The sequence below is a fragment of the Dunckerocampus dactyliophorus genome, chromosome 15 (assembly GCF_027744805.1).
Source record: "Dunckerocampus dactyliophorus isolate RoL2022-P2 chromosome 15, RoL_Ddac_1.1, whole genome shotgun sequence".
In the NCBI taxonomy this organism is placed as follows: Eukaryota; Metazoa; Chordata; class Actinopteri; order Syngnathiformes; family Syngnathidae; genus Dunckerocampus; species Dunckerocampus dactyliophorus.
This window is the reverse complement of record NC_072833.1, coordinates 4863644-5152001: the sequence shown is the minus strand read 5'-3', so window position 1 is coordinate 5152001 and position 288358 is coordinate 4863644. Positions and strand designations below refer to the sequence as shown.

At 41.9% G+C, this 288358-nt stretch overlaps 9 protein-coding genes across 36 annotated transcripts in view; 3 read left to right on the top strand and 6 right to left on the bottom strand.

The window, feature by feature from the left end:
* Positions 1–48809: 48809 nt before the first annotated feature.
* brd1a (bromodomain containing 1a) lies at positions 48810–60425 on the bottom strand. 13 transcript variants are annotated; one of them, XM_054752866.1, is made up of 13 exons: positions 59420–59734; positions 57306–58701; positions 55313–55481; positions 55067–55198; positions 54868–54996; positions 54477–54786; positions 53090–53410; positions 52446–52976; positions 52173–52320; positions 51970–52103; positions 51448–51557; positions 51065–51219; positions 49633–49965 (listed from the first exon to the last, which is right to left on the bottom strand). In XM_054752866.1, exons 2-13 carry the CDS (start codon positions 58676–58678, stop codon positions 49782–49784), a joined length of 3696 nt encoding a protein of 1231 aa, XP_054608841.1. In that variant the 5' UTR covers positions 58679–58701; positions 59420–59734; the 3' UTR covers positions 49633–49781. The 13 variants fall into 13 exon arrangements, with proteins under 13 accessions (XP_054608834.1, XP_054608833.1, XP_054608835.1 ...); XM_054752867.1 differs by having other exon boundaries at positions 52179–52320; XM_054752868.1 differs by having other exon boundaries at positions 52179–52320; positions 55325–55481.
* zbed4 (zinc finger, BED-type containing 4) lies at positions 60303–68755 on the top strand. Of its 2 annotated transcripts, none has more exons than XM_054752870.1 (2): positions 60303–60451; positions 64110–68755. In XM_054752870.1, exon 2 carries the CDS (start codon positions 64290–64292, stop codon positions 67998–68000), a length of 3711 nt encoding a protein of 1236 aa, XP_054608845.1. In that variant the 5' UTR covers positions 60303–60451; positions 64110–64289; the 3' UTR covers positions 68001–68755. The 2 variants fall into 2 exon arrangements, with proteins under 2 accessions (XP_054608845.1, XP_054608846.1); XM_054752871.1 differs by having other exon boundaries at positions 60345–60455.
* A 1372-nt stretch (positions 68756–70127) lies between these two features.
* alg12 (ALG12 alpha-1,6-mannosyltransferase) lies at positions 70128–77286 on the bottom strand. 2 transcript variants are annotated; one of them, XM_054753105.1, is made up of 10 exons: positions 77250–77286; positions 76905–77154; positions 76526–76658; positions 76273–76446; positions 75777–75971; positions 75600–75702; positions 75289–75513; positions 72027–72196; positions 71879–71954; positions 70128–71803 (listed from the first exon to the last, which is right to left on the bottom strand). In XM_054753105.1, the coding sequence occupies exons 2-10, from the start codon at positions 77061–77063 to the stop codon at positions 71557–71559; spliced, it is 1482 nt and encodes a 493-aa protein (XP_054609080.1). In that variant the 5' UTR covers positions 77064–77154; positions 77250–77286; the 3' UTR covers positions 70128–71556. The 2 variants fall into 2 exon arrangements, with proteins under 2 accessions (XP_054609080.1, XP_054609079.1); XM_054753104.1 differs by having other exon boundaries at positions 76905–77283.
* Positions 77287–77547: 261 nt separating this feature from the next.
* Positions 77548–81953, top strand: creld2 (cysteine-rich with EGF-like domains 2). Its single transcript, XM_054753106.1, has 10 exons — positions 77548–77890; positions 77987–78069; positions 78235–78345; positions 78434–78525; positions 80374–80550; positions 80619–80717; positions 80792–80875; positions 80943–81038; positions 81492–81632; positions 81708–81953. The coding sequence occupies exons 1-10, from the start codon at positions 77747–77749 to the stop codon at positions 81752–81754; spliced, it is 1074 nt and encodes a 357-aa protein (XP_054609081.1). The 5' UTR covers positions 77548–77746; the 3' UTR covers positions 81755–81953.
* Positions 81954–112507: 30554 nt separating this feature from the next.
* Positions 112508–116565, bottom strand: pim3 (Pim-3 proto-oncogene, serine/threonine kinase). The gene is made up of 6 exons (XM_054753574.1): positions 115785–116565; positions 115590–115699; positions 115457–115507; positions 115020–115383; positions 114092–114268; positions 112508–114001 (listed from the first exon to the last, which is right to left on the bottom strand). Exons 1-6 carry the CDS (start codon positions 115870–115872, stop codon positions 113796–113798), a joined length of 996 nt encoding a protein of 331 aa, XP_054609549.1. The 5' UTR covers positions 115873–116565; the 3' UTR covers positions 112508–113795.
* Positions 116566–123210: 6645 nt separating this feature from the next.
* Positions 123211–253885, bottom strand: il17rel (interleukin 17 receptor E-like). Of its 8 annotated transcripts, XR_008573809.1 has the most exons (23): positions 253170–253885; positions 252494–252562; positions 252058–252335; positions 251185–251212; positions 250870–251019; positions 250657–250763; positions 249969–250083; positions 249719–249763; positions 249513–249652; positions 247719–247893; positions 247458–247624; positions 246915–246959; positions 245869–245923; positions 245597–245745; positions 245476–245529; positions 245347–245407; positions 243551–243673; positions 243294–243418; positions 215421–215529; positions 153942–154084; positions 146661–146794; positions 144014–144105; positions 123211–123734 (listed from the first exon to the last, which is right to left on the bottom strand). XR_008573809.1 is itself a non-coding variant. In XM_054800265.1 (19 exons), exons 3-19 carry the CDS (start codon positions 252169–252171, stop codon positions 243363–243365), a joined length of 1536 nt encoding a protein of 511 aa, XP_054656240.1. In that variant the 5' UTR covers positions 252172–252335; positions 252494–252562; positions 253170–253885; the 3' UTR covers positions 236588–243362. The 8 variants fall into 8 exon arrangements, 4 of the variants coding, with proteins under 4 accessions (XP_054656240.1, XP_054656238.1, XP_054656239.1 ...); XR_008573810.1 differs by lacking the exon at positions 144014–144105; XR_008573808.1 differs by lacking the exon at positions 123211–123734 and having other exon boundaries at positions 136353–144105.
* A 1329-nt stretch (positions 253886–255214) lies between these two features.
* LOC129168262 (protein phosphatase 1H-like) lies at positions 255215–266486 on the top strand. Its single transcript, XM_054753339.1, has 10 exons — positions 255215–255764; positions 258973–259162; positions 259272–259646; positions 259736–259848; positions 259933–260017; positions 262299–262417; positions 262489–262552; positions 262618–262725; positions 262787–262938; positions 264870–266486. Exons 1-10 carry the CDS (start codon positions 255529–255531, stop codon positions 265015–265017), a joined length of 1590 nt encoding a protein of 529 aa, XP_054609314.1. The 5' UTR covers positions 255215–255528; the 3' UTR covers positions 265018–266486.
* An 843-nt stretch (positions 266487–267329) lies between these two features.
* LOC129168259 (ubiquitin carboxyl-terminal hydrolase 15-like) lies at positions 267330–282175 on the bottom strand. Of its 6 annotated transcripts, XM_054753326.1 has the most exons (22): positions 282030–282175; positions 281269–281396; positions 280909–281039; positions 279401–279527; positions 279162–279307; positions 277614–277675; positions 277248–277337; positions 274348–274495; positions 274002–274175; positions 273777–273935; positions 273482–273706; positions 273326–273409; positions 271778–271872; positions 271467–271655; positions 271236–271354; positions 270870–271154; positions 270720–270790; positions 270536–270651; positions 270309–270458; positions 270137–270240; positions 269917–270005; positions 267330–269523 (listed from the first exon to the last, which is right to left on the bottom strand). In XM_054753326.1, the coding sequence occupies exons 1-22, from the start codon at positions 282116–282118 to the stop codon at positions 269185–269187; spliced, it is 3120 nt and encodes a 1039-aa protein (XP_054609301.1). In that variant the 5' UTR covers positions 282119–282175; the 3' UTR covers positions 267330–269184. The 6 variants fall into 6 exon arrangements, with proteins under 6 accessions (XP_054609301.1, XP_054609302.1, XP_054609303.1 ...); XM_054753327.1 differs by lacking the exon at positions 277248–277337; XM_054753328.1 differs by lacking the exons at positions 277248–277337; positions 277614–277675; positions 279162–279307; ... (2 more) ...; positions 281269–281396; positions 282030–282175 and adding an exon at positions 274661–277214.
* Positions 282176–282713: 538 nt separating this feature from the next.
* Positions 282714–288358, bottom strand: part of LOC129168261 (sodium- and chloride-dependent GABA transporter 2-like) — an 8910-nt gene continuing 3265 nt past the window's right edge. Inside the window, exons 8-15 of one of the 2 annotated variants that reach the window (XM_054753338.1) lie at positions 286042–286145; positions 285855–285979; positions 285663–285775; positions 285459–285596; positions 283606–283708; positions 283424–283524; positions 283166–283336; positions 282714–283091 (exon numbers count right to left, since the gene is read on the bottom strand). In XM_054753338.1, the coding sequence (XP_054609313.1) occupies positions 282942–283091; positions 283166–283336; positions 283424–283524; positions 283606–283708; positions 285459–285596; positions 285663–285775; positions 285855–285979; positions 286042–286145 (1005 nt within the window). In that variant the 3' untranslated portion in view covers positions 282714–282941. Of the gene's footprint in view, positions 283092–283165; positions 283337–283423; positions 283709–285458; positions 285597–285662; positions 285776–285854; positions 285980–286041; positions 286146–288358 lie in introns of both variants that reach the window. The other variant, XM_054753337.1, reaches the window with a different exon arrangement.

The following is a 288358-nucleotide window of genomic DNA, read 5'->3' as shown; positions in this document are numbered from 1 at the left end:
TGGAAAGCCACCAAAAAGACGCAGAGAAGACATCATTTTAAAGGTTTGTGTGGTTGTCGTGGCTCTGTGACGTACAAAATGATGGACCAATAACGTCACCCACACCTGCCCACGCATCATCCTCAGCGCAGTTAATTTTTCTGTTCATATTCACTTTGCCCACTCCCAGGAGGACTACCATGACAACCATTCTACTTCTTTCTAACGCATGCACTTGTAATGGCACAGCAAGTCAATTACAAACACCGAGCCACCTTGGCACCCTTTTGCACATGAGCAACTATTCCCAGGCGCAGCGTCGTATCATATCACAGCTAACTGGGGCCTAGCCGGACTTTTCGCTCTCTTGGTGCACAAACAAATATTGTTTTTAACGTATCACCTGCTATCAAAGATGATTAACTAGCCATCTGAACCCGGGCATCACAACGTGTGAGCTCTGGTGCACAGTGGTACCTCGGTTTTCGTTCAAAATTCGTTAAAAAGGGTGAGTCGAAGAACGGCTCGTACAATGGTTCCAGATCCGACCGCAATAAGTGAATTTCTGCGAAGTAGGATTCCTTATTTACAAATGGAATATTTTCATAGTTACAGCATAGAAAACCTGTTTAATACCTTCTAAATATGTTTTTTTTTAGCACTCAAAACATTAAATAACACTCCTATACTCACTTTTAAAATTATACTACCCAATATAGTTGGCATAATAATACAAAATAAGATGTCTTTAACATAAATAAGACATTGCATAGACTCACGGGTTAGCATTTACAGATTGTCTCATCAATGTAATGTTCCTGACACCTTGTGGCCAGTGTAGTAGTAGACTACTACAGCAATGGCGCAGTGAACAATCACACAGGAGCTGTTGTCAACCGCAACTCACACCAGTCACTGGCACTCTCCATACTGCTAACCATGCTATCAGCTAGCAGCTCTACTGTAGCTAGCTGAAGTCACACACATCACTTCCCAGGCCCTGCCTCTTAAAGGTGCACACAAAGTCACAAATATTACACAACATACAGTATAACATGTCCTAAAAGCTACAAGTCGCATTAACATCATGTGGTTACATTTGCACCACTCGACAAGTCTGAAAAAGGAGTAGGAAGAAGCAGAGCTTATGTAATTATTGGTGACGATATATAAATTAAATATATGTTTCTTACTATTGTTGAATTTAGCATCATATCGGAGCTGGAACTAATCAACAGTCACTTTTATTGCAAATGCTGAACCAAAAATTGGAAAAGGCGGCGTACGTGAAGGGGGGATGTAAGCCCACTGAATGAGTGGTATACACACAGAAAATCATTTTAAAAAATATTTTTTAAGCCAACCACTCACAGCCTTTACTTTTTTGGGAGGTTCATCTCAGGCAAAAAACCAAGAGGGTTTGCAGGGGGACAAGCGTAGGGTACATTGGCGACTCAAAACCAGCAAAATTAAACAAAATGGGTACCTGGAGTGCAGCAAAGCTTTTTTTATGCACTTTTGATTTTTTTATTGTATTATTATATTTTTATTGTATATTTGATGTTGTATTTATTTGTTAGTTTAACTTCTTCTATTATGTTTTTTTTGTTTATTTTATTTATTATTTATTTAATTTAGTTATTCCATTATTTAATTTCAATTAATTGAATTTAGTCCGACTGACTTTCAATTTCACCTTACTCTTTGTACAAAGTCCTACTCAATTCTCCTGAGAACAGACTTCATAGTGTTGTGTATCAGCGCTGGCACACATACACACGTAAGCGTATGTCTGTGTGTGTTAAGTAGGCGAATGATGGATATATCTGGTTGCCCGCCTTAGCTTATCTCGAGAAGGGCCGGTATAGGTTTCATCAGGTGCTTGATGAAGTTGGAGATACAAGTAAGCCAGGCAAGCTTTCCAGGAAGGCAACAGACGCACAAAACAAGATTGGCTTGTCCACCCAAGCTAAATAAATGGTGGCGTTACGGCTGAGATAGTCAAAGAAAGAAAGAAAAGAGGAGACTGCTTTTATGGTGGTGCTTGTTTGATAAGGCCAGCGCTGTGTGATTAGAAAAAAAAAAAAAAAAAGCTTGGAAGGAGCTTAATCCACTTGTAATGGCAAATATTGTGAAGTTACATGCTTTCTGATTGAAAAAGCCGAAACAAAAGACAAGTAGGGTGCTTAAAATGATGAGTAGAGTTTAGCTTGATTGACGATAAGTCATTTATCAAGAGTGTTTGTGTTCCTCTGCTATATAATCTTTCTCGCCTTTAAAAAGCTATTGAAGATATTCCAGTGGCAAAATAATAGTCTGCTCATGAAAACTTGTTAAGCGATTCATCATCCCTGCTATTTCTTACAGTTTGCAAAGAATTTGGGACATTTTCAACATTGCAATCAGCGACAAATGCTGGAGCATCACGGAGGAAACCCACCGGTTGCCTTTTGCACCGTCAGCTCACCGTGGACGGGATTTATGATCTCGCATGGAGTTCATTTTAGTTTTCTTTATCCCTTGAGTCTTTGAACCCCCTTAGCGATGGCAGAATTGGGAGAACGCATCCAGTGATTTATAGCAGACCTTTACATAGCTCTTGACCAGGTGTGAAAGTAAGGTTTCCTGGTACATACGTTATTGTTCCACGCCTAACACAACATTTTCTGTCGTTCTAAGAGGCTACTGTTGTTCACCATTACAGGACGTGCTTGCAACATTCCAGGAAATGGAGAATGGCCATACTAATGAAGAAATCCCACAGAAAGGACGACGACAGTGAGTGAATTAGTGAGTTGGAGTGAGACGATGGTCTCGCTGCGACTCACACAACATCTTCTCATCTTGTCACAGGGATAGAGAGGCCAGGCCTTGGGAATTGAGTGGAGGGGTGGGGGAGTGGATGCTAGACCCACAGTGCCCATCACTGTCACTCATGTGTGGCAGTTCATCGTATTCTGGTGACATGTTGTGATCCCCCGAGTATGAAATAGGACTACAGACCCTTTTTGTTTGGTCCTGACGCCTGTTCTGTTTCCACTGCGACTCGTCTTCACCAAACTCCTTGTTTTTTTTCCCCTCACTTAACTTCTTCTAAACGGCAAACTGACTAACTGCAATTGATTAACCAGGAGTCGTCAACCATGGAGGCGAATGAGGAGTAGATCGACAATATTTAACTAAACTCTCTTTCTAGGTCAGACAATGGAGTTCATCCCAAACTGTGGAAGTCCAACCACACTAAACTAGTAATCCAATCCAATCAAGCCTTATGGAAGCCAAACTGTTCCTAACAAGTTGGAAGCACTGAAATGTCCTCACTTGCTCGCTTGGACATGAGGTTATTACAAAAAAAATGTAAACACACCACACATTGCAAAATGACAAATTATTTGATATTAACACTCTAAAAAAATACAACTATACTAATTATAGGGTGTTATGAGAAAAAAGCTGCAATACTGAATTGGGGCTGCAACTAAGGATTATTATCTTAGTCGATTAATCTGAAGCTTGTACTCGAGTAACTGGTTAGGCCCTAGATGGGCCAAAAGAATATAAGACAAACACAAACAGTTAGCAGTTTGGTCTGCAAAATATCAGAAAAGAGGCTAAACTATCAATCACTGTTTTCCAAAGTCAAAGCTGATGTGTGTGAATATCTTCTTTTGCCTAAAACACAAAGATAATAGGTCTGCTTTCATGGAAAAATGTTCACATTTGAGAGACTGAAATGAGAGGATAGTTACATTTTTAAATTAAAATAACAATCAAATACCAAAATAGATGTCAATTAATTGGATAATCGATTCATCTTCGATCCATCGATCCCCTTGATCCAAAATCAAGGGAATAACGTCTAAGCCACAGTTAGAAAGACTAATCCATGCCTTTTTTCTCCAGCAGGCTAGACTACTGTAACGGCCTTCTCACCGGGCTCACTAAACAAGCAGTAAAACAGCTGCAGTACAGCCAGAATGCTGCTGCTCGAGTCCTGACTAGAAGCAGGATATATGACCATATTAGTCCAGTACTCAGGTCTCTGCACTGGCTTCCTGTCGCTCAGAGAATAGACTTTAAAACAGATCTGCTTGTGTACAAGTCTCTTCATGGTCTTGCACCAAAGTACATCTCTGACATGTCAGAGCCACGTGAATCATCTCGGGCTCTGAGAAGCTCAGGGAGGGGTCGCCTGCGGGTGCCCAGAGTCAGGACTAAACACGGCGAGGCTGCGTTTCAGTTTTATGCTGCCAAAATCTGGAACAGTCTTCCAGAAGATGTCCGACAATCCTCAACTTCAGCAATGTTTTTTATGTTTTTATGGAATGATTTATGGAATGATTTTATGAAGTGATTTCACCCTTCTTTTCAGTAAAGTACTTTGAATTACCATGTGTACCAATTGTGCTCTATAAATAAACTTGCCTTGCCCTCGATTCATTGTTTCGACTGTATATTGTTATATTGCTAATGTTATCAGACAAGAAGCTATCATAGTGTCTGCAGGTCATCTCGGCAGGTTTCAACAAGTCAAATTCAAAAAGAATTAAGACTGTAATGAATAATATTTAAGACCCATTTAACATCCATACTGGCAGAAAAGTATGTAAGACATGAAGAAAAATCTTTGGCCCAGAGCGCGTGCACAGCACACGACCTGGTTGTGCTCAATAAATTCTGACCCAGCTGCACAGGTACGGTACTTTCGTTCCATTCTGTAGTTAGTGTCCTCAAACATCAAAACATTTATGGAGGGGGAGGAAGGTGTCTTCCTTCAATACTTCTAATATCACACCTCAGGAAAAATCACAGAATCACATGCAGCGTTTATACCGCAAAATATTGATAAGAAATGACTATGACTTGCAGAAAAAAAACTACCCAGCTGTCGCTACAAGAGTCAAAGGAGAAAAAATGTAAATACCATAAAGATCACCCCTGGGCGAAAGGAATTAATCACAAAATTGCACAGCATCACAATGGATAACCAGACCCTCTCAATCACGCAAGACCCCGGATTCACTAAACTTGTGGAGTTACTTGAGCCTTGAACATTTTTGTCAGATGCTTCCTTTCCCGAGTTGTACCGTCTTGTATGAGGTCACGTCAAGAAGCTAATTTCTGATGCTATATCTCATGGGTGCATGTCCTTTTAAAGGACAATGCAATGTATCAAGTCAGCCCTGTATGGCGCACACCTAGCGCACCTGGTGAACAGAGGTGCCCCCGTCTCAAGGTCATGTAGCAGATGCTCAGGCTGCTGGGAGGCACGTCGTGGGCCCCTTCAAGTACTCACCGCTTGCTGCAGTCGTCTGAAAGACATACAAAAAGAACGAAACATGCAACAGGATGTACCCAGCAGGTGGAATTCCACTTACTATGCGATCCAAAGACTGGTGGAGCAGAAGAGGACCTTAAGTGCATATGCTGATTATGAACTCCCCACAACATTGACGTCCACTCAATGGGATATTGGAGAGAAGACAGCCAACCTACTGGAGCCCTTTGAGTAGCTAACGATAGATATGAGCTCTGCACAGACCACTAATGCAGATGTCCAGTGGAATCACAGTAATGGAAAAATCATGTGTTCATTCATTACACAAGATGTGACCTGACAGTTTGAGGGAACAGCTGCATATATCGGTATCGAAAACAAAGTACTGGACAATATCGGATATCGACAAGAAAGCCAACATGGAGCATATCTGCTAGCTGAACCTATTATGATGTCTTGAACTTCGTACTGATTGTTGTGTATGATTGTTTACTGTCCCAGATCATGAAATGTCTGTGAAGAACAGACAGCCATAAGAAAATCCATACGAGAACATTGTGATCTGAACTTAAAGATACACTATTGTGCTATAAAAACGAGAATTTTCAGATTGGAAGCACCCCGTCGCTTTCCTAAATTGCACTAATCTGTGGCATGCACCGGCTTTGTTGTCCACTTCTATTTTCTTCAAAGAGTCAATTTAGCAATTCTATAGACATTAACTAGCGCTCAATACTCTTTGTTGTGTCCTGCAGCCTTTCTCCCTTTCGTTTTATGTCCTCTCTAATTTAAATGACTTCACATTGGCTTTGAATGCACAGCCTCTGGAATCTACTGTACATGTTGAAAGTCTATCTTTAGCACCAATAACTGTGCTCTTATTTTGGAGAGTGGTGCCGATATTGCTCTTTGGCTCCGGGCTCCTCTTCACTGTAATTGCTTTTGTTCTTTCCTGTCAGCCTGATAGCTTTTCCTGTCAGTTTGCTATTAGCACATCTGTGAGCCATGTTGGTGGGTTCCGCTTGGTCAATCAAACACGCCCTGGTACCTTGAGAGGGATCTCGTCAGATTTCCTTGCTGTGTTTACCGCTCATGTGACAAACCAGTGTGTTTTTATTTATAGTTACCTCTGCATCTATACAAATCTACTGTGGATAGGATCGACACGCTTAAGCAGCATCCTTGCACTCAGGTGGACCACGGCTCAAGGAACTGTGATTTAGGTCAACAAGTGGCACTGACCCGATTAGAGGACCCCTAGACTAAGGACCCCGCACTTCACAGGAAGTGACAGGGAAGGCTGAGGAGTGTGGCTGCAGTAAGACCACAGTGACTGGGCCACATTATCACATTTCCTCCCCCCATTTTCCAATTAACTCGCCATCGATCAGCTCTCCAGCCCTGACGCGGCGTGCCTTTCCCCAACGCGTTTCTCTGTCCGCGTTGTCAAGATTTCCCCACACACTGGAAACAATCGAGGAAAGCTGGACTAAGACAAGGTGATGCTTGATTTCCATATGATCCAGAGTAGACGTTTTCCCAGGAATGTCATAAAAAACATGCTTCTAATGTTTCCGTTTTGTGAAAGTAGCTAATCAAGTCTTTTACTGTGTACTTTCCGGGAAAAGAATGAACAAAGGCTGAAGCCAAAGTGATAAGAAAAGTGTGACCACAGCGACCACAGTGACAAGCCCATCAACACGAGGACTAAAGCAATTCAAGACAATGGATTGCGGCTGTGATCGCTCTGCGCTCTCTTAGTAAACCTGTGCAATATTTATTTGTCTAGACTTTTTGGACATATTGCCAACTGCGGACAAGCAACTTTATTTCCTGCTGAATCATTGATATTGTTTGCTTGGGAACATTCACACATATCACAGCAGCAATGTGTTAAGAGCTAATCCGGGATAAATTGTCCTACAATTGTTGGCTTCTGCTTCACAGTTTGGAGCGCCACTGTGGAGCAATGCAAAAGGGGCCTGGTCTACGAATACTACAGACCATTCAAATTCGTTGTCATGATGATGGCAGCTGATATTTTCTTTACTGCCACATTGACGCAAATAGAAGACTTTATTCCTTCGAAAAAGTCTGAGAATCACGGTGTAAAGTGTAGTTCATTCTATCGATCAAGGTATAGATAGAACTCTCCGAACTCTTTCCTTTTGCTGTGATGCTGTCAGCGCTGAAATGGTCCCGTGTGTCTGGCTAATTGTCCTTGTCTTTCTGAATTGCCTCTATGACAGTAGTTATGGAGCACAAAAACAGACACATATAACAAAGGGAAGCTTTCAATGTGTGGGCAAAGCAGCTCAGTCACACACAAAACCAATGTCCTTGACATTCTCACGCCTTTCTTCCACAATAACAACTTGTTTGTCAAGGTTGTCCCACCGGCAAGGAGTCGAGTTTTGTCCAAAACCCGCAGTCGTTGGTGGAAGCCTCGTAGCAGCATATTGGTGCTTTGCTCGTCAATGTAAAGCGAAAGTAGAACGATGTTTAGTCTGAAACAACTAACACCACTAAAGTCATCCTCTTCTTCACACTTGAACAGCCTCATAATTCCTTTGTCACACACTTTGTCAGTCACTCTCCTTTCCGTTGTCACTCATGGCATCTTTTGTCTTGAGGCAAATTAGCCCTTTAGCTTGAGTTTTCCTCCTCATCACAGTAGTCCAGCCTTTCGAAACCCGCTGGTGATCGTGTAGTGTCTGAGGTGTTGGGCATCTAAAGTCCCTCTTTGACAAGACAAAAAACCACAAACTTGTACTCTTTTGGAGAGGACATGCTGGCTCCGTTATTCAAGACAACATGTCAGCACAGCGTATCACAATAATAAGACGTTATCCATGCGCCCCACTTTCCAGGCATCAACTTACACTAAATCAAACTGTTACAACAGTGACGGTTGGCAGTCCGAGCAGTCCAAACGGAAGCTGTAGTAATTCTACACTTGGTCCAACTTTCTTAAGATGTGTCAGATCAAAACACAAATCGCTGCAGAAGACTTCAAAACGTGATCCACTTCAGTACTTCCTGAAGCTGCATGGGAACTGTAGTTTTAGCCATAAATTAGCCACATCACTGTACAAGCCGCAGGGTTTAAAGAATGAGAAAAAAGTATTGGCTTATACACGTGAAATTACGGTATAAATACATCACAAAAAGCCATTTTTTTATATGTATTTAATTCACTAATTATATCATTTCAAAAATGTGCATTACCTGCTGGCTTGAAGCAGCTCATGTTCGGAATCTCTGGAAACATGGTTGGTTGGATGGAGTTCCACAACCTGACTGTTCTTGGGATGTAGGAAGAAAGACGAGACTGGGTGTTGGACTTGGAAATATTGACTACAAGGGGTGACTACTTGCAGAAGATCGAGTTATCTGTGCATTTGTTGTTTCATTCGGCAGGATTCAAGCTACTGTATTTCAGTGGATGCTTTCATGAAGAGGTGTTGGTAAAAAGTGCAAAGGGATGCAACTTTCCTCCTATGCTCAAGTGGGAGAATTCCTGCTCTGAGTGGTTCCTCAATTTTCAGTAATCGGAGAGCTTTCCTCTGCAGCTTGCCTAATAGTGTGAGTGCTGCGGTGCCTGCCCCACTCCAAATAGCAGAAGCAGGCGCCATAAGTGGTCGTACGCATGCCTTGTAGATGGTGATTCGTGCTCGCAGAGGGAAGATGTTTTTAGTACGTCCCCCAGGATGTATAATGTTCTACAGTAGCAGTTTTCTTAGCAAGGCCTTTGATGCAAGGAGTCTATGTTAGTGTGTTGGCAACAATGACCAGAATGTTTTGTGTTGGTATCAGTTCTATTTTCATGAAGCGGAGAAGAGGCTGATTCTGCTCTCCTTCCCTGCTGATGATCATCTCCTTGGTTTTGCTGGCATTGAATGTGATACACCAGCCTGAAGCCCATTTCTCAATGGCGTCCAAGTCTCGCTGCAGACTTTCTGCATATATGTCTCTAAGATTTGGGTTTTTAGTGGTAACGTGGATAGTTGAATCATCCGCAAACAGGTGGAGGTCATTCTGTAAGTGTGAAGCTAGGTCATCAATGTACATGAGGAAGAGTACACTCCCTTGGGGTACACCAGTAGATAGAGGTTATGCTGAAGAAGCAAATCTGTCTAGAACAACACACTGTTGTCTATCAGCTAGGAAAGATGAAGCCCAGCCATGTAGGGCTCCTTGAATACCAAATGACAGGAGGCCGCGGTTCCAAACACAATCAAAAGCTTTCTTTATCTCTAATGCAAGAACCCTAATTTCTTGTTGGGAGTCGAGAGCATTATTGTTACGTCATCTGACGGCCACAAGCCACTTTTCCTGTCCATGCACATACGCTGAAGCTGGAGTTTTTGAAAGTCTTCACCCGGGGCGGAGTTTTCCAAAAGCAAAAAAAAAAAAAAATTAATTCTCTAAGATGAAAGTCAAGCGGCTAGCAAGAAAGTAGAGATTCAAGCCTTTGGTACCTTCTATTATCATGGAAAACGTGAATTCACTACGAGCATGATTGACGAGCTGGCACGAACATCAAGACCTTCAAATCTGTGCTTCGTTGAATGTGGTCGTAAGCTAACAGTTGGCGTCCCAGAGGCTAACGTGAGGAGCTAGCCACTTCAGTACAATCAGAGCGGCCAGTAACAAGAGCCTGTGGAAAGCGCAAAGGAGGTGGGTTTGCACATGCAAAACATACACAAATATGCGTTTTTTAAAAATCTGTGTTCATGTGGAGCCGAAGATTTTTTTTTCTCCAAAAGCAGGTCTTGAAAATAAGGGGTTGTCTTATAGTCGCATCATTGAGGTAATAGCCAGTGTATAATCCATATAATTTTGTTGCTGTGGTAAGTGAACTCACCTTGACTTACCGCAACATAGACCTTTTCACACAAAGACTGGAAATAAGAAGGAATCCTAAAGTATTTAATTTTTACCTAAAGCAAGCTGAACTTTAGCTTTACTGCTTTACTTAAGCTTTATAGCGACCCTGAAGGCAACCGCTCCCTTGACACATGCTGGGTGTCTATTGAGGTTCGATAGCCTGCCCCTAATGAGGGCACCAGCGGGGCTTTAAATCTCATTTATTTTACCGACTGTAACTGGAAATCTTCTGTGCACAAGCAAATGTTCGTTTGAAAGCAATATATTGAAAGACGACAAGCTAACATGGAGTTGGCTCAATTGTTTTCGAATACTTCTAATCAATAGAGTCCATTAATGTGATGGTCAGACAAACAAAACAGAATGAAGTGCGACCAATTGTTCTGCTGATACACGTTAATACACACGTGAGGAAAGCATTTATCACACTACGTTTGATTTTCGGCTTCATGGAGTACAGGGTTTAAAAAGAAGATCTGCAGAGCCACAGCAAACACATCAGTTAAGACGATAGCACATCCCGAGCAGGCGCTTATCTGAGCTCAGCAAAAGTCCTCATTGATTCGCCTCCTGATTGTACGTCTGTCAGCCTACCTGTCCAGCCTGCTACCAACGTGACCACATCCCCTCATCACCCCCCAGCCCAAGGCCTCATCAATCAGCCTTGCCCTGGCTCCTACCCACTGATCAGTCAGCTTGATGCCTTTTGCATTTTTTAGTGAAGTGAACAAACTACTCGGCAGGAATTTCAGCAGGAAGTGCAGGGCCAAGAGAGCTGGTTATTGGGAGACAAGACAAAAAAAGTAACCGGAAATTGTAAAAAAAAAGAAAAAAAAAAAGAAAAAAATGCATTCTGCCACAAAATGTAGTGGTTGACAACATTTTGAATGATCCAAAATCAATAAATTGCTTTATGATTGTTGTCTAATAGAAGGTCACTAAACTGAGTGAGCATCTCTCACCGGTGTGACCAATCTGATGATAAATGTATAAATATGCTAACTTCGCCAAACGTTTGTGTTGTTTGCATGTCAATATTACAGTAATCCCTCCTTTATCGCGGTTATTCGGTTGCAGACCCAACCATGATAAGTGGATGGATTTCATATTTTTGTTACAGCATAGAAAACCTGTTTATAACCTTCTAAATATATATTTTTTTTACATTAGAGCCTTTTCGGCTTGAAATAACACCCGTATATTCACCTTAACCTTCACCTTTGTATTACACTATACAGCAGACATGAGAGAAAATAAGCCAGTTAAGACATACAGGTACAGTAGATAATATAGACTCACATTTAATAGCATTGGGAGTGTTGCATTACTGACACCTAGTGACCAGTGTAGAACACTACATATCATCAAAATGTCTTCTGAATGTTAATTTAGCATTTTTATGCATGAAAATGCTTAACTTGGGCAAAAAATACATAACATTTGCTTAAATATGCATATTATTTTTGACTAATGGGCCATATCCAACCATGAAACAGTGCTAATTTATTCATTTATATATATATATATATATATACTGTATATATATATATATATTTTTTTTTTTTACGTGATAGAGTGAAGCCGCAAAATTTGAATTCTCAGGGCACTGAATCGATCATAACCGGACTGTTCAGGCTGTCTTAGAAGACGTTTCGCCTCTCGTCCAAGCAGGCTTTATCAGTTCATGCTGGGACAAACACCAGTCAGACTAGACAGGACAGCTCTAGTCTGAGAACTTGGTGCAAGATCCAATCTATCTATCCTCTAAAGGAGGAGGCAGGTCCAGAATGGTTTGGTAGCGTCAAACGACGATCGTTAGGATACCTTCAGATGTGATGAGGGTCATGGACATGCCTGAAATCAAGGTGGCCGTGCCTTGTTTATTTAATCAAGGCTACATGAAGGACAGCATTGTATGTGGAAGACAGGCGGTGTCGTAGACCTCCCCCTCTGTTCAGAGATGGCTTCTCAACCTTACCTCGCTCCTCTTTCAAACCATCTGTCTTCTCTGTCCAGAATGTTTCAATGTTTGTCCTCAAAAGAGTGCTCTCCCTTTGAGGTGCAGGTAGACCACGTGGTCTAGACCACAAGAATTACCCCGTGGGTGTTGTGCCACGCGCCTGCTCAGTGGCTGCTTGGTTTCCCCATGTAAAAATTGGTACATTCCTCACTGCACTGGACAGCATACACCAGATTGTTCTTCTGGGTATGAGGTGTCCTGTCTTTGGGGTGTACCAACCTCTGGGTGGGTTTTCTCTAAACACCAACATGGAGGTTCCTGTCATCTCCAACGTGGACGTCACAGTCAAGCCAGCTTATTGTTTTTGACATACTCCCACAAAATTTGAAGCGCAAAGTGGCGAGGGGTTATTGTAGTACAATATCTACCACTACCATCATTCCAGAACACGTACTTTGACTCGGTTAGACAGGAAACCTGTTGAACCAATATTACTTGCACCCACGGCTTGTTGCAGCCAGTAATTCGATTCATTATGTCTAAATTGCCTCAATTGTGTAGCAACTCCACAACCTAAACTTGCTATAAGAGTGGTTGACAAACTCTTTAATGATCCAAAATCAATGAATCACTTTATCATGCCCATCGAGTTGAAGATGGCCTCTCCCAACAATCTGCAATCCAACCGACTGCTGACAAGCTCCTCAGATAAACACTAGAAGAAGCGTCCATTCCATCTTGAGACTGTCAGCATCCCGCCGCTCCTTCACGACTGTGGACATGGGAAATGATTGCGTCCATGAGGATGCATAAATTAAACCACGCTTGTGGCAAATCCATAGGCAAGTGGAAGAAGCGCGCGTGTTGGGGGGAGGGATGAGCACCTCTTAAATTTGCGAACAAAGCTTCCAAGTCGTAGAATAGGCCAGCTTGCGAGGAAAAGGACGGAATAAACCTTAATTTCCATTTCATTGCAGTCATACATTGCTGCGGAATAATAGGCGGAGAAAATTCACTATTATCATAAGTGAGCTTTTTATGATCATGTTTTGGAGCAAGGTGTGAGAAAATGGCACTGATGGATGCGCATGTGAATGATATGATTGTTGCATAATGCAGATAGAGAAAGTATTGGTGCTTATCCAAAGCCATATCCATAGCTGCCAGTTTGAAGCATCAGTAAACAGACACAAAGCAAGAGTTGTTCTTGGTAAAAAAGCCAGGTTGCAAGTCCAAGTCATGCCTAAAGCTCGGAGTATTACTAGCTGGAACTGTCTCTTATCGCACTTACAAAACGTGAAGCGATACACAAACATTGCTTGCCTTCTCTTCCTGTCCTCCATGTTGTTAGTCAATCGCTTCTTAGATTGGGGGGGGGACAGTTTAGAAAGATTAGCCCCCTGGCTTGCATGCCATTATCATTAATCAGTGTGTTATTGACTGTTCTGTCCTTTCTTGTTTCAAGTTCAGACCTCCCTTAATCCACACATTCTGCCCAGAAGACACACACTGCACCGGGGCAGGCTCAGCCACAGCTTGAACCATGCTCACCCTGGCAGGCACGGATCGATGGTAAGACTCTGCTCCACCAATCCCAATGAACAAACATGAAACATGAGCTCCTCCACCAAAAGCCCTGGAAGTTTGTTTTCCTGGTGAGTAAAGTGCCTTGAACAAAAAGGTTCTTTTGGCCTTGTGTGGTTTGTGTCTGCACGTTAATATAAAGTTCAGGGTAATTTCCTGTAAATGAAAATTTTGATAAAGAATAAATGTCAATGTTGGTAGAGTGATACAGCAGTCCAACCACTGCGACTCTTCCAATCTGTTTGGCCACGCATCCTCCATTTAGATCCACCAGCTTGTTGGCTTGTCTTCCACAGACTCGGTTGTTTTGAGTCGCCGTCTCAAAGTCCAGCTGAATATATTCCTCTGTAAATACATTTGAACATACAATCGAGTCTGTCCACTTCCTGTAGCTTAACATATTGAAAAGAACCTTGTAAAAATGGAAAAAACACAAGTTTGACAGTGGCTTAAACATAATGGCTGAGTAGAAATGCTACAAGTGTGTTCAACCAATCAGCTTTCTTCAGCACACAGATGCCCCACAAACGTTAAAGCAACTAAGAAGTTCCTGGAAAAACCCCTAGTGACAGCCTGGACCTTTTCAAATTGCCAACTGCAAACCCTTTTTGGTTTGGTTTGGTAGTTTTTGGTGGAAATGCAGGGGGGTTATTTCAAAATACCAGGGTAAATAGGGAAGTTCCTACAATGGTTCCAAAAATGGTTGTCGTTTAAGATGAGAATTTTAGGATTGATTGTAGGGTGTAGGTTTGGACCATTTCTGTCTTCAAGAAAATAAAATTAACACTAATATACTTCATGTGGACTTCAGGGTAGCTTTTCTAGTCTGGACTTATCACTTATTTAACCAAATGGCCACCATGAAGTCATTACGTCATGGTCGTCATGCGGTCATAAATCAAAACAGAGACACTAAGTTCATGAAAATCAAAGATCTCCTATGTGACAGGGCCATTCTGCTGTTTTTTAAGGACACACGGCAAAAAGTTCTGTTAATAACTGAGCATAATGCCCAAAGTGATGTCTTCTAATCAGCCATTCCCTCACCCACACTGTCCGTGCTTTCCTTTTTCTAGTTAGGGTTGCCTTCTTTCTGCTCTTTCTGAATGCTCTGTTGGTCTTGAGCAAGTAGTAAGAGCACTGCAGCTGCAAGGTAATACAGACACCTTTTCTTTTCTCCATTGACAACTTCTTCGTTGGAGTTCAATATCTTGAAGGTCCCTTGCAAATGGAGGAATTCATTAAGCTGGAAGTGATACGTGCTGTTGCGTGGCGTCACGTGGGACAAAGCGGGACCAAATAACTACTTCACGGATGCAGGAAGTGGTGGTGACAATGCACACCCATGTGTGAACAATCGTGCGTACCGTGTCGTACACTAGATGTAAACAGCACTTGGCTTAGGTGTATAATAATCGTGCGGGAGCGTTTCCTGCAAATGAGCACCATTTTCAGTCACGAATTGCATGCTAAGCGTGTAACTTCTACGTAAACACAATTTAAACAATGCGCAAACTACATACTGTACATCGTTACATCTGAATGGGATGCAAACGAAGGTGACACCAGCCAAACGACCATCGTTGGCAAGCAGAGGCCCCACTCCATTATATCCTAACAATCGTCATTTGACACCACTAAAGAACCAACCATTCATGTCTGGACTTGCCTCCCCTTTAGAGGATACATAGGCGTAGTAGATTTTGATATATTTTTTATATTTTCTCATTGTACTTTTCTTAAAAGTAATGTTAAAGTTCCGTCCCCGTGGACCCGTTCTCGTGTGACATCTCTTCTTATCAACTGATCTGTCTCGTGACAGCCCTAGTATTTAGTTTTTTTTATTGCTGCATTTTATGTTCCCGAGTTACACTAAAAGCAATGTTGCTCTCGGCTTTGCATCGCCCTAAGTGAAGTAAACGGTACGCTAACAGCAAAGTACAATGTTTAGCTGGTCATCAGTGCAGGCTTTTGGAATGCAGCAGGGCTTTATGTGGCACTTGTGAGCTTTCCCGCTGCAGGTTTCTCACAAATAAATACACAGTCATCTTTCATGATTTGCTATGCTTTTGCACTTAACTTTTCACTGGATATGCATGAGCAGGACAAGCCCTCCTGCAGCAGTCCGATTTGGGTTCTGCGAAGCATGGTCAATTTGTACACACCGTTCCATGTTTTTTTTTTTTTTTTTTTTAAATCTGCCCTTCAGATAATACATTTTAAGTACCCACGAGACCATGAAATAACATCTCGCTCAAAAAGAAAGTACTTTCTGCGAGTGAGTTGTTGAACTTGTCGCAGCTCACCTTCTGCACTCTTAAGACAAAACAAAATGCAAAACACGCAGTCGAAGGAATTCCGAGGCATTTTACGAGGCTCCGTCTCGTGAGAATTGATGTTGCTTGTTTGCGCTGGAGTACAAATCATGCTGTCAGTTTCAGTGTGCCTGTCAGAGCGGCGAGGCGTCAACATGCGCGGACGGGGGACGACAGCGAGCGCACTGACACAGCATGAGTCTGTTGGGGATGGCAAGTAGCCTTGAGCTGTGATGGGAGAAGTGTGTGTGGCTGAGACTAGGGGGGTTTAGTTTTTGTGTGCATGTGTTCCTACTTAGTGTTGTACTATAACATCCACTCTTATGTCATTCTCTATATTCTCTGTGCATGTATTACAACATTATCTATTTATTACGCTGACAGAAGAACTGTGCATCAAATACAAGGCAGAATAAAATCAAATGCCCTGGAATTTGACTAAAATATTTTTAGAAAAACAGTCAAAAAAACTTTGCATGAGACCTCACAAGCAATCAATTCAGCATTCTTTTTTTTTTTTTTTTGCTTTTTCTCTGGATTTTTGTAGCTTTTTGCAGCAATTACACTGGCCCTTATGGGTTGTGCTCAAAATGCTTTGGAATACATGCTAGCCTACACATAATGCAGACATCCTTAGTCGGGGTGTCAAGAAACACCCGACTCACCAGACGAGATAACGCACGAGAATGGGTCCACGAGCACACGACGACGAGATTTTAGCATTAATTTGAGTACAAAGTACAATGAGAAAATATGACCAGACAAACTTTATTTAACTGAGTCAAACAACAATGCAGGTGTGTTTTGAACTGTTTATTGTCCCACAAATCGATGCTAAAGGGATATTATTGTCATAATCTTTTAGATCAAATACAACACGAATGTCATTGTAGTATATGATAAGAATAGTATGTACGGTATAATGCAATATTTCCTTTTATATGCCATCTTTCACTCTGGAAAGGTGTGGAATTGCCGTTCATGATGTATTTTCTCACCGGCACTTTCTCTACTGTCTATAAAACGTTTGCAGCATTTCTTGATATGCTGGCTTTTCAACTGTCTTAAAGAGCATTTCTTTTGCAGTGGATTAAACTGCACTCTCTGTGTGATTTTCATCTAGGTGCTGAAAGCAATGCACAGAGTGAACCCTCCTCCTGCCTGTTTGGAGGCAAAAGACAAGGAAAACAGACACGCATGTGTTACCGGCACCAGACCTCGGGGAATCTGGGCCAGTAGCAAAGCTTACACAGGCTTGGGAGCATCGTGTAGACCAGGGGTCACCAACGTGGTGCCCACGGGCACCAGGTAGCCCCCCACGACCACGTGCATTCTGAAATACAAAATGTGAGTTGTGGACACCAGCATTTTGTTAATTTTCTGGTAAAACAAGCATATTCGCTTTGTTTGGGTTTAAAATAAGCTCTGAAAATAAATGTTAGAAAAATGAGTAGCTCTTGGCCATTTTCATTTTGTAAAAGTAGCTCTCACAAGGAAAAACGTTGGTGACCCCTGGTGTAGACAATAAAAGTGAAACAACAGAGAGCGATCCAAGCGATTTCTTGTATAGAGAGCATTGGGCTGTGTGAGAAATGTCCAGTCAATCACTAGCAGCGCCACCATGTGGTGTATTTGTTGGAAGAATAATAGCACGGGCAACACAGTAGGGCTGCATGGCTTGACAAATTTCCACCATTTTGTGTGCAGCGGTTTAGGAGTGGAAGCGTTATCTTACACACACAAGTGCTACTTGTTGTCAAAAGCAGTGTTTGACTTCTTTTTTTACACTTTTAACTTTTCAGAAGGATAAAATAGACATATTTGCATGTAAATGATCTAATAATTAAATTCCAAGGGAGATTTGTTTTTTAATCTAGACAAAAGTCCTTGAAAAGACTTAAATGGGACATGCAGCACATGGCGGTCAGTGCATGCATTCTGGAGGCATTGCAGCGTTGATTGTGAAGCCTAATCAATAACCTCAAGCAAAGAGAAGCTTAAGCCCATCCCAAATTGACTGTCACTGTGAGAAAATATAAATCTCCCCTGGGTTTATGCGCCAGCTTTATGTGCGCATGCGTGTCCACAGTGGAGAGCTTGTTCATACAGGCGTGTGGTGTGCATTCAGCGAGGGATGTGTGCAGTCAAGGCATCCGCCTCCCCCAGCCTATTGACTGCAGCTGTTTACTGTGCGTGCTTTACTGACACACATGCAGGCTGGTCAAATAGACAAGAGATAATCCATGCAAACGTAACAAGGCTTTCTCAATCAAGAGCTATTTAGTTGGCTGCGGTGTTCATTGACAAGGCACCCAGGGAGGGTGCTGGCGCGCCGATATGAGGCTGATTAAAAACATGAGGAAGCGCTTTGCTTAGCACAGATGAGTCATGGAGATGATGATTTTTTTTTTTTTTTGCAATTTATTTATTAAATACATCCTTTAATTAGTTGATTCACCTTTAAGCGAGCATGAAAACGTATAATGTCAGTTTTACATTTAAATGAGCTCATTTCAATGAAACAAGGCACTTTCAAGCTAAGCCCTTCTAATGCTCAATAATACCTCGGTCAATTTCACCCCGGATTCTGGTGGATTTCACTGCATGGGCCAATTTGACACTCTTCATTAAACCAATGAAGCAGCTTTTGCAGCAAAAATGACCATTTAGTGTATATATTTGAGGGAAACTATGGCATATGCCTTTCAGTGTAATATCTATCTCCTTGAACAGCTTTTAAATGTACTTTTTCCACGCATACGAACAAATGAAAAGACACAAGGGCCACTTTGATATTTTGTAATGCAACACATGTACATAAACTAAAAAGTTAGATATATTTCAAGAAAATACTGCATCAAAAGCCTATTATTAGTATGAACTTCGGCCTTTGCTCTTTTTTTCGCCATTTTTAGTTGTTTTTTTTTTTTTTAAATGTTCCAAATATTTCAACTTTCTTCTTCAATAATCTTCATAAATGTTATTTTCGTAATATTATGAATTTAATCCCATGCTATTATAACTTTTTCACCAAGCTAACTTCCAAAAAAATAACTGTATTTGTTACTCATGATATTACGGCTTAAACAAAAAAAAAAACATTTTCTTCTAATTTCTTCTTGTAAATTTCCATCTTGTAATTACAACTTTATTCCTTATAATATTACTTTATTCTCGCGACCTCTTCACAACCTAACTTCCCAAAAGTTTGCTTGTTGCTTTGTTCATCATTTTGTTTTTCTTCAGCTAAAAGGCTAACCTAGCATGATTTCGCTGTTAAAATGTGACTGTAGCTCAAATAGCTACGCTAGTGTTGCTAACACGTGTGCCCTCCTGTCCCACTCCTTAATGTTACTTTATTACATGTGATATATGGCATCTATTACGTTGCACAAGGGCAGTTAAAGTGTATATGCAAGAAGTAGATAAGGTTGACAATAACACAGCTCATTAGCATTAAAGCTACGGACACACAATGGCGTGTTCCCAGTACGGCTTACTAACAGCAGTTTTAAACTGTCTAAATTCCAGCATTAATACTACAAAATACTTCCTTGTGGGATATATATATATATATATTTTATTTACAATGACGAATCATGTAATATCTGACCTTTAAAACTGTCCTCAATTGCGTCTGCTGGCACATCTCTAAAGCTCATTGTCATCAATCTCTCCATCTCCTTGCCCTTCTCCCTCGCTCCTCATCACCAACAAACTCCAAAGTTTCCTAATTCCTGTCATGCTAATTGGAGCTGACAGACACAGCTAATTACGCGCAGATAATCTGCTGCATCTGCCTAATTATAATTCCCATTAGCTGCCGATAATGCTCATTAGATTAACTTTCTCCTGGAGAAACTAGAAATAATAAGCCAGGGCTGAACAACTTTTCTTTTTTCTTGGAATGACAAATAGCAGTATGGCATTGGGTGTTTTGGAGACAAATGCACCACCTGATCCAAATACGGTGTGAGTTGAATCGACATAGACAGGTGGATCACAGTTGAGGATTCTTACCAGAAGGATTTTTACCAGAAAAAAAACAGTTTTCAACACAGGGGATACACCAAAAATATCATAAAATAGAGAAAAAATGTGTAATTTGGAGGTTGAAAGTAATCCCTCACCACTTTGTGCTTTGAATTTCATGGTTTCAGTCTCAAAAATATATTCATTAAACCATGCTGTTTCCTGGATGAAAATGGCCTTTTATCAGTCAAAACATATTCCTTTTTTTTTTTTTTTTTACATATTTTTGTCTAAATGAAGCATTTTCAAGTATGCAAATTGCTAAATGAAACACACTCAGAGCATGACATTGTGATGCTATGTAGCAATCTACACTAGTTACTGTGTGTCAGTCGTACATTGATATTGAGTACTGTACAAAACAGGAAGTAAAAACAGACACAGTGAGTCTTATTTATGACTCAAATGTCTCATTTTCTCTACTATATTGGGTAATATGAGTGTAAAGGTGTTATTTCATGTCTAGAGGGTTCTAATAATGTTAAAAAAACGTATTTAGAAGGCCATAAAGAGGTTTTCTATGCTCCAACTACAAAAATATTTGATTTATAAACAAGGAATTCTACTTTGTGGAAATTCAATTATCACGGTCGGGTCTGGAGGAATTAACCGCGATAAAAGAGGTACATGTACAGTACATGTCTTTTGAGCATAACCCATAGGGGGCACCACAAATGTCATTTAGAGGGACTGTATATGCATACTCTTACCTTAAAGCATAACAACTACCATCCATCCATCCATCTTCTACCGCTTATCCGAGCAGCCCAAGCAGGGAAGTGTTACAATTGGCCACAAAAAGCTGGATCCCAAACGCAGAGACGAGACAGTCCCTGCAACAAAAATTGCTCACATAAGTAGCAAAAATACACAGATGAAAAAATAAATACAAAGTACAACACAAGGAGAAGAAAACTAGAACTAAAGGCGCTAATATACACGGAGCGGAAAAAGCAGGGAAAAAAATACCAAAATACTAACCAAGGGAACTGCCGACAAAAACTAGCAGAAAAAGCACAACACAAAACCACTTCTGAAAAACTGAGCAGGAACAATATGCTAACGTTAGCAGAGGCGGCTGCTGGAAGAAACCAAGCAGGGAAACTAAGTACTCACAGACCAAAGCAAAAAGGACCAGAAAGTAGAAACACTGAGCAAAAACAAGATGCTGGGAGGCATCCCCAAGCCAGTTGAGAGACATAGTCTCTCCAACGTGTGCTGGGTCTTCCCCGAGGCCTTGTACCGGTCGGATGTGACCTGAACGCCTCCACAGGGAGGCAAAACAATTATGTTCCAATAATAAAGAATATATCAGGAAAAATGTCAACAAGCATTTAAGTGAAATCTTTAGTCCAAAGCTCAGAGAGCAACCAGGTTGGTATAGAAACTAAATGTAATTCATTGATGATGGTACTTAGGGGCCCAGATCACACACTGGCCCTAAAACCAACAAATGGGCTATTGATTGATCTGAAGGTGGGAGGCGTTGTTGTATTTAACCATGGAGTGGTTCATTTACTCTATAGAGTGTTTAACATGCTCCTATTCCTCCTCTCTCCCTGTCATATACACACAAGATGTTTAACAGCATTCCTATGACAACTCATCAAATGGCCCACGGGGAGAAGGACTGACAGCACCTCAGGGTGTTTAAATGAAAAGCCTGTGATGGGAACTATGCAAGATTATTCGGTGGAGTGGATGTGCTCTGTAGTCTATACCTTACACAAAGCACAACTCTGTTTCATGTATTCATCTTTTTACTCGTCCCGCTGGGGCAACTGGTAATCCTCAGTGTGTGTGTGTGTGTGTGGGTGTGTGTGTGTTGGCTGCTTGGCTCTACATTCATTTGTCAATTTAGGCCATCCAATCCATATCTGTTAAATACTAATAAAAACTAGCCGCTAGAAGCTAGTGCAGCCACGTATTGGTGGCCAACTCTTTTCCCCACTGTAGGGAGCAAAATTATGACATTGTCAAGGGAAAATCAGCTGCTTGCTCCAAAACAGTCATGGAAAAAAGGATTGACCAGCCTTGTTTCTTCAGTTTGTTGTTCATTTTAATGCCTGATACAACTACACGTACCTTTGTTAGGACAAATATAACAATGACAACAAAAATAGCTCATAAGAGTTCTCCCAATTATTTCGGCAGTACAATGCTATAGCTTTTCATGGAAGAACTGATTTTGGTTATTTTTAAGAAAACCATGCAGGGTTTCAAGATATCAGCTCTTAAATTAAAGTCTTATGAGCTATATTTGTTAGCATCATTATATTTGTCCAAACAAATGCACCTTTAGTTGTACCAGGCATTAAAATGGGTCAAAAAACGAAAGAAACAACGGTGGTCTAATCATTTTTTCAATGACTGAAGTTGGCAAACGAGGCAAGTTCTGTAAGAATAATGGCGGGTCACAAGACAAATCAATACAACCTGAAAAGATGGATTCTAGAGAAACATCTGACTATTCATGTTCAATGTTAATATAGGAAACCACATACGCGGTGGGGCAGAGACGATGAAGGCCAGACTCACGCATACGCACCAAAGGGTATTCGAATCAGGTGATAAGCATGTGGAGGACTTGCCTTGGAAACAAGAGGCCTTCAAGTCAGTGTGACATTAATGTGAACTAATATTACAATATTAATATCAAACAAAGTAATGGACACAAGACATTTTACAAGTGAAATAACAAACCATATTTTCCTGACGTAGGTATTTGATTAGCTACTAGTAGTGATAGCAGCCATACTGTATGTCGCTGGCCAACTGTTTTCCCCTACATACGCCGCAAAATGACCACATATTTGATGCAACTAGCTGTTAGTTGCTACCGTAGCCACATATTGGTGGCCAATTGCTTTCTCCAATATAGGGAGCTAAACTGTCACATATTTGATGCAACTACAGTAGCTGCGAGTAGTTATTGCAACCACGTACTGGTGCCGTGTTGTTTTCCTCAACATATGGTGCAAAATCATCACATAATTGATGCAACTAGCAGCCTTGAATACTGTCCAATATCAATATCAATCCGATATCAGCATGAATCATACACACTTTATTTATTTTGAAGTGTGGAATGTTTGAAAAGGCTTGATCAAGTGATATTACTCAAACGGAAAACAATCAACAACGGCAGGTATGAGAAAAACGGAACCGTTTACTTCTTCATGCATGTGGGGTACAGTTTTATCTACAATGTAGTGGCGGCTTGGCATAATGTAGAGAGGTCGGAGGTGTTCAATCAAGCATTTAAACCCAACTTTTCTCACCATGGACAAGGACAGGGGCTGGTCATCTTTTCTGTTATAGCTAATGACTTCTTGTCGTCCCGTGAAAGTTTCCAGAGTAACGCTGCTTCAAATGTGCGATGAAGTTGGTCGTATTAAACTTCCCAGGTTCTGTGCCACCACGACAAACTTGTGCATGACAAGTGTTGCACTCAGCTGCAACGTCTTTTTCGGACATTAACAAAAAATACACACGGCCGACGTGTTGTTGTTAGCACGCGCTGTTGTTGTGATCACGTCGGCTCCATAGACATGCTAATTGAGGCAGAAGTCTTGAGTGGATTTTGTGATGTTGTTAGGGCCGATGATGATTAGGACTGTTTTGTCACTGTTACGTTTGAGAAAATTGTGTTTCATCCTGGTTTTAATATCAGTTAGGCAGCTGTTGAGGGTGGAGTGGATACTGGAGTTGGTGGAGGTGGTAGAGATGTATAGTTGTACGTGGTCAGCATAACTGTGAAAACTGACGACGGATGATGTTAGCAAGTGGGAGGATGTAGAGGATGAAGAGGAGAGGACCAAGCACCAAACCTTGGGGAACACCTCGTGATGAAGCGGCGACGGGGGAGGAGCAGCGGTTGATATGCACAAACTGTTGTTGTTTTGTGAGGTGTGATTGAAGGCAGGACAGGGCAGAGTCGGTGATATTGAAGCGGGTCTTGAGGCGAGACAGGATAGAATGGCTGATGGTGTCAAAGGCTGCGGTGAGGTCCAGGAAGATGAGGATGCTGAGATGGCCGGAGTCGAAGGAGAGAAAAAGGTCATTAGTGATTTTAAGAGGAGCTGTTTCAGTGCTGTGTTTGGGACGGAAGCCAAACTGGAACGGTTCAAACAGGCTGTTGGAGTTTAGATGAGTTTGGAGTTGAGCAGCTATGACACGTTCAAGAATTTCAGACAGGAAGGGGGGGTTAGATATGGGGCGGAAATTTGCAAGGTTGTCAGAATCAAGACCAGGTTTCTGAGTTTAGGGGTGATTGCTGCCAGCTTGAGAGACTGTGGAACGGAGACGGTGCTAAGTGAGAAGTTTATGATTCTTGCGATCAGAGGAGAGATTATGGGGAGGCAGGGTTTGACGAGTGACGAAGGAATAGGATCCGGGGAGCAAGTGGGAGTCTTAATGCCAGTTAGAAGATCAGTGAGTTGCACAGGTGAGATGGGTTTAAAATGAGAGCCGCTGAATGGAGCCAGAGAGCGGTGTGTCAGGAGGCAACAAGTGAGCAGAAGGGAGATCGAGGGAACTGTAAATTTTGTCAATTTTGGACTGGGAGAAAGATTGGAAATGGTTACATTTGGTGATAGTTATCATTGGGCTTTAGAAGTGTGTTGATTGTTGCAAAAAGAGATTTGGGATTGTTGGAACCACATTGAATGAGATTGGAGTGGTATTTAGAGCATCTTTGTATTTCTCTTTAAAGTCTGTGGGGGCTTGGAGATGAACTGTTAGACCAGATTTCTTGTACAGTCTCTCACGCTGGCGCTTACTTGATTTCTTGTTGTGGAGCTCAGGGGTGCACCAGGGGGCAGTGGGGGTGAAGGAGACCATTTTGGGTTTTTTTATGGGCCAGTTCATCAAGACAGGAGGTAGGGTGTTGTTGTAATAAGCAACCGGTTGAGACGGGTCATCAGCAGTGGAGGACGGGGGACAGCAAGTTCGGTAGTGAGAAGTGAAGAAAAAACAGGAGCGTTGATGGATTTGAGATTTCTGAAGGTTATTTCACATTTTGCTTTTGGGACAGTAGGTGGAATGTTTAGGCCAAATGTGATGGCCAAGTGGTCCGGTATGTGTAGGTTATGGCTGGTGAGGCTGTGGATTGTGATACCGGTAGAGCCGACCAGATCCAGGATATGACCTCTAGCGTGGGTGGGGAAATTGACTTGCTGAGTGACGGAGAAGCAGCTGAGAAGGTCCAGAAATTTGGAGTTAATATTATCAACGTGAAAGTTGAAATCAACAAGCAGAAGGATAGATGATGGGATGTCTGTGAAATCTGAGAGGAAAGAAGGACTGGGCTTAGGGGGGCGATAAATGACAGCAGTGACAAGGGGGGAGAGACGGGGCAGTTTGAAAGCAGCATATTCAAATGGGTAAATATTAGAGGGAGAAATGGGAATGACTTTAATGTCCTTTTTATGGATGACTGCTGTACCACCACGCCGGGGGTTTTCTGAAACCAGGAGGTGTTGTCAGATTTAGGAAGAAGTCGTCCAGAGGTTTGTGCCAGGTTTCAGTCAGACAGAGGAAGTCCAGTTTATTGTCTGTGATGTATTCATTTAGGATGAGGGCCTTGTTACTAAGTGGACGGATATTTGGGAGGGACAGTTTGAGATGACATGAGTTTGTCATGTGATCCAAGCAGCGAGCGAGCGCACGGAGATTGGTCAAATTCACGTGTTGTTTGTTGTGATGGCGGAATCCGGAAGAGGGCGGCCGGTGTGACAAATGGAAGAGCATTTGCGGATGAAATGTGGTAGGAGAGCATGCGATCAGTGCCACGATGTGTAGCAGAATCGAGGCATGCTGGCGGATAGTGCCATTTGTGAGGAAAGAAATGCTGAAGGGTGAAAGAGGCAATAGCAGGGTGCAGCGGATGGAATCGACTGCTTGTATCGAAGTGCCAATATCGGAGATTTTAGATGCGGGCCAATATAATCCAATACTCATTCTTTTGCTGATATCGGCCCAATATCCAATATCAATATCGGATTGCTGCACTCCTTAATTACCTACCAGGGTCACCTTGGTGGTCATTTGTTTTCCACAATATAAGCAACACATTTAAATGCCGTTTATTCCTATGCCAGCCACTGTTGTTGCTTACTTGCATGCATTTTGAACCCTAAGAACAGAAATCTCTCCAATGTATAAATCTTCCATGCAAATAGCCACTACAAGCTACTGCAGCCACATATTGTTGGCCGATTGTTGGTTTTGTGTGCGTGTGTGTGTGCTGACCGTTTGCCTCTACTTTCATTTGTGAAAGTTGTCCATCCAACCAGCACATCTGACGGACAGTGTTTAAGTTTAAAAAAACAAACAAAAAAAACATCCACTCCGCTAGTGATGGATCCCCACTCCAAACAAGATGTGTGTTCCGCTGCAATATTTGCTGGCATGGATTCTTAAAAAAGTCAAGGCTGAAACCATAGCAACAATGCTTTAGCCATGAAAGAAAGGAAAGGTTACTGTTTAACAGGCAGGCTGACATACCAGCGTTATATAAGACTAAAGCTTTTATGTGTCATTCTTTGTTGGAGAAAGCACATCAGACGCTTTCATAGTCTTTTGTCATTTTATCGGCTTCAGAAACCTTGATAGGCAAAGGTACTGGTGGGTGTGCATGTCTGTAATCTCACACATCTGCAAGGTCACATGGGTATAATCTCATGAGTCCATCTCGCCAAGCTTCAAACTGATATCTAGTTTGAGAGCGCAAATACAAAAATACATCTTTCCCATGATAAAAGGTGGAAGCTACGGCCTCGCATGTACAGTACGTACTATGTGCAAGTGAGGATTTTGCGAATATGATATTTTTCCCACATATTTTCCAACTCCAAGGTGTACAAAATGTAGCCGCTTATTGGATTGAAGCATGTCTGTTGATGTGTATTTGTGTAATGAGGGAGGGTGTGGCCTAAGGAGAGCAACACCCATATTTAGCCTCATTCTATCGCGTTTTTTCAAAAATTAATTATTTGATAAATGATCATCGTGGTTGAATACGGCCTATTTCTTTAAATGCATATTTAAGTACACTGGACATGTTCATGACCTAAATTAAGCATTTCCAAGCAGAAGAATTGCTAAATGAAAGAAGGCGTTCAGAAGACATGATATGAAGTGTAACACAGTGTCTGTGACTTGTTTTGTGCGCCTTTAAGAAGCGAGGCCTGGGAAGCGACGTGTGTGACGTTAGCCCCCTATGGTTGACTGTTAGTTGAGTGCTAACAGCAGGTTAGCACTGCAGGGAGTGGCTGACAGTAGCTCCTTAGTGAAAGCAATTGAAGCGCATCGTGAGTCTCTCCTTGACCACAAACAGTCGCAGTATTCTTCACTGGTCACTGGGTGTCCGTAACGTTAGACTGATGGGACAATGGCCACCACAGGAAGTACGCTGTCCATGCTAATGTGTGAGTCTCTCATTTATGTCTAAGACGGCTTATTTTCTATTACTATGTCTACTGTATTTTGTCATACAAGCGTGACTATAGGGGTGTTATTTCATGTCTACAGGGCTCTAATAATGGTAAAAACAGTATTTAGAAGTCATAAACAGGTTTCCTATGCTGTAACTACCAAAATATTCCACCAGGTCAGGTCTGGAACCAATTAACAGCGATAAATGAGGGACTACTGTTTAAACAAAAAAAATACTCATCAGTCAGATGAATGATTGATGTCAGGGGTGCTGCAAGAAACTGTGGCCCCATGGAAGAAACCACTTTGGGCATCCCATGGGCAGCTGTTGTCACCACACCTCTAATTTTTTCAAAAGCCCTCCAGACATGATCCTCTCAGAATTTCAAGCACAAGCTAGTTCTGCTACGTACTGTATAGCCTTTTGGCAAATTGTTGTGAAAAAATCCAACGGGCGGTATTAAATATTAAAGCAAACAGATGTATTAATTGCTCAACTTGTGGACAGATAGATGGAAAAGACATTTGGTTTCGCAGTATGTATCCACCATTTCAACTCCCATAACTTTCAGATTACGGGCACTTTAACGACTGTGTATCTCATTGTGTCCGCCATTACAAGCGACACAGTAACACTTTAAAGTCCAGCTGTCATTTTTATTCCCCCCCTTGTACAGCGGAGCATGGATATGGATTTTATGCACGGTGCCATGAGCCCTCATCATTGGTCATGGGCAGGGTAGCACTGCACGGCAGAGGGAGGATAATGAGGACGTTAGCGAGCCCTTTAGCTGCCAGTTGTCCGTTTATCAACCTGGAGGGGTGTAAAGATGTCACTCACGTCTGATGATTATTGTGATCCCCAACCGGGTTTGGTGATGAGAGGTCCAATGACCACTTAGTGGTAATGACCAAGACACGGAGCAAGACTTTGGGGTGAAGGGCTCTATCCATCAAAACTAAGCGCACCCCTGACCCCTTTTTGTTCTGCACTGGTCCACACAGACAGACACCATCAACACTCAACTCCATCATCAAGTCCACTCCATTTTGTTCTTTCCAAACACAGCCTCCCTTTTCCATTTTCTACTTTATCCTCAAGTGAAATCAGACCATAATTGAACCACAGTGTCCAGTCAATCTGTCTGGTTTCTCCCGCCGCAGCCCTGTTTGAATTTCCACTCGTTTTCAACCTCTGACAAACACTGCGGGATAACACTTAAGCAGGAAATAAGAGCTCAACTGTCGACGACGACGAGAGAGGAAGGACTATGGCGTTATATTTGCATGAGCAGACGGAAGGTTAATAACACAAGCCCTGCCCTGACAAAAGGGGAGAGGAAAAAAAAAACATAAGAGGAGGCAGGAGAGGATGGAAAGTGCTGATCCACCACTTCTGGCTCCTGAGAATCCATCAAAGACATGAAGGAGGAGTGTGGAAGTAATTAGAGCGCCGGCTGTATGATGGGGCTCATGGAAGGCTCCACCCCGCCTCCTCCTCTTCCTCTTCACCCAAAACGAATGGTGAAATGGCCCAACAGGAGCAGCAGCAGCAAAGGCTGCACTACATTGGATGTCGAAGTTCATTCATTTAAAGAACAAAAACGAAATAACAAGTCATTTAAATAGTAAATTATATGGAGTAAATGATGGGGGGAGAACTAAATATTTAAATAAATTATTTGGCGTAATACAAAAAAAAAATCTCTAATAAAAAAAAAATACTAAAATAATCCAATAAAAGTAAATTATTTCTGAAAATCGCTAAAATCTTGGTTTGTTAAAAAAAAATACTGATTTGCAAAACATACATTACAAAATAAACATAGCACAGACAGGTCATTAGTACTGCTGTACATCTAATAATAACTTAAATAATAAATTATATGGAGTAAATGACAGCAAAAAGCTAACTAAATCTTACAAATAATTAAAAATGTACTACTTAATTAAAAAAATAAATAAATAAAATAAAAATATATATATATATATATATATATATAGTTAATTAAAGTAATAGCTTTTTGTAACTGCCTCCAAAACAATTCTAAAATTGCAAAAATAAATTTGAAAAAATGCAAAAAAACCTGAAAATGTCATTAGTAGAACGTCTACAATGGGATCCTGATGGGCTTGTCAGGCTTTGACCTTCAACGTTTACTGTTGCTAGACTCAGCACCTCCAAACCTGAGGCCATGGTTCTCAGTCGGTAAAAGGTGGATTGCACCCTTCGGGTCGGGAGTGAGGCCTTGTCAAAGGTGGATGAGGTCAAGCATCTCGGGGTCTTGTTCACAAGCGAGGGAAGGCTGGAGCGTAAAATCGACAGGTGGATTGGTGCAGCATCCGCAGTAAGGCGATCACTGTACCGGACCGTCGTGGTGAGGAGAGCTGAGCCGGAAGGCAAAGCTCTCATTTTACCGGTCAATCTACAGTATGTTCTCACCCTCACCTATGGTCGTGGGCTTTACGTAGTGACCAAAAGACCAAAATCACGGCTACAAAATAGGAAGCAGTGATGACACATTACCTTACATTACATTACCTTAACACTGCATGAAGCCATGACGTCAGCCATGGCAACTCCTCCCATTCTGTGTGGAAGTGGTAAGTGTTTGGCTTCTTAAGTTTAAAAGAAATAAATTTGAGGCTACCGGTTATAGCTTGCTAGCTTGTTAGCTCACTAGCTTGCTAGCTAGTGGCCATCTCTAGTCCCTGCAGCATAAGTGTTGCAATGTGGTGTAAACAATGGATAATAGGAGTGTAAAGGTGACTATAGGGGTGTTATTTCATGTCTACAGAGCTCTCAAAATAAAAAAAAAAACGTATTTAGAAAGTCATAAACAGGTTTTCTATGCTCAACCTATGTAAATATTACATTTATTAACAATAAATCCTGTATCACGGAAATGTATTTAACGGGTCGGGTCTGGAAATAACTAACCACTATTTACAACACATTTTGGGTTGTAATAAGCTATCAAAAGAAAAAAATACACAAATGAGTATAGCTCTTGGCCATTTTCATTTTCATTAAAAATAGCTCTCACAAAAAAAAGAATTGTTTTAAAATGTAAAGAATGAGATGTGAGTAAATTGTTTCCATAAACAGCTGCACTACAGAAAAAGAAAATGTTTATCAAAATTTAAACACTGCCAAACCACTCAGAGAAAGAAGAAATGACTACAATAGCTCAAAAGCTAACTGGCTGAGCTAAAGGGGGTGCACAAACAGTCAAATTAGTGGTAATGGTGTGAAAAGAAAGCTGACAAGAGCAAGCCAAACAGTGACAATTGCATAAAGGCACATCTAGAAGGCGACAAACAACACAGGTCGGGATCCACTGTTTTACATGACGCCGGGGGAAGTGATGAAAGTGTTTGTGTCGGCTGCAAAAGTGTGACAGAGAGACACTTCTTGTGTGGGAGGGGAGCATCAAAATCCTTCTCACGCTCTCTCTCTTTTGCTGTTGCTTTTCCTTGAGGATAGCAAATTACTTTTTGACAATAAAGCGGGCTTGAAAAAGAGAAGAAAACAAACTAAAAGTGTGTTATCAACGCGGCATCTTGTCTGCATGAAGTAAACTGCAGTGCGTGGCTGAAAAGTGCAACACACAAGAATTGATTGGGGACGGATGGCATAATGATGCTTCCTATTTTGGGACCATCGGGTGTTTTGGGGGGGGGGGGTTTAGGCTTTCTCGCTATTCCGAGGCTCTCTCTGGCTTTGTATGTTCGTATCAGACCAACCCAGATACGAGAGCACTGGGAATAGAGGAGGAGCACGTTGTTCAAATTGGTAACAAAGCTTTTTGCTACAACTTCCACCACACCTGAAGGAGAAGGGATTTCTTTCCATCCCTGTTGGTTTGTTAGGTAGAAGGATTAAGCTAAACATGGATAAAAAGGTATGGCGAGTTCCTTTTTCCATCTGTACATTTACTTCCTTAAGCCTCTAGTTATTATTTACGTCTTAGCATCAACGTGACTCCATATTAGCTTTTCACCTGGAAAACAAAAATGGACCCCACTGTGTAACTCCCCTACTCCTTAAGAGCGGCACATAAAAGAGTGAAAACATGAACCCCTGCTGTGATGCCTGTGCTGTTATTTTCTGACAGATATACCACATGGTGACGCTTTATTAAAGCCAATAAAATAGGTCTGATTGTCTTGTTTCCCACATAACGCTCTACAAAACACCCCCTGTAACTTTAGGAATCCCCATAAAATCTGGTATACACCTTTAGGGGACCGACAAGCAATATTGTTTACGACGGAAAAGCTCACATCGATTCAAATGCAAACCAATGCCCGATTAATATTATTACAAATTATCATAAATACGTCTCATTTTTGTACATAGTTTTGCATATAGTATAGTATGTTGTATAAGTATTTGGTTTACTTTTTCTATATTGTTATTGCATAATGTAAATGTAGCTTACTGTATAGATGTAGTTACTGTGTGAAAACTGGTTATTTAAATTGATGTTGATTGTTGTTTTTATAATGAATTACTATTATTTATTCCCTTAGTTACAGGATTGTTGTTTCGTCGTAAGGATAATCACATAGTTTAGATTTTGTTTGTAATTGGTTAAGCTTGCAAGTAGGGTGACACGTTATCTTAGGAATGAAAGACAACGGTAAAAATAACACCATTCTAACTTCTTTTCTATCAATGTAAAAAACAACAACAACATATAAAACATATAACATATAAAAAAAACATAAAAATCTCGCTTTGGGCGCCACGTGAGCATCTTGGACTGGGCGTGCTTCCAGCGTAATTCATTTTTAATAACTAGGGGTGTCGTGAGACACTCAGATCACCAGTCGAGACGATCCACGATGCACGAGTCTCCGAGAACGAGCCGAGCCGATATTTTAACATTATTTTCAAGAAAAGAACAATGAAAAAAATTGAAAAACTATGATAATATATTTCAATCTCGTAATTTAAGTTCTACTACGTTACACTCTTCTGCTTTCTGTGTGTATGCTAGCAGCCCCGCCTCCACCCACCGAGACAAAGAGACTATATGACTGACAAGAGGGCTCACCCCGTTCATGCCGTTGTTCTATGGAACACTGACACCAATGCAGAGTGAATCCTCAAGAGACGAGGAAAACAGACACGCATGCACATGGCAATATATTGAGACAGGCAAAATGATTTTCAGTTCATTTTCATTAATTGTGTGATTAATTATTATCGTCCCGGGCCTAGTGCCCATGGGACATTTTTTTTCCTGAACAAGAAATCTCGTCACGCTTTTATCTTGCGAGATCTTGCGACACCCCTAGTGCTAAGTATAAAAACCTATTTCACTTCCATGGATGATGGTGGCTTTCCTTTTCTTTGGCGCACTGCCATTGGGAGTGTCTGCCTTGAGCTCGGTAGGCATGATGAAAGGCAAGGGGTTGGCGCAGGAGATGTTGTACTTCGGGAGATGAGTACTGTTGTACTTGTATTAAAAGTTTGCTCGCATGTCTGCCAAAGCATTTTGAGCACACCCCATAGGGGGCGCCTCTGATTCGTATGCACAAGCAAGAGTGCATCGAAAGGCACACAACAACTATAAATAGAGGAGATCCATGGCAACCTGAGATGTGTTGTTCTGCTGTCAGAGCGCGAGGAGCGAGGCCTTAAATAACACCGAGAGATTGCCTTGTGCGGGAGGCCAACTCAAAACAAATTAGGCCTTTTCTATCACTTTCGCCAGAAAAGCAAGTGAAATAGCCTCGTGTCCAGGGACCACTGAGGGAATATGCTGTCCTAGGAGGAGCCTAAAATACAAAGGGTGATGAGAGGATGAGGAGCCGATAGGGACCGAAAGGGTTTCGTCGGATCGCAGGTGGCGCCTTGACCGCTTAACTGTTTTCACTTTATTCTTCCACCCCTCGCCTGTCTCTTCCCATCTCTTAACACCGCTGTCACACTGAAAGTCCGCTCTTGGAAAAAAAAAAAAATCGGAAAATTTTTGTTTGTTTGTTTTTTGGGCGGATCCAAAGTGCTCCGGAATTACGCCGCCATGTGATGAATATGGAATTCATACTCCAGTGAAGCCGCCCTGAGGGTTTGATCCAATTTCCATCAAATTCACCTTGTTGATTTAACTTATTTTCCAGGCAAACAAGGTGGGAAGAAATGGCCGCTTTTCTCCATTCAAGCTGACCTTCAGCAGACCTTTCTGATTTAATGCAGATAAGTGTCTCTCTTCTGCTCGCCGTGCACCGCTTCCTGCATGCTGCAACATCAGAGCAAGCATGGAGGAGGTACGCACATCACCATTTAATTGATTTTACTTTCAGAGAGATTAAAATCTTTGCAGTTTCATGTTTTCATGTGCTGCCATATATCAGCCTATTGCACACACACACGCACACACACACACACAAGCAGATAGTTGTGCACAATAATTTCATTATTTGTTATTTTTAAGACATACTGAACTGTAATTTGGTTTTTGTATTTGTCAGGAAAATCTGGTTTGTTATTGCACTGATAAAATGTTTTATGTATGTTATTCCATTTAATTTGACTTATACTGTACAGCCGTGCCTCGTTTCTCGTGGTTAATTGGTTCCAGACCCGACCGCGGTAAGTGAATTTCTGCAAAGTAACGATTACATATTAATAAATTGAACATTTTCATAGTTAATGCACAGAAAATGTGTTTAGGAGTTTCTAAATATGTTTTGTTACCATTATTGGAGGCCTGGTGCCATTAAAGAACACCCCTATTATTGTTTTATACTTTTATTCTTTTATTACAGCACATTTTATTACATGCACTGCATTGTACCTTCTGGTAGACTCAAATGGGCTTCAATATTCGACTTATTAATTATTCAATCAGCACGCACAGGACGTATTTAACCAACCCGGAAGTAATAATCCAGTTTCTTTTCCAACACGGGGATCACAGCACACCAGGTAAGTTACCTAGCAGCGTATGAATACAGTTCTCCAAGTGTGCACCCCTGGGTATAACAGCAGGAAAGAGGGGAAAGGGTATTGATCGTGTTTATGTTGAAATGAATGGGACGGCGAGCGGTGGACAAGCTAGGAGAATGAGTGGAGTGAGTGTCGCGTGTGCGTGCGTATGTGTGTGTGTGTGTGTCTGCACTGCCGGTAACCCGTGACGGGCAAGCTCCGTCACATGCTGAGATACACATTCATTTTACACTGACTTGCTACAATTTTCTGCTCGAGGATAGAGGCCCCTTGTCTCTAAAACAAGCCCTGCACATGCTTATCACCTGATTCAAATAGCCTTGCGTGTCTAAGCATGTGAGTCCGCCCTTCATTTTGTTGTATTGGTTGGTCTCCTTGCAAGCAAGTTTTATTAAATTGTACCTCTCATTATTCTCGGAGCTTGTCTCTTCTCTCACTGACCTGCACAAACAAATCTGGACCGCCACAAATATGATTTGGCGCCATCTTTCCCTTGTACACGTATTGTAATGGAAGGTAGCTTGTTTTTTCGACTCTGCTTCCGAACACACCTGGTCTGCCAGAGAATAAGAAGACGCAGCAGGAGGGATCAGTGTTGCCAATGTAGCAACTTTGTCGCTACGTTTAGCGATTTTTTCTGGTCTTACCGGACACTTTTGGAGACTAACAGAGGCGTGTTCAAAGTGTGGCCCCTGGCTGATTTTTTTATTGGCCCTCAGCACAGCTAAAAAATACAATTAAACAAGAAAACTAACAAAAACAACAACGAAAAAAGCAGTAATTTACAAGCATAACATTGTAATACTTTAAGTAAAATAAAAAAAAATGTTTGCAATTTTCTAATTGATTTTTATTCGTAGCTACACTAAGAATGGGTTGCAATTTTGGGGAAATGAGAAAAGTTGTGATATTAAGAGAATAATGTCCCAAAATATTATTGGAATAAAGTCACAGTGCTATGAAAAAAATTACAAGCCGACAGTTGAAATATTTGTAAAATTGAAAGACAACAACAGCAAAAGTGGAAAACTGAGCAGCGGAGAAAAAGTAAAAAGACATTTCATAAATACAACTTGTTAGCATACCTGCAGGGGGGGTTGGTTTCGAAAATGTAAAACATCCAAGTGGCCCTTGTATCCTTTGATTTTACCGTACGAGGCCCTCACTGGGAAAAGTTCAGACACCCCTGCTCTAACATGAAAGCACGTATCGCTCTTCTCAATGCGCTGCTGTGGGCCCACCCCCCATCTAATGGCAGTCACGGGCGGCTCTGTCTTTCTTGCGATATTAAACACACACACGCACACACACGCACACACACGCACACACACACACACACACACACACGCACACACGCACACACACACACACACACACACACAAAGAAGCGACAGAAGAAAGTCCATTTGCATTTCTATTCTAAAAAATACATGCACATGCATCATGGCTAATTACCACCCAGACCCACCACCACAAATAGATTGCAGTCCTGTGAGAAACATGCATTTTTTAAAAGTACCACATTGGCATGGATATAAAACAGCATTTAACAGGTCATCTTATATTTGGGTTTAAATGACTTATTTATGCAAACCAACAAGTGGCGTTGAACGGCTCTTCCCCAGAGCTGTGTTACGTCCCTTTTATTGCATCGCATGTGTCATGTGCGGTGTGACGACGTGCTAACCATTGTGTTACATCTCCACGGTGTGTGAGAAAACAGTTATGACAGCTTTGAAGGTGCCAAACTCAATCGAGTCGTTGTTTTGCCTCCAAACAAGTGTCAGTTTCAAAATGACACGCCGAACAACAAAAGTGGCAGTGACGACTTTCACGGTTTGATCGGGACGCCGGGTACATTCGGCACCACGCAGCAGCTGTGTTTGTTTGGATTGGATCTCAAAAAATAATCCTAATAAGAAATAAGAAGAAGAAAAGAAGAAATAAGGAAAGGGGTCGTGTCAAAAGAAATGGCAGACTTGCTTTGGTGATATTGATTTTACACTGAAAAAGTTCCATTTGAGTGAGGTTGAGCTTTGTGCGGCTGCTGTGCTCCTTCGCCACAAAGCATGCAAGTATTTCTCTACAGGAGGGTTTTCTCATGTAAGGCGTCTTGCAAAAGTTAAGTGCTTCAGTCAAACTTTTCCTGGGCAAGCAAGCACGTATGGATTATTTGCAAGACTCCCCCGGAGCAATGCATCAAAAAGTGGTCCAGTTGACAGTATAATATGTGGTTTGTATTGACAGTACTTATTGTGTACTTATCACAAGGCTTGCCTTGGTTTGTGCTGCAAGGCTATCTGATGTCAGCTATGGATTTGGAAAGTAATAAAAGAGTAAGAAAGACAAAAAACTGCAGAAATAACACCACTGACTGTCCTCGATTTGAGTAACTAAAGTTAGTGTCGGATGAGACAAATTGCTACCCTTCAGAGAGAGCAAGCACGCCGATGGAAATCTCAGTCTATATGATCGGGACTTGCGGATCCTACGTGTTAAATCCTGCAAGATCCAGGTTGTTAACGTTAAAACCAGTATTTTCCTCATTTCCAAAGAAATCAACGTTCCCAAAGATGGACAGATGTTGCAGCACATCTCGCCACCGAGTGTTTTACATTGCAAGTCTTACCCGTATTCCCTGGCTTAAGCATTTTTATAGGACAAGAGCGTCCTTTCAAGGACGTATAAATTGCAAAGAGAAGCCCCAAGGCAGGTGTATACGCACACAAACAGTATGCAGATAAAATCATTGCTGACGTTAATAGGTAAACACAGCAAAGTAAATAAACTCCATTAAAAAGCTGACAAGCTTTCATTTAGCTGCTCTTTTGGCACGAGCAGCTCGGGCTGTGTTTGGCGTTAAGTAGGCAATGCATGATGATGGGGACGGCAGGTAATTATTCCCAATATATACTCGCCATCCAGGAGTCAGCTTGCATCGGGACCCAAATTAAAGGGAACTGTGTGCGCATTCCAGCCACCTACAGGACTGGAGTGGTACACCATTTTTCAATCAAATGGCAGACATACTGCTGGTGGACTGACCATTTTACCACAGTTAATTGGTTGAAGACCCGACCGTGATTGAATTTCTGCAAAGTAGAATTCTATATTCATAAATTAAATATTTTTATAGTTGGAGCATAGAAAACCTGTTTGCGACCTTCTAAATACAGTTTTTAACATCATTAGAGCCCTCCAGACATGAAATAACACCCCTATAGCCACCTTTACATTTGTATTACCCAATATAGTAAACATAATAACAGAAAATGAGACATATAAGACAGAAATATGACATAATGTAGACATTACATGTTAGCATTGTCACATTATCACTGACTACTCCCTGCAGTGGTGGTTGTTTCATCAATGTACCATTACTGACGTCCAGTAACCAGCATAGGATACTACTAGCCTATGGTTTGTATCACTGTATATGCGTACTACACGTGTGTATAGTAGTAATACTCACGTACTTGCACATTGTAATTACACACACAACCACTAAACTTTAAAAATGTTGTAACTTGTTCGATGATGATGATGATGATGCTACGTACAGTAGATACGCGTACCCAGGCCTTTGTCTTGAAACGGGTTCGTTCGTTTATGCTTAAAAATGCTTTATTTAGGCCAAAAATGCATGAATGTTGTCTTAATATGCATATTTTTCTACTAATAATATGCCGTAGTCCGCCACCAAACAGCAATGATTTTTTGTTAATAAATACATTTTGAAAAACCGTGATAGAGTGAAGCTGCGAAGGTCGAAGTGCTAAGTGGCGAGGAGCTGCGGTTGGAACATCACGCCCTCACTCTATCGTGATTTTTAAAAAATGTATTAATAATTGATGGCTGTTTCATTGCTTAACACTATTATTATTAAATATATGAACGTCCGACGTCTTCCTGTCCTCCACACATCTGTCCACCTGCCACTAAGGTTCCCTAGGGAACACATTTACCGTAACACACACGAGCAAGTGATTCATTTACATCTTAAATGGCTTACTTACTCTTATTATGTCTACTATATTGGATAATACAAATGTAAAGGTGGCTATAGGGGTGTTATTTCATGTCTGGAGGGCTCTAATAATGTTAAAAACGCTATTAAGAAGATCGTAAACTGGCCATAACTATGAAAATATTCAATTTCTTAATACTGAATCAACTTAAAATTGAATTCACTTATCGCGGTTAATTGTATCCAGATCCAACCGGGATAAGTGAATTCCCGCGAAGTAGGATTGTAGAAATGAGGAATGACTGTACAAGTTTAGATGTTTCTGTGTTTGACTACAGCAGGTTTTTTTTTTATTAGCATACTGTGCCACGCACATACTGTGTGTAACTTTTCTGTCTGATCTTGCAAGATTAAATCCACAAGACACCCCTCAATCTGTGCTTTGCCATGTTTGGGCTTATTTATAAAAAAAATATATGCGTGCATATTTATGTACGTTATACATGTACAGTATATCGGAGGTGCACTTTTTAGACATGCAAGTTACAAGTCAAAATGATCTACCTCTTTCTATAAGACATATATATATTAATAATATATATGAACACATAATTCCACAATAGTTGTGCCGCTAATATATAATATACCGCTATATAATATATGTCGCTATGTCATGTCGCTAGGAAACACAGTTCATGTATTACATCCAGTTAGCATTTGCTCTCAAACATTACAGATATACAAGAAATGAAAATGACTGTGCAAAAGACAACGCAGCCGAAGTCAAGGCAACATATTAAAAAGGTTTCAGCAACGGGCACATTTTCTAAATCATCACGAAATAATAGTTTAAGAAACAGAAGTGTAGAAAACACACATTTCTATAGTGGAGTTCGTGACGTGAAGCGAAGCCGTCAACAATTGACTGTTTTTCAACATAGCCGCTACAAGTGAAAGGGTAACTTTTGTTGTAGCTACAGGCATCGTACCGTTCAGTTAGTTCATCCGTAATCAAAATAATAAAGATGAAAGTCCGCACATCTCCGTGTGTAGCTTGAAACGCCACGGGGGAGCAAGAGTGAATCAGGAAGGGAGCTTTAAACTTAATGTCAGCTGACCAATGTCATATGACATCTACAAAGTGACGTTTACCCGATCGACCCAAACTACCTCCATCTCGCGATGGACGTACTGGGCACCCCTGCAGTAGACTATAGCACCCTCTCCGAGAGACAGCATCTTGCAAGATGCATCTTGCAGGGACAACCCTGGCTTTATTCCAGTTCATCGTAGCAATAAGAAAGACTTCCATTACAGTATTACTCATTTCAAGCGCTAGTCTAGTAGATTTTGTTCGGGCAACATTTGTTTCCAGTAGGTTATAGACAAGAGCAGCCTCTTCTATCGCAGGCAACACGTGCATCCATGCGTGTGTGCGCTCCCTCCCTCACCTGCACACTTGTGAACACAAACAAGTTGTTTCCCCTCTCAGGCGAAATAGGAATCTGTCTTGCATTTGTTTCCCTCGCCGCGAGGGAGAGATAAGGTGGGACGCCACGGTAATGTCCGTCCTCCACCAGATGAATAAGCCGAGACGGCCGGCCTCCGCGCTTGTTTTAAAGGATGTTACCGCCGCAGATGCGTGTGCCAGACAAGCCCGCTATCTAAAAGGCCAAGGAGAAAGGGGCCTCGTTCATGTGAGGATGTTGAATGATATCACAATGACGACTCGCCATTGATGTATCTTTACCATGGCGGCTTAGGAATTGACAGCAGCTCGGGTATGTGAGGCCATCTCTTTATGTAGATGCTGACAGCTCCTGTCAGCGCTCTGCCATGCTGCCATTGTTCAGGCCTTCATGTATAAAAGGTGGACGTTGATGCAACCGGCGACGTCAGCAGCAGTGTTTTTCAGTGTAAATCCCAAACTGTGGTTCTTCCCTAGGTTCCACACCCACTAAAATACAGCAGCAGTAAAAAACTTATTAATAATATGTATTCATTCATGTAGAAAATATATTTTTTAAATCTATCCTTTTTTTTTTTGAAATACGTAATTGTAACTAGTTTACAAGACTCATTTGCAAGCGTCGTTTACAAGACTCGCCGAGGTACAAGAGTCGCAGCTAGGCTAGTCGCCACTATCTACCCGCAGTTAACTTGTTTTGGTGTAACTATTGTAACTAATTGACGGGAATCGCTTATAGGAAACAAGCAATGGTAACTTGTTTACACGAGTCTTTCAGAAGAGTTGTTCACAAGAAACAAGCAATGGTAACTTGTTACACGAGTCTTTCAGAAGAGTTGTTCACAAGAAACAAGCAATGGTAACTTGTTTACACGAGTCTTTCAGAAGAGTTGTTCACAAGAAACAAGCAATGGTAACTTGTTTACACGAGTCTTTCAGAAGAGTTGTTCACAAGAAACAAGCAATGGTAACTTTTTAATAGAGTCATTTACCAAACGAGCAAAGGTGACTAGTTCATAAGAGTCGTATATGAGAATCGTTTACAAAAGAAAGCACAAACTACTTAACAAGAGTCATTTACAAGAGTTGTTTACAAAAAATGAGGAACTGTAACTTCTTCCAAGAGTCGTTTAGAAGAAACAAACAATGGTAACTAGTTAACAGGAATCCTTTGGAAGAGTCATTTACAAGAAACAAGCAATTTTAACTACTTGAAAAGAGTCGTTTACAAGAGAGTCGTCTGTAGACTATTTGATACTATCTACCCGCAGTTACCTTGTTTTGGTGTGAGGGAATATAGGTCAACTACTGAAATGCTTCAGAAATGGGGCCACGTCGCCACCTTGTGTTATGGAGGTGGAATATTCAAAGTGCCGACAATATCGAATAGCCCCATCGCAGGTAAACACACCTGTACACGGAAGAAAAAGTGAAACTTATCAAAAGAAGGATTCTTAACGTCTTTCCACAAATCCTCTCCTACATTTCCGTGGAAAAACACAGACGGGCATTCAGCCCCACAGATCCGCACATGATCTCCTCGCCACAATGCAGCAAGCAGAGCCGACGCAGAAGAGGTAATTCTGTTTCTATTTGTTCGACAGAGAAAAGGAGGGGAAAGATAGGAGCCGCTAGCGGGGGCGACGGGTGTTGGTAGGAGATGGGGTGGGGGAGGGAGGGGGGAGCGTAAATCTAACACAGGGCCCTGTGGCAGAGCCCCCAGGATCAAATCCAATTCTGGCAAGATACACATTAAGGCCCGTCAATCACAACAGTGTCCTTGGGATGCGGCGGAATGGTGATGAGAGCGACGAGTGGCAGGGAGTCTCTTGTTCCAAGAGAGTCGAGATGAAGCCTCTTTAGGAGAAGGGGGCGGAAGAAGGGGCCGCTATTCAAAAACTACCGACATATATTGCTCAACACAGCAGCAACAGAACCAATGGTGTAATAGTGACAAGCATGAACAGCGCTCACAAGTTCAATGTAAACAACAGGATGGCAAGTGTACCTTTACATTTTAAACAGAATTTTAAAGCGCATGCAGAGGTAGATAAAGCTGCCATCTTGCGAAGGCGTCAACAACTTAAAGAGCCCAACGGGTAATTGTCCCTGTGATCCGTTCAGGACATGCCGTCAAATTATATTTCCTTTGATGCTGGACTTCAGCTAATTACCATAACTTCAAGAGTAATAATTAGCTTTCACATCAAAAGAAGGTACACATGCAGAATACCCACCCCCGGGCCCCCACACCTAGCACCAGTCCAAAACTTACTATAACCAGCAGAATCCCAACATTAACGCGAAATTTGATAACCAAAGCGAGGCGCTAATCCGCATTCGACTAGATTAGCAGTAAATAAATGACACCCCAGGGGGCTGTCAGCTATATTCCCCCTCGCTCCCTTGGAGAGCCCATGTGAGCCGAGCCGTGCTTTCATCTCCCCCCATTAGCAGGGCTGATCACAGCTGATCAATGAATAATGAAGCCGCTGCCTTGATTGGCGCCCGAAATTGCTTGATGGCACGCCTGCAAATATTACATTCATGGATTTGTGTGTGTGTGTGTGTGTGTGTGTGTGTGTGTGTGTGTGTGTGTGTGTGTGTGTGTGTGTGCAAAAGCTACAATAATCAGGTCATTTGGAATCTCTCCCTAACAATCGCTAATCTCCGCAGTAAGCTGCAGAGTGGAAATTTACATGGAATGCATTTAAATTCCTTTGAAGTTGTTTGTTTTGCTCACCTTGGAAACACACTCTTTCTACTTCTCCTCTGTGGTAAGACGCACCCCATAAATATTTACAGTATCTACCCAGGGCCTGTGCTATTCTGGCCCAGTGTTTTGAACATAGCCACTGGAGATTGGACCTATCAGGGACCTGCAAGAAAAGAGTGGGGTGGTAGAGTGGGTGCGGGTGGTGTGGGAGGGGGCGGTTGTGGGGGGGGGACCGGGAGAAAGGAGTTGGGAGTGGTGGAGGGTAATATTTTTTGTGCATGTTCCAAAATGGAAAGTGGATGGTTTTGCGTGATGTTTAATGCAGAAGGAGCAGGCCAAGTTTCAGAGTGCGTTTCCTTCACGAGTCACCCCACACACCTCCAACTTTCAGTCACAAATGAGCCTCAGCACTTTTATTTTGTGCTTGGGTAGAACTTTTTTTTCCCCCCTTTTTAAGCTTTAAATTAAAAACTTTCTCCATAAACAAACAGGTGCAGGCAGCCAAAGGGGATGCAAGGTTTCTGCTTGAACGTAAATTCATAACCACACAGCAGCATCATTTAACTGCTGGAATAAGGTGGCGGCTATTATATCTCATATCTGCCGCCTTAAAAACCACTTAAAGGAATTTTATCAATGGTTGGGCTGTGCTTTAGGTGCTAAAACAACTCATTTCATCTGACAGCTATATTTGAATCATCACGAAAACTCTTGAATGATACAACCTGTAGGATAATATCGTTTTATTAACTTGTTAGCTGAGTGAGTAAATATTTCCTACAAGTAGGTTGTAGAAATATTCTTTCCTAATTTGTTACCTGAATGGATGAACATTTATTTAAGTAGTTCATAGAAACACATAAGGATAAAGTGCACTTCTGGGTGTGCATGTGCTATTTTGTACAGAAAAAGGTGCTGATGAGAGTCCCACCACGTCAGCTAAGACGCATTTCTCAGCTGTTGTCATCACGCACATACCACCGAACAACGCGGGGATTACGATATCTTGGGCTTCCGTGGCGCCGATGGTCTGAGGGAAAACAACTACAAAAGGCAGAGGGGACTAGCGATCAAGGCCGACTCGCTCTCCTTCTGGTCAGGAAGCCGCAGGAGGACGTTAGGAGAGACAGATAGCCCGGATATCCGAAGAATGTGAAATGATTCTGTCTGAATTATTTTCAAGACATATGGTAAATCTTCAGTTAGTGTGAGTCATATTCCTTCTCATAATTGAAGATTAACGAGCACGTAAGGGGAAATTACATTTGTTTAATTCATTTACTAAAGTGGCCCGTGTGGCCTTAATAGAATGCGGAGAATTTCATCTCCAAGAAAAGCTGATCAATTCTGGCAAAATGAAAGAGATGTACTGAATTACCTCTTTTCTTAACTAATATATACTACAAATAAACTTTAAAAATACACAATTTCTATTATTTTTTTAAATTTGAAAGCACCACTTAAAGAGCACTATTGGTCCAAAAAAAAAAAACAGAAAAAAGTTCAAATATTGCATTTGGAGACTGGAGCTAGCACATGACAAAGTCAATGTTGCAGATGCCAGCTGGCACCATGTATACGACTTAAATGCTCTCTAAAAAACACAGTAGATGAATGTGACGCAGCAAACTCCACGTCTGTTCATTAGTCCCGCTGACTACAAAGACGAAGTCCGCCAAGCAGGCCAAACTGACGTAAAATCCCCACAGCCAGGCAAGACGCCACACTGCCCCCTGCTGACGACCGGCCATTAAGTACCCCGCTTCAGGCGCGAATATGTTGGAAGCACATTCATTACCTCCTGAAATATGATCAGACATTACGTAAACAAAAAACAACCACGATAACACTTCATAAAACATTTTGTCAGGTATTCCACCCAAATTATTAGCACAATATGATATACCACAACCACATATAATAGAATAATAATAAACATATCACAACCATAAATGGTAAATATTGTATTCAAGTTCAATAAAGTGAGTTATACTGTACTTGACAAAGCACAGCAGCAAATGAGAAAGATTAATCTGGGATATTCTTTCTTTTTTGTGATTAATAACGACATTGAAAGCATCAAAATATTACTATTTTTGTATTATCATTTAGATATTTGTTTACTTTTAACTTTATATTTCCTCGTGATTTTTTTTCACCATAATCTTTTTGGACCCCAAGAAGAATGTGTTGTCTTTTTTGTGATTAAATCTAACAGAAGAAACATCAACACTGTTAATTAATTATTATTTGTATTTTTGTATTTTTTTATTATTACTTTATTTTGGCAGCAGCTTTTCTTCCAAATTTTGGGAATTTGTCTTTTTTGTGAATAAAAAAATACATTTAAAAAGTTCCAATCCCATCCAAATATTACTTTATTTATGATTGTTTTATATATTTGTTTATTTGTAATTTATTATTTTTATTGTATTATTTTTATTTATTGTTTTTTCTAGCGTGTGTGGTTTTTGTTTTAGCAGCTCATTGCCCAAATGTAAGAGTGTGTTGGAATTAGAGATGTAAATCTCTTCGTGATAGACGACTCGATTGGAATCTAGATACAAAATAAAGTCAACAGAACAACAGGTCAAATGTAGTTGTTGTTTAGACCAAAAAAAGACTTGCTCAATGAACATCCTTTAGTTTGATGGCATCAATACTTTGCATTCTATATTTTATATCCATATTTTTCCATCTGTTACATTTGGAACGCTTAAGTTTGAAGTTTTAATGTTGCAACAAATGGAAGCGGAGCCACCAAACTACGTTTTGTTGCATAGTGCGTGCAATGACAATAAACATCTACCTACCGATCTGGATATAGAAAATATAACAATGAAAAAACACAAGCCTTAGCCTTCAGTCCAATTAATAATACACAATAAATAAATAGTATGAAGCCCATTAAAAAATGACACATCTCCTACAAGCACAGATAGGCACCGTATTTTCCGGACTATAAGGCTTCAACATTTTGTCTCTAGCATAGCAACAGCACAACAGACATACTCCACACATGCCCAACACATTAGTACCATCTAGGGGCACTGAGGTGTAACAACAGGAGAAATACACCTACTGGCACACGAGCCTTGAGCGCCCTGTCGCAGCTGTCGGTGTGAAAAAAAACATATATAAGTCGCTCCGGAGTACAAGTCCCAGGACCAGCCAAACCATGGAAAAAAAAAAAGTGTGACTTATAGTCCGGAAAATACGGTAAATAGAAGTATTTGTCACATGTGTGCAATAAAAATGCTGTGTTAGCTTGGAAAAGTAAACAATCCCATACTCAAAATGTCATAAGCGTGCAACATTTCAGACTGAAGGCAGCGTTTTCAACACTCCAGGTAGGTAACAAAGGTGCAACATTTCAACGTAAACAAGTCACAAAGCAAAAAAGTTACCATACTCGCCCGTGTTGGTCTGGCTGGTCATGTTTTGCACCGTTCTTGTCAAATCCAAAGATGTTCCAAACTTTATTTTTTTTGCTGATGTGTTGAAACTCTTTCGCGGTGACTCGATGGATAGCTAGCGCGCCTGCTACTATTTCCATCCATTCTCGTCTTCGGTCATGGCAAGCGACGGAGCATGCGCGACAATCCTTTCGCCGGCAGCCCAGGCTCTCGCGTTGTTTAAAAGACACGCTGTCAACCGACTGCTTCTCTCGCGATACCCGGTGCATCGATGCAGGAGGCCGCTAGCAGCGCAGCCGAATCATTCGCTTGTCAAAACGGATATCCGGTGGCATCAGTTTATGGTTCACAACCCTAGTTGGAATGTGGTCATGGTATTTTTTATGTTAACATTACTGCTATTTATTTATGTATTTTTGGCAGCAGCTCATTGCTCAAATCTTGGGAATGTGTTTCTATGTATTTATTATATATTTTTGGTGGTTGTTTTTACTGTCATTTTTCCACTTCTTACCATCATTTTGTATTTTTTTTGCTGTAGTTCATTGCCTGAATCTTGTGGGACCACCACCGCAATGTGTGTTTCTATTATGTGATGGAAAGTGACTTAAAAAACCCCATCACACATTATATCCTTTTATTTTATTTCATCATCAAACTTATTAGTCACTATATATTTCATTACATTTTTCATGTATTATACATTTGTTTTTTTTGTAATAGTTCATTGCCCAAACTGTCGGCTTGAGTTGCCATGTCCGACACCCACTGTTCCACTTTTGTCTGCCCCATCCTGACATGTACTTGCTAATAATCCACTGCGTGTGGGATTTAAGTGTCTGGAAAATGGAACATACCTGTGTGGGAACATCTCCATGGACACTGGGTGGTGACACTTGGGAGCAGAAGAGGGCTGGCCCTGTCACTCACACACACACACACACACGTTAAACGTGAGCTCTGCAGGATTCCAGAATTTTTAGGCTCCTAATGAGCCCACCTCAGTCAAAGTCACCTGACGCAGGTAGATTGATCTTCACGCTTGACTCGGCGTCCTCTCCACCTGACTGCTGTGTTTACCTCCCCGCACAATTAGTCTTGAGGTGCAGACAGACAGACAAAGATGCAGTGCGCGTGTGTGTGCGTGTGAGAGAGACAGAGACTTCATTAGCTGTTTATAAAGATGGGAGATGTCTTTCAAATGTCTTGAAGGTGGCTCCCTTCTAACTGAACGGCTATTAATCCCCGTGATGCTACTCTACATGCCTGCGGCTCCAAATAACAAGAAGCAGAAATGGCTTGGATGAAAAATAAAACGCTTTTTTCTCATCACTTTTTGACCACATTAGCATTTAAGACTCCCAAAATAAATAGCACTAGTTTTTTTTTAACGCACTTTCTTTTGAATTAACTACCATTCCCAATACTGTGAACAATTTAAAGGTAAATATTGTCGTAATCATTATTATTATTATTGTTACCTACAGCAAGATTTAGCATTGCCTGAAAAGTGTAGTAAAGACATTCTGGGGGAATCAAGTACTGTATGTGTGCGGGGCCACAGCGCCACTCTGCGGTAAAGATGAGAATTACTGTACATCCTGTTGAGGACAAAGCAAACAGGAAGTATGAAAGTTAAAAAAAAATATATATATGCGTTACAAGTTTTTTTAAAGTGTGTTTTGTGTGTCTGGATAAAATAATTAAAAACGTTTTTTTTTTTTTTTTTAGAAAACGCGAAACTAAGATAACCGTAACTATATCAAACAGTAAAATGTACTGAGTGTCTTAATAGATGTTTGCTGTTGTGACAAAAATAGGCACGTCAGGCATTCCATAGCAATTTTAAGGCTGCAAGCCAGACAACTTTTCAGAGCTTGTTTTGCATAAATTCATTGATACAGTAAGAACACTTGAAACGTAATATGTAATACATAACGTCCCATCAAAGTACAGCAAAATGCAAAAATAAAGCTTTTGGAAATTAGCTAGCTCTTTTCACGTGCTTACCTGGCACTCATGTTGGGGAAGCGTAGCATGCGAGTCATGACTGACAGGTGACATCAGGGGGCGCCATAATAGGATACCATGGGTAGCAAAGGTGCTATATTGTTACATTTTGTTATTAATTGATCTGATCTCATTCTGATCCCCACATTAAAGGCAAAATCATCCCACGATCTTGAAAAAGTTCAAGTAAAAAGTATTGTACATACAGCGTGGTATGGTATCAGAAGGTTACCAATATCACGCACTCCTAATGACAAATACTAAACTGTCTGAACCAATTTTACAGTGTTGTGCGTGTTCTGTTGGGTTAAGATAACTGACAGAAACGTGTCCATATCTTTAGTTTTACATAAGCCGCCCATTAAAAAGGTGCACAACTCAACACAATATTAATAAATTGACTATTTCCATAGTTAGAGCATAGAAAGCTTGTTTATGGCCTTCTAAAAACGTGTTCTAGCATTATTAGGGCCCTGTAGACATTAAATAACAACCCTTAACCCTTACTTAATATAGTAGAGACCAGCAATAATAAGACACTGTTAGCATTGGGAAGGTTCCTTGTTGTAGTATCTCGAACATAACGTGGCTTGATCTCAAGGCATTTAAATGAAACAGTGACTATTGAATGAGGGAGCAATATTGGAACCATGATGTGGCGAGGGGCGACTAATACTTTTGAAACCTTCAGAAAGCTCCCAAAAGGGCCTCAGAAGTACTCATGATTAATACTTTTTTTTTTAAAGATCAAGTTTCATGTTCTTCTTTCAAGTTCCGTGAGAAAACATTCAGCTAGTTGTATTTTTTTTATTTTTTGTTTTTTTCATGTGACTTGATAAAAACTACTAAATACAAAATGAAATGACACTAACCAATGCTATACCCAGAAAAAAAATAATTCAATTCTATGGCTACAAAAAAAAAACGTTTTAAAAATCATTCAGAAGAATCCATTACAAAATGTGCCACTTTACCACAATTGTTCCTTGAATATAAAGCAATGACGTACTTTCAAATAAGTTAGTGCAGCCACTACATCTACATCAAAAATAAACATGTCACACACCCAAAAAAACCCAAAACTTTTCGCACACTGAAAAACCTGCAAAAAATAAAAAATGAATCTGGGTCGCAACATTTTTGGTTCGTTTGTCCACAAAATCCGACTTCATACATACAGTATCACGTTGTATCCAAACCATATAAATATACTATACTGTATATGAACAAAATAGACTAAAACTATTTCATACAAAAAAAGGATTAATACCAAATGAAGGCGCATGATTATAAAGGTCAATAATTTAAAACAGGAAATACTTTCATACATGTTCAGGCTTCGTCTGTAAGGCTTTTTTTTTCTTAGCACTCACGCCTTATCGCCACAAATGCATCAAGAGGTATAAATACAACAAAACTCTAGAAAATAAGTTAGTGTCAAGCAACTATACATATTTACAGTTTAAATACAAAGGAGGGAGTGTTCACGTGTGAATGTCATATGGATATAAATGTTGCTGGAGAACGGCCAACATGGACACTTTTGGCTTGAAATGGAGGAGGAAACCGTGGCGTGGACAGTGGAGGCGGTCTCTTCAGCACAGTGATAGGCCTGGAGGTGAACACGTGAGGTGGGACATTCGTTTAAGCAGCATCGGCACGTTTAGGAGTGTGTTCAAGTGGGAATGGAGCGAGGAGTAGTCAACATCGGCGTGGAAGAGGTACAGGAGCGGTGTCGGCTTAGTGCAGGCGGGCAGGCGCGGTGTCAGTCGACGTCGCTGAGGTCGCTGACTGGGTCGTCCTGCACTATGCTCAGGTGGTTCATGGCGCGGCTGAAGGCCACCTGGACCGCCTTGCGAATGCTGGACGTGCGGCCTTCCATCATTTTGATCTTGTCGATGGTCTTGTCCATACCCAGGGGGACCATCTTGGACCTTGGAAGCCACTGCCTGAGGTGAAAGGGGGCGTTTTTGCAAGATTTGAGAAGAAATACCACAATGACCTGAATATAAGACGCAATTTGTTTTTCCAGGTCATCTTATATTTGGGGTCTGGAGAGTCACACATGAAGGTGGCACCGAACAACTTCTCCTCAAGCTTTTCTTCCCGTTACTCACACACAGTAGTATACACCAAATGTGTCCCATTCAAAAAAATAAATAAAGTTTTCATATAACATGCACTGATGTGCGTCTTCATGTCACTTGGCCACTTGATGGCACTACTGGCTCACATTTCTCCTTCTCCCTCTGCAACCCAACGGCTGTTCATGCGTTGATTGATTAGCTTTTTTATTTTCCCCACCACTTGGAAGGCGGCGTCATGTTTCACTGTTTACTTTTCGCTCTGAAAGCGCTCACAAATGAGAATTACATCACGACACGATGGCAAAATCATGGTGACCATCATAAAGCTGCTTTTTTTTTACACCATTTTTCAACATTTAAAGACATTTAAAGGCAGTTTGAAGTCTGCACTTTCGACATTAGTTGAAAGGGAGCGGCTATGTGGCAGAGTCATCATGCTAAGCCGCCTATCATTTTAGCACATCTGCAAGGTCAAAACTCCCAAGAGTTAAGACAATGGTGATGAAAGAAACTGGTTAAGCAGGTAAGAAATATGATCCCCAGGTGAGTCGGATATATTACACTGGAATAAGCATTGTGGGCTGTTGTTCACCCAAGCTAGGCAAACGCACCTTGCAATTTAGTAGATATTTCAAAGATATTTCCCGCCCAGAAAGCCATGGAAAAAGAGGGGTCATTTTATATTCAGGGACGTGTACGTATACAACGCATCATGCATATGTAACAGATGCCAGCTGTACAAGAGAATGTTGGTCAAGCTTACTCCCGGACATCTTAGATGTCACGCTGGACATTGATTTGACAGCTCAGGCTTTTGGCTTGATGGCTATCACTCTCGCCTCTCATTCGGTGGGCCCAGTGGGCAGTGTGGCAGGAGGGCAAACCCGCATGGGTCACACATAATAGTACATGTTAAAAATAGACTCACTGACATAAAAAAAAACAAAAAAAAACAACTTACCAGCTGCGTTTGTTGTCGAAAAAGAGCACGAGGTAGAGTTTCTCGTCCGATTTGTACTGCATTTGTTCCCCGATGCGGAGCACGTCCATAGGAGGCATGGGGATGGACACCCCGTTGTGCTGGCAGCCCACACGCGGCATGTGGGGGTCGATGATCTGCAAAGGTGCGTTAAATTCACTTGTCATTTTATCCACTCTTAATGTACACGTGCATACTATTACACTAAGCGCTTGGGTTGGTTGTCTTTTCATGCAATTAAATAGCAAGTGATTGAATGCTGCCACCTAGAGGACAAATTGAACACAATCTATACAGTAGCTTCATCCATAACCCAATGGCTTAAAGTTTACATGTGATGCTTTCTTTGCCTACAAAACACTCACCAAGGCAGGGTAGGAGGGGTATCCACTACATTTGGCCCAAACTAGCTTTAGGGGTTCCAGCGCAACAGTTGCAGCACTAGCGGGCATCCAAATATTGCTGTTGCCAACCTCTACAGAAGCGGGGACACCGAACAAGGATACAGGTGGGTTTAAAACACAGGAGCATCACAAGCAGGAGGGTGGAACATCCACATGGAACAGACAGATATGACACTTTACGCGCCATGTTCTTGTTCATTCAAATCAGCCAAATATGAATTTTTGATGGTCCAGATGTTTGCTTGTTGGACGCCATGGTGACAGGAGTTGCAGACACTGCCAGAAGGCCACAAAAACTTGGCGGGAAGCGACTGTGACTCTCCAACACCAGGTGTCTGCACTTTTTTAATGCATTTAACTGTGAAATTTATTAAATACACCTTATAAATTGTCAGTTTTGCTTTATTTGTAGATATGTGGGACTGTGCACAACAAACTACTACACTACGCTGACATTTATTTAGCAAAGAGCAGTGTACATACCTGCAGCAATCCGTGCAGCTTTGGCAAAATTCCCATTTTCTATGCAGGCAATTAATTCACTCTTATCCTCTACAGTGCTTCTCCGCACCATGGCAGGTTTCCCTTTTCCACACTTCGGCAGACTGAGGATGGCGCTGAAGACGAGAAGTCAAGATGTAAAAAAAAAAAAAAAGGACCCTGAGGTGACGTGTGGTGGTTTATACCGACACCTGGGGCCCCCGGGTAGACTGCTGCAAGAGGAGATGGAGGACTCTGAGGCACAGCGTCTTCGTGGCTCCACAGGTCGGCTGGCTCTGCTGGGCTGCTCGGGCTCCTTCATCTCTTCCACGTCCAGGAAACCTCTCGACAGCCCTGAGCGGTGACAAAATGTACATTCTCAATAAAAAAAAGAATAGAGCCACTCCTGTCCACAGCCACTAGGGGACATATTTGTAATGATACGCTGTAATGCTGAATTGAATGAGCTTAAACAGTACCCATATCAAGTCTTTTCACTGAAGACTTCCCCTCCTCTTCATCTTCACCCTCACTGTCTCTATGCTTCCTCTTCTTGCTGTGAAGTAAAGTCTCCAGTCTAGGAATGACCACAGACAGGAAGGATTTGGTGCCCAGCTGCGTGGCGCCATTGTCCACCTCCTTCTCGCTCTCTTTTTTGTCAGCACTGTTGGCACCGTCGTCGCTGGGCTTGTAGGGAACGACGGCTTTCGATTTGCGGAAGAGCACGGCGGTACGTCGGCTCATGGTGCCCGCCGGCTCGGCCAGGGTGGACGTGGCCACCACGCTCACGTCGCCGTCAAATAAAGAGTCCTGGAGGCCGTCGTGAGAGTGGCCGTTGAGTCGCGGCGGCGACGATGGCGGGGGGTGGAGTAGTTCACCGTTGCATTTATCGTCATGCTCTGGGGCGGCGTCTATCGGTTTGAGGGTGGGCGGCTCGGGGTCTGTGTCTGAGTTGATGAGAGGAGGGATGGCGTCCGAAGGCTCAAGTTTAGGCGGGAGAGACTTGTCTGCTAGAGGAAACATGACAAAAACAAGAGTAATGTGAAGAGATGCAGCCATGTCTCCTAGGTTATTTATGGCAGCGTCTTGTATTCGGGTCATTTCATTACTGGCACATACATACCCTCATCTTCTGGTAAATGTCCATTTGCCTTCCATTTCTCCTCTTTCTTCACATCCTCACATTGGGCTATAGAAGACGATGCTGATGTGGAAGGGGCTACAAAGGAAGAACAGCTGCCGTGGTGGTGGGCTGACGGCTGGACTATCTTCAGGCTCATTTCGCTGCGCACATCATTGATGGTCTTCTTGAGCAGCTTGATGCGTTTGCTGCGTGAGGGGCTGGACTTCATGGCGCAGGTCAGGTCAAACTTCTCCAGGAGCTGCTGCAGCTGCTTGTCCAGGGGTAAGTGACTGCGATTGCCCGGTACGAGGAGACGGTCCACTGCAGAAAAGATGGGAGATGGTCAGTTTTGTTTCAGTTATTCTGCCTGTGCAGGAGATGGCGGGTTCAAGTCCGCATTGGAACGTCTCTGTGTGGAGTTTGCATGTTCTCCCCGTGCTTGTGTTGTGTGTAAATTTGGACAGCCACAAATAGATTTGGCGCTACCTGTTCTCCCTGGCTCACAAATACGATAATGGGACTGTCTGTGAACGTAACTTGTCATTACATCTCTGTACAAGGGTGCACCAATTGTCATGGGGGGTTCGTGAATAAAAATGGAAAAAATTAGCACCTAACACAATTACGAGTGTGCCTGAACGCCTCACAGCGCAAGGAGAAATGGAGCAGAAAGGAGACAAAGCACGAAGTTATTCATTGCTCTGTATGCATCGTATGAACAAATAAGTTTGACGATTATTTTGAGTGTTTAATCTTGAAGATTTAATTTATATTGGTGTTCTAATCCTTGCATGGCACAGCGGTGAAAACCTGTCAGTCAGTGGGGATTCCCCAAAAAATAAGGCTTTATTGCTGGTTGAATGTATTTTTGTACTTTGGATACTGCTTTATGGGATTACTAAATTTTCCCCTTCAATTCGGCATTAAATATGCAGACTTAAACCATAGCCATTACAAGTTATTAATTACGTAGCATGAGGTTGTCTTTTACGTAGCGTTAGATTGTCTTTTTAAAAGAAGCAACTAGATCAATAAACAGATACTTTTCTCCACGTGAAATTCACTAGCAACAAATCTTATTGGACACTTTTGAAAGCACATATCCCTCTTCTCAACGAGCAGCGGATTCTGCTGTGGCCCCCTCCCATATAAAAGCACTCACGGATGACTCCGTCCTGCTTGTGACATAAAAAAAAAATAAACACAAAAACAAGCAACAGAAGAAAGTTAATTTGTATTCCTTTTGTTTTGCTTTTCGGGGTTTTTGCTCACTTTTTGTCTTCCCCACAGGGTCCATAAAAATTAAATGCACAAGCAACTTGGACGAGCCTAATGTGTACAAGCGATAGAAAAAATGGATGGATAGATGGATGGATTTTCTGCCTACCGTCCTCCCAAGAAAAGGACGTCGTCTTCATTTCAGGAACATCCACGAGATGCATGCCACTCTCTGCATCAAAGCCGATCTTCTCTGCATCGCGTCGAGCCTTCCTGATCACCGCTCCACCCTGATCTCGAAGGCGGACAGCTGCCCGGTAGAAATAGGTGTCCTTGGCATTGTATTTCATGCAGTTGTCGACAATGAGGTTGAAGTCTATCTCAAACTGGTCAAAGTTGGTGTAATTCTGGGCGTCGATGCGCTGACGCATGGTGGAGAAGTCCATTGGGTATTTGATGTGGTCGAGGTAGTCGGGCACCTAGAAAAAATAAAACATTGGCACATAAGTTCTGCCAGGTTTTATTGGCATGTGGAGGACAAGCAAGTGCAGGAAATTCACCTCACTGACGTCAACTGGCTGAGTGAAGATCCTAGCCTGGTCTTTGGACTGCAGCTGGTCCAAGAGGGTTCTCAGCACGATGCTGAAGGGAGTGAGCTGAATCTCCAGCAGGCTCTCGTGGAACTTTAACTACAACACAGTGCCAAGCAACATGAGCACATGTGCTCGCTTTTATACCCACCAGGAGTTGATCTATTACCTCCTCCCTCTTGAGCTTCTCCCTCTTGCGAATGAGCTCCAGCAGCAGCCGAGCTCTCTCAAGGTCATGCCGGAGCCGGTGCCACTGCTTCAGCTGGTCCTTCAGCGCCCGCGTTTCCTCCTCGTTCTGCTTCTGCCAAAGAAAAACAAGTGAATGTATTTGTTAACTTAAGAGTGGCTAAATCTGTTCTACAAGCTACACTTCCAGAAAGAAAAGACGACCAAAAGTCCTCTGTGATTGACTGACTGATGAACAAACCGGCTGTGCATTCTTCTGGGATTGCAGGCTCGTCTGGAGGCGACGTATCAATGGCAGGCCGTTCCTGGATTGCCTTTTAAGAGTCCAGTAATTGAGGACCAGCTCCACGAATGCTTTCTTTTTCTGGATGGACACCTGGTTCAAAATGGCTTGTAACCTGGCAGAGGCATGAAGAATGACAAGAGAAAAAGGGACATGTTTGTGCACGGTGAGCGGTTGAACTAGCTCACGATTGGTCAACAAAAGTGATTTTAAGCTTCTGTGTTATGTAGAATTTTTTCAATAGAAAGCAAGCTAACAACTTAACAATGGTTAGTGCATCAAAGCATATCATAGCAATCTCCAGATGTGGTGGCTATGAGCAATGCACTTCTAAAGCTATAAGTGCTTTGAGGCAATGCCAGGGCGTAATTGCTTCTATTGCTATTCATTAAAAAAAAAAAGCCTAACAATAGAACACATACAAATACACTGCTGATCAAAATTTTAAGAACAGTTGAAAAATTGGATCTTAAGAAGGTTCTAAGTAGAGTTTCAAAATGCAAAAAAAAAATGGGAATGAGATAAAACATTTTGTGCGTCAACAATTCATTGCAAATAACCCTTAACTGAAATAGGCTGTTCATCAGCTGATCAAAAGTTTAAGACGGCAGCCTTGTGAATTGTGTGTCAGGTATTCACACTGTCATAATCTCTTGATGGCAAAGGGAACACAGCTTTCTCTCTTTAAACGCGGGCGGATAGTTGAGCTGCATAAGCAAGGCCTCTGGCAGCATGCCATTGCTGCTGAGGTTGGACGCAGTAAGAACCTTTTTAAACTTCTCCTGAGGGTTATTTAACAAAAAAGTCAAGAGGTAGATCCAAAAATATGTCACCGGCCCTGAGCCGGAGAATCCAATTGAGTGTCCATCAAGACACGAGACGATCCACGACCCAAATGAAGGTTCTTACTGGTGCGGAGTGCAGTCCAACCACCATCAGGCGACATCTGCGAGAGAAGGATTTTTAAGAGCAAAAAAAAAAAAAAATCTTCAAAGTCCTGGTCTTCAACGTCACAAAAGTACCCGTTTGGAATTTGCAAGAGAGCACCAAACATGTGACATTGAAAAGTGGAATAAAGTTTTATTCTCTGATGAAAAAAAATGTACCCTTGGTGGCCCTGATAGTTTCCAACATTACTAGCATGACAAGATCATACCACCTGAGATGGTTTCCACACTGTACAGCGGAGGGGGCGCCATCATGATCTGGGCAGCTTTTTCCTTCAATGGAACAATGAAGCTTCAGGTTGTGCAGGGGTGTCAAACAGCAAATGGCTATTTGGAGATGTTGCAGGGGGCATCCCTCATAAGTGAAGGCCCTCATCTGTGTGGTAATGACTGGTTTCTTCAACAGGACAACGCTGCAGTTCACAATGCCCGCCTTCTTCCACAGGAATAACACTCTTTTAGACCATCCTGTGTGTTCCCCTGATCTAAATTCAGCTGAAAACATTTGGTGATTGATGGAAAGGGATGTTCTGTGAAGTCACCTTCACAACCTGGAGCAACATTCCAACTAGCTTCCTGGAAACACTGGCATCAAGCACACCCAAACCAATTTTTGAGGAGAGTAACAAGAATGCCACAGCTACTCATTATTGAGTTCCTTTTTTGAACATTTTATTTCTATTTTAGGGGAGTTTTTTTTTTTTTTTAAGTTATGGTCATAAACTTTTGATCAGCTGATGGACAGCCTACTTCAGTTGAATGACTGTTTGCAATAAATTGCTTACTCAAAATGTTGTCTCACTCCCATTTCTTCTTTTTGCATTTTGAAGCTAAGCTACTAGCTACTAAAGAACCCTCTTAAGATCCAACAGTGCAAAATGTAAATTCTTGCAATTTTTCAACTGGTCTTAATTTTTTTTTTTTTTTTTATCATCAGGAGTGTACATATCTAGAGTGTGGATTAATGAGATACTGCATCCTTATTTATGTACCTATGAGAAGGAAACAAAGGCACGGCAGAATGGGTTGCTTCTTCACTTTCAACTTCAGGCTCAGGTTTCCTACTCTTCTTCTTCTGCTTTCCACTCGTCTTGTCCACTTGGCTGCACAGTCCATTCTTGGGTGTGGCCTCGTCATAGATTGTAAGCTTCCTCCTCAAGCATCCGTTAGGAGTGTGAGCGCCGCAGTAGGCGGTCTTTTTCACTGAGAAGGTGGGCTCTCCTGACTCGGTCAAGTCCTTAATGGGCTCCATCTTCATAAACAAGCCCGCTTTTTGTGCGCAGCTGACGTGGAAGGCTGTGTAGCAATTGGCTTTGTGGCACTGAATGCACGCCCCCACGCCTTTCTCTTTGCACAGATAGCAAGTGAGCTTCCATCGGGCGGGCGGGATGTGGCTGACGCCGTCGATGGGCTCGATGAAGGTGGTGTTGGAGAAGCCCACCTCGGGGACCCACAGGGCACAGACCACGTGGCCCCAGCGGTCGTCGTCTGTCTTTTTCACAGCTCCGCCCTTGCTGGGGCAAAGGATGCAGTCTGCAGGTTGTGTGGGCGACTGCAGGCAGTGTCGACAAAGCCACTGGCCCTCTGGGATGTAGGGCACGCCGTAGCACTCCTGGTGCACAGCCACATTGCACATATCGCAGAAAAGAATGGCGTTGCTGTTGTGACACTCGCCATCCATGCAGATGCAGCAAACAGCATCATCATCAACAGAAGCTTGCCTTTCGCTGCCTTTATCCAAACCCTCCAGGTGCAGCTCTTTTTCAAAGCGGTCAATTAAGAACTCAAAGACGTTATAAGACACTTGACTGACACCTTCACTTCGCCGTTTGTCGTTGACCAAATCCAGCCAGGCGTAGTCTTCCTCATCCATGTCGTACTCCGTCTCCTCGTCGAGCTCTTCTTCTGTTTTCTCTTCATATTTATAATATGAAGAGGGACGTTTAGGAACTGCAGGTAAGTTATACTCCACAGTCTGAAATTTAGGCTCAGGAAGTTGGGGTGCAAGATTAGCACAAGCAGGATGTCCGCCTCCTTCTTTCTGAGCACTGATGCCCAGTGCGGCATTTCTCTTCTCCTGGTTGTTTTTCAACCGGACCGACCGTAACAGAACCTGCTGCTGCGGTTTCTCTGAGTTCTCCTTGTTGTTGGCCCATTCCGTCATCTCCTGCACCACTGGGTCGTCATCCGAGATGACGTCAAGCTTGTCGAAGATGCTGAGGCGGTGGATGTGCCCGTCGATTTCAAACTCCACCATTCGTTGGGCCTGGGCGTAAGTCAGGATCTGCTTGTTGGGCGAGGGCTTGATGGGCGAGGGCGGCCTCGGCGGCGCCGCGGCACGGTGGCTCCGGGCTTTCTTCTTCATCTTGCTGCTGCTCCGTGTTTCTGCTGGGAAATAAGACATAATTAGGGTGTGTTCACAGACCAAAAATGAGCAAACAAACTCTAGGCCTATGATTCTCAACTGGTGGGTCGTGGGTCTACGTATGGGCAAAAAAATAAATAAATGGGTGCATGCCATGTTTCTCAACAACTTTGTCAAACTACAGCAGGAAGGGAAGGACATCGATAGGGACTCCTGTCAGCCCGATACACAGCTGCAGATATCTGCTGGAAAAGAGCGTGTTTGAGATGAAAAAAACGATTCTGCAATTTGGGTCGCAGCTTGTCACTGTGGGGTGATGGTGGGTCCCACAGACATGCCAGTACAGAACCTACTCTAGGCCATTTTAACCAAACCAAAAATGTCCACTGTGAACGCAGCTTTATTCCTCAGGAGTGTACAGTGATTTTTCCATGTCAACATGGGCATTCTCTGTTCACTGCATGGCTTTAAAAAAAACATATGCACCTTACTCCAAAGCATTCTATATAAAGTTAGCTGCAGTCTTGGCCGCTGTTGGCCGATGCACAAATTAGAGACACAGAGAAACAACTGCTTCAATATTAGCGACTCCCAAGTAGCCAAGCAGCTAACAATAACATTAGCTAGTAGCCACTTCGCTAACTACCACGAATAGCTATCCGCAACCTCCAAGCAATTCAACACAACGTTACTTGTGGAGTTATACCGTGAAAAGGCATAAATAAAGTTAAAATGACAAACCTTTTGTTGGTGAACAGTGTTGCGTTTTGAAAACCACAGCTAGCCACCAGCCGTACAAAGCAATGGCGACACGGCCTGCTAAGTGGCTCTCTCTCCGAACACACAGCTCTCATTCAACGGGCAATTTAAATCAGATACAAACATAAAAGATGCTTGGGTGCCTGTCTGTTCCCCCACAACGTGCTCCACGCTAGTAGCTGCTTTAAAGGGACGTTCATAACCTGCAAAGTCGAGCCGGAGAGACTAGCTAAACGGCAGCCAAGCCTGGACGGCTCATCCCCCAACACAACAATGCATTTTTTTTCACCAGACAACTCCCACCGCTCGGCGTGTGACGCTGGAGGTCATGTTGGTAGCGAGTCGTATTTCACACAAAAGCCCATCTGTCACGCAATCAATGCATTGGCCTTCTGACGACACACACACACATATATATACATATTATATATACACATTCCCGCACACACACACACAGCTAATGTTGTAACAAAGCAGGAGTGCTATCAGTGTGTTTCAGAGGTGACTTCACGTCATGTGCTGGGTCATTGAATAATTTGCCACACCAAATCCACAATGTCAATTTTATTTATCCCCAAACCACCTACATTACCAACCCGGATGACAAATTCACACCCAGGCCCTTAAAAATGCCGACTTAAACACATAACGGTCACGAAACATGTACACGGCAAGCGCTTTAAAAATGACACCGAACGCTCCACGTTACCCCTTCCAGGTCTTTAAAGTGACGCAAACCATCACAAAAACCTCTACAACATAGATATTTTATAAGCGCGTCCATATCAAAGTCATGTCGTGCGATGAATAAAAGAGGCATCACACCTTTGCCATCCTAAAGACCTCTCTGCGCCCGGTCGGTGACATCATTAAAACCTGTTCCTTCCGTCCGACGCTGTGTGGAGCTGCTCCGGCCGAGCTCACCAGGAGACAAAAGCAACCAAGTGAACCTCCTCCTGTAGCCGGATCACCAAATGTGTCACGTTTAACCGTTTATGGACCCAACACTTAACAGTAAGTAAGTCAAATACACATATGGGGAACTTTTAATGCCGGACCGGGCGGCGTCGGGGAGAACTAGTCCGAACTGGGTTGGGTTCGGCTGGGTTCTTCCTCGCTAGTTTGCCTGTAGGTGTGTGGCCTAGTTGTTTGCTAACCGGATCGGTGACAAATATGGGCGAAACGTGTTTTATTAGCAGTAGCGATCCTGTAGAATACTACTACAGAATACTATTCATCATACACAATAGCAGCGTTGTACGATGATGTTTGTTTTGGTGAGTATTAGCCTTCATGCTAGTTGTTAGCATCAGGAGAGCCACCATGATGTTTACTGGTGATGTAGCGTAACTACTTGGTTATTATTAGGGCACTATGCATGTGTGTGGCCTTTTTTTTACTATTATGTGCGGTTATTGTCCTGACATTTTAGTCAAAGCTGGTTAAATTAGGCGCCACTAGTGCACTGTGTCGGCTATATTCTGTTGTCCTTCCGGACAAGCACTTTAGCCAAACCCGGAAAAGCTTGCTGTCAGTTAGCATGTACGAAATAACTTGCTTGTTTGTTTTTTTCAAAGGTGATACAATTAAACATAAATCATGAAATCACACCAATATTATGTTCGTGTAAAAAATCCCCATGTGTTGACAGTGTGACCATCGAATGCTTGCTACTATAACCGGCCACATAACGACATTAAGTCATATATTTTCTACATTACCGTGATAGACAATGCAGCCTATTTGTTTTACATAATTGCAGACCACTAGTCCAGGAATTCTTAACTGGTGGAAAAGTGGAACCCATGTCTTGACTTTTTATTTTCTGTTAAATTAATCAATATTTTACTCATCCTCCCTGATATATAAACATTGCATTACATTGTGTGGTCTTACTCATTGCAAGTTGATATTTAAAAGTGGATCGCCGATCCATTCCGGCTGGGTCGCAGACAGCAAGTAAAAAAATGTCATTGAAATATGTAATATAGGTACAATTGATGTTTTGGCTAAAACACAAAGATAATAGGTCTGCTTTCATGAATGACTAAGGAAATTCAAAAATATTCACATTTGAGAGGCCGAAATCAGAGGATATTTACATGTTTAAATAAAGATTAATCGGTTACCAAAATAGTTGTCGATTAATTGGGTAATCGATTAACCATTGATTAATTGTTGTAGCTATAGCATACATGCAGTTATGTTTCTCCTCATTTCCTTAATAAAATGCCTTAACTGCTCTAAAATCCACAGTGGACATGTAATTATGTGTTTTAATGTTTGAACAGATTTTAAAAACAAATACACTTGCTTGGTTTGACATTAATAAAAGTATTGAAAAATGTTAATAAAAATACCATAAATGAAAATTACGTGGCTCACGACTTAAAGACCATTGGAAATTGTGGGTCCCAGGTTGAGACTATTTGAGAACCGCTGCTCTAGTCCATTGATTATCCAACTTTGAGCGGATCAACCCCAATATTGATAGTATCGACACCAAGTATAGCGTCAGTATCAGATTGATACCAGCATGGTGAGATTGAGATTTTTCAGTTTTTGTCGGTTTGCAGGGGTGCACAAATTACAATTTTCTGTCCGATCACCGATCTTCAAAAAGCCTGACCTGCTGATTCTGATTATTTTTTTAATAACTAACTGACAGCATACACCTTCAATGTTCCAATCTTCTTTTGTTGAACAATACCGGTGAAATGAGGAGAAACATAACTGCATGTATGCTATAGCGCGTTTTAACTGCACATAAGGTATTTCTCTGAAATATAAATGAAAAGTTTCCAAAATTGATGTCCAAAATTTCTCTGAAATATAAATGAAAAGTTTCGAAAATTGATGTCCAAACTACTGAATTATATCGATTCCTTTTACCACAGCAGGTTACACTGCAGAACCGATTTGAGCCTCTTACCAAAAATTAATTGCACAGCAGTGTTTTCCTTTTACAAATGAAAGGAAATCACGGGGTATTTTTTTGTAGTGGTTTTGCTTTTTTCACTGCTCATAAGCGCTAACAGCAGGGCACTGTTACAATAGGCTTGTAAATGTCTTGAGTTAGTACAAGTTGCAGGGGGAGCATTTTGAGTGTGACACTGTCCCGGAAGCGGGCTGGGTTAGTTTTACATGTGGGGATTGTACTTGCAGCAAAGCTGTGAATAAAGTTGAATTGAGCAAGTAAGTATACAGCTGTAACCGTCCACTCTTTATGGTGAAGTAAGTAACGTTCTAGAGTGAAAGAGCTGCTCCCTGGCTGTTTGCTCCCGCTAGCTTTATTTTTAGCATTAGCTAACTAACTTTGCAGAGGTAGATAAGATCGGTTTCGTATGCAAGGACCTCGGCCGATCTCTGATCCCCCACACTTAAGGACATCGGTGCCTGTGCAGGTACATGTTTATCTGTTTGTGTTCACATGAGTTTTGTTGTTGTTTTGTTCATATTGATGTCTTCTATTCACATATTGTTTACAAACAAAGTCACCTCCAGTAATACGTTCTTGAAAAGGTCTTTGGGGCCAAAAAAAACAAGGGATTTGATTGAAAAATTTCACATTACAGCGGAATCTTGCTCAACATCATTAATCCGTTCCGGAAGGTCCGGCTCTAACCGAAATGGGCGCGAACCAAATGAATTTTTCCCATAACAAATCACGTAAATCAATTCATTCCTTCAAGAAAGACAAAAATGTTACACAAAACACATTTTTATAGTTTTACATGCAGAAAACAATTTGAAATGTGTATCAATACATACAAATGATGAATGAAAGGGATAAATGAACATTTAAGGTTACTTTTATCTTCATTGAAGATGTGATTCTTGACGTGACTGTTACAAAACACAAGAAGTGGCAGCGAGATCTACACGGACCCCGACTTCCTGTTAAGCCATGAGGTATTTCTTGAATTCAATAGTGTTTCTTACGTCAGTAACTCGAAATGGAGCCAAAGAAAGTTGCAGGTGCCAGCATTTTGATAAAGATGAGAAACACTATTGAATTCCAGAAATAAGAAAACGCAAAGGTGGTGTCCGGGTGGTGTCTCGCTGCCACATTGTGTCTTTGGAAACAGTCAAATCTTCATTTAAGGTAAAAGTAACCTTAAATGTTCGTTTATCCCTTTCATTCGTCATTTATATGCATTTAGAAATGTTTTATGTATGTACAACTCTAAAAAAGTGTTTTGTGTTAATGTTTTTGAGAGTCAACCGTTGATGACATCATAGCTGGGCGACAGCTGACTTCTGGTAACTGTTTCCATGCATTAGCAAGCTAATAGGGTGCTAACAAGGACGTTTTGTGATTTAAAAAAATGCATTAATAACACAGTTGGACTCATACAGTGTATTAACATCATGACACCACACACGCCATATTGTATGCAAAGCGGAGAATTATGCAAACGAGGCAAAATTTTGGCTTAAATTTTCGAGGTTAACCGAAAAAACACAGTAACCGGGGCTTTTTGACAAACATGTTTTTCCTTACTTTGGCACTTCCGCCTCCCAGGAAAGGCCTACTCTTTATAAGCTCAGGCTCCACAAGGATAAGAGATCTAGGATTTTAGTTGGTATTATGCAACTGGACATGTAAACAGAGCATACATGCCACTGATTGTTTCAGAATGGACTCTGATCTTGTTTCCCCTCTGGCTAGGTTGTGTGCAGAGAGGTGCAACTATTTGGGTCATAAATGGAGAGGGACAAGCTGTCACCCAATGACCCGGACAGCCGCACAAAAACAACAACCCCTGCATGAGAGCTGCCCCGTGGATGAGTAGAAGTGATCAGACCTGACAAACAGGACAGAAAGAAACCTTTAGGGGCGGCCACCGTCATGGACGGGGAGGACGATGTCTCGCACACGGGTGAGGACGTGCTTGGCTCCGTAGACAAGAAACAAGAGGCGAAGGGGACTTGCCTGAAAATTGAGGGCCAGGATGGCTATGTGTTTAAATCCTACAGCATGAACCCACGCGAGACTAAGGATGCCAAGTCGTCGTCTTCCTCAATAACACTGGATAAAGACCTTCCCCGCGCCATCCGTCTATCTTCTCAGGGTGACACAGAAAAAGATCCGGCATCTCCTTCCCATTCAAACAAATGGCTTGGCGTCGGCACTGATGAAAATACAGAGAACGAAAACACTGAGAATGAAAACTATGAAAATGGTAATGAGCACATTGAAGATGAAAGTCGGGATACAAATGATTTAGAGGACGAAACGCAGGACTTTGAAAGATTTGAATTTGGTAACTCGTTCGGCCCGTTTTTGACAAGAGATGGGGAAGACTACAGTAATATCCTGAGTGGCTACACAAGCACCCTTTATGATGTTGCCATGGATGCCGTTACCCAGAGCCTTCTGGCGTCGATGAGAAGTCAAACTAACCCAAGGAAAAAATCCCCCGCTTGGAATCATTTCTGCATATCACCAAGAGATAACACCAAAGCAATATGTTTGTATTGTATGAAAGAGTTCAGTCGGGGCAAGAACGAGAAAGACCTTAGTACAAGTTGCTTGATGAGGCACGTGCGAAGGGCTCACCCCATCATGCTCTGCCAAGATGGCGCTGACGCATCAGCACATAATCTGAGTACTTTAGCATCCTCGATCCCCCCGTCGCCAAACTCGCCAAAAAACGGTGACATAAACAGTTTAATGTATCCTGGGTCAAAGAACACTTCAACGTCCACGTCTTCGGCTGAAAATTCCGACCTTTCTTCCCAGGAGGTGTTATCCAAAGTTGAACCAAAACCTGAACCTGTTAGCAGCACGCTCGCACCCTCCCATTCCAGTGAAAACAACCTTGAAGAGATGCCTCCTGACGGAGGGACCGAGCCTCTTCCCTGCAACACAAAAGGGTCTAGTTCCCGTCGAAGATCGGCCGTATGGAAACATTTCTACCTTTCACCTGTGGACAGTTCCAAAGCCGTATGCATCCATTGCATGAATGAATTCAGCAGAGGGAAAAATGGGAAAGATCTCGGCACAAGCTGTCTTATACGTCATATGTGGAGAGCCCACAAAGAGGTTGTCATTGAGGAAAATGGACTGGGCAATCTCATTCCTCCACCCTACTCAAATCCCCCGTCACTCTTGTCCCGCACACCATTACATGACCCACTGGATATAAAAAAAGAATCAACACTTCTTCCGTCTTCACCGGAAACCATATCAGACGAAGTACCACAAGCCATGACGGAAAGCATGGATATGAAAGAGGAATCCAATGAGGCCATGCTTTTGTCGGAACAGGAGTCCTCTCTCACTCTATCCTTTAGTGCTCATGGGGAGGATACACCTTCAACCTCCTCGCCATGTGATCTCTCTGAGGCTGCCAACCTCAACCAGAATCATGTTATTTTCCAACAGAACAAGAAGATAATGAAACGGGTGAAATCCGAGGTCTGGCAACATTTCATTGTATCACCCATTGACCAGTTAAAAGCACTGTGCCGTTACTGTACATGCGTCATCAGTCGGGGGAAACGGGGGGACTTTGGTACAAGCTGTCTAATGAGGCACCTGATGAGGCGGCACCCAGACGTCCTCCAAAGCCAAAAAAACACAGACGACAAGGAGCCCTCCCCCCAGCCCTATGTTAACATGACCCCAGACGCAGTTTCAACCAAAGAAACTAAAAGCCACAGCGGTGAGAAAAAGCCACAAACAGTTTTCAGTAAGAAGACGTCCAAACTGTGGAACCATTTCTCAATTTCACCCACCGACCCCACCAAGGTGATTTGTTTGCACTGTAGCCGCACTATAAGCCGAGGCAAAAAGACTACAAACCTCGGCACCAGCTGCCTGTTCAGGCACATGCAGAGGTTTCACGAACATTTTCTCGAAAGTAACAATACTATCTCAGGTGATGTGCCGTCTGCTGAAATCCGGGTCAAACAGGAACTCGTGGATATGCCAGTTTCCCAAACGGACCAGAATCACGAGAGGTTTGATGACCACCACCCAGTTGCCAAAAAAATTACCAAACTTATTGCTGAAATGCTTGCACTGGATCTTCAGCCATCCTCTATGGTGGAGAATGCTGGACTGAACAGACTGCTAGAGTACCTCCAGCCTCAGTATTGTCTACCGCCCTCGTCTTACTTTACCAGCACTGCAATACCAGATATGTACGAGAAGGTGAAAGGCATTGTGCTGACACACCTAAAAGAGGCGGAGGGTGGCGTCGTCCACTTCACAACAAGTATTTGGGTCAGTAGCCAGACAAGGGAGTACTTGACCCTCACTGCGCATTGGGCAACATACGAGTCCAGTGTCAGACCCCAGGGCCAGGATTTCCACTGTTCAGCTCTGCTAAGTGTGTCCCAAATAGACTGTGATCAGGATATGCACGACATCCCAAAGCAGCTGGAGTATCTGTTGGATTCTTGGATCACCTCATCAGGGCTGAAGAGGGGTTTCACTGTGACCGACAACGCCAGCATAAGAAACAATCTGGAGGACCACGGCCTCGTCGCCGTGCAGTGTTTTGGACACACAATTGACCTCATTGTTAGCGAAGCCATAAAGAGCCAGAGAATGGTTCAGAACCTCCTGAGTATCGCACGAAAGATCTGCGAGCGTGTGCACCGCTCGGCCAAGGCAAAGGAGAAGCTGGCTGAGCTCCAAAGGGACCACCAGTTACCGGAAAACCAACTCATTCAGGACATTCCTTCTAAATGGAGGACCTCCTTTTTAATGCTGGAGCGGCTGATGGAGCAAAAGAGAGCCATTGACGAGATGTCAATCGAGTGCAATTTCAGGGAAATCATCAGCTGTGACCAGTGGGAGGTGATACAGTCCGTCTGCAATGCACTGAAACCCTTCGAGGTGGCCTACCATGAGATCAGCAACCGCACTGCCACTCTGGGACAAGTGATACCACTCATTCATATCCTAAATAGAAAGATAGACCTGCTGTTTGATGAGACTGTGGGCATAGACACCATGCTCAAATCTCTAAAAGAAGCCATGGTGGGCAGGATGTCTGCCACCTTGCACGATCCACGCTTCACCTGGGCGACCATGCTGGACCCCCGTTACAAGACTTCATTGTTCACAGAGGAAGAGGCAGAGCGATGTAAGCAAGACCTGATCCAGGAGTTGGACCTGTTCTCTTCTACCTCGTCTGAAAAGTCTTCACTGCCCAACCGCTGCAACGAGGCCCTCGTATCTGACGGCACCGCCCTTTCCGACAAGGACAACATCTGGTCCCTGATGGCTGACTTGAGGCAAAAGGTCAAACACGAGGAGAAGTCAAAGTCCTCCGAATTGGCAGTGCTGGAATACCTTGAGGAGGACATACTGGATCAAAGCTGTGACCCGCTCGACTACTGGAACCTTAAGAAGTTCCTGTGGCCAGAGCTTGCCAAAGTAGCTGCCCGTTACGTGGGCTGCCCTCCCAGCGTCGTCCCAGCAGAGGCACTGTTCAGCACCGCAAGCGTCAACTGTGCCCTAAACCACCCCAGGCCTTCACTGGAAAACATGGAGGGTCTGCTCTTCCTCAAGGTCAACCTCCCTCTGATTTATTTTCAGTACTGATGAAGCATTAACTTGAAAGCCCTTTAATAATAATAAGGACCAAGTGACATAGCTGTGAAATGGGGGTTTCTATTGTGATGTACAGTATCATTGTATACACTGATTTTGTACAATGCTGCAACCGGGGGGGGGTAATTTTATTGTGTGTACTACTGTTTGAACACTTTGAAGTTCATGAAAAGTCTCAGTGAGAAGTGTATCAGGGAGGGGTTTTCTTGCTGTCGTGTGTTTGCATAATTATTCATGTGTGTTTTCTCTGGACTCTCTCCTTGTGCCTTATCCAAATCTACTTCAGGTCAAAAATGCTGTAAATATGTTTTGTTCAAATCTGCGCAATCCACTTCAGGTTGCTTTTGAATATATTACTGATGCAGTTTTCTTCGTGAAAACATGGCCCAAAAATAAATGCTGTGACTGAAAGATGTTTTAAATTAATGTTATTTAATTTTCATTGTGAAATTGTGGCTCAAGGTACTGTCATTTAGAGCTAGATGTTGTTTTTCATAAACTTGCTGAAGTGTTTTTAATAAGGCTCAATAAGATATTGCTGTATTTTCGGAATAAGACATTTGGGATTTACAATTTGTCTCTTAAGCACAATTTAGGTTTATGTTCAGAGGTTTAATTTATGGGTTTGAGTAAAAATGTAATATACATTTTTATATGGAACCTAATTTGATAAATGATTTAGCATTGAAACTGGAACCAGTTTGTAAATAAAGTTTTTTCTTTACGCTAGATTGCAGAGATGTCTTTTGTTATATTGTAATATTTAAATGCAGGTTTGAATTTATAAGTCTGTAAACTCGCTTTATTTTTACGTCAAATAAGAATGTGCATGTCCATAAATTCAGGGGCGCAGCTCCCCCAACAGACTTTTATTTCGTGGTTCACACAGTCCAAACAGGTGTAGTAATTCTACACTTGATCATACTTAAGATTTGTCAGATCAAAACATGATCACTGTGTAAGACTTAAAACCTGCGACATCAAGTTCTACTGCAAAAATGTGCTACTTTGTTTCTGAACTGTAAGCATCATGGGAGCTGTAGTTCTTGTAGCCATAATTGGTTAAACCTTCGTGTCTAAAGTGTGTGGGGGAAAAAGTAGCGTCTTCTAGTATTGTGTAATATGAATGTAAATGTGACTGAGTGTTATTTCATGTCTAGAAGGCTCTAATAACCATAACCTAACCTTATTTGGAAGGTTTTTCTATTTTCCTACATAAATATTCCATTTATAAATAATCCTACATTGCGGAAATTTCTCGCGGTCGGCTTTCAAACCAATTAACAGCGATAAATTCGACTTGACTGACGAATCTTGGTAAATGTGTTCATACCTGTTCACTTACCAACAGGGCTTCTAGGAATACGCAGAGTCCTGGACAACTTTCTTGTTGGACCGGATTATTCTGGAATGAAAGGCCATACAGACTGGGAAAAGAATACTGAATTGTATAGATAACGTATTGTGTACTGAAGAGGTCTTACCATTACTTTTGAGTCTGAATCCAACCTTGTGTGTCCACAGTGCCTCCATGAAGGGATGGTCACGTCATCCTCCGTCTTAATTCTCTTCAGCCCGTGTTCGCTGTGGTTCTAGTGCTGCTGCTCACACAGCCTAGTCAAATTCAGGCTGGTATCGGCGAGACCAATCCGATATGGATACTTTGTGCCAATACACCTAATGTGTCTGGTCAATTTGAAATCAGTGCATTTCAAATCATAAATAACACAAGGCGTCAGTGACGCATTCTAAGTCGCAGCATGATCGACAATATCACCAAGCTAATATAAAATAAAAATAGGACAAAATGACAATGGTGTCTTAAACAACAAAATAATTAGGGCTGTCAAAAATAATAAGTTAACGGCATAATTAGCGCACGTGCACCATGTCAAGCCACCCCTTTGTTGTGACAGCACACAGGGGTACAATAGTGTCCCCACACAGTCTAACATAACTTTATTCTGACCTGAACGCATCGACAGCACTGCAATTCCAACACCATATACAGTTGTGTGCAAAAGTCTGGGCACCCCTTTAAAAACAGCATATTTTGTTTTTATTCATATTTCATTTTATTCATATATTCATATTTTCTCTAGTAGTTGGGGGAAAAAAGACACTATGAGGAAACAATGCAGAGTTACATTTTATTTCAGAAATTGAACAAAATTACAAAAATAAAATCATTTTGGCATGTGAAAAGTCGGGGCCCCCTGAGAGTTTCAAAGTGTCAGATTCTTTTTACAAGCTCAGACCTTTACCAGTTCATTAGCCCTGAAGCATGTGTGAACAATTGTCATGAAGGAGCACCAGCTAGAGCTCGTGCCAATTTCAGGTTTTCGTAAACACGGCAACTCCACAAACCTGGTGCAAATACTCAGCAACCATGGGTTCCTCTAAGACAGGAAACACTCATGCCCACAATGCTGGGGAGAGCTACAAGAAGATAGCAAAGCGTTTTCAGCTTGCAGTTTCCACAGTGGGAGGTATAATTACAAGATGGCTGGTGAGGGGAACTGTGGAGGTCAAGATGAGATCTGGAAGACCAATGAAACTGAGAGAACAGCTCGTAGCCTGGTCAGAAAGGTAAATCAAGGTAAATCAAAACCCACATTTGACTTCAAAAAGACTTGAAGGAAGATTTAGCAAACTCAGGAGTGGTGGTGCATCCTTCCACTGTGTGGCGATCCTTGCACAAAGAAGACCTCTGCAGAAGAAAACCTTACCTGCATCCTTATGTCAGAAATATGCAACAGAACATCTACAGAAGCCTGATAACTTTTGGAAACAAGTGCTGTGGACTCATGAAGTTAACATAGAACTCTGAAGCTGAAAAGAGGATGGCTTCTACAACAGGATGGTGATGACCCTAAACATACCTCAAAATCCACCACGGACTACCTCAAGAAACGCAAGCTGAAAGTTATTGAATGGCCTTCACAGCCTCCAGACCTAAACATCATTGAAACTGAACGTTTAACTCATATTACCAATTACCACTGCGATAACCTGTCAATGCATGTGCGTCTCATGATGACAGCGTGGAGATTCCCCAGAAAATTTGGCTTTATTGCTGCTTGGATGTATTTTTGTACTTTGGATACTGCTTTATCGTGTTTGTTCAGGCTAACCCAGCTTTCCCTTTCAATTTGGTATCAAATTAATATGCACATTTACTTCCTAGCGATTTCAAGTGGACAAAAGTGAAGCTCAAGTTTAACCCATTCAAACGGAAGGATCCTAACATCCGGCTGAAATAAAAGATATGTAGGACGAATACTTAGATACTTTATTCATCTGCAAGAGAAATTCACATCTTATCTATTTATTAGGAGGGGCATAGTAATGACTGGCGTGCCTCTGTTATCGATCATATCCTTTACACACGCACAAACAGCTGTTGAATACACAAATTGCGGACTGTAAATAGCCCCCTATGCACTGCATGTAGTGCTTACCCGATTTTTGCACCTCTGCATAAATGCTGAAGAATACCTCTTGTCAATCGGTAATGTATCATTGTCTACTCCGTAACACAAGCATCTTAAGCTGACGCCTCTGACCCGTTGAACGCCATGCTCTGCATCAGCACACTTTTTCTCTCCAGTCTAACACTGACAGGAGGGAAACGAAACAAGTTGAGAGCGATATTGCTGTAGCCTTCGATAAATGTCAGAGGTCTGTGAGTGTCCTGGAGTAGAAGAATCTTTGTGGCGTTTACCGCCATCAGCAGGTGTGAGAACATTTTCATTTCAGGACTTGTGGGGCTCAAATCCTCTCGTTTGTCATATCTGCAAAGACCCCGGGGGGTGGGGAGGTATTACAAATAAAGTAGAACACTGGTAAAATATGTAAAACAGGCAGACCTCCAGTGTGGATGCTGCTCCATGAAGCGAGACACTCCAGTTTGAGCAGTGTAGGCGTCAACATGAACAAAGACGTCTGAGAAGACAACGTACTTTTTATTTGCTCACACGTTATAGTCAAAATAGTCCACATGTTCCGCTTTCCTACCTGCTGTGGCAGGCAACAGCCGGTGTAGCTCCTGCATCCCTCGGCCTCCTGGGTAATTGTGGTAGGAAACAAACAGGCTGACACTGGTGTAGGAGACGTTCAACAACAGCTGACCCACCACGACAGCTGATCCAAGTTTATACATCCAGGATTTGTGGTAGTTGCACAAACTAAAATGCACAGAAAATGCTTTCAGAATGTATTTTCCGACATACAGTGTCGCTGTCTACAATTCTGTAATGCTCACAAGCCATTCAGTTCATTTTCAAGCCATTGTGAATGGATGTAGCTTGAATATTCATTTTCGACTGTCCCTTCTGTTCCTTAAATTAGCCTAAAATGCCTAAGCAACATAAACACCGACATTTGTTCCAAACGACTAAAAATGTCACACTGAAAATGCTATTTTTGAATCCGACACTTATCTTAACAAATACGATCCTTTATGTTGAGGCAATCTGGACTACAGTCGTCCCTTATTTTTCGCAGTTAACTAGTTCAAGAGCCAACCGCAATAAATACATTTCTGCAAAGTAGGATTCATTATTAAGTAGTAGAACAGAAAACCTGTTTATGACCTTCTAAATATGTTTTTTTTTTTTTTTTTTTACCATTATTAGAGCCCTGTAGGCATGAAATAACACCCCTATAATCACCTTTAAACTTGTGTTACCCAATATTGTAGACATAATAATCGAAAATAAGCTATCTTAGACATAAATAAGAAAAGACAGACTCACACGTTAGCATTGACAGTATACTTCCTGGTTGCTATTGTCTCCTCAATGTAACATTACTGACACCTAGAGACCAGTGTAGAACACTCTACTGCTGCTCCACAGCTAACCTGTGCTAGCCCTCAGCTAACAGTCAACTCTAGCTAGCTGACATCACTTCCAATGCCCCACTTGTTAAAGGCGCACACAAGTCACAGATACTGTATTACATTTCAAATCAAGTCTTTTTAATGCCTTATTAGTATTTTCATTCGTTTAGCCATTTTTATGCTAGGAAATGCTTGATTTAGGCCAAAAATAATTTGCTTAAATATGCATACACACACACACACACGCGATAGAGTAAGGGTGCAATGTTCGAACCGCAATGTATAGCGAGGGAAGACTGTACTGACTTTTTAAATTGTACGTTTTCCCATTCAAAGCATGCAGCAACATTTCATACCTTTTACTGTTTTCTGCATAATTGTGTGGATATTAAGAAAAAAAAAAGAATGTGTGGCGTGCAGTTTTGTCAAGAACAGTAAAACAAACATGAAGGGCTAAAATCCCCCAAATATAATTAGTACAGTGCCTATCATACGTATTCACCCCCTTTGATGGTTTACCCTTTTATTCCTTTCATAAATCAATCATGTTCAATCAAAAAAAAAATATTGGAAAAAAACTCTTTAATGTCAAAGTGAATAACGTGAATTACTATAAAGTAATGTTAATGAAAGAAAATTATATAAATGAAAATAATTGTTTGCATAATTATTCACCCCCTTTTTAATTTAATGGTCTAAACCAATAGAGGTCCATCAAATTGTTGCCAATAGTCTCACAATTAGTGAAATGAAGATCACCGGAGTGGTGTGGGTGTGAGTTGTAAAACCCCTGTATCTGAAGGGTCCAGAGAGTGGTTGATCGGTATTCCTGGCTACCATTACACCACGAAGACAGAAGAACACTAAGAAACTCAGGGAAAAGGTTATTGAGAAGTACAATTCAGCACATCACCAAAAACACACCATCCCCACTGTGAAGCATGGTGGTGGCAGCATCGTGCTGTGGGGGTGTTTCTCAGCAACTGGACCTGGAAGGCTTGTAAACATAGAGGGCAGAATGAATGCTGCAAAATACACTGAAATCCTGGGGGACAATCTTTTTCAGTCTGCAAAAGAACTATGTCTTGGAAGAAGATTTATTTTCCAGGAAGACAATGATCCAAAACATACTGCAACAGGACTGGTTAAAAAAAGAACCAGGTAAATGTTCTGGAGTGGCCAAGTCAAAGCCCAGACCTCAATCCCATAGAGAATTTGTGGCTGGATTTGAAAAGGGCTGTTCATGCCCGATACCCGCGCAACCTGACAAGAGCTTGAGCAATTTTGCAAAGAAGAATGGAGCAAAATTGCAGTGGGCAGATGTGCAAGACTGATTGAGACCATCCACACAGACTCACTGCTGTGATTGCAGCCAAATGTGAATCTACTAAATACTGACTTGATGGGGGTGAATAATTATGCAAACAATTATTTTCATTTATATAATTTTTTTCATCAACATTACTTTATAAAAATCTGTTTTCACTTTGACATTAAAGAGTTTTTTTTCATCAAAGGGGGTGAATACTTATGATAGGCACTGTATTTCATATTTATATTTCAGGCTGAAGTAAAAAGACAAAAAAATTGAGTCCCCTACTAACGAACATCCGACGTGCGAACACTTGGAGATACGAACACAAGCTGACTGGTCTATTTTTTCATGCGTTTTGCCTGATAAGTCCATATTTATACTGCTACATGCTTGACTAGCAGAGGGCACTGTGACACTGTTAATGGGACCAACAGCGGGAGAACAAGAGGAGGAGGGGTGGAGGAGGGGAGGACAGCGAAAGCTACATTGCTTTGGACATTGGTGAGAGAGTGTGATTAAAGTTTATGAAGAGTTAATAGGTCTGCTTAATTCTACACCACCCACAGAACACTACCTCTTTTAGAAGAGTCTAACGACGACGACAATTTGTCCTTTTTTTCAATATCTCCTCCTCCTCCACCACTACCAACGACGTATGCTCGACCACTCCTCTTCAAAGGTAAATAACATTTATCATTACGTATTATTATATCACTTTTATTGTTGTTTTTTCATTAATTATCCTCATTTAATATTAAGTCATATTTACATACATACGCATATACTGTATATGTATACACATACATGTAGTACCTATATCACTGGTAATATTACCTTTTCCCCTACTTATGAATGATTCGACTTAAGAACGGTCGTCTGGAACCAACTGTGTTCGTTAGTTGGGGACTTAGTGTATATTGTATTTTTACTGCATTTTTTGGTAAGCTGACATTTTTTGAACTTCTTAAGGGCTAATCTAGCAGTGATGTAGAACAGTATTGCATCACACCAAGGTGACAAAATATTAAAAACACCTGTCTGTATGATGCAATGCAAACTATAAGCACAATAGTAAAGACTTACAGCCAAGCTGATGTTTCTACTTGTATATATGGACTTACATGAAAGAGCATCCTCTGGCAGCCATCAAAGTGAACACAGGGAAAGTGTACATGATAAAGCGCAGCTCTTTATGAGGCAGCAACGAGTATACAAGGATGAAGGCGACAGCTGGCAGCAATAGGCGCCTCATCCTCTGATCCCGCAGGCCCAACGGGACTAACAACAGTGTGCATCCAAGTGCGCGGGGTAAAACGGAGTAAAAATACCATAGAAAGGGAGAGGTTTACTGAAAAGGGAGTCAAGGATGTTTAGAGGGATTAGGAATTCAGACAAAAATGTCGCAGTGCATTTGAGTGCGCTAAAGGATATTCCCCAGTTGGAGCTTTTGTTGTCAATGCTGTTGTACCATAAAACCTGACCTTCTGGCCACAAAAGTTTCCTCCAAAATACAGAGTCGACGGCCACTGTTAGAGCTGAAAAACACACAAAATCAAAAGCTTGTGCCCCCCTGTATTCCAAATATATTAAATGTATGGTACCCACTTACCTAGTGATAGCAATCCCGCAGGAACAGCATGGTAAAAAAGCTCTAATAACCCTAGCTTCCCGCTCAGGAGTGATACTAGCAACATGAGACCCAAGAACATGCAGAGCTCGGAACGGAACACAATGATGGCAAAAGCGGAGAGGCTGATGAAGCTGCCGTATTTGTGAGCCATCCACGAGGTGAATGCTATAAGAACTTTGAAGACAAAAAGAACAGTGTATTTAGACATAAAAAGCAAATAAATTTTGCTTAATTGAAAAACAAGTTTTACCGCCATTGTATGACCGATGGGTCAGGGAAGTGTTATACAGTTTTCAGTTGGAGAAGCTTTGGTTTTCCTTTAGACTTATTAACATTATTGCCACAAGAAATAGATACGTGAGGTTTTTGAACTGTTTGAACTGTCTGTCTGTCTTTTTTTTTTTTTGGCCTTATGGCGTCGTGTGGGGACGTGGCCGGGTGTCCTATAATGTGTCTTATGAGTGGAGTGTCTTACCTATTGGTAATGCAAACACATTAGGGAGCGTCCTGGTGCTGTAGAACATTAGGTGAAACTGCGATGCACATGTCAGACAGAAAAGGATCGCCACCGTGGAGCCAAATTGCTTCCTCACCTCTCTCTGCAGGTGCCATAACGCACCAATGACGCATACTCCCAAGGAGGCTCGGACTTGAACACAACAAATAAGAAACAATATCAGATTTTGACGTCGAGTTAGCACAACTGGGTGAGATTATGATGATTTTACCGATGAGCTGGGTGTTGAATTTTGGTGCATCCAGCAGAGAAGCCAGAAAGACAACAGGGGAGCATAGAGTGGAGATAAACAGGGGACCAATGAAAGTTCGAGGCACCACACCAGAAAACTCATGATGGTCATACTGAAAGAGATACATGCAATACATTGTTAGTGAAGCACCTTACAGGCAATATTCATTATACTTCTGCTTACTCTTCAAATGCAGGTTTGCTGATGTTGAAAAACGTGGTAAAACGCAGAGTAACTTCACAAGTGGTTCTTTAACCAATTCAAATTGGTTAAAAATCCACCTGTCCACCACAGGTTTGTTGGAACGCGAACTCAGAAGTTCGGGGATCACTGCTCTACAACACCCGCTGTTGCTTACCTTGTCAAAATCCAATCTGTGATATAGGAGATCATGGGCCGCCTGCAGATTAAAGCTTTCTTCCACTTTTGTGAACGGGCATATAAGTAAGTGTAAAAAGGCCACTGATGACAGTAAAAGTAGCAGCGAAAGATCCAATACACCCATTCTTTCGGCCATCTTCTTCTTCTTCTTCTTTGTTTATCGCAACCTGAAATGTAGGTGCATACCGACACCTACTGTCCCGGCGTGTCTCTCCTTGGGTTACAGACTGTTACAGAGGGGATAACAGAAAAACAAAGTAGAACACAAAATAACTAACAGTGTGACCCACCCTAAACCGTGAATGTTCAGCAGCTCTTAAACCTGTGCGCCCGCCCCATCCTGAGCCGTGACTTCAGCCATGGCAAATGACGAATATTTTCTACTTCCGGTATTGACCGGACGTGTCTGTTCAGTTTTTCGTTTGAACAAAAATATTATCTTAATTTTAAAAAACAATTAAAATAATTGTTTACTTTATATAAAATCATTTACATTGAATTATATTTTTAAATAGCTTATTTGAGCTTTACTCCCTGCGTGGAGGTAGCGATTTGTCCCGAGCGTGGCGCCAGATGATTGGCTGCACGTTTGATTGGCAGACACAAAGAGCCAATCACCACAAGCCACAAGTCGACAGCTGGGCTGAAGCGGAAAACTAGAAGTCGCGGTAGACAGTTTCCTCAGCCGGCATGTAAATACTACTTTATATAAAAGCTAATTTCTTTATTATTGGCCACAGTGCCATTAAATGTGACCGGTATTATTATACAAGTTCGTTGTAGGGTGGTTTGTATTGTGAGCCCTGATGAAACGGCGACATGCTGTCAACCAGTCCAGAACTGAAGCTCCTCTGGCTTTTGTCCTGTGTTGTTCTTTTTTTACTTTTCCAAGTTATTGATGCAGAAAGGGATTTACAAAGCGCCTGCAGTACCTGCCAACAAATTACAAATAACTTTAACAAGGTAAGAGACACCAAGCATGGGTGCATTTTTCAATGAACACACTAATGTGATGTTAAGTCTTAAAATAGCCTCCATAACTCCTTTTCTATGTTTTAGGGCTATGACAGAACTGCAAAGCAAAACTTTGGTGGGGGCAACACAGCGTGGGAGGAGAGGAAACTGTCCAAATATGAAACAAGGTGAGCCGGTCAGGTCAGCCTGCCACAGGTCATCAAAACTGGAACAACCCAGACGTGTGCTTCATCACAATATTGCATAATCATAAAGTTAAGATGCAACATTATTAACACGCATGCAGTTGCAATTGCTTTCATTGTAAAGATTTTTTTTAAATTTTCATGCAGCGAGATCCGTCTGATGGAGATCATGGAGGACCTGTGTGACAGCAGCAGCTTTGAGTGCAACCGCATGTTAGAAGAGAATGAGGAGCTTTTTGAAACATGGTGGTTCAACAGGTCAGTGCCAGGTTGACCCGAAATGTTGCCTGTTTGAAATATATGTCAATTCTGGGGAGGTTTAAGATTTTTTGTGTTTGCGCTGCAGGAAAACAAAGCATCCTGATCTTTACAAATGGTTCTGCATTGAGACTATTAAAGTATGCTGTCCTAAAGGCACATTTGGACCTGACTGCAATGGTGAGGAAAAACATATTATTGTTGCTTTTTCATGAAACCAAAAATGATATCTCCCTGTCCATTTTTGTTACAAGCTATTTAAAGCAACTGTGCTTATTGTGTTTTCATCCGCTTGGAATGTGTGAGAAAATCCCCAAGATGCCCAGGGACACACATTGTGGCCATCTACAACCGTGCATTTCTTTAAAAATTACCAAACTGACCCAAATAAGTTTTAAGTCTAAAGAGTTACACCAGTGGTCGACACTTCAGCCTCCTTGTTGCGGCTCCCGCGCTGAACTGTGTTTTTTTTTTTTTAACATCTAAGCGGAGGAAATATGTGTTTTCAAAAAGACTATGAAATATCTGACTCACTGCAAGGTCGTGAATGCATCTACACTGCATTCTGATTGGATGAGCAAGGGAAGGGGGAGAGGGGCCTGTGTGTTCAGACAATCAGGCGCGGAAAAGACATCTTGAGACTGTGCTACCCCAGCGGTGAGCTGTTCATAACCATGAAAATGTCCCTAAACAGACATATAAGAAAGTAAAGAGTTGAAAGACATTGAAAAACAAAGCAAAGACAAAAGACAAAGCACTCAGCTTTTTATGAAAAGTACCCAACTGCAGATGGGCGTAAGGGAGCGATTTCGGAAGGTTGAACAGAGCAAATGTACTTTCAAGAAGTGGATGAAGACACCAAACTCACTTACAGCTGCCAGTGTTGGAACTGCGCCGGAGAGCGTGAGGAGGGAGAAGCCGTTGACAGATGGAGAATACATGAAAGAATCGTTCATTTAAAAATATCACAGCATCTGTTCTCCAAATTAAAAACAAACAAGAAAATATTCAGAAAATAAAATAAATGCCCCTCTGCAAAGACGGTCTAGGACACGACCAATAGAATGGCAACACTGTACAGTCCAAGTGAGACACAATCGTGAAGTGGAATGAAATTTATACAATATTTTAAACTTTTTTTTTTTAAAACCTTCGTGAGGTCTAGCTGTTTTGCAAGGGATAACGGGCAAAAATTTCAGTCTTGAGATGTGCAAAACTGATGTGACATACCCCAAAAGACTTGCAGCCTTAGTCGTAGCAAAAGGTGGTTCTACAAACTATTAACTTAGGGGGGCCGAATAATTTTGCACACCCCACTTTTCATTTTTATTTGTTAAAGTTTAAAATATTGTATGAATTTCGTTCCACTTCACGATTGTGTCCCACTTGGTGTTGATTCTTCACACAAAAATGACATCTTTATATCTTTGTTTGAAGCCAGAAATGTGGCAAAAGTTCAAGGGGGCCGAGTACTTTCGCAAGGCACTGTATGTGAACTCTGATGGGCCCTTTTATGTTAAAGTTGGCTACATTTTCTTCTAATTTGACACAAATACAAGAACAACTCAAAAAAGCCTAGATGGTTCAGTCTTTAAGGCCTACACATGCACTCTACACTGCTGTTAGTTCAATTCTGTTATTCTAACAGGTAAAGTAAAATGAAAAAAAAAAAGTTTATAAGCTGTGTCATGTTTTGAGGCTCCAGACCATTTTTCTTTAATGGAAGAGGAGGCTTTTCTTCCTGCCGCTCACACTACAGTAGTGACTTGGAGCAGAAAACCTACACATACACAACATAAACAACAATGGACAGGCAAGAGCAAGAGAGTCACTGTTGATACACTACACTGCTGATGGGATGTCACAACTTTATGTCAAAAAATCCAAACTATCCCTTTTTAAAGGTTTTGTTCTAAAAAGGTGTCTCACATCGGTCGTTATACTCGGGTCAATACAGTATTTGTGTTAACCAGACACATACACATACACACATACACGACTTGCTCACTGGCATTGTTCATATTGAAGCTTGTGTGGGAGGATCTGAGAAGCCTTGTCACGGCAATGGCATGTGCAGCGGCGACGGAACCCGCGGAGGCACTGGGAAGTGCAGCTGCGACCTCGGCTATGAAGGAGACTTCTGCCTAGATTGCGTGGACGGCTACTTCAACGAAGTGCGGAACGACTCCTTCTCCTTATGCACAGGTACAGCAATATCGCCTGCCTTTTTTTATAGATACTTTCTGGATAATGAATGTGTTATTTTGTCGTAGGATGCCATTCTTCCTGCAAGACATGCAGCGGGGCGACCAATCGGGACTGTGACGAGTGCAAGGAGGGCTGGGAAGAGGATGACCAGGAGGCTTGTGTTGGTAATTAACGATGTCTTCAAAGTAATAAACCATGACTGTTATTACACGTCGAAAGACATTTAAACGTCTTCCAGATATAAACGAGTGCTCCAAGGATTCATCTCCTTGTAAAGAAGACCAATACTGTGTCAACACTGAAGGCTCCTACTCCTGCAAAGGTAAACAAACACATCTCAATACAAACGATGACAATTATGTGACACATGTACTTTGGCTTTTTTCCAGCCTGTGATAAATCGTGTACGGGATGCACTGGAGGCGGTGCTGACAAGTGCCAAGCATGTGCCAGCGGCTACCAGGACAATGAGGGCACCTGCAGAGGTTGGTCGCGATCATACGAGTTATAAAGCATTCAGCAATTATACCTCATTCAAATAAGTTCACATTCAGATAAATGCTGACTTACTATATGCTAACTTGTCAAATTTTTTTAAAATTATCAATGTGGCCATTGAGTTATCTCCAGCATGTTACTTAAAATATATTTCAAAATATCAACGATAATAAAATATAAAATCTGTATTTATCCAAATTCCAAAGATTGGAGCAAAGAAAATTAGTGTAGTTCGTAGTTTGTCCACTTGAGGGGGCTCGTCATCCATTGTCAAGTCAAGCCAAAGGGATAAACGTTTCCCTGGTCAAAAAATATTACATTTTTAAAAAATTTAAAACGTTATAAAAGTATTTAAAAAATACGTTCTGAAATGTACATAATATATGATAAAATATAAGGAAATATGTTATTTTTATTTATCGGTACTGTTTTTCCACAAGATATTGATGAATGTTCCCAGCCGGAGTCACCATGCAGTAAGGAGCACCAGCTGTGTGTCAACAATAAAGGCAGCTACGAGTGTGTTTGCGCCCGAGGTTACGAGGACCAAGATGGAGAGTGTGTACAAAAGCAGGAGCAAGGTGAGCGTCACTGGTATTTGAAAGCTGTTTGCCTAATCACGTCTAAAGCATTTGTTATGTCATTCTACTCGTCAGACAAAGATGAGGTGGAGACAGCAGAAAGTCCTCACACGGAGCTCTGATGGTGTGAAAAGCAGTACTAGTCAGACAGAACATTTGGAAATACTCAACGCTGCTCATTTAAAAAAAAAAAAAAAAGCAATTAAGGCAGAAATCCAATATGAATTCCTACTATTTGAATGAGATTTTACTGCTGTGTTCAAACCGCCACTTGTTTATTTGTTGTGATGTTTTAAAGTAAATAAAGATGTTTCAAATAAAGCAGCTGTCGTGAAATATTTGATGCACATTTTCTTGAATGGCTCCCATTCTTGTTGACGTGATTATAATGGCCACAGGGTGGCAGTCTAACCATGGAGAATTTCATACTCCTCCACATGAAGTTGTCGACACAAGTCAAGACCCGCTATGACGGGTGAAGATCCTCTACATGACAGGTGCGCACTGCTGTTTTTAAGAACCTACCACAACAAGGCTAGTCAAAGATCCTCTAAGACAGGAGCGCAATGCTGTTTTTAAGGACCTACAGCAAAAAACACTAGTCAAAGATCTTCTACAGGAGCGCACTGCTGTTTTTAAGGACCTATGCCAAAAACAATTGTCAGAGATCCGCAATATGACAGGAGTGCACTGCTGTTTTTAAGGACCTACAGCAAAAAGCATTAGTCAAAGATCCTCAATATGACAGTAGCGCCCTGCTGTTTTTAAGAACCTACAGCAAAAAACGCTATTCAAAGATCCTCTCAAGGAGCGCACTGCTGTTTTTAAGGATGTACAGCAAAAAACACTAGTCAAAGATCCTCTACATGACAGGCGCATACGGCTGTTTTTAAGGACCTACAGCAAAAATAGGACAGGAGTGCACTGCTGTTTTTGAGCACCCACCGCAAAAAACACGAGTCAAAGAGATCCTCTTTATGACCGGAGCCCTCTCCTGTTTTTAAGGACTTACTGCCAATACGCTAATCAAAGATCTTCTACATGACAGGATAGATCTGTGATTTTTAGGATATGCGCTGGGAAAATTTGGCTTCCATGTGAACCATATCTGTGTATCTGCCATGTTGGGCCAATTTGCTTGGAACTCAAATTGTGGGTGGGACTTGGCCCGCGGGCGCCAGTCGCAGACTGTGCTGAACTCAATGGCCTCTTCATCAGGTACACGCCTACACTGTAGGGGTACGATGTCTTTCTTGATAAGGCAACCAAAATGTTAGAAACCCCTTTCATGATGATGCAGCGCTGTTCTACGCCAAACATAAGCACAGTGTGTCATTACAGTGTGCAGGTGTACCTAATAAAGCGTCCAGTGAGTTCAGATCAAAGCATGTTTTCCTAACCCTTGCTTCCCCTTTGCAGTAGGACTTCCTGCACAATGATGTCAGCTGTTTTGACTTGACAGGCCCTCCAAGGCACAGGAGCAGCCAGTTGAAACCTGCCCGCGCACACATGTAATCCTAAACCCCTCCATTTCACGCCAATTTCATGTCTGACACCTTGGAGCCCCCCCCACCCACCAATGCAAGTGGAGGAAGTTTGCACATTCAGGCCTTGACCCACCATGATTGAATAAGGGGATGACATAATCTGCTGCTACTGCACAGGTCATCCATCCCTGACGAATGTCTTGGCTTCTCTGATAGCTGGCTAGTGCTGATCATCATCTGCATCATGATGTCAGACTGAGCAACAGTTCCAAAACACAACACAAACAAACTCTCCACAGTCACCTGTCTCATCAAAGAACATTTTTGTCCGCGTGTTAGAAAAGGAAGCGGATAGCCCACACAGAGCTTGAAGAAGGCGTCCTTACCATGACTCAGCATGCTGACGAATAATGCATGAGTCAGTGTTGGTTAAATTAGCTCGTGTTTCGTACAGAAGTGACAGATGGAGGAAAATATTGGATATCTTGATACTGGAAGCGAGACAGACTTTTCAGCACCTTAGTGTTTTTGCAACCATGAGGCAGCGAGATGATGCAGTGTGAAATAACTGGATAGCTTTCTCATGGGAGTGGAACAAAATATCAATACCATAATTGTATTGTTATGGCTTCTGAAACAGTAGAGAAGACAGTAGTATTGTAAATATGTTTTTAGGTTATTCTTTTCTAATAATAATATGAAGGATCTGTATGTTTATTTATTGTACCATTTATTTGTATTTTTTATGTGTAAAAACATATATGTAGTTATTTTGAACTAATGTATATTACTACAGCAATTACAATATTTCCATACATCCTTTTTCCGCACCGCTCATTAGGGTCGCGGGGGTATGCTGGAGCCTATCCCAGCTAACTTTGGGCGAGACGCAGGACACACTGTTGCCAGCCAATCACAGCAATTACAATATTTGCAGTATTTATTTTTTGCTTATTATTTTCATGCACCGCAACAAACATCAACCACTTTTATTTATTTGATTAATGTTCTCATTAAGTTATCTATTTTTATGTTTCGATTAATATTATGAGAAAAAAATATTTCTGTGTTCATTTATTTGAAAATGTAAAATTAATAATACTTAAAAAGATTATACTGTACATTATAAATTATATTTTATATTTTTTGATAGTATTTGTACATTTAATTTGAACAGAACAACAACTTTTTACTATTTTATATGTATTTTAAATGTATTTCACTACTGCGGCACAGCTACTTTTTTTCACTACTACTTTTGTTTATTTAACTGATCATTACATTTATTTATGTTTACTTAATTTTAACATTTGAAATATATTTTTGTGTTCAATTATTTATTTGTGTTTTTAAACGTATTGTAAAAATGTCATATTGCAACATTTTGTATTATATTGGAATTATCTCTAAATTTAATGTGGACAGAACAACAACTGTATGTTATTAAAATATGGCATTCTTTTTTTTATTTATATAAAAATGTATAAACATGCATAAAATGAATACATGTAAATATATATTACTATTATATTGAAATTATTTTTCACATTCAATGTGGACAGAAAAGCCACTTTATACTATTTGTAAAGTTTAATGTAATTTTGTGCCACATATATATTTGATTACTCATCTTATTTATTTTGATTATTAATGCTATTATTTAACATGACACTACTGTATAATGAAACATCATTCACACACATGGTTCTGTTCACTGTATAATGATGCTATTGTTTCCTTAGTAAAAGCCACCGGAATCCACATCAGAACAATATGTTTTCACCACATGCATTCACATACAGTAACTTTAAGGGACTTTTTCTTATAGACTTTGTAGTGGATTCGAGTAACTCTCATCTGCAGCACACATGCTTCACTTCAAGATTCAGTAAGGGTGAGGATGAGGACACCAACGGGGTTACTGAGGAAACCCAGAAGCATGCAGGGTAACAAAGTGCACTGTTAGCCCGGTAAGCTCCATTCAGAACTTTTTTTTTTTTTTTACACAAGCGCCAAACCGGAACCCTTTGCTCTCTTCTCCCTGGCATCAAAAGTGATTCTCCGTCTTACAGCTTCTGTTTCCCATGGGTATCCTTAAACAACAATCCTCTTTGTCCCATTGTAAGGCGGTGGGAGAGAGATAATCATAGAGCTGAGGTGCACGGACGTTCAACTATAAGCCAGATGTGTGCTTTTTGTTCATCTTTCATTGCCTATGATGTTGGGTGCTCCTTCAATTTGCTGCCTTCTGATGCGGTCGGCCAAGCAAAACCGACTAGGGTGGAGCAGTTGGCAACCCCTTTGTAATGATCATTACTGCCACCCACAGGACTGGAGTAGAACAGCATCACCAGCATTAAGGCGTCAACTCATTGCTTTCTAGGGTGACCTACATACCTATTTTAGCACCTGCAGGAATTTCACTGAGGTTCTTTTCCACCTAAGTACCTGTTTGTTTTCTCCACGTTGTGGCCGCTAAGTCACTACCATGGCGCTCAGACCCTGTTGATACTGCAGGAAGTGAACAGACAAGGTGGTGGTGGTCTGAAGGGGATACTGTGGTGTGGTAAGGGGGTGGGGGGGTCACACAGGCTCAGTGAGGAAACAGACGACGGCCGTCAGCGGGAATTAGTGAGGCTGGGAGGACGGACATGCTTGATTTTTCAGAGCATTTGGGGAAGATGATGCACAATCAGGCGCTAAAAGATGAAGTAACATTAAATGTGATGATTGTTGTCACTGCATGGTAAACTTAAAAATAAAAAAAATAAAAATCTCATGATCACAAGATGTAATTCCTAAATATAGCATATACAGTAGTTTGTATGAACAAATATATATACAGCGATGTGGAAAAGCGTTTGCCCCCTTTGATTTCTTTTTTTTTTTTGCATGTTTGTCACAATTAAATGTTTCAGAACCTAAAACAAATTTCAATATTAGTCATTGACAACACAACTGAGCACAAAATGCAGTTTTTTAATGACAGTTAAAGGAGAAAACCTACCAAATCTACATGGTCCTGTGTGAAAAAGTGATTGCCCACAAACCTACTAACTGGTTGGGCCACCCTTCAAGCGTTAGCAATAACTTGCAATGAGTCTCTCACATCGCTGTGGAGGAATTTTGGCCCACTCATCTTTGCAGAATTGTTGTAATTCAGCCACATTGGAGGGTTTTCCAGTGTGAAGCCCCTTTTTAAGGTCATGCCACAGCATCTCAGTAGGATTCAGGTCAGAACTTTGACTAGGCCACTCCAAAGTCTTCACTTTGTTTTTCTTCAGCCATTCAGAGGTGGACCTGCTGGTGTGTTTTGGATCATTGTCCTGCAGCAGAACCCAAGTTGGTTTTCAGCTTGAGGTCACCAACAGATGGTCAGACATTCTCCTTCAGGCAATTTTGGTAGACAGCAGAATTCATGGTTCCATTTATCACAGCAAGTCTTCCAGGTCCTGAAGCAGCAAAACAGCCCCAGACCATCACACTACAACCATCATATTTTACTGTTGGTATGAGTATTTTCCCAAAGGTCTTACGGATCATCAAGATGTTTTCTGGCAAAGCTGAGACAAGCCTTAATGGGGGTTTTTTCAGCAATGGTTTTCACCTTGGAACTCTGCCATGCAGGCCGTTTTTGCCCAGTGTCTTTCTCATTGGGGAGTCATGAACACTGACCTTAACTGAGGCAAGCGAGGCCTATACTTCTTTAGTTGTTATCTTTAGTTGTCTTTTGTGACCTCTTGGATGAGTCGTTGCTGCGCTTTTGGAGTAATTTTGGTTGGCCGGCCACTCCTGGGAAGGTTCACCACTGTTCCATGTTTTCGCCATTTAGATAATGGCTCTCACTGTGGTTCGCTGGAGTCCCAAAGCTTTAGAAATGGCTTTATAACCTTTTCCAGACTGATAAATCTAAATTCATCTCAGTTACTGTAAATTATGTTTTACTTTCTCACACAAGGCCATGTGGGTTTGGATTTTGATATTATTGGTTTGGATTTTAAAAAACTGCATTTTGTGTTCAGTTGTGTTGTCAGTGACTAATATTAAAATTTTTTTGATGATCTGAAAACATTTAAGTCTGCCAAACATGCAAAAAAAATAAAAAATCAGGACGGTGCAAACACTTTTTCACACCACTGTATTTCATGTCCACAGGGCTCTAATAATGTTAAAACCCCTTTTTAGAAGGTCATAAACAGGTTTTCTATGCTCTAACTATGAAAATCTTCTGTTTATTAATATTGAATTCACTTATCGTGGCCGGGTCTGGAACCAATTAACCCGCGATAAACGAGGGATGTAGTAGCTATAACAAAACAAATACGCCAAAGCACTGAGAAACAGCAGATTTTGTACTTTTGTTTTCAGAATGACCAGTTTAGGCTATTGCCTCTTGCTGGTGTGAAGTACTTCCGTCAGAGGAGCAGCAGAAAGTGTGTGCAAGTAAAGTAAGTGCATGTTTCAGAAAATTAAAAATAGTACTAAAAATAAAAATAGTACTAAAAATTAAGACAGCTACGTGTTTGCTGGCGTTGTAGCAGATGAGTGGGTTGCAAATAACATGTGTGCATAAAAGTATCACTCTCCGTGTTGTATTTTGTGGTGTTTTATTGTATGTTGTTATTGTTTGCTTAATATAGCTTTAAATTACCCCCTGCAAGAGCTGGCAACGCTTGCTTGGGTCATCATCTTTGCCCAGCAGAGAAACATCACTGATCTTTTTTATTTTATTGTGTCGTTCAGTGGGTGTGTTTGGCTGCGGCATAATAAGGGAGAACATGAGACTGTTATGATGATGTTTGAAAAACCACATGGCCCCAAAGGGAGCGAAAAAGCGGCCTGTCAAAGCAACAACAACACACATCAATTCCACTTTTGCCCTATTATATCGGTCTGGATATGAAACAGGCCTGAGTGTTTTCTGCGTGGCTAATTTCCTGGCTGTTATCAGTTCATAAAGCTTTGTTTTTCCTGGACGGAAACTCTAGAAAAGAAGCTTAATCCCGGGCTGACCACCACACTGAATGACAACAGTTACGCAACTGGCTAGGCCACTTTCGGTCAGCTCCAAGCCAAATTCCTCCATTTATTTTGGTGTGTAGTCTTTGAAGAATTTCTCAAGCTATTGTTCAACAAGAACACAAGTATTCTGTCTATTTTTCAATTAGATCTTACTCAAGATGCTAGCTGGGTAACGGAAATCAAAGACTCAATAGGTGTGAGGTGATGAAAGTCTGGTTGGTGGGGTTTGTTTTCTGCACCCTACTCGTCCAAATTTTCAACCAACTGCTCAATCTGAAAGCAAGAATCCTATCTTTCATCATTCAGTTACCGCTGACTCAAGATTTTGGAAGAAGCAAAAGTCAAATAGCAGATCTGTGGCTAAATATTTCCATTTGGCATGGTTTTAACAAAACGTCTTGCAACTTTTAAAGAATACCTTCAGTGTTTCAAGCAACAAACCTTAGGATCTTCAGTTAGATCTGACTTTTTGTTTGTGGTGATGGAAGTTGAAGGTCACACTGGTGGGGTTTCACTTCAGTGCTTTACTTGCCCCAATTGTCAACCAATTTTTCACAAATTTACGGGATTGTTGTTCTATCTGTAAAGTAAGAAAGGATATTACTTATTAATTATTACTGAAATCAGAGGCAAATTGGTGGGTAAACTTTTCTGTATGGCGTTCTACCCATCCTAATTTTAAAAGAATCATCTTCAAACTTTCCAGAACTCAAAATGAAAAAACTATCTTTTAAATCAAGAAAAAATAAATTGATCTGACACTAGATTTGACCCTTTGTTTGGGGTAGCTGAAGTCAGAGTCAAACAGGTCGGTAAATGTTTTGTATCTGGCGCGCCACCCTTTGTAATTTTTAACCAGTTCTCTAAACTTTTCAAGATTGCTGTTCAATGTTAAAAGCATGAACCCTATTGATCTTCAATTAGACGTCACTCGATAGGTTTGAGGTAATGGACTTCAATGGTCCTGATTTTCAACCAATTTTCCCAAAGTTTCCAGGTAGTATTGTTCAATCTATTAAGAGAAAAAAACAAAAGATTTGTCAGTTAGATCTAGCTTGAAATGACAGTAGAAATCTCCAATCTCAACCTGATACCAGGGTGCGTTTTGTGTGTTGGTGGCGAGTTTACATTCAGACACAGTGAGGGATGCTGGGTCAGCTAAGCCTTGCCCACATCACCTCTCTGTCCGCTCAGCACTTTTGGGCATACTGTATATCCGCCATGTTGGGCTGCCTGGGTCAATGACGTGCCAATCATTCCACACTGGAGCCTTGAATGCATTCATGCATGCTTTTTTTTGCACCAGTTATCATGTAATGTACACTTACTGGACACTCCATTAGATACACCTGCACAGTCCGATGAGATCCAATACAAGAGCTACATAAAAAATGATGCCTTTACAAAGACAATATTGCATCATATTACTGTATATGCTCTTATTGCATTATAGTCTGTAATGGGCTCCAGTGACACATCTAACCATTAGGTGGTGACCTTCAGGTGTCTATGCTTCGGTGGCATGCACATATAAGGCATTTAAAGCTAGAAACATCTGGACATGACAGCAATTCAAGGGTTGGACACAGCTGTAGACGGGACTCATCCAGCAGAGTTTGTTTCCCCCGCGGGCCGAACGCATCTTTTGATTTACTGTTCTGAGTCGGTGCCTGTGTGAGCTCCTTCGCCTCAGGACCACAATCTTGAGTTTACGGCAGTGCCAGTAAAAGACATTGATCCTCTCTGTAGTTACATAAACAACAGTGTGACTTCCCATTATGGTTTCCTCTGGTAGGAACAAGCCCTCCAGTGGTGATCTTGCACTAAGATAAAAGCTTGTTTGTGTGTTTTATTAGCATGCACACACTCATTGAGTGATCCACTTTGTCAAGATGCTTTCTGATGAATATACCTAAAGTTACACTTTTAAACAGAGTTGCTTTATTGTTTTTTGAAAGCATTTTATGTTTATCAACCCATCTGCTCACACTTCCGAAGGCTGTCTGCAAAGTTCAATGCACTCATCTGAGGTTAGTTCAGGTAAAACTGAGATAAAACTGATATGTTTCTATTCGGCTCTTTACTGTTGCAATTTTTAAATACATTTTAAATCATGTTTTCAAGAGTGCTGTTCAAGTCCAAGCTCAGTTTGATAGGTCTTTGTTTCTATTCAGCGCAATTCTTAAATAAGTTTTAAATCAGCTTTTCACTGCAAAATCAAGAACCCTCCTTAATTTCAGCAAGATAGGGCTCATAATGTTTGAGGCAATTGAAGACAAAGATCAGCTTGATGGGTGCATGTTTCTATCCGGCGCGCTATCCGTTGCAATTTTTTAAATATGTTTTAAATAAGCTTTTCCAAGTAAAATGAAGAACTGTCATGCTCTTATACAAGATAGGGCATATTTTGTTTGAGGTAATTGAAGTCAAAGCTGAGACTGATGGGCGTATGTTTTTATTCGGCACTCTACCCATCGTGATATTTAACCAATCTTCTCCACGCCTTCATAGAGTGCTGTTCAATGGTAAAAGCAAGAACCCTAATGATATTTTATGAGATAGTACTCGCTATGTAAGAGATAATGGAAGCCAAAGGTCAAGTGGTTATGTCTCTATTTGGTGCTCTACCGTCACAATTTATTAAGTGTCCACGCTTGTCAAGATGGCTGTTTAATCTGAAAGCAACAACGCGGTGGATTTATCAGTTACATCCAGCTTGATATATTAGAGGTAGCTAAAGTTAAAGGTCAGATTGGTGGATATATTTCTATTCGGCACTCTACCCATCCTACTTTTGAAGAAATTTTCCCCAAGCTTTCCAAGATCTGCATTTAACATGAATGCAACTTTCAGTATGATCCATCCACAGATGTTACAGCTAGCTGAAGTTAAAGGTCAAATCAGTGGGTATGTGTTTCTCTTTGGCGCTCTACCAGTCACAAGTTTTAACTAATCTTCTCCACACTCTCCAAATTGCTGTTCACCCTGAAAGCAAGAACCCTTTGGATTTTTCAGTATGATCAAATCCTAGATGTTGGAGCTGGCTAAAGTTAAAGGTCAAATTGGTGGGTATATATATTTCTCTTTGCCACTCTACCCATCTCAAGTTTTAACAAATGTTCTCCATGCTCTCCAAGATTGCTGTTCACCATACGCAAGAGCTCTCTTGATTTTTTTAGCACAATCCAACTAGCAGAAGTTAAAAGTCAGCTCTGTGTGTTTCTATTCGGCCCTCTAGCTGCACCAATTTTGAATCAGTCTTTTTCATCAGTATTGTTTTTTAATATTACAAGTAGATGTTCTTGTTCAGTGCTCCATATGTCACAATACTCGACCAATCTCCATTAAACTATCTGGGGCTATTTTTCAACAAGAAAGAAGCAAAAAAAATCCTGTTGATTTTTAGTTAGCGTTAGCCCTCGGGCTTTCTCTTCTGCTCCCAAAGTGAAGAAAAGCTTCCTCTGCTCATTCCTATCACTTCAAATGTAAATGAAGCGTGTGACCAAATGACTGCACAGCTTGATCTGGCAGGTTTACATAACATTGGAGCGGAGACGAGTTCTCGTGGCCAAGCGACAGCGCGGTTCCGGCTTGGCCTTGGTCCTGGTTCTGGAGCTCTTTAGCAAATAGCTGTGAATGGTGCCGCATCACGACAAACAGAGTGGAAGTGCCTCACATGGCATTGGAGAATTGAAGGCAAGCGAGGAGCCCACGCACCAGCCTGCTTGCTCAGCCTGCACACACACACTCATACACACGCACAGTGAATTACATTCACAAAGATGCTTAAGTGTCACTCTATTCAAACCATCCGGTGACTATATTCAACACGGCAATGTATTTATAAGTTGCATCCGAGCTTGCTGCGAAAGCGTATGAGCTTGATGCACACACACACACACACACCAACTCACTTGACTTTTTCCATCTTTCCCTCGCCTACACACGCTCACACACGTTTGTACGGGCCAAAAGAGAGTATTCCCAGATGGATACTGGCAGAGTGGGAATTATGTAACAATTTCAGTCTCCAAACTTGAGCTCCGCATGGATGCACGTTTGTCATCTTCAAGGCATTTTTTAGCTATTACATACACTGACTTGACTCATCATGTACAGCTAAAAACCAAAATACATGATCGTTCATCCAGAATGCTACTGTGCGGAGTGAAGACCTCGCTAATCCCTTTTGGACCAAATTCTACACTTTCATATATCTCCTGCATAAGCCTGAATGTCCTTCATTAAGTCATTAAAGGCAGTAGAACCATGTGACTTCTCCCAGCCAATCAGTGCGGAAAAACAATCATTTTATTAATGCTAGTAATTGAAAAAGGGTCCGTTAAATATAATCACAGTGGAACCTCGGTTAGTGTTAGTTTTAGGTTACTTTTACCTTCACTGAAGACGTGATTCCCAAAAACACAATGTGGCAGCGAGACACAGCGTAGGCACCATCTTGCTGTTTTCTCAAGAGTTATTTATTGAATTCAATTCTATTCAACAGTGTTTTTCACCTTCTTTTTCAAAATACCGTCACATGAAACTTCTTTTGGCCCCATGTTGGGTTATTGAGGTGAGAAACACTTCTGATTTAAAAAAAAAAAAAACTCAACAAGGCAGGAAGGTGGTGTTCATGTGGCAGTCACATCAACAAACATATCTTCAGTGAAGGTAAAAGCAAACTTTAATATCAACTTATCCCTTTTATTCATCGTTTACATGTGTTTATATACAGTACATTTGGAATTGTTTTCTGCATGTAAAACTATAATTGTAAAAATTGTAAAAACGTGTTTTGTGTTAACATTTTTGGCTTCCTGGAACAGATTCATTCGATTTTTAGCGTCCGTTTTGGTCTGACCTTCTGGAACGAATTAATGATGCTAACCAAGGTTCCACTGTAAATGTTAGGCGTGTCACAAAATCAGATTAAAAGATTAAAAGATTAAAATGTGACAAGATTTCTCGTTCAGAAAAAAAATGTCTTGTGAGACCTAGGCCTGGGACGATAATAAATAAATTACACAATAAATGAAAATGAACTTGACAATTTTGCCAGCCTCGATATTGCCGCATGCATGCGTGTCTGTTTTCCTCGTATCTCGCCTCCAAACAGGCAGGAAGAGGAATCACTCTGTCCATTGGTTTCAGCACCTTGGCGCGTTTGTTCCATAGAACAACGGCATGAACGGAGTGAGCCCTTTTGTCAGTCATACAGTCTCTTTGTCTAGGTGGGTGGAGGTGGGGCTGGTAGCATACACACAGAGCGCCGAAGAGTAGAAATTAAATGAGTAGACTGCAATATATTGCCATATATTTTTTATATATTTTTTAATTGCACTCTTCTTAAAATGAATGCTAAAATCTAGTCTCACTGACCCAATCTCATGTATCCTCTCGTCTTGTGACACCCCTAGAAAATATATTATGCAGGTGTATCCAGATTATTATTAGTGTTAGTATTTCAGTTTAAATTTAAAACAAAAATTGTAAAAACATGTATTGCAGTTTACAACAATAATGTTGAACTCACCTCGAGGAGGTAAAAGCAGAATGTACACACGAACTTCATTAAAGTATCATTGTTACTAATGATTGCAATGTCGTACTTGATGGTTGCGTGCCGTTTCATACATGCTCTATAGAAACAGTGATGTAACGTGTTAGGTTAGAGCTTGACTGTTCCATTGTGATATTGACATTATTAAACATACACTAACCCTGATAAAAGGCTATTGAGCATTCAAGGGGGGTGGGGGTTTATAGCCTAGCAACGATCTGCCCTGAAATAGGTTGCTGCCAATGCAAAAACACCAGATGGAGAGCAGTTCTGCATCTCTACAACTGACTTCACTTGCAAAAGCTGATCTCTGTATTGGTTCATCTAGTTGCATTTGAACTTTCACCCCGTCAAGGAGGTGGTTGCACAACTTAAAAAAAAAAAAAAAAAAAAAAAGAGTAGTTGGACCGTTAATCCTGTACATGACGCCTCATCTCCCGCCAAGTCGGAAAACTCCTTGCCCTCTGAGCCCCCCGTAGAATGCTACCATTTATTGACAAGCTGGGGGGAAGGAAAAGCGGTTGGAGGTGGCAGGGCAGGAGGGTAACTGGGAGCAGATGTAATTTTGACCACACACACACACACACACACACACACAGTGCTCACATAGAGCCTAATCCTTGCGTCTCAGTGGCGTCCTTCCCTCAAAACCCTTGCTCCCCTAAATTCCTGCCATCACCACCACACATTCCCAGGCCCTCTCCTTGCACCCCCGCTTCTCATGCTCAGGGTTTAAACAACGGGCCTCAGTGTGGCCCACTGGCGTCACCTTGCTCCTCTACTGGACACTGGCTGGTCTGTTTAGTTGAAGCAGAACCACCCCGACTAGGAGATACCATTAAAATCCTTGTTTTTGCACCTTTTTTGTTTTGTAACACATTTGCACACACACCTGTCGTCAAGTGGAACAATGTGTGTGTTGTGGAGTATTTTTTTTTTTTTGCAAAATCCCCCACCTGGCCACATCACACGGAAAGGAACACAATAGCCTTGTTGTGTTGGCACTATTGCTCCGGAGGGAAATACAGGGATTGTGCTGTCACCACCACCACCCCACCAACCCCCTCCACCTCCACCCTCTTGTCTCACGCCTCCAGGTGTTTTGTGATTTTAAAAAAACATGCAAATTATATACAAATCTGCACCAAAATGCCCTATCCCTACACAGGGTTTTGCGGAAATACTTTTTTGTGTAACTACAGTAATGAACAAGCGCAAGCCCAACATCTGACTAATCTGATTAATTACAATTCATTACCTATCGAGAGGACCTTTGCAAACAACAGATCCCCCAACAGATATGCTTTGAGTGTATCGGCAAGCGTCTTTAGTTATGCTTGGATGTTGCCAACAGCTGTGGATGCGTGGAAGCCTAAAAGACAAGCGAGACTGAAATAAAAATAGTCTGTCGCCTGTTTCGCACTGACACATGTGTCCATCTGTAGTCCCGAGAGTCTGGAAATGGAGGGCCCCCAAAAATGCAGAGGAGTGATGCTGCTTCTTCTTGTGATGCCACAATGCCGCCGTGTTCCAATCCCCTGATGAAAGAGGCTGCATGTTGCTGATGCTCATAGGTTCTTTCAGCCTGGCGACAAAGCCCCGCCCAGGAGCCGATAACAATGGACGCCAACGTGATTAACCAAACAAATGCCACCGGTGGCACAAAAACACGTCTGTCAATGCACATGGGCATTCCCGACATGCCTCCCTGTTTACGTGCTCCAGGGGGTTCAAAGGGGTTCATGCATTTGTGCGTGTGACTGAGGGCAGACGTGTTGTATAGACGCTGCCAACCAGCGACCTGAGTGAACTCTGCAACGGAATGGCTCTACAAACTGAAAATGAGGAATCTACATGAGGGCCCCCATTGCCAAAATTTGCTTTTGTTTTAGAGAGGCACTCCTAAAGAATGGGGGGCAGCATACTACAAAAAGTCCATCTCATGAGCTTACAACACTGGCCGCAAACACTACATAGGGACCGATTGATTAACTTTACAAGTACAGTCGTCCCTCGTTTATCGTGGTTAATGGGTTAATGCAATAAGTGAATTTCTGCGATGTAGCAATCAGTATTAACAAATTGAATATTTTTGTACTTATGCCATAGAAAACCAGTTTACAATCTTCTAAACACGGTTTTTAACATTATTAGAGCCCTCAAGACATGAAATAACGCCCATATAGTGACATAAACATTTGCATTAGCTTAGTGACGAGTCTAGTGCCTGTCTCACCAAACTACATTCACAATTGGAATGCTTCTTCTGCCTTGTGTTTGTATTTTAGTTCATTAGTTATTTCATTTACCCATTTTTATGATTGAAAATGCTTAATTTAGGCCAAGAATAAGTACAATTTGCTTAAATATGCATTTTGCCGTAATCGGCCGCAATACAGCGACCACAACACAGCGATCATTTAGTAAGTAATACATTTTTTACCACTATTTTGTATAGTGGTTTACATTTTTTAAACCACGATAGAGTGAGGGAGCGATGTTCGAACTGCAATGTAGAGAGGGACGACTGTACAGGTGCTGCTTTTTAATACAGTGCTCTGCTGTTGCCTCTTGACACACCAAGTATTACAAAACAAATTTAAAAAATTCAAATTGTAAATGGATCAAATAAAATATTTTTAAAAATTAACATTTAAATGAAACAAAATGGTCTAAGTTGGTTAAATGTCCTTCCTTTAAATTAAAATGTAAAATCATGACTACCCTCGTGAATATGGGTAATAATAATCACAATAATTTCATTACACTTACAATTAATATTATGAGTATATTAGCAACCTCTTTTTCCAGTGCTAAAAATATACACCATGTCATTATGAGATGATTAAATCAAAGTTAATACTTGACTATGCACCTCATATCAAATTCCCATGAACTGCACTTCCCTATTCATCCTAACAAAGATGATATCAATAAATGGACATTGGGGCTACATATTATTATACAGGATTTGCATGTACTCCACATTTCTTATCAAGAAGTGATTCTCTGCTTTTCACATTTTGCAATGATGACGGACCTATTTACGTTCTCTTCACTTGCACCTTGCATCATGAAAGCACAGAGGGGTGAGGTATTTTTTGCCAAGTCAACATATTTTTGCATCATTTCAAAACAGTACAAGCATTGAGAGCTGCATCGTAAACTTGACCCAATAAATGCTTTGTCACAGCAGGCTGTCTCGGAAAGTAAATGTGGAAAGAACTGGGTCCTCACGAGGGGAACATGTGACATACTCCAGTGACGTCGGGGGGTGGGGGTGTGGGTTTGGGGGTGGAGCTAGAAGATATTATTATCATGCAGGGGCAAGTGAATGACACAGTGACACGCACTCCCACTTGATGTCCTGGAAACAAACCACAGCAAATACAAAGAGTAGAAGGAGGGAGAGCATGGCAGTCTTTAGCCCTTTTTCCAGGTCTTCAATAATTAAGCGCCACTGAGCAGCCCACTGAGCAGATCACTAAAAGAGTCTATTTTTAGAAATCAGGAGCTGGTCATGACTCATTAAAACATACGACAGACAAACATGCGTAAAATCCCTGGCTGGGAGGATATCTTGTTTTCCCGCGTGCTCCACACAAACACACAGTCACATGATGCCTGCAACCAAAACGAGTCCAACATCAAATACAAGAGCGCCGTCATAAATCTGACGATGGCTCATTCTCTGAGGCTTTCAGTGACGCCCGTACAGGCCGAAAATGGATTCACTTTGTTCCTCAGTAAGCCTCAGCAAAGCAATAAATGTCACACTTTTATGCCTTAGAACTAAAGGGCCTAGCTAACACACCAGACGAACAACTCATAAAATCTGATGACACTGGAGCTGTAAGGAAGAGACACGAAACTTAAAGCCGCACTATGTAACAGTATGACCCGAAAAGTAAACTTCACAAACGACTCCTAATAAGGAGAGTAGCCTCTCTGGCGTTGCCGTGGCAACATTGGATCACTTACTTGAGGACTACGTCTCTCCCCACTGGGTCATTCTCCTGAAAAGGGTACCGAAAGCATGACATAGCAAGCAAAAATTAAAGTTTTATTTTCTAACCAATTTGCAGATTAACATAAAGTATCACTTGTTCTGTTTCAAGTTATGAAGAAAAGCTATCACATCATATTACTTATAAATGCTTGATTTGCACTTTGTATGAGTAAATAAATGGGTTTTACTGTAAGTAGGCGTGCACATAATTATCGATAATTATTGGCCCGATATGAAGAGATTATGACGTCATCCATCCATTCTCTATGCCGCTTATCGTCATTAGGGTCCGGGTATTCTGGAGCCTATCCCAGCTGACTTCGGGCGAGAAGCTGGGTGCATGGGGACTGGTCCCCAGCCAATCGCAGGGCACATATAGACAAACAACCATTCACACTCACATTCACACCTATGGACAATTTAGAGTCGCCAATTAACCTAACATGCATGTCTTTGGAATGTGGGAGGAAACCGGAGTACCCGGAGAACATGTAAACTCCACACAGAGATGCCCAACAGAGATTCGAATCAAGGTCTTCCTGATCGCCTGACTGCGTAGCATGAGATTACCCGTACTGTGCAGGTGAGTAAATCAGGCGCTCCTTTTTTCTCCTGCCTGTGAGGTTAACGGCCTGTCATAACTTCCCCTGACCTCACTTGTAAACACACATTCACATTTCGAGGAAGACATTTCAAGCGGGCTTTGTAGGCGAACTAAGTGTGTTCCATTACGCAGAGGTCAGCTAATTTGAATATAGTCTTCTACGATTCAATTTCAGTTACATTGAGTGCGGACTACGCTGATTACGTTTGCGACATGTACATGTTTTGTCAGAGTTGCGTCAAAGTACCGTAAATCCCAAAGTATGGATCTTCCCAGAGCCTTATATTTGTTTCATTTAAGAGCTGATATCTAGCAACTTCCATTGGTTTTCTTGATAATAACCAGCACTAGCACTCTGTTGCCAAAAAATGTAACTCTTATGAACTATTTTTCTTGTCATTGTTATATTTGTCCAAACAAAGGATCCTTTAGTTGTACCAGGCATTAAAATGAACAAGAAACTGAAGAAACAAGGGTGGTCTCATCATTTTTTCCATTACTGTAGATTGTAGAGACATGCAAAGTGCGACAGGTCGCCTCTCGCAACAAACATAAACATGCAAATCTGTGGAATTTTTTTTTCAGCGTTTTTTTCCAATCATTGCGCCTGAAAGTTTCCCGGTGGCAGCCTGGTGGTTGGGGGCCCCTGCCTTACAGCACGCTTGGTGATATGATGTGCTCTTTTACACATTCGAAAATACTGTAAGAATGCCACTTCCATAGAATTGGCTTCTTTATTTTGTAATGTAAGATTAACATGTACATCAACAAATGTAACCATAGAATGGTTGTGTTAGTACATGTCTGGAAGGCTCTAATAGCTTTTAAAGAGCATATTTAGAAGGTCGTAAACAGGTTTTCTTTTCTCTAACAATGAAAATATTTGATGTATAAATAAGAAAATGTACTTCTCAACGAAGCACTCACTCACACACGCCGCACGCAACACACACTCATAGCACTTTATTTATTTATTTATTTATTTATTTACTTATTTATTTATTTGTATATTTATTTGTATTAATGTCTCTTCTTTTTGTTGTTGCTCAATTTATTGGTATATATGTTTGTGTTTCTTGTTGTTATTCTTATTCTTTCTTGTGTTTTCTTTCTTTTCTTGGGAGAATGAACAGAATAAGATTTTCATTGCATAGTATAACTGCTGTTTTACCATGCACATGACAATAAAACTCTCTTGAATCTTGAATCTTGAATCTTATCACAGTCGGGTCTGGAACCAATTAATCATTCAGGACACTCTGTTCTAATGTTGCGGTGTGTGACCTGAAAAACATAACCCTAACCCTTTTTCCATTTTTACTACATACTACTTAGCACATTAGGTCATACTTCTTTTCATTCAGACTTAAATTCATGGTTTCATTGAAATACATTAAAGCGTAACCATCTTAAGCTGCATATGAGCAACCAATACAGTCAGAGACGATATCTTTTAGCTCCAAGCCTCTGGTGACTGCCACTTGGGCTCTGGCCTACCACTGAACCCCCCATCACCAAACGCCTGCTGGGTAAAAAGCCTCCTCAGCAGCCATGTATAATGTATATATAGAGAACAAATCAGTGTAATAAACTTTTCACCCCTTTATGTCCTCTACGCTGTAGTAATCAGCATCAAAATGGGTGTTAATGTTCTCAGGGATTGGTCCAGATTGATTAGTAATGCCTGAATCCTAGCTGTTCATCTTTCCGCGTTATTTGGAATGATTTCAATGGGGAAGGCCTTTTACTGTTGAGCCAAGGTCCATAGAGGCGCGTTTGATGTTTGGTCAAAGAGAACGACCCTTACTTGCCACTTTCTCAAGCACTCCAAATCATTATTGAAGATAAAAAAATCAGTTAAAAAATGTCAAATTTTGGTTGTACCCTGGTTACAGTACATCCGTACTCCTGCACATGTTATTCATTATTATTCATTCAGTTATTATATACATTATTGTTGTATTTATTATATTTGAATTATTTAATAATTAATTTAATGTACTTAATTTAATTACATTATTTCAGATTTATTATTTATTTATTTATTTATTAAAATAGAACGACACTTATTTGAACAATGAACAACTTCCTGTCTGTCTCCTTTCTTGCACTGTGCTCCCTGCGCTGTACAGGCACTGCTCACATGATGAGGCGTTCAAGCATACTAAGTAACTCTGTGTTTTTCAGACACCAATGTAGTGTGGTTTTTAATTTTCATTCACATACCCCCTATGAAAACTTGCGTACTGCTGGGGGTACGAGTGCCCTACTTTAGGAACGTAGGCTGTGTACTAAATATTTAGCACAATATTGTGTTTAAAGTGGATTGTTCCAAAAATATATGCACAAACTGGGTCGTGACATAGACCAAAACACTCCAGGTCCTTGTGACTACTTATTCCACAAAGATGGCCACCATGCTAGGCCAAAAATCTTATATTTTGCCTCAGAATGAAAATGAATGTTCAGATGCTCAAGGATTGCTGCAGATTGATTAGTTGTGCCTTAAGTGCTCATTTTTCCAAGTCATTTGGGATTATTTCAATGCTGACAATTTTATGGCAACATCTTGGGGAAGGCCCTTTACTGTGAAGCAAGTGTGGAAGAACCTGAACTTTGACCTCACATGTGTGCTTCTGAACAGGACGAAAATTCCAAGAGGAACATTTCCTGAAAGTGGCCAGGTGTCCCAATACGTTTGTCCGCACGGTGCATAGACACACACACACACACACACACACACACACACACACACAAAATTTGCCTCTCCATGATGTCATCTGTGTGTTTAGTGACAGCTGGCTATTGTTAACCATAAATGATGTCACAAACCAGTTCAGTATTACCCAACAGAAAAAAAAAAACATGACCTGACCAAGATGGCCGCCCATATCATCTTGAAGGTCACAATGACGGCAATCCCAGTGCTGCCTTATCCCATATCTGCCAACACAAATTGACAAGCTTAAGCACATTGTTTATGCACAATGGAAAAGCCCCCACATGGACGTGACATGCGACAACAGTCGGGCTACTTGATACCCGTAACCTTCTACGTCCAGCGTCACCGCTGATAATCTAGTGAGATGCAAACATAGAGTGCATATGCATTTGAGCACGACCGAGCTCTCCATGCAGATATGGCCGGCGAATACGGGAAGCGAAGCGTGCTTTGCTAATCAGGGAGCACTGCCTGTGTTGCCGTGATGCTGAACTCAAGTCAGTGGAGCAGAAATAATCTCAGCCTCTCGCTGCTCACTGAGTGCATTCTTTTAAGCTACTGAGCTAATGGCTTCCTCCTCTCCCTTATAAACTAAAAAAAGTGTCCTGGCAGAAGCAGTAGCAGCAAGCAGCATGGCTTGTTGAGTAACAAAGTCCTTTTCGGGACCTTTGCCATCCACCTGAGCGCCTTGCCACCCACGTTTGGATCGCTTCCACCAGTTTTCCGGTGATGTTTTATCCTCTTGTTTGGCAGGGAAAGGAAGAAGGTTGTTTGCTACAAAGTGATAACAACACTTGCATGACCTGAAGGCTGTTCTTTTCCCCTATGTATCTGAATACACCTGCAAACCGGTTTGCAAGTACTCGGCAATCGATAACGTGGAATGACAACAACTACAATAAGATTGGCACATGTGTTTCAACAGCTTTTTCTGCTGTTGCCATTGAGTCATGTTTGTTTTTTGGATCTTGTTGAATAATTGAAGTCTTATCAAAACAAGGGGATGGCATTCTACTCAGCCAGGAGTTGCTATTTGATTTGATTTGATTTAAAGAACAATCATTGGCAAGAGGCACTGCCAAACACAAATTTCTGATCATTTTATTTCACCTTCAGATGCCTGAATTTTGTCATTATAATTTACCGGTATGTATTAAATTACAGGAATTTAAAGATTGTTTTTTTTATTGAAAATTAAAAGCCATGCTTGCAAAAGTGATCAAGTAACATCTACATTCAAAGTTGGATGTATTGGATGAATGGATTCTGTTTGGCCAGTGCCCCCACCCCTCCAGGAAAGTTTGGTAGAAATTGGTTAAGTAGCTCCGCGTAAAGCCGCACGCTTACAAACAAACTGCAGTAAAACCATAACCCCATTAGTAGCGGCAATGCTGTTTTTAAAACAATTTGCTAACTAAAAAAATGAGCATTATTAGGTATGTAAATGCTTGTTTTTTAATGCAGCTCTTGTATTGGATGTGCTGGTGTATAAATGTACGCTTCACTGCAGCGCCATCATAATTACTCAACTCCCATCTTTATTAGGTGACATACAAAGCGCTGCAGAACGGAGCATAAAGTAGGCCGAGAGCGGCGGCGACCCTTTTCGCACACAACCATATTTGCACTTGTGTACGTGTGTGTGTGTGTGTGTGTGTGTGCGTGTTATGACGCTGCGTGTGACTTAGTTCTGTTCGGCCCGCATCTGAGTTCCCTGCTGCAGGTTATACTGGGCTGGGCTGCACTAAACTTACTTCCTCCGATAAAAGAAAACCACTCACTTACGCATGTGGGCTTGCTGCGGAATGCCAGGCGTTTGCACGGGGAGTTGTCGCTGAGGTTCAGGAAAGACTGCAAAAAAAAAGCAGTACCTTAGCTCACACGGATTCTAAATGAGTACACATGTGGTGTATGTTCTGCATCATGTAATTACTGTATGTTCATGTGTGTGGTTTGGGAGGGAAGGAGCACCGGGAGCCTTTTGGGAACAACGGCAGCTTGTTATTGTGGCTTGTTTCCCCTTTTCTTGGAACAGACTGTCCTAGTTGTAACATAATCACCGTGACAACTGCGGCCATCGCTGTGGATACACATGCACAGGTAAACAACAGAGCAGGGAGGGGGACAAGCAGGTAGACACAATGACTGTCGGTCACTTTCAAATATGCATTAAAATGCGTTCGGTTAATGACGCATTGTTTGAACAGGAGTAGCATTGTGAAACGGAAACACAATGGATTGCATTGATGCGCCAGGTATTAAACTGATCCACCTGAGGGTGTGAAACATACTCACATGTCTTACAATGAATTGAAAAGTGTCCCACAAAGGACTGAAACTGTGACTGTGTGACAGGATTGCAGTGTTCCAGGGTTTTCATTGTTTTGTTTGTCGTTAATAAGAGAAAGTGACGCGGGGATATTGCTGAGTCACACATTCTACACTGAGTTTAATTGCACTTTGAGGCCTTGTATTTGAGGATCTGGCCCATCAGATCGTTGCCAGTGTACATTTAGCAACAGAACGGACAAAACTGAAAGCAGACTGGACGAAAAACACAACTAAACCCGCAACAAAGAACACAATGTAAGGAACCAAGGGAACCAAATACGCAAGCGCTAACAACATAACAAGAGACAGCTGGGAGAACACAGGAGTAAGATGGGAGTTTACTGGTGATATTGTGGTATTGTGCTAACTTATTCCATGCTACAGTTTCTCATGCATGCTTTTATTTGTGGCGGCCCACCCTCGCTCATAAACACATTATAACGGGACTGTCTGTGTACCTCCGTTTGTTAACACACTACATACACACCTGGTCTGCCAGAGAACAGGAAGATGTAGCGAGAGGCATCAGCGTTTCCAACTTATATTTAGCGAGTGATCCGATCGCTCTAGATACTCCTTTAAAAAAAAAAAAACGACATGTGACAAATCTAGCCAAGAGACTTTTGGAGACTAAAACCGAGAGGAAGATGTGTCCTGGGATTTTACCGGTTTGGAGTAGCGTGACCATATCCCTCCACGTTTACGCAAATATGCCTTATAGTTTCAATACATTTAAAGTGTGGCTTCTCTGTATGGATTAAAAAAAAGTTATATTGGGAGAAAGTCAGTGTTTTGCAAGTCTTAAGTAAGTCTCAAGTCGTTAATCTCAAGTCTCAAGCAAAGACGTGCAAGTCCAATTCAAGTCAAGACAAAACAGGTTGAGTCAGTTCCAAAGTCATAGGCTTGAAATTTCCGAGTCCTTGCAAGTCATAAGCACTGTTTAGTGCGGGGGTCACCAACGTGGTGCCCGCGGGCACCAGGCAGCCCCCCATGACCACATGAGGTGCCCGCAAGCCTGCTTTTCATTCAGGTTTTCAGTTAATAATGTGGGAACACTAGAAAGAAAAGTATTCTGAAACATAAAATGTGAGTTGTGGATACCAGCATTTTGTGAATGTTTTGGTAAAACAAGCATATTTGATCTGTTTGGGTTGAAATAAGGTACGAAAATCATTTCTACAAAAATGAGTAGCTCGTGGCCATTTTCATTTTCTAAAAGTTGCTCTCGCAAGAAAAAACGTTGGTGACCCCTGGTTTAGTGTCTCTGGGAAATATGTGGAAAAAACATGATAACTTGATCATGTAAGTTGAGTACTTTGGATGGGGACACATTTTACTCAACACATTCACCGAAAATCAAGTCAAGTCCTGAGTCATTGATGTCAAAGTTCGGTCTTTGATGATACTGTCAAGTCAAGTCCAAAGTCATCAAATTTGACATGTGAGAAGACATGTGACTCGAGTCCACACCTCTGCAAAATAATATCTACAACTGGAGACACAAATTCCTGAGGAGGAACATTGAAAAAGTGGTATGAAAATGATTCCAAAAACAGAATGACACAGGAACCTGAGGCCAATTCTTGTTAAGTTTTGGAATGTAACCGATATTTTTTTGTAAAAAATGTGCCCTCTAAAGTTGCAAGAACTTGGGATTTTGAACCGCTGTTGTGCGTGACATCTCCAACTCGGCAAGTGTCAGCGGATTAACTCTGTGTTGCTTTTTCTTTGGCTTTTTGGCAACACTAATTTTCTCAAAAGCGCCCTAATTCTGGCCCATTTAATGGCCCAATTAAAAACAATGAAAACATTGGATTACTTTATGAAAAAAATATATATTTTCAAACAATTACCACTTTATTTTGTTTTGTTTACGACTTAAAAAAAAATATTTATGAACTTTTTCTTTAACATTTCAACTCTATGCTACTAACATACATTCATTTCCTTGTAACATTAAACGTTTATTCTCGTAAAATTACGACATTTTTTCTCGTGAGAATATGACTTCTTTTTTCTTTTTCCCTGACGCGAACCCCCTGCCCCCTCCCTCAATGGCCAAGCGCCATACCAGGAGTGATAGAGCCTTTAGTTTCGCTGCCCCCTCCCTCTACAACCCCCTCCCCTGCACCCGCCCGTAATTGCGCTGACCTGTCCACCTTGAAGTCTCATGTTAAAACCCATCTCTTCAAACTTGCTTATAATGTTTAATCCCATTTTTATTCTCATTTTATATTTGGATTTTATTCACGTAAAATTACAACCATTTTTCAATTTCCGTTTTTGTTTTTTTGTTTTTTTCAATTTTCCAACTTCTTTTTTGGTAAATTTTCTTCTTGTAATTATGACTTTGTTCCCAAAACATTTTAACACTTTTTCAACAGCATAATTTTCTAAAAATGACAGCTTTATTTGTTGTTTTGTTTGTTTTTCATACTATTACGCCTTTGAAAAAGCACCGTTTTTCTTAATTTCTGGTAAGATTACGACCTTTTCTTCACCTTTTTACGTTATAGTTGTTACATTACTGTGGATTTTTCCATGTTTTCTGTTTTTTTTAAGTTTTCTTGTTAAATTATATTTTTAGAATGTGCCGCGAGCCAACAAAAAAACAGCTGCGGGCCGCACTTTGGACACCCCTGGTCTAAATGTAAAGCAGTTTTAGGGAATTCTTAGAAAGTGGAGCCATGTTCCCATGGTGAAGGCACATTCTGGTGGAGTCACCGTACCACATTGGTGGAGTACTCCCATGCATTCCTGCTAGCTTCCCTCGGCTTGAAGTGGTCGTTGCATACCTGTGGCAAACGTTCGCCCTTTAATCATGGTCATTGAGGAGGCGCGCCGTCGTTTATTATTATGTGAGATTCGCTTGAGTAAACTGTCTGACGAGCACCTCGGGAGCTCGGGTCGCAGACTGAAGGAAGCAACCAATGAAGACGGTGGTTCATTTTTTAGTTCAGCGGAATCTGAAAGGATTCTAGAAACAACGACTGACTGGCAGGGAGTCTGTCAGCGCTTCCAACCATGACGGCAATCAGTTGTTCATCCTTTTCATCTGTTTGTTGCTGGGTCACGGGTGGATGGGCTCTACCCCAGCATGCTTTGTGGCAAGAAGGAGACACCGCTGCACGATCGTCTTCGGACGCATTGATCATGAACAACATGTGACCTTGTCTGTAAGACAGCAACCTGAGACAGTCGGGAGAATGAAACCCGGAACCATCCGAGTGTTGTTGGGGGTCTTCGTTGACCTATTCATCTCCCCTCCACCAAGTTTCATACACATTTAGATTCCGTAGGTATTTACTGTAAATATGTCCAAGCAGGGCCTAAAAGTGCTGCTTTAGTGACAAAATACAGTCTGGTCCAATGGACACGCGTGTATACAACGTGTAGTAGACCACTCATAATGTCACATGATTCCCACAACAAGTTAACAAAAGTTTTCTTCTAAAGCAAAAATAAATAAATAAATAAATAAAATATGTCATTAATTACATGTTGGCATTTTTAATACAAATGACTTGTATTTTTTTTATAATTTATTAAGATAATTTAATTCTAATTTGATTAATATTAATAATTAATTTGTATGTATGTGTTTATTAATTTGCTTATTTTTTTCCAAATTACATTGCATTATTAATTTTTTTAATATGTACATTTTTCTCCCTGTTACATTGCATTACTTTTCGTTAGAATCATAATCCATCCATCCATTTTCTATACCGCTTCATCCTCATTAGGGTCGCGGGGGTATGCTGGAGCCGATCCCAGCTGACTTCGGGTGATAACGAGTGTGAATGGTCGTTAGAATCATAATGTTTATTGAATTGAAAAATATGCTTAAATAATATCGTTTTTGATGAATTACAATGCATTACTTTTTAAAATCCTAATTTGATTGATTTGAAAAATATGCTGAAATATGAAGATCCGGGTTGGAATCTCCACTGGGCATTTCTGTGTGGAGTTTGCATGTTCTCCCGTGCGTGTGTGGGTTTTCTCCGGGTACTCCGGTTTCCTCCCACATTCCAAAAACATGCATGTTAGGTTCATTGGCGACTCTAAATTGTCCATAGGTATGAATGTGAGTGTGAATGGTTCTTTGTCTATACTGTATGTGCCCTGTGATTGGCTGGCGACCAGTCCGGGGTGTACCCCACCTCTCGCCCGAAGTCAGCTGGGATAGGCTCCAGCATACCCCCGCGACCCTAATGAGGATAAGCGGCATAGAAAATGCATGGATGGATGCCAGTTTTCTACTATTCCAGTGCATTTTTGTATGTAGTCTGATCAAATTTGCCAATTTAATTTATTCTAATTTATTGTAATTATTTATAACAATTCAGTCCTTTTTTTCAATCTTTGCTCTAAAATGTATCAGTTTTTCCTCATTACTTGAATTACTTCTATTAATGGTTGACTTTTTTTATCTAAAAATGTGTATGGATGTGAAAAAACAGGCTGAAACATGTTAGCTTTCCACCATGATAGCGCATACGCGTGTGTGATGGGACTGAGTTGTTACGAGAACCTTCTCTAATGTTGTGACATCTTCTGCAATGGAGATCCTGTAGAACTAAACCCTGTAAATGTGGGTCAAACACAGTTTCACATCTTGAATGAGATATGTTGTTGTTGTCAGTATAATTATTGCCCAAAATAGAGTAGCATTTCATCACCAAGCCGGCATCATGCCGGATGACCGCAGGGCATCTTTCGGTGGAGATTTGAAACTTCCTGCACACAGTCCCTCCTTTGTTTGTTGTCTCACACGTACACATAACACAATCATGTGCTCTCACTCTTGACTTATTAATTGTGGTGGTAATCCCCGAGATGTTCTTTTTGGTTGCATCTCAACGATCTGTTTGCGCCCGAGCGCGTGTCCTCGACAACTTCGTGTCTCCGTGTGTGTGTGTCACTGGAAGCCAACACTTACCCTTCATGTTTACAGCATCCATTCACAGGGTCTCGTCTCCCGCAGAACAAAGGTTTCCTTCATGGTGTGGCAACCAGGTACTCCTCTCCTGGATAATGAACCAGTGGAAAGTCCCATTGGAGAGTCTTGCAACCTCCCCAGGGGCAGAGACATGTACACAGCACAGGTACGAGGTTTAAACCACAGCACGTAGCCCTTAAAGAAGCATCTCAGTTCATTAGGAGTCTACTGTCAAACAATCAGAAACAGAGGTGCAGTGCCCAGTTGGGCCAGCGTTAGGGCTACAAGCTAACTGTTTATACTTTTTGGAAAAGTCAAGTGTCAAGTGGACCAGGGGCATCCAAACTTTTCCCACCGAGGGCCAATAAAATATGAGCTGCGAGACAAAAATGGCCCCCAGGCCACACCTGCTCTGACGTTCAACATCCTGTCGGTCCCTTGCAAATCGGAATGAATGAAGCTAGGGGTCATGCCTGCTGTTGTGTGGCGTCACGTGCAATGCGGCGGGACACAGGGGGACCAAATAATGCCGCGACAGCTTTCGAGAAGCTGAGGTGACGATGTGTACGCGTTGCGCGTATTATTGTCGTGCACTCGACGTAAACATGACTTGACGGGGGGTGAATAAGTCGTGCGGGAGCGTGGTCATTTCCAGCAAACTGTGCGCAAACTGGTCTTCGCGCTTTTCAGGCGTGCCATAATAAATAAATAAACGTCACGTATTGCCACTGCAAATTGAGGAGGCAAAACGGGTGCAAGTGTAAACGCCGCTTTAGTATCCGCTTAGCTAGCGAACAAAACGGTAACCGGAAGTTACGTTGCACGCCAGCAGCGGTTGACTCTCAAGAATTTTCAGACAAAACACGTTTTTATAGTTTTATAATTATAGTTTTACACGCATAAAACAATTGTGAATGCATATAAATGACAAATGAAAGGGCTAAATGAACACTTAAGTTTATTTTTACCTTTAATGAAGGCTCCTCTTCCCAAAGACACCCCACGGACACCATTTTCCTTTGGCTTCATGAGTTCATTGTTGAATTCAAGAGAGTTTCTCGCCTTCTTTATCAAAATGCTGGCACTTGCGACCGTCTTTGGCTCTGTTTAGGGTTACAGCATCAAGGTGAGAAACGCTATTGAATTCAAGAAACAACTCGTGCCAAAACAGGAAGGAGGTGGTGGCTGATCTCGCTGCCACAGTGTGTCCCTGGGGACGTCTTCCGTGAAGATCAAAGTCAACATAAATGTTCATTTATTCCTTTCATTCATCATTTATATGTATTTACATGCACGGCAATTGCTTTTTTTTGTATGTCAGACTAGAAGTGTAAAACTATAAAAAGCGTGCTTTGTTACGTTCTCCTGTTGCACGCCTGCTGTTCCTATTATTTTGTCTCTACCTTTTCCACCTCTTTCTTTTTGCCCACAGAACTCCCTTCTCTGGCAGGGGGCGGTTCCACTGGGCACACCTGTAATTGATTGCTGCTGCTGTCTTCCGTGGCCTCTCTTTTTCGGTATGTTCTCCTTATCCACCATTTAATTCTACTTCCTTTTTTCTTGTGGTTGTGCACTACACATTTTTGGACTCTACTGACTACTGACCAGTGGACCGCGGCCTCCTCCTGCCGTGCGTGGGAGTTCTTTTTGTTTTTGGATTGCTCCATGGCGTGCCTTCTGCCCCGTCGCCTTGTATTACACCTGTTTGGACTACATTAAAGAACATACTGTATACATGTTTGTTGGAACTCCCTGTCTCTCGTCTCTGCAACTGGGGTCCACCAAACAACAGAACATAACAGCGCTTTGTGTTACCATTTCTGGCTTTCTGGTTGGATGAACATTATTTCTTGTGGGAAAAAAACGGGCTCGGCTAGCGTCTGTTTCGGTTAGGGTCAGACCTTCTGGAAGAAATTAATGACGCTAACCAGGGTTCCGCTGCATACGCTAATGTACGCAATATGGCTGACTTTGTGGACGCTTCCTACCTTTTTCTGCGGACAGAATGATGAAGCTACGTCCTCAAGCTGTAAAAGTCATGAGTTAAGGATATTACAGTAATATATTTGGGTGTACAAGGCAGAAAAAATGGGTACAATATACACTAATGTAATCAATATGGCTAATTATTGGATGCAAGCTAACTGTTTTGAACTTTTTCTGTGGTTGAGATGGTGCGGTGGGCTGTAAAAGTTAAATTACATAAATGTTAAAATGAAATTAGCAAAATTGAAATCAATGAGAAGCCATTTTGACATAAAATTACGTATTTTTAAGACACCAGTACAAAATAAACAGTTAGTTCATAGTAGTTATACTACCTCGTGTGGTGAGAGACGGAAGTAGCTAGTTTACAATGTTCCCTCGTTTATCACAGGGGATTTTTCCCAAAAATAGCCTGCAATGAGTGAAATCCGCAAAATAGCCAACTTCTTTTTTTTATTACATTGATTATATATGTTTTAAGAGAAAGACTTTTCTCAGACAGGCAATAACATTTTCTCACATTTCTCTCTTGTTTAAACACTCTCAGAAATGTTCAAACCTTTGTTTGAATTTTAATGATCAACATAAGAAATTCTTAAGTCACTCACGGATATTTCCAGATCCTTCCTGGCGCCGTTCCGTTGTATTGTAGCGTTTTTGTATCCTTGTTAAAACATATTGCTGCAGATGGACTGAAGATTCATTTACAAGCTAGCAAGCTAGCTCTGACACAGGAGACATTGCAGGACGAAAGGAGATTGATTGGCAATAGTCTACAGCCAATCGGGAGAGATAGACACTCCACTTCCCACAATGCAATTCTTCTTAAAGAGACAGGCTCGTGATAGCGTTAATATGCTGTAATAATAATAAAAAAAAAGAAGGACAAAAAAATCTGCGAAACAGCGAATCTGCGAAAGGTGAACGATGTCGTTTACCCCCACAATGTCGACAGATAACAATGAACATAGAAATACAACAACCAAATGTGCCAATGCAAAGCCATGCACTGTAGTGGCAGCGTGTCCTTAAAGGAGGGTCATCAGATGCATGGACACAAACAAAGACGCTAGTGTGAAGTGTAGTAACACTGGCACTGCTGGTGTGATCTCTTCTTCTTCTTCTTCTTCTTCTTCTTCTCGTCTTTTCCTGTTCTTGGTGCTGCTGGCGTGCCGGCCTTGTGCTGCCCTGTGTGGGTTGACACCCACCGGCCCATCTGCGCCCACCGGGTGCCCCTCGGGTGCCAGGGGTCCATCTGGCGTCTTTCGATTGTGTCTGTCGGTTTATCACCTACGACTATCGCATCCTCCGATAGCCGAGAGAACACGGAGAACGCACTGCACCTAAAAAAAAACTTCAAATCAAGTTAACTTGCACATAACTGACTTCAAAAACTACATACATACTGTATCTCTTTATTTGCATATTTTCCATATGATTTACTATAGTGACCTAAATACAATATAAGACACCCCTCATTTTGACTGAATCTTTATTTAAACCCCTGATCATGAGACAACCCGTCTGTTTTCTAGGAAAAAATACCATCTTACAACCAGGTCAATACGTTCCTAATTAGCGTGTTAACAGAAGACCTCCCTAAAGTTGTGACTGATGATATAAGCCACTCCTCAGATAAAGCAGGGGGTGCATATGCACACCCGGCGACACTTAATGAGGATTTCACAGTGAGAGTGGAGAGGATTTTAATGACGATGGCGGTCATTTGCATGTAAAAAAAAAAAAAGACAATGGAGGATTAGCTGGGCCGCATGCAGCCAACACAGATGTGAACAGACTGAGTGGGGGATTCCTTATAGCAGTTTAGCTTGGGAGGAGTTAAGTTATTGGTTAATTAACTGAGGGCTTTTTCTGATATTCATCATTCCTTCACTGTAATTTGGTCAGAAGCGTTCGTTCCACTTCCGGTCATTTGAGGTGAAATGACAGTGCTTGGCCAGAGAGGGCAGCACCGACTTCAGTTCGACACAGCATCAGTCTTCGCTTCTTGTTAGCAGTGCGCTTTCTGCACATCGTTATCCATCGGTCATGCCTGCCTTTGTGTCATGCTTTTAAGAAAACTTTCACAACAGGGGAACTGCGCCATGAGCTACATTATGAGCTGCTGTGTCACCAAGGGTGCTGCATTCAAGGACCGTAGTTCTTCCCCAATATGGTTTGAAAGAAAACACCACAGTTAAGTCTGTACATAAAAATGGGAGTTTAATTGAAAATTTAGTATAAAAAATAGCAATAATCATTCGTCAGAGCCCCGAGGTGTCACTCAACTGAGGCTGTGTGAAAACTGCCATTGTTTTGTTTTCCAACTTGAAAGTAAAGAAACCAGATGGATGGCATTCAACGCTACCAGTAGTTAAATAACATTCAAATGCTCTTTCAAATTTAAGTAAACTTGTTTTATTCTGTTTACATCGACAATTGTCAGTGCATCCTCCACATCTCAAAAAAAAAAACATTGTCGATATGTAAAAATAAGTTATAGGAATGCAAACTAAAGGCCAAGTAGGATATGCAAAAATCTTTTTTTAAGAAAAGGGGGGGTTTAAGCATAGACAATAAATAAATAAATAACCACAGATTGTGGAATGTCTAAATGTTACAAATAAATTAAATGAAAATGAGGAGGAAAAATATACACACACTAAAAAGAGAAGGGGGGGACACGCTGTACAATATTTGCCCCAAAAAACATCATGAATATTGCATTGATTGTGCATTTCACACCCCAAACAAGCCCCCGAAACAACACCAGGGGTGGGGGGCCATGAAGTGTCAAGCAGTGAGATGGCGGGAGGCAAACGGGAGAGAAAAGGCAGAGCGGGGTGGAGGTGTATGTGTGTTGACATTTGATAAGACATTCAGAAAAAGACAGGATCCAGTTTGCAAAAAACACCTGTTCAGGCTATAGAGTGAGTGAGCAGCTTCGAAGAGTGATAGAGTTATATATGTGTGTGTTTCAAGTATTCCATTCTTGGGAACCTCCCCCTCTCTAATGCTATCACAGCCTGTCAAGCTTGGCGCACAAACCGCGGGCTACTCCGAAATGAGATGAAAGCCCCCCCAGAAAAGCAGCTTTCCAAAAAAAGGCACTCCAAAATCAAAAAATTAAATAATAAAAAAAAAAAGGTTTTCTCCAAAGCTCTATGAGAGCAGCCATATCTGAATAGGAAGGCCTTGCCAGCTGCATATACCAGCCTACTAACACAAACAAGTTAAGGGAGGGGGTGAATAAATAGCGCTGGTAAGACCGCCCAAACAGCATAAATGTTCCACTTTAGGAAACAAGTATTTTTTAGAACTGAATGAAAGAAAAGGAGTTTTTTTTGGGGGGGGGTTAAGATAAGCAACAACAAACAGTAATAAATTAGAAAAAATTCCCTACAAAAGAGGAAAATTAAATTGTATTCCTGGCCAAGGATCGGCCAGCTGGGCTCCAGACCCCCAGAGTCTTTTCAGTCCAGCAAGAGCCGTCCTCAGAGGCTCTCCTTGCTTGAGGTTGTACTCGATGAGGAGTCAGTGTCGATGGTCCTGAGGCGGATGTCGCCGGCATCCGGCTCCTCTGCGGACTGGGGGGCCTCAGCGGCGGTCTTCCTCATCCAGGGGTGGTCGCAGATCTGCTCTAGTGTGGGGCGATCGGAGGGGCGCAGGGCCAGGCACCATTTGATCAGCTGCTGGCACTCTGGAGGAATGAAGAGACCAATGAAATGACATGCTCCTGCTATTGCGATACTGTCCGCTGCAGCTAGGGGGCGACAGAGTCAACACTTACCCATTGAAACCCTCCTCCTGAAGTACAGCCTCCCTCTGAGGATCTCCTCGTCCTGCTCGAAGGGGATGTCTCCACACACCATGTCGTAGAGCAGCACACCGAGCGACCACACCGTGGCGGAGCGGCCGTGGTACCTGTGGAAGCGTATCCACTCGGGTGGGCTGTACACTCTGGTGCCTGCAAACACGACACAAATGGGCATGACAAAGTGGAAAACGCTAGGTCACATGACCCAACAACAACAACCTTCAGGGAAGGGAACGTGATCCCGGTCACATGACCCCAGGCTCCGGTTTCACAACAAACAGATGTTACGTGGCACTGTGTGTGACTCACAGCCCGCGTTCGCTTCCCGCACAGTATGACTCCACGAGTTTATTATTGAAATACATAAAAGCCCTAGAGGTGGGTGAATCGATACAAATATCGATATTGGCTATACCAGGGTAGTCTAGCATTCATTTTGACTAATCTCTATTCAAATATACTCTCATATTGTTCGAAACTCCAACAGCCAATAGCAGTCTTTGCTTTTCTTTCATTATTTCATGGAGTTGACTTCATTTTGTACCAACGGTTGTATCATTTTAGTACGTTCTTGAGATTGCTACATTGTCTTACATTGTTAAATATTCAAAAATAAGTAAGTTGATACTTTTTTATGCCTTCTATGATCATCAACAACAAATTAAAGGCAAAAATCACAAATCATTCAACTGATCAAGGAAAAAGCATCGATATTGGTATCGGTGTTTCTGACCCTCTGTTTACTTGGTATTGGATCGAAAAGCAAAAACGTGTAGTATCGCCCACCTCGACCCTCCACCAAAAACATAGGACTGCGTCACAGGCTTTGTGAACGCCTCCGCGTCAGAATATAGTGCCATCAAGGGCAAACATCATGCACGATAAACAGGAAGTAGCTTACCGTCAAAATCGGTGTACACTGTGTCCTTGAGAATCGCCCCGGAGCCAAAGTCAATAAGCTTGAGCTCCCCGGTGCGAAGATCCACAAGCAGGTTCTCATCCTTGATGTCCCTGTGCACCACGCCGCAGCTGTAGCAGTGCCGCACCGCCTCCAAAACCTGGCGGAAGAACCCTCTGGCGGTGTCCTCGTCCAGGGCGCCCTTCTCCGTGATGAAGTCGAACAGGTCCTTGACGAGCTCCGGCCTCTCCATGACTATCAGCCAGCCGTCTGCTCGCTCGTAATAGTCCAGCAATTTGATAACTCCGCGAAAAGACGAGCTGACCTTCTTGAGCAGGAGGATCTCCAGCGGCACCATGGTTCCGTTCTGGGTGGGAGGGGGAATCCATGAGTTTTTACGCAAGGATTAGACCGCAGACAGAACCAAAACAAATACTTACAAGTGAACCCCACTCGGTCACCCTCTCCTTGGCAACGTGTTTTACCGCAACCTGGAAAAATAATTTTTAAAAAGCCCCGTGAATAAATTCGGACATAGTTAGCGTTTAACCTTCATTCATGTAAAAGACGTACCGGTGCGCCATCAGAGAGCCGGCTGCCGGCGTACACCGTCCCGAAGCCACCGCTGCCCAACACCGAGCCCACTTGGTACACCTTCTCGAAGGGCTCCTTCTCCGCTTTGACTGTTGGGGAGGACATATTTAGCTCCACGTTAGCCGTTAAGCGACCTCTTTTATGTCTTTGTAGAAGAAAGACGGTTATACCCACCAGACTGAAGCTGGATTTTCACTGGCAGGTGGTCCATACTTGAAGGGTTGCAAATGTGCGAAAATGAACCAAACTTTGACAGCAACATATTAGAGGAAAAAAAGCCGGTAGTAGTGATTCCAAGGCGGTTTCAAATAAATAAGCACTATTGAAGACTTGGGGGATTCGGGCGCTGTCTAAATAGTGGTGTGGAGCGTCCAGCAGTGGACGCACCGCGCCCGTTCAACGCGTGTCACGACCGTAAAGTCGCACGCCGTTGCCCGAAAACCGACATTAAAGCTGCTTCTCGAATCGGGGGTAGTTCCAGTAAAAAAAAAACAACGATCTTCCCAGGATGAAACAACAACAACGAAGAGTCCCGACTGGAGTACTTTAAACGTCCTCCGCGTTGTGTTGTTATCCTGAAGAGTTGCCGCTGTCTGAGCTTTGACGCGGTCTACCCCAGCCAATATTTTGACGCGCGGTGGGACGTTACGTATCCCTCCGCCACCAATACATACCGACCGTTTCGTCCAATATCATCAAATAACCACCACTTTTCACCAAACATGCGTCTGAATACAAATAATAACTAAAATATCACTCAAACGCCCTTCTTTTATATGAAATGTGATCGAGTTATACCACGGACTACTTTCTTATAGTACGAGACGCGCAAGTATTCCCTGTCTGGGAGATTTGCACTGTGTTCACTATAGGACTCGGAGGCGGCGACCAATCAGATGTCGCATATAAATACTCGCTTCCGCCTATTGACCAATCAGGTCAAAGTTGTTGTTATAAAGCAGACATTTGAGCGCACGTGGCGGCAATTTTGGGATGCCCCCACCCCACACACGCACCCTCCCACCCTCCAACCCTCCCTCCATCGAATTCTTTGCACCCCCACATCCTCTTGTCTTATGCAGCTCTGCAGCAAGAGACACACAGTCTGCATGGAAAAGAAAAGCTCATTTTGTAGTGCAAATTGCTCATAGACATGTATTCTTCTGTTCTTTGTTCGGGAGGGTGCACTGTACTTCTTTTTTTAAGCACGGACCACTTGTAAGCCCTTGTGAGGAACAATTGAGAGGACACAGATGAACCATAAAAATCATTTCTAGCCTCAAAATACACCAAAAGTGAGAGACTGTGTTATGTTTTTGGACTTAAATTGGACACCAGAGTGTGCAGTGATGACCGACAACAAAGAAAATAGGTTAAAGAGTGGTCACACACTCCAAAGTTTGTAGGTCCAGCTGTCCAATTCCAGAGGGGCAAGCTTTTTTCCACTTTTCCATAATGACATGACCTTGGCTCACTGTGAACTTTCCACTCTTTATCTTCCCCATCCTCCGATAACCTGTGCATGTACTGTACGTGTGTATTTTTTACCGCTAACCAAACAGAAGCGTTTGAAAGTTCCAGGGAACCTTATCTTGCCATAGAGCGACCCAGTGCAAAGTTATGTAAATGTCCACACGCAATGCAAACAACATGTGTTGCTCTATATATTCCTTACTGTGCAGACTAGATTTCTTAAACAAATGCGCAACGTACATCTCTGCAAAACTGTAAACATGCATTCATAGTTTAGCGACTGCATGGAGGAATGACACATTGAAATCCTACAAACCATCTGCATGAATATGACTGTTTATTATCCAGCGGCTATCCAATGTTACCCATTCAAGTCAACAGTAACAATCATATAAACCAAGGTTGTATACATGCTCTAATAAGGATCGTAGTTGGGTTAAATACCTTGCTTTTGCCCAAGTAATGCATGCATTCCCGTCATGACTCATAGTGTCCAAAAAGAGCTTGACACACTGTGGAATTTTCCGTCTTCAAGGACTAACACAAAGTATGTTTTGATGACCTTGTGGATCAGAATTTTAACCCAAAATGTCTCCCTACCTTGAGGTGGCTTTTTAAATACTACTACTGTATGTCAAAAGTATTTACAGTCAATGTGCTGCAATTTACAAACTATCAGATGCAACATGAGACTCAGGATAGCCCACAGTGTGATTTGCAACTATGGCGCAAGGGTGGGCTGAGGTGAGGTGCCTGGGATGACAGCCAGCGTGAACCCCATAAGAGCCATTAAATGTCAACACTGTTTTATAACAAGCCTGCGCAATGGAAGTACGGCAGAAGAAGCACAGTAGAGATTTTGTGGCCCACCGCAAACACAAAGCAGAAATGCAGGTTGTTATTTCTTTAAATTACACTCCTGATCAAAATCCATCCATCTATGCCGCTTATCCTTTCTAGGGTTGCGGGTATGCTGGAGCCTACACCAGCTGACAACGAGCAAGAGGCGGGGTACACCCTGGACTGGTTGCCAGCCAATGGCAGGGCACATATAGACAAACAACCATTCACACTCACATTCATACCTATGGACAATTTAGTGTCACCAATTAACCTCACCTGCATGTTTCAATTTATTGCAAACAACCATTAAACTGAAATAGGCTGTCCATCAGCTGATCAAAAGTTTAAGACTATAGCTAAAAAAAAACCCAAACCCCCCCAAAATAGAAATAAAATGTTCATCACGTTCTCCTTCCATTAATGTATTTTCTGTACGCGCGTCCTCGTTCGGGTCACGGGTAAGCTGGAGACAATCCCAACTGACTTCGGGCTCCTCTGTTATCAGGTGCCCTGGCATCAGGCTAGCGTGTAATGTGAAGCCCGGTTACAACCACATTCATGTGTGTGTTCTGTTCCAAATCATCAATCATGTGATCTTTACAGTATCCACTTTTCCTACCAGCCCATCAGTTTGTTAACAAAGTGATAGATGATCATTGTTCACTTCCGAACATGTTTCCTTAAATCATGCTGTTTATCTACTTTGTTGTTTAGCTTCTCGCTATTTACAGAGCTCTCCTTCCCTCATGTCTCTCGTCTCCTTACGAACTTCTGAGTTCTCCTTCCTGATGTCGCTCAACATCACCATTATCTCCCAGAGTGTTCCTGGTACCTGGCTCTCTTCCACATCCTGCTCCTCTGCATTCGCAGCAGTAGCAGCCTTCTTTCTGCCCATTCCGACCCTTGGTAGACAACACCTTTGAAGTGCGGACGTTAGCGACGGTTAGCTTGTCTTGCTAGCGATTATCGCCAATCGTAAATCCCTTTTTTGATGAGTTAGTTCCTCATGCTAGATGCACTCTGCAAACACTGCTATAATTATGGTTGAGATCTGTGTATATGGTTCTATGAAATATGTTTTTTTCTTTATTGACAAAATAGCTGGCAACACAAATGTGAGTAACTGTGCTACAGTCCAGCGTGGTGGTGTTAGCATGATGGCCTGGGACTGCATGAATGCTACCGGTTTATTGAGGGAAACATGTATTCCAACATGTACTGTGACATTTTGAAGCAGAGCATGATCTCCTTCCATGCCTCATGGCAGTTTCCCAATATAACAACGAGCCCGAACTCACCTCCAAGGTCATCAAGTGCCTTGCTGAGCAAGCTGAATGCAAGCTGGCAACACTTGTGCAGCCCCAGACCATGACGCGACCACTACCGTGCTTGACGGGAGGCAAGACACAATTATCTTGGTACCAACTTGTGTTGCCAGATATTTAGACAATAATAGTATTGTATTGTGTCATTTTCAGTGGATAGTACATCTATATTCTGCTATACAAGCTACACACTGACCACCAGGTACAGTGTTCCCTCGTTTATCGCGGGGGATAGACCCCAAAATAGCCTGCAATAAGTGAAATCCGCAAAGTAGCCAACTTTTTTTTTTTTTTTTTTACAATTGTAATGTATGTTTTAAGGCTGTAAAAACCCTCACCATACACGTTATACACTTTTCTCAGAGGGCAGTAACATTTTGTGACATTTCTCTCTTGTTTCTCTCAACAAAGTTCAAACCTTTGTTGCAATTGTAATGATCAACCTTAACGATCAACACAAGAAATGATGAACTCACTCACACATATTTCACTCCTGTGAGCGTGCCTTTTTGTCCTGCCGCCATCCTGTAGCGTTTTTGTATCCTTGTTAAAATGAACCAAAGATTAATTTACAAGTTAGCAAGCTAGCGAGGACGCAGGAGACAAGGCAGGACGGCACGAAGGAGACTGACTGACGGTGGTCTATAGCCAATCAGGACGCAGAAAACAATGGGCGGTGCAGACAAATGAGAGAGGGAAGAGATAGACACTCAACTTCCCACAATGCAATTCTTCTAAAACGGCCAGTCTCGGCCTGTAACAGCGTTCATACTTTGTAATAAAAAAAAATAGAAGCCCTGGCTTAATCCGCAAATCAGCGAGGGAACACTGTACATCCAAGTTTATGTTGTATAGTATTTTCCCTTGAGAAGATATCAAAAAATGCTTGCTGAAATGGAATTGGGTGCAGTCGGGGTTGTGCTTCACCTTACATGACTCTACCTAAAAATACCTGCACATAGGCCTACTCAATAATGCATTTGACACACAGTATGCATCTCTCAATCCTATCATCCGGAATATTGGACAAATTTACATGACCAGTCACGTTTATGAAGTATTCATGATTGTGTTTTTCCTCTCGTGTTCTCGTAGACCACTCGGGGCTCCTGGCCAAGCAGCAATGCAGCAATGCAGCAATGCACGCTGTGCAGGTGTTCACAGCTCTCATGGGAAATCATCATCATCAGGGTTGGGTTTTTTTTTTTTTAAATATGTTCATGTTTGCCACTTCTCAGAAAGAAAAAAATACGCCACGAAGAAGAAAAATGTCTCGTGGCACTGTGATGAGCTGTCACTGTCCACCCTCTTCTCGTCTCATGGCTGCCATGCCTCCCACTTTCCTTTGCTGTTAATTACCACCTTAGTAAACTGTGTCAGCCTGACCCAAAAGGGGTCCAACTGCATTTGCATCTCTAATTTGATGACTTTCACTGGGGACACATAAAAACCAGACACACCAGAGGGTATGTGGCCACATCACAGTCCCGGAGTCACCCGCGGTTATTTTTAGCTCCAACCATGCTAGTTCGTAGCGGCTGCATCATTTCGGTAAGCCGACCATTGAAATCGATCCAGTTGGCTTTGCTGGTGGTGTGTTTATCATGCGAGGTACTCGGGACAACAAGCTGCGTTCGCTGTCATGGAACGCCACTTACAAGCATTATGAATTCAGCTGTACTGTGGTCATGTGTTGTGCATGCCAGCCAAGTCGCTGTATGGATTACAGTCCCGTCTCTCGACATTACGCAACAGTGTCAGCCTTAGTCAGTCTGGTAATCTGTCGGCCACATTGCATAACTACTCATTAGCGCTTTTAAGACATTCCCTCACACCTCCTCTGTATGAATATTGTGTCAGACAATGCTGGGTCCATAGGGTGATAACTTATGCCGCGAGACTGTGTTAAATACATAACATCCACTGATACACTAGACACTCAACCAGGGTTGTACCTTGGTAAACGTAGCCAGAAGGAGGTCAAATGCAGGCCAAAGTGACTTTTGTAGAACAATGATAGGTTCAGGTATAAGGCAAATAAAAATATCGAGTTGGACGCCCGTGGGCTGTTTTACGTTATGCGTCATCGCCATCCAACAGGTCACTGTTACCTTGAATTAATGAAGCAATATGGCTTCCAGCAAATACACAAACTGAACACCAAACAAGTATACACAGTCTACGCCTGCTTCGAAGCACCTCATACTTGAGGCAAAAACACTCTTGGCTTTCTTTATGCGTTCATTCTCACTTATTCCGACGCTCTTTTATTCCGAGACTTAACTCTCAGAATACAACTTTTGGGTAGTAACATTTCACCTTTAAAAAAAAAAAAAAATCCAGCTTTATTGTTGGAATATTCTGACCGATTCCGATTGTTCCAATATAATGACTAAAAGATACTTTAGTGCAATATTTTATCTTATAAAATTATGACTTTTTCTTAGAATAGTCTGACTTTTTTCACCTTCTTTATAAGGTAAAAATACAACTTTATTTTCATGATAAATGTGACCTTTGTATGGTAAAATTCTAACTTTTTCTCAATGTTTTTTTTTTAACTTTATTAAATGTATGGAAAAATGGCAACTGTATTCTCGCAATCGTCCAACTTTTTGTCACGTAAAGCTACCACTTCATTGCCACAATATTCAGACTTTTGACCTGAACATTTCTGATAATGGTAATGTCCTCACACGACGTAATGAAGTACAGTAGAACCTTGGTTAGCGTCACTAATTCGTTCCAAAAGGTCCGACTTGAACTGTAACGAACTCTAACCGAATATCCGTTCCAGAAAGCCAAAATGTTAACACAAAACACATTTTTATAGTTTTACAATTATAGTTTGACATGCAGAAAACCATTGGAAATGCATATAAATGCATATAAATGATGAATGAAAGGGATAAATGGATATTTAAGGTTACTTTTACCTTCATTGAAGACGTGATTCTTGGCGTGACTGTTCCCAAAGACACCATGCATCTTTGGGAACAGTCACACCAAGAATCACCAAGAAGACACCATCTTCCTGTTGTGCCAGGAGTTATTTCTTGAATTCAATAGTGTTTCTCACCTCAGTAACCCAAAATGGGGCCAAAGAAAGTTGCAAGTGCTAGCACTTTGACAAAGAATGTGAGAAACCTCCATCCCTAAATTTCTGTGATGAAGAACGTAGTCAAAGTCTTTACTTCATTGTCCCCAGCAACTAAGCGGAACTACGTTCCTCATCACAGAAATCTGACCAGAACTGGACTTAGGAGACCAAGTGGGGGGTAAGTCGCTGTTACCGGACTACAATGCTGATGGATATGTCATACAACTTCATGTCAAAAAATCCAAACTATCCCTTTAACAGAATTACATAATAGTTGTATATTATTATATACATTTTCTGCTTGGCACCTTGACTTCTGACTTCTGATTTCAATGCAAGTAAGTGAATAATAATGTAAGTAATCAGTGAAATGTGTCTCATGAGCCGATCATACATTTACATGGTTTCACAGTTACAGGCGGTCTTCTGAGGCAACCATAACCGCGATGTGGCCCTCGGTGAAAACAAGTTTGACGGCCCTGCTCTCATAGATGTGGATGGAACATATGGCTACAGCCGCAGCTGTCACAGTGACATCGCAAGTTTTACTTAACAGTTTACATAAATGGTATCTAAATTGAATTTGCTCTTATCCTCATCAAGAGATTGTTATTTACCAGTCAGTAATCACTCTGTAAGTCTATTGCTCAAACTGTTAAGAGAAGCAGCTGCTTAATCCTCCACAGCAAAGCGGCTGTATATAATTTACACATACTGTATACATAGAAGTTTTAGCTAAGTGCTCCACTTCCCTTCACTGACTTGATCCATTTAACTGCCCTTCCCTGTCTTAAGAGGATACAGAGACCAAAGCCTTAAATCCCCACCAACCACCCCCAGCCCCCGACCCTGGGAGGGGAGGGCAGAACAGCCAGAAAAGGTCCAGTGAGCACTAGGTTATAAGAAATAAAGAAAAAAATGTAATATTAGTAGATTCATTCACATACTGCTGTATCAAAGTTAAGCCGCCGTGTTCTCCATGTCCGAAAATTGCATACAACCTACTTCATTTATCCATCATTATTCAGTAAGTAATTGCAGTCTATATCCAGCAGTGATACATTATATACATTATTTCTGTCAGTTTTTTACTTGTGTATTTCTTTGTTCATCTGTTTATTTTTGTATTTATGGATTATTTTCATTTTTGCTCCTTCAGTAATTGCTGCTGCTGCTCCTCTTCCGACATGTTGACCTGTGTGTAAACATGTGCTGTTTCTCCAACCATTACCATTACCATTACCATTACCATTACTACTGGTCACTTTCCGCCCTTTGGCCCGCACCTCGAGAGCTGTGATTGGCTAGCTGCTGTGACAGGCGTAGTGCTGACTCTGTGTCTGTGAGGGCCCGAGCTCGGCCACGAGCTGCCTGGTCAGCAGTCTGTCACGAACCACACACGCACACACACACACACACACACACACATATATACATGAACACACATTTATTTTGCAGAAGAAAACGGACTAAAAATGTGCAAAGACGCCGATAAACACTTGCACCCGCACACACACACTCCTCTCCAAAATGCAGCTCGTGGTCACATCATTATTAATTCACCAGCGTGCATAACAGCCACATGTCACATCCGAGCTCGTAACTCACTGAAGGCCTTAATCCGCAGGTCCTGATGTCACAACGCGGTGACAATAGCAAGAAAGGCAGCTTCAGACCCCCTCGCCGTGACACCAGCACAATAAAAAAAACTCCCCCTTTGCCCCGCCCCCATGCTCCAATCCTTCACACCTGAGCGCTCACGCTGAAATGTGGAGTCAGAGGAGGGAGATAAAAGCGGATTGGGGTGGGGGGGGGTCTGCATGATCTTTAAACTCAATTTGGTTCGGTCCAGGTTTACATGATCGGGCTAATTAATGGGTGTAAGGCGCTGGTGTGACTGACAGTTCACGCGTGCTGGCTTAGCAGGACGTTCCCTCTGAACGGTAAAAAAAAAAAGGATGCTAAAACCAATCCAATATACGCTAATAGAGGTGAAATGCGACTAAAAATTACGTTTCTTCCATAATAATACAAGTTTATTCTTATAAAATTGCGACTTTTGTTCTCCATTTGATCATGACTTTTTTCTTAGTATTTTGACTTTATTCCCGTAAAATTACAGCTGATTTTTTCCTTTTCTGCTGTTTTTTTAAAAAAATGTTTCCATCTATTTCATTTCAGCTTTCCTTTTGTAAACTTTCTTCTCGTAATTATAACTTTATTCACATAATATTTTTTTTAATCTTTTTTAAAAAATAATATATTTTTTCTTTATTTCAACATTGTTACTAAAATGCAATTTTTCCTCATATTACAAGTTTATTCTCATAAAATTGCAGTTTTTTTCTCATTAGGAGTTTTTTTCTCTTAATATTTTGACTTTACTCTAGTAAAATTTCTGCTGTTTTCCATTTCTGCTGTTGATTTTTTTGGTATAATTTTCCGAATATTTCAACTTTCTTCTTGTATACTTTCTTCTCCTAATATTTTCAGTTTATTCTCATGTTATAAATGTTCCCCCCAACCTAACTTCATGCTACTAAAATGCCACTTTTCCTCATACTATTACTTTATTCTTGTGAAATTATGGCTTTTTTCCTTGCTAGATTACAACTCTTCTCTTAATATTTTGACTACTGATTGATTTTCCCATTTCTGCTGCTGTATGTTGGTTGGTAATTAAACAAGTTTCCTCGTTAAAATTACATTTTTAGACTGTGCTGCGGGCCGATAATATCACAGCCGCAGGCCGCAAAAGGCCCACGGGCCGTACTTTGGCCACCCCTGTGCTAAGCTATTAGAACAACAGATACACATCTTCGCTTTGTGCTTTTGGTGACAAAGCAACGTACGCAAATGGCGGAAAAGCGCGAGTAATTGAAACGCCCGTAAAAATATAGTTTTGATGTTGGCGTTCTCTTTTGATGTCAGATGAACATTTGCAATAAAAGTGTAATTATCAGATTCAAATCAGCTTTTTCTTCTTTCAGTAAAATACAGTAAAAATACAGTAAAAATGGGCATATTTCAGGCATACACTAAGGGTCAAAAGCTTTAGAACAATCCAACTTTTCTGGAGGAAAAACCTACATTTTTAAGTGTTATGATGGTCTGTCTCTCTTCCATTGTTCATTCCATTTTTTCTTGCCATTTTTGTGGCAACCAAGTACTTTCTACAGTACAAGGCTGTTCAACTGATGTTCACGAGGGTACAGTACCACAGCGCGTGCCGAACACTGTTTCTATGCAGACAGAGGAGGTGGTAAGTACTCCAGAACTTGGAACACCCGTAGGAATTGGTTGCACCAACTGCCAAGGCTTGATCAACCTCCATTTCTGCAGAACAGCTTTAAATTGTTGACCCATTTTGTGGTCCCTGAAACAGGCCTTTTGGTATAATTCTGAAATACTCATTATTTTTCAGTTTGGGGTTAACCTTACCTTTTTTTACACCACTTACCTTTGTACCATTTCAAGCTATTCATCGGACTTGAACGACTTGAATTTCAATAAGTAACTGGAAAAATTGGGGTGTTCTAAAACTTTTGACCCGTAGTGAAGTTGCGTATGGTGATTAATCATGATTAATTACTTTGAAAATGCTGGTTAATCTGGTTCAAAATTGTAATCGTTTGACAGGCCTAATACTTGAAAAATTGACAGTTAATACATGTGATCGGTATCGGCCAATCTCACGCATGGACGATCGGCATCGGAATCTGCAACATGAAACCCTGACAGGAGCATCCCCCCGCCTATTTTCTGAGAGAAAAAGAAGTAATTAAAAAACTATTTTTTGACCACAAATCTGCAAATGTGTGGGGATCCACTCTAATATATGATCATAAATGTGAATAATAATTAATTTATTTTAATTTTTTTTTTAAATGAGATGCTGGACGCAAATGGCCCCCAGGACGGACTTTGGATAAGCCTGGTCTACGTAATGCTTTATTTGGGTCATTGGGGCTAATGATGCTGATTAGCACAGTGACCTCCTACTTTAAAAAGCCACACTCTTCTCTGTCTTGTCCTTGCAAGCCCCCCCCAACACCACCACCACCACCACACACACAGAGTTAATGAGAATTTATCGAGATGCATCAGCCTCAGTGATGAAATGTCTCCTAACGAAGGGCCAACTAATTGCGTGTCAATGGGCGTTGCACACTCAGCGCTTTGAAATACAAGACTCCCCTTTTTTTGTCGCTGTAATTGGTTACCTTTTGCATTGTAATCAAAACAAGATTCGGCGCTTATTGAACAATCATACGCTACACGATCAATTATTCCCCGAGCACCACCCATGTCAATATTAGCAAGGGTAATTTAATTGTCACGTAACAATGAAGCTTCAGTTCTTCCTGGAGGGCAAAATGTTCCATGAGGAATGAGTCCAAAAATAAGGTCATGATGGGAACGCGACGTGAAGGCAGCTCCCAGCCGCTCTGCCACGCCCTCTGCTGCATTCAAGCCATCTTTCAAAGCAAAGTGCAGCCTTATGACACATCACATGCAAATAAACGCTGACGACTCTTTACGCCTCATTCCTTGGACGGCGGCGCAGATGGATTGTGGGTAATTATGGAGGGCCCTTGAACTGAGCGTAATTACATCCAGGAATGCGCACAGCTGAGAACCCAGTGAGAAGCCACGTGTTGGCACGGCAACCACAAAGGTGTTAATTATTTTCTTCCTTGAAGGCAAGGAGGAATCCCCTCTTCAAAGGGAAGAAACACCTGCGAGTCAACCCCCAGCCCCAATTTCGGTTTTATTGCCTCTGCTGGTTCCCTGTGTTTTCACAATCTTTTTCCGTTGCCGATTCTTCCAATTTCCAGTTCACATCTTCTTTCTCACCTCTGCGCCCATGAACCCTCGTCTCGTCTCTGCTCGAGTCTAACCCTCTCCCTCCCATCAGAGTCCAACAGCTAAAACAGAACAGTGATGCTAACAATGCTGCCATTTGGGTGCATGGAAACGTTAAAAAATGGCTCTCAAAGTAGGAGTTTTCATGTAAACGCTGAAAACATCCCGCGAAAATTGTATTAAGTCAAAATAGGAATCTTCGAAAAAGGCAGCCTGGGAGCAGCAGTCTGAAAACGGGGCACTAAGCAAAAAGGGTCGTTGGTAAAAGTTGTAGTCTGCGAAGTGGTCGTCTATAAAAACTGTAGTCTGACAAATTCAGAGTTTGCAAAAGTGGTAGTGGTAAAAATGGTCTGAATCAGGGATGTTCACATTTTTTCCACACAGGACCGCATATTGAAAAATCAAAAGGATGCCTGGTAGCCACTTTTATATTTTTATATTTTTTTTTTAGTTTGGTAAAAAGGCTAGAAAAAAAACATACAGTGCCACCTCAGTTTTCGTTGTATTTAGTTTTTTTATTGCCACAAATACTGTATGTCTGTTTTCACACACTGTCTTGGTTAGCGTACAGCCAAACAGTGCGCCTAACAAACTAGTTCAGTGTCCAAACAAAGCATCCACGCGTTGGTGCCTCAGTCTCTGTGAAGAATGGATCGTGGTTTTATTACTGATGGGACATTACAGACAGATTCAGGCTAGGACGTGTCGGATGTTTCGCTCCTCATCCGAAGAGCTTCGTCAGCGAACTAACAAGTGCTGGTAGCCTAGGCCTTAAGTACAGTAAGAGTGGGCAGAATTGGTGTGCCCACCCCCTCCTCCTATTGGTTCTGTAAAGATGAGGAATGCAAAGAGCACTACATTGGGGAAACTAAGCAAATGCTCCAAAAAAGGCTTTATCAACATCGCAGGGACAATTCTAGTGGTCCTCAATCAGCAGTACATCTACACCTTAAAGCAACCAATCACTCTTTTCAGGACAGCGAGGTAAAGATTTTGGCCAAAGAAAACAGATGGTTTGAAAGAGGAGTAAAGGAAGCTATTTTTGTCAAACAACAGAACCCATCATTGAATCGGAATGGTGGTTTGAGGTTTAATTTGGACCCTGTGTTCAGCAGGTTACTGAGACCAAAACCCACAGCTCTTAGTCTTGCAAATGAGGTGGAGTCGTTCATACCCAACTACAGGGAGCTACACTTCCCTTTGATCGGAGGTGCTAATGTAAGGAGAGGATTAGACCACAACTCCTCCCAGTCTTAGTGTAAGGAACCAATAGGAGGAGGGCGTGGGCACACCAATTCCGCCCACTCTTACTGTATTTAAGGCCTAGGCTACCAGCACTTGTTAGTTCGCTGACGAAGCTCTTCGGATGAGGAGCGAAACGTCCGACACCTTCTTCACAGAAGTACAGATGACGTCTCAAGAAGCCTTTTCCTCCTCTTTATAAATAGGTGATTCTACTTCACGAAAATTCAACTATCACAGTCGAATTTGGAACGAATTAACCGCAATAAACAAGGGTAATTGGATTTACATAATTTCAGACCTTTTGGAACGGATTAACGACAAGGTTGTACTGCAAATATATTTAAAGACAAAATGTGATTAATATTCATTAGAAACAACATTTCAGCTTTTTCTCTTTACATTTTGTTTTACTTAATTTTAATTCTACAACGTGCCGCAGGCCAATAACAAACAAGCCTAGGGTTGCAAATGGCCCCCTGTGGACACCCCTGGTCTAAATGGTCAAAAGCAGTTGGTGCTTAGTGGTTGCGTGACATCGCGTGTTACAGCTTTTTTCGTAGGTCTGTTTGAGGTTGCTGGATGTTTTTTATACCCAAAACCTTTCAAAAACCTTAACCGAAGATGCTGACATTTTTGCTGACATTGTCATGTAAATGATGGCGAATATTTTTTGTTCAACTTCTTCCTTGTGCGTGCAAACATACAGGCCGGTAAAGCGTCCGGGATGTGGGAGAACTGGTTTGAAGAACTCATACTTTCACAGGATGACGCACGGTACTCCTACTCGTTCACAACGGGAATGCAATTAGAAAAAGTGAGAGGGAAGGCCTGAAGTATGAGTGCGGTGTTTTATGTTGACGCCCAGGCTTTCTTTTGAAGAACATTATGTGACACTTTAGAGGGTTACTCCTATTTTTCATTAAAAATAGATTGACGCCATCAGAAGTATTATAAAATGATGTCAAAATGAAGCATTTTAGGGGCAAACTATAGTATTTTTAACACGGCATATTTGTGGAGGATGCTCCAGGTTAGGTTTCTCCAATTTGAAGTATGTTGCATAGTTATTTTGGGTAATAATGTGGGGGTTTAATCTGTGAAACGCTACTTCAATACTGATTTTGGTGTCAGTTTAACATGGAAAACACACATTTTGGTCTTTTGCCAAAATGAATCACTCCAGTATGTTGCATATGACATACTTTTTTCAATTAAATGGCACCCTAGCTCTTTTGGCGTTTCTGTTAGTAAGTCCTGCTCAATAACAACCAGATTGTTTTTACTCTGCTTGCCATGTTTAATTTGAGTGATGGTCAAAACACGTTGGGTCTCTGCTTCCACCCCCATTCTTCCTGCTTTTTAATTGGTTCGTCAACAGGACCCCTGCCTCTATTTGTCCAGGAACTCGACAACACACACACACATATATAGAAAGTCACACAAACCCATCAAAACCAGTAGGGGTGTGTGACCATTGCTGACTGGGGCCAACTCTTTCCAGGGGCCGCTCTGCCCCTCTCCCAGCTGATTAGGAAACTATGAGTAAGGTTATCGCAAACTTTCCTGCCAACAGAGAAAACACCTTGACACGCACGGGTTGTGTTTGTCTTCGGTCCGCGCCGTGTTGCCGTGTAAACAGTCCCTCGCTCACATCTCTCTGACCATTTTTCCATTTCAGAGCGCGGCCCACCCCAAAACAGCCACTTCCTTCAACAACAATACCAACAGTGACTTGCTTTTTCCACAAAACAACTGCTGTTATGCCTCACACGCTTATATATCAAATATATACTGTATGATAGATAGAACACGTCACAAACAGACATATTTAATTCTTCAACCATTACCATTATCAGTTGTTCATTGTATATAATAATAATAATAGTAATAACAATAACAATAATGATAATAAGAACAATTCTAAGGAGAGCTTCAAAATGCAAAAAGAAGGAATGGGAGTGAGACCAAAAAAAAGGTTCAGACCAAACCTCACAAAAAACCTGAACCCCCCCCCACTAAAATAGAAATAAACTGTTCAAAAAAGGACTGAAATTGGTTTGGGCATGCTTGATGCCAGTGTTTCCAGGAGGCTAGTGGGAATGTTGCTTCAGGTGGTGAAAATGGCTTCACTGAGGCATCCACTGTCTGGAACCATTTTTATAAACCTTCCTTGCCAACCATCACCAAATGTTGCCAATTGGATTTAGATCCATTTGGCAACATTGGATCTTTTTTGCCTTTGCCATCAAGAGATCATGACAGTGTGAATACCTGACAGAAATAGGCACTGAAGCCACATTTTTGCCAAGATGTTGGCTTTTAAAGGCTGCGGTCTTAAACCTTTCATCAGCTGATGAACAGCCTATTCCACCTGAATGCTTGTTTGCAATAAACTTTTGCTTTGTCTCACTCCCAGTTCTTCTTTTTGCATTTTGAATGTCCTTAAGATCCAACAATGCAAAAAGTAAATTCTTGCCATTTTTCAACTGGTGTTCAAATTTTGATCAGGAGATAGTAATGGAATGTATACCTTTATAGTAGTGTTACTTTAGTAGCATATGCACTCGTTCATTTTTTTTTCCCCAATTGATTGCACTCGTTTTAATCCCTGAAGGGAAATGAAGTTTTCACTCTGCTGTATATGTTAACTTGCATGCATATATATTAAAATATATCCATATAAATTAATGTTGCCATAATGAGAAAAGGAATTGCTTGTGACAACGTTGTTTAATCTTAATAGATCAGCACAACTCCACTGGGAACGCTGCCACATGTCACCTTGGGAAGGTGGGAGCGATCTACAACGCAGTCAGGTCAAACACACAAATAATAAATGTATTAAAAAACAATGAGTGTACCTGAGCTTTCATTAAATGCGATTAGTTGCTTGCAGTCAATGAAAAAACAAACATTGGGAAGATACACACTGAACTCCTGTATTGGCACGCTGACGTTCATTTTTCCAGGGCTGCCCAGTGCCCTACATGTCCAGTAACTGGCTACATAGCAATATCAGCAGTGTATTACCGGACACGGATTAGCAGCGTAGTGTGTGCTAAAGGGGGCAACACACGCTGCAGCTCCACGGGCGTGCTGATTGATGAAAGCAGCCGTAACAAGGTTTTCTGGGGGGAGGGGGCGAAAAAGTAATAGAAATCTTTGCTGACCTGTCGCCGTTTGACATAAGCTGCAGCTTTGTTCTCGCCGGGCCAATCAAAAGATCACATGGTGCGAAAGGCTGATAAATGGCTCGCTGCCACCGCAAAGTTCAAGTTCCATATAGATGACGCAGCACAAAAAAATAATCTGATAAATGTCACTTTCAACAAAGAAAGGAGGAACATCAAAAGACAGTTGATTCTTTGCGTGGTAGCCCTGTCAGGGATGATACTTTAAGAATGCTGGACAGTGATTTACTGCAGCAAGAACCCGAGGGTGGATTTTTCACTTGATGGATTGGCATGTTATGTATTTAATGCCATTAATGAGGTGAAAACTTGACTTCAGATCAAATACTATAGCTATGGAATGCACTATGCAAGATCCAGCAGGGTAACTGGCAGCATGCCATCATTTTCCCGATAGTTCACATGACCTCCCACGACATGAGAACGTTGTCAATCTAAACGCTGGCACTTCTGTCATGGTGCCAAAGGCTGGGCAGTGAAGAACATACAGTAGGCATGAAGTAAGGACTTGATTGGGCAGCTTTGGTGACATATTACGTGGCGTAACTCAAATATTCCAAACCAAAATGGCGTCTGCTGGGTTGAATACGTAGGTTATTTTTCTATTCTGCTATTTCGACTTTGCAAAAAGCTTCTCAAATAAACTTTTAAAGAGCACAGTCACACAGAGACGGCACTTCCAAGGCATGTTCTACTACACATTTGTTTTGCTGTCATTTTAACACATTTGAGTGAACCGAACTGCACCAAAGTTCATTTCCAAGCGGACCAAAACCCACCTCTTGAAGTCGTCTCAGTCTTGTCGTTTGGTGCACGCCAGGGTTCACGTTTGACCAAACAGAATGTACCAGCAGAGCAAATGCACCGGAGTTCCTGTTAACCCAACCAAACACGGCAAGTGTGGACGCACCCTAAAACACAGATGGGCAACCTCTGGCCCGCGTGCCATCTACGGCCCCTGAAAGCACTTCATCCGGCCCGACATGCAACAATAAAAAAACAGTAAAACCTCAGATGAACTGTTCCAAAAAGCTCCCAACCCACAAATGCTCATTGTATATAATAGTAAACATATGTTGGATGATAGCGTCACATTTTTCATAGCTGTAGTATGGACCCTGATGTAGAACTAGCTGACAAGGCAAAAATATGATGGAACATTACACCATGTAATGCAAGATGTAATGTTGGCCTTCCCCTGCTAGGTCAGCTCAACATTTAATAGATAACAAATGACTACTCCACAGTGTTCTAAAACACCGGGTACACTCCAGGTACTTTTTGCATGGTTTAAGACAACACCAAACCTTAGTGACCTTAACGGTGCTTAGTGGGTCTCGTAGTGAAACATTAAACGGCAGGACTTAGCCTCAGGTGCGAACACACGTAGGCTATCAAAGCGAACAGCACCACGTTCCTTGTGTGTCAAAATAAGTACATGTGTCTCCCACTGTACTGTACGTCCTGGCACCTATGTGTTAGTGTCTTTTTATGGGCTCGTTGCAGGGGTGTTCTCGGGCCAGAAGCGGCCCCCCGCCGCATGCATTCGCCTCTTGATCAAAGCATCTATAAGCGCCACCGCGCCGTTTGAAGCTCTGGAGGTTTTGATTTCTTCATCCATTCTGCTCTCCATAAAAGCCAGACCACTCCCGAGTCCAGTGGGAAAGGAAGGAGGAGGAAAGGGCAGTGGTGGGAGACCACTGGAAGTCCCCTAAATAATACGATGTTGTTGCTGTATAACCGTTTAAAGTGAAGAAAAAAAAGCACAAAGAGAAGACTGGTCCAAACCGGTCAGCGATCAAGGATGCATTTGCAAAAATACTAAAGTGTATCAGCACAAAACTGTGCATCTTTGTGGGCATGTGCATAATGCACATGCAGTCATTTTATCATTAGGATGCAATGTTCACTGGAACATGTTAGAGGAAAAAAAAATGCAAAATCCTCGACAAGGTTTCGTAAAATATATACAGTAATGGATGACAATGATTAGACCACCCTTGTTTCTTCAGTCTTTCTTCATTTCAATGTCTGCTACAACTAAAGGTACGTTTGTTCGGGCAAATATAACAATGGCAATAAAAATAGCTCATAAGAACATGTGTGATTTTGGTTATCATCAAGAAAACATGGAAATGGTTACACACCAGCTCTTAAGTTAAAATAATGACAGCAGTTGTAGCTACCGCTACTAATCACCTATGCCGATGTGTAGTTATGTAAAGACACCTTTACGCTAAAACAATGACAGTTCCCATGATGCTTGGAGTGCGGAAGCAGGAAGCAGGTCCGGATTGGACTCTACTATCACACGTTTTTAGAGAAGTCATATGCAGCGATCGTGTTTTCATCTGACAAATCTCAAGCAACTTTGATCAAATGTGGAATTACGACAGCTTCTGCTTGGACACCAACACTGTCGTTGAACTCCAACGAGCAAACAGTCACACGCTGCGAGCGGGGGACGCTGGGAACAGAGTGCGGGAAGGACAGAGAGGATTATAGTGTGTGTGAAGCAATTCATGGAAGGTTCCAATCCGGCCTGATGCACTGCCACTTCCATATTACGTTTGTTATCATTCACAGTAACAATGCCATACCCACAGTTCGGCTCTTCTGCCTGTCCTCTTCCCCATGAGAGAGCTTTTTCTTCAACGAGAAATATCGAGATCGGGTGTCACAAGATCGCGTGACACCCCTACCAAATACATAAAACTAAAATGAAATATTTGTTTAAAAATGCAATGAAAATTGTACATTCTAAAGTATAAGTCAGAATTGTTTGGTAGAGTTCCTGAAAAATTCTGTTGCGAATTCATTTCCTTTATCGCCTGTGGAGAAACACCAACTGTAACGGGTAGATCCTAGTAAGGAGCCGTTTATCCTGAAATTGAGTAGGGTTTTGTAGCAAAGGCCAGAGGGATTTAATTAGTGTGAAATGTACATAGTGTATTTTTGGATGTCTTTAAGAGGCTTCTTTGCTTTTCAAGTGTGAACAAACTTCAAGTATGAAGGCAATAGAAAACTGAAAATGACATGCTCTTGAAAACAAGACAGGTTTATAGTCTGCTGACTGACTTGTTCTGAAGCAAACATGGTGTCCTATCATCAGTAACTTGAGGTGCAAACTGTCCTTTTTTTAAATCTGCAAAACCATCACCACAAAATCAGCAGAAGGTCTCCATAGAGCCTTTTCCCAACGGCTCGTTTACGACCACGTTCCACCCTTCTCGGAGAAATTTGCATGGAAAATTGATTTAATGTGGATGAATAGGAACTGCCGAGTCCAATTCGATTTTACACCTTAAAATGTAATTATTAGCCCTCGAAATGTTATTCATATGCTTTGTTCTGTGCCGCTGCACCTTCATTTCTCACCGCGATTCAATTAATGTTCAATGACAGAATACACTGGGGTGATTTGACCTAGAATGGAGATAATGCGTGCTGATAACACTTTTTAAAAAAACACACTTTGTGAATAACTTTGTGAACCCTGATGATTACATCAAACTTTCTTTCGGGATTGGACTCACTTCATGACATTTTCCTTTATTGTTTTTTTTCCGTGAAGAGAAACATGTGTGATTTGCTTGCTTCATATCTGTTCATCTCAGCATGTTCAGGGTATACGCAGCCTGTGTGCCTGCTATCCATCATGTGAACATCTGTGACAGAACACGGCAACACCCTCCTTCATAAATACACATTGTGCACACTAGCTGCCTTAAAAAGCGTCTTCTCGCTCCCTCGGCACTGACATAAAGGGGTCGGAGAGGTCACAACACAAGGTGACAAGCTCGCGTATCACTGAGTGAAGCTCTTCAACGCTCTCCCCTTCATGCATTATTGAATGGGGGGGGGGGAGCGTACGTTCGACCTCTGGCATACAAGTGCATCGTGAGCATGTGTAGCGTCACGTGGCTTCCGCCAGCCCTGCAAACCGTGTGTGCCATGTGACGCACAGACAATACAAGCCAGTCACCAAGCGACCGGTCATCTGAGCATCATTCGCTGCATCCCCGTGCAGTTCATAATCATACATCAACAGGAAGTGGCTGAAAATAGAGTTGTGGCTCCGTCACACTTGAACGCTAATTTGGTTACAATCAGAAAACATTCCTAATTTGAGGCCCATTATGACAACTGTCATACCAAACGCTTGAGAAAGGAATTGTTTGGAAAAGGCAAAGGGGAGCCTAAAAAGTACAGTCACTTCGGTTTTTGTACATCACAGTTTTTGTCCTAATTTTTTTTGGGAAAAAGTTGTCAGAATAAAGTCAAAATACGGACAGAAAAAAGCTGGATTCTAACTTGTAATATAATGAGGAAAAATAATATATAATATAGCATTATAGTAGCAACAAGTTGAAATATTAAAGAAAAAAATATGTTTTTTAAAAGTCATATTATGAGAAACAAACAAAGCAAAATAAAAAATTAGATAATTTTACGAGAATAAAGTCAAAATATCATGGGAATAAAGTCATAATTATGAGAAGAAAATTTACAAGAAGAAAGCTTAAATTGTTGGAAAATTAAAAAAAAAAAAAACAGCAGAAATGAAAAAAAACACCTGTAATTTTACAATAATAAAGTCAAACTATTAAGAGAAAAAAGCAGCACTCTAAAAAGAAAAAAACAAAACAATTTTACCAGAATAAACTTGTGATATTATGAGAATAAATGATGTCTTACTACTGCTACTAATTATAGTAGCATGGAGTTGAAATATTAAAGAAAAATCTCCCTTGTTTATGAGTGAGTGAAATCTGTGAAGTAGCAAACTTCTTTTTTTTTTTTTAACAATGATTATATATGTTTTAAGGCTGTCAAACCCCTCGCCACACACTTTATATACTTTTATCAAACAGGCAGTAACATTTTCTCACATTTGTCTCTTGTTTAAACACTCTCAAAAATGTTCAAACCTTCGTTTGAATTTTAATGATCAACCTACAGGTCGGACGCATGAAATTATGAAGTCACTCACGCGTATTCCACGCCTGTTGCAGTCCTCCGCCTTCAAACCGAAGATTCATTTACAAGCTAGCCAGCAAGCAAGCTAGCAGTGACACAGGAAACGCGGCAGGGCGGCACGAAGGAGCTTGATTGACAATGATCTACAGCCAATCAGGACGCAGAAAAAAATGGGCGGTGCAGATAGATTAGCGAGGGAAGGGTAACAGCGCTACGCTGTAATAAAAAAAAAAAGAAACACTGAAAAAAATTGCGCGAAACAACGAATATGTGAAAGTTGAACCACAATAGATTTTTGGAATGTTCGGTTGGAGGAAAAGTTATAATATTATGGGAATAAAGTCATAATATTGTGGGGATAAAGTCAAAATATTGTGGGGATAAAGTCATAATATCACGGGGAAAAAATTATGCAGATTATATAAGAAGAAAGTTGAAATATTTCGAACAAAAACAGCAAAAATGGTGAAAAAGGCTATATTACAAAGCTGAGATGCAGTTTTTTCTTGACATATATATAACCCATCCATCCATTTCCTATGCCGCCTATCCACATTAGGGTCGTGGAGGTATGCTAGAGCCTATCCCAGCTGACTTCGAGCGAGAGGCGGGGTACACCCTGGACTGGAGGCCAGCCAATCGCAGGGCACATATAGACAAACAACCATTCACGCTCACATTCATACCTATGGACAATTTAGACTTGCTAGTCAACCTAACATGCATGTTTTTGGAATGTGGGACGAAACCAGAGATATGCAAAGACGTGGAAATAACTACTTAGCATGTCTACAGTACATGTGTTGCTTTACAAAATAGCAAGGTGGCCCTTGCATCCTTTCATTTTTCAGTATGTGGCCCTCCGTGGAGAAAGTTTGGACACTCCTGATCTAATTTTTCATCCCAAATTTGGGTGCTGGTATATCTATGATATACTACAAACAGTGCCGAGACCCTCCCAGGGTTGAATATGCAACATTCATGATTCCCTAAGGGGCAACAGCTGTGACCTACCTTCTATGGCCTGATGTCTCTATGTATAGACACCCATAGCAGTCAACCATGTCCCGATATAAACCTATAACCCCCTTTCACACGTACTACGGTATCATAAGCCCTTGTGTCTGAGGTGCCAACAGCCACCGAGCAACACTGGATAGCTTGTCATAGGTGAAGACTATGTACTGTTATGGCATGCGTGTACTATCTATTCGCCCTCGGGGGAATGGTACTTATGCGCTGAAGCACAAAATGTACCAGAAGACTCTGAGGGGTGAGGAATGGGGAAAAGGGGAGGAAGGAAAAAGAGACTAGAAGAGCCAAAAGTGGTAAGAAGAACCTCACATGGCACTCAAGGGTCAAGGATAAGAAATGTACTGATGAATATGCTTGAACCTCTTATCCACGATCTATTATACTGGATTTAATTTGAATAGTAGCGTTTCCATATATCTAAAATGCTACAAAGCCTGCCTGCTGCTCCTATGGTATATAATAACATGAATGGTTTTGCTGTCAAACTACTTGAAAATTGACCGTAAGTCTGTGCATAACATTGCCCAAAAGTAGCAGCAGTTAATTGGTTCCAGAACCGGCCGCGTCAAATTAATTTCCGCGATATAGGATTCAATGTTAATAAATGGAACATTTTCATAGAGCATAGAAAACATGTTCATGACTTTCTAAATACGGATTTTAACATGATTAGAGCCCTGTGGACATGAAATAACACCCCAACGGTCACTTTTACACTCCTATTATTCTTTGTTAACGTCACATTCGTCAGACTTCTCAATGAAGCACTCACACACGCCGCACGCAACACACGCACACACTCATAGCACTTTTATTTTTTTATTTATTTATTTGTATTATTTGCTTGTATTAATGTCTCTTCTGTTGTTGTTGCTTAATTTATTGGTATATATGTTTATGTTTCTTATGTTCTTATTCTTTCTTGTGTTTTCTTTCTTTTCTTGGGAGAATGAACAGAATAAGAATTTCATTGCATGGTATAACTGCCTGTTTTACTACGCATATGACAGTAAAACTCTTGAATCTTGAATCTTGAATCTTGACATTGTGCAGGCTACGGGATCACTGCAGGGACATAACAGACGGCCGCCGTTAGCTAACTTGTTAGCCTCTCCAATTTACTTATTCTAAAATAAAGAAAGTTTTTAAAACGGAGTGGGGAAGAAGGACAAAAAAGCCAAAAACGTATCGCTTCCACACGGAATGAGAGGAGAACGTTTTTCTCTCAGCCATGGCAGCCAGACTCCATGCAGTGTGAAAGATAATATCATCTAATGTCATGTCTCATAACATTACTGATGCCTAGTGATCAGAATACTGCATATAAATTGTTTTTTAATATGTTTTGACTAATAAGAGGCCACAGTCACCCACAAAACAGCGATACAGCGAGGGACGACAATCCAAAAATGGTAAGAATAGAACTAATACAGGCATGACTCTTTACACTTTGCTAATATCCTACTTAAAACATATTGAAAAAAATGTGTTTTTTTGGTGACCCCCACAGGCCTGCGCACCACACTTTGAGAAACCCCGTAGCAGAAAATGGCATCTACAAACACATGGAACCATTACAGTGTCTCAGTACGCACAACAATATTTATTACACAGTGTAAATGCTATTTTAAAAACAAATAGCCACTAATGCTAGTAGCTTAGACAGGCCTTGCTACGTAACACAGCACTGATAGCATTAGCTCAATTAGCAACAAAGTTAAAGTAGCTACTATTAAAAGGAGACGCTGCTAAAGTTAAAACAAAACAGAACAGAAAATTCAATAAGACCGCCATCACTCGGTGGCTTATTATCCACTTCTTTCTTTTTTTTATTCAAATATTTTTTGTGTCACAGTCATAAAACTGAACTTCCTTGTCAGTGCTGCCTCCTTTATTTTCCAAGAGACATATTGACGGGTGTCCACTACAATCTGTGTTGAGTGTCAATACGACACCGTCCAGCAATGTCTGATGTGGCAACAAACAAGCAGGTAGAGTACGCAAAGGTTGCAGTAACTGATGCAGTCACAAGCCACGTGTGACCTGCTGCCATAATAGCTAATGTTGACATGACATGGGTGCACCCTGGAAATATTCCGGAATCCGATCCATTCCCCCCAGATCAGCTGCTTAATCAGCAAGTTGAGAGTTGATTTCAGATTTCGGTGTCCATCTTTCTTGATAGAAGAGCTCTGGTTGCAGCTAAGCATTTGTTATTATGTGCGCTGGGTGTGCTCTGTTGATCCTCCCAGGATAAATAAAGTCAAATAAAGCCTCATGCTGGGGAGAGAAGTTGGTCCAAGGAGTGTCCCGATTCCTGGGGATATCCCTGTCGACTGTCAGCCTTAGGTGGGTAAACATACAGTAGCGAAGCTGTGACTCACCTTAACTAACAATGACACTACTCCGCTTATGCATACAAACTGATGCGCCAGATGAGTCATAAACGGAAATTAAATTGTGCATTGGGGCAAGATATTTGACAATACCTGCAGTGAACTCCATTACGCGTGCATACCGCTTAGTAGTGCTTGCTTACATGCTACACATGCATTCTTGATATATATGCACAGTACTGTACTGTATGTTGTGTGGTTGTGAAGCCTGTAATGGAGTTCTTGCACAGATCAACATGTTGGAAAAGGAGTGGGAAGAAGCTCTTAGCTCAGGTGATTTGGGCTGAATTGTGCACCTCCACAGCAGTGTGCGTGTGCTTTATCGTCTGAGAAATATGTGAGAAAGTGGTGAGAGTTCAGTATGGTTTCGTGCACCCCCGCCGCTTCCCCCTCTTGTTGCACTCAGTGTTCCCATCAGCTGTCTTCAATTTGCACACATGTCTCATTAACGCTCACATTCTAAGGCTGCCTTCTCATCTTATGCCAAATGAATACACGCACACAAAGAGCGTAAGACAAAGAGCGAGTGTAACTTCTCTTGACTCTAAGGCAGGCTGGCACTTGTATGCACTGTACACCATACAGACTATTTACAGTACATATACGCAGTGGTGTCTTTACATCTGTTACGCAACTTGTTATCATTGAAAGAAGTCTTTGTTGAGCTCAGTTTTGGGCTTTTTTTTTTTTAATCCAGTTGTCCAGCGCCTGCCAAAACGAATTGACAAGCTAAACTACAGGCTCTTTTAAATGTCACTGCTATATTTATCCGCCATGTAGACGTACAACGTCTCTGTCTGTCCTCCTGCAGAATGAGGTCTGGAATGGCACCAATGTGAACCATAACAAGGCCGAACATAAGATAGACTGACCGATTTACAGGCATGCCAACGATAGGCTGTGATTATGTTACATAAAGGACCCCCCCCCCCACCGCCGTGCGCTCCACAGCTTGATTTTACCACTCATATAATGCTATCATTGGCTGACATCAAAGCAGGGAATTGATATGCGTGGAGCTGAATCAAATCCAAATGGACCTGAATTAAAGGGGCAAATATGATGGAGAAGTTTGCCAAAGCATTGCGCAATACTGCTACTTTGCATCTTTATTCAATTCCCAATTTTTTTGAGCATGTCTGCTGTTGCATTATTCTGGTAATTGAAGAATGCGGGGCGCCACATTAAAGATGTTAAAACCAACCCAACGTAGGTCGTCCACATCGAACCTTTCTGTTATAAGTGACAAAGCAAATTAACGTAATATCGAATCATATCTCTCGTCAATAATGAATAACTTTCATCTTGAGAATAAAAATGAGCTACGGGCCGCACTTGGGACACCCCCGGTTTAGATGTCGAAGAAGAAACAAGAAGAGAAACAAAAAAGACAGTCGCACATTTTGGCGTACAGCGCGTAATATTTCAATTGTTATACAAGTATTATTATGAATAAAATTGAGTCTAACTTGTTATTGTTGCTGTTGTTTTTGTTATTATTACTAACAGATACAGTTACAGATACTGATATCTTTGTCAGAACAGGACAGAATGTCGCTATATAACATTTTTGGATGGAGACATATTTTAAATAGCCTTGCCTTTTCCAAACAGTTTCTATCTCTTCCATAGCCTGCATGTGTGATTAGCGAATAATGTTGTGGCACGACAAGTAAAAGGTTATGTTCAAGCCTGAAAACGGATTATTTAAACAAATGGATTTAAATGTACATTTTTTTTTTCAGAATGAAAAGATACTTTTCAAGCCTCGCACATCTCGCCGTCCTTCCCGCTGAGTCGCTGCATCCTCCTTTCATCCCAATGACCCATTTAACTGCAGGACTCTGCCCATGCAGGTAGATCTGCACTGATATCATTATGTTCCCATTACAGTCCCCCGCCCCCGGTGTATTTGGGGCATACAAATCCAGGCCAAGAAGGTGTCTTTATTTTGCAGTGCGGACAATCGAAACATTGAGTCTTGGACTTGAACACTTCCTATATATAGAATATATAGCAATACATAAATAATCTGCTGAAGATAATGCTGACAGAGTAGCTGTGCATGGCTGTTTAGTACCAATCCAAACATTTATGGGGCAATTCAATTTATGGGATGGCAGAGAGAGAGGCAGCCATCTGTCATGTTGCATTTCCTGGACAATCACAAGCAGTCCTGTAATGCTATTTGTCCGGTAGTTTCTTCACGAAGAACACGCAAGTCTCGGCTAATGATGCGTCAAAACGTCTTTCTGCTAATTTACGACTCGCGGGCGTGATGCTGGCTCATGTCGGTGGCTAGCTGGCATTTAAGTGTGGTCAGCTGTTCAGCAAGATCAACAGTAGAAAGTGACCAGGCGCCGGCAGCTACCACTCCCCTTGCCTTTATTTTCCTCAGTCTTGTTTTTTTTTTTTTTTTTTTGGTCGCTGACTCCATGTCTGGCGGCCAAATTACAGCAGACTCAATATTTGTGAGCTTGAGGGACAGAGTTGCGTTCTCAAGTGTCCGTTGCAAATGTAATTGACAGGTGATCAGTCCAGCTAGGTCCCGCCTCTTTCCCTCAAGTCAGCTGAGATGAGGATAAAACTGATCCAGAGCATCAAAACACCTTCAAGTGATCTTCTTTAGTGTGATTGCAGCCTTTAAAAGGGAATCGGTCAGAAGGCACGAAACGTCAAGCCCGAGGCCGTCATTCCCGACGGTCAGTCTGTGAAAATGTATTGGACGAGAGAGTGAATTGGAGAGAAATCACCTGGAATCTTGTTAGCTTTATTCCATAGGAGGAGAAGGGGGTGGATTGTCGAACTCCCTGGGGAGGAACTGCAGTGCAGATTAGTTAACCCTGTCTAACCCAAGGTTGTGCTCGACCTTCTGCTGCATAAGCCCTTAATGACTTCACAGGCTCTTCTTTCCTTATCAATCCCTTTCTCTGTCTTTTCGTTTCATCTTAATCTCTTCACTCCCTCGCCTCCTCTATATACCATGGTTACAGCCCCCCCTGAAAGGTGAGACCTCCCATTTCAACCATTTTTAATACAGTCTATCTTCTCAAGGGACAATACTATAGAAATGAATCTTGGATATACGCGAGAGTCGTCTGTGCACTGCTTGTATATTGGAATATATCCACTATTCATTGGAAATGACTAAAGACACAGCGGTTTCCCCCAGTGCCAGCAGCACTCATGCAGCCCCAGACGGTGACGCCACCGCCACCACGCTTGACACAATTACCTTACTACTCATTTGTGTTGCCAGCTATTTGCACAATAATGGCTGTGTCCTAATAGTAAATATCTACTGGAGTAAAAATGGTTGCAGAAATGTGAGAGGTGTACTCACTTTTGTGAGATACCGTCTGGTTCTTGTGCTTGTGCACTAATTTAGAATGAGTACATTAACACTTGCAGAATAGAACACACACCCTCTTGTTTATACTCTTCATGCCCTTGGAAGTCATGACCACACCAAACATTAAAATAGAGGCCTGCTTCTCCAGTCTAGACGTTTTATATTTTTGCCGCTTTCTGCATGAGGTTACTCTCTTGCATAAGTGCCTCCCACACGTGCATCACTGGAACTGTTGGATCTTTGATTTATTTCTGCCAAGTAAGAACATGTATATAGGGGGAGTTCTGTTTAGGCTGATGCATCATGGAAAGCAAGCGTGGCTCACCTCTCTCTGCCTTATAAGGTAGCGGTAATGTCTCACAGCAGAGAAATGAGTTGCTGTTACAGTCTCTGCAGCCATATAGCCACTAAGTATGCAGTGGTGTGCATGAGTGTGTTTAAGTAAATGGTGTGTGTGCAGGCCAGGGAAGCGGGCTTGTCTATTTAGGGGAAAGAAATGTAGTCCCTTTGAGGGAGGAGGAGAGGCGGCGGGAATAAGATAAGCAAAGGTATTCCTTAAACACAGAGAGGCTTTACGAAAACCCCTGTTTGACTTACCCTACTCCCTCATCACATTCCTGTCTTCTCATGGGGGTCCACAGTTGGATAATCCCCCCGCCAAGGGACCCTGCTTTCTCACGTGAAGGGAGCTTAGAGGGGGGTAAGAGAGGAAAAATGAGGAAATGAAGGAGATGTTGTGATCCCATGTGACAGTACATCGTGGAATCACGTTTCCTTCAATGAACCGCAGCTCCCCAGTGCCGGCAGCACTCAGGCAGCCCCAGATCATGATGCTACCACCACCATGCCTGACAGAATGATCTTGGATTATTTTTGTTTCCAGCCTTTTGGGCAATAATGGATGTTTTTGAGTCATTTTCCATGGATAGTAAATAATAATAATGGATTGCTTTTTACAAGGCACCCAAAGCGCTTCACGGTGAAGTGAACCCATTATTTATTCACTCCTCCTCAGTCACACACTGGTGGTGGTAAAGTACATCTGTACCCACAGCTGCCTTGGGGTAGACTGACAAAAACGTGTCTGCCAATTCGCCTGTGGCCTCTTCGACCACCACCACACATTCACTCACATTCATACACCAGTGTGGGCAACACTGGAGGCAAGGTGGGTGAGGTGTCTTGCCCAGGGACACAACAGCACAGACTGGATGGAGGCAGCGAGGAACAAACCGCCTTCCAATTTCTGGACAACCTGCTCTACCTACTGAGCCACTGCCGCCCATAAATATGTACAACTATGTAAGCTGGACATTGACTACGCTAAGGTATGGCCTGGAATAAAATTGGTTGCTTTTGTGAGATGCTATACATGTTTGGTTCTTGCACTCGTGCACCAGCGACAACCTTGTAAGGGAGGAAAAAATGCTGTAATCCCACGTGACAGTACATGTTGGAATTCATGTTTCCCTCAATGAACCGTAGCTCTCCAGTGCAGGCAGCGCTCATGCAGCCCCAGACCATGGCTAACTTTTGTTGCCAGCTATTTAGACAATACAGTAATGGCTGCTGATTGAATGGTGTCATAAATTTGGTTGCTGAAATGTGAGGGTTGTATTTACTTTTGTGAGATGCTATTCACGTCTGGTTCTTGCACTCGTGCACTAGAGTGAGAGGGGGGTCAGAGAGGAAAAAAATGAGGGAATGAAGGCGATGTGATCCCATGCGACAGTATATGTTGGAACTCAAGTTTCCCTCAATGAACCACAGCTCCCCAGTACCGGCAGCACTCATGCAACCCCAAACCAAATGGCTGAGATGTGATGCCTTTGCTGTTTGTTTAAATGGCTTTAGAGGAGAGAACGTATCTGTTTGTGTGTTTCCTAAAAATCAAATTGAGAGAATGCCAAAGCAAAGGAGGATGCTGTCCTGCAGCAAATGTAATCACACACAGCAGGGTTCTCTCCAGGTTGACCTTACATTGACCCAAGCCTGTTTTAAAAGTTATGAGTGCGGGAAATATAAGCAGATGAAATAGGATTGAAGCGCTTTAAGCTCATCTATCGCAGGGACCCCCCTCCCCTTGTTCAGGCTTAGAGGCCGATTATGGCATATGATATTGAATCCTCTTTGGGCTGCAGCTATTGTGTGAGGGTTTAAAGGCGGGCCCTCCTGCTTGTGTGGGAGGGCGACGCTACCACGAAACTCCGAGCCGGCCGCTGCTCGACCTTGCACCGAGGGGATTTTACCCCCCTTCGGCATGAGGTCAGGAGTTCAGCAGGAGGGCCCTAAGTAATGACCTTCAATGAGCATCCATCACTCAGCGGTGGGATGCATGGCTGCATCCACGCAGCACAGGTAGGCGACAGCGGTGGAGGGCTCAGCGTCACTCTTCACTGGTGAAACTCCATTACATTTACATAATGTCCTGATTGCACCCTGTGAGTGTGAAGTGGGATTCTTCATAGCGTCTGCATTTGAAGGTGATTGTCTGCTTTTTGGTTTTCAAGCTAAATGTCATGAAAAAGGTTGGTTTCGGTGAAAGCCAATGTTTAGCAGCAAACACAGTGCAGGTTGGTCTGACACACACACACACACACACACATAAAAGGTGAGTTTTGTTGATTTGGCAGACACAAGCGCACAGGCTGACTGATTTACAAGGTAATGTCACGCTCTCGTAAAATGTAAAATGCTGTAAAAGCTCCTGACTGACAGGTCAACTTGAACTCAGGAGCGATGACATTTGGTTGGCCAAGTCTTGACTCACGGCTTTCAACACAGGACTACATTTGTTCTGGACCCAAATTCCACCAAAACACACACTAATATTGACATGTCAAAGAGCGTATTGTGATATTGTGCCCCTTTCGGTCACATAGTTGACTCTAGAATTGCATTATGCACTAGAATACATCCCCTTTCTTATATTACAGCCTTATTTTAAAATAAATTAAATAGATATATGTACTAAAAATACATTTTGTTAAGTCCATAGACTATCATTTGCATTAAAAAAAACAAATTTAACCCTGAAACATGCATGCTTTCCACACATAATCTGACCAAATACGTCCAGAGAGTATACACTATAGTGCAGTGGCCCTCAATAGGCGGCCTGCGGGCCACACCGTTTCATTTGGCCCAAATGATGTATAGTATTCAGTCTAACTAGAGAATGATCTTTGGTTTTTCCACCTGCAAGGCACACAAGCGCTTTGACACTGCTAGCACATTTACCTACCGATGATGCAGCATCAGGACCAACTGGGGGTTCAGTATCTTGCCCAAGGATACGCCGACATGATCCACGGGAGGACGGAGGATTGGACCCGCAACCTTCAGGTTGGGAGATGACCATGCAGTACTTTCTCAGCTCTGCAGGGGGAAACGGCGAAGGACACGCGTCACAATGACTTGGCAGCAGAAGAAGACGGTTTTCCACAGATTATTCCATAGATATCTTTCTTTAAAACAGTTTTATATTTTTTTTTTATTGCAGTCTTATTTATTTTTATTTTATTTAGTTTTATTTAGTATTTATTTTGTAGTATTTTTTGTATTAGTTTTTTTTTTTTTAACATTACCATCTGGCCCTCAGTGTCTGCCAAGAAAAATTCTGGCCCTTGAACAATGTAACTGAGGCCCACTGCTGTAGTGCTATCAGAGATAACCGGACTTGTATAACATGATGTCAAAAAACATACTCTAACTACTGGGTTATTGTTAGCGCATGTTGTTTTCATGCCTTTCCACTCCAAAGTACGTTGCTCTTCCTACTAAAGAACCATCTGTAACACCTCAACAAGCTGTTTTTTTACGTATGATTTTGCACAATGCATTTCTTTTTGCATTAAGTCCTATTAAAAGCAGAACGTATTGAAGGCCTCCATGTCAGGGCTTCTCCAAAGACTTCAGGGAATTTGTGAGGAAAACTACTGGTTATATTCACTTCTCTTCATGTGGTGGGGGGCCATTTTTCCCTTCTTCCCCCTGCTTGGAAGATAATGTATGGGTGGGGGCGCAGACACGTTACTGTGGTTAAAAAGTGGCCTGGTTTTCTATTTCACAAGAGTTCAGAATGCACAGACTGACCTGACTGCACCTGTTGCTAATTGTTGACCAGTCGCTCTGCAAAGGGGTTGTGTGTATACAAATTGTCACTGTTTATGCGTGTGTACAACCTAAACATGCCCCCTTTCTGTGTGTGTATGTTGGTGACGTCCGCAGCCGAGGATCATATGTCACTGCAAGCACCACGCGTTTACTCGACGCACGGTTTACCTAAAAAAATGAACACAGGCGGCCAATCATCCATTATTCAGTGCCAGCCTCTGTTTAGCCAATAACAGCCTGTGCAAACTCCCGCCCTGTAATAAGAGCGTTCACCGTGCAAGACCATGTCAAACTATGTCATGAACCTCAGCTGCTTCCAAGTGTTCCAAATACATCAAAGTCAATCCTTTTTTTCCACTAGTTTCAGGAATGGAACTCCGTTTTATTCCCATATGTTTGCATTAGATTGTCGGCCTCATTTTGGGAACACATGATTTAGACTCATTCCTCAGAGTATACTTTGGATTTTACGGCCCCACTGAAAAGAAAAGTAAATTATATAATCAGAATAAAAAGGTAATGTTACAACAAATTTTTCTGAGGTAGTAACCCTTAGCAAAAACAAGTTTATTCAAGTATATTGTGAGTATACTTACTTTATACTAAAACTGAGGAAGTGTACTTGAAGTTCAGTACATACCCATGCGGGAACAATGCGCATCCTGCGTACGATGTCGTTCACTAGACGTAAACAGTACTTGACTTGGGTGTAAATGAGTTGTGCGGGAGGATGGCATTTTGTGCCAAAGTGCACCATTTTCAGTCACAAATTGCGTGCCAAGTGTGTAGACAGCACACAAATATTGCATAAACTAGTCTTCAATTTGCCAGGCATGCCATCGAAATGACACCCATTGCCATGGCGAATTACGGGACAATGCAGAGGCAAAACGCGTCCAAGTGTAAACACCACTTAATGTTGTCATTTTACAAGAGCGAAGTTGCATTGCAAGCAGCCCTGTGATATTGTTGGACATGTTTGTTATATCGTGTTGCTACATTTGCGTGAAATGATCTGGTCAGCTGACTGCTGGCATGCTGTCACTTTTACTTGCCGTTCCTTGGAGTCGGATGAGCAGCGACGTGTCTGCTTTTATGAGCGTACATAATCATGTGGTTTTGTATGGATATAATATACGCTATATGTTTGACAATCTAGCCCCCGCCCGAGCTCCATCACCAGCAGACCACCGGCATCATGCGGACCTTCCTTTGTCTGATCTAATTAAAGAGGCCGTCCTGCCATGTTGGCCTGAGGCTGATTCATGTCTGTTTATTCAAGGCAAAAAGTTCATTTTCACTGTTGCTTTTCCTTTTCAGTCTCTCTTTTTATTTTTACCCAACGGCAAGTCAGCGTGGAACAAAGGGAGGACGCGCCCCTGCCATTAGCTTGTGTTATTTTTAGTTGCTGGGTTATATTCGGCGCCAATCTGCCAGATTTAGAGTGGGTGATTGTGGAGGATCTTTGGCGTCTATTCGGGGTTATTCTCAGTTTTATTGTACGAACGAGTCTGGCTCTCATCTCCTCTGTCCTTGTGATCTTTCTTTTTTTATATATATATTGTGACTGTCATGTGCCAGATTCGCTCTCCCTGTTGCATAATGACTTTTAGAGCTCCGTGGCAGCCGCTGGACGTGAAATACTGCCAGTGTTCTGCAGGGGAAAGCGTGAGAAGCTGCAGAGTGGATTTTATTTGACATGTTGTTTGTCTTTCTGACTGTATCATGGCCGCCTTGCACTACGACAAGCTTAGAGCATGCATTCATTTGGAGGTCCGTATTAAGACTCACTTTGCCATTTGCTTCTTGCTCGTGCAACCCCAAGTCAAAAACAGCACCTCATATTGTCCAACGGTTGTATTTACGTGCAAACGATCCCTTTGCATAAGTGCTTATTATGGATGCATCTATTTGGAATGATTGCACATTGCAGCTCCAATGGCTGGTCACTGTCTCTCGCTCGCGTCGCTAACTGGGAGCACCGAAACCCACAATCCTCCCACGCTTGCACTTGCTAACTCCCAGTCACTGACTCACTAGACCAAATTATGTTCAACCCAAACCAACCCACTGACCTCAGCGCTGCTCTCTCTCCCTCTGATCAGCCCCGTGGCGAGCTAGCCAGTAGCCAACGGCGTGGTACAATCCTCAATACTTAAGCTTGCATGTTGGCACAATGCTACATTTGCATTCTGAGCAGCTATAACGCCACCATTTGATTACATTTTGCTGAATATTTGTGCTTAAAGTCCCTCATCCGTCACAAAACAATACCACGAAATGCTTAAAAATGTGCTTAAAAAGTGCTTTAAATTGCACTTATGTATTATTTCAAATATCACAAATAAATGTGCCAAACCTTCTTTACCAAAATGTTATTATACGTATTTTTATAGACATTTTTGAAGTTATATAATTAAATAATTTTATGAATCATAGAAAAGCATTGAAACACTTCAAGTGAAATTCAAGCATAATGCCATCTATCTGTCTGCATCTATCAGCTGTCTGTCCATTCGCATATGCATGATGCAAACCCCAGTCTTTCCATTCGCATATGCACAATGCAAACCCCAGCCTGTCCATTCGCACACACATGATGCAAACCCCAGTCTGTACATTCGCATATGCACAATGCAAACCCCAGCCTGTCCATTCGCACACACATGATGCAAACCTGCACCACCTGAACCATGTTGTAGTCACGATGCTTTACTTTACTTTACTTTACTGTTCTCTTTACTTGTCTTGCTTGCTTGCTGCTGTAACAAGTAAATTTCCCCGCTGTGGGATAAATAAAGTACATACCATACAATACAAACTCCAGTCTGTCCATTCGCACACACTCATGCAAACACATCGGCCCATTCACATATCCACACTATATGCTGGCAGATTGCTTATTTTAAGTAACATACAAACACAGTCCATTTTTAAAGAGGCCTTGTTGAGTGTTGTAGACGATTGTGTGATATTTATAAAAAAATAAAGCTAAAGGGGGAGGAGCAGACATTCTCACATTGTAGTCCGGTGTTTATTATGTGGTTGTCTACTTTTGCTTACAGTTAAGGAAGTGGGTGGCAGCACTAGTTGTTGCTGCATAGTGGTGGTGAGTGGGTGAGTAAATAGTCTGTGGAGCAAAATAGCTGCGCTTGCATAACACTTTGATTTCAGCACTGAGGGCCCAGAGAGAGGCTTAGTCCATAGTGATCTACACGGGATCACAGACAGGAGCGCTTCAAGTGAATATTAGCTAAGTGCAGCACTCCCGCTGAGGTGTCGTAATTAAAGTCTCAGAGTCAGAGTCAGACAGCAGATAGGAGCTCTTATTTTAAAGAGGAATAACTGAGCTCGTGTAAGGACAGTGATGTGTTTTTCATTCAATACAGGACACAACTCCCTAGCAGTTTCGAAGAAAGCAAAGCACTGCGGAGGAATCAAGTGACTAACCGTGTGAACTTTGACCTCAGAGTCCCAAACTATTCAAAACCAGCTGTTTTATTCAATAGACTAAAGATTTGACCTTAGGCTCCATTTTGCTGGGGGGGGGGTTTCAGAATCAATAGCTGTGACATAGACAAATATTCCCCCCAAAATGGCGCCTCAGCACAGGGGCATGTCCCGGCTTGACCTCTGACCCCATCCCCGCTTTGCCATCTTGTTTAGTCAAAATCAAAATCAATACGGCCCTCCCTCTGACACAGAAGGTTCCTTTTAAAATCACTTGTCATATGTTGAACATGCCTGATACGAACACTACTTGGGTCCTTGACCTTGTGTTGACTTTGTCTTTCCATTCTCATACATCGTACACCATGCAAGTGTTGGTACACCTACGAATCCACATACACATCATGCCAACAACTGTCTGTCCATTCTCATATGCGTGATGCAAAAGTCCGTCTGTCCACTCAAATAGCCACATAAAACAAACCCCAGTCTGTCCATTCATATACAGACATACGTTAAACATGCGTCCATTCACATGCACACATAATGCAGTCATCATTTCGTCGACTCGCATGGACACGTAATGCAAATGCCAGCCTATCAATTCACATACACGTGTCATGAAAACCAGTCTGTCCATTCACATACGCATAATGCAAACTACTCTCTGACCATTCTCGCATGCATGGTGCAAAAGTCTGTCTGTCCATTCAAATACCCACACAATACAGACCCCAGTTTGTCCATTCATATATGTATATGCCTGAAACATGTCTGTCCATTCTCGCATGCGCAACGCAAGCGTCTGTCCGTCCGTTCGCATCCACACATAAAACAAACAGCAAGTTTGTCCATTTTTTTTCTTCCAGAAGAGCAGAGAAGAAATGTGGGGACTTCACATGAGTTCATCCAAGCAGTAACATCGTTGGAGTCGTTGCTTATACAGTAAGTTGAGCCAGCAAGATTTCTTTCCCTTCAGAGTTTTCTGGGCCAGAGCAGGATCCAGATGTTGAGAGTTAGTGACAGAGAGGCCTGTGGAGGGGCTGACGTGCTTGCTGGCTTGGAACCATCCATAAACTGGGCCCCCCTCTCTGTGTTATTGTTTTGACTGAGTTTGGGGGGGTGGAGCAGGTTCACGTGGGGGGTAAGGCCCTGCCTATTATGTCTGAGCATCTTGGAATGTAGGTCAGGAATCATCTTTTCCACCCTCCCTCTCTGCTCTGCCTCTGCATGACCACTGCCAAAAAAGTCTTTTAATCCTGCTTCTTCACTCCTCCCGCCGTCTTGATCGATGCGCCTCCGCGGGCCCGTCTAACCTACGCCTCCCTCCTCCCCTATCTAGCCCCTTGTCTCATGGCGCCAAATGCCAGGCATTTATCAGGAATAAGCAGATGTCCCCCTTTGCTGGAGGGAGAAAGAGGAAAAAATGCTAGAGGGGTGAAGAAGACGAAGGAAAAAGTGGCAAACAGACAGAGGCGGCTGCCAATTTATTTATGCCACTGCTGCCTTTGAATGTTAATTTAAGGGGAACTTTAATCAGCCATGTGTGCACCAAGGATGTTGTGTTCTATCAGTGTTTTTTGTTAGTGCCTACTTCCCATCCTCCAAAGGCAAAATAAATGGTAAAATCCAGACTGGTAGCAATGTAAATTTAACATGGAAAATCCCACGTAGCGTGCTTCATATGCACTTTGCTGCTACATTCAGGAACGTGGAACTGAAGTCATTTGACTAAGAAACCTGCGCTCAGAATTGGGAGTTCCTTCTCTCTAACAAAAAATATTCACAAACAAAACACATTTTAGCTGATTGTGGATGTCAACTGTGTTTGTTTTGCTTGTTGTAGGGCAGTGTTGGACAAACTGTGGCCCAGGGGCCATATACAGCCCACAAGAGCGCATAATCTGTCCCTCCATGCAATTCTAAAAACCAATAAACTCCAAAGAAATCCACTCATGCTCGTAATTTACCGTATACAGTGTTCCCTCGTGCGACCCTAATGAGGAGATCATTAAAATTCAAACGAAGGTTTGAACATTTTTGAGAGTGTTTAAACAAGAGAGAAATGGGAGAGAATGTTATTGCCTGTGTGAGAAAAGCGTATAAAGAGTACGGTGAGGGGTTTTACAGACTTAAAACATATATAATCATTGTAAAAAAATGAAGTTGGCTACTTTGCGGATTTCACTTATTGCGGTCTATTTTTGGAACCTATCCAACGGAGGCGCACGATCGTCTGCCAGTCGCGTGTAGCATACATTCAATGTGAACATCAGGACGTCCATTTGTATATACAACCAATATAAAGCGCAACTATACGCGTATACTTTAAATGCAAACACCCGTCAGTCCATTCACATCCACACATAATGCAAACACTAGTTTGTCCATTCACATCCACACATAATGCAAACACTAGTTTGTCCATTCACATCCACACATAATGCAAACACTAGATTGTCCATTCACATCCACACATAATGCAAACTCTAGTTTGTCCATTCACATGCACATATAATGTCCTTGTCCAAACATGATTGATAATTATTACATACTGATTGCAAGTTAAAACAACATGCGTAGAATAAATGATGCTGATGCAGTTTTAATATTGCGGTATGGATGCATGAATGTGCGGCATAGCCAAGAAATATTTGTCATGCGATAGTCGACAACGTGTGTCTTCAGGTTGAGACTGTGTGTCTGCAGATAGGAGTGTAAACGCACACGTCTGAAGGTTAAAGCTGCGGCAGATGCGTCACAGCTCGGGTAAAGACAGTAGCGTGACTCAGATGGCAGCCTTCACGTCGCCCCCAAACCACAGCTTTTCAGCTTTTTGAGTCGTTTATGGCTTATCTTCCCGACACTCTGATAAGTTAAATGAATTGCTGATTGACCTTGGTAGCACTGGTAGCTAAACTGCTAAAGGATCATAGCATGGAACAGCATTAAATATCACCTTCTCGTTGGCCATTTTGTTGTGCTCCTTCAGACTCTCTGCGGGTTTGTCCCCCGCCTCCCTTTATCTGGTGGCATCATCGCAGTCATATCAACAAGAGACGAGCTTCATTCTTCGCATGCCGCCGTCTTGTGCATGAGCGTCTGCAAACACAAACATGCTGATATTAAGATTGCAGATAGCGACAGTATTTTATCATCATCCGCATCTTCGGTCAAAGTGACATAAAGTGTCATGAGACTTCATTTTAACATTCTACTTTCACTTTCCTCACACACGCACACACACCTGGCCCTTAGAGCTGAGAGGCATTGGTGGGGGTGTGGAAGGAGGAAGCGCCGCAGCCATCGTTACAGGTCGCCTATCACAAGTTATCACGTCCAAGAGATGTGGCACAGTCGCCGGGTTCACTTGCTTAATCATGTGTGTTTGGCATGTGTGTGGGTGTGTGTGTGGCTTATGTAACTTGTTGTTGGCTGCACCTGCACCATCTAATGACATCCAATACAAATTCCAGCCTTGCAAAAGACAACAATGCTCATTTTTGATTGGTATACTGTCACAGAGACCTTGTTAGCAATATAGCAATATTTTTATTGTTGCCATTTGCAAACTGTCCATTCTAATGTGGATAACATCTGTCTGTTCTCATACACACACAATGCAAACAGCAGTTTGCCCATTCATATGCAGTACATATGCATATTTGTGATTCAGCATTCACAGCCCTGCAAATTTAAAGATTTTTGGTCAAAAAAATATTTTGGGGGATTTTTGTTTTTTCCCCCCCTTCAAAACAAATTGTTTTTTTTTCCACACAGAAAAGTTGGTAATGTAACAAATGTAACAAATGTACAACATGCATCTACCGCGTGTGCGTTTGTCTTTATGTTTCGATGGTAATGTTTTTTTGTCACGCGTTGAGATTTCGCACTTTGTTCGACGGTCCTTGAATGCAACATAATCGTGTGATGTGACACCGTGATGCCGATTCCATCTGTTCATGGATCATCTTACATTATCATTCATTAGTGATGGCTACCTATACATTTTATGCTTTAAATGTGTCCAATACGTGCGCGAGGCATATTTGGGGCTTAAACCTGGATTGCGTCGCGAGTGAACAATGGCAATTGAAGAGAGACGAGGAGGGTTCTGGAGCTGAATCTAATGTAATAATTACAACAGACATTTTTATTGCATATTTTGATCCAAGATCGGAGGAGAATGTCAGCAACGGGAGGGGTTTGGGGAGGGGGGGGGGTCTTAAATAGACATTTTTATGGGCGTATCAATTGCTTGTGTTTTTTGATCATTTGCTGGTGGCCCTGGTACATGACCTCAGCAAAAAGCATACATTACACATGAAACATGTCTGCCCATTAACAAATATACATAATACTAGGGCTGTCCCAATCCAATACTGATATTGGATATCAGTCCAATATCAGCAAAAAAAAAAAACAGGTATCTCGGAATAAGCACTCCAATGCAAGCAGTCCATTCCAGACTCCGCCCACCACTTCTACCCAGCAGTGCCAGGATGGAGCCCACGTGATCAACAACAGAGTGTGCTAACGTGCTAACATGTAGCGTTGATTGTGCCCGATGAGCAGCCCTTGTCAGTGGTGAGTGATATCGGGTTTCAATACCGACCGTTGCTGACTATTGTCCTTTGTTTGAGTGATATCACTTGATCAAGGCTTTTCTAACATTCCACACTACAAAAATAAGTAACTAAAAGTATGGATGATTTGTGTTGATATTGAATGGATATCGGTACTCAAGGCTGCTATATCGGTATCGTGTCAGGACACCCCAACATAATACATCAGTCTATCCATCTATGTATGCATGTATGTATGTATGTATGTATGTAAGCAAACCTTCCACTTACTGTATACCGCTCCTAAACTGTCACTTGACACAGCAGCAAATCATTATCCTCTCCCGTCACATCAAATCCCCACTTGGATTACCTAACAGACGCATCGAATTAGATCTGTGACATTATCTGCCAGGGTCAGAGGTCAACCCCGTGGCACCTTAGGGCAACGGCAGAAAATCAGCACAACGCAAGAACAAATCAGCGCTCCTCCTCAGCCAGTCAGGAGGTGTCCTCCAAGAAGAGAAGGACAAGTTGGTATTGGCGTGGCCGCTATCAGCGTGACGCCGCAACGATAGAATAAAGGAAGCAATAAGAGGCTGTAAAGCCAGATTGGGGAGAGTGACTGAAGTTGGTAAAATGCATACACGCACGCCCACGCAGGAGTTCCTATTACTAAGTCTGTTGGCTTTTCTGGAATTGCTTGGAGACAAACTGCATATTTGTATGCTTTGTTTATGCTGAACATACAGTATGCCATGCTGCATTAGGCTATAGTCCGCAGTCCACAGTCGCACGCTCATTTCAGTACAGTGGCACCTCGGTTAGCGACCGCCCTGGTTGCCGTGTTTCTCGGTTAACGTCGAAAATTTACGCCGCTATTTCGCCTCGGTTTGGGTGCATTCTCCGGTTAGTGTGCGATATGGCGCGCGTCCTGTCTTGTTGCTAAAAAGCTGTGTGAATCCAACCGTGTTCTTAATTTAGTTTTTAGCCACAAAACGTCCTTCTTTGTTTGTTAGCATCCTATTAGCTAGCTAGACAAAATGGCAAACGGAACTGAAAGCTAAGTAGCCCGTCTATGACATCGTCAGCGGTTGACTCTCAAAAATGCTAAGGCAAAACACGCTTTTATAGTTTTCCAGTGATAGTTGTCCATGCATACAACAACGATTGAAAGGAATATACAGTATGAACATTTAAGGTTACTTTTTACCTTCACTGAAGACATGACTGTTCTTCCCAAAGACACGATGTGGCGGCGAGATCAACCACCAGCAACTTCCTGCTCTCAGTCCCGTCAACAATCACGTCTTCAATGAAGGTAAAAGTAACCTCAAATGTCCATTTATCCCTTTCATTCAATTTGTATGGATTTGTATGCATTTTGATTTTTTCCTGCATGTAAAACTATAAGCTTAGCTTCTTCCCACTCCTTTTTGGACATGTGGAACTGCGACTTGTACTATGTGATGTATTCCATTGTAACGTGTATGCATGCTCAATTAAAATCAAACCATGATTTTGTATGGGAAAAATTAATTCGGTTCGCGTCCGTTTCGGTTCATGACGCTAAGCGAGGCTCCACAGTATTTGGATCATTCTAAGCCATTCATTCTTTTTAGGGCATTGCTTTCCAACGCTATAATCTCCACATTCATCAGTGCTATTAATGTTTTACCTTTGCTTAACCCCAACGCTCTTCCGTGTCGGAATTACGCACCTCTCGCTGCTGCCACTTAATCACTCCAATCGCATACTCATCATCTAATCGCCATTATTGAAAGTGGAGAGTAAATTAAAAAAAAACAGAAAACGAACAATTGTTTAGTTTATTGGTCAACAGATGCTTGTTTCTGTTTTTAACGCCCCTCATTCTCATTTCCATAATTCATCCCCTGATTTATTAAGAAGATAATCCCCTTGTTATACAGTCGCCACTGTGGAATTCACCAGGGAACTGTGTGTGTGTGTGTGTGCGCGTGTGTGTGTTTGTGTGTAAGAGGGTGGGTTCAGATTAGGAGATATGAACTCCTTACCCCTTTCCTCGCTCCTCCTCCTTCCTCCACCCTCCTCCTTCCCCGCGTCAGCTGCTTGTGAATGCTAATGATTAATTGCTTATTGGCTAGGACAGGCTTTGATTGACGTTTGTGCGGAGTGGACTTGACGAGCCGCCAAAGCTGTCAGACAGGATGCGCAACAACCACACACACACACACACACACACATAAACAGCGGCTGATAGTAAATAGTCTGCTGGATCAGAACCCTGTGAACCCTTTACGAGCAGTACTACCACACTGCACAGTATTAAAGTAAATACAAATTTGTACTGCACTGTTAGGAAAAAGGGTTTTTTTTTTTTGCTTTTTAACCTTCAGGGAAGGGCGGGGTTGCCAGTTCAGCTCAGTAATTTTCATAAATAAGTGATATTTTCTATTTACTTTTATGATTATGACCTCACAGAGCAGCTCTCTGTAAAACGTACACTACTTTTTTTGGTATTTTTGTTCTGCATATAATAGTAATAATACTGATTTTTTTTTTGAAATATATACAAACCGGTACATTTCTGTCTCCCTATTCACATATACAAATAATGTAAAAGTCAATTTGTCCATTCACATACAGATATGCACAAAATGCACACACCGTCTGTATAATTGCATATTCATGCAGTCAGTCTATGCACATAAATCATATGTATTAAAAATAATGTCTGTCCATTCACATCAGGCATACACCAGCTTGTCCACTCACACACACATAAAGTGCAAATGCCGTTTTGTCCATTTATGTTGAGCTACTTTAAACGTTGTCATGTAAACATAATGCAATCGTTATTGTGTTTATTCATATGCACATGTAATGCAAACACGGGTTTGTCCACTCACATACACGCAACACAAACAACCCGTCTGTCCATTCTCATATACTGCACATACAAGTCTGTCTGTCCATTCATGGTTGAACATAATGCAAACACCAGTGTGTTCATTCACATATAAACGCTATGTGTCTCAATACATTAGCATTAGCATTAATCCTGCGTCTGTGTGAACGCACACAAGTGCAGCGAGCGAGCGCCTCTGCAGCGCGAATGCGCACTTTTTTTTTTGCCCGTGCAGCCACGCATGCACACGCGCTGACTGACACTGTTCTGTCAATCACGCCAGCGCACTGCTGCGAGCTCCGTTTTAATCATCGTTAGAGGCGGCGGCGACGACGCTCATCACGGAACGCCGCCTATCGCGTTGCATGCAGTCTACAGTATAACTGACTGATTGCATGCATAAACATGAATGAAGGGACAATCAAGGAAAGATACTTTGCCTTGCAAACTCAATTTGCCTCTTGCCGCTCCACTGGGTTCTTTTTTTTTTTTTTGCATTAAGTGATTTGAATAATCCATTTTATGCTGGTTTTTAGCCTTATTAATAGAAGCCCTCTCTTTAAGCTAGCAAGCAGGTGAGAAGCAGTGATGCGGGAAGCATTAAATCAGTTTATTTAGTTGAAGCCAACAGCTCAGACTAATACCTGTTTCATAGCAGAGACCTGAATGACAGGGTCATGTACAGTATTAATCCTTGTTTGACCCCAATAAGGGTCATCTGCTGCGAGGGCTCATCACCTTTCACAACGTCTGCAGCTGTGGATTCACACAATGAAGTGTATTGCGCGCTTGAATTTTTAATATAAATTGTTTAGCCTAGCTGTGGAAGGCCTTTTCCTGTTTTCCTCTGAGATAAATGATAGCAATTTCCTTCATTGAATCACTTGTGCCGCATATTCTCCGAGTAGATATTGGAAAAACATGCCTTAGCGCATGGAAAATGGAAAGTTATGCGCTCACGCATACATGGTAGAGGCAGGCTGTCAGATATTGATCAATAGTGTTGGGAGCCATGTTGCATTTCCTCTGAAGCACTGACCACATAGTATTTGCCGCTCCAGGCTGAGTAATTGGTGCACACCATCATGATAGCCGCCTTAATGGTAGCGCGCTGCCATGTTTGTGTGTATAAATGGTCCTCCGGGGGGATATTGTTTGGTATACCTTCCAGGTTGTACACCACGGCGTGAGCTGCATTCTTGACTCACCACATTGTCGCAACTTTTGTGGGGTTTTTTTGGTCTGACTTTTATTGCTGATACTTTTATGGAAGACACACACAAACACACACATGCACACGCACTCTCACACACAATCCACATTTCTTGGCATTTGCCAGGAATAAACAAAGCAAGTGAAGTATCAATGCAAATAAAGACCGCATGCGAGTCTATTTGATTCAAACGCTACTGTGCAGAAAACCGGACTGAACTTCTTTGTTGGTTTTCAGGATTCCTACAAACTGTTTTTCAACATAAAATGGTGCAGATCAATCCACATGGATTTATTATCTCTAAATGTGTGGGGAATTTAAGATTTTGGATCGTGCTCCCTATTGGGGGTGTAGTTTGCATACCTATCAGGTCTTAACATTCATGCTGTCACTGTGGTAATATTCAATAAGGGCAAAGGTCAGACTAGTCATAATAACCAACAGAACGTTCAGGAAGCATTCTAGATTATTTATTTCATGTGTTTGAGGCAGACAACAGTCATACATTTTTAAGAATATATTATTTCAAAATAAGTTTAATTTGTATTTAATTGTATATATAGCACATGCACATGCACATGCACATGCACGCACGCACACATTGGATTTTTTTTGAGTCAGTTTTCCATGTTTTTTTAAATCAGATTTCCACACTGACTACCAACATACTTGAGGTAGCTGAGGTCAACAGTCATGCGTTTTTTTTTAAATATATATTTTAATTTTAGATTTACTTTTCATATAAAATTGTTGGTGTTTTATTTTTTTTTTACATTTTCTGTATTTTTTTGACCACCCTTAAGGAGGTTAAGGTCAAGAGTCATACATTTAAATACATTTACAAATATATATATATTTTTATTTAATATTATACAAATGATTGAAATCTATTTTTGAAATAGATTGTCCCCACCTAGATGCTTATGGCAGACGAGTGGTTATGCATTTGAATAAATTATAATATTTTATTAAATAAAAAGAGTTATATTTTCATTTAATTTTGTATATATTTTCTTTAAGATATTTTTTATTTTTTGTGTGTGTGTATATACATTGAATTATTTTTTTTTTCGAGATATCTTTTTTCTCAGTGTGTCCTCATTTATTACCAAGATACTCAAGACAGGAGGCGTTTTTAAAATATATATTTTTAAAGTTCTATTTTGATTACATTTTATTTGTATTATATTACATAATATATAATATTTTGTATTATTTTTTTCTTCTCTCTTTTCTTTTAACGGATCGTCCTCTCTGTAAATCAAAGATGGCGGTTCACGACGGCCACTCAAGTGGTTTTAAATGAAAGGATCTTGTGCGGGTTCTCCCCTGGCTCCGCCCCCTTCTGTTGTGTGCATCAGCTGGCGGCGTATTCCGTCGAGAGGACGCCAAATTCCATCCGGTGCCAACAGCGACGGTCACATCTAAATATACGCCGTCTCCATTTACCCCCTCCCCTCCACTTTGATTGCACGTGCCAGAATGTCCTCTTGTGTGCCGGGTGCTACTCCGCCTTTAGAGTGGGTCACTCTTTTTCACGAGTGTGTGCCAGCTTCTATTTTCTGCCTTTTGGGAGGTTCGCCGCATTGGTGTGGGTGTAACACTCACTAGGAAAGGAAGATGGGAAATAAGGAGACAGGTGAGGAGAGGAGAGGAGAGGAGAGGAGAGGAGAGGAGAAGCTGCAGGATGAGGAAGCAAGGAAGGGAGGGGCTGAGCGTGTGTGTCCTCAAACACCCTCTGAGGAAGTGGAGGCAGCGGAGATGAGGATGAGCAGTGCGGCGTGGTTGTGGAGGAACGAGGTTAGTAAACCATTTGGAATTGGATAACAGCCTGCCTGTGTCGCCACAGTTTCACATGACGACGGCTCAGTGAGTGAAAATAGGAGATTAACCGAGACATGGGCGGGACGGGGAGGGGTGGTGGTGGTGGGGGGGGGGGGGGGGGGGGGGCGATTTTAATCTAGCATGTGCAAATCCAACACATATGACGGATTTGAGTACATGACGTGTGCTTCCAAATGAGGAAATCCTTGATTATTAGGTGCCATTTGCAGCCAATCAGGAAAAAAGGGAGAGGAGGGGGTGCTAAAAAATGTCTGCAGCAGGAGCCGCAGTGTCACTCCGCCTCTCTTTGTTGATTTTGGGAACAATTTGTCCTCACAGGAAAATGTCACGCTACCCTGTCAGCTCTGACTCCATCCCTCCCGCCCGCCTCTTCCTCCGCTTCCTCTCACTTCACATCCTATCATGTCCTCTTCTTTTTAGCATCCATGGTACACACTGTTCAACACTAAACACTGGCTAAACACACACACACACACACACACACACACATGCACGCACGCACACAAAAAGCCGCCTTGCTTCTCAACCTGACTATTTCCACCATTGGCCGTTTTCCGCCTGCAGCTGTTTTTTTTCTTTGGCCCTCTGTAAATTCTAAAAATATTCTAATGAGATATGTTGTTAGATATTGCACTCATTTGCGTGGTCACCAAGCCGAGATGCCAGTGTTTTCTTCAAATAGCTCAGCATACTGTGATCTACATCAGATTGCTCTTCGCATCTTTGATGCACAAAAGCCGCATCCTTTAACTTTCCTGCCTGTGGCCCTCCATGGGAAAACGTTGGACACCCCTGATTTGAACTTTGTAAACCCTAAGTACCCTGCTACCAGGACACATGAGGCCCTGGCTATATTGCTATACAGTGTTCCCTCGTTTATCCTGGGAGATATGTTCCCAAAATAGCCCGCAATAAGTGAAATTCTCAGACAAGCGTTAACATTTTCCTACATTTCTCTCTTGTTTAAACACTTCAAATTTTGTTTGAATTTTAATGATAATCCTATTAGGTCGGACACCACAAATTATTCGGCTGCAGCGTTCATGCTGTCACTGTGGTAATATTCAATGAGGGCAAAGGTCAGACTAGTCATAATAACCAACAGAACGTTCAGGAAGCATTCTAGATTATTTATGTGTTTGAGGCAGACAACAGTCATACATTTTTAAGAATATATTATTTCGAAATAAGTTTAATTTGTATTTAATTGTATATATAGCACATGCACATGCACATGCACATACACGCACACACACATTGGATTTTTTTTGAGTCAGTTTTCCATGTTTTTTTAAATCAGATTTCCACACTGACTACCAACATACTTGAGGTAGCTGAGGTCAACAGTCATGCGTTTTTTTTTTTAAATATATATTTTAATTTTAGATTTACTTTTCATATTTTTTCATATTACATATTACATACTTTTCATATTACTTTTCATATTTCATATTGTTGGTGTTTTATTTTTTTTTACATTTTCTGTATTTTTTTATATAGCCCTGGCTATATTGCTATACAGTGTTCCCTCGTTTATCCTGGGAGATACATATGTTCCCAAAATAACCCGCAATAAGTGAAATTCTCAGACAAGCGTTAACATTTTCCTACATTTCTCTCTTGTTTAAACACTTCAAATTTCGTTTGAATTTTAATGATAATCCTATTAGGTCGGACACCACAAATTATTAAGTATTTCACTCATCTGGCCGTGCCTCAGCGTTTTTGTATATCCTCGTTAAAACACATCGCTCCTGTCGTCGCATTTTCCTCACACGGTTAGCTTTTTCTGTTTCTTCTATTGTTGACAGTATTGGCGGTTAGCAAGCAGCTCATACGGTTAGCTAGTTTGGTAGCCACGACCACAGCGAGAGACAGCACGAAGGAGATTGATTGGCAATGGTCTACAGCCAATCAGGACGCAGAAGACAATGGGCGGTGCAGACAGAAGAGAGAGAATAGAGAGAGACACTCCTGCCTGTGCTGAAGCACAGAACTGCAACACTCAACAATATGCAATTCTTCTTAAAGGGCCCGTAACAGCGTTCATACCCTGTAAAAAAAAACGAATGCACTAAAAAAAATCTGCGAAACAGCAAATTGTTTATGTTTTTTATGTGAGTCCATTGTCCCTTCAAACCCTGCTTCTTTTGCTCCTCCACTCGACCACCTGTTGTCCCCCATTGCACCCCCACCACACACACACACACACTTCACCTATTACTGCCATTGCACTTGTGTCTTATGACTTGGCTTGTGCGTCACCGGGCTTCCTCAACAAGGCCAGAATCCATAAGCACACACATAAACACACACACCACACTGAAATAAACCTCCTGCGGGTCACGCTCGGGCCACTCAGACACGTGAATGTCGGCACAAAATTGACAGATTCACACAAACACACACGCGCACACACACATATACATAGACATATAAACACACACACACTCACACATGCTTGCTTTCCACACCATTCATGGCAGCACTACTCTGTCAGGCCTCTATTTATAGTGATGACTAAGCTTTGCAGCACTGGATCTTTTCTGCATCACAACGATGATGGCTTCTATAGTGCTGACACACACGCACACACGCACGCACACACACACACACACACACAGTGAGGGTGAAGAGTTAATGTTGTGTCCAAGGGCAAAGTCAGCAAGTCAACTTTTGACCTCGATGTGAACCTCACTGTAAGGACAGCAAGGAATCATATAGCAGTAAGTCAGGTTGCTACATGTACTACAACTACATTACATTTTGGTGAGAATCTGGATAAAAGGTGCAGATACAGACTGTTGGTTTGTTTGTTTGTCTCCAATAATTGCTTGTATACCTCATAAGCCAACACCAACACACTTGATGTGCGCCATATATTTTTTTTCTCTAAAGGGGGCCTTTAAGGATAAAGTTCACTCGCCACAATGTCAAATATCAGCTTGCAACAAACCCAGTCAAGTCACATGTCAATCCAAAGCCCTTGACGAAGGCTTTCCAGATGTGTCAGTATTTGGGGGAATTCCTAAGGTCAAAGTTCAGTGCTAACAAGGTCAAAAATCAGCTTGCAACACACCCGGTCAAGTCATACGTCCATTTAAAGCCCTTGACAAGTGCTTTCCGGTTCTGTCAACATTTTTTGTTAATATACCAAATGTGACGGCACAAGGACGCAAAAACCAAAAACAGGCTTTTATTTTTCACCAGTGTGTTGTGAGGAGTTAAGCCCCCATTGAACCGGTTGTTTGTTGACATTTAGGAGGTTGCCACTCAACTTGGTAGTTTTTGCTGGTGGTTGACGAGGGAACCCTTAAGGTCAAAGGTCTCTCCCAACAAGGTGAAAAATCAGCTTGCAACAAACCCAGTCAGGTCATACGTCCATTTAAAACCTTTGACGAATGCTTTTCAGATCAGTTATCATTTTGGCCAATATGTCGTATGATGATGACACAAGCGATGCAAAAACAACATACATTTTTAAAGCCTAAAAACAACAGGAAACACTTTGGCGGTTCAAAATTAAGAGCAGGACTTATTCCTTTCATTCCTAGTTGAGCTCAGGTATCCTTCTTAAAAGCCACTTGTAGACACACACTCACACACACACACACACACACACACACTTACTTCCTGGTCACATGCTCAAACCTTGCTTTCATAATGGTTTAACTGCTAACTATGGCAGGAATGCGAGCGCGCGCGTGGGCCCGCATTAGCGCCACGCTCATCATGTGAGCAGGCTTACAAATAAGCGACACACCGTCACCCACACATGCACGTGCAAAGAGGGGGCGATTTAAAGAGGGTTAGGTGGATTAGGCATTGTTGTGCGAAGCAGCAGGGAGTTAGGGCAATACTATTAAAAATGTAAATGTCGCTGCTGTTTGAAATCGGTGTGGACATACCAAACCCTACCCAACACGATACTGGATGTTCTCACGTCGTGCTCATACCACTCAGTCATGCAACACGTGACAATCACAGTTTTGGTGTCGTCCTTATGTGAACTTATTTCAGGGAGGCCATACATCTGCATTGTTGTGATTGTGACTTTTCCGGAAGTGGCTTTCTTCAGAAATTTGATAGACTAGAATGCGGATTAAATTAGGGCCTATAAAGCCACTTCTTGCTTTGGCAGCCTGCATTAGAGATTATAGCCTGAGATTGGATCATTTCAGAGTTACATTGTGCAGTTTTACTCAAACCTTATTGTTGGCTCAAGGAACATCCACAACCAACGTGGGTTCATTTACCCGTGTATACCAAATAGTCCGCTCCAGTGTTAAGGATCGGCATTACTATAAAGCAGTGATCCCCAAGCCCCGGGCCGCGGCCCGGTACCGGGCCGTGGGTCATTTGGTACCGGGACACACAGAAAGACAAAATCATTTCCATTATTTCTTTTTTTTATGTTTTATTTTGAAAAGTAGCCGGATTCTCTCTGTTACATCCGTCTCACTTGACGCATGTCCGTTGTGCGTGTGCTAACTTTACCTCTGTGCCGCACAGATAGACTACTACTGTATTTTTACCATTTTTCTTTCACCTCATATTTGAATATTCAAATGCTGATACTATGTGGGAATGCATGAAGGTAAGTTTTGATGACTTATTGAGTGCTAATGTGCACATTTGTCTCAAGTTAATTCATGCTAGCACACTGCCTTTTACCACACACGTCAAACAGCCATGTAATCATCTCTCTGGAAAAACTTGGCTGGAACTTGAACTGGTGGATGGTGGGTCGGCATTCATTTTGGGCTTTTAATTTGATGTTATTCATGTCTTAGTTTTACACAACACATCATAAATAAGATAAATTAGATCGCTATCATGTATGAACCCCCCCCCCTCCCCCGGTCTGCGGGAGATTTGTGGGAACACAAGCCGGTCCGTGGGTCAAAAAAGGCTGGGGACCACTGCTAAAGAGTTAAGATTGGTACAAGTTTGTAATCTTCTTGTTAGCCCCCCCCCCCAAAAAAACTCCAAACAGATATAAAACCCTGAATCCTCCATTTTTGTATGAGTCGGTTTTTCCTTAAAAATGTTTGCCAAAATGTCGCCACACTTTTCGTACACCATCTCAGCTGTCGTACAATATTGCGCGTAATATGTTTATACAATTTGCTGTGGTTTGTTGGGGGAGCAGCACCAGCAAAAAGGACATTCACCGGATGGACAAACTGATCCGAAAAGCCGAACAAGTTAACCGTGAGAGACCGGAAGACACTGGACAAACTGCTCTCCGTCATGGACGACCCCACGCACCCACTCCATCGGACAATAGAGGGGCAGCGGAGCTCATTTTCCAACAGGCTCCTCCAGTTCCGTTCCCACAGTAAACGCTACAGGACTTCATTCATTCTACACGGCATCCAGCTCTACAATACCTCACCTGCCTGTAAAAGGTCATTCACAGCATTATTGCGCTGTACTGTCTGTTCTCCCTTGTATAAGGTGTACATTTACTTGTATTTACTTTGTAAATATGCAAATCTTATTTATCGTATATTGTTTTTATTATATTTTATTCATATTGCACTGCATTTTATTTAGGAGTGTTTTTCTTTCTTTCTTGTTGTTGCGACTGCTTTTGGCTTTATAACCTTTTCCAGACTGGTAGATGTCAATTAATCAGTCGTTACTATGAGTATGTGAGTTATGATTATTATTATTATAAACTACCTGGCAACACAAGTGAGTTGCAAGATAACTTGCTACTTGCGATGCACTTTTGTGAGGCACAATAAATCAATCGTGGAACATTGTACACTATGTTCAGTACTGTGTTCTTGTACGTCAGCTATAATCAGCACAGGGAATCCCCGCCGCTAACCTTTGCGGCTCATCCGAAGCGAATGGCTGGTGAATTCATGTGAGCTGTGCACACCGTCAGGAGTCGTCCCTTGTTCATTCAGTTAAGGGCCGCGTGCACATCAGACACGTCCAAACACCAAAGGCGAGCAGTTGAATGATGTTGGACGGCTCGAGCTGGTCCGTGCCGTCCAGGGGGCGAAGGCATGAACGAGCAGGTCCTCGGGGCGCATCTTTGTCACCCTGCCAAAAACAACTGTAACATCAGCCGGCGTCCTGTCAAAAAGCGGCCACTGACTGTTGGAAAGATAGTGATTAACGGCGTGTGCATGTGTGTGTGTGTGTGTGTGTGTGTGTGTGATACCATTTGAACCAGAACAGACTGTACCATCTTAGGTGACATATTGAATTGCAAGCACTTGGAACATTGACCCCTATGCAGTTAACAGTGAACCCCACCCCACCCCCCCCCCCCGTGCACTTAGTAGCACATTTTTGCTGATGTTTTCTTACCTTTGCTCTCTCACTGTGACTCAGCGATTTGAATGCCCCCATTAGATGTATATTTATGAGTTTGTGTGTGTGTGTGTGTGTGTGTGTGTGTAGACCCCGGAGTGTGTGTGTTATCTTTAGCCACCTCACGCCAAACATTGACCTTTCTAAAGGTCTCAGCGTCCAGTTGTCCAAATGGAGACACGCACACTGCATGACTGACCTATTGAGGCATGTTTTACACTGGCAGCTTATTCCTAATAAAGTCTTCATTTCGTAGCCGTCCAACGTGGCGATAAAGGGTCAAAACTGGGGATTAGCAAACAGCAAATACTACTACAGCGGAACCTTGGTTAGCGTACGGCCCGGTTAGCAATGTTCATTGAAGGTAAAAGTGACGCAAAACGTTCCTTTATCCCTTAAATTCGTTGTATACGCATTTCAAAGTGGTTTCTGCATGGAAAACTATCATTGTAAAACTGTAAAAACGTGTTTTGTGTCAACATTTTTGTCGTATGAGCCTGGTGTTTGTTGTTTTTCAGAGAGAAGATTGTAATGTCGCTGTTTGATGCGTGTCAGAACAGGCTAGCATGTGATAGCATTAACTTGAGGTTGCGGACCGGACAAATACGTCATGAAACCTTACCTTTATGCATTCCCACAAAGTATCAGCAGTTGGAGCCAAATATGAGATGAAAGAAAAACGGGGAAAAACACAGTATAGTAGTCTGTCTGTGGAGGATGGGAAGTTAGGCCTCAGCCATCTTCTATGCTGTGGGCTGCTGGAGAGGGGGCAGCACGGACAGGGACAGGAGCAGGATAAATAGACTGATCAGGAGAGCGAGCTCTGTCCTGGACGGTCCTTTGGACTCCGTGGAGGAAGTGGGGGAGAGAAGGATAAGCTGACATCCATCATGGACAACACCTCTCACCCGCTACATGACACTGTTGTTTCCCTGGGTAGCTCCTTCAGCACCAGACTGTTACACCCACGGTGTAAGAAGGAGAGGTTCCGCAGGTCCTTCATACCGACCGCTGTCAGGCTCTACAACACCTGAACCATTTTGTATTCACTATGTCACTATGCATTCTTTACTTGTGTATCTTGCTTGCTGCAGTAACAGGTGAATTTCCCTGCTGTGGGATTAATAAAGTACTACTACTACTACTACTAGATGGCGCGTTCAAGGGACCGTCGAACAAAGTGGTATGGCTCACAAAAACAACATAAATATGCAAAAACTGTGAGATTTTTAACTGGATTTTATGTTCAGATTAAAATAATGGTCCATATATCCAAAACTGATATCCATTTACGTAAAATTGGATGTAATTATTTACAAAAAAATATATATATATATATATATATATATATTTTTTTTTTTTAGCATTAAAACTGAAAGTTTCCCGGTGGTTGAGGTCCCCTGGGTTAGAGTACGTTTCAGTTAGAGCTGAACCTTCTGGGCTGGATTAATGATGCTAACCAAGATTCCTGAAATTGTAGTCAAATTTTGATTCTCTATTGCACTTTCTTTTTTTTTTTTTTTTAGATTTTACCTACATTTTACTACATTTTACTTACATTTTGACAATTATCTGTCGTTATATACAGGTGCAATAAATAAATTTGAATATGGTGCAAAAGTTAGTTGATTCAGACGAAGAGCTCAGGAAATGTTTGCAGTTTATTTGCTGATTAGACCCCGTCAAAGACATTCTAAATAATTTTAACAGGCCGTTTGCATCCCGCAAGTCAAAATATTAAGAGAAAAAAGTTGTAATCTAAGGTGAAAAAGTCGTAATTTTACGAGGCGAGCGTCAGAAAATTATAAGGAAAATTTTGTCGTAAAGTTGAAATGAAAGAAAGGAAAAATGTTGTAGTTATTCACAAAAATCACATGATAACATAACCTCCTTGGCGGAGGTAATAAACACAACAATGAATAAAGTTGTCATTTTTGGGAAATTAGGTTGCGTAAAAAGTTATAATGTTAAAAGACTAAAGTCCAAATAATAAAAAAAGAACGTTTAAATAGTTGGAAAATTAAAAAAAAACGGAAATGAAAAATACAGCTGTAATTTTGGGAGAATAAAGACAAAATATTAAGCGAGAAAAGTCGTATTCTAGCAATTTTACAAGAATGAGCTCGTAATATTGTTAGGACAAATTATATATATATATATATATGAGATGCAGTTTTTGGGTTAAAAATATATAACTTCTTCGGAAATCTATGTGCTGCTTTACAAAATATCAAAATGGCTCTTGGAGCCTTTCATTTTTCACTATGTGGCCCTCGCTGGAAGCAGTGTGGACACCCATGATCTAATTTGTTGAGATGTATTATCATTTTTCATTGCTTGTAAAACCTACTAAAAGGGACACTCAAGAGGAAGCAATTGTGCAAACAACCAACAAAGCTGGACTTTAATGGCCGCTAAACAGGAATTATTGACATGCGTCGTGAAAGATCTCATGCTCTGCTCTACTGATGCTATCCACAGATCATCTGTGTGGCAGAGGTAATCAGCTGCTTTTAAGAACACACGAGAGCACTCCTGCCACGTAGACGATCTTTGACTACAAATGTCAATAAATCCGGTTAAACTGTCATTAAAAACAAGCGTCCCCCTACTTGTTTGTCCTTAACATACATGTCGTCTAACGTATGACAGGGAACACGGCAGGCCGTCAGGTCAAAGTGATAACTGCTACCTCGGAATGCAAACGATGCCGACCTGCTCTTTTGCTGTCGCTTCCTTGACCGCTCAGCAGTTATGTGTCGTGCGCAGCTGAGCCTTTTTTTGGCGCCGAAAAAAGGCAGGGAGGGGGTTGCCTCTTAACCCCACTATGAGATCACTTGAAGCGTTTTTGTCGGTCACCCAAGAATAGCCCTTTATGATGTTTCGACCGTAAATAGAGCGCTACGGAAAGGCGTCAGCAGCCCGGAGGACTGGAAAGGTCACCGGTTCAAAATAAATATGGCTGTAAAAGACGTAGGGATTAATCGCTTAATTGCATGTCAATATGACTTTTTTTTTTTGGGTCTCATGTTGCAAAGCTGGCATGCAATGAAGCGATGAAGGCAAATGCAAAATGAAGCTGTAACAGTCGCAACTTGCCAAATGGATAACTGAGCCATTCGGGCCTCTCTCTCTGTGGTCCAAAGGTCAACCCCACCCCGCACCCCCCACCCCCATGACCTCCCTCATGCTTTGAAAGACAGAGTCAAGTGGCTTTTGCTCCCATTTTATAAAAGAGGCCCACTTGTCGCACGGTGAAAAAAAAGCTGATGCAAACACACTGAAAGAAAGCAAAACGAGATGGAAATGGAGCATTGAAATGTTTTGCATTAAAGGAAATAGATCAACTGTTACCCTGCAGTTGTTGCATATTGGAAAGACAGCTGATAATAACGTGCTACTGACTTTACGAACCGAGAAATACTACGAAGGTATGTTATTGTTAATGCAAAGAATTCATCTCTGTTTTTCCTCTGCTTGTGTTTGTCTCGGCACACCATCTCTCACCATTAGTGCAACTGCATGAGGGGCCATTAGAGAGAAATTGACCCTGCAAGCCGGCTACCACTGCTGCAGGAAGCTATATAGGAAGGATGCTTGATGGCTGACCAGTGTGCTTGAGAACACATTGGCCCACTTTCAGACATTTATCAATACTCCACTTGACCCCCGAGCATTGCTCACACACACACACACACACACACACACTTCTGCGCAGTCATTATAAGCTGGCAGCTCACAAATTTGTGAGTAATGCATTGCACCCGCCAGCAGAAAGTTTTTAAATTGTATGTTTCCATGCAGATGTGTCAGGGTAGTGCATGTTATTAATACCTACAGGAGAAGATATTGGATATGGTCATTTTGGACTTTTCAAAAATGTCTACTTTTGTTCACACGCAAACTTTTGTTTGTTATGAGAGACATTTTTATTACATTTTTTTGCTAATTTTATTGTAGGAAAAAATACAAGAGTGACTCAGCTTCACATTTCCTCAATTCAGCTTTGTTGTTATATTGTGCCTTTTCCGGAAGTGACTTTCTTCGGGCTGTCTTTGTTTTCTCTCTCATTTAGTTTGGGCCACCCACATTTTATTTTATTTTTTCATTTTATTTCATTGTGTCACGACATTTTTTTAGCCCTGGGAAAAAAGGGAAAAAAGATGTTTATATAATTCGCTTATACAGTAGTTAGGGGTTGTAGCGCCAAACAAGCTGGTATTTTTATTGAATTCATCATGTCACACATATGTGATGTAAAGATTTGTCTCCGGCCATGCGATACAGGAATTTTTATTTATGCAACATAAACAAATAGAGAAGCACTCGGAGAGCACAGACCTCCGCCAAGCGCCATAGTTCCCTCCATATTGTGATTCACACCAAAATAACAATTCTACATTTTTGGCTCAGTCTTCGATATTTTGTGGAACCTGTTTAAAACTTGTCCTGTATTTTTTTCCTCCAAGTGCTCTGACCAGTTTTTGTGGAGTTATATGCATATGCCCAAAATGGTCCTATGTCGCAATGTTGAAGAATCCTTTAAAAAAATTCCTGGATCCAGACGGTGATGCGGATCACCCCCGGAATTTAACCAGTTCTTCCATATGCCATTTCCGACCATTCCTGAAAATTTCATTCAAATCCATTGCGAACTTGTCAAGTTATTTTAAACACAAACAGACAAACAGATAAACACCGGCAAAAAAAAAAAAATATATATATATAATTTGACATATATTTACAAATAAAACATATTTAAAATGAATAAACTATTTCAAAGTAAAAAAAAAAATACTGATTTTCGGTCAATGTCGAACACTATTTTCGGATACATTCCTAGAAGTAAATCACACACATCATTTGTCCAATTTGGGCGAGCAACTGGATGGCCCGTCCATAACAGGCTGCTCGGAACAGGCCTGTTTATAGAGGGTTGGAAGTGTGTGCTCATTCTTAATCCTTGTGGTATTTTGACCAACGCATGTCACAGACTGGCCTGACTGTGATTAAGACACTTAGTGGCTGTTTTAATCTGTAAATAAATTGCATAATACGTCTCAGTACAGCACGCGTAGAAACAGTAGCCAAGCTTTATTAGCATTTAGCTGTTAGATTGTGCAAACCTTCACATTTAAAAATGAATAGCTACAGTTCCTTTGGGAGTGAGAGAGAGGTGCTATCAGCTTGAAGTGCTCGGAATGTCCGGAAGGCGAAAGGATCGATGCTACCTAAAGACTGGTGATGAATGGATATGTAAAGTAAGCACTGCATCACTCAGCAGCATGACTTGGTGTCATTATTGCTGTCGATAACAAACACATTTGTTCATGCTGGCAGGTGCAGAGTCCAATGGTGACTCCTTCCTGGCTTGAACTTTGCCACGTTTGTTTGTCATATGCTTGTTTTTATTGTCGGAGGTGAGAGGGGATGTGTAGCGGAGTCCTCCAGTTACCCAACACTTGTGTGTGTGCGTTTATGAGCACGACAAAGAGAAAGAGGAAGGCGTGGATTATTTTATGGGCCCTGCAGACACGTGAATGGGTGATTCCAGTCATTTCAAGGTTGTTTTGACAGAAGGGAAAGGACACACTTACACATGTCTGGAATAGGTGCATGAATATTCATGCTCCAGCCATAGATAGTGTATGTTTTTTGCCTTGAAAGCATCGTGTGTGCACGTGTTTGTCTATGCGTGCGTGCTTGTCAGGGTACAAAGATCAGCCACAAGAAGCGCTGCAGAGAGAGCTCTCTGGGGGTCTTTTCCTTGACAGACTCGCTACTTGTTCTGCACTTGAGCATGTGCGTGTCTCCAAGCATCTGTTTCAAACCACTGCCATGCCTCAAAGTGCTCTGTGATGCACAGCTGTGTTGGTTTGTCATAAAAAGCCACAAATGTACCATTTTCTTCAAATCACGAGTACATTAAAAGATGCAAGACATGTCAATAAAGGTGTTTTTCTCCCTTTTCCAGATGTACGGTCTCTTTGCAGACGTTTGGCTCTAAATCGGTGCTTTTCTTTTAGTAGTAGGTCCTCCTGGAGGAGAGGATCTTTGACTAGCATTTTGATAATTCTTAAAAACAGCAGAGGGCTCCTGTCATATAGAGGATCTTTTCCTATAGAAGCTCTTCAACTAGTTTACATTCAGTCCTTGAAAACAGCAGGACACTCCTCTTGTATAGAGGATCTTTCATTAGCATTTTTGCAATAGGTCCTTAAAAACAGCAGAACAGTCGTGCCTTACAGAGGATCTTTGACAAGCATTTTTTGCGGTAGACCTTTAAGAATACTATAGTGCTCCTGCTATAAAGAGGATCTTTGATTAGTTTGCATCTAATCCTTAGAAACAGCGGAGCAGCCCAGTCATATAGAGGATCTTTGATTTGCATTTTTGCAATAGGTCCTTAAAAACAGCAGAGTAGTCTTGCCTTACAGAGGATCTTTGACAAGCGTTTTTTTCAGTAAGCTTTTAAGAATAGTATAGTGCTCCTGTCATATAAAGGATCTTTGACTAGCATTTTTGTATAGTAGCTTCTTGAAAACAGCAGAGCACTCCTGTCATATAGAAGATCTTTGCATATAGAGGATCTTTAACTACTTTGCTTTCAGCCATTAAAAACAGCAGAGCACTCCTGTGATATAAAGGATCTTTCATTTGCATTTTTTTTAAATTAGGTACTTAAAAACAGCAGAGAAGTTCTGCCTTATAGAGGATCTCTGGCCAGTGTTTCTTCAGCAGGGCTTTAAGAATAGCATGGCACTCCTGCCATATAGAGGATCTTTGTCTAGCATTTTGGTAGTAGCTTATTAAAAACAGCAGAGCACCACTGTCTGAATTTTTGCAGTAGTTCCAGCTCGCCAAACATAACATTTAAAATATAAGACATTGAGGAGGCAACAACACATCACAACGAGCAAAGGTCAAAAAAGAGCAAACAGAAAGTGAAATAGACTCTGAACTTACCAGTCAATGAGAGGCAGGTGTGTGCAAGGAAGGAAGCTGATTGGTCAGACTGAAGAGGGAAAGGCGTGGGCAGAGAGGGAGCTCATTGGCTACAGAGAAGAGGGTGGTGCTTCGTCACCTGACGGAACTAATAATGAGTCATATGTCAAAAGAAGAACCTCAGTGATGGACGTCAACAGAAAGCTTTCATTAAAACACGTTTTCCATCATGCAAACACTCTAATCTGGAAGTCACATGCCTTTATTTGTAAAAGCACACCAGCAGCTGGCATCGGCTGGTACGCAACATTTATTTATAACCGCCCCTATTAAAGATCAAGTGACGATGTGCAGGGTGTGTACGTTCTCAGTGCATGACTTTCACACAGCAGCCATTGCCAGACCCCTTCTGGATCACAACGTGTGAAATGAATCAAAACGTGGACTCACACGAGCAGCGCCTGCCACAGCCGCAGCCATGATGTTTACATTAGGAGGAACGGATACACAATGACTAATGTTCTATGTGCACACGCTGCGAGATGTGTGCTCTACTTTTTAGTAAACGTCTCACTGACGACCGTCGCATCAATTACAGAAAGTAATATTCCCATCACTCAGAATGAATGAGGGAGCAATTTATTCTGCGAAACGTGACAGTTCAAATTCAGACATGGAAAAACAACTGAACACAAAATACAGTTTTTACATGAAATGTTTTAATATTAAGGGAGAAAAAAATTCCAAACCTACAAAAAAAAGAAAAAGTGATTGCTCCCTAAACCTAATAACTGGGTGGGCCACCCTTTGTGATAACTTGCAATGAGTCTCTTACAGCGCTGTGGAGGAATTTTGGCCCACTCATCTTTGCAGAATTGTTGTCATTCAGCCACATTGGAGGATTTTCCAGCATGAAGTGCCTTTTTAAGGTCATGCCGCAGCATCTCAATAGGATTCAGGTCAGGACTTTGGCTAAGTCTTCATTTTGTTTTTCTTCAGCCATTCAGAGGTGGACCTGCTGGTGAGTTTTGGATCATTGTCCTGCTGCACAACCCAAGTTGGTTTCAGCTTGAGGTAGTGAACAAATGGCCGGACATTCTTCATCCATCCATCCATTTCTCGCAGCAAGTCTTCCAGGTCCTGAAACAGCAAAACAGCCCCAGGCCATCACACTACCACCACCATGTTTTACTGTTGGTATGATGTTCTTTTTCTGAAATGCAGCGTTACTTTTACGCCAGATGTAATGGGACACACACCTTCCAAAAAGCTGAACTTTTATCTCACACAACCACAGAGTATTTTCCCAAAGGTCTTGGTGATCATCAAGATGTTTTCTGGCAAAATTGAGATGAGTCTTAATGTTCTTTTGTTCATCAGTGGTTTTCATCTTGGAACTCTGCCATGCAGGCTGTTTTTGCCCAGTGTCTTTCTTATGGTGGAGTCATGAACACTGACCTTAACTGAGGCAACTGAGGCCTGCAGTTCTTTGGATGTTGTTGTGTGGTCTTTTGTGACCTCTTGGATGAGTCGTCGCTGAGCTCTTGGGGTAATTTTGGTTGGCCGGCCACTCCTGGGAAGGTTCACCACTGTTCCATGTTTTTGCCATTTGTGTATAATGGCTCTCACTGTGGTTTGCTGGAGTCCCATAGCTTTAGAAATGGATTTATAACCTTTTCCACACTGATAGAGTCATCTCAGTTAGGTTATGTTTTCACCGTTTTAACGGTAATAATAAAAAGTTTCATTTAAGAACTGCATTTTGTGTTCAGTTGTGTTGTCACTGACTAATATTTACATTTATTTGATGATCTGAAACATTTATGTGTGACAAACATGCAAAAACATAAGAAATCAGGAAGGGGGGTAAACACTGTTTCACACCACTGTATGATGAAAGATGATTACATTTACGTTTTGAAATTACTCATTAAATTCCCAAAGCAAGTAGGAGGGATATTCTAATTAAAGCTGGGGCTTGCTATGATGTGCTGTGATCGATTAGTTCTCGGCAACAGCATACCAACGGTAATGGTAATGGTTTAGTTTATTTTCAACATACTTAACATATTTACATTGAAGTACATCATGCACAATTGAAAATGTATGGAAATGAATACAGGAAGTAGCAGCTATTATTTAAGCATGCAAATGCAACTCCTCGGAATCGTTCTGCCGGTGTATTCCTGCTTGACTTCATTCGGCACTGTTCACATTCCAGCGGGAATTTGGAGGGTTTCGCTGATGTTTGCATCGAGAAAGCAAGAGTCAGGAAGCCGCAGAGGTCATGTGACAGTTTAACACACACACACACACACCACCTTGTCATGTCATCCTGTTTTTGCCAGACGAGAACACGATGTCAAGGAAGAACTTAATAAAGTAAATATTTCCTGCATGTGCTTGTATTCCTTTTGGTTGCGCAACTTTAATATTTCAAAACTTGTCAATGGAGTCAAGTAAAAAATAAAAAGAGTTTCATGGTCAACAGGCAAGGAAAAAGAAAGCTTGAATGGTTCAATGGTTCATCTTTAGCAGTGTGCGTCACATATTTATTTGAGGAAAGAAAGTGAATGGAACTCAGCCTTGACGTTTGCTCGTCAGCTCTTCAACTTAGAAAACCTTCTTTTTTTGCATTCTTCTCTCAGCGTTCCTCTCATTGGAGGCTTTTGAAACAGTGGATCCACACAAAGTGGAATATGTGTTGTTGTTTTTAAAAAAAAAGGGGGGGAGACATTGTCCACCGTGTGCACATTCTATAAACAAAATGATCGCATTGAAAGCTCCCATGTCTGTGGCTGACAGGCTGATTTTAAGATGTGTAGCAAAGCCTGACTGTTTTACAACACTGTTCTCCCGTGTGACGTGGTGGACATATTTTCAAAAGAGAAAAAGACGTAATAAAGATGCATAAAGATGTAATATTCAAGGCAAAAAATGTATATGTTTTTAACAGTCGTAATTATTATTATTATGACAAACAAACAAAAAAAAGAATAAAGTTACGATTTTAGGATTAGAATTATAATTAATAAATTTATGATGGGTAAATTGTTCAGTACTTGATTGTTGATTGTTCAGTACAAAGTCGGCTATCGACGTTTACAAATCAGGATGATTCTTGCTCTAAACTAGAATGAAACTTCAAAATTGAAAGAAGCTCAGGTGAAACCGCATCCCGAGACGTGACGGAAACGAACGTGCTGACTTGTAGCCTCAGCTACCGTGGCTGTCTTCTGTCAGTTGTACTTTCAAGTCAATATGATTCTAACAAGGGAGCAAAGACATCCAAATGTAACCATTGTCCGACCTGCAGGGCGCTACTTAGTTATTTCAGCCATCTTGGATCCGGTGTTGCCAGAAATCAATATTGTTATTGCCTGAACATGTGAGGAAAGCCCCTAAAAGTTTGAAGAAGCTCAGCTGAATGATGCCTTGACAAGATAAAGAATGCCTTAGCGTGCTAGCATGCACGTCATTTCTTTCCTAAGTGAGCAGGTAGGCGTACACTGTGCATGCCTCACATGCTTGTTGTCAGCACTCATCAAGGCGCGAGGAACAAAAACATCCAGAAAGTGTTAATTAGTTTGTAGAAAAAAAGTACACAACGGCAGTGACGCTCCTCCGTGGGAACAACACGACCTTTCCCCACAAAAACACGACGCGCCTGTGTGTGTAAATAAAGCAGACTGCACACAAACGTTCTAAAGTTCTCCCGTGTTTGCTTTACTGGAATCAACTCCTGTCTTTTCCGCTGTTTTCCGGAATAAGGACACATTCAGGTAAACACTCGGTCACAATTGGGAACTGATAAGCCTTTGCCGGAACTTGAATAATGGTTTTGTTAACCTATTAATAGACATTCATTCAAAGTCTATTTATACATTAGCAATGGAACAAACACACACACACACGCACTTGCGGCGAGATCACTGATTGGATCACCGGTGCAGACAAAGTCCCACTGGGTCGCTATGGTAACTAGAGCCAAAATAAAGCAGCCGTCGAGACAGCCTCGCCTGGCACACACAACCCCCTCTGGCCTTGGCACCTCGAGGCAGGCACAGAGGGACTCTACGTCAGGGAACAAGTACTGTAGGTTTATACTACATCCAGTAGAGCACAAGCTCGATGTAGTGTACTCGCTGCATACTATTTGGTTTTGGGTCATACATGAGGCATGTTTTTCTCGCGCTGTCACTTTAAGAAACCCCCAAAAAACTTTGAAAGGATTGTGATGGTCAGGGCAGGTCGGCTTAGTTATCACTATAAGCTATTATTGGGAAGAAAGTTACTTGTGTGGACAGTAGCTGTCAAAAGTTTGGAGACACTTTTGCATTCTGTTGAATGACAACGTGTCTCCAAACTTCTGACTGGTGCTGTGTATCAATGCACTGAAATCATTCATATTGATCATGTTTTTTTGTGAAATACTACAATTGATATAAATAAATGTAATTGATTAATATGACTACAATACAATACTATTGTGATTAATACTGTATATTCAGAATATGGAAAGAAAAATATTTATGTAAATTAATGTAGCAGACGAACAAGTTGTATTTTCCTTAAATAATACAATTTATACAAATACATTTACAAATACACATTAATACAACTAATAAAAAATATTTAAATACAAATGAATACAAATACATTTAATAAATTAATATAAAATAAGTCATCCTGGATCTTTGAAAAAAATAACATTCAATGTAAGCAATAATAAAATATATGTGTATAAATGTAATATATTTATATTAAACACTATTTATTTACAAAAAAATAAATGTAATATGTGGATATTTGTATGAAATATGAAAAACATACACTTTATTAATATATATTTATTTTGATATAAATTATGATGTTATTATTGTAATATATCCATCCATCCATTTTCCATTTTCTATACCGCTTCATCTTCATTAGGGTCGTGGGGGCATGCTGGAGCCTATCCCAGCTGACTTCGGGCGACAGGCGGGGTCGCCAGCCAATCGCAGGGCACATATAGACAAACAACCATTCACACTCACATTCATACCTATGGAGTCGCCAATTAACCTAACATGCATGTTTTTGGAAAGTGGGAGGAAGCCGGAGTACCCGGAGAAAACCCACCCGCACACGGGGAGAACATGCAAACTGCACACAGAAATGCCCAGGGGGAGAATCGAACCCAGGTCTTCCCGATCTCCAGGCTGTTCCTGTATTGGCCAACACGCTAACCACTCGACCACCGTGCGGCCCATTGTAATATGTAAAATTTATATAAGATCATTTTTTGTGACATTTTTCTTGTAGTACAAGCTTTTTTGCTCCCTCATTCATAACACTTTTTTGTATCGTCAATTTTTTCTGCATTTTAGTTCCACTAGCTCACACATCCCCGAAGACAACTAGGATAGGCTCCGGCAAACCCGTGACCCTCGTGAGGACAAGCGGTATAGAAGATGGATGGATGGATGGCTAGTGAACGTGTCAATCTGCATGCTCTCAGCATTAGCACCCCAAAGAAGCACGTCAAAACAATTACAAGCTACTTATTTTTGTCATTTGCAAGAACTTCCTGTTATTTTGCACGCATGTGACACCAGACGGGAGCTCTTTGTAGGTCAAAAATGCATACCGTCACCCTAAATGACCTGGAGATGTACTCCACTATCATTTGAAGACATCTTGTAGCCTCCGTCTGCATGCTAGTCCTGCACGCTCCAATTCAGCCTAAAGTCTTCCTTTGAAAAAGCTCCTACTTCTGAACAAACAATGCACAGTGGCACCGATACAGTACATGATCACTTCCTGAATGCTGACTCATCTTCAAAGACAGCTGAGCTTTATGTGTGTGTCAGCTATTTTTAATTTGACACAACAACAATAACAACAACAGAAGAAGTCCGCCTCGGGCTAAAAGGATGTTTTTCCAGCAGCCACGTGCCTGCCGACGCTAACAAGTGACTCAAAGTGATCGTACTTGCAGTACCAGTTGGTTGCTGGGGGAATTTGAGCTATTTATTAGCTAGACAATTGTAATTCACTTGACGATTTGGGCAATGGAGTGGCGTCAACAACTAGAGAAAATGAATTAAGCGCTATAGCAATTGTCCAGCATACCCCCGTGACCCTAGTGAGGATGAGCGGCATAGAAAATGGATGGATGGCTAGCTATAGTAATTGCTAATACATCACAGCATATCATAGCAAGCGCCTGATACAAAGCAAACAGCCCCCCCTAGTGGCTGAAAGCAGTTTAGGCGTCTGATAATTGCATACATTATAGCTGATATGCTAAATGTTATTGAATAGCAAAGCAGATGGGGTAGAGCAGCATAAATACAAATGAAAAAAGATGTTTTATGCTCCCATTGGATGATGCTATTGACTTTCCCAGTTACTATTAAGTTACTATTAACTATTAAGTAATAAGTTCCCAGTTCTCGTAAAAGCACAAAGGAATATCCGTGACAAAGTAAGTATACGACAAGAATAAAGTCTTAAAATTGCACAAAAGAAGTGTACAAATGTTGAGAAAAAATGTGTGCACGCACAAAAATGAAGTCTTTGTTGAAAACTTAAAAAGTGTATAAATACGCTTGATCTGTTCATAGATTCTTTTATTTCTATGAGTAAAGTCCTACATCTGAGAAAAAAAATATTTATGAAGCTATACTTTGTATTTTTTAGAAATATTTTTTTAAAAAGTGGATTAAATAATATGGTAATATTTTTTATAAATAAATGAGTATTTATGTTAGAAATAATGAAACGTACTTTATGTAATTACGTGTTGTTTACATCAATAAAGTCATATTTTTCAAGAGAAAAAAAACACTATGCACTACACAAAAAATAGCAATCAGTAAGATTAGCCATTGAATAAATTGGAATGGATTCATGCGAACAACATACTGTATAACATACTTTTTCAGAAGTAGCAAAGTTGATATAAATACAAATTGAACTGACTTACATGATTTGTACATCGTATTTATTTTGAGAAAAAATGCTAATATTTATATGAATAACATCATCTTTTTTTGTATATTTATTTTAATATTTTTATAGAGAGAAAACATGGTATTTTATTTTGAATTGGATACATGAACCTGAAGAGTTGTATTTTTTAGAACAACATGTGTAGGAACAAACATAACATATGAATACATCTTTGTATTTATGTTAGAAATCATTAAATATCATATATATAATTAAATGGTATCATATGAATGAAGTAAAAAAAAAATATCACACACTACAAAATGTATCTTATACTTCAGAAATAATAGCATTTCTATAAATACATTTAATTGACTTATTTAGAGAAAATACACATGAATAACATCATTTTTCCAAGCATATTTGTAGTAATCTCATGACTTTCATGTCATATGAAAACATTTTATTAGGTTGGTAATTACCGAATGAATGAATGAATGAATGTATCCCACTGAGTGCGAGGCCAATCATGTGTTTTGGTTTGGAGTCCAGCAGGTTGTAGTAGTTTGTCACGCTGAGCCGACATAGTACGAGTGTCTAATTATAATCTCAGCGTGTCCTGAAATAACAACAGGTTGACAAGGACGCTGTGGAAAACAATAGCGTGTGTTTTGGTTAGGAGCTGTTGCCACGAGTTTGTGTTTGCAAGGGAGCGCTCCAAATAAGGACGTGTTTATATTATGACCCTCTCCCCCCCCCCTTCCTTAAATATGCCAAGAGGCTACCCCTTCCTCTTTTGTACGACCAAAATAGTAAAAAACAGGATGGGGAGATGACACTTTTGTGTGTGTGTGTGTGTGAGTGAGAGTGTTGGGGGGGAAGCCGGCAGGAAGTCTGAGCCGATTGTTTTTCTGGTTCACCGAGTTCACCGTGGCTGCTTGCATCTTCATAACAATGACCAACGACTGCTCTGGGCCTGTGTGTTGTTGGAAAAAGCTGCTGTGTGTGTGTGTGTGTTGTCCAAGTCATGTAACACAACATGTATAATGGGATTATATGAGCGTGTTTACGCCTCTTTGGGAACGAGGGTGTTATGTTATAACATGTGGGTGGGAAAAACACCCGTGTGCTCTTAGAGACGAAGGAAAAACGCTTTGGTTGGTTTCCAACATGCATAACAATTTACATCACATGTTTACACTTCCACATTTCACCATGTCCAAAATGGAATTAGGAAGAAGCACAAGGTTAACAGGAGGTTTAAGGTCAAATGGGGCGGGATGGGGGTGACCGGGAAGCCAAGTGAGGGTCACCTTGACTTTAAACTGGAACGGGCAAGAGCTCCTGACTGGAAGTGAAGTCTCACACGCACACACGCACACACACACACACACACACGCACACGCAAACAAAAACGTCCCCACAAACACACAGAACAGAAACTTTTGGCATTATCATCAACTGTTATGCAAGCGTATCGTAAGTCTGTTTTCATTGCAGAGACATTTTTTGGCGTGCGTGGCTTTTCTCCGGTTTCCTCCCACATTCCAAAAAAAAACATGCATGTTAGGTTAATCGGCGTCTCTAAACTGTCCGTATGTGAGATGGCTTGTTGTCTATATGTGCCCTGCGATTGGCTGGCGACCAGTCCAGTACCCCGCCTCTCGTCCGAACTCAGCTGGGATAGGCTCCAGCATACCCAATGAGGATGAAAATGGATGGATGGACGGCAAATTGAGACAACGCTGAGGCAAAATGCGTGCAAGTGCAGGTGAGTGTAAGTTCTTGCTAATGGGACAGTAAAATATAGACAAATGTGCATGAGCTGGAAGGTGCTTGTCACCTCCGTCCTTCCATAGACAGGAAAAAGACTTTTTTTTTTGACTGAAGCAGCAAAACTCCTACTGAATCCGTTTTAATCTATTTTTTATCGATAAACTTTGACGATTTTGTCTGTGTTTGCCACTTAAGGATCTGCATAAGCTCATAAGGTGAGTGATTGATTGATTGATCAGTTGATGCCATCATTGTTAAGTTTCGGGGGTAAAACCGCCGAATGGGGTGTGAGGAGTCTGAAATTGCCGGTTTTTGTCCGTGAAGTTAGACGCTTTTGTAGGTGGCCGCCAACAACATCTGTGGTAGCATTAGCACTTTTTGCGAGTTTTAAGGTGACAATCATTTCAAAAACATATTGTTAAATATGCAGAAACAGTGGCGACCACTTCCACAACGACCAGCCAGCACAAAGGCATGTGACATTACGAAAGCTGCTGATTGGCTACTGAGCTTTCCAGTTGTTTCCTACAAAACTACAGTAGCTCCTCCTGATGTGAATGACAGTTTTTAATCATTGACTTTACGTTTTCCTAATTGCATGATGAGATGACACCATACATACTGCAAACCACTGCAAACCATGTATACTGGGACATTAGTGTGTATATGTTAATTAGACACACCTACAAGTATTGCCGGGCAGCAGCCAATGAGGCGAATGTTTGTGTTGAGAAAGAGCGCACGTGTCGCCTTCCGATCGCTGCAGTGCTGAGTGGAAATGTACACACACGTCCACCTTCCATGTAAACACTTGTGTGTGCGTGTGTGTTGATGTACCGCGATATCTCCTCTCCAACACGGACACACCCCTCCTCCAAACAGTAGATGCTGTTATTGTATTTATTTTTGTCCTTGCAGTCATGAGTAAGAGTGAGCATGTTCATCTTTTCCGAGCTCCATTAGCCAGCATGCGTCACATGTTCGCCATCAATCTGTATCTGTGTGCTGCAAAGGATTTTCCACTTTGCACTTTGTGTTTACTAATTAATCCTGCCCCAGCAGCACTTTGCGGAGACGGACCAGATAGCAGGAAAAACAAGAGCGCTAATGATTCGCCATCACTGTCAGAAAAGGTGCACGTGTGGATGAGTGGTAAGGATCCACGCTGATGCTCCAGCACAGCAAAGGCTTTTCTGTTGCTCCTGTTTATTGATCTCAAAGCTCTCCAGCAGCCATGAATTCACTGGATGCTGAGGGATGTCTACGTTGTGTATTCATCGTTTTGCATGATGGTGATGATGATGATGATGACGATGAGTCAGCTGTCAGTGTGCAGGGAAATAAAAGACAGCGAGTGGTTGCAACAATATGACAACCAAACATGTTCTTATATTCCAATATAATGCATACACTTATCATATTTATAATGTATTGATTGGATTACATTATATTATATTATATTATATGATATTATATGATATTATATTATATTATATGATATTATATGATATTATATGATATTATATTATATTATATTATATTATATTATATTATATTATATTATATTATATTATATTATATTATATTATATTAATCTTTAGTTTAAGAATGCATTTTAAATATACAGTATATGTCTCTTGTATCTAATATTCTAAATCAGATATACTCTATATTATAAAAGTAATAACTCCAGTTTTATATTTTGTTAAATATTACCATTGTTGGTTTTTATTTTATTATTTCATCTAAAAATAATTTTCACTTTGAACCTGATGTGAAAAACAGCTATAAGATATTATAATAGTAATTTATTCATTCTGTTTAATATACTATATACGTATATATAGTATAGTTATAATATTATATACTTATAGTTATACTATTATATACTTATTATATATTTATACTCATTATATACAGTCAAACCTGTCTTAGCGGCCACCTTTATAGAACGGCCACCTGCCTATAGCAACCACTGAAAAATCCCCCGCAGCAAATTTACATGTTATAGACCCTGTGTATAGCAGTCACCTGTCCAACGCAGCCAGCGGCCACCCATTTTGTCTCCCTTGGTCAATATCTGACTGCATATAGCGGCCAAATTACCGACTCAAGTAGAAGCTTCATGCACGAAAAAGTTTTGTTTTTCAATCAATGAAGCCGTCGTGTGTAGACTTTAATTACTGAGTCCTAGCTCAGTCACAATCATTCACAAGATCTACACAAACTGTCAGTTGTTCCACATAAAAAAGACGTCTTCTTTTGAGCTTGCTATTTCCTGGTCAAACATGTAACTTTAAGAGCATTTGCACCAAAACATTACCGCAAAGTAGACTGGGAACAGGACGTGCTCCCAGCAACGCTACAATAAAAAAAAAAAAAAACATACGCTAGCATGCATGCGGCAGCGGGAGCAAAACTGAGTTCGGTTGTACTTAATTAAAGTATTTTAGAATGTACTCACGTTATTTTTCATCAATCCTCATCCACAAATCCATCAAAGTCCTCATCTTCTGTATTCGACACAAAAAAGCCGTCTTCTTTTCCGTTCGCTACTAGTCTGTTAACTTGTCAGTGTTATTCAGCTCCGAAGCAAAGAAGGAAACTTCTCCTGTTGCTTCTGCCAACTTTATTTATTGAACACCGTTTATTTCCTGGTGTGCACTGGTCAATACTGTAATGCCGCTTGTTGTGGGGAAGGAGAGACTCACGTCGCCGATGCACTTTAATCGCATTATTAACAGCGGAGAACACTGCAGGACTTTACATCCACGCCAACATAAACACACTTCCCAACTCTCTCCAAACTCACAGCTAGCCTAGCTCTCTTGCTCGGGACGCCCACCGTCACTTCCTGATGAACTAAAGCTGTCTGCCGTATAAAAAGTAAAATATTAAAAACAAGCGTAAGACATTACTAGCACAGCTTTGTTCTGTGGGTCGTGGATATATTCTATCAGTTATTATTAAGCCTCTAGCTTCCTTTTAGTAAGTAAAAACCTTGGCTATGATTGCACTACATTGTCATGTAGACCTACAAAGTACACTTGGAAGAACAAGAGGTGAATAAATGTATTGCAACTGATGTGAAACTGATGAGGGGTAGGATTAAATAAGCTTTGCTTCTTCCTACTCCTTTTTGGACATGCAAAATTGTGAATTGTACTATGTGATGTGCTACTGTTTGACTCATGCATGTTCAGGATTAAAACCATGAACCATGATAATAACAAGCCTAGTAGTGCTGTACAACTTTTATCCGCAGTCCGCAGTGCCCTCTACTGGTCAACATTATTATTATTTGTTTCCCTTTTTTTTTCTTTTTTTTCCTCTACTGGTCAACATTCAAACTGGACGCCAACCTGTCCATAGAGGCCACCTGTCTATAGCGGCCACTTTTGCAGACTCCCTCTAGTGGCCGCTATAGACAAGTTTGACTGTACTTATTGAGTCAAATATTCAAAATTCTATATAAATAATATAACATATTATACAGTATAATAATATAATGTATCCATTCTGTTTTATAATATATTTTGTTACTGTTATTATTCATTTTAATATTAAATCAGGTCAAATTCAAGCTCTTTAAGAGTCATTGTGTAGGCGCCACCGCAGAAAGGCTACAAAAAACAAAATTATGACTTTCGAAGGTTCTCTAATGTGCCTGAATGTCATTTAACACGATAAAGCTCATTATGCTTTACATTGAAGCGTTTCCAGTATGCATGCATTCATCGCTAAAACCCTTTAAGAGCCTTCTCACTTCCCACCCACAGGAGAAAACGCCATTCCAGAGGAAAAGCCCATTTAACCCATGCTGTAAATTACAGTAATCTATCTGTCTTGCACAATACGCAGCATAAAGACGCACATCTCCCAGGAAATGCTGTATGATGTGCATATGAATGAGGGCTCTCAGAATAATCCCTTGTCTTTTTCCCAGCGTACGCTCAACAGCAAAGAGGGGGAGGAACTTGGGGAGCAATTCTTTTTGGATGGTTAATGGGCAGCATTCCTCCGAGGTCTTATAGGAGATACATTGGTGGGGAAGTGAAATCCATCACAAAGAGGCCCACAGTGTACTACCGACTTCCATATACCGTCTCTGTGGTCTGCATATCAACACAAAGCACCCCTTTGCAAAGAAAAGTTGGAAATAAATACTTTGAATTCGTACTGATTTGTACTCATGTCCCTCGTTTATCGCAGGGGTTAAGGTCTAAAAATAAGAAGAAGAATAATTATAGTTTTACAAGCAGAAACAATGCCAAATACATATAAATGACAAATGAAATAGGTAAAATGAACGTTTAACATGACTTTACCTTTACTGAAGACTCTCGTTAGCAAATTGAGCGGGGAGGGAGAGCTACATGGATGACGCCTTTGTGTTGCTACGAGTTCTTTCTTGAATGCAATAGTGTTTCCTCGCCTTCTTTATCAAAGTGCTGGCACTTGCAACTTCCTTTGGCCCCGTGCTGTGTTATTTTGCAGCAAAAAACTAGCGTCAACCACTGCTGACTGGGGGACAGTGACTTCCCAGTGAGAGTTAATAGCATGCAGGCACGTTTTGTAATAGTGATACGCTACACTGATATATGTGCATCTAGAACGTTGGACAGGTGCAGGGTTACCGTGGATATGTCAAAATTGTAAAGTCAGTCTTATCAGGTCAAGTCTCAAGTAAAGACATGCAAGTCGAGCCAAGTCATAGGCTTGAAATTTCCAAATCCTAAACACTCTTGAGTGTCGTAATTTGCGAATGCAAATGGAATTCTCCTGGGTGTTAATCACTGCCACTCTCCAGCAGCCTGGTGCTCACAGAAATGTAAACCACACCCTCCTTGTTTGTTCTTAAACCTGATTGGACGTGAATAGATGAATTCAATGATGCAGATTCTATGGGAAAATGTGAGATCTTGCAGGAAATGACATCATTTAGTTGAATACTTTGAATGGGGGCACATTTTACTCAACACGCTCATTGAAAATCTCAAGTATTTTCAATTCATCAGACTGAAGTCTGAGTCAATCCCAAGGCGTTGATGTCACATTCCGAGTCGAGTTGCAAGTCTTTGATAATACCGTCAAGTCGTGATCTCAAGTCATCAAAATTGTCTGACTCGAGGCGTGGACAGACACAGCATTAAATTAGCATTAAAGCTACCCACACAAAATGCCCACTTTTTGGCTGCCTAATTTCCAGCATCAAGGCTGGATTTTCAACATTGGTGGGTGTTACGACCCAGGCAAACATGATACATTCAATGAGGACACAGGTAGCGAGAAAAACAAGTCACCCAATTTTATTCAGAAATAAACTTTTCAAAAAAACCACCCAAAATGACAAAATAAACACGTCTTGCTGCGTCGCCCCAACAAACAAAAGGACGGTGAGGTGAACAAGCCAACCCAACATTTTTTTTTGCGGCGGGTTGAAAAAAAAATTGCGACCACACTGTGCCGGATTAGTAAATGGTTGCATCCAGATGGGAACGAATCCCCGGGTGAAAAGGATGGAATACACCAGGCACACCTACGTGTGGCGCTGTGAAGAGACACGCAGACGGAACCACGTGACACACCAGACTATAGAACAAGAAAGAACGTAAGTCTGTCGCCTTCCTCTTTCCAAGACTCGTCTAGCCTTGCGAGGGAGTGGAATTACTCCTACGAGTCATTTTGGAGTTTGAGACAACAAAATATCAGGAGAATGTCGACCGAGGTGAGTCATGCTAGTCGAGACATTCAGATATTATGTCGTCAAAGCTGACTTCTGGTCACGTGACGGTGATGGGTCGGTGGCGTCATCGCTTTCAAAAAGAAGTGGGTTGCTTGTCTAGCCGGCGTTTTAAAATTCTCCCACTCCAGGCCCGCGGCGGACAAGGCAGCACGAGCAGAGCAGAGAGCAGAGAGCGGCAGAGCAGAGCTCACCTGCACACATTTATTGACTGCAAAGAGGGCACGGCCATTTAGCATACATGCATATTAATATACTGTAAGTGTGTGTGTGTATTTTGCATGACCCCCAGATGCTGCATGCCAGTGTGTTTGTGTGCATGAGCAGGTATATTCCGGGTGACACGGGATCAATAGTGAATTAGGCCCAATCACAGCTGCTTGCCCTGGAGACAGACAAGCAGGGGTGAGGCAGAGGCTGGCCTGATCCCGCTCGCTCCCCAATGGGCTTGCTGGGAGAGAAAGGAGCTGTCAGATGGAGAAGAGACAAGCTGAGGTGGGTGTATTGATCAAGGAAGTGAAATAGGAGATTAAAGAAGACCCAATGCATGCAAAGCAGTGTGGCGTTTTTTTGTGTGGGAAACCTCAACTTGCATATTACTCCATCAGTCATGAAAGAGACAAACCCCATACTGAGTCTATTATCTTAATACCTGTGGACTTGATGTGTGCAATACGTGAAGCCACCTGTGAGTTGGAGGTGGATGTATTGCTGCAGGGAAGCTTTCTGGAGTCATTTCCAGTGTGGTGTAAAGAGCAGCACCATCTGCGACCGGCTCTCTAATGAGGGGCTTAATGGGTTTGGAACCATGTGGTTTGCTGTATATGTCTCCAAGTGCATCCATACACACACGTATGTAAAGCGTATACACTTCTTCTATACACATAACTTTTTACTCACAATTTCATAAAACCTGGGGGTGCTATACTCTAATCCAAATGCTGCATGGCTGCAATTTAGCATTACATTTAATAACAACACATGCCAAACAGCATGTTACTTTTTTTTGTTACTTTATTGCATAAAACCGCATACCACGACCTCCCCATTCTAAACATATGCAAATTCAAATGAGCCGCGCATGTATTGGACAACCAATTCACAGTTGCCCAATGAAAAAGATGTATTAACCTGCAGGGAGGGAAAAAAAGGGATTTAATTTATTCATGAGAAGCAATCGTGAGGTAAAACTATGAAATGTGCCTGTATCAAAAGAAAAACATCCACATATTAAAACATGATTACATATATTTTAATAATAATAATAATTTAAAGAAAATAATAACATTAATGATTAATTATTGTTATTATTATTATTAATATTATTAAATAAAATTAAAACACATTTTGGATTTGGAAGCAGGTGACAACATAACAGCGTGAAATAAATAAAAACCAATGAATAAAACTAAACAAAACTAAAAAATTGGGTTTTAAGAGACTTTAAACATTTTTAGGCATCACAAAAAAATGAAACATTTACATTCCCTTTTTTTCTTTTTTTAACATGATTTGCAGTAAATCGGGTATTATTGTTTCCTGCATTTTTATCCGCTTTCTGGCCCTTTTCTGGATGATAACACTTTTTGAACAGTTTTCATTTCTGTTTAATGAATTCATTTGACTTCAAAAGTCATGGCCGCCCCGATCATTTTGCTCTGAGGCCATCCTGTATGTTACTCCCAGCCACTAGGGGGCATATCGGTACGCTGTTGAGGGATTGTTATGATACACTGTGATATTGCGCAACACAAAAGCATACATTTGTGTCCACAATGGAAACGCACGTGCTCATTTTTGGCTCGGCCTCCTGAGCGTGCATTAGCATACCTCCATATGAGGGTCGCGGAGAGGGCTAATTACTGCCTTGCCGTTGTTTCTGTAATGAATTCCCTTTATTAGCATCTCCAAAGCATGCTTTCACACACGGTGCCTTGTGTAAAAACCATTTAATGAAGCGGCGGAGACAATTAGCGCAGGGTCGGTTGTACGCCACGCTAGAGGCTGCGTTAGTAGCATCAGATTGGGGTAATTAATCGTGTGATTTTTTTTTTTTATCTCTGAGCTACGAGAGGATATTACAATTCATGTGCGTTTTTAATGATTTGTAATAATTAACACAGCACACAAAACGTTTACCGTTACACTTTCTTTTTTCACATTAAATATTTTATTAGTGTAGAGCAAGACTATTCAACTCATTTGTTCACATTTTCAAGGCAAAGATATCCAAATAGTCACAGGTCTTCCATGAGAGGAGCGCACTGCTATTTTTTAATGAATACTGGACAAAGTCAAAGTCAAAACCCCTCACTTTGCTGTTTTTAAGGACCTACCCTAAAAATAAGAGTCAAACATCCTCTTATGTTGTGATTAACAACCTAGTGCAAAAATGCTAGTCAAAGATCCTGTATGTGACATGAGTGGTCTTCTGTTTTTAATGACCTGCTGCTGCAAAAAAAAGAACAGAGCCAAAGATCCCCTATGTGATACGAGTGCTCTGCTCTTTTTAAGGACCTACTGCAAAAATGCTCGATGTGCAGTAAATCCTCTATATGACTTGCGCGATCTTCTGTTTTTAATGACCCACTACAAAAACGCTGGTCAAAGATCCTCTATGTGACAGGAGTGCACTGCTGCTATTAAGGACCTACAGCAAAGTACTCAAATATTTGCTACGTCTGCTGTTTTTAAGTACCTACTGCAAAAAATGCTTGTCAAAAATTGACTATGTGAGATGAGTGCTCTGTTGTTTTTAATGACCCACTGCAAAAATGCTAGTTAAAGATCCTATGCATGACATGCGATGCTGTTTTTAAGGACTTACTGGAAAGAAATACAAGTCAAAGATGTTCTATGTTTTTAAAGGACCAACTGCAAAAATCCTAGTCAAAGATCCTCTTTAGGAGATGAACGAGCTGTTGTTTTTCATGACCTACTGCAAATAAAGCTAGTTAAAGATCCTCAATAGGACATGAGCATCTGCTGTTTTTAAGGGCCTACAGTACTGCAAAAAAAATGCTTGTCAAAGATTCTCTATGTGACAGGAGCTCTCTGCTGTTTTTAAGGACAAATTGCAAAAATCCTAGTCAAAGATCCTCAATAGGACATGAATGAGCTGTTGTTTTTAATGGCCTACTGCAAAAAAAAGCTAGTTAAAGATCCTCTAGGTGACAGGAGGGGTTTGCTGCTTATAAGGACCTACTGCAAAAAAAACTGTGTCAAAGATCCTCTATGAAGTGATAGGAGGGCTCGGCTGTTTTTAAAGACCTACTGCAGAAATGCTCGTTAACGATCCTCGAAATCAGTGGCCCCCACCTTTTAGGACCCGCAGACCGGCTCTCGTTTGCACAAACCTCCGGCGAAAGGGCCGTGGGGGGTATATTACCGCAATCAAATACTATTTATTTATTATGGTGCGTTCACGGACCCTAGAACAAAGTGGGACGGTTCGCCGCTCACGACAAACAACATAAACATGCAAAAACTGTGATTTCTAACTGTATATTATCTTTGGAATCAAATAATGGCCGATATTTCCAAAATTGATATCCATTTAGATAAAATTCACGTAATCTGCTGCACTAGCAGGCGGGTCTGATGTCAATCACAACCCCATTTAAAGAGACATGGTGTCGAGATTCCCCATCACGTTTCACCCGAGGATTCTGTGTCCGGCTTGTGTCCAAAAAGACAAGCATGGATCAAAAAACAGGAGTAAAGGAGGAGTCGTGTTAAAATGAAGGGTGCAGAGGGAAGCAGGGTTAATGTGATATCGCCAGTGCTTTTCAAGGAGGGATGTGCACGTGGCAAACGCCAGCAGCGTCTAAACTGGTCCCTGGGGGCTCGTATGCATTATTTGCTCTGCCCTTTGTCCAACAGCTTAAACAAGCACATAAAGCAGGAAACACAGCAGGTGTCGGAGACATCATAACACGGCACGTTGCATCAGCGTTGCCTCGCCACAAGAGTTTCCATCCTCCTCAGCCGTAAAGACAGAGCGTTTGCATCAGCATTGACTTTGTCTTGCCTCAACACGTGCAAGCAGGCAGTGCAAGCGCAGCGCAATGTGGAGTGGAAGCACAAACGTGTCAACAGGCTGAGGCGGGGGAGTCAAAGTCATTTTATACTGGAATTCTTCAAACGTAAAAATGGGTGTAGAGAAAGGAAAATACACGATACAGAAAAAAAACACAACACAAAAATAATAGCCACTTTTGATATTAGATTGAAGCACAATTCAAGTGTACAGTAGTTACTATACCTAATTCACCTAAATGTATCCTAACAGGCATCTTTTCCATGTATTCCAATACAAACAGGAAGTAGATCACAGCACAATTTTGGAATAGTTAACCTAAATATGCCCAAATTACGACATTAACCATCACATATTGGTATGAACGTCCAAAGTGAGAGCTCATCCATCCATCCATTTTCTTCAACTTCTCCGGGTGAGGGTCGCAGGGGCAGAAGTCTCATTTGGGAAGCCCAAACTTCCCGGTCTCCGGCCACCTCTGTCAGTTCCCAGGCCAGCTGTGAGTGTCCTTGGTCTGCCCCTGGGCCTGGGCATACCCGAAACACCTCACCAGGGAGGTGTCCAGGAGGCATCCAGACTAGCTGGCCGAGCCACCACAACGTGAAGGAGCGGCAACTGTACTCTGACCGAGCTGAGTCCAGCCACCCTATGGACGAAACTCTTTTCAGTCGCTTGTATCCATGATTTTGGTCTTTTGGTCACTTCCCAAACCTCATGACCATAGGTGAGGGTAGGAACGTAGACCCTGCAGTAAATCATGAGATTTGCCTTCCGGCTCAGCTCTCGCTTGACCACAACGGTCTGTTGCAGCGACTGCATGAATGCAGACGCTGCACGGATTCACTTGACGTCTTCCACTTGTGGCAAGATCTCACTCCCAACCCAACGGGTGCAATCCACCCTTTTCCGGCTGAGAACCACGGCCACAAATTTGGGAGTGCTGAGTCTCGTCCCAAAAGTGCACAGCCCCAGTAAACAATGAAGGTCCCAGCTTGACATGGCCATCAGGACCACATCATCACCCACAAATAGCAGAGATGATACCCTAAAGCCCCCAAACTGGAAACCCTCAACACCTTTGCTCTGCCTAGAAATTCTGTCCGGAAAAATTATGAACTGAGTCGCTGACAGAGAGCAGCCTTGGTCGGAGGCCACCATTTACTTGGAACAGGCCCGACTTAGTGCTGGCAATGTGAACCAGGCTCCTGCTCTGTTTGTACAAGGACCGAACGGCACGTAGTAGCATGCCACCAACCCCCTACTCCCGGAGCACCCCCCAGGACTCCTCAAGTTTGAATGCCTTTTCCAAGTCCAAAAAGCACATGTGAACCGGTTAGGCAAACTCCTATGCATCCTCCAGTACTCTTGCAAGGGTGAAGCGCTGGTCCAGTGTTCCACGACCAGGACGAAAACCACATGCACTTCCTGTAGCTGAGGTCCGACTAACGGTCGTACCCTTCTCTCCAGCAGTCTGGAGTACACTTCCCCAGGGAGCCAGAGGAGTGTGATCCCCCTGAATGTAGTTGGAACACGCCCTCCAGTCACCCTTATTGAAAAGGTGGCCCACCAATTCTGAGGTACTGATCCCGCCTTCAACGCAGTGTTGAAGAGGCAACCAAGACACAACATCCAGAGCCTTAAGGAACGCAGGGCGGAACTCGTCCACCCCAAGAGCTTTGCCAGTTTTTTGACTATCTGAGCCACAGTAATGGAAATGTCCCCATTCATGACGTCAGAATTGTTACATTCCATGTCCTCGCTTGGTTCCTGCCTTCTCCTTGTTTTCCCTCTCTCTTCAGACCCCACACTCCCAGCGGGAGGCGGAGCTGCTGGACGCACCTGACTCCAATTGACACCGACCTACTTAGGCCCTGTGCTGCCAGCTGTGAGGCGTCGGATTATTGAACCTGCTGCTACACCAAACGCCCGAGCTTTGTTCTCGCCGATTACTTTTTGCCTCCAGCAGCTACCTGCCTCAGCCAGGGTAAATTGTGTCTTTGTTTCTCATGGTACGTTTTTCACCATCGCTTTTTGTTCAAGTTTCGTCCATTAAAGACTCTGGCAAAAACCTGCGCCTCTCCTCGCCTCTGCATCTGGGGTCCAAACAAACACACGCCACACCGTAACAGAATAATCCGACCAAAGGATTATGGACCCCGCGGAGTCCGACCCCCTCAAGCGAGCACTCCACAACCTTGCGCATCGCATGGGTCAGCAGGAAGAGCAGGTTGGTGCACTGGGCGCCTGTGTGACCAACATGGCCGAGCGACAGGACTCTCGGTTGAAAACCCTCGAGACCCAGATCAGCGCCCTCCTGTCGGCCGTTCAGCTCAGCGCCGCCTCCACACCCCTTCCTGCAACCGACGCGACCCCTTCGCTCCCTGACCTTCCCGCGGCCCCTGACGCCGGCTCGCCCTCCATTTGCTCCTTGCTCTCAAGGCCTGAGCGCTTTTCTGGGGACACCGGTGACGTACGCTCTTTTTTAACTCAGTGTGAACTCCATTTCGAGTTACAAGCAGGGGCCTTCCGCTCTGAAAGGGCCCGGGTGGCGTTTGTCACCTCTCACCTGTCTGGACGAGCGGCGGCCTGGGCCACTGCCGAATGGGGGCGCCAATCCCCCGTCTGCTCCTCCTATGCAGTCTTCTCCCGAACTCTGGAACAAATCTTTCAAAGGACGCCGCCAGGCCGCGAGGCTTCACGTGCACTCCTTCGTCTCCGCCAAGGACGGCGCAGCGTATCGGACTACGCCATAGAGTTCCGTGCGCTTGCAGCCCAAAGTGACTGGAACCCCGCGGCACTTCTGGATGCATTTTTTTCCGGACTATCAGACGCCATCAAGGATCACATGATCTCTGTAGAATCCCCTTCGGACCTGGACGACCTCATTTCCCTGGCTGTCCGGATGGATAAGCGCCTCGCCGCCCGAGAGAAGGATAAAGGCCATCGACGGGCACCCTCAACATTTCCTCACGCCACAAACGATGACGGGGTGCGCCACTCCTACACCAAGTCACACGGTGCTCTCCCGGGCGACGAGCCCATGCAACTTGGAGGCAGCCGCCTCACGCCGGCAGAGAGGAGTCGACGCCACCAGCTGCACCTCTGCATCTACTGCGGCCAAGCTGATCACCCCATCGCCCGCTGTCCGGTTCGCCCGGACCGCCATCGCTCTCCAGCAGCCAGCCCGCCGCGTAGGAACTCCTCGGCGCCGGCCCCTGCTCCCAGAACGGCAAACCAGACGCCCTTTCCAGACTGCACTCCCCTCCCTCCGAAGAGGCTCGCCAGGAATCTATTTTGCCCCAGTCCCGCATCCTCGGGGCCCTGCAATGGGATGTTGAGAGGCGGGTTGAAGAGGCCTGCAAGGACGACCCCCGCCCTGAGAACTGCCCTGCCGGGCGCCTGTTTGTAGTCCCGGGACTGCGCTCAGAGGTACTGCGCTGGGCACATGAGTCTAAGTTGGCGTGCCACCCAGGAGTGTCCCGCACCATGTTCCTTCTCTCGCAGCGGTTCTGGTGGCCTTCCCTTCGCGCGGACACAAAAGCATTTGTGGCAGCCTGCCCCATCTGTGCCCGGAACAAGCCGTCTCATCAGGCTCCGGCGGGACTCCTTCGCCCGCTGCCCATGCCCTCCCGTCCATGGTCTCACGTGGCTCTGGACTTCGTGACAGGCCTCCCACCGTCCTGCGGCAACACAGTCATCCTGACGATGGTGGACCGATTCTCCAAACTGGCCCACTTCGTCGCCCTTCCCAAACTCCCCTCTGCCCTCGAGACGGCTAACCTGCTGGTGCGCCATGTGTTCCGGCTCCATGGCATTCCCCTCGATGTGGTCTCGGACCGGGGGCCACAATTCTCATCTGCGGTGTGGAAGGCTTTCTGCAAGGCGCTAGGAGCGTCGCCCAGCTTGTCGTCTGGTTACCATCCTCAGACTAATGGCCAGACGGAGCGGGCCAATCAGGACTTGGAGGCCGCCATCCGATGTGTGTGCCATCAACAACCCGCCTCCTGGGCCCTCCACCTACCCTGGATAGAGTACGCCCGTAACACCCTGGTTTGTTCTGCCACCGGCCTCTCCCCATTCCATGGGGCCTATGGATATCAGCCTCCGGCCTTCCCCTCGTTGGAGTCGGTTTCTGCAGTTCCCTCTGTGTCGTCCCACCTACGGCGTGCTCGCCAGGCATGGCGCAACACCAGGGCAGCGTTGGCACGAACGTCGGAACGGAATCAACGCCTGGCCAACCGGCATCGCACAGTCGCTCCGGATTATAAACCTGGACAAAGGGTCTGGCTGTCCTCCCGAGACCTTCCTCTCCACACGGATTCTAAGAAGTTACAGCCCAGGTACATTGGCCCATACACCATCGAACGTATCATCAATCCCTCCTCCGTTGTGCTTCGCCTCCCGGACTCCCTCAGGATCCACCCGGCGTTCCACGTCTCCCTCCTCAAACCGGTCACTTCCAGCGACCTGAGCCCTCCCGAGGTGCCTCCCCCTCCTCCCAGGCTTGTCGATGGTCACCCAGCATTCACGGTCAAGGCCATTTTAGACGTGAGAAAAAGGGGCAGGGGTTTTCAGTACCTGGTAGACTGGGAGGGGTATGGTCCCGAGGACCGCTCCTGGATCGCTCGCGCCCTTATCTTAGACCCCACTCTCTTGGCAGACTTTTACAGCCGTTTCCCGGAGAAGCCAGGTAGGCCGCCAGGCGGCGCCCATTGGTAGGGGGGGATACTGTTACATTCCATGTCCTCGCTTGGTTCCTGCCTTCTCCTTGTTTTCCCTCTCTCTTCAGACCCCACACTCCCAGCGGGAGGCGGAGCTGCTGGACGCACCTGACTCCAATTGACACCGACCTACTTAGGCCCTGTGCTGCCAGCTGTGAGGCGTCGGATTATTGAACCTGCTGCTACACCAAACGCCCGAGCTTTGTTCTCGCCGATTACTTTTTGCCTCCAGCAGCTACCTGCCTCAGCCAGGGTAAATTGTGTCTTTGTTTCTCATGGTACGTTTTTCACCATCGCTTTTTGTTCAAGTTTCGTCCATTAAAGACTCTGGCAAAAACCTGCGCCTCTCCTCGCCTCTGCATCTGGGGTCCAAACAAACACACGCCACACCGTAACAAGAATCAGCTTCCTCTTTGAAAGAAGTACTGGTAATAATGTCCGTGTATTTACTTGGTAGCGGGCCGATACCAAAATGTGCATTATCGACCACCGTTATTAGGCACAACAAACACTTAGTAAACATGATGCTTGGTCGTCATGGTTACAGTAAGAAAAACAGCTTGCTAAAGATTCCATAGTTAGAAGATGTTATGAAAATCAAATATCATTCTGATGAGGTTTGCAACACCTAGGTATGAATGTATTGTCATATTGTTGCATTTGACAGACAGTTTTGGACCATGGAGTCCTTATATTAGCAAGTGCATGGAACACATTGTAGGCTTTGAGTTCATTCAAGGTAAAGAGTCCATGCGGATGTTAGATAAATCCACTTAAAACAAAGCACGTGCACAATGAATGGCATGCATGCAAAGTCCGACCGGTAAGTGAGCTGAGCAGCCGGAGTGTATTTTCTTCGCCGACGTCTTTGCCGTGGTCTTTTCATACGAGTTGTAAGCGTGTGTGTCCTCAGAGCTCCCGTGGGGGCTGACTCAATCAATGTCAATCACAAACAAATTAGCCTCGCCTTAACGCACCGCCTCTCGCTGATGACAGGGCTTTTCTTTTTCACCTATAACCACGCAGACACCACCAGAAGGGAGCATCTGGTTAAAATACTTAATAACCAGAATAACATAACATAGAAGGCTAATTGCAGGGGGGTTTGCTCATGCTACTTAAGTACATTTGACTGATTGTCTAGCTAGTCTCCGGAGGAAATGATAGACTTACTATGAGTATGTAAGAGCCCATAAAGCAAGAAACACACCTCAGCAGCATGTTTTAATAACACAGTTAGCAATAAGGGCGGGGCTGCTGCATCATAAAAAAGCCACAAACACACACAACACACACACTTCTTCATGTTGCTTGTGCAAATATTGGAGTGATGGATTGGATCAGGGTTGTACACGGTGGTATTTTGGCAACTATGACAACTATGACGTCGCTGCACGTTCGCCCCTGTAATGTACAGATGTATAGATCAATAGAAATCTTTTAAAAGATACAATATTTACCTTTAAATAGGTCGCAAAAGACACAATAACACACGGGATGCTAACGCGTGAACAATGACAACAAAAAGCCCCTTTGATTGCGGAAAAATCATCAATTATTTGCATTTTTTGTTGGAAAATGATGTCTTTTTTTAAGACGCATATATTACAGATGACGATATTTTTCGGGTTAATAGCTTAGCCGTCTGTCACACACATATGGGTGAGTGTTCGCCACATGGCTTAGCGGTCCAAGACTCACCATACCCTGTCAAGTGTTGCTCTTCAAATGTCGTATTAAAGCAAGATAGTTTTCGTGGCATGTGTTAGCAGTTAGGCTCCACACGGCAAACATAATTGCTTTTGTTTGGAGCGAAAATGGGAGGACGACCCTGCCAAAGACGTTAGTTAGGGCAAGACACTACACTGCACGAAAGGGTCGCTGCAGACTGCAATAGTGCTAGCCACAGGTGATCGGCTTGTGTGATGGGCGTTGAAAGGCATTTATTGATCACACCGTTTTTTACGGAAATCGGACGATCTATCGGAGCATCCCTAATAAATACTATTTTATCATTTATTATTATTATTTATATTTGTATTCAATATTTTTTGTATTTAAAAGCAAATGACAAAATGCGGGAAAAACACTTGCTAGGGAAGAGTAGGGCATTTTCATGCAGGGCAATGGAGGTTAGATGTACAGTAAGTCTGCACTTAACCATGCACACTGAAATGAAATGGCCCACCGAAAATTGACAAACATTTAACATGAAAGATTTTGTGTATTTTCACGGTGAAAAATGTGAATTACTTGTAAATCTGCACACACACGCATACGTGTTAAATGCTGTGTCCTTCCTGCCCAACCAACACATTTCGGATTTACATTTTTTATGCCACTATTTCAGTTTTGTTTCAAATGTTGACATTTTAACAAGCATATATGACTAAAACGGGGCACTTAAGATGACAAATGTTAAGGAGATGGAATACTCTTAGGGTATTTACATACAGGAAATGTGAGAAAACACATTTGACTTACCCGATTAACATTTATGGCACAGCATTTCAGTTTTGTTTGAATTTATTTACATTGTATATATTGACATTAAACACAGAACATTTGAAAAAGAGATGACATACACATCAATTTACCACCAAAATTTCACTTGAAGACACAATAATGCATAAAATGTTAGTATGCACACACCCACGAAGGTAAAGCCCTGCAGAAATGCAGAAAGACACAATTTGAAATATTTAAGGCGAGTATATTCAATGCTATCCAAATACGCACTATTTATTGTATGAGACTACACACACACACACACACACACACACACACACACACACACTGCTATCGTATTCTGGACCCATCGTCTGCCCTTCCTCTCCCCTCTGACACAGTGAGCTCCAAGCGGAAGCTCAGCTCCTTACCATTCTGCAGAGAGAGAGGAGCTTTTGTCTGCACAGCACAGACGTCTCTTTCTTTAAACTCCACTGTGTGTGCGCTTGTCTTTCTGTTTATGCGCCTCAACCCTTGACATCCCACCTTTTATTGTGTGGACATTTGTCTTTGTGGGGACATTTTGGCAAGCAAAATGAAGACTGAAGCATAAAAAAAGAAAGGAAAAAAAAACGCCAAACAGGATCTTTACTTTAAAAGACAGCGTCAGCCTTGAGCAACATGCAAATGAGCTTCCTCTCGGGCATGACATCACCGCGTGTGACCGTCGTATAAAGTTACTTTTCCTGATGGGAAAACAAGGATTGGCGGTCGGGACGGTCGTGCTGCCATCAAGCTGAACAATCAAGCTGTGTTTGTATTGCCGACACGTTTTGTCACGGTACTTCAGTAGTGAAAGTAGAAGTATTGTTAAAGTAGTATCGTTACGTGTGGACATACGGTTAAAAAAACCCAAATAATGGATCCACCTGGCTATTTAGTGACCCTTACAAAATTGCAGTAATTTTACAAAAATATGAATTATCAGGAGTAAAAGTTTGAAAACGAAACAGTAGAGATGTCACAAGATCTCATGTCACAAGATCTCACAAGATTAAAAAGTCAACAAAACTGTATTGGGGTCACTAGGCCTGGGATGATAACAAATAAATGAATTCATCGCACAATAAATGACAACGAACCCGATCATTTTGCCGGTCTCAATATATTGCCATGTGCATGTCGCAACCAACGTTTAAAAGGTGCATACCGCCACGTACTGTACCGGAATGTAGGCGCGTTGTTCGCATCGAATGTTCGCTTGAATACAGGCTTCCGTCATACAAAACCCACAAAGAAACGGACATGATGCCGCTTTCAACTTAAGGCAACGCATTTGAGGATAAGCGGAATGGAACATGGATGGATGGTTGACTGAAGGACTCAGCTCACCGAAAGAGAGAGAGCCAACGTTTTAACAAAATTAGGTCGCTGTTCAAGTCTGACACGGATTCATCAAGCGTTGGATTGTTCACCCACTGATGGGGAACGTGAGGTGGGATCAGAACGTCGTGAGACAGGTTAGTTTCACCTCAGTGACGATGTGTTCTGTTGTATGGAAAGTTTAAAAAATCTTTCTGTGTAATGTCTTTCTGCGCACTAAATATCTCATTTTACATTTCACATGTTCATTTCTGAGGTACAACGTTTGAGTGTAGCTGCTGTGTGATAAATTGAAGTTTGTTTGTAAGGTGACACCGTGAGTCAGACTGTTATATCGAGTAATGACTTCCTGCAATTTCCAATGTGTTGACAAGCTCGTCCTGAGTTTATTCATGATGACTCCTGTCAAATAAAGAGCTGACTGGTCCTCACGGACTCGTGCGCGGCACTTTACGACGTGGATATGTGCGGCTTACACACCCGGTGTGGCTTATATAAGAACAAATCAGTTTTTTCCTCTAGATTTCGTGGGTGCGGCTTATAGGCCGGAAATTACGGTACTCAAAGATTCCCCCACACGAGGCCAGAATATAAAAGCACAATCAATGTTGGAGTCAAAATACAATGCAATAAATCAATAAAAGAATGCAATTATACAAGTAAATAAACAGATGTGACTCATAGGGTTCGTGGTAATAATATGCTTTGTGTCACGTTCTGCTATAATTTGATGAACTATTACTCATGATGTGGAGACACGGTAACAGGAAGGTCCAATAAAGTATTCTATTGACAAAAGATCAGCAAAACGGCACATAAAAAGGCAACAGTAGCAAAATAACAAAGTGGGTTAAAGCGCACAGCTGGGGCTAACATAAACTCACCATGGGAGGTGGAAACAGGAATGTGCCCGAGCAGGAGAATGATGCCGGGGAACAAGAAAACAGCACACGAAGATGCAGCAGAATGCAACACACAGGTAACAAGAGTTCAAGGAATAGTGGTGAAAAAGAACACAGATGCAATCGGGGCACACGTAGAGCACAAGCAAAAACAGTAAAACAAACAAAAAGGTCATGCGGAAACAGAAATAACAAAATAAAAGCACAGATCAGGAAATGAGACCAGAAAAACCAAAGCAAGGGTCCAACATGTCACGTACTGCGTGACACTTTGTCACCTGTGACGTGTTTTTTTCTTTCATGATGGCAGACATGGAATGCATATTTGTGAATATGACATATGACTCCCTGTCAAATCATGTTTTGTCGCAAGTGAACGTCCACAAGTGTGGAATCTACAGCACATGATGAGTATGACGATGCATTTACGAGCAGGCTGGAGCAGACTGATCAATAGCTGTATTGAGCACGCATGACGCAGCACACGTGGCGAGGCCAGCCTGCGTGATTTCCCACAATGTGTGTCCTGACATACAGTAGGGAAGACCACGCCCACCCTTCTCCACATCCCAACGGTCCCCCCTCCCCGGCTAGATATGACTCAGGACAGTAAAAGTCCTCTCTGATGTGGCAACACGCAACACAGCGCCATCTGGGACTCATTTCCCTCCATTTTGGAACAGCTGTGGCCAAAGCTTTCATGTGTTGTGGCAGGAATGCAAGACGGGAAAGGTAAATTACAGGGAAGCGGCACAACGCGAGCGGCCGCTTTGGAGGTTCTGCATTGAATCCTCTTGATTTTGACATTTTTCACTCGGACAGATGTGGCCTGAAGAGACATGGGCCATGACAAATGACTGGACTTGTTACTGGTGGCATGAAAGGAGGCTTTTTTCCGACCGCAACCATGTTTAACTAGTTTGTGAACATATTGCTGCAACAGTTTTATAATCCTCCACATCACTCATGTCAATGAAGGGCAATCGTACCGCCGTTTTTAGATTGCATGTCAAATAAAACACTTAAAAATGCAGGATAGCTGCAGCACTGATTTACATGACATGACTTGACTTGACATGACTTACATGTTTTGCATTTGATGATACTTACGCACTGAAAAATAGAAATAAACATATTGACACCGAATGGCCCACCAAAATACGGAAAAATTAACATTTTGTTTGAATTTTATGTAATAGTTCCTCATAATAATTTCATAAGTATTTCATCAATACGCCTATATTTATACAAATGGAATACATTATTAATAAAAACATTTTATCCACACACACAACATTATGAAGTAGATATACATCTGCATACACACATACCAGTACATGCAAATCAAGTAAATCCCAAATGCTGAAAACGCATTTTACTTACGTAAGATTTACATTTTATTGTAAATTTTAACATTTTAAGATATTTTTTATATTTTATATTTTCCACACAGAAAAATGTAAATTAAATGCAAATCTGCACACATACATATATACATACATACATACATACATACATACGTACATACATACATACATACATACATACGTACATACATAAGTACATACGTACATACCTACATACATACATACGTACATACAGTACATACATACATACGTACATACATACATACATACGTACATACATACGTACATACGTACATACATACATACGTACATACATACGTACATACATACGTACATACATACATACGTACATACATACGTACATACATACGTACATACATACATACGTACATACATACATACGTACATACATACGTACATACATACACACTGAAAGAAAATGCCCCAACAAGATGCGGAAAAGCACATTTCACCCGCTATGATATACATTTTGTTCCAAATGTTAACAATTTAAGACACAAATAATAAAAATTTTTGGATATTTTCCACACAGAAAAATGTAAAATTGCATGTAAATCTGCACGTGAGTGCACACTGACATCAAATGCATCACCAAAAGGCGGAAAAACACATTTTACTTTCTAAGGTTTACATTGTGTTGCAAACATAACATTTTGAAAGCAAATGCACAACCAAAATGCAGAAAGATGCGCAAAATGTAGATTTGGTTAGATATTTTAAGATATACAGTTGTGCCTCGCCACTTTACGCTTTGAATTTCATGGTTTCACTCCAGTTTATTAATTAATAGTAGTTCTGTTTTGTGGTTGAGTACAGCCACTTACTCGTCAAAAAATATACATCATTGTCCAGCATAAAAATGGCAAAATGAACTAAAATACCTATGCAGGGCATTCAGAAGACACATTGAAAGATGTTGATGAAATGTAGTCTTCCACACTGGTCACGAGGTGTCAGTAACGTTATTGTAATGTTTGGCGATACAAACAAGGAATTATCTCACAACGGGCACAATAATCCCGAATATAATCCCTCGTAAAAACACGGACTACTGTTGCGGCCGTGAATCACGCCAATCTTAACTCAACTCTAAACCCTCAACATCATTTCCAGTGTGCTGCTCACTCTGGTCCCCTCGGGACCGCATTTACAGCAACAGACGCGCATACAAGTCTTTTTTTATGTTTTAAATGGCTTATTTTCTCTTATTATGTCTACTATATCGGGTAATAGGATTGTAACGGTGACTATAGGGGTGTTATTTCACATCTAGAGTGCTTTAATAATATTAAAACCCGTATTTAGAGGGTTGTAAACAGGTTGTCTATGCTGTAACTATGAAAATATTCAGTTTCTAAATAAGGAATCCTACTTCACATGTCACAAACCGGTCTAGAACCACTTATCTGAAATACTGTAAACAAGGCATTATTGTACTCTTATTATATCTTATTATTATTACATATGTTAAAGATTAGGATATTTTCAGATAAATTAGATGCATTAAATGCCCCGCCAAAATGTGTAAAAATCACATTTTCCCGATGAAGATTTACATTTTGTCAAACATTTTAAGACACATATGTTAAAGGCTGGGATAGTTTCACATAGGAATATGTAAATGAGATGTAACACGCATACAAATAGAAAGAAAATGCACAAACAAAAAGGGGAAAAACACGTTTTATTTTAATTTTACTTAAAAAAAAAAAAAGAAAAGTCCAATTACAAGTTCATGCCCTTTTCCAAATAGTTTCTATCAGTTTATCACCCTTGTACGTAGAAAAAGCTACTTCCTGCAACAGGAAGTATTTCCGACAGATGGCCCCCCTTTAAATACACGATGGTTTGCAAAAGTACACTTTAGCGCTTCCTTGTGTTGTTTTAGTGGCACTTTGATGCAACGCTGCCAAGAACTAAAAGCATGTGCAACAGATGAAATGTACAGCTGTGAAAATAGCCCCATTTGGAGGTATAAATATGGACTATTGGTGATGTGTCCATGACTGCCTGTTATTAGCTTGTCAGGGCGTAGGGCAAGCCTCGCCAGGAAGGAAACAAAAGAAATCAGCGTTCAGAAAGGCTGTCAAAGAGACGAGCTTGCACACGTCTTTCCAGCGCAACATTAAAACATTAATGGACGCCTTGAAAGGTTTTATCAGCCCCTTTCAGCGAAGTCATCACAAAAAGGCAGCACAGCGTACAGTTCCCATACTGTAACATCATCCCGCTGTGCTCCTCGGGCCAGATTGTTCTAGGAAGGCACCTTCAACTTCCGGATGAGCACTTTATTACCTCGCAAGTTACTGTTCGTTCCTTGGCTGCTTAGCAACATTGCACAAAAAGCGCTCATCCATTTTCGACCTAACTGTATGGAGTGGCGGCGCATGTAGCAAGGAAGAACTAATTCAAATTTGATGCACGGCTGATCAAAAATATGAGAGGAATCATTGACGTGCGGTCAGGTCATGATGACAAATAAAAAACAAATAATAACAAAATAAATATTAATATTTGTCCACTGAACTGTATTATAAATGTATTTTCTGGAATATTCCAATCGTCTTTTAACATTTTCTTAAGTAAAAATGGCAGATTTTTACTTTAATTTGCAGATTTCCTGATCAAACACGGGGAAGAAACCTAAGGTGAGACCACCTTACTGTGCAAGCTAACTAGCAAACAGACACGCACAGCAGAGCAATGCCACAATTTTTGTCACTTTTGTTTGATTTTCTTTTTGCAATTTGCACAATAACTGACTGTCATACCCAAAAATAAAAAATGGTACAGTCCCATAACTCAAAATAATTCTCCATGAACCAGGAAGTAGGTGTTAACTAGCGACCAGCACCAAAGACACAGCAGTTCCAGGATTTCTACACTTTTGTTAGTCTCTTTTTGCTACCGTGTTTGAGTTGCAATGAAACCATCTCCACTGCCCCACAGTCAAAAAGTGGTACGGTCTTGTCATTTTACGGAGTCCTGCATGAACCAGACTAACAATTAACAAATGGTGTTTCATTCTTTTTTTTCCACTTTTGTCGGTTCATCTTTACCCCAAAATGAAAAGTGGCACAGTTCCATTATTTACACCATGCCATGGACCAAGGATCATTCCACCCCTCCCAGAATCGTAAATGGTGCAGTCCCATCATCTTATTCCATCAGGAAGTGGTGTGTTAACATGCGAGCAGACACACAAATCACTTTCGTTTTGCATCTTCCCCGTTTCCTTCTCCTTTTGACCTCCCTTTTCCTCCCTCATAGCAGCTGACTGTCTCGCTGTGCTGTATAATCCACACGTAAGCAGCCACGGGGGGGCTAATCTGTCGGTTTGCCACTATCCCCTCTGATGCACGCCATTTTTTTTTTCCAAACCTAATTTATTAGCCCGGTTAGCCCCTATAAATAGCTGCGTGCACGGCACACGTATCGGGCTGCAAACACACAAACGGCAAGGAATAAGCGCTATATTCATATTAAGCAGCTTATGTCGTGTAAGGGCTAGTGTCTTTTTAAAATACCACGGAGGACTCAGAGGGGATTATAAAGTGATTTTTTTTTTTGTACCAGGAGGCGGGAGAGGGAATGCTGCAGAATGCTTTCAAGGTGAACACGACTGCTTTAATGTCACTCACATGTAGCGTGCTGGTGTAAACATCAGGTTTATTTCTTGATGAATTCCAAACGAGTGAGTGTCATGTCCTGTTTAGATGTTGAGGAGTGGAGGATTGCTCTAAACAAGAATAAAATACATGATAATCATAAAAAAAGACGACACAAATGCATACAAATTACGCTGGAGACATCTTTTGCACGCTATTTCCGTCCCATTGCATGCCGAATATAGGTTCATTTTGGGAGAATGTGTGCACTGCACGCCCCCATTCTTTTTAAATGGTGCAGTAGAGCAGAGCCCACACTGTGCGTGTGCTGTAGTATCCTACGCAGAGGCTTGGCCGGGGTGAGCGAGTGAGAGAATTTTGACAGAGTGCCAAGCCGACCTCGTTTCCCCCCACTCCATGTGCGGTACTGGCCAGCTCAGCTTAGCTTGCAGCTCCTGGATCTCTCAGGCCTGCACTTTATACATGTAACTCAAGCCTCGCTGTCCCACAAGGCTACACACTAACCTTTTAAATCAATACTACCGCCCAACATGCACAATAAAATACTATGCACATATTGTGCATAACATGCATGGCACTGTAGGGGTGTGTGTGCATGCGTATGATGTCAGGGACAAACACACGGCTCTAAAATGTTACAAGGCCTAATAATAAGACTATTGAATGTAGTGACAGTATGTGTGTGTGTGTGTGTGTGTGTGTGTGTACATCACTGGCACTCTTCCCTTCCCTACAAGGAACTCATTGACCTGAGTCGGTGCAGAGCCGCGCCCCTCCTCAAGGCTGATGCGGAGACTGTAGGGAGCCTCCGGTGGCCACACTTGTGAACTGCGCCCCCGGTGCCACCCAGAAGCACACTGACACGCGTTTTCTTATTTTACCTTCTAATTCTTCATTGTTATGTCATAAAGTTACACAAAAGTTACACAAAAGCCAGTGCAGCCAGTGCTGGTCAACTAAATGGTGATGGGGGCCATATTTTCAGGAAGCTAAGGACCGTGGGGCCAGACTTGTCCCTTCACAATTATCCTTATGTTGTGTATAATGTCAGTGCAAGGCTCTGTCATTCTCTGTCACGTTCTGACGTCACCAAATGGATGATACAGTCATAAATAGTGTCGTAATATGCAATGTGTTTACACTCGTCAAAGATCCTCTATAACTGGAGTGCTCTGCTGTTTTGGAGAACCTATGGCAAAAATGGGGCCACACGGTGGCCTAGTGGTTAGCATGTTGGCCACACAGTCAGGAGAGCTGCAAGATGTGGGTACGAAGCTCCGCTGGACATCTCTGCGTGGAGGTTGCATGTTCTCCCCGTGTGTGCTTGGGTTTTCTCCGGGTACTTCGGGTTATTGGTCATTGGTGACTCTAAATTGTCCATAGGTATGAATGTCAGTGTGAATGGTTGATTCTCTATATGTGACCTGGCGACCAGTCCAGGGTGACCCCACCTCTTCCCCAAAGTCAGCTGGGATAGGCACACCCCCGCGAGCCTAGAGCCTAAATACTAGTCAAAGATCCTATACATGACAGTGGTGCTCTACTATTTTTGAGAACCTACTGCAAAAATGCTTGACATGAGTGCTCTGCTGTTTTTGGGAATCAACTGCAAAAGTCAAAGATCCTCTATGTGACAGAAGCACTCTGCTGTTTTTAAGGATGCAAGGAGAAACGCTATTCAAAGATCCTCTTTATAACTGGAGTTCTCTGCTGTTTTCAAGGATGTGCTGCAGAAAAATACTAGCCAAAGATTCTCTATAGCTGGAGTGCTATGCTGTTTTTGAGAACCTATGGCGAAAACGCTAGTCAAAGGCCCTGTATATAACAGCAGTGCTCTGCAGTTTTTAAGACTGTGCTGCAGAAAAACATCATTAAAAAATCCTTTACTCCATAACTGGAGTGCTCTGCTGTTTTTGGGAACCTATGGCAAAAACGGCACTCAAAGATTTTCAATGACAGGAGAGTTCTGCTGTTTTCAAAGGGCCCACTGCAAAAAAAAAAAAAGACCGAAAGATCCTCAAGATGACAGGAGCACTCTGCTGTTTTTAAGGACATACTGCAAAAGCTTGTCAAGGATTCTCCAGGTGATAGGAGCCCTCTGCTGTTTTTGAGAACCTACTGTAACAACGCTTGCCAAGATCCTCTGTATGACAGGAGTGCTCTGCTGATTTTGCCAATCAACTGCAAAAATAGCAGTTAATGATTTTCTACACGACAGGATTGCTCTGCTGTTATTAAGAACGTGCTGCAGAAACGCCAGTCAAAGATCCTTTATACAACAACAGGAGCACCCTGCTGTTTTTCAGACCCTACCGCAAAAACGCTAGTCAAAGATTTTCCACATGTCAGGGCTGCTCTGCTGCTTTTAAAGATGTGAGCACGTTTTTCAAAGATCCTCTATATAAAAGGAGTGCTCTGCTGTTTTTAAGGACCTACTGCAAAACACTTCTCACAGATCCTTCAATAACAGGAGAACTTTGCTGTTTTTATGGATGTGCTGCAGAAAAACACGAGTAAAAAATCCTCCGCATGACAGGAATGTGTGTTTGATGTCCACATCTGGCCCGCAGGCCTGCAGGTGAATATCCCTACCTTAAAAGTTGGAGCGACACCATAGAAGCAAAGCAATGTTAGCAATATTAGCATCCTCACAGCGTAAGAAAGACAAGGTAACTTCACTTTGCAGACTAAATGCATCACACAGACAATCAAGTTTGGGAGTGGGAGAAAGGCTTTTTAAGCTATAAATAGCAAAGAGTTCAGAGAAGACATCTTTTTTTAGGGAATTTGCATGAATCCAAAGGAAATGACAGCCCAAATGTTTATTTCTGTTGATGACAGAAATAGCTCTGATGTTACTTTTGTGGACACAAAGACACAACAGCGATGCATCGGTGGCGTTGCATCCCATTTGTACACGAGCAGTGCTGGTAGGAGCAGGAGTATTTTTAATTGTGCAGAGCTCATTTCTTTATGGACAGCAAAGGAAAAAGCTAAACCATAAATGACCTTTTAGATATATGCTGTGTTTTGTTTCACTACACTTACAAAATAGCCAAATGCATTCCAAAAATACATAAACTGCATTGTCACAAAATATTTGAGTGTTATTTTTCTCATTAGTAGTGTTTATTTACCAACAAATTGTATTTATTTATTGATTTAAATCATATGAATAGTAATATTTGTCTTACTTTTTAATATATATTATGTTATTGTGTCACAAGATCTCAGAAGATTAAAACTATCGAAAAGATTTCTCGTTCAGAAAAGTCTCAAGTCTGGTGGGCACTAAGCCTGGGACAATAATAAATTAATTTAAAAATAACGCAATAAATTAAAATGAACTGGATCATTTTGCCAACCTTAATATATTACAATGCTGTCTGTTTTCCTCGTCTCTCGCCTCCAAACAGGAAGGAAGAGGGTTCACTCTGCACGTTGGTTTCAGCACCTTGGCGCGTTTGTTCCACCGAACAACTGCATGAACGGAGTGAGCCTTTGTGTCATACAGTCTCTTTCTCTCAGTGGGCGGAGGCGGGGCCGGTAGCATACACACAGAGTGCAGAAGGGTGTAAAGTAGTAGAAATTAAATTAGTAGATTGCAAGATATTGTCATGTATTTTTTCATTGTACTTTCCTCAGAAGTAATGTTAGAAGTCATTATTATTCAAATATTTATTTTTACATTATAATATAACGGAATAAAAAATAATCGTTAAAATTATTTTTGCATTATTTACCTTAGCACCGCATGACTCACTTTAGCCAAAATATGCTGCATAAAAATGTCTCGTGTGTGCGTGTGTGTATTATGATCCAAGCAAATCTGCTACGTTCGCGTGTATGTTTAAATCAAGTTCCCAGCTAAAAGAGCCCGTCAGTGTGACTGTCTGTAAGTGTGTGGTGGCCTGTGATTGGCTCATACTAAACACTCCCCCATCGCCCTGAGCCGCTCCCTTGCTTCCAGAATGGGGATGCTCAGACATGGGCCTGGTCGCCATGGCAACGGCCACATCAGGAGGGTAGCCTCATGTAAATACCTCCCTGCACCCCTGAATGTCTGCTTTTTGAGCCTTTTTAGGGGTCCACAATCAAATGTGGAAAAGTGAAGACTTTCTGAATGAATCTGAATTTCACAGCTATTTTTGGCTATAAATCAAACATATGCAATTTATTATCCCTATTAAATCCCCTTCAGGTGCGCGTCCATCCAATAAATCAGTAGCGGGAACGTCTCACGACAGCGTGGTGATGTCTTTCTGGGTTTCATAACACACACATCAGACGAGCAGGTGACTGTTGGAAAACCTCCACGTGTCCGTTTCCCGGATACGGAGCGGCCATCACGTTGCTCCCGACTGACCGGTCTTGGCTGACTCACTCGTTCCCCTCCTTCTATCACCTCATCATCGTCATCAGAGATTTACAGGAAAAATGAGCCAGGGGAAGGGTGAAATGATGCGGATGCGAAACAGGGAGGGGCAGTGCGAGAGACTCAGACACACAAACTATGAAACGGGATCAAATAAGCTCGGCTTCTCCTTTCTCCTTTTCGGACAAACAAATAAAAGCATCACCAGATGGATTTCATAGGACGATAAAATGTAGCCTAGGAAAAAGAGGCGGAGAAGGGGAAAACCTGCAGTGCAACACAGATTGAATTATTCATCGGGCTCCAACGTGAGAAAAAGGAGTGGAGAGTGAGGAAAGGAGGTGAGAGGATGCGAGGATACGGGCGAGGGAGGGGGCTGTCGTCTGAACTCTGTGTTCCCGACAGCCACGCTGGCGCTGTCTGGTGCTTCCATGCACCTCCAGAAGACACAATATGAAAATAAAAGTAGCACATACACACAAAACCACCACATGGGGTTACTCGGACGTGGGAGGTATCATAAAGACGCTGGAAGGGGATTGAGGCACTTGGATGAGGATCAGGCAAGGGACACATAAGTAAATCTAAGTTCAGCAAGAAAAAGTCTTTGTGTCTGGAGCATGCAGAACAAAATGTACACACGCACTTTAGAGCGAAAGAGAGTGAGAGAGTGCATTCGTAGAGAGAGATCATTTGAGGAGAAGGAAGCAGATTTGTAGCAGACAGTGCGTATGCATGCAATGGGAAGACGAGGAGCTTGTGAGACAGACAACACTGCTGCAGTGTCAACGCCATGTCCCTCGTGCATCCCACACACACTAAAACAGACGTAGCATGCAGGCAGACATGTCATATCAATGCCAAGAAAAGTGCCAGACACACACAGACAATGGCACATCTCAGTATTGCATTTATTTTATGTGTATATTTCACATTTCACACTGAAAATTGTGTATGATCCTATGCAATTTGGCATCTTAGGTTAGGGAAAACTGACATTTTAGAGCTCATTACCCTTGTATGATTGGATTTTGGCTGTGTATGTCACTTTTCTTATTTGTATTTACACCACAAATGCTTATTATTAGCCAGATAGAGCATAAGAAACACAGACAAAATTTTATCTTGTGAAACTTTAACTTGATGGGCCAAAACGGTAATATTTCCGTCACGTTCTGCAACGATTTCATGAAGCGTTATCCCAGGATGTAAGGAGCCACAGACAGTAATATTGTATTTAGTTTTTAAATGCTTTTTAGAAAGTCACACCACAAATGCCTTTTGACCAGACACACCACAAATGTACTATATTACACAGCTTTAGCACAAGAAGCAAACATAAAAATCTATTTCATCTTGTGCCATTTGTCATTTCGGTGTTGTAATACTGTGATATTACCCTTGTGTGATGTCACAGTATGGCTCAATTTTGATAATGCATGTAAAAAAAAGAGCAATTAAAGAAAACGTGGAGAAAAAAATAGCAAAATGATCATGAAGTTGGGATGCAGGGTTTTCACCCAACTGTTGGACATGCATGAGAAACTGCAACAAAATCATCATAAACTGGAGATACAGGACTTTTATCAGACAGCGACAATATATTTATTTGCTTCTATCATAAAAATAAATCTTTTTTTTTTTCAAGTCACCATTTTTGTTACCGTGTCTTTTCCAGAAACTTTCTTCAAGATTCTGATTGGTTGAACTGGAAATCGGGCAGGACGGATATAGTTGACTGACTGTTTCATTTAACAATACATTTTAGACGATACGTCTTCAACCTCAGACTGTCAAGGCCCCAAACCCTTTCCAAGGGTACTCACAAGTATCACGAGCGCTCCCGCAGGGACAACATGTACGTACTGTACTCGCCAACATGTGATATCGAGTATGAAATAGCGTTCAAGGAATTAGTTGCATGGAATCATTCAGGAAATGCTGGAGTTCTCATGCTGTAGTCTTGTGGCGTTTAAAAATTCCACCATGAGGGACAGAAATTGACCCCACGGGGCTAATTATTGCACTCCAAAGTAACTGTATGTTGTCGAGTGAAGAGACACCGTAGCCCCTGAAGGTGCAATAAAGTATAGAAATGATCCCCCTGTTGGGTCACAGCATGGCAATGGTGACATTTCACTGGTGGTGTTGTCACGCCCGCACTCCTCCCCCACATGCTTTTCCCCATCTATCCATCCATCTTTTTCATCCCCTTCAGCCAAAACCCTTCTTCCATGCCTTTGTTGCATCTAATTGCATAAAAAGGGCTGCTGCACAAAAAGGTTGCAGGGAAATGCAATCCAACATGCATAGGTATATTTTAGCAGTATAGATGTACCATCCACTGAAAGTGAATCAACAAACTATTTTAGTCTAAATATTGTTGCAGTGATAGGTTGTGGCATCAGATAGCATGTAGCGATAATAAATGAGCCTCATTTGGGAGGATTTATGTGGATTATGCTGCAAATGGAAGCGAATAAGCAGAAGAAATTGCGTACAAGTGAAAGCCAAGACTTGCATGACCAAGTGACTCTGCCCGATGGCGCTGCCCATTAGCTCAGTGGCACGAGCTGAGCTGGATGCCCATATAAGGTCATCTTAATTTTCCATGTCTAACTCTTAAGTCCGGTCAGTTAAGACCATGATCCATCCATATGAGCCAGCGATAAGCTCAACATTGCGGTAGCCACAGCGTAGCGTGACTGGGGCGTATTACAACCGGACGGCCCCCATTGTGAGCGTGTGCGTGTTCTATGTCGCTGCGTGCGTACAAGTGTGATTGCATGCGCGTGTTTTCACAAAAGCTGAAGCCTGGGAGTCGTGGGCATGATTGCGTGCACACTTTGCATCTGCGTGTGCCCCCCTACACACACACACTACACACCCCACCCCCCCACCCCAGTTGCACATGGACGTTTACGACACACGTGTGGCTCAAGCCTATTACAGCAGACGACACCCGCCGTGCGGCTGGCAGGCTGAGAGTTGAGCGGCCGTCGATGCGCTTCTTCCTGCCGAAAAGAATGGCGTCAGTCTGACACTACGAGGCTGGGGATCATGGAGGAAGAGGAGGCCTCTCCACATCACACAACACGCATGCAGAGAGCTAGCTTCTAATGCAGCCAAAAACGTGAATGGCGGAAAACTGCAAATAATGGACATACCCATAAAAAGCCCTAAAAATGCAGATTTTTGATGCTCCAACCCCCATAATATGCCTCTCACAGTTACTCAATTCAGTTTTACACATTAAGAAGCAATTACAGTCATACAGTACTACTGCATGTAGCATTGTACTTACACAGCATCACGTCTCATCAAGGCGTCTTCCAGCTGGAAAATGTTGAGTGAATCGACTTGTGAGACAGCGCCCCCCGCTGGACTCATGGCTGCAGCACTCCTTTTCCCCCCTGCAGAAAACGCCATCAGGCCACTTTACATTAAAGTTACAAAAAAACAAAAACAAATGCCAAACCGCAAGTAGGCAGGGATCTTCTGTAAAAGCAAAATCTTCAACTTAATACTTTCAAAAGACCAAAAAGGTTGAGGGCAATACTATTTCCCTCCAGTTCTGTAGGTGGCAGTAGTTACCTACTTGGACCCCAAAATATTTATTTTATGCTCCCATGATGTTTTTTTTTCATTTTACCACAAATCTATCATATATCGTATCTACTTGGCTGAAATAGCCATTAGGGTAAGATGATGAAGACGACTTATTATAGGAGTTTATAGAAGCTTCCTCATCTGGCAATATCCATATTTTTAAAATCCAACTTCTAAGATATTAGCCCTTTTGATGGTTTGATGCACACACATGCAAAGAAACCCATATATTCCCACCGTATTCCCACAATATAGTCCCAGCAGCTCCAGGAAGTCGCTGATACGAAGCAGACTGCGCATTGACCAGCGTATGTGACGGAGAGGGACATAAAAGCACGCTTTCAATGACAAAGAGATATCAAATATTTGGGTGTTTTTTGACTGTTTCCTTTCATGGTTCACCGCGTTTGGCGCATTTTTGCTGTGTTTTCTGGACTGCAAAACAAGTGGAGGTCGTCCTGGTAGTAAAAAAAGGAGGGATGCTCACATACAGTAATCCCTCGCAACTTCGCTCTTTGAGGCTTCACTCTAAAATATATTCATTAATAAATCAGGCTGTTTCGTGGTTGAATAGGGCCTATTGGAACGCAAAAGATAAGCATATTTAAGCAAATTCTACATATTTTTGTCTAAGTTAAGCATGTTCAAGCATAAATTGGCTGAGAAGACGCATTCAAAGACGCTGTGACGATATGTAGTATTCTACACTGGTCACTAGGTGTCAATAATGTTACTGCGATGTTCGGTGAGACACACGTGCACCAGACTTGATTGGCGGAACAACAGGCTTTTATTGCACATTTGAATGATCTCACAAAAGGCACAATAATCCCTAACACGGGTTCCTGTTGCGGCTGTAGCCCACGCCAAGCTCAAACTCGACGTCACTTGCTGCGCACCCCCAACATATTTACAGCGACACACATGAGCACGAGTCTTATTATGTCTTAAATGGCTTACTTTATCTTATTATGTCTACTATATTGGGTAATATGGGTGCAAAGGTGCTTATACGAGTGTTATTTCATGTCTAGAGGGCTCTAATAATGTTCAAAAACGTATTTAGAAGGTAATAAACAGGTTTTCTATGCTCTAACTATGAAAATATTCGATTCATAAATAAGGAATCCTATTTCGCTAAAAATCACTTATCACGGTTGGGTCTGGAACCAATTAACCGCAATAAACAAAGGATTACCGTACTCTTGATATTCAATGTTTTATCATTCGTAGTTCATATTGCAGATCCCACATCAACAAGCTAGTCCAACATAATAGCATGGAAGAGAGTAGACGGGCAATACCGCTTTTAGTCAATCTTGTGCCAGGTTAAAGGTCACCCCAAGCTGTCCCCGCTTCCCATTCATCCACGCGTCCATCTATTAATCACTTCCTGCCTCTCTGGCTCTCTCCCTCGCCCTGGCCTCTAGGTAACCTCGCCGTGGATGTCAGCATTCAGTGGCATTTACGGCGCCAATCGCCGCTGCGCTTCCGAGGACCTTATTACGACGAGGTCGGATGTCACTTTGGGGTGCGTTTGGATGGGGGAAGGGGGCGCTCACATGTACATCCAGCGACCTTACTTGGCTGTCATGCATCTGCTCAATCATTTGTTAAGGTATAGCGCTGATTCTACACGACCAGATGAGTCTATCCCATCTGCTTGATCCATTGTGACATGTGTGTGTGTATGTTTGTGTGTGTGTGTGTGTGCGTGTGTGTTGGGGAATGAGATGGAGGAAACATTCCATAAATGTATTGATTCAGTGAATGGCAAGTGTAAACACAGAGGCGCTGTTGTATTATGCATGAGTGGATGGATGTGTGTCACTGCAAAAACACCTGATTACACAAGACTGTGAGCATGCATAAGGCAAACCACTCAAAGGTGTTGTTTGTTAGAAACGTTTCTGTCGTGGGGATTGTGAAGGTGTACCTAATGTTCTGGCCAATGTGGATGTGCTAAGTAGCAGCTGCAAAAAGTGATTACAAACACCCCCAACACGACATGCATTCATCAGTCAAATACTCCGGGGGGCCTCCTGTCAATCAGCTGCACTTGATGGCCCGTGCATCCATAGGAGACACATATACATCTGAGTAATAAAAAAAAAGGGTTGTAGATTGTCATTTGTATACCACATGCTTCCATTGTAAGGTAATTCCTGTCCGAATGATGGATTTCTAAGTTTCTAAGTACTTGTGCTAATGCAAGGCTCATTAAGCTCCTCGCTGGATTTTTCACATGGTAAAGAGTAAAGCATAATAGCGAAACGCAAAAAATCAGCCTCATACACAATCTCACACTAGAGAAAATAGATGGATATCTACATGTAATTGTTCCAGAATACCAACAAAAAAAATCATTCATGTGCCATTGTTGGTCAAATGTCGTATGCGTATTGTTATGATAGTGTTACTACAATCCAATCCGAGCCAACTTTATTTGCAAAGTACTTTAAAAACACCCGCAGTGGACCAAAGCGCTGCACAGGATAATAGAAAACATAAAAGCACAGATGGCCAAAAGATATATCTAAAATATCTAAAAAAAGATGCAATATGTATAAAAGTAGCAGGATAAACAACCATAAAAATAGACACAAATTAATTAGTATTAATTAGTATTAAAAAAAAGGGTCATTATTACCTAAATATGCCAAATGTAAGAAGCATTTTCTATCATTTTTTAAATATTTAACAATTTTATATAATTTATTTTAATACATGAAGTACGTGGAATAACATGCATATTGGAATACATAATATGTTTTTAAAAGTATGTCAATTAATGACAAACAGCATTCTTATTTGTTAATATGCCAAAAATAAGTACATTTTGAAGAAACATTTTTTGTATTGAACTATTTTCCACTGATAATGAATTTTTTTTAAACATTTTGAAAGCCCATAAAAGCTTGTTGTATTTGGAATTAAATGGGGAGTAAAACAAATAATAAGCTTAAATATAAGGAAACTTAAAACATGTTTTTTCCAAATGTTAATGTACTGTAAATGCAATGTGACTGATAATAGCTGTGTTTTTGTTCTGATAATTGATACAGATATATAAATTTGAAAATGTAAAAACATTTTCCTATTTTTATTTAACAATGTCATGATTCAAAATGAGATAAAGCTAATTTTAATACAATACAAACTGTGATTGTTAGTAGTGGTAGTGGTTCAATGTGATGTGGCCCATTATACACATGTGGTTCCATTTGCCAAAGCTCTATTCCTCATTTTCCCTGCATAAAACAGAGGCTGACATCATTTCCTGATGGTAAACACTCGCACCTTGATGTGTGGCAGAAAGTTCACACGAACCGCTGAGAAAAGGTAAAAAGACGTGTAACAATGCCGCGGAATACAAAATAAAAGGCTTTTCATATAAAATTCATAGACTGGGTGTTTGGTGGAATACGTGTGCAAATATCCACGTTTACCGGTGCACATAAAAGCAAGGCAATCTATATTTAAATACACTTTTACATCCTTTATGCATGTGTGTTATATTCAGCCATGTGTGCGCTTGCATCTTTGCAGTGACTGTGGCACCTGGCATGGAGGTTTCGCTTGCCTGGCAGGACCGAGCCCAAAGCAGCGCCAAGTTCCACACTCCGCCACACTCGCCTCACATGGCTGCCAGCAGAACCCCCCCACACACACACTTTCCCTCCTCCTCCTTCAGTTTTGGGTTATTTAAGAATCATTCTCAAGAATTGCACTTGGCACTTTGTGCGCTGAGCCTCAAAAAGCAGCTCCATTTTGCACGTCTTGAGAAACGTGTTTGACAGGTTACCGCAAGTGATTTGGTTTTAATGGTGATGTGATATTAGGGCTGTCATTTATGCTTTTTTTTTATATTTGTCTTGAGAAGGATCCACCTTTGGAAACCAGACTGTACACTATCCCCAATAATATATAATACACTACTACTTTTTTTAGTCTTAATTATACAACTTCATGTTATTTTCAGGACTTTTAGTGGGACCCTAATTAAAGCCAGCAGCAGTGACACGCGACTTGCAAAAATCCTACAAAACAGAAGCGGGAAACCTAAATAAGAGCTAACGACGAAATGAGACAAGGGCGCTGACAACTGGCCGGGGCTAATGGAAACAGGTGATACCAATAATCACAAAAGGGCATTAAAAAAGCCCCAAAAAATGAACCCAAAAGCCAATAAAAGCAACATAGCAGACAGCAATATGACACTAAATGGAAAAAGAAGGAGGGAAATGGTCCACATTTTTTCACAATAATATCATTTAGCCTTCTCACAGTGTCATATTGTTGAAAAAGTGGAACACAAGTGGAACATTTGTAAGATTCCCATAATATTAAAACAGTGAAACCACTGGAATTAGAGCGCTGGCTACTTTTCCACTCAAATGCTGTCATTTTTTTACTGGAAAAAAAAAAACATTGAATACTAATATCTTCTGTCATAAATGTAATATTGAATGCACTAACTGTGAAACTACATTAAACTCTCCCCTGTTCTTTTCCATGAGCCTTAAAAGCAAACACAGTTGAGCTGTAAATGTCACACTAGCACAGGTGGCACGAGACGGCTGAAATAATTGATTGCGCTGAATGAAAAAACAGCAAGAGAAAAGACAAACGGACCGCACACACGCTGAGGGAATATTACCATTTCCACTGACAAGTGATGTGTGTCAAACATAACTCTTCTACTCCTGAACCACTGCACAAAAAAGGATAGAAATTGGGCAAAACAGGCACCCTTACTGTGTTGCCTGTGCTATTTTTTTTCCAACAAAATGGTTGAAATTTCTCACACAGATCAATGTGTGATTGGTTGAAAAACATGGCCGGCATCAAGCAGTGGCACCTGACTAATTGACCATAAGTCACTGAGCATTTGTCTAATGATTAGAAAACTTTGCGGATATCTGGATTATACGAGTATTAGGGCCACACTGTCAGGAGTTCGGCGAATGCCGGAACTTGGAGCCCAAGATGCGAGAGTCGATGAGGTGTAACAATGTTTATTACACACAGCAGGAGAAGCAGCAAACAAAAATGCAGGGTGAAAAAGTCCAACACAAAACCGCCCGGAATGCTTTTGGGGAAAAAGGCACTAACAAAAAGACCTACCAAAAATACGGCAAAGTAATTAGCAGTAGCAAAAGACAAAACACAAAGGCACTGCTGAGAACCAAGCAGCCGAGGTAAACAAAAGGAGATACGCACACTGCCGGTAACACACCTAGCAGGGTTAGGGTTAGGGTACAAGAGCTATGGAAGCTACGAGCAGGGAATGATGCGAGTCTGGCAACAATCTGGCGGCGAGCGAGCGTGAGCTTGCTCCTTAGGAGGATGCTCCGGATGGGTTGCAGGTGCGTCAATTAACTCACGGATGGCAGGAGCGGCAGAGAGAGGGCAGCAACGCAGCGCACAGAACGTGACACACGTAGAAAAAAAATTAAAATCTAATACATTTATAATAATGTATAATAAATCTAGTAAATTTATAAGAATAAAGTTGTGAATGTACAAAAAAAACTTGTAAATTGACATGAATAAAGTCATGAATTTTCGAGAAAAAAAGTCGTAATATTATGAGAATAAAGTCGTAAATTTACACGAAAAAAAGTCGTAAATTTACGAGACAAAGGTCTTAAATTTACGAGAATAAAGTCGTAATATTACGTCATACGTCATACGTGTCAGAGGGAAAATTGAGCATCTTCTGGAAGGAAGGAAACTTTCCTCTTGCTTCAGGCAAGCCTTTATTTATAACGTGGCAGCAAAACAGAGCAGTTGAGCACAAGCAGACGAGCACGGCTGGCCCTTCTCTTCACTTCACTTCCACTTTTCTTTCCATGCCCAAGGCCAAAGGTCACATAAGCCCTCCCTCTTCATAGCTGTCTCAGGCAATGCCTGTAACATAAAGTTACAAGTTTTTGCATAAATTTACGACTTTATTCTCATAAATTGCTGAGACATCTATGAAAAGGGGGGACTTTGGCCTTGGGCAAAGGTAATATTACGACTTTTTTTCCTCATAAAATGTATGACTTTATTCTTGTAAATTTACAACTTTTTTCTCGTAAATTTCTGACTTTATTCTCCTTAATTTCCAAATTTATTCTCGTAAATGTATGCCTTTTTTTCTCGTAAATTGCCGACTTTAGTATCGTAAACTTACAACTTTATTCTTGAAATCTCAGACTAATTTTTTTTCAATGTGGCCCTGATACTCCGTCGCAGTATTGCATGTATGCTAACGTGTCTTACAAAACATTCTGAGCACAACCCATGACAGTCGCCGCTGGATGCCATTTACATCCATGAGAAGGACATAAACTATACCTGTCAACACTTGCATTTTCCTCGGGAAACTCACGATCTTTCCCACCGTCACCCTCCCACTGAAACAGTTTTCTGTAAATTGAATTAAAAAATTAAAAAATCCTCTCCAGCACTGCAGGTGACAATGGTGACTTGTATCGACGCTTAAGCTACACTACTCTGTCTCAGTCATTAGTGTCAACATTTTTATTTGAAAGTAAGGGAAATTTTACGGAAAATAAGGGAAATTCTTCACCCCCGACGCAAGAAAAATTCCCCGGCCAGGGGAGGAAGGAGTTTCCCTTACTTTATGGAAAATTCCCCTTATTTTCAAACGCAAATGTTGACAAGTATGACATGAGCATGTAACGGTGGTCAATACTGGTACTACAAGCCCCTCGTCCTGTAAAGCTCTCGTCTTACTTAAGACAAATATTTCTTCTAACAGTCTGTTTCCCAGAACAGACACCTGCTTTCACTCTTATCTATTTGTTTTTAATTCCGTGATTATGGTCTCCTCATCTTCTCCTATGGCCTCCCTGCTCACAGTCAGCATCTGATACCACAGGGTGTGTGTGTGTGTGTGTTCGTGCATATGTGTGTGTGAGAATATGAGAAAGAAATGTGAGCGCGCATGAGAAGAATCAGGTGACGGCTCAGTCAGACCAAAACAATAACAGAGCAGCTTGCACGTGTGCATCAGCGCACACGGGCGCACATCCTTAGCCTCTCTTCTCGGGCAAACACGTTCACACACAGCTGTCCAAAGTCTGACCCTTCCAGTGTTTTCTCTAAGACGACTGACCTCTCGCACCCTGATCATGTGCAAAAACACTTGAAGGACTCCCTCTCAAAAGGAGTATAAAATGTCCTTGTGTCCACAATTAGTTTAACGGGTGGATTTCGTTACCATCGGCAGTTACACAAATGGACTTTTAGCTGTCTGCTGTTATGCAAGAGTGACTTTTTAGGAGCACCAAACGTGAGAAAAAAGGATGGTCCAAAAGAGTGATGTCTTTCGTCAGGCGGGCACTGTCAACTGCAGCGTTGTCCTGTTGCCCCTAGCAACATCTCCAGATAGCCACCTGCCATTTGACGCCCCTCCACAACCTGAAGATCCATTGTTCCATTAAAGAAAAAGCATGATGGCGCCCCCTCCGCTGTGCCGGGTGGAAAACATATCAGGTGGGATCTCCTTGTCATGCCAGTAACGTCAAACCTCAGTTTCGGCACGTTGAATCTTGTGGTATTAATGAAGATGTGTTCGGAGGATACGCCAAGCATTGCTTGTTTATTCAACCATCTTGGATCACAAACACCCAACACCGTGTCTTGCGTTGACATAATAGTACAGTACCCTGTAAGGCTCACTCATTTGGCAAACTCAAATGAGAAAGTTACACGAGCTTGTCTGTTTGCTATCATTTGCATTGTTTTCTGCATGTACACCTATAATTATTCTATATAAAAATAATTTTTGTTTATATTTTCTGTGTCTGGAACGGATTCATTGGATTTACAAGATTTCATATGGGAAAAATTGGCTTTGGTTTTCGTGTGTTTCAGGTTTTGTTAGACCTTTTGGAACCGCAGGTACCCCTGTATGTCCCATTCTTTATAGAACACGGGTCTTTGTTTTATTCTACCGTACTCCTGGTGGAATCTTAAGATTGCCCCACTCCTAATAGGATTAGGAGGACACCAGTCCAACTGCAGATCAGTCCTCAGAGGCCTGGATTGGCTTCGGCTTATCCCCGAACTAAGACAAAGGCTACAGATGGCTCCTTTTGTTTCACCAGGGAAAGGTATCAGTACACTGTACTGTATATTCTACTGATTCCACTCAATCCAAATACATGCAACAACTTCATATGACCTTGGTAAATTACTCTCAGCCACAGGTGAAGAAAATACATTCTCTTTGTTAAAATCACTGTTTGTTTTTTTATTCATATTCCTCCCTGGCACTAAGAAGCCTTTCAAGTCTCCTTAAAGTCAGTCTCCGTGATGCAAGGTGAACTGGAAACAGATGTAGTCTCCCTGACCTCGAGAAACCTTTTAATAGCTTTCCACTTTCCCTTTTATCTATTTAAATCCACTTAGAATGGAACTCGGGGGGGGCCATTGCAAACGTCTCGGCATGAACTGGGAGAGAGCAGCTTTCGGAGCTGCAGGATCAGGGTCATCGAGCAAGAAGAGGAAGGGTCATTTACATTTGTCCCCGTGTGACCTTTAACGGTAAAACCTGGTTGAATTGGAAGGATTAAAAGGATGGAACATGACAATGTTAGTCAGCTCACGAGGAACAACCTTTGGACTCCGCATGCAAAGGACCAACCCAGTGAAGGAGTTCACATTCTTCTTCAGTGAGAAGACATGATCACATACAGTCAAACATCAGTTTTCACCCGCGCTACTTTGTGTACCATTCAGATTCTGAGGCCAAAAATTGCGCGTAGCAAACTAGTCCGTTTTCCTGCGTATCATTCCACAGAATCGAGGGCCCAAACAAAGCATCCCACGCGTCGGTGACCCATCACAAAAACAAAATAACCTAAAATGGAGCCGAAGAAAGTTGCAAGTGGCAGCATTTGTTAAAGAAAATGAGAAACACTATTCAATTCAAGAAATAACTCATGGCAAAACAAGGTGGTGTTTGGGTTGATCTCGCTGCCACATTTTGTCTTTGGGGGCAATCATGTCCTCCATGAAGGCAAAAGTAACCTTAAATGTTCATCGAGCCCTCATTGCTATGCATTTCGAGTAGTTTTATGCATGTACAACTATAAAGATTGTGGCATAACTGTGTCAGATTCCAAAGAACTACGCAGTCAAACGCTGATGACATCATAGACAGGTGACAGAGATGACTTCCGGTTGATGTTTCCATGTATTGGCAAGCTGCTAACGAGGACGTTTTGTGATAAAAGTACATTAAGAATGACGCCAACCGGAAAATGTAAGCAAACTGAGGCGAAATTGTGTCGTGAGCTTTCAGCGTTAAAAGACACAATACCCGGGGCATACGCTAACCGATTTGCTTGCCATATGACTACACCTTTCCTATAATATCCGTCCTGCATGCCCTAACCTATCTAAGTGTCCACAATGAGCAGGAGAAGGAGTGATGGTGGGAGCACAGAGAGACACCAAGAGAAAGAGAAACAGGAGGGAGGTAGACACGAGCCGAGCTACTCCCATTCCGAATGCTCTTGTTTGTTACTCATTTCAAATGCTGCCTTTTCTTCATTATAATACAGTTTGATTAGGTCACTATTTTATCTTATGCTTACGTACTGTATAACGACTGTGTGGATTGGTGAACCGCGGCACAAAAAAGGGTGAAAATTGGTCAAAACATGCACCCCTACTCTGTTGCCTGTGCTATTATTTGTCCAACAAATACACCACATGGTGGCACTGTTATTAAATCCCAAAATTGGACAGACTTGAAATTTTTCCCACAGCTCAAGTTGCTCTAGCTGTAACTTTATCGTGTTTGGGGGAATCGCCACAAAATTTGGTACACATCTACAGGGGACTGACAAGCACATGTCTGTCAAATTTGGTTGACAAACATGGCCGCCATGTTTAAGCAAAGGATCTTAATTGTCCGTAAGTCATTGATCATCTGTCTAATGATTAGAAATGTCTACGAATGTCATTTACAGTACAGTTGTAGTTTCCTTGGTGTTACATAATGTAGAGGCGTGGACTCAAGTCAGACTCAAGTCACAATTTTGATGACTTTGAATCGACTCAACAATGTCATCAAAGACTACCAGCTCGACTTGGACTTTGACATCAATGACTCTGGACTTGAAGTGGACTTTAGTCTGATGACTTGAAACTACTTGAGATTTTCAGTGAATGTGTTGAGTTAATTGTGTTTCCATTCTAAGTATTTAACTCACGTGATCGTCATTTCCCAGCAACATATTTTCCCTTTGAATCTGCCTCATTGAATGCATCTATTAACGCCCAATCAGAGGTTTAAGAACAAACAACAAATGTCTGGATTACATCTCCAGTGCTACAGTATGTCAGCACTCTTTTTCTGTGATGACGTCTTGTCACACTGGTCTTCCATCCATCCATTTTCTATGCCGCTTGTCCTCACTAGGGATGCGGGGGTATGCTGGAGCCTATCCCAGCTGACCGGTACACCCTGGACTGGTCGCACACTGGACTTATTTAATTTTTGAAAAATAAAACAATTCAAAATGCATTCATTGTACTCCAATAGATAAATTCAATAGATTGTTACATTGTTAAAATAGAATTTTATTTGGGAAACACTAAACAGTGCTTAGGATTTGTAAGGACTTAAAAATCTTAAGCCTTCGGACTAGCTCGACCTTGAATTGAGAGGTGACTTGGGCTTGCACGTCTTTAATTTAGACTTGCAAAACGCTGACTTTCTCCCATCTCCGGTGCCTTCTGCCACATATATACGATGATCTTCAGAAGTTCCATCTCTGGGAATAACCAGGAGCCAGCATATACAGTATATGTTTACCTGCCCGGGGAGAATATTCCATACCTGATTCTGTGCACGCATACAGTACGCAGCCCAAATAGCTTGGATTTTTATCGTAATGCTTTTGGTCTGCAGCCAAAGGTAGACCCTGCAGCTGAGTTATTCCGCAAACACCACGCCTTTACACAGGGGAAAATAGGGATGCCCTTTGCTCGTTTTGGATGGAAAAAGAAATACGTTTCAATTAGCAGCTCGGCCCAAACTCACCATTGTAAACAGTGTGTGTGTTTGTGTGTACATGCGTGCTTGTGAATAGGCCCATAGAGTCACAAACCACAGGCTGGCCATTACACCTAGTTACAGTCGCCGCTGGATCGACAAGGAGACAGACAGTCTGCAACACTGACAGAACGCTACTGTGTGTGTGTTTCTCACTGTGGACTATTAGGTAGGGGATACCCTGAGTTGCCCCCGTAAGTACCGCGTGTTTAATAGAAAATGTAAACGCCCCACAAGCGGGAACAAGGAACAGACAGAGGCAAAGGCGAGCTTTTCTCTTGCAGGAGAAAGACTCCACTGTAACCTGGAAGAGGTCCCAATTTCTACTCTGTGCTTGTGCTCCATTGAGTAATCTAGTGCACCTTCAAGTGTTCTGCATAAGCAGCACTTTAATTTGTATTTTCACTTTCATTGCTTCACCCGTCATCATATTTCATGATTAGGCCTAATATGTATGTAAGCTTATATGCCCCAGTAGGATGTTTGCACAGAATTCCCCTCTGGAAAACCTCTTCATTCTATGGCAGGGGTGAGTGAGTGGTAATTGAAGTCCTTTAGGTGCATTTGCAGCCATTATATTTATATTACTAGGTAAATAAAGGAAATTGGAGTCAGGAATATGGTATATTTATGATGGAGGGACTTTCATATTCATTCATTTGATATTTATCTGCTTCCAGCTTTGTGGTAACAGTTTGGGAAGTGTCCTTTTCAAGTCCTAGTGCACCAGCAAGTGCAGGTTTTATTTTGGAACAACATGACTTCAGCCCCATTAAACACCTTGGAGATTAACTACATTAGAGATCAGGTCAATGGCAGCCCTCCATTAATGACCTTTGAACTTACAAATGCTATTTAGGATGGATGGAGGGGAAAAACAAATGATCATTAAATGATCATCAATGTGTTGTTTTATTTTCACCTTTTCTAGGTGGAACAGACAAGTGTCCCAATAATTATGTCCATGCATGCTTCGTTTATAGTAATATTATAGTAAGATTTCTCCTTTGGGATAATAGCAATAATTAGAAAAACAATAACAAAAATCCAGTTTTATACGAGTTAATTAGCTGTATTTCTACAGTATTTTTGCATTGATTATTTATTGGCTAAAATGATGTTTTGTACTGTGCATATAAATACATCTCTGTGCTTCAAGATTAATTTAATTTAATTACAGCTAATAATGACGAGTATAGACCTTGCGTCAATAAAACTCGGACACAATGCACAAAACGACATAATAATCCATCAATATTTTGTTCTATTTTCACTTTTTCTAGGTGGAACAGACAATGTTTTTTTTGCATTTATTGACTAATGTGTTTTGTATTTATAAATACCCCTATATGAGATATGGCCCATCTTTGTGATTACAGAAGAGATTAAATCTGATGTTATGATGAGTAATTTCCCTTTATCCATAAAACTTCTCCTTTTACTACATTGACCTTCCAACACATGACAAATAAACGCCTTTCTGCCGTTGAACTCCTCGTCTGTGTTTATTTACACACTGTGCTTTTGTTGTGCTCCATTACTACAATATTACTATTTTTCTATTTATACACAGCATTACTGTTCTTTCTCTTGGCTCCTCTTGCCCGCCGTGGACTTAAATGGAAAGTCTATAGATGCTGTTTGTGAAAGGCCAGAGAGGCCTGTTGAACAGCTGAGCATGTATAATGATTTGTTTATGTCTCAAAAAGACCTTTCCACAGTAAGCCACTGTCATGTGTGGAGCCTGGTTCGAATGGTGGGTAGCAGCATGCACACACACTCACTCACATACACACACACACACACACACACACACGTGGTAGTGCATCAGTGATATGGATTTAATGAGTCTTATTATTTTAATCATAGGCTGGAAAGTCTACCTTCCGGGAAAGGAAAAAGCTCTGCACATGTGCCAGTGGTACATATAGAACAGCACGCCGTGTGTGTGCTTGTGTGTGTGTGTGTGTGTGCTTTTGATTGACAAGTGTCAAGCTTCCTCAGCACCTGTCTGTGGCTAATGGAGCGGTGGTAAGTGTGGATAAGATGGAGTGGTCCTCAGTGACAGACACATGTGGAGGCTGGCAGAGAGACTGGGGGGCGCTGGCGTTAATTGCCCCTACTCCATAACCTGCTGAGAGAAAGAGGGAGGGGGAGGGGCTTGTCTGCCATCTGCTCTGGTTTCTGACCCCTCCCTCCCCCCGCCCACCTCTATCCCGCCATTTTCCATCTCCTCCAGGGGATTGTTTCCTTTAAGAAAATCCCTCTGTATACATGTATTCTGTGTGTCTGAAGCAACTAGAACACCCCCTAATTACGCCATGCACACGTGCTATCTAAGAACAAGACAATCGTGCTCAAAGCGTGTGGAGTTATGCAGGCAAATACTTAGTTTAAAGTAAGGGGGGAAAAGAGAAAGGAGGTAACAAGTGTCTACTTCATTGTGTCTTGATGTATTGTCGCACTGGCAGAAGGAGACAGGCTGTCGTGCACCGTGATTGACAACTCGATGAATTGTGGTTCAGCTGCATGTATGTAGTGTGTGTCACGCAGTGTGCGTGTTTTCCCGCAGTGACACATGCACCGCCTTTTTTTTTCCCCGCCGTGCAAGCACTAAAGATGTGTGTTTGTGTGCAACTTCCCGACCACTTGTAATGTAGACTGGCCAAAGACTGCATAGCAATCACTTTTAATGCGGAATGATTGACATGACTGGCCAATGACTGTGTTATACATTGAGACTGTTGTTACTGGCCAATAACTTGTACTGGCTAATGAGAGACATAAAGACGGACCAATGGCCAGATTAAATGGGACTTTCATAACCGAACACTCACTTAAACTGCGCGTAATAATTGACATGTAGACTGACCAATGACAGCATAAAGTGGGACTGTTATAACCGAGCAGTCACTTGTGATGCATGTAATGACTGACATGTAGACGAACCAATGACTGCATCAAGTGGGATCGTTAGAACCAAGCAATCGCTTGTACTGCATCCAATCACTGCCATGTAGACTGACCAATGACTATGTTAAGTATGACTGTTATAAAGGAGCAATCACTTCACCTTTGTCTAAAAACTGACTTATAGATTGACCAATGACTGCATAAGGTGGGACAGTTAGAACCAAACAATCACTTGTACTGCACCTAATGACTGACATGTAGACTGACCAATGACTACGTTAAGTGGGACTGTAATAGCCCAGCAATCACTTGAACTGTGCCTAATGACAGACATGTAGACTGAACAATGACTGCCTTAAGTGGTACTGTTGTAAGCGAACAATCCCTTGAACTGCACGTAATGACGGACATGTAGATTGACCAATGACTGCACCAAGTCAAACCAAGCAATGAGTTATACTGTATGTATTGTCTCTGTGACGTACTTGTCCCATCACTGGTCATGTGTCTCATGTGTCTCTCATGTGACATGCAGACTGACCAATAACTACATTTTGATTTTTCATCATCATTGCTTGCATTACATTTAGAAATAAGGGTGGAAAAAAATGATGTGGCGCCATTTTGTTGTTAATTTATGGTCTCTTCCTGGTTTATAGATGATGACAGGACAACAAGACTGTACCATGTTTTATTCTGGGGCGGGGGGAGCTTCAATTATGACTCCTAGAGTGAGTAAAAGTAAAAAAAAATTATAATAATTTCTAGAAAAAGAATTTGAGAGTGTCATATTTGTTTCTTTGTCCTCAATCTGCGTTTTTTTTTTTTATCAAGATGTGCACCGAATTGTAACGGGTTCTTCCATGGCTTAGCCTCGTGCAAACATGAGGACAATCAAAACATAATAAATCATCCTTCAAATGTCATTAATTCTGGTTGTAAAACATACTGAATCTCTACTGGAGACATTCCAGCTTTAAATTCTAACGCTGACAATAAAATCAAAAGGGTGTGGCAAAGGGCAGGAAATTCAACTTCTCACTAAATGAAAATCCGGACAATGAGGTCAGATTTTATCATTGCTTTACTGACCTCGCCGATCTCTCAACCTTACGGGTCTCCTATGTCACAGTGCGAGAGAGGGAGGGGGCGGGGGCTTGTGGGGTTGAGTGTATTAAAAAATCCGACATGCATGAGCATTTTTGATGGAGGGCGCAAGCTCAGCATCGCGTGGCTAAAGGTGTTCTCGTCGTGTGACCTCCCTCCTCCTCTGCACCTCCAGCTCTCTCCAAAATGGCAATTACAATTACCAGTCCATCAGTGCTGTGGCAATAATGGGCCAGTCCCAATGTCCCCTGGGTATTGTAGTATAATTACAGGGCATTCACCCTCAGGGTCACCCTGATGGAGCTTCTCCGAATGCAACCACAAGACAGACTTCACTGTAAGCTTTACACGTAATCTTAAATATCACAGGATAGATGCATAGAAGCAGCAACCGTGTATTCCCCGGGGACGCTTCGGAAAGGCCACGAGGGCCAAATGTGACCCCTAAGGTGACAATAATAATCAAGGCGGAGGAGGTGGGGTAGGGGGAACGGGGAGGGTGTTACACAAGCGTCATGATTACAGCGCAATTGAATTCCCACAGGGGGGGGCTATACATACTGTATGTGAGAATATAGGCCAACCATATGGATATGCGGCCATGATGAAAGAGGGTGCAGTGGCATTACACTATACGCTGTGCATCCCCGCAGCAAAACAATGCTTTGTTTTGCGCTATTTACTACATAAAGGCCAGCGAGTTCACAGGCCTTTCCAGCGCTGCTGCCGCTGCTGCTGCTGCTCAGCGTAATGAGCGATGGCTGTGCACCGGCTCGCTGCCAGCCCTGTGCTGCATACGCTCATATATTTTGTATGTGTTGATCATTTGCACATGAAATGCTGGCTTTATGGCGTGAATGCTGGGAAGCAAGCGCTAATGCACCACTTTGTATTTTTATAGCAGCATAAACAGTGACGGATCATTCTTGCAATGCACCACGGCGTGTACTTCTCTTTGGCTCCCGCGCTATACAGTCATTGGCCCGTCTACTTGTCAATCATTCTGCAACGTACCGATGATGGACCGTTGCTTGCATACAAGTTGATCATTACAAACACTGCCAGTGGCTGTGTCGCATACATCAGTCCCACGTGATTCAGTCATTGGTCAGTCTTTATGTCATGTTATTCCATATTGACTTGTGTCTCTTTTTACCTGCCACCTCTAAATATAGAAACCATGCAGTCAGTGTCAGGTATTCCACACTTTACCAATGATGGGTCAGTTACATGACTGCAAATGTATGCAGTTATTGGCCCGTCTATACTGTATATGTCAATCATTTCACACTGTACCCATGATGGACCACTGATTGCACACATTAGTTAACCTACATGTACATGTCAGTCGTTACAAACAGTGCAAGTGATTGGTCGTATACATCAGTCCGACTTCATTCAGTCATTGGTCAGTCGATGTGTCAGTTATTCCAGACTCACGTGTTTCTTTTTAGCTAAACCAAACTACACAGTCATTGTCAATTATTCATGGGTCAGTAACGTTACCCCAAATGTATAAACTTGTTGGTCGATCCATTTGTCAGTTACTCCGCAGGGCACCAATGATGGGCCACTTCTTGCAGATATCGGTTGACCTACGTGTTAATCATCACGCACGGTCATTGTTCAGTCTACATGTCAATTATTCCGCACCTTACAAATGATAAGACAGCTACATGACTTCAAATGTAGGCCGGTCTATTTGTCAATTATTCCACACGGTACCAATGATGAGTCAATCACTGGTCAGTCTACATGTCTATCACTATAAATAGTATCAGTGATTTCTCAGTTGCAGGGTCAAGCTTCATTCAGTCACTGTTCAGTCTACATTTCAGTCATTACACACACTGCAAATGACTACTCGTACATACTGTAAGAATCCCACATTGGTCAGTCTACATGTCTATCACTATAAATAGTATCAGTGATTTGTCAGTTACAGGGTCCAGCCTCATTCAGTCACTGTTCAGTCTACATTTCAGTCATTACAAACACTGCAAATGACTACTCGTACATAAGAATCCCACATTGGTCAGTCTACACGTCTTTCACTATAAATAGTATAAGTGATTTCTCAGTTGCAGGGTCAAGCTTCATTCAGTCACTGTTCAGTCTACATTTCAGTCATTACACACACTGCAAATGACTACTCGTACATACTGTAAGAATCCCACATTGGTCAGTCTACATGTCTATCACTATAAATAGTATCAGTGATTTCTCAGTTACAGGGTCCAGCCTCATTCAGTCACTGTTCAGTCTACATTTCAGTCATTACAAACACTGCAAATGACTACTCGTACATAAGAATCCCACATTGGTCAGTCTACACGTCTTTCACTATAAATAGTATCAGTGATTTCTCAGTTACAGGGTCCAGCCTCATTCAGTCACTGTTCAGTCTACATTTCAGTCATTACAAACACTGCAAATGACTACTCGTACATAAGAATCCCACATTGGTCAGTCTACACGTCTTTCACTATAAATAGTATAAGTGATTTCTCAGTTACAGGGTCCAGCCTCATTCAGTCACTGTTCAGTCTACATTTCAGTCATTACACACACTGCAAATGACTACTCGTACATACTGTAAGAATCCCACATTGGTCAGTCTACATGTCTATCACTATAAATAGTATCAGTGATTTCTCAGTTACAGGGTCCAGCCTCATTCAGTCACTGTTCAGTCTACATTTCAGTCATTACAAACACTGCAAATGACTACTCGTACATAAGAATCCCACATTGGTCAGTCTACACGTCTTTCACTATAAATAGTATAAGTGATTTCTCAGTTACAGGGTCCAGCCTCATTCAGTCACTGTTCAGTCTACATTTCAGTCATTACAAACACTGCAAATGACTACTCGTACATACTGTAAGAATCCCACATTGGTCAGTCTACATGTCTATCACTATAAATAGTATCAGTGATTTCTCAGTTACAGGGTCCAGCCTCATTCAGTCACTGTTCAGTCTACATTTCAGTCATTACAAACACTGCAAATGACTACTCGTACATAAGAATCCCACATTGGTCAGTCTACACGTCTTTCACTATAAATAGTATAAGTGATTTCTCAGTTACAGGGTCCAGCCTCATTCAGTCACTGTTCAGTCTACATTTCAGTCATTACAAACACTGCAAATGACTACTCGTACATAAGAATCCCACATTGGTCAGTCTACACGTCTTTCACTATAAATAGTATAAGTGATTTCTCAGTTACAGGGTCCAGCCTCATTCAGTCACTGTTCAGTCTACATTTCAGTCATTACACACACTGCAAATGACTACTCGTACATACTGTAAGAATCCCACATTGATCAGTCTACATGTCTATCACTATAAATAGTATCAGTGATTTCTCAGTTACAGGGTCCAGCCTCATTCAGTCACTGTTCAGTCTACATTTCAGTCATTACAAACACTGCAAATGACTACTCGTACATAAGAATCCCACATTGGTCAGTCTACACGTCTTTCACTATAAATAGTATAAGTGATTTCTCAGTTACAGGGTCCAGCCTCATTCAGTCACTGTTCAGTCTACATTTCAGTCATTACAAACACTGCAAATGACTACTCGTACATACTGTAAGAATCCCACATTGGTCAGTCTACATGTCTATCACTATAAATAGTATCAGTGATTTCTCAGTTACAGGGTCCAGCCTCATTCAGTCACTGTTCAGTCTACATTTCAGTCATTACAAACACTGCAAATGACTACTCGTACATAAGAATCCCACATTGGTCAGTCTACACGTCTTTCACTATAAATAGTATAAGTGATTTCTCAGTTACAGGGTCCAGCCTCATTCAGTCACTGTTCAGTCTACATTTCAGTCATTACAAACACTGCAAATGACTACTCGTACATAAGAATCCCACATTGGTCAGTCTACACGTCTTTCACTATAAATAGTATAAGTGATTTCTCAGTTACAGGGTCCAGCCTCATTCATTCACTGTTCAGTCTACATTTTAGTCATTACACACAGTACAAATGACTACTCGTATATACAGGAAGAGTCCCACATTGGTCAGTCTACATGTCAGTCACAACACAAAGCATCAGCTCCATCACTGTAGTTAAAACAGTCAATATTTTGAATCTAAACCCTGATTTTGAACAAAATACTTAACACATTTTTAAAAATACTTAAATAAAATAATGTGTACCTCCACACAAATAAATATAGGAGGGTCTTATCTGGATTTTCAAAATACAATGCCATAAATAAGCCCCGTTTCTGCCCTGGAAGTACAATATCCCACCCTCCAAAATGGAACACATGAGGTTTAGAGCCTGTTGTGCATTCCTGGTTTTAGGCTATCACCCGCACACGCATATCAGTGATTATCAAGCAAAGCCTGACAAGTGGGGAGCTTATGGGGCTGCAGGGAAGGCCTGGCCTGGCGCTCATCCACCCATGGGCCTCTTTACCCCAGCCCCCCGCACACACCCTCTCTGCTTAGCACCCAGTGGGGGGTCAGCACAAACACACACACACACACACAGCCTCCACACCCTGCAGAAAAACACAGCTTCTGTATTGTGCTCCAGTGTTATTCTTCTTTTTAAGCCAATCCCCGAGCTCGGGAAGTGGAAGCGGCAAAATTTAGCTGAGCTTTCAGTCCAACAAACAAAGACGTCTTGAAAGGATTGCAGCGTGTAGGGTTGGCATGTAGACAAAAACAACAAGTGCAGCAAAATGCTGTAATCTACACCTAAATAAGTTGATAAAGCCTTTAAAGCAGGAGTGTCCAACGTGTTTTTATTGGCCTGCAGCACATTCTAAAAATATAATTTAACAACAAAATGTGCAAAAACCAACACCACCCACAGCAAAAATGAAAAAAAATCACAAGATTTTTTAAGAAATTGTAATCTAACATTTTTAATTTTAATTTTAGGAAAAAAAATCACATCATTTCAGTAGCATGAAGTGGAAATATTAAAGACAAAAACATTATTTTTTTTAAGTCGTAATATGACAGAGAAACAAAACAACAAATAAAGTCAAAATAGAATTACGAGAAGAAAATCTACAAGCAGTAACTTTAAATAGTTGGGGAAAAAACAGCAGAAATGAAAAAAATAGCTGTAACTTTACAAAAATAAAGTCCAAATATTAAGAGAAAAAAGTCGCTTTCTACCGAGAAAAAAGGTTTAAAGCAATTTTATGACAATAAACTCGTAATATTATGAGGAAAATAATGTCATTTTAATAGCACAGTTTCAATATTAAAGACAAAATCCAATAATTTTTTAAGTCATAGTAATTTTTGGAAAATTAGGTTGGGGGTAATTCATAACATTATGGGAATAAAGTTAAAATATTATAGGAATAAACTCATAACATTACGAAAAGAAAATTTATGACAAAGAAAGTGGAAATATTTGGAAAATGTTAAAAAGCCAGCAAAAATGGGGTAAAAAAGAGAAGCTTTTTCACCCATGTTTTTCTTGAAATATATAAAAATACCTTCACTTTTCAGTAGGTGGAAGTTGCTAAAAAAAAAAAAAAGAGACACCCCTGCTTTCAGGGTTGTAAGTAAATGTTTATTTTAATGTGAACACATTTGATTCATTTTCTATTAATATTTATTTGGATTTAGCAGGAGCAGAAGCATGCTAGCTTGGTACACATACCCAATACTGTTCTAAACATCTCTTGACAAAAGTACAAGTGAAAGCAAAATACCACATTCTTATTGAACTTATGTCGGCCATTTTGTCCCGGTGGATTTGAGGCTGTTTGGGCAACAATGTTAGCGCTGAGTGGGCTGATTGTGTTCCACTGCTGCTTTTGTTTGGTTGTCTTTAGAGCTGTTGCGCTTCTCCTGTCCGCTCCACCTGCCACGGTCACACAGGACTGTGGGACTTCCACAGCTGGCCCATCTGCACGTGGCCTGACCTCGGCCACCAAAATGTCAAGGGTCACATGTTGCCTTTCAACAGATGTGTGCGTGCAGGGAAGGGGGGGTGTGTTACGGAAGCTTAATTATTGCTGTGTGCTCACGTGGCTCTAACATGACAACAAACACAACTAGGCGACGGGGCGGCCAGGCTGTTGGAAGCGGGACTGGCGTGTGCCGGGGTCATGACAGGTCAGAGGTCAATGCGGCTGACAAAGGGCCGGCCACCGCGCAGAGGTCAGCGAGGCTCAAGCTTTTCATTGCCGAGCCACGGGGTGACTGGCATTTATGCTGCGGCCCCCAAAGACTCGAAGGACGCTGGCTGCCAATGAAGAGGCTGGAAAGGTTAAAGGTGATGACTGTACGTGATCCACAGCACAAACGCATACCAAATGCACCCTCTTCCATGGACAACTGTAAAGGCATTGGCCGGTCTAGACATCACTTATTTCACACTGTACCAATACGGGTCAATCCTACTTCACGCAGTCATTGTTCAGTCTACAGGTGAATGATTATACGATTGGGCGGTTACATACGTCACACTTATGCAGTCATTGGTTAGCCTACATATCAATTATTAAATCCAGTATTGGTCATTGATCACTTACAGCACATCACTCCCACGTCATGCAGTCATTGTTCAGTCCACATGTGAATGACTGTACTGTACAAATGGGCGGTTACATACGCCACACTTATGCAGTCATTGGTTAGTCTACATGTCAATTATTAGATCCAGTATTAGTCATTGATCACTTACAGCACATCACTCCCACGTCATGCAGTCATTGTTCAGTCCACATGTGAATGACTGTACTGTACAAATGGGCGGTTACATACGCCACACTTATGCAGTCATTGGTTAGTCTACATGTCAATTATTAGATCCAGTATTAGTCATTGATCACTTACAGTACATCACTCCCACGTCATGCGGTCATTGTTCAGTCCACATGTGAACGATTGTACGGTTACATAAGCAGTGTCAATGTTGACACCCTTTGCACCACTTTACAGGAGCACTCAGCAACTACATGCTTGTATTGTTTCTTTAGGCCATCTTTGTAGTGGTTCACATAGCTGACATTTATGTACCGTGGCTATAAAAAGAAGTAGGTGCCCAGCCGCCAAGCGTCCTCCTTCTGGAAAAGCCAAATATGGTCACAGTGAGCGGAGGAGCAAAATAAAAGGGACAACAGAGGGACGGCGCGGAGTTAGGAGGTCCACGGAAAAGGCCTTGTTTGCCAGCTGGGAAAGGAATGAGATCATAGCCCCCTCGTGCTACTCTGCACCATTATCCTCCCTTAAACCCTCAAACCCCTCCTGTCTCTGCCTGCTATTATCCCAACACACACTGTCACACACTCATCCCACTCTCCTGTTTATTGATGACTCAAGCTTGCCGTTTTCTTAGCGGACACACAGTCAAGGAACGCAGAGCGCCGCGGCACCTCAGGGCCTAATGGACTGATTTGGACGGTTTACAGCTGTGCTCTTTCTAGAATGACTCACAAAGGAACAAAGGGGCCTCTGTAAAGTGTGTGTGCGCGTGTGTGTGTGTGTGTGTGCGTGTGTGTGTGTGCGTGTGCGTGTGGGGAGCTTCTTCTGTTCTTGTCAACAGGACCTACCGTGGTGGTGAGCTGGACTGTTTCTTCGAAAGCCCTCCACCCTTGATAAGCTCTGTTTTTCCATCCCCGCTCACTTACATGTCTGCTCATCCTTTCAAAGCATCCTCTTAAAGCTACAGTAAGGAACACATGTGATAGGAAGTAAGCACTGATCATTTCAGCGTGCTCCAAAGTTTATACAAGCACTGCACACCCCGCCCAAGACTGATTTTAGCAGTAATGCTGATGCTAACAACATGGGAGGTGTCCTGGCTGGTCCGACAATATTAAAGTAGGTGAACCCAAAGATGCTGTTTTACTTATAACAAGCCTGTTTTATGTCAGGGTTGTTTTTTTTTTATATTTTGGCTTTCAAAAAGCACTGCACACTTCTGAACATTAACATTAGCATTGATGCTAGCGCTGACAACATGAGGTGTCCTGGCTGGTCCACCAATATTAAGGTATGTGATCTGGGGTGACCATCGCAGAGAGGCTGTTCTACTTATTAGAATATTGCGTACCATCCACATGACTTTGAAGCCGTGGTCGTTTTCACGTATTTCAGCTTTAACAAATCACTGCACACAACTCTGTACTGTAATGTTAACACAACAAAGCGTGTTCTGGCTGGTCCACCACCAAATAGGTCATCCAGGGTCGCCATGGACATGACAGAGATGATGTATTTCAAGGTCATTTTTTTCATATCGTGGCTTTAGCAACAAAAGTTACCAAACAAAAATACTAAAAGCTACCAGCTATTCACAAACAAAATCAGAAAGATCTAGACTTGACTCCTACGAGCTGTAATGATAGCACAGATGCTAACGAACAACATGAAAGGTGTCGAGGCTGGTCCAACCATAGCTCACTAAAATAGGTAATCCAGGGTCGCCATGGTAATGACAGAGATGACGTCTTTCAGGGTCATTTTTTTTCCCATGTTGTCGCCCTAGCAACAAAAATGTCAACCTAAAAAGAAAATCAGAAGAATCTTGACTTTTCCTGTGAAGTCAACAGTAAACAGATGCTAACTATCAACACGGAAGGTGTCCAGGCCGGTCCAACCACAGCTCACTAAAATAGGTCATATGGAGTCGCCATGGCAATGACAGAGCTGTACAACCAGGTGCATCATTCAGATGCTTTTATAGCTAGGGTCATTTTTTTTCCATATTGTGGCTTTAACCAAGGAAACATCCTAAACCATTGCAAATAAAAACAAAAAATCCTTAATGTTCCTTCAAGCACTCCATGCAATTATGAACACTAATGACGCTAGCACAACATGATCAGTGTCCTGGCTGGTCCACCCAGTAAACTGGGTCATCCAGGGTCGTCATGCAACAACAAGGCTGCTCTCCTTAACACTAGAAGGTGTACGATGCAAATGATTGTGAAGCTCTCATACTCATACTCTATTTTTCATACTGTGGCTTTAATAATGTAAAGTAGCACGTTGAAGAACAGCATGCTGTAGGAAGAAAAGGCACATTCCTGCACTAAATTTACATAAAGAAGCTTGAAGCCTCCCCCTTTTTCCCCCCTCATTCACCCTTGAACCTTTCACCTTCGTCCCACATGTTTCTCCTGTCAGGTAAATGTCTTTCCATGCATACCTGAGGCTATGACTGCCTCACTGTATGTGTGCGTGTGTCTATACTCGACTGTTTGACATCAAATTTCCACTCGGCGTGCTTCTAAAGGGCCTGTTTGTTTAGCGCAAAGCCCGGACGCGAGCACGGCGTCGGCACTCGCCGATTAACTGGCCCGGGGAACAACACCCCACAGGAATGTGTGGAATTCTCCACAACAAGGATTAGCTCATCCCTGTGTGTTGTCTCTGGATGGCGTTTGTCATTCTTTGCCCGCACGGGCTTAGAGATGGACCAACTGATGGACTCGCACACAAAAAGCTACCTGAAGGCCCGAGAACGCCGCTGTTTTGTTCCCGTCGAGTTTCTTCTTGTTTTTGAAAAGAAACGCTGCAAAAACAGCCCCCGGCGCTGTACCTGGCTGTTTTTTTTTTTTTTTTTTTTTTTTTAATCCCGAGCTCAGACAGCAGGATGAGATCACGTTTAGATATTTCCAGCGTGGCAACAACAGAGCTAAGGAGGTGCTTCAAACCATCAGCAACATCAGAGACAAGATCTTCTCTGTGGAGAGCTCAGTATCACTTCAAACGTGCAAAAATAGACCTGCATTTTAAATAAACTCTCTTTTCATGACAGTGCGTCAAAAATAGACGTACAATCGGATACAATTTACACTCACAGACGTCATTACTAGCCTCCTATTATTAGACTATAACGATACAATCACATTTTCGAGGTCAAATGTCATGGCCTAGTGCACGAGTGTAAAAGACGAAAAAAGGCAACTATCGGAGAAAACAACAGCCGTGAACGTAAAGGAAGCACTCCACATAAAAAAAATAGAAATTTGAGAATGGCTCTATGACTTTGTAGCTCTTAAATGACTTCGATGAGCGTCTATTTGAAATCACACGCACCTAAAGATGAGAAGCGGTATAGAAAATAGATGGCTGGATGGATATTAGTCAGCCAACATTGCCCCCTTGTGGCTGACTGTTAAATAGCACCCAACAATGCCCCCGACGGCAAAAAAAAGCCAAACTAATATTTCATTTTCAGCCACGTGTGTGTATATCATTGCATAACAACAAAACAAAAAAAAATACTTTTAAATGTGAAATTATTATTATTTTTCAAACAATTCTGTAATTACTTTATTAATCCCCAAGTGGAAAGCGTGTGGTTACTCCATGCCATTAAAAAGACAGAAAAAAGGCAATAAGTGTCATCAATCAAGTAAGAGTCCCAAGTGTTGGCCGTCAAAATAAAGTTCAAAAGTATCAAGTATCGCCAAACAAGATAAAGTTACAAAGCACTACAATAAAGCTACAAAATGAAGTTACAAATGAAGTAAAGTTACAAAAGTACAAAGTATCGCCCAACAAAATAAAGTTACAGTGCATTACAATAAATTTACAAAAGTACCAAGTACTGCCTGACAAATAAAGTTACAAAAGTACCAAGTATTACCTAACACAATGAAGGTACAAAGTAATGAAGTCAAGTTACAAAAGTGCAAAGTATCGCCCAACAAAATGAAGTTACAATGCATTCAAATAAAGTTACAAAAGTACCAAGTATTGCCTGACAAATAAAGTTACAAAAGTACCAAGTATTTCCTGACAAAAGTAATCAATCAAAACCTAAGTAAAGCAAAGGCTGAATGAAAACCTTATCAATGTGCTAAAAGTAATCCTATCTCGTGTGTGTGAACTAAACGACGAATGGGAGACTATTGTTTCTCTTTTTTATGTTTTATTGCTTTTGTTGCCTTAAATAAAAATGATGCGTCATCTGCCAGTCAAAGCAGACAATGTCCTCCGTGCTGAAAGTTTAGTCAATACGACAAAAGGTAACCAGTACTTCCCCGAAATAGAGACAGACAATAAATGCCTTCAAATTCATGTGTACAATGATGAGGAAGTGTCGTTTTATGTTTTGTGTCAACGTACGACAGCAGGTGTTGCGTTATTGCTTGAGTCATCTTATGCGTGCATATGGCGCACGGTGACACAGCACCAGGAAACGTGACTCACGCTTTTATTTTAACAAGTTCCTCATGTGAGTGAATCACAAACGCACACGCGCAGCTTTCTGTTATCCATTTTTCTATAGCGCTTCTCCTCTTTAGGGTCGCGGGGGCATGCTGTTACAGTCCAATATCGTACAGGTGGCAGATAACGCATACATAAACAAGGTCATGCATGAGCAGGAAAAACAAGCACATTGAGGACAAGCACAGTGAGCCTCAGTCAATCTCAACAAAGCACCTGAAGGATGTTCGGTGTTCACATATGCAGAAAAATGTGAAACCGGTCCCTATTTTGGTCCACTCTAGGTGTGAATTAGCCTTGGTTAATACAATAGCAAGAAGCAGAACACCCTGTATTTTCCCAAAGGTCTTGGTGATCATCAAGATGTTTTCTGGCAAAATTGAGACGAGCCTTCATGTTCTTTTTGTCCAGCAGTGGTTTTGGTCCTGGAACTCTGCCATGCAGGCCGTTTCTGCCCAGTGTCTTTCTTATAGTGGAGTCACCAACACTGACCTTAACTGAGGCAAGTGAGGCCTGCAGTTCTTTGGATGTTGTTGTGGGGTCTCTTGTGACCTCTTGGATGAGTCGTCGCTGCGCTCTTCGGGTCATTTTGGTTGGACGGCCGCTCCTGGGAAGGTCCACCACCGTCCCATGTTTTCGCCATTTCTGGATAATGGCTCTCACTGTAGGTTAATTGGGGACTCTAAACTGTCCATAGGTGTGAATGTGAGCGTGAATGGTTGTTTGTCTATATGTGCCCTGCGATTGGCTGGCGGCGACCAGTCCAGGGTGTACCCCGCCTGTCACCTGAAGTCAGCTGGGATAGGCTCCAGCATACCCCCACGACCCTAATGAGGAGAAGCGGTATAGAAAATGGATGGATGGATGGGCTCTCACTGTGGTTTGCTGGAGTCCCAAAGCTTTAGAATGGCTTTATAACCTTTTCCAGACTGATAGAGCTTAATTAATCTTAGTTATGTTTTAACGGGAGGGGGTAAACACTTTTTCACACAGGGCCATGTAGGTTTGGATTTTTTTCCTCCTTTCACAATAAAAAGTTTCATTTAAAAACTGCATTTTGTGTTCAGTTGTGTTGTCATTGACTCATATTTAAATGTGTTTGATGATCTGAAACATTTAAGTGTGACAAACATGCAAACAAATAAGAAAACAGGAAGGGGGCAAAAACTTATTGAGACCACTGTAGATGACTTTGCGGGTTGTTATGTTATGTTAACATAGCACCTATTTAGCCTGTTGTTGTCCATTTTATTGTTCTTACTATAACTTGCCTTTCAAGATGAAATGTCTGTTCTTGGTCTCTGATGTTCTAAAATCAATTTCCAAAGGGGAAAGGTCAGTCAGAGCGCAGAACGGCGGTCTCTGTGTTGCGAGACGTCACAAACAGGAGCGCTGTCTGCCAAGAACAACAACATTCAGTCAGTCAATGTAAGCATCTTTCAAAAACGTGACAGCTTGTTTTGTTTTTTCTCAGGATGGAGAATTCATCACCAATGCCCACTCACTGGACATAACATTAGACACCTACCAGTGAGTCTGACATGCAACACCAGGGTGACAATGATGACAGCAGTAAGCCAAAGGCCGACCGGGACGATGACCGCGATCAACATCTGATTGGCCGGAGTGGCGAAAAGAGCCGCTGGCTCACCTGTGAGGAGAATGACGTGTTTGCAACTGTTTTGAAACACAATACAGTGTTCCCACTTTTATGGCGGGGATAGGTTCCCAAAATAGCCCACAATAAGTGAAATCCGCAAAGGAGGCAACTTTTATTTTTGTGTACAATCGTTATATTTGTTTTCAGGCTGTAAAGCGTTCCCTCGCTCCATCGCGGCTCACCTTTCACGGACTCGCTGTTTTGCAGCTTTTTTTTGGTGCAATATTTGTGCTTTTTCTTTTTTTTTTTTTTTTACAAAAATTTTTACATTGTGTTCTGCGTCCTTCATGGCTCAGAGAGAACCCGCCCATTGCCTTCTGCGTCCTGATTGGCTGTAGACCGCTGTCAATCAATCTCCTTCGCGCCGAATTGCCTTGCTTCCTGTTGTCTGGTCGCTAGCAAACAGCTTGCAGAGTCTCTGAACTTTGCACATTTTCACCACGACAAAACCCACAATGTCGACAAAATGTTCTGCACCCGAAAGGCAGAAGAAGATGCCAACAATCGCACAAAAAGTCGGACTTGTGGAGATGCCGAAGGAAGGTAGACGTTACGCGGCCGTAATAAATCTTCGGTTGGAGGGGGAGGAGAACAAGGATACAGTAACAATGTTTTAACAAGGATATAAAAACGCTTCAGGACGAATGCCCAACCTACCTCGTAGTTTGGGCATTAAAATTCACACGAAAGTTTGAACTTAAGACTTTTTAAACAGAGAAACGTGAGAAAATGTAAATGCCTGTATGAGAAAGGTGTATAAAGTGCATGGTGAGGGGTTTCACAGCCTTAAAACATATAATCACTATAAAAAAAAATAAGTTGGCTACTCGGCGGATTCCACTTATTCTATTTTGGGAACCTATCCCCCCGCAATAAACAAGGGAACACTGTACAACCCCTCACCATACACTTCATACACTTTTTTCAGACAGACATTAACATTTTCTCACATTTCTCTCTTGTTTAAACACTTCAACTTAAAAAAAATTAAAACCTAACCTTTGTTTGAATTTTAATGATCAACCTACGAGGTTGGACTATCAAGTGACTCACAAGCATTTCACTCCTCTGTCCTGGCACCGTTGTAGCGTTCTTGTATCCTTGTTAAAACATATTGCCCTCCTCCTCGAACCGAAGATGAACTTATTCCATAATGGCGCCCGACAGCGCCAACTTCTACCATCCTTCAGCATGTCCTCGAGTCAAACTTTTTGTGCGATGGTTGGCATCCTCCTCTGTCTTTTTTGGGTGCGACGGCAGGTGCCTTTGACGGTCGTCGACATTGCGGGTGTTGTCGGGATAACACTTGCAAACATACTGTACAGCACTTCAGAGTCACGCTGCTAACAGTCGAACGTTTATGTCAATTTGGCAAGCCGAGCGCTGCACAGGAAGGCACGGAGGAGATTGATTGACAATCCAACTACAGTCCCTTTAGCCAATCAGGACGCAGACACCACGTGTGGGTTCTCCCTTAGCCAGACGCAGAACACGATGCACGTTCATACGCTGTAAAAACAAAAGAAAAACACTAAAAAAAAAAAAGTCTGCGAGAGGTGAACCGCAATGTAGCGAGGGAACACTGTATTATAATAATAATAATAATAATAATAATAATAATAATAATAATAATAATAATAATAATAATAATAATAATAACTTACTGCGTTCCTCTGTCAAACAGTGAAGGATTGTGGGAGCATACGTCACATCCGTTCTCCTCACCTGTACAGTACAAATGTATTCAGGTATGTACTAACCGGTGAGCATCTACAGTGATGAAAAAAACTTACGTAAAAACACGAGTGAGTGTCTGTCACGTTCAAGCCAACAGACGCGTGCGCCCCCTAACAAACAGAGAAAGATGGCTGCCATGGTTCCTCACAATGAAAAGATGCTCCGTTTAACGCGTACCACGTAAATTACAGCGTGTGTCCCCGTAGCGCGACACACAGCAGGGCCTTCAGACGGCGCACACGCGTGCACGGAGAAAGTGGCGTTCATGTGCGACGTCAGCTTTGCCTCTTTGTGATCCGCATGTCTCATCACAGTCACATCCCATGCTAGGAAACAAAAGAAATCATGGCAACAGCAGTCTAGTTTACCAAAAAATACATTATAAAGAGCTGATCACTTATTATAGAATAGAATTCTAAGTATTAATGTGGGGGAAAAAAAAGTCCAACCTTGGAATCTTCCGACAAAAGGACACCTGATCCACGACTGATGGCCTGCACGGAACTAAAAAAAATAACTATTATTGTTTTATACGCTTAAACAAAGAACTCCAGGCATGTTATTACAGTATATTGTTTGTAATGAAGTCTAACAATTCTATCAATTTTACATTTATCTATCATTTTAACATTTATTTTTTTAACATGAATTATTATGAAAAACTATTTTTACATTTTACATTTATACATTACATATAAATGTATTATACCATCACATTTAAATAGTACTTCATGATTTTAGATGTTATTAAATGATATTTATGGAACAGTTTTAGATTTTGGCCTGACTTTTCTTCACTTCTTTTTCTTTGAATTTTATTGTAAATTGTATTTTTACATTGTGATTGATATATTTTCATATCATTTTTTAGATGTTCTTAAATCATATCTACACATATATCTTTTTTATTTTAATAATTTTTGCAATTTAGCTCATTAAGCATTATTTTTTCACTTACTTTTTTTAATTTTATTTTTAAATTTTTTTATTCTTCAATCTTTTTTATAATATTTTTGCCAGACTTTTCTTTATATTTATGTTGTGTTTATTTATTTATATAAACATATACATATATATATACATATATATATATATACACATATACATATACATATATATATACATATATACAGTATATACACATATACATATACATATATATATATATACATATACATACACACACACACATACATATACATATGTATATATACTCACAAACATATATATAAACATATATATATATACACATATATATGTGTGTATATATATATATATATATATATATATATATATATATATATATATATATATATATATATATATATATATATATATATATATATATATAGTAGAAACATATATATTTTATATTGTATTTTCTTTTTCTTTTATTTCATTATTTATTTTCTTCTCTGCTCAAGTTAACATTTGTATACCTGGAGTTTCAGCTGTAGCTACAGAATCATTTCTTAAAAGGTTTAAAAGAAAATACCTTCATGCACAGCTGAGGGTGAGGGTCCACTTGCGCAAATGTGATCTGCAAGGCAACATTTAATCAACTTTCTAAAAGTTATAACAGACAGTACCAGCTGCAAAATGCTGTGACTGCTCAAGTGTTTGGACGTGATTCACCATTATATGCTTTTTGTTTGGATTGAGACCTAAGTGAAGAGGTTCCATCTGAAGAATGTTTACACTTCGAATCAAATCCATGTCATACGCTTGTTGAAAGCACGTTTTACATGACAATAAAACTCTCTTGAATCTTGTTTTACAGTGCAATAGCAGGATTTTGCACAAAAAAAGTTTGCTGAACGTAAGCTTTACTCTCGAGCGACCACCAGAGGGCAGACATTCAACGATAAACCTGACCTTTCATCAAGATAAAGTTCAGCAGACGTAGATTTCGTGTTTAACACACCATGTATGACAAGAGTTACTGGTAACATCACCTATCAGTGCTGTAGTAAAAAACGGGATATGGCGTGTATGATGGTGATCGAGCCCTAAGTCATCACGACAAAGCGGCTGGTACCTTTCCTCTGCTGACATTTTGGGAGGCTTGCTGCAGGTCCGTGCAGACACCATCCTCTCCTCCTCTCTGGCACAGTGCCACGGTGGCCGTCACCGGGCAGGCGGGTTCCCATGAAAGCACCCCTGCCGATGTGTCGAAATGAATCCCATGCCACATCTCCTCCAGACCTACAAGTAAAGGCGCGCTGGGTCACAACCGGGAAACCATGTGGTAAGGTTTGAGAAGCAATCAACGTGACTCACTCATATTGAAAGGGCAGACCTGCACTCTGGGAGCATCCGTCACCACAGACCAGCCCTGCGGGTATCAACGAGCCTTTTAGTGGCGACTCCCTGTGTGGAAACTGTGTTCCAGATGGCTTTACCTCGATGCAGAGGCACGGCAGCGGTCTGAAATACGGGAGGATGGCGCTCTTGTTGACTTCCTCCTTCATGATCTGGACCGTTAACAGGGGAAACAATTAAGCCACATTTTCGTCTATGGACGGCGAAGCAATTGCACAGTACTTTTAAAATGAATCAAATAATTCCCAATGATAAATCGTACTGTCTAGTTCATAATGAACAACCACATACTTCAACATAATAATGTGTGTGCAGCTGATTTATAATAGATTGACACTTTCTGACCCTCATAGGCTGCCATAGTAAACATTTCAGGAATTAGCTTCGTAAGCTAGTAGCTGCTAGCGATTTGGCGACCAATATAGACAATATACACAGTAACATTGGTTAAAAAAAAAAAACCTCAAACAAGCATTTAAAATGGATTCAAACGAGTTATATGCGGTGGTCAAGAGTGACTAGACCGCCAACCGAGGCGGTGGATTACAGTGGATGGAATAGACCACATTGCTTTGAGGATCTTATGGCAACACAAAATTCCTACCTATTTCAAACCAGTAAATACCCTGAGACAAAAATTAGTGCATCCTAAAGACAAGGCTCCAAACCAGAAACAAAGCAATGTGGTGTATTCCATCCACTGTAAAGATGAGGAATGCAAAGAGCACTACATTGGGGAAACTAAGCAAATGCTCCAAAAAAGGCTTTATCAACATCGCAGGGACAATTCTAGTGGTCCTCAATCAGCAGTACATCTACACCTGAAAGCTACCGATCACTCTTTTCAGGACAGCGAGGTAAAGATTTTGGCCAAAGAAAACAGATGGTTTGAAAGAGGAGTAAAGGAAGCTATTTTTGTCAAACAACAGAACCCATCATTGAATCGGAATGGTGGTTTGAGGTTTAATTTGGACCCTGTGTTCAGCAGGTTACTGAGACCAAAACCCACAGCTCTTAGTCTTGCAAATGAGGTGAAGCCAGAGCCGAGCCAGAACAATAGATGCTAACGAGCCAGTATCAGAGTCGTTCATACCCAATTCAGGGAGCGACACTTCCCTTTTATCGGAGGTGTTAATAACAGGATAGGATTATACCACTACTCCGCCCAGGCTTAGTGTAACAAACCAATAGGAGGAGGGTGTTGGCACACCAATTCTGCCCACTCTTACTGTATTTAAGGCCTAAGCTACCAGCACTTATTAGTTCGCTGACGAAGCTCTTCGGATGAGGAGCGAAACGTCCGACACCTTCTTCACAGAAGTACAGATGACGTCTCAAGAAGCCTTCTCCTCCATCAGGGGAATTGTAGTATAGTCAGTACACGTGCCATTACTAATTGGCTACTTTAGACATAAAAACGCATTTTGCGGTGAAAAAATACATAGCATTAAAAAGTAATAATAAATGCATGTTAATTGCATTACATTACATTGTTTTTTGCCTTTATTAGTCATCAATTATGGCTTTGTGAAAGGGCACAACCACACAAAAATGTGAAATAAATTCATACAGTGCAAAAAAAATCGAGTATCCAATGTATGTTTAAGCGCAAGCTGATCACATTTATTTACACGGCTTATGACTAAGCAGCCAACTGGGTTACTGCGTTGATATGGGACAGTAAGACTTAACATAACATAAATCTACTCTGCCACTATTAGGCTATTTGTCATCAAGACCTTGCAGTTTTTCAAAATAAAAGCTGATTTACCAATGCGTTAGCCCCTGTGCCAGCGCAGATGAAATCCTTATGGCACAGTCGCAACTGATAGTCTTCATCATCCAGCATGTCGCTCACGGTGACGCGCAGCTCTTTTCTCTCTGCGTTGATGTCATAGGATAAACTCCCAGCTGTAAGTGTGCAGCGTTAGTTTAAGTTCAAGTATATGTGACATGCACACGTGTAGTTTTACTCACTGATGCATTCAGGGACAAGTCTCCTCAAATCCTTCCATGAGCAATCTGCAGTGGGTGACATAACAATACAAACAAGCGCTTCAGCAGTGAGTCGTTAACCTTCATTTGTTTTCATCAATAACAAGGAAGTACTAGCCAGATTATACATTGACTTTGAATCACGAGCACAAAACATAGCATCCGCAGCTTCCTGCATCCACAGCTTCCTGCTTAAGTGTCAGGTGTGTGTAACATCCGCATTGTGTGGCACCTGGAGCAACGTAGTTTCCGCTTTGAGTTATTCCGCAGTAGCTGGGCACTGTCGTCAGTGTGACTTTCACTTGCTGCTGCGGATAAACGTCAGTGCAGTTGTCCTCAAGCTCCACCTAGCGAGGCGGACAGTGCGGTGACGATGAGAGGCCAAATCAACAGCGGAAAATCACGAAAGAGGGTAGAACTGGAATTTTCTTGCAAAATATGTCTTATGCGTCAAATAAAACTTGGAGAGTTTTGTGTTTTTGTGTGGTGATGACAAAGTGTGATGATAACTAGAGAACAGGAAACGGAACTACATAGTAAAACATTTGGCTGCTCAGTAAAACATGGGTAATGCAACTCAGTTACATGCAAAAAGTGACTCCTAAGCAGATGCTAACAATTCAAAGTCAATAGGTGAGGAGTTTTACCTTATACAGCTTCTTTTTACACTCTTATGACTGCTAGAGACCGCCCATTGCACAGTTAATAACGGTTTTATAACGGCAACAAGTCAAATTAATACACTTTACATTATTTCCTATGGGATTTTTTTGTGAGACCACCACCATTGATGGCAAAGAGGAAAATTTGTGATGATAACCATAGAACAGGAAATGACTACACCATAGTCAACTAGCCACATTTAATTGTGTTCATTCTGACCTGGCTCTTCCACTGTTACTCCAATACCAACACAGTACCTGCATCCCGGACGTCATCCGCCTGGAAGCCTTTGACATCCTGACTATTCGGCACTTCCGCAGCATTCCTGGTGTCTGAGAGCAAACGGACAAACCGTGGATGGACTCTGGATGGAGAGGAATCTGGATATTGTCACTCGCACGTCATTGTCATGAGGGAAAATAAGCGCTGCAACTTCCTCGTTACAATAAAAATCCATGGTTGAAACACACCTGGAAGTTGCACCGTCGTGTGGATTCCGAGGTGCAGCGAGCACCTTTGATGCCCTTCACATGTCATGACTGTGGAAAAGCTGAGGTTGCGAAACACGGAGGAGACGGTAAGTCCGTCAGCGGGCATCTGACATGAATCAGCAAAAAAATCTGTAATAAAGATTTCATTGTACAAGTAAGTCATAATGACACTCATGTCTCGTGTTGCAATGGTCAAGGCTAATTATTTCAGAACATTAGCAATACTGGTGGAGAGTACTGTATTCATAATTAATGAATTATTAATATGTAATATTCATGATGTGATGTTCTTACATGCTGGCTTGGTGTTGCACTGAAGGTCCTGCAAAAAGAAACACAAAGTAGCCTAATTAGTTATGTCACCAATAAAAAAGTAATCATTTACACATATAACCAGCACATGGCAATTCTGCATAATAAACATTTATTTTAGCAGTGTTGTAGTCCCAAAATAAGTCAGTTTATTTAGTACATTTGATAAGATTTTGTACATTAAAAGCAATGAATACAATGAAGCGTTCTGTGCTGTCATGAAATATAGCTGAAATGAAACGCACATATTGAAATGGTGCAACGTTTTATTATATTACACAGTTATTGTAATATTGCTTTTCACTGGTTTAACTTGTGTTTTTTTATTACTATTTATCATATTATTTCATAAATATAACAAGATAAACGGCAACATTTAATTATATTAAATTATTTTCTATGCCGCTTAATCCTCAATAGGCTCATGGGGATTAATTTAATTTAATTTAATTTAATTTAGTCTTATTTTATTTTGTTATATTCAAGATAAAGTAATGATAAATAATAATAGTAAAATGTTTTTAAAAAATAATAAAATTATATTACATTATTATGTCTAATATATATGAAATTAAATTATTTATTTAAATGTAATTTAATTGGCCCCCGGAAGTAAGCTTCCTTGTTCAATCAAAGAGACTACAATCCTTGCATGTTAATGAAACCAAGATGCCTAGAAAGTCTAAAAAGGCAACAGAAAATGCAGTAAACACATTTCACTTATTGCTCCTCTTTAGATGGGGTAAATGATTGCAAAGGTATGCGTTGCACACTGAGACACCTTTTCACAGTATTCTCTAAAAATACTAACTCAATAGGAGTTGCTTGATTAGGAATCGGAGGATGCACTTTTACCTGAGAACACTTGATGCCACACGTCTTTATCCTTTCCAGCTCCATGTGTTGAGCAGCGGCTCCACAGAGACCCAAACAGGAGTGGAACATCAGCAAGGCAGCCTGCAGGAACATAGTCACAACAAATCTTCCACTTCCTTCTGCTTCTTTCTCTTTGTACTTGTCGCACTACGGCGCCAGGTAGGATGGGAGGCGTGACGCTGAGGTGATTGCTGGCAGTTGTGGTGTGATGGATCAGTAGAGCAGGACAGGCTCTTTGGTCATCCATGGGCGGAGCCCTGGAGATGAATATATATGTGCAAACAAACATTCTATTATTGGAACATTGAAAGCAGAAGTAATTCAAGTGTATGGTAAATATGCATTAAGAATATATCCATCCATCCATCCATCCATCCAAACAGAAAACAAAGCAGCATCTATATGCTACACTTACTGGAAAGGAAGTCCACAACAAACTTTGCACAATTTCTCCAGTTGCACAATACAGGTTTTTTCAATTTACCTGAAAAGGAAACAGACATCACTTTTGGGAAATACTCCAAGCAGGCCTGCTTGTAACTTCAGTTAATAGAAATAAGTGCTAGATGTCAAGTTCATGCATTAAAATGCTTAATAGAACAAGAGACTGAACCAAAAACCTTTCCTATTAGAACACAGCCACTCTAACCTGATAATAATCAGAATAATAATAACAGTAAACTATGTGCACTGTGTATAATAAGAAGTAATTATGTGGTGGGACTTTTTAATAGCCACTATTAACTTCAGGTACATGCAAATTTCATTTTAATCATTGTTTATTTCCTCCTTGTAATCACTGACATGTACTCGTGCACAACAGCGACCTCTGTCCGGATGCGACGTGTACTGCAGACTGTCCTGACAATAACGTCATAGAAGAGATCACAATGGGACTCCATTGAAAAGGAATAAACACATGTAAACATACATTAAAAATAACATTCAAACTACATTTTAGCTCATTCTCAAATAACGTATCCTCGTGTCATTTCGCAGTCATAGCTACAAGTCACGTGGCATGTTTGTTTTACAAAATGGTTGCAAACAGGAAGCAGTATTAAAATGCTTGCAGCCCATAATGTACTCACGTCCGTGCATCTCTCCATGCATCTACCAGGGAGGATTTATCGTCAGCCTGCTGTCAGCGCTGAAAAGTGCTCATCCTGCACACTGCAAAAAGAGTCCAACAATGATCCATGAGTAAGAGTAAATGAATGTGTGCTACAATAAACCCAAATGTCATCCATTTTACTGGTTGGATGGCTGCAGCTATGCTATAAATGCACCCTAGGCATGCAACATATGAGGGAATAGTTAAGGTTACAGTCAGTAATGTCACAATCGCAGCTGGACAATTCAACATGCCTGAAAAAGAGTATAGTAGAGTTAATAGATGTTATTCAGTAATGAAAAGAACAAATACAAGAGTAAAAATTGACAGGAAAACATGTATAACTAAGTAAAAACAGAGCACATGCTAGATAATACTTTATTATATAATAAGAAATGGATGAATTCAGGTTAAAATGATATCAGGCACTGTGGTTTTCCTTAAATAGGTGAGTTATAACATACTAGTAATTATTATATTAGCTATTCATATTCAAATGCTGTGTTGTTTCCATACAATTATCTCATTGATATATTACAGTTATGTCTAAACATTTTCCACCAAGAGCTGCATATTGATAAATGTATTAATATATTTTTTGTTTCATATAAAGGCTAAAAAAATGACACATTAAAGACAAAGCTTTGTGTTACTATTAGTTATTAGGATAAACATATCAGCATTTTCTTTTTACAGTACATTGTGCCTCTATTTTTGCCCATTTTTTTGTTTGTTTTGTTTAATTTTTTTCTACAATGTGCCATGGGCCAATAAAAAATGACAATGGCAAAAACATGGAACAGTGGTGAACCTTCCCAGGAACCAAAATGACCCCAAGAGCGCAGCGACAACTCATTCAAGAGGTCACAAAAGACCCCACAACAACCTCAAAAGAACTGCAGGCCTCACTTGCCTCAGTTAAGATCAATGTTCATGACTCCACCATAAGAAAGACACTGACATGGCAGAGTTCCAAGACAAAAACCACTGCTGAACAAAAAGAACATTAAGGCTTGTCTCAATTTTGCCAGAAAACATCTTGATGATCCCCAATACCTTTGGGAAAATACTCTGTGGTCTGACGAGACAAAAGCTGAACTTTTTGGAAGGTGTGTCCCATTACATCTGGCGTAAAAGTAATGCCACATTTCAACAGCATACCAACAGTAAAATATGGTGGTGGTAGTGTGATGGTCTGGGGCTGTTTTGCTGCTTTAGCACCTGGAAGACTTGCTGTGATAAATGAAACCATGAATTCTGCTGTCTAACAAAAAATGCCGAAGGAGAATGTCCGCCCACCTGTTGATGACCTCAAGCTGAAACCAACCAAAACACACCAAGTCCACCTTTGAATGGCGGAAGAAAAACAAAATGGAGACTCTGGAGTGGCCTAGTCAAAGCCCTGACCTGAATCCTACTGAGATGCTGTGGCGTGACCTTAAAACGGCACTTCATGCTGGAAAGCCCTCCAATGTGGCTGAATTACACCAATTCTGCAAAGCTGAGCGGGCCAAAATTCCTCCACAGCGATGTGAGAGACTCACTGCAAGTTATTGCAAATGCTTGATTGCAGTTGTTCCTGCTATGGGGGCCCAATTAGTTATTAGGTTTAGGGGGCAATCACTTTTTCCACACAGGGCCATGTAGCTTTGGATTTTGTTTCTCCCTTTATAATAAAAAAAATCATTTAAAAACTGCATTTTGTCACTGATTAATATTTTAATTTGTTTAATGATGACATGACATTTAACAACAAACAAATTGACACTGTTTAATACTTTTAAGGCTAAAAGGCTAGAAAGTAACCCAACACAGATATGCTAAGAAAAGCAGTCTACATCTCAGCTTTGTGTTATAGGTGACAAAGCGTGCTATTATTTATATTATTAGGTTTATTAATATGTATGTCATATACTGGGGGGCAATAAAAAAAACAACTGGGGGCAACAAATGGCCGCACTTTGGACACCCATAAACAAAAGCAACGAGCGCATTTTTTACAGTGTGCATCACGGGCGCGTCACATGACCGGTTAATTCCGCGTTCCCGACGCTGGGGATGTTGTCTCCGGCTCTCCATGGAGGCGTGCACGGCTTTGCCTAAGCCATCCTAGCCGCTTTCCTCCACCCTTCCCCCGCAGGAGCTGCCCTGCAACGCCCGCCATCGATGACGCATTGACCGGCCGAGCGCCTTCCCCCCTCCCCCTTCTCCATCGTCTTGTTCTCCATCGAGCCTGTCGTCGAAGCAGCGAGGCCGAGCTGGGGGGCAATCCGGGGAAAGGGAGTCGCGGCGCCGCGCACCGGCCGCCGGATACCCCTCCGCGACGCACCACCAACATGCTCACACGGGTCAAGTCCGCTGTAGCCGGCTTCATGGGTGGGATCATGGCCGGTGGCAGCTCCGCCGGAGGGGGCAACCCCGGCTCGGACCTGCCGCTTAAATTCCCCTACATGAGGCCGGAGTTCTTGGGACTATCCCCGGATGAGATCGAGTGCTCCGCGGATCACATCGCCCGGCCCATCCTCATCCTGAAGGAGACAAGGAGATTACCGTGGGCCACCGGATATGCTGAGTAAGTAACCATCGGTTCACACAAAGGGGGTCTGCAGGGTTGCCGTCATGACATCATCATAACAACAATGATCCAGATGGAGCGCATGCGCACACCTGGGCGCTGTAAGCTGCACCTGTTGTGACCTACATGGAGGGCTTGTGTGACCTTTCACCCAGGGGCTGGTCATTTTACGTGCACCTGGCACGGAATCGGTGAAGTGGCTTGGAGATGACACAACAGTATAAGCCTTTCTGCACAGGATGCATGCATGAGTGCAGACAATACCGCATGCTCGCTTAGTTTCAGTTGCCTGAAAAGTATTTTCCAGGAATGTCTATTGATGCCTCCAAGGCTGTTCTCATTGGTGGATGACTTATTACTAACCCTAATAACCTCAGGCACTCTATATTTAAATGCCACTATTCAATTCAGCAAATTGTTTTGTCATTGTTGTTCATGAAGCAGCTAATTGTTGGAACATGAATATGGTTTTAACTACAGAGCCCCGCTTGGGCAGGATTCTCAAACTGTGGTCTGAGTACCAGTGGCGACACACGGGCTCTATCTGGTATACAAGTGTCCAAAATGTAAATCCCCACTTTTTTTTTTATTTTCGCCCAAACTCTAAAAACACAATGCAACAAAACAAAAACAGCAATGTGAAAAAAAGAAGCAAAAAAGTATAATGTAACAAGAAAAAGTTGATCCTACTTATAACAATAATAATAATAATAATAATAATAATAATAATAATAATAATAACAGTTTGTTTTTCTTAAATTCCAGTACAGTAATCCCTCGTTTATCACGGTTAATTGGTCCCAGACCCAACTGTGACAAGCTAATGTCCGCGAACTAGCATTCCTTATGAAATATTTTTGGACTTAGAGCATCGAAAACCTGTTTTCTATGTTTTTTAACATCGCTAGACGTGGAATAACACCCCTATAGTCACCTGTACACCCATATTACCCAATATAGTCGACTTAATCAGAGAAAATAAGCCATTTAAGACATAAATAAGACTCACGCTCATGTGTGTTTCGGACGTGTGGGGGACCGAAAGTGACATCAGGGGTTCAGAGTTGAGTTTTAGCTTGGAGCCAGTGTTATTATTATGATTATTATGTTGTCATTATTGTGCCTGTTGTGAGATAATTCAAACCTGCAATAAAAGCCTGCTGTCGCGGCGATCAAGTCTAATGCTTGTGCGCCTCATCAAACATTACTGCAACATTACTGACACCTAGTGACCAGTGTAAAATACTACATATCCCAACATGTCTTTGAATGCGTCTTCTGAAAGCGTTATTTAGTTCATTTAGCAATTTATATGCTTGAAAATGCTCATTTCATTCCAAATGTATGTAAAATTTGCTTAGATATGCATATTTTTGACTAGTAATAGGCCGTACTCAACCACAAAACACCATGATTTATTAGTATATTTTTGAAAAACAACGTGATAAAGTGAATCCGCAAACGCATTGTTAGCAGCAAATAAAGTTATTTTGATGGCCCGCTTTTCAAATTTTGAGCGAGACGTTGTATGAAAATTGTTTTTATAGAGGAAAAAGCTGCCGCTCTTATTGGTGATTGATTTGTGTATCAGTGAGGGTGAAGTTTAGTCGCTAAAAAGCAAAACAAAATGGCCCCGGTCACAGTTCTGCAGTCAGCTGATCCAGCACGAGTCAGGCAGATGTTTGCAGACTGTAGCGAAACTTAACGGCGCGTTACGTTTGTGACACTCTGAGGAGGAACTAGGTCTTAATGCCTAATGGAGTGTTCCATTTAGAAGCAGAAATCAATTTACAGGGAAATGAATTCAGCCAATCCGTCATGCCTACATCCGTAACACAAAATGTAAGCATTTCAAGCTTGGAATGTGCATAAGTAAAGTATTTACAGGTATTGGTGTTATATAATCGAGCGTATACCACCGTCTCATCCTGGCCGAGCATCTGTGAGTCAGTGATGCTGCCTAGCACAAAACAACCCACAGTTGCCATCTAAAAATAGTCATGCTAATTTTCTCTCAAACACACACACGCCCTCCAGAGATGTCTGATAGGCGAGCCGCTCTCACTTTTATGTCTGTTTTTTGTGTCACAAAAAAAAGCTACTATGTAGGTTTTACATACTACAAAAAAAACAATAAAAATTAAAATTAGGCATGTCCCGATCCAATCTTCAGGAGCGGGTTCGGCTACTGAGCCGCTGTGTTTTGAAGATCGGATAATATCGGCCTCCGCCACACGATTGAGCTGGTCCGGTTGCCGTGTAACGTTCGTAACTGGGGGGCACACGGCAAAATGGTAGGTGCGGTAATGCGCCTCAAAGCTGGTTGCCGCTCGACTCCCGCCACCCGCAAGAAGAAGAAAACGCAACACCACCATGCAGACATGTCCGCGGTGTACCGTGGTGACGTTAGTTTCACGTTGGACGTTGGATATTCGGCTCGGGAGCGACAGCGGTAGTTCCCCCTAACTGTGTCATGGTGCGGGGAGCTCGTACTGGAAGTGCTGCTCTTACCACTGGTTGTTTATACTAGGGGCAGTCAACAAATTACTGTTGCAAATTGATTTATAACCATTTCAAATGATTAGTCCTACCCTAAAAGTATTTTGCACTCCCATTCGTTCCAATTTGATCTTTTATTGGATGGACTTTTATTGGATCTTTTATTGGATTAGGGACCTGACTCACAGAGGTTTGTTCCAAAAGCCAAACAATATTGTTGGTCATGTTGTGTAATAAAAAAGTAAATTCAGCATTATTTTTAATGCCTCATTTTAATTTTAACACTTCATAACCATATTCAACTCTACAAATTCATTTATTTAATTACACAAAAAATATTTTAATCACTGAAAAAGTTATTCATATTTTTTACTTATATTTACTACATTATTATATATTTTTATTTTATTTTATTGTTTTCCTACATAGTTTTCCTACATAATTAATACTGCTCTCTTCCTCTCTCCTTGATTCCTCAGTCAGCCAACTAGATGGGCCTGAATCAACTGCGCCATCTGGTGGTCTTTGGCAATTAGTGACATATCTTACATGCACACATATTGAAGACCGAGTGTCAACACGACTTTGTTGATAGATGGGATCATGATCCACAGAAACTACAACCATCATGCCCAACCCGACTAGGCAGGCGACAAGCCCGAAAATAAGGCTCAGCTTGTCACACAATCCCCTGTCTCCTACACAGAGTGATTAATGCTGGAAAGAGCGCTCTCAATGAGGACCAGGCGTGCTGTGAGGTGGTGGTGGTGAGGAGGCGGCCCATGAGCTACTGTCCCCCCTCCACGCCTAGCAAGACCCCCACCGCCAAGAGACGCAACTCGCTGCCCAATGGGGAGGGCCCCGGGCTGCGCTTGGAGCACAGCAAGCTGGGAGAGGTAAGTCGGTATATTTATTGTTAATAATAAATATGTTCTTATTGTTTCTTAGTGAAACGTTAATAGGCTTTAATGGCAAAAGCTTTTACGTTGTGTTACGTGTTTGCAGGACAACGAGGGACTCGTGTTCCACTACTGGGCCTTGTTCGACGGCCACGCCGGTTCAGGCGCAGCCGTCGTGGCCTCCCGCCTCCTACAGCACCACATCGCCTGTCAGCTGCAGGCCGTCATCGAGATCCTGCACAATCTGGCGTCTCTGCCCCCCACAATCCTGGGGGAGGAGCCCGACGGCAACCCCTTCCTGCAGCAGGGCAACACGCCGGGCCCTCACCGCGCTCTGACCCGGGCGGCCTCCCTGCGAGGTGCGGCCGGGACGCCGGGTTCCCCCAGCAGCACGCCTCCCCCTCCTCGGTTCTTCACCGAGAAGAAGATCCAGCATGAGAGCTTGGTGATTGGAGCTATGGAGAACGCCTTCAAAGAGATGGTAGGCCTCCATTGTACTCCGTCTTGTCACCACTAGGGGGCAATACAGAGTGCACCTCTACATTACGTGTCCATCTGTGTTTGTGCCAGGATGCTCAGATTGAGAAGGAGAAGCAAGGCTACAACATCACGGGGGGATGCACAGCTCTCACTGTGGTCTACCTGCTGGGGAAACTCTATGTTGGCAATGCAGGAGACAGCAGGTGCGTGTGTGTGTGTGTGTGTGTGTGTGTGCACTCCAAAATAAAAGGGGATCCTAACTTGTGTGTTGTATGGTTTCTTAACAGGGCCATCATTATTAGAAACAATGAGATTGTTCCCATGTCAGCAGAATTCACACCGGAATCAGAACGACAACGGCTACAATTCCTGGTACAAATCCTATTCCCTAAAAGTTGTTGGTTTTGTTAAAAAAAACATGTATATTAATATAAGTGCAGTATCATTTGTTTGGATTTTTTATGACATTCTCATGATTGCTATTGTTACTGCTGATCGGTAATGGGCCTGGGCGATATGGACCAAAACTCATATCCCGATATATTAAGGTTGTATATCAATATATCATATAGATCCCGACATTTTTTCCACAAAGTGAGTTTAGACAAAGTCAAAACCAAATATGCGTGCAAAGTTGTTTTATTAAATTTTTTAAAAATCTGATAGAAAAACAGCTGCTAAAATTGAAATAGCCCATTCCCTTTTTGAAATAAATATAGAAGAAGTAAAATACAATCGCCTTCATAGCAAACCTTTCGCTATGCTCAAATCCTCAGCTAATACCAGAGGCACAAAAGAACAAAATCTAAAAATAAAGTGCCCCGTTTAAGAGGACATTTTAAACTCAAAAATACTAATTTACTTTGAATAGTATTTTTAAAAGACATAAGCATGTCCTTATTCCTTTAAAGACCGTGTGTCAACAACACCAACCCGGCAACTGCATCAGGCTTAGCAACTGTCTGTCTGACTTCCTTGTACATTTGTGGTTGAGCTTCTCGTGCTAAATAATTGCGACTGTGAAGCTCGCCGGACATCGCGAGTCCATTGTTTTCAGCAGGGTTTTAAATCCGTTGCAACGGGGACCGTATCTTTAGCAATGTGATAGAACACCGCTTTAATGATAGGACACCGCTTTGCACTTTTCCTTTCACGAGCACCGCAACAGGAAAAAGAAGCAAGCAATGCAGCCGGGGCTGTTCCAGCCCGCAGCTTCACACGCCCGTACTGGAGTTTGTGCCGAGCTGTAAGGTCGTGGAAAAAGATTTGCAGTGCTTCCTCTTCCGCAGACGTTGTTGCTTCCTTCATGTTTATTGACGACTGGGCGGGCGGCGGGGGGGCCTGTGCAGCGTGATGTGCGAGACCTCTGTGTCAAGATACAGCGCAATCCAGTCTATACTGGCATGAACGATACCTTTGTTTTTGGTATCGCGCTTAAACAAATATCGATACATTAATAATGTCAATCTATCACCCAGCCCTAATCAGTAATCAAGTAGAAAGTACTACATTCATTCGTTTTCATTTCAAGATATACTGTAGCAATAATAGAAAAGACTATAAATACAATTATTTATTGTATGATTTTTGTGTGTGTGTGTGGGAAAGGTTTTAAATTAGTTTGTTATTATTTTTATTATTATTTTGTGTGGAAAAAAGCTTTGCTATTATTCCTGCTAAAATGACCAGTTATCAAGTCTATTTCAGAAAGTACTATATTACAATTTTTTACATTTTCATTTTAAGAAATGGCTATAATTTTATAAAAATTATTAAAAATGACTACAAATATAATTATGTATTAATAAATAATAATAATAAATTGGTTAATTAACAAATAATAATCATATTAAAATAACTATAAATATTATTTATTGTTACTTTTTGTGTGGAAAAATTTGAAATTACAGTCTGCAATATGTGCATTATTATTTCTAAATTACATTTTTATTTTATTATTTTTGTGTGGAAAAGGTTTGAAATTAGTGTGCAATATATTATTACTATTATTATTATTAATAATATTATTATTATTTTCAGTGTAAAATGTGAAATTACAGTTAGAAAGGTAGTTATTATTATTATTATTATTTAAGGGATTTAAATGAGGGGCTAAGTAGCCTACCGTCTCAGCTATCTATCACTTTTTTAAAATTGAATTTACTTATGTACTGATTATAAACAGCTTTTACCCACAGGCCATCAGGCTCCTCAACGAAGCACTCGCACACGCCGCACGCAACACACGCACACACTCATAGCACTTTATTTTTTTTATTTGTATTATTTATTTGTATTAATGTCTCTTCTGTTGTTGTTGCTTAATTTATTGGTATATATGTTTATGTGTTTATGTTTCTTATGTTCTTATTCTTTCATTTGTTTTCTTTCTTTTCTTGGGAGAATGAACAGAATAAGATTTTCATTGCATGGTATAACTGCTGTTTTACTATGCACATGACAATAAAACTCTCTTGATCTTGATCTTGATCTTGATCTATAACCACTCATGGGGATATTGCCTTACAATATAAAATATTATTAAATATTCCTCCATGTTTCACATCTTCAATGGAATGTTACATTTACTTTTGCAATAACAAGAAAAATCAAAACAGCAGGTGTACTCACTGGCACTGTGTCCTCCTCCAAGGGTTTCATGCAGCCTCACCTGCTTGGCAACGAGTTCACGCACCTGGAATTCCCAAGGAGGGTCCAGAGGAAGGAGGTCGGGAAGAGGATGCTCTACAGAGACTTTACTATGAGCGGATGGTAAGCTGCGCCTCCTCTCCTCTGCAGTGGAGATGCACCACAATAAAGAAAATGAGGTCATATGTTTACAGGGCGTACAAGACCATTGAAGACGAAGACCTCAAGTTTCCACTAATATACGGTGAAGGGAAGAAGGTAAGTGCAAAACACACCAGACTAAAGCTCCGACTGCAAAACGGATGACCTTTTTTCTTTGCTAGGCTAGGGTGCTGGCGACCATCGGCGTGACCCGTGGGCTCGGAGACCATGATCTAAAAGTTCACGACTCCAACATCTACATCAAGCCCTTCCTGTCCTGCCTTCCAGAGGTAACCTGCAAATACAAATGCAAATACATTTTTCTATAACATCTCACATTTGTGGACACAGGTGAAGGTTTACAACCTCACGCAGTACGAGCACGGCGCTGACGACGTCCTGGTGATGGGTACCGACGGCCTTTGGGACGTTCTGTCCAACCAGGAAGTGGCCGAAGCCGTGTCCACCTTTCTCGCCAACTGTGACCCCGATGATCTACACAGGTTAGCCTTGTTTCTACCAAGCCAGTGCAATGCAGGATGCAGGATGCAATGCAGGATGCCAAAATACCACTTCTGGTGTGTTTCTTTGAAGACATGATCAAAACTCGTGACTCATGACTCGTACCAGTGGTGGTACGAGTGCTCGATCTAGTAGCACCCAGGAAAATGAGACATTAGAGTCAGAAGATCCCCGCATATTTGCCTTTTTTCTTTCCTCTGCTTTAAATTGTAAATGCAGTAATCCCTCACCACTTCGCGCTTTGAATTTTACAGCTTCACTCTATCACCGTTACTCAAAAATATATTAATTAATAAATCATGCTGTTTTGTGTTTGATTACGGCTTACTATGTGAGTCACAAATATGCATATTTAAACTATTTCGGCTTATTTTTCACAGAAATTAAGCATTTTCAAACATAAAAATGGCTAAACGAAATAAAATACAAATATAAGGCATTCAGAAAACACATTCAAAAATGTTGCAATGGTATGTATAGTATTCTACACTGGCCACTAGGTGTCAGTAATGTTCAGTGAGACACACGAGCACCAGACTTGACCGCCGAAACAACAGGCTTTTATTGCAGGTTTGAATGATCTCACAACAGGCGCAATGATCCCTAACGCGAGCTACTGTTGCGGCCGTAACCCATCCAGGATAGAACTTAACTCTGAACCCCCAACGTCACTTCCTGTCCACCCCCCACACAGCTCCCCTAGCACCAGAACACATTTACAGTCACCCCTCGTTTATCGCTGTTAATTGATTCCAGATCCGATCCGCAATGTAGGATTCAATATTAATAAATGGAATATCTCCAAAGTTAGAGCATAGAAAACCTTCTTAAAACAATATTTAATATCAGTAGAGCCCTGTAAACATTAAATAACACCCCTATAGTGACCTTTATACTCATATTACTTAATATTGCATACATGAATGCAATAATAAGACATAACTCACCGTTAGCATTGGTGACGTTAGCACTTGTTGTAGTATCTCGAATGTAATGTGGGTCAATCGTAGGACAGCCAGTCTAACATGAATATGCCATACATAGACGTACACTCCGACAATACCACTAGCATTGCTAACATCACATCGGGCACCTCCTGTGTGCAGGCTAATACTGTAGCAATCTACCAAGCTAACTAGTTAGCTTCCTATTTATGTATTGTAAACTTAAGAATAGGCTTGAAACTGAGTATGGAACCGTGACCAGAATACTACATGTGACTTATCTTTCAGTATTTTTGACTAATAACAGGCCATAGTCAAACGGTGATCATTTATTCATTCATTATTGAAAACCCGCATTAGAAACAAGGGAGTGATATTGAACCGGGGTGTGACGACTGTACAGCAACACAACAAACACAAGTCTTATTTATGTCTACTACAATGGGGAATACCAGTGTAAAGGTGACTAATAGGGGTGTTGTTTCACGTTTAGAGGGATCTAATGATGTTAAAACCCGTATTTACAAGGTCGTAAACAGGTTTACTACGCTCTACGAAAAAAAAAAATCCTTTATCATGAATGAATTGTACAAATGCAAATTTACTAACCCAATTCAAAAAAAGAAGCGAAATTGGTGGCCAAGCAAAATATTTTCGAGGCGGTACTTGATCTACAGTCATAATTATAGTTGTATGTACTTTATTTATCCCACAGCGGGGAAATTTACTTGTTACAGCAGCAAGACAAGTAAAGAGAACAGTGTAAAGAAAGCATAGTGTCTACAACATGGTTCAGGTGGTGCAGGTGTTGTAGAGCCTGACAGCGGTCGGTATGAAGGACCTGCGGAACCTCTCCTTCTTACACCGTGGGTGTAACAGTCTGGTGCTGAAGGAGCTGCTCAGGGAAACAACAGTGTCATGCCATTTTAGTTGAGGGGTCCTCTCAACTACACTCCTGTCTTTGCTAGGTACACGATGGCCGCACAGGATTTGGTGATGCGAGCCCGCGGCGTCCTGAGGGACCGAGGCTGGCGCATCACCAACGAGCGCCTAGGCTCTGGGGACGACATCTCCGTCTTCATCATACCGCTGATGTACGGCAACCGTCAGCCCTGAACACCCGGCCCTCCACCAAAACTTGGAATATGTTTATTTTGTCGGGAGTGATCAGCCAAAAGAGGAGCTTCCTGTCATCACTTCCCTGTTTTACTGCATCAAATTAATGTAAACAATTGAGCTACAGTGACTCAATGTTGCCTCTTGAGGAAGTAAGAGGTATTACAACCCAAGAGATGCTATGTGGACAGCTATTGATCAATCAGGTGTCAGGCTTTATTCTGGACGATTCTATGGCGAAGTGTGCCAATTCTTTAGTCCAGTAGGTGCTCACAAAATAAAAGTAAAATATTATGGAAGAGAAATTATCCAAAAAAAAAGATGCTAAATGACATCAATGCATGGGTGCACTTTGTTTAGGTTTAATTATCAACCTGTTCAATTGGAAAAATATCATCAAAAAAGGTTTAAAATGTAAACATGACCCTAGAATTTAACGAGTATCTTGAGTTCTAAGGTTTGATTGCACTTGGACATGATTGCACTTTAATTGGACCCACAAGAATAGACAGACAGAGAAAAAACGTTAGTTTTGTGCATGCATTGACATTTTGTGGGAAGCCATGGTTTCCAATTCCTGTAACTCATTGTATAGCTCGTGTCCTTGTTATTATTTAGATGTAATGACAGGGTTCATTTCCCCTTTTATGGAGCTATATCTGAAAGGAGGCCATTCCCGTAATGCATTGTTGATGATGAAGGTTAAACGGCAGCATGAAAGTCAAAAAGGATGATGTGCAGAGGGAGGAATGAGGAAGCGTCATTTCAAGCATGTGCCAAGGCTGTCAGTCATCTCAGCCTCCTATTTGTTGTTTTTCATTTTTTACATGCCGTTTCTACCTGCATTTGTCCTTCTGTACATTCCATGAAGTGTGTTTAATTAGAAATATACAAACATTATTTATTGACAGCTTTGTTGTTGTACACTGTACTGTGAAGATAAAGCTGCAGCTTTTTTGTCTGCCTAGGGCTTGTGTTGAATGTTCATCCTAAACTTGTCATTCAGCCTTTCTTTGGTCTGTTAGATGAATGTAATTTCTTTCTCTCACCCCGATCGTGCCACCCGACTTCTGCACATCAACTCAGGTTCAATGTTTGGTGACCGTGGATAAGTTGATAAAGAAGGGTGGACTATTGTTATGTCACTACAGATGTAAATAAGGATGGTCGTGTGCTGCTTCACTGTTTGCTACCCTCTCTGATGTTTCCGTAATTGTATTGTTTTTTAGTCTACTTCCTGTAGCTACTTCCTGTAGCTTCATTACGGGAAATCACCTGCAAGGGAATTGAAGTGACCGCGTGACCTTCCTGCTTTGTGAATGTCTACCTTTTGTATAACTGAAAGGTTCCTACAGAAGTTTAAAAACAAAAACAATTATTTTAATGTCTCCTTGTGCAACTCTACTGTTGGGAGGGGCAGAAATAAAAAATTCCAGGAGTGAAAAAAAATAATAAATGGGAGAAATGTTTTTGTGGGTTTTTTTTTTTTTTTACATAAAATGAGTCCAACGAGGAGACGGTATGTCGTAAAAAGGCAAATAAAATGGACTATTTGAAGACTAAAAGCTTCCTGTAGGAAACGAGGCCAAAGCAAGGAGCGGATTGGCTGCCCTGACAAAAAAGGGCGGGGCTAGAGACACCAACAAAGTAGAGGGTGGCACCAACAGGGTAAACTCAAACAATAAATTAAAAAAAGAAGTAACAAGTGGATAAAATACTCCATCGAAAACCGTAAAAATGTAATAGCTGTGCAAAAGTACTGGGCCACCACCAGCACTGTTATGTTCACAGCAGAGGTGTTCAAAGTGCCGCCCAGGGGCCATTTTCAACCCACATCTCGTTCGGAGATGGACCTCGAAAACTCTTAAAATAAAAAAAACAAATCAAATTAACTCATTATTAAGGAGATATATTTTAGATATGGCATGAAGTTGTCTTGTCACCTTTTCCACAAAGCGAAGATGTTTTGTTCAGAGAGCTTAGCACGGCTATCTGAACAAAATGTTGACCTACACTGGACTGGTTTTAGTATCTTTCATTTTTCGATGTGCGGCCCTTGCTGAAAAAAAGACCGGATACCTGGGGTTTACAGCCTATTCCAATTTAAACAAACAGTCAACAGGACAGAGCAGGCAGTAATAATCCTTGGAGGTTTACATGAGTCAGGTTACAAGTGCAAAGTGAGTTTATCAAAACAACAAAGCTTATACTTGTACTTTTAATGTAAGTGAAGGTCGTGAAGGCTGTTTAGAACTCCACCTTTAAAGAAAACACCACAGACATGACAGTGACAGGTGAAGAAAACTCCCTAAAAGCGTTACACAACTTTATTGAAGATTGTGTATAAATACACATGCACATTTCAAATGTAAACCCAAGTGAACTCAAGTGCAGCCAAAACCTGGAAACCCCAATCATGCAAGGATGCCTGGATTTTTTCGTACAAAAAAGTCCCAAAAACATCCTTTATTTAAAAAAAAAAAAAAAAAAGTAATAAAATAAAATAAAAAAGATATTTCCTCCCTGACAAGAACAGGCTTTGCTAACTAATATTCACGAGGTCAACCCCACCCTTTACATTCCTAATAATCCCACTCTTGTCAAGGTTGTAAATATATTGTTTCCTTATTAAATGCTTACATATAAATAAATAAAATTTATCAAATGTGCACTCACAGAGTGAACTCTTATATACAGTACGGTATAGGTCTATTATAGCAGTCATGTCTCACTCATTCGGGAAAGGGGAGGGGGGGTAACTCAGCCAAAAAGCGAGGCAAAGCACAGAGATGCCTGTAAAACGGCGTGGTGCACACATTGCAAAGAGCCTCACTCCACCATGGAGAATAAATGCATCACTGATGGAGGAATATCCTGCAACAATCTGCCACTTGATCACGATCCAATATGTTGAAAAGGCTTTTTTTTTCTTTTTCTTTTTTAAAGGTGGACTCTTCCCTAGCCTTAACCCCCGTCCCCAAAGCGCAAGCATTCAGCATCCAGCTAGAGTCAAAAGGCCAGAGAAGCCATCACATTCAACCAACTGGAGAAAGCGAAACAAAGGTGGCTCTATAAAGAACGAGAAAAAAAAGGCATCGATCGCATACATCTGGTCAGTGCTCACTGCGCATACATTCTGGCCCTCCTGTGGATTACAAGAAAAGGGGAGATTATGTGGCTGTGATATGATAAGCAGAGCTTCCTGACTATTATGAACATTCAAGTGTGTTAGAAGGGGTCATGCAAGAGAGAAGAAAGATTGAGAGTTAAGGCTGAGGTGATCCCGACAAGATGTGACATCAGAGAAACCACACCTTAGAGGTTGGGATGCAGGCTCTGAAATTCACTGCACACTATGTTGATTTAAGACACCATTCCTCCTCAATTTCTGGCACATCAACTAATTCACTTTTAGTTTCAAAAGGTAGCTGGAGGGCTCTCGCCATGCTGTTTATGTGCGCATTTATAAATGGCCAACAGAGGGCGCCATAAACAGCTGGTAGTGAGCTCGCCGACGCTTACGCAAACAAGGTCACAGCAAGGGGAGCAAAGCTCAAAAGTTTGGCATTTCATACTTAAAAAAAAAAAATAAAGGAATACAAAAACAGGCATCCAAATTGAGGATGCGCGTGGCCTGCACTAATGAAGGCAGCTTCCTACACTTTGTGTTGTTCATCAGAGAAAGTCACATCACATTCATCTCTGAGCTATACTGCAGTGCGTGGCAATACAACAAAAGCAAAATGTGGATGGTTGGTGATTGTGCAGTTCATACATCAGCACACATACTGTTCAGTGTTTAAAATATGTACAAACTCAAGATACTAAAATGATAACTTTCTCTCAGAGATATAAAAGACTCACAACGCAAACTGCTCTGACGTAGCCTCAGAATCAAAGACTTCCTAAAGATTCCTTTAGAAACAAAAATGTAACAGGTGACTCTCTGATACACGCACGCACGCACGCACACAAACAGTGATTCAGCCACAGGGGGAGGGCCCTGAATTCTCCACGTACCACTAACGCCACGCCCACATTGGCTGCGGTTCGGTCCGAGCCACCCGGCTGGGTCTGCTGGCGCCCGTTTGCCATGCTGTGTGTCCATATGGCTTTGGATGGAAAGATCCCTCTTTCTCGCTCTGATTTTTTATGCCCTCGCTTCTGTCAGTTGGCGCTCATGGTGACATCTCGACTGGGCACCTCCTCTTCTTCCTGTTCTGGCTCATTGTCATTCTTCCTGCACTTGTTCTCATTCGGGTCTTCGCTTTGCGCGGCGGTAGCAACAAGAGCGGCAGCAGGAGAGGCGGCGCCCTGAGAAGATGAGCAGGCGCTTCGTCTCTCTTCGTTCTCCTCGTCGTCGTCCTCTGCTGCTTCTTCTTCTTCCTCCTCCTCCTCCTCCTCCTCTTCCTCCTCCTCCTCCTCTTTCTCGCAGTCGAGCGCAAAGTAGCCGGTGCCTTTCACGGTGTCCTGGCGCTGGTAGAAGAGCACGTAGCCCGCTTTGGACTGGACATGAGCACAGCGAAAGCATCAGGAAATAACTGCTAACTCACATTAAGGTGGCTTTTCTATAAACTCAGCCTCCATTTAGAAATGTGTTACACTTGCAAAACCTGCACTGTGCTCAGCTTAAGTGGAACTCCATGGCATTGCTGTACAAACATGAGTTACTACTTGGACTGTACACCAATGTAATGTGGAATCTTGGCCCTTTAGTTATGCTAAGCAAGAGTTTTTCACTGATGATGTGCATCCAATCCCATTGAAATGAGAATGACTTAAATAGTCAATTAGACATACTTTTAGGATCATTTAACTTCAGCAATACAATTAATTTAACTGTAATGTGTGTTTGTCTTTTTGATGGCTATAAAATTGGACAGCAATAAGCACACTCACCACTATTTGATCTTCACTGGCAGGCGACACGCTGCTGTCATCAAAGTTGTACCACTTTCCATCATCTGTGTTCTTAGCGTAAGCAGTATCTAAGCCGGGCAAGGTTAAAAAAAAAAAAAAATTAAAAAAAACATTTAAACCATAATTATTCCAAACCGACACATGCAATAGTGTTGCAATTAAGCTGTTTTGGGAAGCAGCAAAAGTTTGCAACTCTTACAGTGGCCTCCCCCCATGCCGCCATAGTGGTTGGACACGGCAATAAGGTCGTAAAGACACGGTCCACTGTTGGGGTTGATCAGAAACTCCGACATGTCCAGATTGCTGCGGGAAAAACACATAAGAAATGTGAGTGACTCGGAAGGACGATGCCAGTTGAATGATTTGTGCACCTTAGTGGGAAGTCAACAAGGGAGTCGAGTTTATCCCTCATGTAGCGGCTGTAGGAGAATCTCTTCAGATGGACCACCAGCACTGGCGGCAAAGACCAAAGGTCCAGTTTCTTGGTGGCCTGTTGGTGCTGCTTACAGTTTGGACAATACCTGCAGAAACATGTCATAATGTTGTACTGACTGAGTATTAGGTGTCTATTAGCCCATTAAAGCATTTAACAACATACCAAGGGTCCTCGGCTCCCAGTTTCTCCTTTGTAGTGAAAAGTTCAATGCAGTCTTTCAGCTTGAAGAAGGCCTTCTTCTGAGGCTTGTAGTCCATGCTCTCATGCTTGTCAAAGTCCTGTTTTAAAAATACCCGATACCCTGAAGATACTTAGATAAGCGCTCCACTAGTGCTGCCGGTTTTACCTCAACAACTGTGTCGTCAAAGTACTTCTTCCTCATCTCGGGCTCCCAGTCCAAAGAAAGATAAGAACGGTCTAGAAGAGGATGACAAAAAGGAATGACGAATTGATTCGCTATTATGAATCTACAGTACAAGAACATGTGAATACCTACCGCTGAGCCGTAAGTGTCCCTCATCAAACCGGATCTGCCGTGTGTCGTCCGTGATGAGGGAGAAGTCCGTCTTTCCCATGTTGTTGAGCTGGAATGTGAAAAGTCTCTTTCTGTTGTGCCCGGTGATGGCCTGCTGGCCTTTGGTGGAGTTCTGCAGGGCGACCATGCCATTCTCTAGCTCGTTATCTCCGCCAACAGAGTCCTCTGACTGGCTGTTGTCGTTCTCCGAGGGCAGCTCTTGATCCTGACTGGACTCATCGTCCTGCTCGTCGGTCTCCATCTCACCTGAAACAAGATTGATGAACAGGTCAAACCAATATGAGTGTTTCGTGCGTTTATGTGTGGTGAGTTATGTGATGCACTGACTTGGTGACCCCTCCTCCAGTAGGCCATTCGTAGTGTTGCCATTGACAGTGTGTGGTTTGGTGGACTGACTCTCTTCGCAGTCATCCTCATCTTCCTCTACAGAGGATCTCACAAACCGGCTGCAAAAACAGGCCCGTTTTAATTCACAGCAACTCCTCAGCGGCAGCGTTAAAAATGCAGTTAATGGACTAGTTTATGTTTATTATCTTTGCTCTTGTGGTAATAACCCACCAGAGGCGAATTAGCAGCATGTTGTAGAGTTTGTCCTCGCTGAGCGTCCTGGGGACGGCGATGAGGAAAGGCAGTCCGAACAACGGCGTGCTGGTGTGGTTGTATCCCGACTGTTTATACTTTTCCCTCAGGTGCACAGGGATGACGACGTGGTCCGTGTCCTCCACCCGGTTCACCGCTACCTCAAAGCTGGCGAGAGTTAAGATGCACATAGGTCACGTTAAAAGACCTACAGTAGCAAATAAACAAACTGCACACTTGTGCAAGGAAAGGTTTACAGCCTGGTGAGAGGGTAAAAACATGGTACTTACACGTAGATGTCATCTCTCTCCATGATGCTGCTGAGATTGTCATTGGTGGCGAAGATTCGATGAAAACGGTGGCTGTAGATGTCTGTAACAATCATCTGAAGGGAACCCAAGAGAGAAAAGTCCACATGTGGAGGGTTGAAGCATGGGCCAAGGAAGAATGCATTAGCTTTTGGTGCAGAGCCAGGGGATTTGCTTCCACTTTTGCTAACTTTGCAATATGAGTCAACATTTTTCTTAACTTTTCAGAGAATAATGCCTGAATTCTAATGGCAAATTTTCCGGCATACACAGTGGATGGGTAACTATGAAGCTATTCAGTTTGGTGCCAAATTAGGATTGTTCAGCCTTGGCAGAGGTTTGTCTTTCTGGTTCAATAACAAAAAGGACAAAAACATCACCCCACGAGATGGTGAAGCTGGATGACCAAGGACACTTTAAATGATTAAATGTCTACAGTGAGATGTCTGTTAGTGGAAAAGGTCAGCATTTTAATGTCATAGCTCTTAAGGAGCTGGAGCTGACTGTATAGTTCATACTCAAGCCTGATGTGTCACCGATTATGACGTATCACCAATGAATCAACATCGGTGAATATGTAACATATATTCACTCTTTTTGCTGCGCCGAGATTCTGTCGCTCCGTTCCTGTGTGTCTCTGTGCTGCACCCTGCCAGAGTACCTGGCCCCTCCCCCTCACAAGCAAACCACAAGGTGGCGCATCCTATCTCACTCACTTTGCTGCAGCAGAGACTAGAAGGGCAAAACGATGAAACACGCATTTTTTTTTTTTTTTTTTTTTTTTTACACCATGGTAAGCTGTGACTTTGTAAAACAATATGACGTTAAGACTTTAGAGCCCCATGAGAGTAACATCCTGACAGAAACACAGGGCCCGTCAGGGAGAAAATTCTGGGGTTTTTTTGTACACAACTTCTGAGAGTAACGTTGTAACATCGTGTAAGTTGCATCTCTGTGAGAGATAGATGCAACTGTAAATCCACATCCACCATTATCTAAGACCATTATACAGCGTTTTAAAGTTGTGTAAAATATCTTTTTGAGATAAACAAAGATAGATGCAACTGTTAATCTACATGTCCACCACGATGGATGTTTTGAAAGCATCTACATTGTTACGTAAAATCTAATTTAGTCCCCTGTATTAAGTCCAGCAACGTGACGCATGTTTTCATTATTTCTTATTTTGTTTGCAGTCAACTTTTTTTTCCCCACGTTTTAATGTTTTCTTCAGCATTTGATTTTGAGCTGTTTGCAAATACTCAGTGGCTGCAGATGGGACTTTTCAATAGCTAGCAAATATGACTAATTTATATTGTTAAGATGTTTTTGTGAATTTGCCTTTTTATAAACACAATGTATTAGTTTACAATTACCTCATGTTATTTTAGTAGTCTTCTGCTCCTTTGTGTTGAATCATATTTGGGGTACTTAAAAAATGTATGTTCATGTGTATATCAAAGCTCTTATTTCATATATTGGCTTTTTTCAGCCCCAAAAATCCCATATCAGTCGAGCTCTAGTCCATACCTTCTCAGCAGGCACCCCAGACAGGATGGAGAGGGAGGTACACAGGTCAGAGATGTACCCCACCTTTGGCACGGTCAGTTTGTACTGAAAAAAAAGTAGTCTATATAAGACTAAGACAGGAGGATGTACAAGACTCTCCCTGGTAGTGACTGTTACCTGTGTGGGTTTGGCCAAAGGGTCCAACCTGACTAGATAAACCTCCAGTGTGCGCTCCTTCTTCATGGGCAAAGGCAGTGTCAAGTAGCAGAAAGGATCAAAAGTCACAGAGACCTTGGAGCACACAGGACACACCAAGGTGGACTTAAACAGACCATGAAAGATGTCCACAATTATGGAGTCGTTCCTCTTAATGTGGTTCTCCCAAGCTTCCTCTGCCACCACCTGTCAGCAACACCATATTAATACATTGTCAACACCCCCATAGGTTGAACAAAAATAATCTTCCAAGCACCTTATCAGGCCGGCCGTTGGCATCTTTTAGCTGTATGTAAGGCTTCTTCCTGATCCGGTTCAAGTCCTCGTGAAGACCATCCAGGAGAAAAGCAAGCAGTTCATGAGAGTCTTGCTGCTGGTAGCCTGAGAATTGAGGAGCAAAGCGGCCCACCTGTGTCTAGAGAACACAGTCATTAGGGCAATAAACATCTTTGTAACAAAATGTTTTATGTAGACATTCAACCTTGAAAGGCCTTGGGGTAACGTAGCTGCATTTGCAGGACCACAGCTGCTTTATAAGCTCAGCGTAGGCTTTGGCAATCTCTCCCTTCATGCCCAGCGGGTTGTCTGCATTCAGCTCACTGGTGTACTTGTCTTTGAGAAAGTAGTCCGTAAGGGGAGGGATATTACTTAAACACTGAGGACACAGGAGCAGCAGAGGACAATGTTAATTACAGAGTGGATTCAAGCTTAATTTATAATTGAAGAGTCACACTCTCATTGGCTGAGACATCATTCTTCTTGTCGTTTCATCAGGTCATCTCTCAACATTTTGGATTAAAGTCAGCCCTTGCAGCATAAGCCGTTACCTGCACAGCAGAGTTCATGAAGCAGGTATTGCCCAGGTTCGACAGTCCACAGAGGCCCGGGCGCTCACTTTGCCTGCTCTGCTCAGAGTAGTCATAGCTGTTACTGTAGGAGTGGTAGGATGGCAGGCTATAGGTCGAATTCTTCACGCTGCAATCAAGAGGACACGTGAAACAGTTGATTAGTTTGCTGAACTGATAAAAGCACAGAAAAGGTCATGAACACAGAGAGACAAATATTGCTATGTCTTTGTATTACACAGGTCTCTAAAATGGCCATTTCTGTTAACTTGTACGCCTGCAGCACGCAGCAGACCTCTGAGAGGGCTGCGAGGCAGCATTGGTCGCTTCCTGCTCCCACTGGTCAAGAGAAACCGCCGGGATGGTGGCGGAGGCACTGGCCTCACAGTTCAGCACGAGGTGGTCCACCCTTCGGCTGTCCAGCTCCACCGCTTCAGACCTCAGGCACCACCAGCAACACAGGAGCATGACATCTCAGCCCCGCCCCGGCCCTTGCCGGCCTGCATGTCTCTACAAAACTGAACGAGCGGCAGCCTGGGTTGAGATTGGTTTCATGTCCGGGGCGTGCAAATCCTGGCGTTAGGCCAGGCAAAGTAGAGATCCATTCTCTCCTGAAGAGTCTTAATGGTACTCCAGCACAGCCCAGTCCAGTCCAGTCCAGGGAAGCCTGACTCCCAGGTTTACCACAAGATCACTTTAAAACAGTTGCTGTCCTCCACTTGGAACTTATCATTTACATCTTCAGCAGCACCTGCTTGTTATCTTGCTATCCGCTCTACTAGTGCAGCCCTGTCCTGTCCTATACTTGTGTCCTCTAGCCCGGGTCTCTTGCACCTCCCTCTGGCCTGCCTGCTGCTGCTGCTGCTGCCGCCACCGCTCTACAGCTACCAGCAGATATTTATAGCAACGGCAAGGATGCTCAAGAGTACTGCTAGTGAAGCTAGAGGTGCACAGGGAGAGAGAGAAAGAGAGAGGGGGCAAGAGGCAGAGGAGGGGACAGTACAAGAGGGTGGGGGTAAGAGAGGGAGGGGGCTCTGACAGAGGAGAAACAAGATGGGGTTGGAGGGAAGAAGCCGATAGACTGCATCCAGCTGAGGCTGCAGTATTGACAAGCCTCCCTGTAAATGTCCATTGATGCATGTTCGTACACGTAATCTATTACGTTCCAACATTTTGGCACTGTCCTCTTTCATGCTCTTTAATATGCCATGGTTGACTCAAGGAGTGCTTTTAAAGAGGTCGAGAAAGTGCATTTTTATGACACTGGCTGCTGATGTGTGGGTAGAGGAAAAAGAAGAGGAAAGTAGATGAGGAGTATTCTGAAGGTCACTTGCCTGCGAGAACGTATGCATGGCAATGAGCTGGCAGGAGAGGGAAGAGCGAAGAAGAGTGAGGGTACGTTGCCTCAAATGACAGCGACACTGCTGTTACACAGCATTGCAACCACAATAAACTGATAACTCCAAAAATGAAAAAAGTGTTATGCAATGCGGGGCCATTATGTATGAAAAAAAAAAAAAAAAGGATGAGACATGCATAATTTAGATGAAACAATGGCGCTGGCACGACAGTGAATCGGGGACAGAAGAGCTACTGCGAGTAAACACTCCAAATCCACAAAGTCATGAATTAATGCATGTAAGAACACCTCACTTCTTTATGCATTTAAGAGTTAGATCCCGCAAATAAAAACCATCTCATGCAGCAAAACACATGTCAGGTGAAAAGGAGGGGACGACAGCTCCACCCTCAGACAAGCAGTGCTCTCTCTAGCGGAGGGCTTACGTAGCCACCAGGTTGTATCGCTTTAACTGCCAACCTTCACAGATGCAAGTTAAAAAGACCCAGCATGACGGCTCTCTACTCAAAACTCTCTTGAATCTTGAAAATGCATGGTTACGGTCACTACAAAGTACCCCACCAGGCATCTTCTAATTTTTTATGATATACAGCATGTACCTGATGTACCTGCACTGTAAAAGAATGCCTTTTAAGTGCCACCTGTTTCCTGTAATGTAGCTTGACTCAGTTTGTGCATGGCTGTGTGAAAGCAATGTATGTCCACAACGTGTTGAATGAAACATGTAGCTTTTCTTTTTTTAAATGCTATTGTTTTTGTCGCCATCAGCGTGACAAAATGAGGCAAGGTAATCTGAAATGTTTCCACAAATCTCATAAAGTTTTCAAAGCGTTTTATTGATACTTTAATAACAGCAAAATTCATAAGTTGCAGCTACCTACTACAGGAGTCCTCCAAGGAAAATGCAATATCTTTGTTGCATTTTACCAGTAAATAACCACCACCAAATTAAATGTAAATGTATATTTAATCAGGAAGTAATGTGGTTTCCTTTATTTAATAATATACACAATCAATGTATTTTACCTTGGGCACGATTACTACTAGCCAGTCAGTCAGTAACGGGTAGGTCAAGAGGTTAGCGTAGGCTTAAAAATGTTGGGAAAATGTTGCATAAACCTACTGTATACACACACATTAGGATGAAGGCAGTCGTGGTGAAATTGACAAACTGTGCCACACTGTATGTGGGCTATTAACTGACACAGATAAACGCTGACTAAGACACCTAGAGGCACCAGAAGGCAACTAGCAGAGAGCACTGCTGTCTCCGGATTCCAAAGAAATCAATCACACTTGCCTTGCTGTCACCTCAAACAATTGAAACTGCATCCTTAGCAATTTGCTTTAAGCCCCAAACCCACAGCCAGAGACAGACCGGCTCGAGTTTGATTGGATATTCAAAACTTCTTCACTTCATTGGCAGATTTTAGGGGAAATATGGGCAATAAATACAAGTTGTCGGTAGGTCCATCTCTGGCTGTTGGCACCCACACCCACCCCTCAGCTACTCAAGCCTTACTTCCTGCTGTTGAAGCTGCTGTTATGATTGTTTGAGAAAGATGAAGGCGAGATCTTTGGCAAAGCAGAGAGATTGGAAGCACCAGATGACCTTCAAAAAGATAAGAGATCAGAATAGATCATGAGTTAGCGTACAGCAAACAGGCGGGCCGCTGCAGAAAGGTGTCAAGCAAATAAAAACTGAGATGAATCCAAAATAAAGTGATATGTCGTAGAGAGGAATGAGCATATGTTGTGGCCAGTGTTGACATTTTCTATTTTGCAGTGATCTAGCATCCCGAGGTTTTGTCACTAGTGGCTGCAAACTGCTTGTTAAAGTACTTTGCCACAAATAAAACAATGTACAGTAAGCCACGTCTGCTCTCACTTGGGTGCGTCTGAGCCTCGGGGCCATGTGCCATCCTCATTCTTCTGCTCTATTACGAGAACCTGCAGGAGACATCACAAAGGAAAAGCTGAGGCGGTGGAAAGAGAGGGCCTCCCGCTGCTATTGCTAATGTGAAGACAGCCAACATTCATGATGGATGAACGTTTCGGCAAGCATTCAGTAATGCAAGTGCGTCTAAAATGTGGTATCTTTTATAGCTAACATCATCCAGTCTGTTCAAATCCAACACAAAAGTAAGGTAAGCTACCTGGTACCGCTGACATACACGCATATTTTCACCAAGCTACTGTACATTACTCTTATACAGGTGCTCCTCGGATGTTCTGTGTGTTTCACGGTTAGACGAGCGCTCCCATAAATTAATCCAAAAATAATTTTGGTCCGCTTGAGAACTAGTTACATCACATGCCGGCAAAAGAATATAGTGTGTGCCTGCGCAACCACACTGAGGAAGAATAACGTCGCTTATTCGTTAAGTTTTTGCACTTTCTTAGATCTCCCAAGCAGCAGTGTGTCAAAGAATTCCTTTTCTTTGACATCACCTTGGAAGTGACGCCCATCAACATTTGCCGCTCTTAGGGTACCAATCGGTCGGACATCGCAATCATTAAGGTTAAAGATTATTGAATGCTAATGAATGATAGAGGGGTCGTGAATTCTGTGCACTGTTACGAGGAGAAGAGAAGGTTACCCTGGGACAGTATTTTTAAGACAACCGCTGGAAGAAAAGCAAGGAGTTGTTCTCTTTGTATGACTGTATTTTACATCATGTGGTCCTTAGCAGCTCATTTACATTGAAATGTCCGGATACTATTTGGGCCAATAGCGATATCAAGCCGATATCAGCACGAATCATACACTTTTAATAACTTACTTTGTAGTGTTGAATGTTCGGAAAGGCTTGATGAAGTGATATTACTCAAACAGAGAACAACAACCAGCAGCAGTAGGTATAAGAAAAACAGACTCATTTGCTTCTTTATGCATGTGGGGTATAGTTTTAGACCGCACGTTGGCCTAGTGGTTGTTAGCATGTTGGCCACACAGTCAGGAGATCGGGAAGATCTGGGTTCGTTTGGGCATCTCTGTGCATGTTCTGTGGGAGTTTGCCGTGTAACGCTGCTTCAAATGCCCGATGAGTTTGGTCATATTGAACTTCCCCCGGTTCTGTGCCTCCACGGGACACTTGTGCATGACAAGTGTTGCACTTGGCTGCAAAATCTTTTTTGGACTTTAATGAAGAATACACACGGCCGACATCACTCCTACTCCAGGCTTAACACGTCGGCACATGCTGTTGTTGTGATCACGTGGGCTCTATTTTTTTGCTGGTATCCGCCCGATATCACTATCAGATCGGAGTGCCTTTAAATTTAGGTAAAATTTTGGTACAAGTTCCGACTTACGCTCAAACTCAACTTGTAAGACTTGTAATTTAACTCGTTCGTAACTCGAGGACCACCTGTATACTTTATGGTGACAAAATAGTGGACTGTTCTTGCGTAATGAGTGGAAAAGGCTCCTTACCTGTCCTTGGTAGAGGCCAGCATCTTGGATGGTGCTGTCGGGTTTGTTGAGAGGCTCAAAGGTGTTGCTCATGTACCTATTCCAAAGTCTGGTTTCCTTTTCATTGGGGATGCTAAACAGTTTCCGCATCTCCTTCTCTATTAGATCTACAATAGAGAGATTGAATATGAATTAAGCGTAAGAGCTTTGTGTCCGAATGCAAGGGTTATAGAAACAGTGTTTTTGTCAGTGTGACTTGCCTATTGTGTCAGCTTTGCTAAAGCGCCTGGTGATCACATTGTCCATGTTGCTGTCCTCGCATAGCTTTAGCTCTGTCAGGTACACCTCAACCTTGCAGTGCTTCACAAACATACCTTGCTCGACCACCTTATGAAGACACAAAAAACAAGAATATGAATACGTTAAATGCTAAAGAATTACAATATATACTGTGTAGGTGGAATTGTGGTGCATTTATAGATTTATAGTCATAATAGATTTCTTAGCTTTGAACAACAGCCACTGCACTCCATTCTGTCAGGCCATTCTCTGCATATCAGACACTAAAGTCAGCCCTATCTGCACATTATAGCAAATAATTCATATTAATAGGTTTAAATTTGAAGCATTGGCGGTCACTCAGCTGACAGTTAAGAGTGGAAGGCCCAAATTAGCAGCACCTTGTGGAAACAGCTGAGGGGTCCCAGCCTATTTATTTCAACACTGCACAGCTCCGACACACACACACACACACACACACACACACACAACTTCACAAATGTCCATGAGAAATCCAATAGTCATGCACACGCAGCTCATATTCAGCCCCCCGTTCCCCCCTCCTTATCCCAAACCTAAGATCCCCAGTGGGCCCAACATCCAACGTGTCCGTGAGCTAAGAGTAAAAGTCGTTGCCAAGCAGAATTCTCCAAATCAGAGCAGAGCCAAACCCTTTTATCCCTCCCACCCCCCTTCCCGGTGACATACTCAATCTGCCTCTCTCAGTATGACCTCAGCGGGCCTTCATCCACTTGGAAAAAAAAAAAAACAAGGACGATCATTCCACCGGTGTTAGCAATCAGACAAGAAACGAGCACAAATCCCTGTGACTATAGTCTTTAACACGTGTGTAGTCCACCCACAGACGCCATCCTGACACTCCACCCCCAAGGACTCAGTATGACGACTCCATAGGAAGAAAGGAGAAATAAATAAAAGACATGATGATAAACCTCCTGCATGTTGTGTCTCGCAGCTCGCTCCATGTAGCTTTTCAGTCATGCAGCACGTCGCCTGAAAATAGAAACCCTTTGGCCACCTGATACATCCCAGCGCATACATGGCAAAATGGGAGGGTCAATGGGTGAGGGGGGTGGAGGGGTTTGGGTTTGGGTGGGTGTTTTTTTTTTTTTTTTTTTGGGGGGGGGGGGGGGGGGGGGGGGGGGCTTTGCAGCAGCCATGACAGCATGACTAGCCAAATGTGTGGATGGGATTTGACACAATAGATCCTTTATAAGTGGTTTGTTGCTACTTGTCTCACTGTACCTCAAAATAATACAGGGAATAAGTACATACCAATAAATGTCTGCCATTTACAACAGCACGACAACACTATAAGAGACGGTGCACACTGTGCACAATTACAAATAATTAGGTTGACGCTTCCCAGAACAGACGCACAAAGCTTGATTCCACAAGTCTTGCAAGTAAAAACAACCACCACTTGCTTCTCCCCATCCACTCATTCTCCGAATGGTCAAACACTTACCTTGCGTGCAATTGGCTCCTGACCCTCCATCAGCCCGTACCAGCTGAGCAGCTTATTCCAGCCATCTGTCGGCACCAGGATGTAGTCCAGCTCATCAATGAGATGTTCCTTGATAGCCAGAACATCCCTATCTAGAGGTACAGAGGGGGAGAAAGGGGTAAGCACCACTCACAAAGCCGGCAAGTGGCTTGACAATGAGCATCTCCCGCAGCACAAAACACATAGATGGTATGCTGGAGAGCTTTCTATGAACCCTTGCAAAAACAACAATGTTGCTTTGTATTCTCTTTGTGGCTGTTTGCCAGAATGATGCAGCTATTCTAGTCTTCCTGTCTGAGTAAGTGTGTAAACAAGTCTTACCTCTGAGAAGACCAGAGTTATCAACTGGCCCAGGGTAGACATTCTGGTCCCCCATCTGATATTTGTCCCAGCTGTCAAATCCCACATATTTCTTCCACTGTTTGAACCACTGACTGTCTACCAGGTACCTGCAGCAACAAGAAGGAGACATATTTTGGAGTTTACATTAGTTATAACAATGTTTTGGACACTACATGCTTAGAATGTCCTTGGTTTTTAATGGTTCTTCCCATGGAGAATGGAGACGATTGCAATGCTATGCTACCTTAACATTTGAGATGTAAACATGAGCGGTAAAAGTGGCACTGTTAACGCACAGTTGAGGTCGAGTTGCTCAACTTGTGGCCAGCTGGCGCTCTGATTTTGACAGGTGCTTCTTTTTCAGACTCCGCCCTAAAGAAGTCGACGAATGAACCCACTGACAGTTCGGCACGCTAGCCAAATAGCTACTAGCTATCTTGCACGATCATCGCAAATGACATGGTACTTCTTAAAGTCATAGATTTACAAGCTGTAAAATAATACAGGCGTGATCAACACAGTCACAAATAAAGAATGCGAAGTAAATGTATGAATGTGTGGCCCCAAGTAGTGTCTAACTGAACCGACGATAACTGACACACATGCTAGCTAGCTCAAAGCTAACTGTCAACACGGCCCGTAAGCGCCACTTTCCACAAGCTTCATGACGTTGACAGTCGCTGCCGAGACAACTGGCGGTCGCGCTGCACTTGTCCAAAAAGTTCAAACTGAAGTCTCACCAAGTGTCTCCCTTTTTTAGTTGCGTTTTCATTAGTGCCGCGACCTCTCCTCTCTGGGTTTCCAGATCGGCCGCTCCTCCTTCCGCCATCTTTCCTCAGTCATCCCCGGGTGCATGATGGGGGAAAAAGGAGGGTGTCTCGAGGGCACGTTGTGGGTGACAAGCCAGTGACGCAAAAACTGTCAGCCAATCAGAAGACACCAACGACACTCGCGCTGATAAGTGTCATTCTTTTTCAAAGGTTCTGACGAATTAGCATGTTTTTGTTAAGCTAAGTCATAAAAAGGTACCTGGGCCTTCAGTGGGGACTTAACCAGCCAGAATAAGGGTCAATATATATAATACATTCAGACAAATATAGAGTTTAAATTGTAAATGTAGGTCAGCCTTTTGCTCAGTATCTACATGCATGGCACCACACATTTTTACACGCAGCTTTAACAGTAAAACAAAAAAAGAGCCGGCTCTATCCGGATCGTTTGCGAACGACACTACCGCCTGAATCCATTGATTTTTCAGTATGCGGCCCTGGGTGGAAAAAGTTTGTCGTGTCGCCAGTATTTTTCCCTCGTAAGGACTTGTCAATACAGCTAAATTGCTTTTCAAAGTTACTGTGAGGATAGTAAAGTGCTTCGCTGTCAGATTTTACATCTTTATTTAAAAACAGACATACAAGTTTCCTTATATAGACAATTTGTTACAGTAAAAATAAGAAACTAGACTGACACATTAGTAGTTCTAGAACTAGAGCAGTAATATTGCATAGTTTCATCATATAGTTCACCTTCAAATAAAAATACATTTTATTGCGTAAATACAAAAATCACTCATGGTAGCACAATAATATGATACAAATATGGCTTCTGGGTCATATTAAATCCATCCAAGAGGTGCATATAGGAATTCTGCGACCTCATAAGTTGGAGTCTTGCTCCAAAACAGGATGGTAGCCAATTTTATTCCTGCTGGTGTCTTCCTCTGGAGCGAAAATGGCCAGCAACCTCTCCTGCTCCCTCTTTGTTTTGGGCAAATCCTCTGATGGTGTGATAAGCAGCCGGATGCGCTGTAGAAAAGACAAACGCATGTATATGAGAGCTGATACAGTATTTATATAACTATATTGCAATACAGTATTACCTCTCTGAATGTTCCCTGGGTGGTGCTGATCTTGTACGCCATCCAAAGAGGGATGCATACCATGGAGGAGAGAGCCAGCAGCCAGCCAATCACGTAGCCCCACCATGGGTACACATACTCATTGTTGTATTTTAGGGGAGTGTATTTAATGAGGGAGAATGCAAATGTACCCTGTAAGGATAAATGTGTTAATATCCAACAAGTCATATTTTGTGCAATCTAATACAAAATTCTCATGAGAAGATGTTTTAAACTGACAATGCATGTTGCTGGGGTGAAGAACAACCAGCAGTATTTAATATAAGGCCCGGGACGGTAGCCGATCATGTCTTCGATGTTGTCATAAAAGCGATCCACACCTGGAGAACCACAATCAGGACATTTTTTTGCAACAACTAATACACAATCCAAAAGCACTTCCTGTTTAAAGGCCGGCTTACCGTAGACCCAAGCGATGCAGACGGTCTCAAAGAGGCCCATGAAGAGGAGACACATGCCACTGGCGGCATAGTAATCAAACAGCTGGAAGACGTACATGCCACCCTGGAAAAACCAGCAGCGACACTCAATCTATTTGTTTTTAAATGAAAGTAATTCACAGTTACACAAGGCTAAGCGTCATAGTTTGTGCATACGGCAATGATCATATGTACATTTAAATAATTACAGCTTGCTAATACAATACGACAGTTATATCACAAACTACATGTTAACATCCCAGTAGTATAATGTTAAATGGGAACTTTTCTACTCAGTTCATCTTATTAGTGCACTCTTCACGGTGTTTTTTAATATCACAGAACGGTATCTTGTTTTGGCTACAAAAAAGCATTTGTTTGGATAAAAGTCAGTAGATTCATTATGTGTAGTAATGTCCATTTTCAACAACTACACAAAATAATCCGATAAGGTTTCTTGGTCTACCTTTAAAGACTAAAAAATATATAAAAAGTCAAACATTACAACAGGATTATGGTTATTTTTTGTGATTTTACATTTTTTCCAAATATGTGTACAGTACACATTTTTAGTTAAATCAATGACAAAAATAAACAAAAAACAATTACACATACATACATTACAACATAATTATACTTGAATATTTGACATATAGAATATTAGGGATAGTGACATTATAAAATATGGGGACATGTTAGAAATTACTGGCTTGTACTTACAAAATGACGACTTGTTGACACCTCTGCAGAGCAGTCTTGTATCCAGCTGTGCAGAGGTGATAACATGTCATCTATGTTGTGTTTTTTTGTTGGGAAACACACAATCCCCTAAAGAAAACAGTATATTTTTTTCACAGAGCAAAACAGTTCTCAGGTGTCTGTGACGCTTCGGTCAAAATACCCCAACGATCAGAAATTACAGCACACTTGAAATACCCTCTAAACAACCCTCTTCTGAGCAGCAGTAGCATTCAAAAGCCATGTGCTGGCCCTTTAAGGGGCAAGCAACTGAGACCAGAGACCCAAATATCTGTATACGAGCAATTAACTCATTCAATAGCAAAGACGTAGTTATATGTTTTCATAAACAAGGTATTTATCAGTCTTTTACGTTTTTTTGCGCGAGAGGCAAAAAGAGGTGATGACGTAACTCTCCACTAATGGATTTCACTTCAGAGCAATTTTAAGCCATAAAAATGCCCACAAGGTGGCAGAAGTGCATTTGATAAGAGTTCGGCAGAAGATCATGTAGACCAAAAAGTCACACATGACAGGAAGGAGGAAGTGAGAGAGCGTGGAGGAGTGTAGCGTGCAGAAGGTTACGCAAATTGTAATGCTTCACATGCACGCGTGCGCACACATGCACACACAAAGTTCAGTTCCAAATGTGAAAATTGTAAATGGTTCATGTTGTTATATTTGTCAATAAATGTTCATTTTGGTGCAAAACAACAATATTTGTGTCAAAGTGAAAGTTATGCTTGAAATGTATCTTTTCACAAAAAGCTGATCTTCTCCCTTTTTTAGTCTGGAACTGACCTATTTTCTACTGCTGATTACGAGAGAACAGAAAAAGGTAGAAACAAACTTGTTTTTTCTGATGAAAGATGGGAGTCTTATCTTTCTTTCGGTAGGTTCCATGTTTATATAGCCATAGAACACAATACTCTGTGTGCCTTGAAAGATCAGTCAAAATGGTCTAAAATGGCCGCTACTGAAGGGGTCGTCTTCTGAAAAATGGCTGGGATTGAATGAGTTAATAAGTCCGTTTTCTATATGTTCCCTTTAGCCCCCTTTCACGTTGAGATGAGTGTATTTGAGAGTCCAAGACCAACCTCCATGAGCATGACGAGGCCCACTAGGAAGGAGATGAAGACCACACCCAGGAGGAAGAGCTCCCTGCGGTTTTTACGACGGAACACGGCAGGGTACATGTCGACGATGGCGGTCACGAGGCTCTCCACACACACAAACTAACATAGAGGCAGTGTAATCATTACAGGATCATCATTCATTCATAGAGCGTATTCCGCACCTACCTGACTGTCCAGCCCTAAGAAAACAATCATGATGAAGAATAGGGCGGCCCACAGAGGAGAGAAGGGCATCATGGTCACGGCGCGAGGATAAGCAATGAAGGCTAGACCAGGACCTGCAGGATAGAAGTAGAAAAAACCCATCAAATGTCATGAATGAGATATCTGCTGTGGACTGGCCGTGTCAGGCCTTACCGGACTCTGCCACCTCTGAGATGGGAACATTCTGCTCATAAGACATGAAACCCAGAATGGAGAAGATGGCAAACCCGGCCACAAAGCTGGTGCCGCTGTTCAGAAAGCAAAGCGCCAGGCAATCTCTGCAAGACATAACACGTGAAGTCGATTTTCTCGATCAGGTGTGCAGAACCGACAGAAGTACCTGTAGCAGTTGTTGTTGTATCTGTTGTAGCTGCCCAGCGCAGTTAGCGACCCTAAGCAAATAGCATAGGAGAAGAAGATCTGGGTCCCGGCATCCATCCATACCTTCGAAAGAGATGATGCATTTAAAACATCTGGATTTGAAACAAATTTTAGTATATCAATATGCGGTGTAGAATTATACATCTACTACTGTATGTATGGAGGGAGCAGAATGCTGAGGCCCAGAGTGTCTGATTAGTCATAAATCTTTATTATACTGTATATGCAGTATTCATTCATTCATTATATGTGAGTGTTACTCCTCTAGTTATTTTTTCAGGGTGAATACTCTATCGTGGAAACTATGCAATTACTGTATAAAAGCAGCAGAGAAGAGCATGCACGTGACATTTACATTTACCGATGATGTATAATCAGTAACATGCAGGGAAATGAATACTCATTAACAAAACCTCTACATTCAAAAACACTTGAGAGCGAACTGGGAGGCCTGATCTGCAGTCTGTGGTCCTGTTTACAGTCCGAGCAGAGTCCTGGCCTAGCATTTGATCCTTGCAGTTCCTGCTTCTTTCTACACAGCGCAGATGGACCCAGCAGGACCCCAGTAGGAACCATGGGAGGCCTGCACCTTGTGCACCAATGCCAACAGGGGACAGAACACTTGGTTCTCATTTGGGGAAGAACCTGAGAGCCTAAACCTCAACCAAAGATGGTGAACCAGGCCCCGCAAATGACCTTTAACCTTTATGAAAGCTGTAATAGCTGCTAATGCATGGATGTTTTAGGGACGGCCCCACACCACTTCTTCATGTCCGATACAGACACTTCCATGTTGTATTTCTGCTGAATAAATAATCATTTTCCAACCAATTCAGTGACATTGGCACACCTGATGATCTCTCTCAGAATGTGCTGGTTAGGAACCACTGATGTAAAAAAAACAAAAAACGCCATGTTCAAACTGTGCAACAATTCTGTATCGGATCGGACCATCCCTAATCGTCATGGCATGCCATCCTAGTGTAGCGCAGGGGTGTCCAAACGTTTCCAGTGAGGGCCACATAGTGAAAAATGCAAGGATGCAAGGGCCAGTTTGATATTTTGTAAAGATGTGAAGAAGTTATATACATTTTAAGAAAAAAAAAGCATCTCCGCTTTGTGATATCGGTGAAAAAGCCTATTATTAGTACAAACTTCAATCTTTGCTCTTTTCTTCCCTATTTGCGTTTTCTTTGAATTTTCCAAATATTTTAACTTTCTTCTTAAATAATCTTCGTCAATTTTGTTTCCGTAATATTATGACTTGATTACGTATATAACTTTTTCCCCAAATTAATTTTCCAAAACACAAAACTTGATTTTCTTGTGTTAGATTCCCAAACTATTACAACTTTAAAAGAATAACTTGTTTTTTTCTTTAATATTTCAACTCTATGCTACTAAAATGACATTATTTTTCCTCATAATATTACGAGTTTTTTCTTGTAAAATTGTGATTTTTTTTTTCTCATTAGAATGGAACTTTTTTTCCCCTTTATACTTTGACTTTATTCCTGTAAAATTACAGCTGTTTTTTATGATAGAGTACACATTGAAAAAAAAAAACGGAGATTTCGAGAATAAAGTTGGAGATTTACAAGAAAAAAAATTGTAGTTTACGAGAATAAAGTCGTAAATTTACAAGAATAAAGTGGTAATATTACGTGTCAGATGGAAAATAGAGCTTAGCTCTCAAGGAAGCAAGGAAACCTTCCTCTTGCTTCAGGCAACCTTTTATTTATAAGGTGGCAGCAAAACAGCAGCTGAACACCAAGAGATTAGCATGGCTAGCTCGCCCTTCTACTGCCGCCTTCCTTACCCCGCCCCCTCCACATGTCCAATGCCTGTAACATAAAGTTACGAGTGTTTCCTCGTAAATTTCCCACTTTATTCTCGAAATCTCAGATTATTTTCATACTCCGTCGTAACAGGCATTGCTTGAGACCGCTGTGAAAAGGCGGGACTTATGTGACCTTTGGCAAAGGTAATATTACAACTTTTTTTCTTTTAATTCTCCGACTTTTTTTTTAATGTGGCCCTGATATACTCTGTCGTGGTTTTTTTTCCAATTCTGCTGTTTCCATTTGAACATTCTTCCTGTACATTTCCTTCCTGTTATTCTGACTTTATTGTCATGACGTTACAACTTTTTCCACAACCTGATGTTCTAAAAATGACAAGTTTATTTACTGTTTTGTTTGCTTCTCGTAATATTACGACTTCAATGGCCCACGGGGCCGCACTTTTGACACACCTGATAATATAGCAAGACATTT

What these genes read in the sequence shown, in the direction of transcription:
- creld2 (XM_054753106.1), top strand. Translation starts at nt 77,747, where the DNA reads ATGCTGTCAACCAGTCCAGAACTGAAGCTCCTCTGGCTTTTGTCCTGT. An exon ending in TGACCAGGAGGCTTGTGTTG is followed by an intron (nt 80,718 to 80,791) that starts GTAATTAACGAT and finishes AACGTCTTCCAG; the next exon opens with ATATAAACGAGTGCTCCAAG. An exon ending in AGGCTCCTACTCCTGCAAAG is followed by an intron (nt 80,876 to 80,942) that starts GTAAACAAACAC and finishes GCTTTTTTCCAG; the next exon opens with CCTGTGATAAATCGTGTACG.
- alg12 (XM_054753105.1), bottom strand. Translation starts at nt 77,063, where the DNA reads ATGGCCGAAAGAATGGGTGTATTGGATCTTTCGCTGCTACTTTTACTG. An exon ending in ACAGATTGGATTTTGACAAG is followed by an intron (nt 76,659 to 76,904) that starts GTAAGCAACAGC and finishes TATCTCTTTCAG; the next exon opens with TATGACCATCATGAGTTTTC. An exon ending in GCTGTTGCCTGCCACAGCAG is followed by an intron (nt 71,955 to 72,026) that starts GTAGGAAAGCGG and finishes TTGTCTTCTCAG; the next exon opens with ACGTCTTTGTTCATGTTGAC.
- brd1a (XM_054752859.1), bottom strand. Translation starts at nt 58,678, where the DNA reads ATGAAGAAGAAAGCCCGGAGCCACCGTGCCGCGGCGCCGCCGAGGCCG. An exon ending in AGCCAGTTGACGTCAGTGAG is followed by an intron (nt 54,787 to 54,867) that starts GTGAATTTCCTG and finishes TATTTTTTCTAG; the next exon opens with GTGCCCGACTACCTCGACCA. An exon ending in AGTGAAAAGACTTGATATGG is followed by an intron (nt 52,321 to 52,445) that starts GTACTGTTTAAG and finishes GTCACCGCTCAG; the next exon opens with GGCTGTCGAGAGGTTTCCTG.
- LOC129168262 (XM_054753339.1), top strand. Translation starts at nt 255,529, where the DNA reads ATGCTCACACGGGTCAAGTCCGCTGTAGCCGGCTTCATGGGTGGGATC. An exon ending in GACAACGGCTACAATTCCTG is followed by an intron (nt 260,018 to 262,298) that starts GTACAAATCCTA and finishes TCCTCCTCCAAG; the next exon opens with GGTTTCATGCAGCCTCACCT. An exon ending in TATACGGTGAAGGGAAGAAG is followed by an intron (nt 262,553 to 262,617) that starts GTAAGTGCAAAA and finishes TTTCTTTGCTAG; the next exon opens with GCTAGGGTGCTGGCGACCAT.
- pim3 (XM_054753574.1), bottom strand. Translation starts at nt 115,872, where the DNA reads ATGTTGCTGTCAAAGTTTGGTTCATTTTCGCACATTTGCAACCCTTCA. An exon ending in GAAAATCCAGCTTCAGTCTG is followed by an intron (nt 115,700 to 115,784) that starts GTGGGTATAACC and finishes CCTCCCCAACAG; the next exon opens with TCAAAGCGGAGAAGGAGCCC. An exon ending in CAGGAGGAGGGTTTCAATGG is followed by an intron (nt 114,002 to 114,091) that starts GTAAGTGTTGAC and finishes TCATTCCTCCAG; the next exon opens with AGTGCCAGCAGCTGATCAAA.
- LOC129168259 (XM_054753326.1), bottom strand. Translation starts at nt 282,118, where the DNA reads ATGGCGGAAGGAGGAGCGGCCGATCTGGAAACCCAGAGAGGAGAGGTC. An exon ending in TAGCAAAGCTGACACAATAG is followed by an intron (nt 279,308 to 279,400) that starts GCAAGTCACACT and finishes TCTCTATTGTAG; the next exon opens with ATCTAATAGAGAAGGAGATG. An exon ending in CTGGGAGCCGAGGACCCTTG is followed by an intron (nt 270,459 to 270,535) that starts GTATGTTGTTAA and finishes ATGTTTCTGCAG; the next exon opens with GTATTGTCCAAACTGTAAGC.
- il17rel (XM_054800263.1), bottom strand. Translation starts at nt 252,171, where the DNA reads ATGTTCCTGCAGGCTGCCTTGCTGATGTTCCACTCCTGTTTGGGTCTC. An exon ending in ACTTGTCCCTGAATGCATCA is followed by an intron (nt 249,653 to 249,718) that starts GTGAGTAAAACT and finishes GCACACTTACAG; the next exon opens with CTGGGAGTTTATCCTATGAC. An exon ending in ACACTCACTCGTGTTTTTAC is followed by an intron (nt 245,408 to 245,475) that starts GTAAGTTTTTTT and finishes TGTACTGTACAG; the next exon opens with GTGAGGAGAACGGATGTGAC.
- zbed4 (XM_054752870.1), top strand. Translation starts at nt 64,290, where the DNA reads ATGGACGGGGAGGACGATGTCTCGCACACGGGTGAGGACGTGCTTGGC.